We start from the raw sequence: 248,049 nt of genomic DNA on the forward strand, positions 1-248,049 counted from the left end.
GCCCGGAGACTATAAATAATCAAGCTGGAAGACGGGCCCTAATGTATATATATTCCCTATAATTCCCTATCATCCCCTATAAGGAAGTGAAGTGGCGAGTTGGCTTGCCGGCCATACAGTGAATGGGGTAAAAACAGACTTGTGATTTCAATACTGTACCATTACAACTGCTTTACAGGTCCAAAACCGTTGTGATGGTACGGTGTTGCAATTGTCGTGAAAAAAAATGTCGTATATAATCTTGCAGAGGTAAATCCTTATAACCGAATTGGTTGTGCTCGTTTTCACCCAGTGATCAATTTCACAGAGTTTCATCTTGCACAACTTTTCCCAGTGTCGCCTGTGATGTTTGAGCAAACCGTCTCTGTCCGCAGACTCTTGTCTTATTCATTCATTCACTCTGTTTCACTCTCTGTCTCTCTCTGGATGGTACATTTGACAAGAACTCTGCCTTCTGTAATTTACAGCCCAAAGTACCTTCAGGGAGATCCACCGCATAATAAGGAGGGATGAGTTGGGCTGCAGTCTTTTCTGTGATTGCGTGCCAGAACTCTTGCTTTCTTTATCAAACACTTCCAGTGGCCGTCCCAGACATGGGAGGGGGGGGGGGGGGGGGGATTGTGGGGATTGTGCCTCTTCTGTTGGCCTCTTTGCTGTTCTTGCAACTTTTCAGAGAAGAAGCATTGACTTCACTGCACAGAATCACCTCTAACATCCTTCTGCAGTTGTCCACTGATGGAAAGATTCTTTATATGATGGAAAGATTCTTTTTTTTTATATATATACATGTCATGTTATATTTTGTATAAACAGGAGGGATATGATGGAAAGGAAAGATTTGTCTCTTCCTCTTGTTCCTCCGGAAAGTCTCAGTCTCAAGTTTCCTTTGTTTTCTGTCTTATTTCATTGTCATTATTCCGCATCTACTAATTGGCGACTGTCTTGTGACCTACAAACCAACTCTATTACCATACGAAAGCAGGTACAAAATGGAATGTGGCTGGCTGATGGTCCACAGTTTGTCCCACTGTCATATAAGCTGACCTACCAGGGGGAGGGAAGGCCCTTCTTTGCTGGACACTTCTCTTGGAGGTTGAGAGTATTTGCTCCTTCTTTCCAGAACAAATGCCTTTGATTTTGAACCAAGCCTCTTGAGTAATTTTTCAAACATCCACCATTTTTTTTTTTTTTTTCCTGCGTGTTTTCTCCGCCAACCTCATCTGTCATCAACAGAATATCATTCATTTCATTCCTGGAAGGACTTCGCCATCTGGATTTCAAGGTAAATAAACTACATTTTCACCTGTAATTTTGAAACTCTCAAGTTTGACCTCAGTTTCACTCTTGTAATATGTCAGTCATCCATCATCTGAAAGCCCTGCTTGCTCATCTGTCCTTTCTGCCACCTTTTCTGCATCTTATCCGTCCTTGTTTCGTCTTTCCGTCCCACTCTTTCCTGCTCTGTATAGGTTGTTGTCGTTAATGATATGTTGTTTTCAAATCTGTGATGAAGCTTGGTCATTGTGAGCTGAAGTGGCTGATAATTGTGCTTAATGATGCTTTTTGTATCCAGGCAACAAGCACATTGCTCAGTTCTTTTTCAAGCTAATCTACTTTAAGAGGGCAGGCCATGCAGTCCCGCCGAGTCTGAAGGGGTCAGACGTACACATGCGCACGCGAACCCGCCTACACACAATAAATACCGCTAGTTGTTTTCCTTAGGAATATAGCTGCAAATGTAATGCAGAGACTGCCAAATGCTAATTGGGTAAATGATGCACCTTTATTCAGGAAAATTAGGTGAGTGTTCAAAGTGTCTTGGTTTTTTTTACATTTAGGTTTTATGGACGCGAGTAGTTTGTTCTCGTCTCTAAATTGTTGGCTAGATCTTGTGCATTTTGTGCTTCTAGACACTGGGGGAAAAAAAAAAAAACTTGCTCCACTCTCTAGCTCTCTTTCTCATTTGCTGCCATCTTGAAGAGTAACTCGGCGCTCAAGCCACATTTTCCTGTAAATTACATGTGCAGTCACTATTTCACTATCTGTTGATCCGAGGCCCAATGCTTCTGAGATTATTTGGACAGTTTTTTGTTCATTTTTAACTGTCCAGAGACAATTTGCGATTTTTGGCTTTTAGACCACAAAGAAATGTGATGGACCCTGGGTCTCTGTCCCTAAATCACAAGGAAGTGCCTGTTCTATCAAGTTGCTTTTTAAAGAGTAATCTTGCGTCAGGCTGAGAAGCAGTGTTTTACTGCCATCTCTGGTTAAATGTTTCAAGTTGGTTTCACCTCAGTCCACAACCAGAATTCATGATATTGGTCGAGACATTCTTTTTTCTTTTTTTTATAGCTACTGTAACTCCACCCAGCAGTGATGCCATGCTACAGACATCCTGGAGTACACAGAAGTTAAACCACTGGGTTTCAGCAAAAATTAGATTTTCAGGGAGTGTTAAGTTGCTCTTTAAATTATCATCTTATCTCTGTTTGCCTCTGATTGCAATGGATCTTCGTAATTGATGTTTTGCTGGAGTAGGTCCTCGCTCACTACTCATTCAGTTAACTGAACTGACTTTGGTCAATTCTTGTTTAGCTCAGCCCAAGCTTTCCCAAATCTCTTTTGTGAGACAAAGAGATCTGGATCTTTTTTTTTTTTTTTTGTACAATATATATCCCCCCCTCCCCCCACCCCTCCCACTGAGTTGTAATGACGTTTGTTCTTGAGTCTCTGTAACAAAAGCCTGGCGTAACTTCAGCTGTTGCTTAACCTTAATGTTCTGCTTCGTGCCTTGCAACCACAAGTCCTCTTTAACAGCTCCAAAAACATTGGCTGTGTCTCACTTTGTGTACTTACACTTGCTAGTTTGAGTGCATAAGTGTGTTGTCAGTGACAAACAACCAACAGTGTACTATATACACATTGTGGACTCATAACGGTCCACAAATTTAATAAGTAAGGAATGCTGGACACTTTTCACCTTAAGCGGCCGCCATCACGGCTCTTTAGCAGAAAGCTGAGGACCAGCATATTTTTTTTAACTGGCTGCTTCATAAATCAGCTTTAAAAACATGAATATTCTATGGGAGTCCTCTGACGGCTCTAAAGCTCTGAAATTATTGTGCTTCACCCACTAACTGTACATAAAAGTGGACGTAGCTTCCGGGTTTGAAAAATGAGGCCAATGTGGAAGTGCATTAAACTGCAATACCACAGAGGGCCACTAGGTGTTGGCTCCAAAAAGGCTATCGGTCGGTGGGACATGATGAGTCAGATCCATACAGTCACTCTGGCTCTAAACCGCTCTCAACTAGAAAGATGGGGAAGGCCAACATAGGAACTCGTGCCTTCATAACAGCAGCTCACAAACCAATGGGTGACGTCACCACAGTTTTGTTTTTTAAGTATATTTATACAGCTGCTGCCTTCTCTTGCTGTCAGTTTCCATCTCTCAGAAGTGAGAAGTCTTGCCGTGTCGGACTCACTCAGGTGTGATCTTAGCTGCTCTTACGACTCCGTCGAAGCAGATATTTCTTTTTAAAAGCAAGAATGACTTCTCAGTCGGACAGCCTGTCCAGGAGAAGAGAAGCTGCTGGTCGCTGCTCCTTTTGAGAACAAATGTGATGATTGGTCTCCAGGATTGTTCTTTCACACTGGATAGCAACAGACTTTACTTGACATCACTGGCATCTCTATCACTTTAATAACTTCACACAGAAGAAGTCTCTTCCCGTCAGTCCCCGTCGGGGTTGTATGGAGTTCAGGTATTTTGAGACTGTTTTGCTTTTCAGCCCTCTTACTCTCTCGCTTCCTCTCGAGTCTCCTAGTTTGGAACTCCTCAATGGGCTCTTGCAGAAGTGCTCTTCCTTTTCACTCTCAGATATGACTACTTTCTGATTATGTATTCCGGCTCCTTCATTGTCGGCATTGGCTTCTTGGCTGCGTCGAGAGCTTTAAACATATTCTGTATAGCCTTGGCTCTCTCCTGCTCGCTCATCCCGCCGGGCTGCCTTCAGCAAACTGCAGTCTGCCGCTTTCTTTTCTTTCTGCTCTACCTGGTTCAATCTTGACTTGAGCATATGTTCTGTCCTCCACCAGTCTGTATCTATAGACAGTGAGCCTTGACCCCCAAAGCTCCCTTTTGTCCTGATCAAACTTCTGCCCTTTGATCTGCACAATCTCTGCAAGTCACTGCTCGAGCAGTCTGCGAGCGGAGTATGTTCAGCCAAACTCCTCCTGAGACATTTTGCCGCGTAGCTTCCTCTGCTCCACTTTCTCAATCTGTTCCTCGCCCTCTTTCATTTTCTCGTCATCTCCGTATAATCTCCTTCGCTTGTCGGTGTTCTCTGTTCTCACTGTGACAGAAAATAGCCGTGGCCAGTCATGCAATCTCAACAATCAACACGCGTGCAGCATGTACAAATATTTAGTAAAAACCCAAACTTCCCAGTGAGATGTGTTCTACCGTCTGCTCAGTTCTGCTACTAGCCCCTCACTTCATGAATAATAGACCTGATCCATGTGGCCAAATGTCATGGCATTTGGGCCATATTCATCTGTGTGTTTGCGCACGTGCCTGCTTTCTCCTACTCTATTCATGCCTGTACAAACAAAGGCAAAACTCGCGTGCATGCTCATTTCTGAAAATGTCAAATCTTTTCGCACATATGCGCACACACGCGCAGACACACTCGCGCATACACAAGTTCATCTCAAGTATACAAAATTGCCAGGAGATAAAAGTAAGCTGAATTTCAAACATGCAAAATATCTCCTACTCGAAGCCAGATCGGCTGAAAACAGACCTCGGGCTCAACCACGTGAATTCCAAATCGCTTCTCCAGCCCCAAATACCACAGATAACCCACGTAGAGGTCAGAGATATGCATGAATGATGAAAGTATAACGTGATGCTTCCACGTGCCTCAGAAGCTTCGAAAAAAAAAAAAACACTTTTTTTTTTTTTCCCAGTTTCAGCAGGACAACAATCTATTTCTTTCCAGATTGTATTGTTGCTATTTACGTGATTTAAAATTCAAATTCAAAATAAATGACTAACAAGACACCAAATTTAGAAAATATAAAGGGTGGAATCGGGATGAATCTCCAAAACGATAAACTAATGTTTTTATTCATTCATTTAAATTTGAATGACAAAATGTCACAGTGCACCTGAGCGCACTCGAAGCTCCACCAGGGGTCCAGGACCGCTGTTCGACTGTTATCTGATTCTCTCAGATATTCAGGGCATGAAAGAAAAGATTTCAAAAGGCCAAATTGGAGCGAGATCTCGGTGGTCTTGCGAAAGGCTTATTATGGCTGACGGTGAGGTAACGTGAGCTGAAGCCCGGCGAACAGTCAGAAACCGTGATTATTGTGAATAGGGAGTGTTGTATGCTTTTCTTTGGTCAGTGCCCCATGTAGATAATGAGGTCTTTTGCTTTGGTGTGTGTGTGTGTGTGTGTGTGTGTTTGTGTTTGTGTGTGTGTGTGTGTGTGTGTGTGTGTGTGTGTGTACCTGTGATAAAGTGTATTTTCCACACCTCTCTCTCATATCTTGTCAATCACTCCTGATACTTCAGAACGCAATTGCCAATAAATGCAATACTGCATTAACCTTGTTTCCAGGGTGTTGCAACCCGTCTGTAGACACATCTCGCTGAACATCAGCATTTTCAGTTTGCTTTTTCCTCTTCCCTATTCTGTCTTTCCTTCTATTTCTCTCCCCACACCAGACTACAACACTGTCAGTGGTCTTTCTTCTTGGTCACTTCTCTGCAGGCAGTGATAAACCACAAAATAAAGTTACCGGCAACTAATAAAATCAAATTTTAAAGTGGAATAATGCCTCTGTATTCAGCAGGAATTCCTCCCCCCCCCCCTCCCGCCCCCATCCTCCCCCTGAGATTAACACCACCCCCCTCCCCCCCTCCCCAAAAAGAAAAAGCACTTTATAGACATTTCGTTAAAAAAAATAAAAAAAAATAAATCACCCTGAAGCATCAACAGCACGCAAAGAATTGTTGGGAAAAGCAGGAATAGTTACAGACCTTTTTTTTTTTTTTTTTTTTTCTTTTTTTTTTTAATATATGCGAGGCAGCAGCTCCTCGCTCACGTCGTGCAGAAATCCATCCCGAGTTCGGTCTTTCAGCCGAGCAAACCGGATCTGTTGCCCGTAAGATCTTCCCCGTCAGCCCGTCCGCTCTTTCTCTCGCTCCCTCTCGCCGTCATTAAAGTGTGACACGCGCACAACACGAGCACTACAGCTGGAGTAGACACAGTCTTTCCTCTATGAATGGAGCTCGCACGCAAAAGGAAACACACACGCGCGCGCATGCACGAGGCCTGTAACAGAAACTGTAACTATGGAATCATACTTGTGTGTGTGTGTGTGTGTGTGTGTGTGTGTGTGTGTGTGTGTGTGTGTGTGTGTGGTTTTTTTTCTCCTGGAGAAGTGGCGGAGAGGAGAGGAAAGGAAAGGAGAGGGGGGGTAGTGCTCATTCAAATCCCATCCCCTCTCTCTGTGACTCCCCTGTCTCTGCCCTCCCACTTTTCTCTCTGCTTGCTCATCACCTTCAATAATGATCACACCAACAGTCAAATCTATTCCTTTTTTTAATTTTAATTTTAATTTTTCCTTCACTTACTTTTGACAGAACGTACTGTTCGATAGCTGGTCGACACTTGCAGACAAATCGACAACGTAGAAAGACATGCCGTCGGATAAATGCTTGGGTAAATTGACCGGTAAATCAGTTGTCATCGTGTATACCCCGTACACGCACTGGAAAGAAAGAAAACTTTAAACACCTCTCGATTTCTAAATGCATCTCTCTTCGACTTTCTTCATCTTAAAGCTCTTATCTCGTATTTTTTTTTTTAGTCCGCTCCCCTCTCTCTTTCTCTGCCTCTGAACCGTGTCTGTTAACGGCAGCTAAGCACACCTGTTCTGTAAAAAAAAAAAAAAAAAAGTCTCTCTATGCAAACCTAAAACCAACTAAACAACAGCTCATCCATAAATCCTCCCCTCATGAGTGTTCAGGTGTTATTCAGTCTGAATGAGAGAAGTGTTGATTTATTTTAATGGTCATTTTTGGTGCCGTTGAACTGTACCGGGTTTTACAGGGAGATGTTCCCCATATTTTGTCCTTTGGATTTAAATGGGTTGACAAAATATGAAGAACATCTCTCGGTATAACGCAGTCCGGTTCAATGGCACAGAAAAAGCACAGTTTCCAAAATGACCAATGAAATACATCAAGGACTCTCTATCATGTTTGACTAACAGCTGAACATTATGATTCCAATGAAGGGCCGATTTATTACGATATAGAGCAGATATTGTGCTTCATCCGTCAGTGGTTTTAATGTTGTGCCTGATCGGTGTATGAAATGAGAGACATTTTTCAAAATGCCTTTTTTTTTTTTTTTGTCCTTAACAAAATTTCATCACTTTGAGCTGCAAACATGAGGTGTTATTGTCTCACTCTCTGCTAGTGGTGTCAAGCTATTCAATAATTTAAAAAAAATCAATATCTTTCCAGAAGTGTTTTTTTTTTTTTTTTTTTTTTTTCAATTTGAAATATTACTTTCAGTCTTTCGCAGCAGCTTTCATAATGACTAGTCTTCTTGACAGAAATTAGTTTCAGTTGAGAAAAATCTTTCGTAATTGGTTTGAGCCAACGCTTTTAAGAGCTTTTGCTTTAATGGTGCAAGAGCCGGTAACTCGGTTTGGAACGAAACACTCCGCATAAAGTTCAGTCTCATGTCTGATTTAAATAAATTTTGCGCATGACTCTGAATTTTATGAGCTTGTTAGCACCTTAATGGTATTCATGAAGGAGTTAATTGTGTGTCGGATGACACCTGGCCCTGCTCTGTGAAGGCGAAGAGGCGCCTCCTCTTCCACAGATGCCTCCGTCTTGTGCCATCTGCCTGCTGACACGGGCACCGACGAGGAGCAGCAGCAGCAGAGGAGAACAGAGAGGAGAGATGACTTTATTTCACATTCAAATCCAGCATTCACTCACATCGCACAGCTGTTGGCCGTGTTTACTTCAGACACACATTTCGCCAGCTACGTAAGGAGGTCTCCCGATTCATTGGATGAGCGCGTATCTGTTTGTGAATATTTTCTTAATCTCAGGCGACACCCCCCCCCCCCCCCCCCCCCCGCCATCCTTCTGCCCCCCTCCTCCAACATGTTAATAAATATTTTAATACGACACTGCTGGCAGTTTTACTGAATGTGTTGAGGGGAGAAACCAAGGACAGAGGAAAGGAACACTGCACATCATTTAATTATTCTAATAATTATTTCCCCTGGCCTCCACTCCGCTAATCACACACTGGAAGACTGTTTCTATCACAGGTAATCATCACACACACACACACACACACACACACACACACACACACACACACACACACACACACACAGATTTCTCATTCTCCTAAAGAGTGCATATGTTTGGCAGAGCTAATTAAGGCAGTGTGCAAACTCGTGTGTTCTTCTGTGCGTTTCCTTTGCTGCTTGTGTTGCGTATGCGTTAACACGAGAGAGGACTGAGGGATGGAGATAAGAGCTTTGGCCTCAGCCGGCTTTTGTCACTAATCCTGGATGGCGAAGAAGTGGCTGCTGATTCCATGTCATTCCCCGATATCCCAGCCTGTTCTGATTCCACGCCATCCCATCCCTGCCCTTGTGAGGACACCAGTCTCTGCACTGCATGTTAATGAGGGGGAGACATGCAGCAACAGAGGGGTGTGTGTGGGGGAGGGGGGGGACGCCACTGCGTTCAGAGGCTATTTTAGAGAGAAATGTGTGTGTGTGTGTGTGTGTGTGTGTGTGTGTTTATGTTTGGGGATTTGACGGTGCTCATTCTCCTAAACTCATGTGAACACGAGTTTAAACTCTGAGATAAAAAAAAAAAAAGGCAGGCAAGTGTCATGATATTAGTTGTGAATGGGATTCGTGAATGTTTTTGACGCTCCACCAGATATGGTTTACATCTCTCTGGTAATTTGAACCCATTTGCCAAGCATCCTGCTGAGAGACGCGCTCATTTGAAAGCAACAGTGAAGACTTTGATGAGCGGAGGAAAACCGTTTCACTTCTTCTGATTACAGAGGAATGTTTGCATCTGTCATCCTGCAGAAGCAGTTGAAATATAACCCGTCTTTGTCTGCAAGATGTGCAGAATTATTTGTCATGTTCAGTTTGAAAAGATTTTGGAGATAAGACATCCGGCAATACATATGTAGCACGCGCCAGCTTTTGGTCTCGCGGCAGCGGCATGCCAATCAAGAGTGATCTCCACAGATCTGTGGGCACGGAGCCAAGTGAACATACCGAGGCGTAACCGCGACACACCCTCTATACACACACAGGACAACAGCCTCATCGGCGACTGCTTTTCCAGAATAACAATGAGAGGAGAGCCGGCAACTTGATATTGGCCCCGACTCAAAAATCCCCCCCCCCCCCAAAAAAAAAACCCCACCCCCCCCGGAGTGGAAACCGGCAAAAACAACAGCACTTGTGTGAGCAAGAAGCCCAATAGCAGACTGAAACCTTTTGAAAACACTATCCTACTAAAACCTTTACCACTAATAGTCTGCAATTTTGCGCTCTCCCTCTGAAGGGTACACTCTAAATTCATGAAGAAGAAGAGAAGAAAGGGAAAAAAAAGAAAGAAAAGAAATGTCCTTAAAGTCAGATTCATTTGAATATATGAATAATTTAGTGCACCAAAAGATTTTGGGCCCTTAAATTGAAAATAAAATAAAAAATAAAATGAAATAAAAAAAAGCTTACCGTTTTACTCAGGCATTCATAATTCATATGTTCCATAGCTCCGACTGGGAGATATTTGATCGAAGACACAAGGACTAAATGCAGCACTTTGTCTTTCAACATTTCCGTCAGTGAAAATCAAAAGGATGACTTTACTTTCTCGCTCGCTGTCTCCCTCTCGCAGGCTTCCTTTTTGAGTCACCTCAAATAGTTAATGAATAGAAACAGACCCTAAAAAGTAAACAATTAAACTTTCATCAAAGGTTCGTGCCGTTATTGTGACGTGCTGTGATATTTCACAAAGTGTTACCCTCCGGTTACGCGTCTGTTTTTGTGTGCTACGGCGTTCTGATTTGAGTAACATAGTTATTCTGCAATTATAAAATAAACAGACAATAATACACTCTTTCTCTCTGAGCTCTTCAAATGCCCCTGGCTCGCTGCAGTACTGCAGACGATTGGCACTAAACCTCCACATTATAGTCCTCATCAAAAAGCTATTTTATCCACATTAGAATCAATAAATAAAGCATTAACTTAGCACAAAGACTGCGTGAAATATTTGACCTTCAGACAAGAGACGGAGATAAACATTTACTGATTGATAACTTGCGCATTTATTTGACCTTCACTTCACATTTGATGCATTTGGTTGGCGTTTGTTATGAGTTTTGAGACTCTTCCACTGCATATATTAAATCATTTTTGCAACTTTCTTCCTTGCGGAGTTTGGCGCCGATAATTTGGCCCCTTTGGAGTTCTGGCTTGTTTTGTTTCGAAAACTTGGATATCAAAGCCAGCCCCCCCCCCCTTTTTTTTAGAGCCAATAAATGTTGCTAATTGGGCTTCAACCAAACACGACTCTCAGTGTTTACAACTCTAACAAACAAAATATGAGAGTTAAAGACCTCTTCATGTGGTGTTTGCATTATTTTTTTATGCAGATGAACCACAGTGATATTAATGTACAATATGGGAAAAGCTGTGAGCTCTCCTCTTGTGTTTTTCTTGTGCTAACTTGGCAGCATAATCTCACCCTCTCTACTGGAAAAGTCAAGTCATGAAAATGATGAGGAATGGAGGCTTATGGGGATAAAAATCATAAACTAAAAAGATAAAGAGGTAACCAAATAAGTAGATCTGAGAATATCACTTTAACTCCCCTTGCATCTAAATGTGCTATCTCTAACCAGGTGTTCCAAAACAGTGCCACTTATGAGATTTATTCACCTGCGATTTCTGGATCACCTCAGTTAATCAGTTTCTATTCCTGTGAGAAAATGTCTTTTCAAGATGGATAAACCTCTGCAGATTAGGTTTCCTTTTCATCTCCTTATCCTTCACTTTAGTCGTCATTTCCACCTTGTCCTGCTGTTTTTGAACTAACCCTTATCTGCGCTTGAGATGAGAGTCAATCTGCCACTGTGATCCCTCCCGACACTGGTGTAACACCCGTGGATCGAGGGTCCGTCCTCAGTTCGGGTTCTTCCGGATGGCACGGTGCTTTACGGTTGATGCTCAAATGCCCAGTGCATCTGGCCCAGGCCTGTCACTGGCAATATATCACACTAATGAAATGGCAGCAGCCCAATGCTATCTGTCACGAGCAATCTGCATCTGCTTAGGGACGGAACGGAAATGAGAAAGAGGGATAAAAAAAGACAGAGGAAGACAGAGAGAGACATTGTGTCCCCTGAACAGGTGCCATGTTTATGTGTGAGAGTGTGTTTGAGCAGTCCCTCCTCTCGGCACACTGTGAACAAATATATCGATTTTATTTTGACGGCACCCAGCAAGGCCACCTTATCCCCCACCTCTACTGGACCAAGTAGGTGAGGATGTTTCATCAGGTCTACGATAGAACAAAGTTCCAATACAGCTTATCTGTCACGGAGAAAATTACTCCTGTTCCTCACTCTAACTTGCCATTTTTCATCCTTCCTTTCTTTTTGTATTTGTTCCTCTGAAAGCACTTGGAGTAACTAGATCTGATATCAGCTCCACAAATGATCATTTGGTTAATTCTGAATTTGTTGATTTGACCTGCTGTCCTGTATTTTATTATTACACTGGAGAATGTAGTTGTAGGCCGGTACTATTATCATTTATAATTTGATTAAATTCAATTATATTTTAATGTTAAAAATGACAGAGAACGTTGTTTATGTTTCAATCTGTCATGATAAGGAGGGTGACCAGATTCCCAGAAACCAAATGAGGGGCAGAGAGTATGTCTGTGTGGGACCATTTTAAATGGCTATCCAACTTTGAAAATGAACGCACTAATTATACTGTGCAGGTCACAGGTTAGGCTGTTAGCATTTGAAGGACTTAACAAATGTATTTTATTTGAATGCTACTTTCCGGACTCCCACGCTAAGTACAGTAAGCGTGAAAGTAAACTAAAGTTGTACAGTAAATGGTCTTATGTGGTGCTAGCTTACTATCACAGTCTGCTGACTTGTATGATTGGGACTGCTGCGCATTATTTCAACTACTGTTCCTTTATCTGTCTGGCAGTCATCTTTGGGCTTTAGTGGAGATGTCTTTGTTGTAGTTGCATTTCCAGATTTGCATCTGTCCTGCAGTATTGACTTTTGACACCTCAAGCCAATCAAAATGTGGGACATTGTCTCGTTACGTGGGACAGGGAACATGGGAAAATGCACCTGATCACCCTGATAATAACGGAAGAGGACAGATGACAATGCTGTTGTGACGTGAAAATACTGTTTACATGATAATCATGAATGTTAATGTTGAAGCATTAAGATTAAGAACTTGCAAATCAACGTTTTTTTTTTTCATTAACTATCCCTCCTTTACATGTAATTTATAGGTTTCTGCACAGTTGTAAGTTCTTTGAGGGAAAATTTACCTTTTAATGTCATCATCACTTCATATTTGTTCTCCAGAGATGACTGTATTGCGTTTGGATTGAAAGACTCGGTCGACATATGTGTATAAAACTAAAGTCCAACCAGATTAGTCAAAGAAAAAAGATGTTTTTAAGATGTTATTCTGGTTAAAGGGGGGGGTAAGGTAAATATGGCGAATACACAAAAAAAATAGCATAGTGCACAAAAATTGAGGGAGCCCTCCCATCGAATACAGCCCTCAGGAACGTATTAGTAGTGATGGTTGGCTGGAGGTTCAAAAAGCAGTCTTGTGACCAAAAAGGTTGTAAATTGGAATCCCTAATCCTCAACTGCTCACTGGAGCTGTTAAGCAGCAGCAGCAGCAGCCTAACAAGGCTGCAGTTAATGGTCCGCCCCGCTTCCCTTATTTGTCTCCATACCACACCTGTACTCCCTGCTGTATCCAGATAATAATGATAATACTAGTTATTACAATTTCAGGCAGGCAGCTGAACGTCCACATGGTTTACAGTCAAAGAAAGACACAAAAGTTGTCTTTGGTGTTTTAATCAGCTGAATATTTCCCCGCTTTGCATCATTTCCATCCCTGAGTGAGCAAAGGTTCAGGGCTAATTTGTCAAATTACATGTAACAGGGTCACAATGCCATTTTGTCCATTAAAAATATATTCAAATCCATTATTACTTTTTCGTATTACAAACATAGGTTGCAAATCATTATTACTGAAGAGAAAGTTTGCCATCTGATGGGCAATGTAGAGAATGCAGGCACTACGACAAAACAGGTTTCTATGGAGACTTTTTTCCTCATCATTGTACTCAAATGTCCTATCTATTTTACTCTGTTTTCTGTTTTATATATATATATATATATATATATATATATATATATATATATCTGTATTCTCTGTACTGTACATCAGTTTACAGTTTACAGTTTAAATCCCCCACTCCACAGGACAGTATGTCTGTGTGAGGATGTCGGTGTGGGTCTGATAATCATTGTCACTTCACCGATGTCGTTCGAACAGTCAAAGAAACAGCAACAACAAAGTCAACAGCAGTAGCAAGTCCAGTAAATAATGCAGTGCGCTATCCAACCCCAGCTTGGCACAAAACTGACATTTAGCAGGCATTTATCATCCTTACTTACACTCAAATTCTGTTTAAAAAAACAGGAGGAGTGGCTGCAGACAAGTGCAAGTCACCAGCTGAAGGAGAAGCATTAAAACATTCCAGTGAATAAATCCATGATAAACAAGAGCCAGCTCTGGTTTGATAAGGACAAATCTTTAATCACATCCCAGTGATGGAAACGGAGACAAACAGTGACTGTGCTCCAGATTACAGATAAGACACAAATATAAATTTATAGCAGCAGCTATTTGATCAGATTTGAAATAATGGATATCTAAGTCATAGTGTTTAAATTAACCACAGCCAAAGTTGTAAATAAATATCATGGATTTTAACATATCACACATACAAAATCCGTCTTCCACACGTCCTATTTTGATTGTTATCTATATTATTCCAATAACTGAGGTATACCGAACAGATCTCATCATTGAGACATGTCCTCACCTCCCAAAAACTATTGGCACTTTATTGTTCTGTCTCCACATGCTTTAAAGCAAGATGTTTCAGGCAGTTGACTCAGAGGAGACTACTGTCACCACTGTCATCACTGTCATCAACAATGGACCAGCCTATCACTGTGCACTCAGCCTTTCAGCTATCCATCCTCTGAACTGTCAACGCTTACTTCCAAGTGTGACACTGCAATTCATGTCCAACAATTTACAAAGACTCCAGACCTCATTCAATCACATGCTGACAAAAGCTCTCCTTAGATCAGTGTCACTAAAGCAACTCATCATTCACCACCACATGCAAATATATGCAAGTTCCTGTGCTGATTTAAATGGAGTGAATCCTTCATACTTGAGGCACTGACATTGTAAAAAAAAAAAACCTGCAAAAGACAGACAAATTATAGTTATTCAAAAAAGGAAAATTAGTCAATATATTTTAAAAATACATTGAATTAAATCAATAATGTTTAAAAGAGGTAAATTCCACAAATGAAATGTTGAAGTGGCTATCAGGAATGTCACAAAGTTAAAATACCACATTCAACCTTTTGAATTTTTCACATCCATGAGACATTAAGACATTAAGACTGTCTTTTTAATGAGGTGCTTCACCTTATCAATGAAGAATTTAACTAATAAATACTGTAAAGCGTGACAATGAATAATTGGGTATTATTCATAGAGCAGAAGAAAAAGATATCCCCAATGTGCATGCTGACAATGAGTGTTCCTGAAAAGTAGTTTTCCATATCCTTATATATATATATTTATTTATTAATAACGCTACACAAATATTGTTTGCACTATTCTCATGCTTTCGAGCAACAGTTACTGGTCAGGGTACCAATGTGAGGAGCCACTAACCATATATTCATGGCTAATTACATCATGGAGAGTTACAATAGACCACTCATGCAAAACCAGTGTCAAAAAAGCAATTAATTTGAGATTGAAGTTCAAGTAAATCCAATTAGAGATGCCTGACACGTGACGTCAAACGTGCGCGGTAGCGTTCTGGCACGTGATTGGACAGAGAACCCGGAGTAAACAGCTGATGAGTTTGATTTACGAGATAAACTTTGTCGAAGAAAAAAATAAAATACCGGGACGTCGCCTAAAGGCAGCAGGAGGTTGCTCTTTGTCCAAATTAGTTACAATTTTAGTGACCATTTTGTCCGGTTGGGTCGGTATTGGAATGAAAACTTTTCCCGTTTCCACCTTGAAACGTTAAGTTTTGACTTCGTTGATCGTTGGTAATCATGGTGAGTTTCCAATCAGATACTTTGCAAACCTACAGGTAACCATCGCGGGGTTGTGCCCTGCGTTACACTGAAGAGATGCGCTTCGTTTGCAGCCTGATTTCTTGTTTTTCTGCCCGACTGTCTTGGAGTTTGTGTCTGTGATTGATTCTCTCCGACAAAATTTTGTAACCATAGCAATGTGTTTCTGACATCTTCAGTTCACCTGCGCTCAGAAGAATGTGACTACACATTTGTGCCCCACATTTCACACGTTGTTGATTCAAGATCCCCTTCAAGCATGTTCGAAAAATACTCTGCTCAGAATAATGATTTTTAAATTTTTGTTTTTATCTGACATGCTTTTCCACCCTAAAACAGTTAACTATGTATAAATTCTTGAAATAACATCTCATCCGTCATTGGAAAACCCAGATGCAATTTTTTTTAAAATATTTTTTTTATTTCCACGCATCTTTGGTTACTAAATGCATCTTTGGCTACTAAAATAGTTGTGATGTTACAAATCTACTCACAATTATCTTGCATGTATGATTCTGTTCAGTGAAGGTCAGACATCCAACAGGGGTAACACTGACTAACACGCATTTTGTGTGGTGGCAGGTTCAAATGTTGAGTACCACACTTTATTTCTATATTTATAAATCCAGCCTATTTGGTTTTCCACACAACTAATTTTTTTGTTATTGGGAAAACAGTTTAACATTTTATTGTAATTTTAGTAAAAGTTGGCTTATCACTTTTGTTCTTTTTCATTTTTTTTTTGTAGGCTACCTTATATGTGCAGAAAAAAATGTATCAGTCAAAAATGATTTGCCAATCATTTCAGTCATTTTTTTTTAAGCAGATTTGCAAGACGGTCACAGGATCCAGCCTGTCAAGTGAAATGATGCTCTCCTTTATGTGATAGTAAACTGAATTGGGCTTTGAATGGAATACCAGCAATTTGAATAAATCATCATGGGCTCCGTGAAATGTAAAATGGGTATCTTTTTACTATTTTATCACATTTTAGAGACAAAAACAGTTGTTACTGAGCCGCAATCAATAATAAATAGTTTTTTAGTTTCAGCCTTATTTAGCTGCTGGACTATGGTCAGGGAAAGTATAATCTAACCAGTGTCATTTATACATCACATTTGCCCAGTTGCTCCGATTTCCGTTATCTTCTTGTTTGCTTGTTACAGGTTGCACATATTTAGGCGTTGCTATGAGCAATTTTTTCTTCATCAAACTGTATCATTTGAACAGTGAGGCCTGAACAGCTAAAACAATCCAGTATTGTACAATGGAAAAAAAATAACTCATTTTTGAAAGAAAAAGAATATAGAAGTGATTTCTTGTTTTCTCGCAACACGCAATATTAATCTTGGGGTACTGACCCACAGGCAATAACTGACAAAGGCAGTCGAAAATGTTTTATAATTTAGGTTCCTCAATTTGAAACTATTTTTCTTTTCACTGTGTTTCGTGTGTGTCTGTACAATGGTAACCACTTTTTGACTTTCTCTTTCCCCATATTCTTGTTTAAAGATGAACTTCAACACAAATGCCCACCGTGCTGGTCACACTAGCAAAGAAAATATTCCCCCTTCAACCAAAAGAGATGCTTTGCAAGTCCAGAGGACCAAACAGCGGTCAGTGCTCGGTGTCCTGTCGGTCAATGAGCTGGGTGATCGATCTCGCAGCCAGGTAGGTGAAAGAGAGAGGCACAGTGGAGTGTATTAAGGTTTATTGATTTTCATTCACTCCGCCCATCACATAACATTCACATTTCAGTTTAACGTGCCAATCACGTTGACTCATTCTTCTCTTCAGGGAAACCAATTTTCCAAACACAGTTCGGTCTCGGACAGCTCTCAGCTCAACTTCCTTGGTTGTGCCTCCAGTTCCAGCTATGATATGTATGTTGAAGAGGCTTGTGAAGTTGTTCTTGCCGCGTCTGGTCAAGAGGTGGTCTTGGACAGTTATTGCCAAGATGCTGAAACTGATGCCTTGCAAAACGAAGACATGAGACTCCTGCTGGAGCTGAGTTCAAGTGAGTTTGGCCTTTACAAAAATACTTGAACCATGCAAAAACTTTTTTTCCCCCCTTATGCCTTTTTGCTCTTCACCCATTTGCTGCTTACTCTTTTAGGTTCATGCCAGGATGTTTCTATACAATCCGGCCCAAACACATCCATGATGTCCCAGAGGATGCTTTGTGTGGAGCATGCAGAAACCTTTCACCAGCACTTGAGGGAGAGTGAAGTAAGATTTTTTTTTTTTCTTAACTATGAGAATATAATTATTTCAGTCGTATTAGTGTTTAATCAGCATTAGTCCATTGTAACAGGGAGGTGTTGATCCTCAGTTCGCTGCTAATTTGTCACCTCTACTGCTTTGATCTCCAATTGCAGATGAAGTTCAGGGCAAAGCCAAGCTACTTAGAGAGTCATCCGGAGATCACCAACGGCATGCGGGTCATTCTGGTGGACTGGCTGGTTGAAGTTGTCCATGAATTCAACCTTCATTCTGAAACGCTGCTCCTGGCTGTCAACTACTTGGACCGCTTTCTCTCCTCCACAGCATGTGTGAGACGGCGTGAGCTGCAGCTGGTCGGCACATCTGCATTACTGATTGCTGCGTAAGAAAACATTTATGTTTCTTAAGATTTGAGGCTGTCCAGTCAATCAGTTCTAAACATTATTTTGGTTGTGGTGAGAGTCCACCTTATGGAGGAGCAGTGACTTGTGGATTTATTGCAACTTATAAAGTGATGCCTATCTGATCTGTCCCCTTGCAGGAAGTATGAGGAGATCTCACCGCCTGAGCTGACCGAGTTTGTGTACATCACTGACAGCACCTACGCTAAGAAACAGTTGATCCAGATGGAGCATGTTCTTCTAAGGGTGCTGGACTACAAGTTGGCTGCACCCACCACACACCAGTTCCTTCACCTTTTCATGTCCGTCCACTCTGTCTGTGCCTACACAGAGAACCTTGCTCTGGTGAGTAAAATCAGTCACTCAAACAGTGAGGGCTTAGAAGGTACAGTTTTAATTTCCCTCGATCATGTTTTGACATGTTTTTCTTTTTTTCTGCTATCAGTGTATAGCAGAGTTAAGCCTGCTGGAAATCGATCCATTCCTGCGATACGCCCCTTCTATAGTGGCAGCTGCAGCCTACTGCCTAGCTACCTACACTATAAACGAATCTCTCTGGGTAAGTTTTTCCGGATCATTATTTTATGTACTAAAAGTCCCCTTTGTCTGAATTTCCCAAAGGAATTAGACCCTAATATATTTTTTTAATCTTAATCTTGTTCCATTTTAGCCTGATTCCTTAAATGCCTTTACTGGGTATACCATGGCTGATATTGCACCCTGCCTAGCTGACCTCTACAAACTGTACATCAGTGCAGAGCGACACCCACAACAAGCCATCAGGGAAAAGTACGAAAGCTCAAAGTAAGGAGTGGTGCAGAATTTTTATTTTTTGTTTTCTAATATATATACTGTGACAACTTTAAAAACAGATGAGGTAAACTAAAAGCCTTTGGGAGCTGTTGTGGTTCAGTTTTACAGTCTGAGTTAATATTGCAACCAGGACACAATTCTACATGTTTAAATTATGTCTTTTGTCTCTCCGTCTACAGGTATTGTCGCGTTTCGAGGATCGCTCCGCCTGTTGAATTGCCTCTCCTTTGAATCACTGCTCCACCCTTCTGATCCTTCTGCCGGAACACAATCATACTGAGAAGAAAACGAACACAACATTTGTTTCTACTGAAAAGTATTACTCTGAGTATTTTTCTTTTATCTTATCTAGTTAAAAAAAAAAATTATATAAAGTATAATTATAAAAAAAACGAAAAAAAAACAACTTACTTTATGATTTAAAGAGCTCCAGTAGACATGTTGAGAGTTATATAAAATACTTTGTTTTGAAAAATAAGTTGCCTGGTATGTTTTTTTCCAAAAGAGAAGGTTATGTCTTTGGATACATAATGTTTCCTATATCACCAATGTCAATTGTGATTACATGTGCAATGCAGACTTCCACACTCAGATTTTACGTGAGCACAGAGAATATTTCAACTCCCATCAAAAGCATTTCCTCTAATGTTAAGCACACACACATACACAAGGTGAAGCTAAAACATCCAAGTGAACATTGATCAAAAAACATTTTTAAGTGGGGCCTTTTGAAGAATTATGATAGTTACATTTTGATGTAAAAGGTCAAATGTGTCATTAGTTGTACTATATGCTTCAAAATGATAATGTCTTTAAATCATGAGCTACAGCATTCTTTATATTCTACTGAATGATCCTAAAACATGTTGGAGCATTTTTGTGACGATTATTTTTTACTTTTTTATTCATTAAAAAAATAATTCCAATTCCCTCCGAATACTAGCCTATATTTAAGTGTCATTATTTCTTGTAAGTCTATATATTTTATTTTGAAAGTATTGTCCGGAAGCCCTGTTTCTTGAACTGTTTGTTTATTTTGACACTGGTGTTTCGCTGCTACCGCTGGTGCTCAGGTTAAACCAGTGAGTCAGGCGAACACATTGACATGAGGAGGCGTTTTCACATCTATGAAAGAACAGAAGAACTGTTGAAAACTGAAAGAAGAACTCATTGGAACTTCTTCATTATTAGTTGTTGTTTTTTTCCCTGGAAGTTTGGCTGTCTGGGTAAGTCGGGATTAAGTTTAAACTTTCGGCCTCCCTGTAGTTAGGTAGTGACGTCTGTAGAGGTAACAGCCATGTGCTGCTTGGTACATTTGATGCTGACATAAAGGGAAAAAAAACAAAACAGTTTGCTTTGTATTTTAAATGTAAATCTACTGTCAGGTGAGGACTTTTAAAAAGCTACTACTGTAGGTTTTGTAGTTCAGGTAAAACCAGATATGTTCGCAGCCATTTAACCTTTCAAAGTAATTACATTACTGACATTTTTCACACATTAACTCATCTACCCTGCCAACAGCACGCAAGTTACTTTTCTCGTCTTTTAAGGAATGCTACCAACTACATTGCCTTTTCACACCTGGTTCGTCTTGGTGACAGGTGGTGTATGCTCTTCTCTTCCTTTATTTGTCTCATTGATTCCTACTCTACTGATTTTGCAGCGAGTTTTCTCCCATTTAAATCACTTATTTAAAACAATTATTAAACCTAAAAACTGTCGGCAGTCCACCAATAAATCAATATTTAATATGTTTGTGTTGTAAAAAAAAAAAAAAAAAGGTGACCAACCACAATAATATAGGCTAATTTATAGGCTAATCCAAAAACATGCACCTCAGGTCAGGTTACCTGGCGCCAGGCTAGTGGCAGCCTGTTGCTGCAGCTCCCCCCTGAGAGCCCCCCTGCTGTAGCGAAGAAATGTCCCCTCGGGAATTAATAAAGTGAAAAAAAATAAATAAATACAAAAATAATTTGGGGATTATTGCAAAATACTCGTGTTGCACATCAGGGTCCTCTTTGTATCCCTTCTTCTCAGTATGGCTGAACCAGCTGAATTGCTGCTCATCAAGGACCAGTATGGGCTGGCGCTTCATTCTCTGAGTCGTGGGTTGGCTGCTGAGGAGGCCGGTAACAGAGAAGAGGCCCTGGTGTATTACAGGAAGGGTCAATTGCACCTGACTCAGGGACTGGAGGTTCCCACTGGGGGGGAGAGGCATAATGGAGCGGTTTGGGACACAGCCAGGCAGCTTCAGCAAGGGATAAGGGACACTTTGAGGACTGTCAACACCCACCTTTCTGACCTGGAAGTGTCTCAGCTGACTGTAGTAGACCAGAGGGGCACATTGTTGAAGGATCTTCCTCCAAATCTTTATCCAGACTTGGAACCTAACAGTCAGCCTCTCCATAGCTCTCTCCACCATCTATACCCCAGCATACCCGCTACCACCCAGAACACAACCCCAACCCCCCATATGGCCCCTGTCAGTCCTGCGTCCCCTGCTGTTCTGCACACACACTCACTCCCTGCAGCAGCTCCAGGAACTATAGCCATGGCTAACCCAGGGGACCAGCCTCCAGCATACACACCACAGCCCACAGATGGACACCGCAGCGTGGGTTACGGTCTGGCTGGTGGCAGCTTCGGGTCAAGAAAGCAGACTGGAGCAGCAGGAGGGGAGGATGGAAATGAGCTGCTTTCCATCCCCTCTGGGGTGCAGCTGTTTTTCGTGGCACCAAACGGGCAAGTCAGCTCGCTGTCTTATCCAGGCTACCTTCGCATCATCGCATTTGACAGTCAACACAAGGATTCCACTGCTGAAAGACCCACAGCATTTCTACATGTAAGTATATTTAATATTAAGTATTTGTACACATGATAGTGTAGGCATGTTGGAAAGCATTTCCCTTGGACGTGTGTGTGTGTGTGTGTGTGTGTTAGAGGTAAGTAGGTGTAACCACCGGTGAAACGTTTGTTACAGGAGTTTCATAACTATGAGTCACTAAGTTGGTGCGTAGATTGACTACACCCTCACAAAGAAATGTTCATCTTACAAATTATAGTGTTGTCTTTGATGTATCCGCATAAATCCCTTGTCCCCTTTGAATTTGGGAACGCATGCATGTCTAAAAATCGTGCTAGAAGAGGAATTTGTCAACTGTTCAGCGAGATTCTTTTGACTAGTTGTTTATATAACTTCAGGGAAAATAATTCCAAAATACTGTCTTCAAATGTTGATTATAACATAAAAATGACACTTTACATAATATTTGTATTACTTTACATGGTTAAAAAAAATTGGAAATGCAGAAAATCTTCACGCGTGAGAGGCTGGAAATAGTCGAATCATGGCATTTCTGCTTGAAAACTCATTTAAACAATTATCAAAATATTTTCAGATTGTTTTTTACTTAACTAATAGATTAATTGTCTGAATGTTTCAGCTCCAGTTGCACAGTTTTTATTTTATTTTATTTTGTTTTTGTATTTTTTGTGTAAAACAGTAATGTATTTAAGTGTTGTTTGTGATTTAAATTCATGACAATGTGCTGTTTCATAGCATATCTCTTTTGATTTGGTTTGAGCAGTATCATTCTCCACTATGCCTATATTTAAAAAAATGATAATCAGTTGCTCCATCTTTTTTTTATGGTACAAGCTCCTGTTCAAAATTTGACTTTATCCGCTCTAACCCTGGTTTTATTCTATACATGTACATCTTTCTAACAACCTAGTAGATGTGTGTGTGATGATTTTTGTATCGAGTCAATATAACAACAATCTATTCTGACCCCTCTACAAAGTGTGTATTGTGTTTTTCTGTATTCTGCATTGTAACCCATGACTCTGTTTCCCACCAGCCTGGCCTGGTGGGCCACTCTCTTGTATTCTGGCCTGGCTTTGTTTCCCAGCAAGACAATGGTCCCATTAACAGATGACTCTGCGCTTCTGTTGTGCTGCTGGTCAGTGTCCTGCGCTCTCACAGGGGTCATCCTGTCAGGCGGCATACCACTAGCACGACGCAGCAGCGAGTCTGTATCTGCATTATGTCTGTGTGGATGACTGATATGCACGTCCTGATGGGACCAGAATCCTGTAATGTGTCTTTGAGAGAGGTCAAAAGGAACAGGGAACATTGTGCTTTCTAGGAAATGACTGGTGTTTTGTGGCGACTGTCTAAACCCTTTGGACTCACTACGAAACATCTCTTACAATGAAGTCCGTTCATATAATATTGTTGGACATAAGATGATTTTCAGCTCGCACATTATTAATTGCCCCTTTAGAAAAGCAAAAACTTCAATAAAAAGTTATTATCTGCTGCTTAATTTCAAAGAACTGAGGTTATTGCAAAGAACTGTGAATGTAAAGTTCTCTAGTTTTAATTTAAACTACAACAGGTGACCAGCAGAACTGAATACAACCTCCTCGGTGATAAATAATTATAGTACACAAAAAATGTGATCATTTCCAACCTATTTATTTTGTTTTAAAGGTGTGTGACTGGCTGTACCCGCTGACTTCAAACACTCCAGTGCTGCTGGCTAACTCTGGGATCTTCATGTTCCCCGACCCCTTGGCCGAGACACCAGGGTCCTACGCGGGCATAGTGTTGTCCTCTGAACTGCCTGCTGCTGACCGAGAGACGTTTCAAGACCTCCTATCACAGATAGCAGAACTCAGGATTCAGGTCAGTTTTTACTTTCAGGCTGAATATAAGGACGGGTATGTATGCGAGTGGAACAAATGGTTTGGTACAATATGTTTAAGGTGTTCCTGAGGACTTGCATAAAATAATTTCAATCAGAAGTGCTGCATTAAATGCACAGGTTATTGCATGTTACAGTGAAATCATTAATACATGCATCGTCCAAAAAAAAGCCTGTATATAAAATATGTTTGCTAACACAAGATATGGATGTTCCTTATTAAGACCATGCATTTTAACATCATGGTTGATATCTGTGTATGCTTTCTTTTTTATTGGATTGAGATGTTACTGTGGAAAGATATTTAGTCGATTAGAATGTTGCTTTGATTACATTCTTTAGCATATCAATTATCCCCCCTTTCGTCTTGTTCCACTAATGTTCCCATTGCATAGTTTCGCTGCAAAACTTTCAAACTTGTCAAACTGATTTCAGCACTTTCTGAATCACCAGTGATATTTAAAGCTTCGTGACATTTCAGTCAGGTGGAATTCTTGATTTGACACGAGCTCTGAATCCAGGTCTTGAAACAGTGAGATTCATAGAAGTAAAACAACCTTTGGCGCTCTAGTGTCATTCACCCTTCGCTCTTTGTAACCTCATCATGCTGTCTGAACAAAAATATCCATGGTACTGCTTTGTTGAGATTGTAAACTTTGAACTGATTTGGTGACGCTGTTGCACTGGATGCGCCGTGGCTTCTAGGTATATGATAAGTGTCACATTTCTGTCTCGACACTTGACGTGAGGAACTAAACAGTTGTCATGTTGTTGGTAAAAACAGTCCAAGCCTCTTTTGGGCGTTCAAGTATTTTAAAAAGCGTCCTACTTTCCTCTCATAATAACTATCTAGCATGCGACTTAATGGATTCCCTCACAGGGTCCAGAGGGGGCAGAGTCAGAGGTCCTCAACTTGAGTGCAAAAGTGCCCCTTGGTCCCCTGAAAGAGCAAACAGGATCGACAACGTGGGAGAAAGAAAAACGACCACTTCCTGGATGGAGTGAGAAGATGGCCCAAGGAATCTTGTCAGGTGGGTTTGTAAGCGAGAGAGTCTTATTATGGGAAAAATTTAAACAATATATCTCTATACAAGGTTGTGCACAGACTGTATGCACTACATACTGTATATCCTTCTGTTTACAAAATAGGCCACCAGAGGGTGATGTTTATCATTGCAGCAGTCTCACAGAATTCAATGCTGCAAGGAAAATGTTATTCAACCACCTGTTCATATGCCTATAATGGATATTTTGACACCACAACAATTACCAACATTGCCGGTGTTCATTCACCACCCAAAATGTATATCTCTGTAGGAGCCACACTGTTGAGTCAGTCGCTTGCAAAAGGAGCAGAGGCCACGGGTAAGGCCATTCACAAAGGAGCAGCCAAGATCCGGGACCACATCACACCCGAGGAAACTCCGTCAGAGGTCAGCCCCCAAGTCGCCAGGAGCCTGCAGGTTGCTAAAACAGCCACCAGTGGTGCTGTACGAGTCAGCCAGTTCTTGGGTAAGGACTCAGTTTTATGAGAAATCATCCAACGGAGGAAATTAAACGGCATTTTGTTTTCACTTCATATAAACCATGAAATCCTAATGATATAATCTGCTTTAGGGTGTTGGGTATAAATCTTTTTAGTCAGTCCAAAGGAATAAGACTTTTTTCATTTAAGTGCATTCTGTTGGTCTCTTGTTTTGTATATGAATGTGTCCTATTTTTTAATATTACTGTTGTATTTGTGTATTTATAGTGAATGGTGTGAGTACGGTGGCAGGACATGTGGCAGATAAGGTTGCGCCTCATGTGAAGAAACATGGTGCCAAGCTGGTCCCAGAGTCTCTGAAGAAGACCCAAGATGGCCGCCCTTCCAATTTCGATGGAGCCAAATTTGTGGCAGTCAGCAGTGTACAAGGTATGTGCAAAATTTCAGGACATAAGTGCATGGTTGTATCACAAAGATCCTTGTGCATTGATATGTTCCCATATAATCACTGGCTGTTACTGTATCTCATGTAAAATGTCAAAATACTTTTGGCATTTGAAATGTTTGATGCATGATGGATAATCCATACCTTTTTAGAGAACCTAACATTTTTTACATACATTTCCAGGTTTCTCTACTATTTGGACGAGTCTGGAGACTGGAGCAAAGCTTGTTGGCAAAAGTGTTACATCTGCGACTGTCACAACAGTGAAGTACAAGTAAGTGGAGATATTTTCTATATTTCTGCTTCTATATTTGATTGATAAATGTTTTAGGATCATGAATGGATTATTTCATATCTTGTTTCTGAATCTGTTTGGTCACTTTAAACAACTGTAGAAGGCTGGATCAGACACCGGCCTGATACTTCCTCACTTTGTTCCTCTCTTCTTGGTATGCTGGTGCACTGACCTGCTTTCACACCTATTTCTTTTCAGATTTAGGGGCTTAGAGACTCTTTTAAACATGTCCAGCAACATATGACTGCACGGGGGAGTAAAGACAAAGGCTGGTGAACTAAGATCTGACCCTGCTCAACCCTTTCATGTACACCCTTTCACTAACCCAAATTACACCCAATATGACAAACCTAACACAACGACAAACATAGAATCATCTTCATGAAACTGACTTTTATTTTTTGATTAATGTTGACACACAAAGGATGTATTTTTTTTTATTTTTTTTTATTTTTTTAACTCAGTTGTTTAAGGCCTTGTCTACACATGCTGCAGAAGAGTCTGCATTTTACCTGCACCATACACATTTTTCTGCTTTCAGTGTGCCTGGCTCTGGGTGCTTTGAAAACACAGGTGACCTACACTCAATACTGCACCTGAACGCCTCTTGTGTAGACACAAAGGTCACCGGAGCTGCTGCTGCTGTGCTTATGTGCTACTTGCTCCTTGCGCCTTGACTTCTGTGTAGACCCGATGTAAGCCTCTGGTGTTTGTCTTTCTGATTCTGTCCATGAGCTAAATGGCTGATTTTGCTGGGTGGTGATGTTCTTGCACTTCATACTTTTTAGACCTTTTTTCCTAGTTTGTTGCAAATAAAACTACAAAGTGATATAAGACTGTGTATTTCTTCAGTGTTTGGATGTGAATGAGAGCAGTACCAACTTCACATACTTGCTCTGGTATTTCAGTTCAGTTCACATCCTTATTTATTTTCTTCCATCACACCGCTCCTCCTTAACTCCACCATATTATGCGTGGTGAAGGTATGGTGACAATGCAGGCCAAGCTACAGACACTGCTCTCCGGTCGGTGACCAATGTTGGCGTGACTGCATACAACATTGACAATCTGGGCATCAAAGCCATCTTGAAGACTTTCGGTAAGAAGACGGGCAAGGCCATAATCAAAAGCCCAGAAGAATCTGACGGGAAGGAGGTGCAGAAAGGGGAACCTCAAGCAGAGATTGAGGGGAAGGAAGTGCAGGAGAAAGAGGATGAAGAGAAGAAAAAATAGATTTCCACAGGATGTTAATACTGTTCTTTGTTGTCTGACATCTTGTTCTGGGCCACCTCCTCATTCATACAATAAAATTGGCCTCTCATTTCTGAAGAGTATCAATTATGGATGTAAAATATTGGAATTATGTGCAGTTTTCAAGATTCACAAGGTATTCTGCAAGTTATTTATTGCTTTCTTGTTCAAAGTTACCCTAATATTCTATTTTGTGTTACAGCTGCATTAACTTTAACACCAAACACTTTTTTGAGGTAGTATTTTAAGCTTTTTGCTAGTCTATATTTTTAACTACTATGTGTAATAATGTTTTGTATATGAAAGAACATTCAGTTTTTATACCTGCAATCCTGTTATAACTTTAGCTGGTTCTAAATTCTGTATTGGTGTCTTAATGTACAGTGAAATACATAAACATATTTTAAAAGAACATAAATCTCACATTTTAACAATGCTTATTAGAGATGATTTTATATGGGATGTTTACAAGGACGTTCTTGGAGAGGGAAAAAGGATGTAATACGCTGCTCTTTCTTGTTTTTTTGTTTTTTTTTTGCTGTAATTTGAATCCCTGTAAGGGAAGCAATTAATTCAACTTGAATGCTGAAGAGTTTGGTACAGAGAAAGCTAATTTCGGGCGTAATTAAACATGGATTGAGCTTCATTAAATGTCTGCCTAAACACTTTTTTTGTTTGTTTTTAAAGAAGGTGTCATTACTGCGCTGTCATTTAATTCCAAGGAGGAGTTTTTCTTTTTAAACCTCCCGCTAAATCTGCGCCGTGATTTACGACACCGCCAGGACAGGCCGGAAACTGCGGTCTCCATGGTAACCTCGAGCAACAAACTTTACTGCAGTCAATTTGGTTTTTCATAAACATGACTAAAGACAGCGACTACAGTAAGTACGACTTGGCGCGGCTGCGGGCTGAATTTGAACAAGAGAAGGAGATAAAGTAAGTATGTTTCTGACAGAGTTGTCAAGAAGATTAAATGCAGTGTGCTACAAAAAAAATAGCGTCTTGGCTTTTTGGTTGTAGAGAAATGCTTGACGAGTCCGTGTCTGACCTGCGGAGTACCATGTATGAACTGCAAGAAAGACTGCAAAGTGTTGATGGGGAAGGTGGGTAAAATTTGGATATTTTTATATATTTAATATTATATATATATATGATATTTATTGATATGCTACTTTACTGTGACAAAGGTTCCTCTTGGTTACTGTCAGCTAAGTCACTCTTCAGTGTTGTCTGTCATGTGTCCTGGCCTTTTTAAAAAAAAAAAAAAAAAATTCTGTTTATCAGGAAATGAGTGGAAGACAAGGTATGAGACACAGGTGGAGCTGAATGGACAGCTGGAAAGGCAGATCTCACTCATTCATGAGAGACTGGAGGACATAAGAGGAAACCCCATGGGTAAGTTCACCGGCTTTTAATGCAATTTAGTCTGGAAGTACATGTTATTGAAGTCTGTCAGCTCATATCAAGCTTTTCATAGGAGTTGAATACCTCAGAATATTCTGTGGTTTACTTTTTCCCAGAGCTATGTCATCTACAGGACATAAAACAGCTACGGGCTGATGCTTGCTCACTTTTTGGAAAAACAGGAAACTTAAAATTGAAGCGGATGAGGCTCCTTGGACTCCTCTGAAAGGGAAAATGTGAAGATGGTTCGGAACACACCGCTGCTTTCATGAAGAACTACATTCAATGTATACGGAACCTGCAGTCTGTTCAAAAGATATAGTTTCATTTGTATTTTTATTTATTCATTCTAGTTCTGTATGTAAAAGCTGAGAAAACATCCCTTGAACGCACCGTCCCTAAAGACTCTTTAAGTCAACCCTCTTTTACAGCTTTATTAGTGTACAGAACAACTTAAGTGGATACAAATTAAGACCACAAAATGTTCACTGTGTTATATTCACCCATCTTAATCAAGTTTGTTTTTAACTCATGGACACGAAATGGTCACACGCTCTTGTTTTTTTTTTTTACAGATCGACTGGCCTCAATCCGGTCTTATGATGACATGCCAGTAGTGAGTGCAAACAAGTTAATTTTCTATTGAGTTTTTTTTTTCTTGATCTATTTGGCTGGATTGATGTTATTTGGCGAGTTCTTTCAAAGCGCAGTTTAACAAGGAGAGCTGGCAGTGTATGAACACACACCGGCAGTCAGAGCCAGAGACACACAGTGAGCAGAGACTGCAGACAGGACAGAGAGGATTGTGACGGCAGCTGCTCTCTATGCTCCCATCGATGCAGGCTGAATAAACCGGAGTTTAATCACGGCACTGTAATCACGGGATTACAGACCATGGGAGAGTAATGCACACTAATTACAGTGTTTTAACACGCATATACACACAGGATTGCCCACCACACACTGAAAGGCCACACAATACACTTTAAATATGTGTGCGTCTTCGTGCCTTCAGGCAGAACTAACAGATGCTCATTAGCGTATCCGAGGAGTGACAACAAGATTATGGGCTGAAGATCTGTAGATAAACCGTTAGTGGGACAGTAAGACAGTCGGAGTATGTGAGAAGAATATTGATTTTTACTACGCTGTTAGTGTCGTGATAAATGTTCAGACCACGAAGTTAAATCTTTTATCCCATTTCTGTGATTGATTCTTTTAACATTAGTGCACTCACAGCTCCTGACTGATGCTTTTAATGACTTTTAACACAAGAGCCAGATACAAATACGCACCGTGTTAAAGATTAATAAACAGAAAAATACACGCATCCATTCAGACATGTAAATGTAACTGCACCATGTAACCATTGTCATGGAAAATTACTTTTAACAATCCTGGATTCAAAGAAAAACACAAAACACCCGTTGTGGTTGTCCAACAATTATATTAATATTATGTTGATAAAGAATGTTTATATCCATTGGTCAGTTATACATAGTTCCATTGTCTCATCATTTTCTCACCATGTACAGAATATTGTGAAACAGAAGTCTTTCAATGAGCAGATAAACCTTGAAGAGAAGATCATTATTTGTAATATACGACCTGGGCCTCTGGCTTTTGACCTCTTCCTCACACTCACACACACACACACACACACACACACACACACACTCACACACACACACACACACACACACACACACACACACACACACACACACACACACACACTCACACACACGTTGACTAGATTGAGTTACATCCTAATGATCCCATAAATACCCTTTGACACTGACAGAAAGTCACTGAAGTTCCAAAGAGAAACTCATTATGAACATATCATTGAAAAGAAATGATTATTAATAGATTATTAGCATATTAATAATAATAATAATAATAATAATAATAATAATAATAATAAAACACAAGCTCATTGCCAAGTTTACTTTCACACCAGCCATAAAATACTTGCTGGCTTGTTATACAGTTGACTGTTCCAAAAGCATCAAACTGATTCTTAAAAACTGGTATTCATACATCTCAAATGCAAAAGTTGCTGCCTACATTGTACAGTGATAGTCATTAATGCCGACTGCAGGTGCATAATTTGGGGCACAAGACCAAGAAAGAGACGCTCCAAAACCAAGAAAAACACCAGGTCTCTTCTGTAATTGCTCTGCTCTGTGCTATAAATCTCTCGCAGCCTTACAATGTCTCTGCGCGGCTGTGTTTATATGGTTAGTGAATAATGTATGAGCCTAATCCATTTTTGTACTCATGTTTTCTGCATTAACTACTCTGTTATTGTTTGACCCTGGTAGATGTGCACAGTGTAATTCACGTGCACATTGATTTGTAATCAGACTCCAGCAGTATGACACCTTTACACTGGATTTTTGTCATTAATGGAAAGACTTTGTCACAGGAAAAACTGAGACAGCGTCTGAAGCTCCTGACTGATGAGAAGTGTGACCTCCAGAGTCAGCTGATGGACTGTCATCTTGCAATTGAACAGGAGGGAAAGGTGCGAGTCTTGGCTGGTCCTGTTGACAGGGAACAATGAGAAGGATTATACCTTGAGTGTTGTTGTGGGTCAGAATGTGTGCTGGTCTAGGTTTACAATTTCTTACACAAGCAGCTTTAGCTATTTCCTGGTCATAAATATTTCAGTCTCAAATAACCATCATTAACAATAGATCGAAACAAATTTGGCTGATGGTTTTGTTTTGCATTCTTAATTTTTTTTTTTTTTAACGACAATTCAGGCAAAAATCAGTCCCGAACCTTTGTCCTGTACTGCTTCGATCGCGCGTGTACGCCGACTAGGTTCTTTGTTCATTGTTCAGTGAGATATTGGTGGAGTAAAGGTTTTAGCTGGCAGCGTGTGCAGCATTTAATCCCTCTTGTAATCTGTTGCTCATTATTTTTAAAGACTTCTGAAATACTCACACACACAGCCAATACATACGAATTATGAGCAGGCAGATTATTTATCAGATAGAAGAAAAAAAAAAATGTAGCTCATTAATGGAAAAAAAATGTGACGGTATGACTTTCTGTTTCTTTCAAAATGTCAGGCATTTCATAAAACCAACGATGAGAGGCGGGCATACCTTTCAGAAATTGCAAAGGTAAGCATTCAGACAAGCTAAGCACTTAGCTTTAAAACAGAACCTATTAATGGAATATTTAATATATGCATTGACTAAGTGCTACAGAAAGATAATAAACACTTTTGATGACATACAGTGCGTACTGTGTGGCGACCACATTGCTGTGCTGTCTGACTCTCCTCATGCAGCACTGGATGGGATTTTTCATTCATCCTCTCATTATATAACAAGTGAGTCTCTGTTAGGTCAAAAAAAAAAAAAAAAAGTGAGTCAAGGACTTCCTGCCTTGTGTTGCAACAAAAATGGTTTCTGCAGAGGTGGAACTGAACTGCATTTCTCTGTCAGCATTTTACAAACCGATCCTTATATTGAAGTAGCACTTGAGAGAGTGTGACTGGCTCTCAACCTGCTGCAGACACAGAAGCTTGCATACATGTGCATGTAGTAAAACACAATATCGATGTGTATCGAGTGCACTAACTGTAATTACTCATCAGTTGTCTTCTCCCGTAGCGTTCATCTACCCATGAAGCCCAAAGAAGACAGTACTTTACTCACCCACAGAGGGCACCAGAGAGCAAACTGATGAGGTCGGTGAGGGGCAACAGGTGACGGACAAAAAAATATGAACAGGGCAGTGAAGTAACTGTGGCTTCAAAAGTGACAGAAGAAGAGTCAAGTAAAAAAAGACAACATCACAAGCTTCACATAAATTACACGTGTTTTCAAAGTGTTTGACTTCATTTTTATACCACTGTGTTGTTGTTTTTTTATTTTTTATTTGATTTGATTCATTCATCGAGGACTGTGAATGAAGAGGGATAAAGTTACATAACTAAGAAACAAAAATGTTTCATGTTTCATGCACAAGATGCTAAAATCGATCTTGACTAAATTACTGTGATAAACTATATGCAAGTATCATCTTTGAATTCCCATATAAATGTATATGTTTCGAGATCAGACTCAGTTTTGCGGTGGGTGTACAAGCTCTTTATTTGTAGCTATTACTACAATCATACTGGACAAAGATTTGACAAATAGATTAATTCATAGATGTATCATCTTAGACTATTCGCGTTGCAAAACAAATATTGACACTCGGTGCCGTTTTAACTCGCTTAAGCAATTTTAACAGAAATAGAATCCTGCACATTTCTCTCTTATCTTTTGGTGCACAGAGGGAAGCAGGCCGGCAGAAAGGCAGAGGCTGCTTCTAAAAAAGGAAAAGAGGGAGAAGAAGATGGAGGAGGAGGAGCGCGTGTGAAAGGAGGAGGAGGTGGTGGTGCTGGAGCAACAACAGAGAGAAGAGAAGCGAAGAAGTCCCAAAGGGAAAGCAGGTTACCCACCCTAAAACACTACCTGAAACACAGTCCTTAACCCAAACCTGGTGTTACTGCCCTGTTTAAAGAGAGGTAATGGGGCTCTCTGCTGGGTTTAAATGATTGGACTTACATTTCCTTCAGCTTCTTATCACTCGTGTTTACATGGCTGATTGCATTGTACTAGAAATAATAGAGTTTCTAGGTTTTCTACCAATTTACTGCAGTCAGTATTGTGTATATTTTACATTTATTGACAAGGATTATTACTCTGATCTCATGGTATAAAATGCTACATTCATAATGAAGTCTGGAATTACAGTTTGCTTATGTGTTTCTTTGTTTCAACAAGAAACAACAAGAAGAAGGACTGTTTCGTAGGCCTCGAGTATAGTGAGGTCATCTCATAATGTACCAGAAGCCTGCTGAGTGTCACTGCATTTTATGTTTTTTCAAAAACACCTCCTACAACTTGCATTATGTGAGCATACACCACACTCTCTGTATGTGGTTCATGCACAGTGCAAAGAGTCACCCCCGTCCCACCCACTAACCGCCTTTACACATGTGGGTGTAAGAAAAGTGCGAAGAAGTAATGAATAGGAAAACTGCCAGAAGCGCTGTTTCAATTGTTTTTGTGAAGTGTGTAGGATGGGCTAAGTGCTCGTCAGCCTCAAAACCCTGAATTGAAACAATATTTCTGCGGTGGACTCTGTCGTACCAGCAAAACCAGCATGAATCCATCATTCTGTACTGCTCCTTTAGTTTCATCTAGCCGTTTCCTTATTCACTGATTGACCTGTAAGTACATTAATGTCATTGATTAGCTCGTGGATTGTGACCTAAAATCAGATTTTGAGACAACAAGGTCAGAAGCAAGGAACAATTGAATTGAGCCGAATGAAGAGTGATGTGCACATTACCTAATCTGTGACCTTATGTCCAAGACTCGCACGGCAGAACATTATAGTGACAAGGGAACTGGCCTTTAAGAGCAAAGATCAAGACCTTTTGTCAACAAACATCAGACCTACTTAACTGAATACTGAAACACCTTGCTGTAGAGTAAACCGTTTCACGCTGGTTCACAAAAATATATTTTTAGTGATAAATCGGGTGTTAAAAGTACCTGATAGCAGTTAAAGGAAAAGTTTGCATAAGTACTATATTGAGATATTGTGCCCACTTTCGATGCAGTATCTCAATATTTTATGTTCTCAGTGTTAGCCATTCATTTATTGGTCTTTGTATTCAATAAACCAATTTTACAAGGTGTCACCTGATGACTCCATCAGTCCAATTCCAAATGCTTTAATTTCCACCTACAGCAGAAATGTGTTTATCCGCTGGTATTGACTTTCTGATGTGGCGTACAATCCTAAGTGTTCTGCAGTGACAGGCTGTTTGTTTTAGATTAATGGCTCAATTTAAAGATAGCCAGTCCATAGTGCCTTATGACAGACTGAGCACATTTACAGCGCAATACTACCCCGCTCCTTTCGCCTCTCTTTTTCTCTCTATGTCGTGTGCGAGCTCATTTTAGCACAACTCCCCGCATCTTGCCCATGAATCACACGGCCACAGAGTAACCACCTCGGTGTCGTCTGCCGACAGGTGAAACGCAATGACACATCGCTTCACTATCTGTCAGAAAGCCACGAATCACAATACTGCTGCTTTCCCATGCTAATTCAGTTAGCCCCTTTGTCTGTACTCACCATGTGTAAGCTGCAACCAAAGCAATCGCCTACAGTATGTATATGTGTACATAGAAAAACTCATTTTCAAGTGTGCATTCGCATTCATGCACGTGAACCCGGGAGATGAGTCAGAGTGACAGCCTGTTGCGACTTGTCCTGTGTTCACACATCATACTGTGTTGAGTGAAAATTGCAAAGATGTCGCAGCATAAAGATGCAGTTATCAATGACAGAGTGGAGCGAGTGTCTTTGTAACATCTGTCAACGGTCCGAGTGTGTGTGTTGTTTTTTTTTTAAGTCCTCTCCAGGTATGTGAAATGAAGACCCATTTAATTTTCTGAATTGGTCCACATGGGATTCGCTGTAATATTGAGACATCAGTCGCATCAGTCCATCTAATTGAGCACAAACTTTTCCCCTCACAAAGTAAAACAAGTGTTTGCGTCAAAAAGTAACTCAAAGAAGGTTTTGGCCTACAAAAAGCAATCTGTCCTATTTTATGAGTGGTATCATAAAACTTTCAGATCCACATTAAATGTACTGCACAGAGTTGAATAAAATAATATAAAAAGGGCCTGCAAAGAAACTTTAATAGCCTTAGTCACTTTGCCAAAATTCTCAATCTCTTTATATAAAAGTCAATTGAATATTTGGAAATTGCTTAGTCAGGCCTCCAGAGCAAAAATGGCCCCCTTTGAAGAATTGCACTTATTTCATTAGTACAGATGCAATATTTCCAAGCATGTATCTTTCCAATCTCATTCTGGTCAGTCGGTAAAGGGCAACGGTGACACGAATGTGGATGGAAATGAAATGTTGACTTTGAAACTTGAAATACTTGCTGTAAAGTGTCATACAGAACTGTATTCAAGACTTACCTCGTATAATATCTATTCTAACCCCTTAAATTGTACTAGCTTTATTGAAAGTAATGCATTTTTCATATTTATGTTTCCTTTTGTCATTTGAATGCGTGTGGAATTTGACAAACACCAGATTCCACTCATTGATTCTTTTGAGTATAAACCACAGTCCTACTTTTATGTCGATGACCATTTTCTGCCCTTGTCCTCCATCCGTCTTGCAATGATCTAAGGACACTCTCTCCCTCTACATGTGCCCTGTTTCCTCAGGATTCATTTAGACAGGAGCACCTTGTCAGCCCTCAGTTCATGACGCACACTGGGTCCCCGTGAGCCTCTCCCCAAAATAGCTAAATCTGTGTTGGGGGGGAAAAAAATGTCTGTCACTGTCACACTCTTTGATGCATTAATGTGCATATTCAAACAAGTAGGTCGGCTCAGGGAAGCAGTCTAAAGAAGTGCAATCGCATTCGGAAAATGGGCATTTTAATGAACATTAAGTTTTGGGTTAGATGAACTGGATGTGACCTTTTACATGAGTGTCAACAAACACAATCTAAAGACACACAAAGTAAAACATTTGACATGATAAAGCTCTTACAGGTTCAACCCATAACTCAGCGTCTCCCACCTGTTAAACTACTGTGAATGCAGAGATAGAATGACAGTAATTTAAAAGACTGCTGTATCACTGGCACAGATAAAGTGTTAACACACACACACACACACACACACACACACACACACACACACACACACACACACACACACACACACACACACACACACACACACACACACACACACACACACACACACACACACACACACACACAAACACAATCTAAAGACACACAAAGTAAAACATTTGACATGATAAAGCTCTTACAGGTTCAACCCATAACTCAGCGTCTCCCACCTGTTAAACTACTGTGAATGCAGAGATAGAATGACAGTAATTTAAAAGACTGCTGTATCACTGGCACAGATAAAGTGTTAACACACACACACACACACACACACACACACACACACACACACACACACACACACACACACACACACACACACACACACACACACACACACACACACACACACACGGGGTTCATCAGGGAGTGGTGATGGAGTGGAATTGGGTGGTCTCTGGTGGCCATGATGTAGGTCAGAGCTCTTTATCTCTCCCTGCTCTGAGACGATTTCCTGCCATCACGTCAACAAACTTCAGGGCTTATAGGAAGAAACATGCTTCTGGTAGCAAAACAGCAGCATCCTCTCAGCTCTCTGCCTCCATGCTGCTTCATGAATTCTATGTAATTCCACATGTTAAAATTGTTGAGACATATCATTCTAACTGAGTGTTCATATGGTAAATGAATAATAGTTAAGGTAAACATTAGACTTGTTACTCCGAATTTTGATTTGTACAGGGATGCAATGAAGGGTTACATAACTCATGCAAATATTATTGTGGGTTGATACTGCTTTGTGCTTGTTCTCTCAAGCTTTTAATCAGATGCGATTAACCCATATACACCAACATAACCTATATACAACTTCTATTTCTGGTTTTGATCAAATTGATTTACATTCACCAATGTAATGCAGTGTATGTGTGTATGTGAAATGAAAAACAATGAAGGTATGGATGGTCATTCAGGTTACTATGGCCACATCAGCTTTCAGAAATGTATCTTTTTGTTATTGAAAGGTTAAAAAAGAAAAGAAAAAAAAAATCTCTTAATTGAGCATCAAAGTGAAGTGGCTTGAAAGGAAAAGCTCCTTAAGTTGCCACAAAGAGGGTTGATCGATCGACCCCCCCCCCCACCATCCCCGTGTCCAGCAGCCACCCCAGCACGGGTGGGAAGCGTGGGTTTGCATCCAAATGAGGGGTGGGGGCGCACCGAATGAAAATCACGACACAGTGACGTGGAAGATGAGAAAGAGAGAGAGTGGGTGGGTGAAAATGAGAATTGGAGGGAAGCAGCTGCTATCTAGTCCATTTGCAGTCCAAACTCGGCTTCTTTTTCTTTACGCACACACACACACACACACACACACACACACACACACACACACACACACACTGGTGTTTTGGTGGTGGTGGAGCATATCAAACAACCGGACAACAAAGGGATGCACAGGCGGGGTGGGAGGGGGGGACTCACTGCCGCCAGGACAGGATCACAGTACCACCATCCAGTGTCAGCGACAAGCTCACTGAAGTCCTCCTTTTTCATCTGCTGGGAAATAAAACACCAGTCATACTGGAGGTGACCGTCACAGAGGCGTTAATTGCTCGCGTAGGTAAGTCTGGTTAATGTGCTCTTCATCAGCTGTTACAAAAGTGATGCACGCTTTCATTTAATAGTCACACCATAATCTTAAAACATACTTGTACATGTTTTGTTTTTAAGAGTTATGCCTTTAGATCCTAAGACTTAAGACAGAAATATGCCGCATCTTCCATTTTTGATCATAAGTCATTATTATGGGATCGCAGTTTTTCTCTTGGGCAACTCGGCGAAAGGCTGCGTTTCTTCCGGTTGAGCGCGGAGCTCCTGAATATTTATAGCGCAAAAATTAATATGTTATTATCGATTCGTGACAGTGGCGTTTTCCATCCTTCTCCATCTGCACTTCAGAAACAACTCAGGCGCACTGTTAGACAGCGCGTCGTCATGAAGCACGCTGTCCGCCGCTCGGCTTAAGAGCACTTAATCTGTCATTAGGGAGTTATTTTGAGCCAGTGCACCAGCGACGGATACCGGCTGGCTACTTTACCAGCCGTCCAAACCTTCCTCCGAGTTCGTTTCTTCCCTTTTGGCACCTCTTGTTTTTGTTTATCGGCGGCGAAAACTTTTCACCGCACCCTTGCACCCTCCCCTCCTCTCTTTTGTTTTCCAGACAGTACAGCCGTACTTGTGAGCCTAGGGAGCAAAATGGAGATGGAGCATTTCGACGACCGGGACAAAGGTCAGAGGCAGGGCCGGTCTAGTATTAAGCTGAACGGGGTGCCGAGTCCCACACACAGTGCCCACTGCAGCCTGTACCGGACCCGGACCCTGAAGACCCTGAGTGCGGAGAAGAGAGCAATGAAGGTCCGCTTCTACCGCAACGGAGACCGCTACTTCAATGGGATCGTGTACGCCATCTCCTCGGACAGGTTCCGGACCTTTGACGCCCTGCTGGCGGACTTGACCCGCTCCCTTTCCGACAACGTCAACCTGCCCCAGGGCGTCCGCACCATCTACACGCTGGATGGCTGCAAGAAGATCACCAGTATTGATCAGCTGGTGGAAGGTGATTAACCAGACTCCACACATTTGTAATGTCATCTTAAATAGTTGATCCTCTCTCAAAGAATAATCACTTCCTGACCTGTGAGCTGCCATGTTAGGTGCTCCCCTTCCTTTTGAATAGAGGTATCAAACAACATTATTGAGAAGTGAGCAGCCCCAGTTAGAAATTAGGCTGAACAAGATGTTTATATGGGTATTGCCCCATAAAAAAATATGGCTTATCCAGTTAATCAGGCAGTAGATGATTACTGGAAAGATTATGTCACTCATTTGATGGCCATATGGCATTACAGACTGTATCCTGTTTTTCGGCTCAGATTAGCTCTCTCTTGATCTGTTTTACTCTCTTAATAGCTACATGCACATATCATGACGTCATGAGAAGTGACATGGGAAGAGCTGAGTGGTTGAAATCAGTTTTGGTCGATATGGGATATAGACTATGAACAGGAGGAAGAAAAACAAGCTGCAAAATATCCCACATCTGTATATTTTTCTTATTATGACATTTATTATGTATTGTGCTGGCTTCTGATAGAATACTAGTGCTGCTACTTGTTTAAGAGATGTTCACAAATCAAAATAGGCAGTCTGTATTACCTGTCTTTTCTATGATCTTTCACATTCTTCACCATGAAGGTTTTAAATTCCTTTGTTAAATCTAAAGCTGATTTTGCTATTTTTGTAACTATAGTCTCTCTTCCCAAACCCCCAACAGGTGACAGCTACGTGTGCAGCTCCATTGAAGCTTACAAGAAGTTGGATTACACAAAGAACGTAAACCCCAACTGGTCTGTGAACGTCAAGGCCTCGGCGTCGTCTTCCCGTGGGCCTCCCTCTCTGGGCAGTTCCAAGGCCGGTGCCCCAGAGAGCCGCGAGACCAAGGACTTCATCCGTCCGAAGCTTGTGACTGTGGTGCGGAGCGGGGTGAAGCCCCGCAAAGCTGTCAGGATCCTGCTGAACAAGAAAACGGCCCATTCCTACGAACAGGTCCTGACCGACATCACCGACGCCATCAAGCTGGACTCTGGAGTGGTGAAGAAGATCTACACACTGGAGGGCAAACTGGTGAGACATCTTTGTATTGTTAAAAAAAAAGGATGACTGGATTAATCATCTTCTCAATTCATCTTCACCAATACACTGAATGTGCTGTACACTTTGAAAGTTTTTGCGTATCGACAGGCAGCTTGTTTTATAAGATGTGTTTGTGTTTACCTTTTCATGGTGTCAAAGAACGTGAGACGAGGTTTTGACTTGGTTTTATTATGGCTGCTGTTGCTGATTTGTAACCTGCATTCCGGGGTTGAGGCAAACCCCCCAAAATATAGTCAGTTTGAGCTGATGTTTTGTTGCAAGTGTCACACATTAAGAGTAGCTCAAATGAAAGAAATAGGACAGACACTGAAATAGGAGGGAGATTTTATATTTCTGTTGCGGTTCAAAATTATAGTGACTAACAATCATCATTATTTTATGAAGACGTTAGTTCTATTTTGCTTAAAGAGAGGAACGAAAGCTCAACAGGCATAAAAGGATCAAAAATGCAAAATATTGAATGAATACACTTGAATGTTTTTGTCCTGAGCTTTTGATGAATGAAGAACATGTATGTCACCGTTTGATAGCCAGAGCTGTAGAGAGAGACACAGAGACTGAAAAAGGTCAGAAGAAGGTAAAGATGAGAGAAATCTATGAATGGAGTCTGGGTTCTCGCCCACGCTGCAGGGATGTGTGCCAGAGCTTTGCCTCCGAACACGGAAATAAATCGGTCACGTCCCCCATGATAATCCGCCCACCTATCCAGCTCCCTCACTCTGCTGTGGAGGGAGACGCCATAAAAATAAAGTGATTCGTATGTAAAGATTTATTCGCAAATCCTTCACTACCGCACCAAAATGAGGTTCTCTCGTGTGTGGAAACGTCACTGAACACTCAATGAGGTCAGACCTGCTTTCTCTCGGGCCCACACTCGTGTGTGTGTGTGTGTGTGTATGTGTGTGTGTCAGTGAGGACACTTCACAGAGACAGAGACGCCGTCTCTGCCAGCATGTCAGGGTTTAAGCTTATAGTTGTGACATGCTTTAACTCTCTAGCCTCTTCCTGTTTGCCTCCATGTCACCTTTCAGTCTCTCACGCCACCACTGATCATCATTGTCTCTGTCTTGTCTGTTCGCTCCCCCCCCCCCCCCCCCCCTCCCCCTCCCGCCTCTCTCTGGGTCACGTCGAAGCTCCGAGTTATTGAATGTAGTGACACAGAGCCACTCTTCCCCCTGGCAGTAGCATCCGAATGACACAATTATTTTGAAACCGATTGTGTTGGATGTCAACGGCGTCCTGCCATTCCGTGTGGCACCGTGCAGCAGTCATCCTCTCCTAAACGGCCAATTTTGTGATATGCTCTTTGCCCTCTGGGCTTTTCATCCGTAATAGCCATTTTAGTGCTCTGTGTTCCCATTTCTCCCACTTCTATCGATTAGTCCACATGGGTTTGCACTGGCATGTCATGCCATCTCTGAAGCCACGCCGTCTATTTAATGATCCACTGTTAACTCAGCAGGAAGTGACCTGCTGTTGGATCCCAGCACCAGCCAATAAAATCCCAGGATCAGGTTTTCTTTGAGAAACCCTCCTGTTGGGGATTACACTCGCGCTTTTGCACAATGGCCGCTAACTCTGTAGTTGCCATTGGTTACGGTTATCTTGTAGATTACACAATATATGCTGCTCTTGCCACGTTCACCCCCTCTGTGATTGGAAGTAAGACTATTATGGTTGTGCTATTTTTAGACATGGTATTGATTGGGCCTGTAGGCATGGTAACACACTCACTGCCAATTTGGCACACAACTAACTGTCAAGATTTTGTATGCAGGCGTGAGTTAATGCCGATGGGAGAGTTTGAGCTTGTGATTATGCTATTAAGAGACCAGATAAAGGGAGAATATGAGATTCTAATGCAGGATGGGAATGGATGATGAAGAAATAGATTCAATTCATTTCTATTTATGTGGCGTCAAATCAAAACATAAAAATAGTTAACTGATTCAGAGAGTCTTTGGACCATCTGTGTTACACGCATTACAGAAAATCCTGCACATGACCTGAAGAACCTCCTGTTACTGAATGCATGTAAGGTCTAGTACACACCAGATAAGCCCGTAGGAAATTTAAACCTTCTATGAAATGTGGTTAATCCATGTTCACTTGACCATTACAGAGAGAAAGAATCCAGAGAATCCAGTTTACTACAACAGAAAAATAACCTCAATACCACAAGATTTGAGGTAATATGACAAAATGAAACCGGTTCTAAAATACTAATGGCGCGAGTAACAAACTGTGTATTAATGACACTTGAATATACATGGATGTCAGGAGTGTACTAAAGGTTATTCCCTGAGTGTTCATAAGGATAAAGTTACTTTTAAAGGTTGAGCAAAGCACGCGTGTCTGTGTGCATGCTGGTGCATGCATGTGTACATACATGTCTTTGTGTGTGTGTGTGTGTGTGTGTGTGTGTGTGTGTGTGTGTGTGTGTGTGTGTGTGTGTGTGTGTGTGTGTGTGTGTGTAGGTTTCTGGGCCTTGCTGCCAGTAACGTTGAGTCCCTGCAGAGCCTGGAGAGAGAGCATCTGAGAACCGTAGCTCGTCCTTCTTGCCATCATTAACCCCTGTAATGAGGCCAGAGACGGTGGGGAAGGTAGTTATGTGGTAGGTTTTCAAAAGGATTGTCAGAAGTTCAATTCAGATAAAAAAAATAAAATAAAAAAATACTGCAGATAAAGTGTGCTGAGATAAGGAATGTAGTTCCTGAAGCTTTATTTTCAGATACGGTTTACTGTCGGTCCTTTTATCATGCCTCCTCATTGATGTGTGTTTATGTATATATCTGCATTTGTACCTGACTGTTTAATTATATTGCAAATAAAATTGTTGAGTTTTGATTTTAAGAGCAAAACTATACTCTTTTCGGTACCTTGCTGTTAGAGGAGTATATTTCTTCCAAACCCCGGCAACATTATAAATTAAACGTGAGTTTTACCGGCCACTCGGTGCCACCTATTGGCCCCTGATGGTTTACCACACATGACTCGTGCATATTTTGGTCAGTAAAAATAAAGTATTGCAGTGTTTATTACATTTGATACTAGTGTATACACCTGCATGTTTACTTTAAAACTACTGCTTTGGTGTTTGCTCTGTAAAACATTACTGTAGCAGCACTATCACAGTATTTCCTATTTGGCAGTAGCTGTGAGAACTGATAATAATGACATAGTGATGGAGCGGAGACGACATATGACAGGCTGTGAACAAGTTTCTCTGAGGATCTGATACTGCATATACGCTGGCCACTGAGTGCGTACTCTACCGTGGTCGATTTGGATATCATATTTCTGTGCGTAACATGAGAATCAGGGTGAAGAAGACTAGATCAAGTTCCACCCCCCACTGCTATATTGATTCTCCCACTGTCTCTGTTCTCAATGTATCTGATGGGGGTTATTTTTAGTCCATCCCATCTCCTTCGGGGTTACCACAACCTCAAATTTCTTGTTTTTTTTTCGGGTTTTTTTTTATGATGATTTGATCTCGTTGCCTAGGAACCGGCTAGCCTGCCGTGATGTCACACAGTAGCAGGGCAGGATGGTGTAGCTGGTCTGATCAAGAAGATAGACTGACTTGTAAGTGGCTTAGGACACGGACATGGCTGGCCTATTAATACATTTAAGCTCTGTTTACACTTGCACACACGCACACACGCACACACACACACGCACACAGACGCAGACACACGTACACGTACACACTGTGTCGGACCCCAGCTGCCGGCCCTGAGCCCCGGGAGGCTCACGCACACTTAGGCACGGATAGTGACACACACTCTTTTTAATGGACTCGTGTATATTTCTGCTCATGCATCACTCGCCGTTATCTGTCGGCAATTATCAAGCAGTGCATGAAGTAACGCCACTTACTCATCTCTGGGGTCGGTTGATTTCTATTTTGTAGAGTCTGATTAATGAGACCCTTTAGTATGTGTCTCAGTGGGGTAAGGGTTCGGAATTCCATATTGATCACGCCATGCTAAAAAGAAAGGGCTCATACAAAACAATGTAAATATTTAGAAAAAAAATGTCAATTCAGGGGTCAATTCATTCCTATGCTAAAAAAAAAAATACTCCCAATTAATTCTACAGTGGTATCAATGCAGATAGTTTTTGTAGGTGATTCAGGGATTTAGTAATTATTTCCATAAAGTTAGGAGATAAGGTACAGATAAAAATGGGTCAAAATGAAGCAGCTGAGGCTGACGCACCATTTTATTTTCTCTCTAGAGTGGATACAACTCTTTTCATAATGCAACTTAAAAGTGTCTTTCAAAGTGCCCTTCTAGCATTTTAGGTTCTACGATTGGCGATATTGGTGTGGCTCATTCATCGGTTTATTATCTCGTCATGTTGGTCCAGACCGAAATATCTCCATAACTAAGCGGTGGATTGGCGTGAAAGTTTGCACGTACATTCATGGTCCCCAGGGGATGAATCTGGGTTTTCTTTGGTTTTTCCCAAATAATATTACAACTGGCAAAAGCTAGCATGATAATACATTAAACTGAGATATAGAACGTGATAAATATTATTCCTACTTAGCATTAGCATGTTAGCATTGTAATTATGAGCATTTAGCTCAGCACCACTGTGCCTAAGTTTAGTGTCACACAGCTGCTGGCATTGTTGTAGACTTTTATTCTTGTGTTTTAGTACATATGGCTGCACATGTGGAATACGTTTTTGAGACTTCTCGCAAAATAATACATATTTGCCTATTTTGTTGGACTTAATTGATATTTTGGAGTTGCTCGTTACTTGGAAAACTCGAGTTTTATATTACCTTTACATAGGCCCACCTCTATGTTGCTACATGTTGCTATTTACCTTGATATGCGCTGTCCTTGCAACAAAAGTTAAGTTCGGAGTTTATCTCTTTTCCACGACTGATTATTTGCGTTTTTATGTCCTCCTGTTTCACCTGTGGCACTCATAATACTGCGGCGTGTTTTTGGACTTAAATGGCACGGGTGAAAGAGAGGTTGTTTGTTGGAGAAAAGTGAATGCAAACCACTTGTTCATCATCTGCAGTGCAGTTCTCAATTCTCAAACCGCATTGTTGGCTTGTTCTTCTCATTGCTGGCAAGGCCGAAGAGCTTTTAATATCCTTTTATCATCCTCTTCTGTTTTACTCCGCAGCCTCCTTCTTCTCTGTCTCCCTTTTTTTCTCTCTCTCGCTCTCTCTCTCTCTCTCTCTCCACCCTTAACTCTTTGTGCATCTCTTTCTACTTGCATATTTCTTTATCCTCTTATATAACGCTTTGTTTTCTTCCCATCAACACATTTCCTCTCTCCCTGTCAGCCATCCATGCTCCCTTTGATCTCCCTCTTTCTTGTCTTCTTCTTTCACCTTCCATTAGTTCATTTTTCCCTGCCTGTGTGTGTCTTGCTGGCAGCGTTCCATTATTTTTACGGCTATTTAGTCCTCATTTAATTAGCACACTTGGCATGCACCCCAAATTCAAGAGCAGCAACATATGGCACTGCTCTCTCTCTCTCTCTCTCTCTCTCTCTCTCTCTCTCTCTCTCTCTCTCTCCACCCTCTGCATCTCCTTCTCTCCTTCCTCTTCCCCGTTCTCTTTCTATGTCTTTCCATGTGTTCTTCTGCACATCATCCCACCTTCGTTTTTTATTTTCTCAGCTCTCACTTTTTCTCATTTTGCTCCCGCCCCGTTTCCTTTCTCCTCTTTGGTCTGTATCCAGCTGTGCAGGGACTGCAGAGAAGGTGCTACATCAACATCACTTAGAAATGCAGTGTGTGATGAAGTGCAGGGATTATGTTATGCTCGAACACAAAGCATCTAAATGTTTTTAATCCCCATTGCAGGTTTTGCGTGTCGGTGATGTCACTTTTTGTGCTGCATAGGAGGATTGTGGGAAGTCCATCTGCTCCTGCTGATCTGCTGAGTCACAGCTACTCAGCACAATGTGTGTGTGTGTCTCGGGGGATAGTATATTGTGTATTTTCTACAGTACACCGTATTTGCAGTAAAAGACACTGATGATAAATGGCTTGTAGTGCGTTCCTCAGCAGAAATCCTGAGATTAAACGGCTGTTTTTGTCTGTAAACAGTTTATTTAGAACTTGGTTTTTTTTTCAGACTCTGCCTGTCTGCCTGCCATTTTTGATTCAGTTAGCATTGTTGTGTGCGTCTCCGTGAAGAGTGACTGTAGCAGATTGGAGGGCTGCTTGCAGTCAGAGGGTCTGCTGCCAAAATGGGATTGATGGCAGGCATTTCCAGCACAGCCAGACTGTCGAGAATTTAGTCACAGCACAACTTCATCACACATGCACACACTGTCTGACTCATTCACTTCCTGAATCACTCATTCGCTAATCTGTCTCGAATGAATCTGCATTTAAGAAGACTGTCCCAGCTTTTAGCTGCTGTAAAAGCCAGGCTGACATATCTCAACTGTCAGATTAGACTTTTTTTTCTCATCGGAACAAAGCTTTTTCAAAACAGCTAGAAAGCAAAAATGTTGTGCTTGGCTCATAAAAGCCTTTAAAATGTAAAGGTAACTTACACAATCCCAACAGTCTAAATTTAGGACAAAATATAAGCTCTTGGGCAGGGCATGTTTTCTCATGTTCGCATGTTACTGCAGTTAAACCGGGCCTGAACTCGCATTTTATTTACTGATATTTCTCCTCCTGTACATAATAGGGAGTTAAGATCCCACTGTGAGGCAGGCCTTGTTCAGACAGCTTTAGAGCTGAAAATACTTGTTGAATACATTAGTCAGTTGCCAAAGATCGGTATTTTGTTTTATTATTATTTTAGATCAAATGCTTTTTAAATGTAAATATTTGCTGTTTTTTTGTGTGTTTTTTTTTTTTTACTTTACTGGACAAAACAAGATATCTTAACAAATCAGAGAAATTGTAACAGTATTTACTGCTTTGTGACATTGTGCAGACCAAATGATTAACTGATTAATGGAGGAAAGAAATAGAGTATTAATCACCCGTGAAAACAAGGTTTACTTGCTGCCCTGATTCTCAATAAACAAACTACCAGACTCCCTCATTCCCTCAGGTTAGTCCCGACTGCCTCCTCACTGCCCATTTAACAGATTGTAGGCTCACCCATGGGGCTCACTTAATCATGCTCCAGAAACGTGACTGCTAACACAGTCAGCTCTTTAATTTCTCTCAGAATGCATTTGTATGTATTTGAACCTGGATTTAAGGCAACAGATTGCCGAGGGGAAGATAGATCAATAAGGCGGAAAAAGCAGTGGAAGGAATGGACAATTGGGTCGTAGCAGAGGGAGGAGGTTGAATAACAACAAGACACGGCTCAGTTTCCTTTCACACAAGAGCAAAAGGGATGAAAGCAGGGCGGAAGGTGGAGGATGATGCCGTGTTGCCTCTTAATGTCCTCTGGGAATTGGTGCTGCATAATTCCTTATTTTTTTTTATTTGTTCCACGACTGCAAAAAGTTAGCTTTTGACACGAGAAGGACAGGGAAACGCAGTCCCGTCAAGACAGAAACGCGTACAGCTTGAGAAAGTTTGCTATCCCCCTGTGGACAGCATAAGTTTCTTATATAAGCTCTTATGCAACAGAGCAGGCGGGCGGTCTGCTGCGCTGATTTGAGGTGAACGCAGTAACACCAGTGCCAACTCAGCCTGCTGCGGTTAATTGGCCTCACGTCATCGCTGCTCTCTTTTTTTTTTTCCCTCTATTTATTTTTTCAGCTTCTCCTGACTTCCCATCCCTCTCTGTCATTTCACATCTCCTGCCAGCGCTCTGATGAAATGAGGCTGTTCGCCGTGTGCTGATTGAAACAGCGGGAGGTCATGTGGTGTGTGAATTCTCCCTCAGGGTGCAGATGCTTTTATCCTCCCCTCTTTCCTCTTTCAGATCGATTTCTGTCCACCTTTCCTCTTGTCGGGCGATGTGGCTCTTTGCCTGCTTGTTTCTGTGCCTCGTTTGGGAGATTAGGAGAGTAATAAAAATTCCCGCACAAAAAAAGGAAATTCATTTTTGTCTTGTTTCATTTTGAGAGTGAGGACTTTTTAAAGCGGGGTTATAACTTGATAATACCTCCTGTGCCAGCTGAGTACGATAGTCTCATTTGTCCTTGAATCCCGGAGTGGTCATAATGCATATCAGTACTATGGAATGCCATTTTAGCAATATAGTAAACATATAGTCCATCAATACCTGGTAAATAGAGTCATAGTTTTAAAACAAACCAATCACTACTAATTTCTATATAACAACAGTAATTTAAGCACAATTATGTTCCCTACACACATAAAATCCAATGTTTTGTTTTGCCATAAATGTCTAGCTTTTCCAGATTATAGTCCCACCTCAAGGCCACGTACTGCCTGCCATCCTGAAATGCTGTTGATATCTGCTTTGACACACTGTTGTTGAAATGTGAAAGCTTTGTTAATCAGTTTTCCCTCCTTTATTCCTTGCTCTCTTTTTTCCTTTTCATAGGAGGCTCTGCATGTCTTGCAACAAATGCTTTGCCCTTTCTGTTTCTGTCTCTCTTTATTTGTATCGGCACATCCATCTGTTACACCGTCAGTCTGCCCGTCTTTCAGTATCCATCTGTCTATCTGTCCATCTTTCTGTCTGTCCCCTTCAGTCTCTCTCAGACTTGAAGTTTCAGAGCAGCAAGGCAGTCCCCGAAGGTCAGCTGCAGTCGATTCAGCACCATGGACAGCTCCACTGAGCTGAACTCCTCTGGCAGAGTACAGCGGCAGCTCATCCCTCCAAAATGTTGTCTTTCTGTGGGCTGGATTATGTTGACCTCACCATGTCCTCTGTGTAACCACTGTGAGTCTATTGTGGTGCAGAAGATTAGTGGTTGAGTCTTCCGTTTTTTTTTTTTTTGTTTTGTTTTTTTTTCTGGCTTTGTAGCCAGCTGTTTGTCTCAGAGAAAAGACTGTTTCTTATCAGAGAGAATAAATATTAAAAAATAAACTGTTGTACTAAAATTAGGGATTTAGCTACTGATGTTTTTCTTTATTGATTAATATGTCAAATTTTTTTCTATTATTTGATCGGTTGCATGATCTATAAAATGTTACAAAATCGTGAAAACCACTAACCAACCTAACAATCCAAACTTAAAGACTAACCATACAAAACAGAGAAATAAAACAGCAAATCCTCACATTTGAGAAGCTGTAACCAGGAAATATTCAGATTTTTTTTCTTGATAAATTAGTTGAAATTATGTTAAAATCATTCACAATTAATTTTCTGTTGATTGACTCATTAATTAATTGTGTCCTACTCATTATTACTTATTTATCTGGAAGTAAATACACTTTTTTCGTTTCCTTACACAGTTATGTTTCAGCTACCTTTGAGGGGCTGTCAGACACTCCCATTAAAAAATGAGGAGCAGGCAGATGAGTCCCCAAGTAAACCTGAAATCTGATAAAGAGGCAGAAGGAGTGGATCCAGGTGAGCAGAGGGAGAAGTGTTGTCGCTGATCATTTGTTCCCAGCAGCTGATTCACAAGAGCTGCTGTCGAAAACCAGACAGACAGTCTGAAAACAAAATAAAGACTTCGCACCACCAAGGTGTTCAGGATTTTCTCCGCGTGTGAGTGTGTTACTTCCTGTCATATGTGCTTGTCTTTACAACATGAGCATCAAGACTGTATATACACATAACCCCACGTGTTTTGTGTTGTCATCTTATAAAAAAAAAAGTGAGATGAGATACTGTGAGCGATCACCCAGATTTAAAATGTTTTAAACTGTCTGCTGCTGTCCTCTGCTTAGTCTGCTTATTTAAAACCCACCTAAGGGTTTATTGGACTCAGTGCTATTTGAGCTCCAAGGCTGTCATCAAATGTTTTGCCTTTTTTCATTTGACGTCAAAGTTATTCATATACCATTACATTCCTCTGTTAACTATGTACCTCTTCCTCGCTTTCTGTTTGATCCTCAACTTCCAGGTAGTTTGTGTGTCTACGTAGTTTTGAGACCATATTGACTGTTTACTTTTGACACGAGCACAGTCAAACATCAGAGAATCAGAGTAGCTTGTTTATCTCCCTGCTTCTCTGGTTGTGCTGTAGTTGGATATTCTGCTGTGTGGAATCTGTCCACATCTTGTTATTGAACAGTGCCACCATGTGGTGTCAGTTATTCTTCTGCCTCAGTTTATGGTCCACGTTTACAGCAATGTTTCTGCAGATTGTGTTAGTTGCAGGACTGTTTAAAAAAAAAAAACAGCAGAGTTCCCAAATTTGATTTGTTTTCAAGCTTGAAGGAAAAAGGAATTAAAAAAAGATCAAACACAGGAGAGATGATCAAACACCTTCCTGGATCAGACTCTGTAGTAGATATTTGGTGAATCTACACTAGGTGGCGTTGTGAGAACATAAAGAGATTCACTGAGCTACATTCATAATAAACTATCATTTGTTGTGGATGACATTCCATCAGGAAGCGATGATGATTGCATTTTTCAAAGGGTTTGCTGGTTATGAATCAATGATTTCCTGTACAAGCATCTCTATGTAGTTCTTGTTTACTGTTGTTTCATTTAGTTTAATATCAAACAAATATCCCCTTTAGTTATGTATAGCACAATGATGCACAATACACTCTCCTGTTCATCGTGGTCACAGTGGACAGTAAGGGAGGGAGATTGGGGTTTGCCAGGCATGTAAGGTCTGACACACAGTAAATAATGTAGATAAACCTGTTAACCTTCTGATTTACTGCCTGCAATCTTGATTTTAAAATAATGCATGGATAAATTGATTATGTAAATTCAAAGATCGTATTTGAAATGCTCCGATCACTGTGACCTAGTCTTAGAGCCCAATTCTCACTTTAATAAAGATGCATGAGAGTTGAAGGCATGGCTATAAAATGTCCAATCTCCACACTCCCCTGCTCCCTCCTCATCCTCTTATTACAGTCCCCCTTTTCCTCTTTTTCTCTGTTTGTTTATTCCTGTCCTTCTTTAAGTGGCGCTGGATGTTGTGTAACTGCGCTGGTTCTCTGTGAGAAGGGAGAACCAGAGACATCAAAGCAGCTTGTTTTGTCATTGGGCTCAGAGCAGCAGTCAGGAATAGATCTGCTCGTCTATGGCTCTTTTCCCTCTGCCTGTTTGCTTCCTCTCTAACTCAGGGGATTTGGTGATTTGGTGTAATCTCTGAATGTTTTTGGTTTGATGTTCTTTTGTTTCTTTCACCTTAACCAGCTCCTTCTGCTCTCATATTATTCATTGGTCCACGAGTCCAAGCATTTCAGGAACGCTCTTCTTCCTTTTCTCTACACCATCTTTTTTTAAACGGTAAATATATTTAATGGCCATGTGTCACTTGTATGACTTGTGACACATGGCACATGTGTGTGTGTGTGTGTGTGTGTGTGTGTGTGTGTGTGTGTGTGTGTGTGTGTGTGTGTGTGTGTGTGTGTGTGTGTGTGTGAGAGAGAGAGAGAGAGAGAGAGAGAGAGAGAGAGAGAGAGAGAGAGAGAGACAGTTCTGTAGAGTATCATGATCATAGTAGATAAAATATGAATGATGGAGTTCTCTTATCACAGTGTGCACATCGTGCAGTTAGTGGCACACACCAGCCACGCACCAAAACCTAGAGGGCATTGTCACCATGGCAACCATCATTTTTCACACCCTTTACCGGGTACAGTATGTGTTTGTGTGTTGCTCACCAGCTTAAAGGTGCCCCCAGAGGCTGCCCTACATGGAGACTGCCCCTGTTTCCCTTTCCTATTTTCTTTCCCTCTTTCTGTCCTCATCGGTCTGATTACATTCGTTTTTCTCCTCTTTGTTTACACAGCCTTTCTGGTGTGCCACCGTTTTTTTTTTTTTTTTTTTTTTAATCTCAGGATGAGCAGCTTCAAAGAGCCTCATTCCAATAATCAGATCTTGGTTTACTCGAGCAGCAGTCCTGGCTTTAGGATGTGGTCAGACTGACTCAGAGCAGTAAATGTACAGCCTTCTGTTGTCATCCAACAAAAGTCCTCCTTAACAAAAACAAAGCTTTCAAAAGGATGCAAACTTTAAACTGAGGAATTACATTTCCGGGCATGAAAGAAAACAATAAAAGTCCCTCCTTGAAAAATATTTGGCAACCAATTTGATAATTGGTTGATAATAACAAGTAGTTTTTCAAGGAAAATGCCAAACATTTCACAGTTGTCTTCTGTTGGTTGTTTTATATCACTGCAAATTTACTGGTAATTAATTAATAAAGTTTTAAGTTAAACGAACTGGAAAAAATTATTATTATCTTGTTTTTTTTTGACGCAATAATAAAATTGCGTCAATGCCTCATAATATTTATTACTTATTTAAACAGCTAGTCTCATTGGGATCAATATTTCTTCTTCATGAGAGACTTGTGCATAAGAATAAATGTATGAGCATGAATAAATGCACAATTCATATACACAAAACAGTGGTTTCACATTAATAACAACAATAACAAGTGCACAAATGTGATCTGTTATCTGTTAAAATAATTAGAAGAAATGAGAGCAAAATGCAAATCAGTTTTTCCGAGTTGGATGAGGGCAAAATGCAGATGAGATAAGAGAGTAGCGCTATAGATGAATAACGCTCAGCTGAAGAGAACCACTCTCACCTTTTAATCCGAGGTACTGCACTGAGTGAGGACTTTAGCACCTGTGATGAGGTGTGGTGGACTGTGACACAGTTGGTTTACATCACGAGTTGGTTTACATCACTCTTTGTTTAAAAGAGAAACACACACAGATGTCCTGTACCTCCGAGCAATTTTTAAAGTTCAGCTCACTTCACTGGGAAATATAGTGCCACAGTTTGTCATTGTCACGCTATTTCCAAGCAAGCCCTAATATCTAAACAGTTAGGACTACAACTCATCATTATTTTTCATGGTTGATTGACTAATTGTTTCGTTAATGTAAGGTCAGAAAATTGTCAAAAATGTTCTTTGCAGTGATCTGAAAGCAACTTCTTTTGTCTGACCTCTTCTAAAATGATGGTACTCTCAGTGAACTTTCATTAATGTTGTGTCGTACTTCAAGTGACTCGATACATGCTTCATTCCAAGTAAATGGTATATTATTACCATAAAAATGTGTATTTATGATCTATGGTAATGTGTGTAGTAATTATAGTGGATCATGTTATGACTGGATACATGAAGTAAAACCAGAAAACTCCAAAACCAACATCAAAATGCGAAGATATTCACTTTACTATGATGCAAGAAAAAGAAAAGCAAAAAGAAATCATCATTATTGAGAAGCTGAAATAAGAGGCTTGACATATGTTCATGAAAAGTTGCTTACACAACTGGTGTATTATTTATACAAATGGCTAATCATTTTCTGTTGATCAACTAATCAATTCATTGACCAAACATTTCAGCTCACTAGGCAGTAACACAGTAACTTTGGCTTTTTTTTTTTCCAATTGTTGATTAATATTTGGATTATCATTTTGTCTTAAAAATGTCGGAAAACAATATGAAATGTGACAGCAAGAACAGCTGACAACATTATTAATGGCAACCTGTCGGTACCGTGAGGGTCCATTTATTGTGGTCAGTGTTTAAGAGATGCTTTACAGCAAGCAGCATGCAGTTAATATAAATATAACAGCAATATGAAAATACATGAAATAAACAACAGTGCAGTTAGAGGTAGAAGTGGCCAGAGCTACAGCACTGACACTCTGGGGAAACGTTAACAACACCAGCATCGGTATCGCAGCCATCTTGTTAGGAAGTCGAGGTGCACGCTCCTGAAATAATCACCAGCACTATCAGGGGATATCAGGGAACAAAGCAATATGCACTCTGTTATGAAACTAGGATATTATCATTTCATAACACAAACACACACACACACACACACACACACACACACACACACACACACACACACACACACACACGCTATCTGAGTGTGCCGGTGCAGAAACGTGTGTCTTCATGTGATTTATGGCCGAATGTTTTCAGACACGCTCTCAGACGCCAAAGCCTTGATTTGAAAAGTTAAACGAAAGCGATCCAAACTCCACAGAGTCTGTGTCTGAGATTAAACTTGTTTTTCGGTCTCACTGTTGGCTCATTTAGAGTTTGCAGGGGGTAAAGAAGGACACACGCGCACACACACACATACACAAACACACACAAAATGGCCTGCTTATTAGTAGATAATGCTGTTATATCAGCTGTGACTTTCTTTTGGGGTGTTGTTCAGTGGCTAATAGGAATCTAAATGGATTCTTGGATGTTAATTGCCATGAAAATGCAATAACGGTAGCTTTGTGTTTATGTGTTAACTCCAGGCGGTGCTAGACATGCGTGCAGCCTAAACTATAATGGCTCTTAATAGGTTTTTGGTGGGAGATTTTTCATAGCGGATGAATGAACTATTGTATTCCTGTAAATCCCTCTCTGACTGTACCGTTTGCCTATCGTGAAATATAATTTGGAATATTGATGGCTCGAGACTGAAATGTGATGGTTGGCCTGTGGGGTGTAATTAAGGTTATTTGAGTAAATCATGCAGAGTTTAGATCAGATACGGAATTAGTTGTCGCCTAAATCAAATAGAAAATAATGAGCTTGCAGCGTGTTGGGTTTGCCTGTTTGTCATAATAAAGACGCGATTTCTGAGATGCTGAGTGAGTAAGTGAGTACATTTAGAGATTACAAACCCAAATAACTCCTGCCTTGCGGAGGGGAAAAAAAAAAAAGAACATTTGAAAGCTCGGGCTAAAGATTTGAAATGATGTCTTTATTTGGCAGCTCTTGATGAAGTAGTGTACTATATTCTAAAGACCATCTTACCGCTTTTCTTTAAAGATCCAGCGCTGGTTGTGTTGTGACCCAGGGTATTTAAATGTCTGCCTGTCAGCATGTCACTGTCAGTTCGGTATCAACTGCACAGCACGGGGTCCGTCGAAGAACGGCAGGGACTCACGAAGACTGTGTTTTTTTTTTCTTTTCTTCTGCGAGTCAGATGTAAACGTAGTCAGCTCTGCACTTATTTAACAGCAATGTAATATTTCTCTCAGCTGGAAATAGTCTCTTACCCCTTTTTTTTTTTAATCTTCATGTCGGTCATATATGCATTCTGTCTATGGTTTCTAAGTTTCTCCTCTTTGTTTTTCATTACCACTTTTAAGACCTCAAGGAACAGACCCCGCCCCCGCCCCCGCCCCACCCACCCGACCCCCCCACACTTGCTTCGGTGGATGTCTGGTGCACGTGCTGCTGCGCATCAGCAAATCAGTGAGTCAGCAAGGTCTCGTTATAGTCACTGATAGAATGATTAAGTGCAGAAACAGCAGGGGGCTGCAGCTCAGGGACGAGTCGGGCGTGCACGCGCGACAATAACGTGTTCCTCGTCAGTCTCCCGGGGCTCGGTGTATGTGGCTTTTCAAACCTGAACCCAGGAAGGGCAAGGTGGGGGGGGAGGATGTGGGTGTCTTTTAGTGTGACGGGGGACACGTGTCCATAGTATCAGTAGTGTGGAAAGAAGAACGTGTCCAGAGAGTTGTCGTGTCCAAAATCTGAAGACCCTGCTGGGAAGTTGCTGTCGTAGTTGAGCTGCCTTAAACATTCTGCTGGAAATCTTGGTCATTGCTCTTGGCAGCTTGACGTCTGCATCGGTGTAAGAAACCCGAATAATTGCTAAAAGGAAGGACTAAAATGTCGTCAAATGGCTGGGAAGGAGCAAAGTTGAACTCGTGTGCGTGTGTCTTTTATTTCCAGGTATCGTGTCTGCAAGACTTCTTTGGCGACGAGGACATTTTTGTGGCCTGTGGACCAGAGAAGTTTCGCTACCAAGATGACCTGATGCTGGATGAAAGTGGTGAGGCGGGCCCGCCGGCTCCTCTGACATTTTTCATGCTCACATTTCACATATAGCTGTGTGCCACTCTTATGGTTTTTTCTCCTTCTCTTTCTTCCTTCCTTCCTTCCTTCCTTCCTTCCTTCCTTCTTTTGTTTCCCTCCTTCCTGCCCCCTAGCGGTGTTTTCTGATTGTTTCAAGTAGATTTTTCGTGTGTTGTTATTCAGCCGTTTTATCATTTCAACTGTGTTGTGATAAAAGAGGTGATGTTGTGATACACCAGTCTGCTGTTTTAACACTTCTAAAAAATATATATGAATAATTGGTTTAAATTTTGTAGTTTTATATTGCGTGGCTGTTCAGTAAACAACAATTCAGGAAAAGTCATACAAGGGGAAAGCGCACAGAAAGGGAAATGCTATAAAAAAAAAAAAAAAAAAAAAAAAAAAAATTTAAAAAGTGTTTTGTTTTTCACTTTATTTCTTAGTTTGTCTTGTTTCTGTGCGCTGATGATAGCCGTGGCCGTAGGCATTATATTTTCTGGTTGTCTGTCACGTTTTTATTAAGGCGATGCCGCGACAACGCCTTGAGGGAACACAATTGGACTCGAGGATAAACCGGTTAGGCTTTGGCGGTCGAAGGTCACCGTGACTTCACGAAACCCAAGTTTATACACCAATCATGACCAACTTTCTCATGGGATTAAATAATGAAGTGATGACATTTATATATCTAAAAGGTCAAAAGTCAGCTTCACTGTGACATCATAATGCTCTTCAAAAACACTTCACTGACCATTATTTCACACCGTAGCTCGGAAATAAAGCAAGATATTGTGACCCTATTTCACATTGGGTTGGATATTAAATTTGGCGATTGGACCCTGAAAATCTGTGGTAGTTGTTTCGATCTTCCGTTCTGTCGGGTTGAAGACGTTGGTGAAGCGTGAATTTATTTTCTCTTCGCGGCACATCCACATTTTATACATTGTCTGCTGTCATGGTTACAATTCCTTCTTCACCAGTCAAGTCTTCACTACATGTATTATATGAGTCTATAGACCGACATGGATGTAAACAGCAGCTCGAACTGGTTATCAGAGGCGTAGCGCTAATCTGTTATTTATTTTTTTCCGTGACTTTATCCCTGTGACTTCTCTATATGCCACATCTTCCTGGTTAAGCTGGCAGAGGACTATGTAGGCTGTCCAGTTCGTGCTCTGTTGTTTCTCCCTCTCCTCTGTCCTCTGGGATGGTTCAGTGCACTTGAGCCTTCGTCTAACCTATCGCACCATTGTTCCTCTTCCTCTCCTCTGCCTGTCTCCCTGCCACAGCCCACTGTCCTCACTTCACCCATCTGTGGCTTGCTGTCCGTCCCCCCGTCCCCCCCCACCCACCCCGCCCCCCTCCCCGTAGACTGCTGCCATTTAGTGCTCATCTGTATTCTAACTCTCGTCTCTCTTTCTGTCTCCTACATGAATGAGTGTGCTCTGGCTTTTGTTCAAAGGTTTATTCAATTCATTTGTTTCCCCCGTATCCCTTCATCCATTAAATAATATCCATCCCACCTGGGTTGTCCACCTCCACCTCCTTCCCCCTTTTTGTCTCTCTGCCTCCTGTTTCCTCCCTCTCTTCCCCGCTGCTCGGCTTTCATTCGCCAAACATAATGCCCAGCTGCCTCCATTAGCCCGTCTTCCTTTCGTAACCTTCTTCCCTCTTGAGGAAGATCAAAAAACAATCTCCTACATGCAACAAGGCTAATATGAACGCGTTTCCGTCATATCTCCATCTAGGTTTTCATTCATTACCGATGATCCTCTTCACAAGCAATTTGTCTTAGTAACCACCTACAAGTCAGAAGCGCCTCTCATGTGTGTGATCAGAATTCATTATCGGCTCGCATCTGCGAGAACATGTCAATACAAACACACTGAACCGTTCAGTAAGCATGTCCACTGTTTCCTCTGCTCTTGGTGTCCATGTTTGTTTTATAGGCCATCAGAGCATTTTTCTTGCTCTGTTCAGAGTGAGTATTTCACGGCAGAATAACTTGCCAACAAGGCCCCTCCCACCTCAAAGGCTCCTCCAAATGTGCTGTTCTTTTTTTCTAAATTAGAAGAAGGAGTATTTTGTTTAGTCCCCAGTTTCCCAAAATTCATTGTAATTCATTACTGTTGAAACAACACCAATTGTCCTAGATACACTTCACTTCAAGGAACTTGGCAGCTTGGCTGCTCGGAGAACTTGCCACAGTTGTTCTGTGGATTTAGGCTCTCTCAGTTGCCTCTGTCTCCTCATGTAATCCCAGACTGACTCAGTGATGCGAAGATCAGGACACTGTTAGGGCAACACCGTCTGTTACTGCACTCCTTGTTCTTTTTGTTGCTGAAGAGGTATGTGGGGTTATTTTCATGCTACAGAATGAATTTGTGACCAATCAGAGGCCTCCCCGATGGTAACGTGTGATGGGAGAATAAAGATCTCCTAAACTGCCTAAAGGTCTCAGCGCTTTACTTTCTTTAAGTGAAATGGCTTTATTTTTGCTACATTTAGGACATTTAGGACACGCTTTCTATAACTTCCGTTTTAACCTCCATATACGGGAATGCAACCCTCACCGAAAGTTATGTCTCAATCCTAACTGCTAGACTCATACCTGACCTTGTGGCGACTGGATTTTTTTTTTTTTTTAATCCATAAAGGGGAGGTACAGTAAGTCCTGATTCTATTGCCTCACACAGAGTGATTAAAACACACACTTGTCTATATTTTCTCCGTCCCAGAAGACAGACAGTGTAATTTGACACCTCCTCTTGCCCCAGTAGGCAGAGAGGAAGAGGTAGAAACAGACAGACAGGAGCGACGAGCGATGAACCAAACAGACAGCGCGACTCCTCTTAGCATCCCTATAATTATCATCTCTGCCTCGGCTCTGGCACACTGTCATCATGTTAACACTCTGCATTGTACATTAATCACTGGGCCGCAGCGACTGCCACACAAGCAAATACACACAGAAAGACACACACCCATGCTCTAATACACACACACGCACGCACACACACACACACACACACACACACACACGCACACGCACGTGCAGCTGAAGACAGGCGCACAAGGCAGGCTGGATGATTTCCCCTTCCCGCTGGTCTAAAATGGTAATGAGCTATAATGGGGCTGGGTTAATGAACAGATGAAGAGCAAAGTTTTGGGGATGAAGGAGGCAGGGAGGGTGTGTGAGCACCAACACATGGCTCATTTATCAGGAGTCTGTTCGTGTGTGTGTGTGTGTGTGTGTGTGTGTGTGTGTGTGTGTGTGTGTGTGTGTGTGTGTGTGTGTGTGTGTGTGTGTGTGTGTGCGCGCGTGCGCGTGTGTGTGTAAAATATCAGACCTCTGTGAGTCATATAGCTGTCACTCTTGAAACACCACAATAATTGCGTTTGGAAAGCAAGCCCAGAGAAGGTCAGGAATCATTTTTGCAGGGGACCTCAAGGTAAAACCAATTACAGCTGTGTTGATACATTAGCAATTCGGTGTTTTTCTTGCATGACTAAAGGTCAATATCAATCAAAAATAACATTAAAGCAATCGTTGGCTCGAGATCCATAAAATGTGAATTTTAATCTAACAGAACTGACGCGTTTCAAAATGCTCAGCTGTTACTGTGCTAGTGCTTTTCATTCAGGTGTCGTGACATGGTGTCACACACTTAATATCCACTCCTTCAGTGAGTCATCTTAGTCTACCTTGTTTGCAATTGAATGTAAACACTACAGACTCTGTATTTGTCTTATTTGGACACTATTTGAGTGGATGAATAAATAAAAGTGAAGGAATTAGTGGTTACCAAAAGAGTCCCTGACCAGCTCTGTCTGTATTGTCTTGGTGCCTGCAGAGTGTCGTGTGATGAAGTCAGTGGCCTACGGGAAGATGTCGGGCTCTCTGACCCGAAACTCCCCCAGGACTATCATCCAATCAGGACGCAAGTCCCCTGCATCCGGTAAGACAGTAAAATAAGTGTCTTTCTTCTTCTTGTGCCCTCCTTCTCTCTTCCTCTTGTTAATGGAGTTGAGCATTGTGCATCTACGTATCCTTGCGTCTGTGTGTTTATGTATGAACAACGTGTGCAGCGTCGCAGTCCTGGTTGTCATAGTTGAGATTTTTTTTTTTTTTTTTTTTTTTTTTTTTATCCCAACACTTCCTCATCCGATTGCTCAGGGTTCTCTAGCTCATTACTTAATCAGCGTCACAGCACAGTATGAGTAAACACCACAATGAAATCCGAGTTCTGCCGAGTGTCTGGCGGCGCGTGTGTGACTGCGTGAGCTCTGTCTGGTTGTGTGCAGAATATGAATTCAAATGAGAATGATTTCATAAGGGAGAGGAGAAAAATGCAAACAGGGATGAGAAGTAAGGGAAAAAAAGCGAGAGGGAGCGAGAGTGGAGATGAGAGGGAAAGAAGAGGGGCTGGTGACTCAATCCTGCAGCTCCCCACAAGCCGTTCCTCACCTGACATACTAATGAAATGATGATAGCTTCCACTGCTACTTGCTCTGTTGTTTGTGCCTGATGATCTGCCGGAAACAAAAACATGCACAAAAAGAGTATTATTTCGAACTGAATGCAGCTTTCATTGATGCACCAGTGTGTCTGTTGTGTGTGTGCAGCAAACACTCAGTCTGGCTCAGAGCTGGCGAGCACTTTGTGATTAGTTTAGAGCTTTAACAAATAACAGGTCATTATTTTCCTGATTGTACAGCTTGAGCTGTGTAAAACACCTGGTTATGCAACAGCGCATTTGACGTTTCATCCCTGTTGTAATTATTTTGTGGTTCGAGTATACAGAGATCTATTAGGCAGGGAGATGATTCAGGATGATGAAACATACAGAAACTTCCCAGGTCCACCTGCTGTTTGAGCACAGATGCACTTTAAAAAAAAAAAAAAATTTATGTTGGGAATATATTTTTTAAGACTCAAATCAGTCGTGTAGCATTACAAAATTAAAACTGACATTTGTTGATGTGTTTTGTTTTGAGCTGTGGAAGATGAAGTGAAGAAGAGTAGGGAGATAGATAGAGCTAGGGCGAGAAGAAAAAGTTCTGGATGGTGATGGCTTGAAAACTTTGGGGAAAAGGTTATGAGTGAGTCATACGCTATCTGATCTCGCTGGCTGCAGCAAGTCTAGAATGAAGGTGTATACTAATGTGTGTGTGTGTGCGTGTGTGCGTGTGTGCGTGTGTGTGTGTGCGTGCGTGCGTGCGTGTGTGCGTGCGTGTGTGCGTGTGTGTGTGTGTGTGTGTGTGTGTCTGTCTGTGTGTGTGAGAGGGAGCGAAAACAACAGGCAGAGACGGGGAGAGAGAGAGAAAAAAAAAGGTCTGACTCGTCTTGGTTGCCATGGAAACATAGCACAGTAGGAGCATGTAGCTACAGACACAATAGGTTGCGACAGCCATATATGGCAGTGACTTCCTGTGAAATGGCCTGCAGTGGCGCTGACTGACGCTCGGCACTCGCTCGGAACCCTGAGTCAGACCGTCCTGGCTTTTTCACTTCTGAGAAATGTTCCCCCCTCTGGGGCTGCTTCCGCTGCTTAACATAATCAAATGGTGCTGGGTTGCTGTTGACCGTTTTGTATCACATGGTGTTATCTCCCTGAGACATCGTCAGACGGAGGAGCTGAAAGTGGAGCGACAGCAGAAAATGAAAAATAACTGATGGATCCGCTGTTCGACCCCGACTGACCTTGTTGTTAGGTTTTTCACCCTAATGTTTGATATTACGCATCGTTCTTCACTTAAAAGCACAACATGCCTTCTTCCCTTGAGGGACAAATTGGCAGAGATTTTATAACAGTCAACAACAGCTGATACTGTGCGTGTATCCTGATGGCTCACAGAGGTGCCAGTTCTTTTAATGATGTGTATGTTTATGCATATAAAAAAAAGCCTTAGTGGGGAGTTCATTTGCTAAGGTGGTACCATCACCATCATTTGATACAATAAGTAGTGCGTGCCTCACATTTACACTTACTTGCAATTTAATCATTTAACATTTACTATGACGTAAGATTTTGGGATTGAAGTTTAATATTTGAGAAACAATAACGAATGTGTTTTTTTGCCAGAGCTGTTAAGGCAGGTTTCTGCACAGAATCAGATAAAACTCTGACTGAAATGAAAAAATAATTTGAATAATTGATTCATAATTTATCAAACAAATATACAAATATTCTGTTGTATATCTGTTATAGGCTTTTGTGTTGTTTTACGGACAAAACAAACAATTTAAAGATGTCACCTTTGGAAATGCTGATGTGTATTTTAATATATTCTGCATGTTTATGGGCTAAACCCTGAATCAGTGAATTAAATACAAATTAACAGATGTATCATTAGTGAAAATAATTCTTCCTTTCAATTCTAAAAACGACTAAACCCTTTATAAATATAACAGAAACAAACAGGAGAGGTGTGATTCCACCTTACATCATCAGCACATTCCTCGACATGTGGACAGCTTTGATTGAACAAGTGAATCTAGGAAGGACGGTCAGCTGCTGTCACTCAGTTAGCAGCTTTATTGGAAAAACTGATGTTTAATCTTGTGTCGCCGGGTCCTCTTTGAGTTTGCAGCTTTTCTAATATCAAGGCTGAAGTTAGTGTTATGAAGTGTGATATGTCCCCCAGCTGTCTAAACAGAGCTGACAAGAACACCAAGAGTTAATATCTTGCATAACAGTGCTATTCACCTTAAGTGCTGGTGCTCATGTCCAATCTCCACCAGTGTATCCTGTTTGCTTCACTGTGGGAGTTGTATTGATGTAGAAATCGAATGTGGTTTTAAGTCCAATAACTGTGCAGAATAAGCATTTGACTGATAATTCTAAGATAATTATATTCATATTTGCATCCGCTGGTTGTTTAATTCCACCTGATGTCTAAATCAATTTGACTGTAGGTGTCGGCTATTTAGCCATTTCGAAACCAGCTCCAGTATATTCATATTATTTATTTTCCAAACTGTCAGAACACAATAATGACCTTCTACAAGTTTCAAACCTAGCTGGAGGTCTTCAGGTGTTCTGAAAGCAGCCTTGAAAATCCCATGTTAATTTTTCATTCAGCCAACACAGACATAAAATAATTCTCCATCACATTTAATAAGCTGAACCAAAGGAGCTGCACAGAGCAGATGTGAAGTGTGAATTATCTCTGAGACCGTGGAAGAGAGAGAGGGCGAGCGAGAATAGGATGTAACACAACACGCGTGCTGTCAAACACCACCTGGTGTCCTTCTGTTTGTCTGTCTCCTCATTGTGTGTGTTTGCAGCTGAGACCTTGACACCACTGAGGAGCAGAGGTGTGTGTGAGGGACAGACAGAGAGACAGCTGCACACTCGAACACAAAGAGTGCGAACGGAAGGTGTTATACTGTAAAAATCATTGAAAAGTTGAAATATTTACAGAATAAAAATGATTCACCACCCTGACACATTTTCATGTTTGACACAGGTCAACAAATAAGAAGCTTTAAATGTCAAAGTAAAAAAAAAAAAGACCTTTTCAAAGTGATCTCAATGAATTCATTAACAGATATTTAATGAAATACTTCATGCCAGTGGTTGGGAGAGGCAGTGTGTTTTCCTTTATAGTTACAGTATCTGCTTCTTAATTGATTGATAACGTTTGACAATTATAAGTTGAAAGGTACAGATCATTTAACAGCTTTTCACACATCTCGTCAAATTATGGTCATTACCCACCTACATTCTAACTAATCAAAATTTAACTAATTAATCTAAGTTAACCTAATTTTTCAAAATGTTATATGATAATTTGATAGTGTTTAACACAGAAATCTACCTTTGATATTGTTGCATAGTCTTGAAACAATCTAAAAAAGGACAATTGTTAAGGTATTGAACTTAAAACTTCAAATTTTGCAAAGCATGTAATATCTGACAGAAACAAACACGATAACAATCATTTATTGTGTTTGGTACGGTGTAGATAAAGTAAAAACATTTGTATTATAAGTTGTGGATCACACTCAAAAGTAGTCAGATGATGGAGCGAAAAGGAGAGTGAAACTTTTGAGTCTTGTGTTTTGCTTTTTATCAGACTAGGTAAACACATTGTCTTGTCAAGTCTGTTGCAAGAACACGAGCCTTCTGAGAAATATGCTGAATCAATTCAGAGATGCAATAATAACAAACAACTGCTCAGTCTGCTTCCCCTCTCATTCTGAACTCTCCTTATTTATTGTTATTGAAAAACATCAAAGCTTTAAGACATACGTATTGTATATTTGTCAGGTGAATCATACTGCAGGTCTGTCTTGCTGATGAATCATAATTAGACAAAAATCCAATAATTTGATATAATCAAGCGGCATCAAAGTGAATACAAATTTTGATAAAATACAGAGTTTTATGATTTCAGTTTTTGTTGAAAGATATTCTCTCATAATGTGGAAGGTCTGATTTGGCTGTAGTTCCTCAGTTGTGTGTGGGCAGGTTGCTGCCTGACATTGTCATCACTTGAGTTTCATTCTGAGATGATGTCACAACCCCGGCTGAGTGCCTATACACACAGACCCAAAATAATGTGAGAAAACAATTTGCACTCGTACATAGTTTCTCCCCCAATCTCGCCATCTGCCTCTCTGCTCTCCTCCGATGCCTCACATTATCTAAAATTAACAGAGGAGTGCAGATGGTGTCAGAAAGCATCACTCTGATACTTCAGGGTCTCACCTTTCTCTTTCTGTCACGAGTAACTCTGCATGATTGGAAAGACTTCATGGTGAGGGCAGCTGCCCTGCAGGCTCCAGAGGATCTTCTGCTGGCTGCGGCACTCTCTGAAGTGCGATCGCATGACTTGTGCAGCCTTTTCTTCTTCTATAAAAAAAAACCGACGCATGAAATGTACTTTCTGAAAACTGATAAGCAAAGGGAGCATAACATCGAGAGAACAAACCAAAAACACAAGAAAACAAATTCATGACTGAGGCAGTATTGATATTTGCACTAAAAGCATAATGACACATGCCGCCAGGCAGCTTTGTGTTTATGAAACAACAGTGTATTAACACTTGAAAGAAAAAGGCCCCTTTTCCACGCTTTTTGTTCAATTGTGGAGGAGAAATTGTCCCACAACTTGTCAGGAGACACAGTTCTCTGCTAAACGTACCGATTTCGCATGCTGAATTCCCCATAATACATCTGGACAACCCTCACAAAACATGCATGAACTTCATTATGTCATCTGTTTATATTAAGAACCATATGTGTTTGTTTTTATACATGCTCTATTTTGACTCTACAGTGTGTGAATGATGATGTTTGGGTCTTAGAATAAAGGTGTGATGATGGAAAAATAATTTGAAATACAAAGGATGTAAGGTTGTGACTGGTCAATAGGACTCCTTAATAAGTCTTATCCATACAGCTTGCAGCACTCCATCCATCCATCCATCCATCCATCCATCCATCCATCTATCTGCAGCTTATCCAGGGTCGGGTCACAGTGGGAGCAGGTTGAGCAAGTTAGCCCAGACTTCCCTCTCCCCAGGAATGTTTTCCAGCTCCTGCTGGGGGATCCCAAGCCCCTTCCAGGCTGGATGTATAATTCCTGCTGTGCGTTCCGGGTCTACCCCAGGTCTCCTGCCAGTTGAACGTGGCTGGAAAACCACCAATCCAGCAAGGAAGCATCCTAATCACATTCCCAAACCACCTTCACCGGCTCCTATCAATGTGAAGGCACAGTGGCTCTACTCTGAGCTCCCTCCAGATGTCAGAGCTCCTTACCCTATCTCTGAGACTGATCCCGGCCACCCTGCAGAGCAAACTCATTTCAGCTGCTTGTATCCGCTATCTAATTTTTTTTGGTCAAAGTTCATGACCATCGGTGAAAGTGACTTGTAAATTGAAAGCTTTGCTTTTCGGCTTATCTCTGTCTTTACTAAAATGGTCCAGCACAGCACCCGCTTTACTGATGATGCGGTATGGGTCTGCCTGCCAATCTTACGCTCCATCCTACTCTCGCTCATGAACACCCCCGAATTACTTAAACTCCTTCACTTGGGTCAGGAACTTCATCCCAACCTGGAGGGAGTAATCTATCATTTTCCAACAGAGAATTATGGCTTCAGACTTTGAGATGCTGATTCTGGAGACACTACAGGACTATCACCTCCAGATACGCCACCGGGCTGCTCACCTTCACACTAATGCGGATGCCCTGTCAAGACGCCCCTGCAAAGCAGAAGAGTGCTGGTACTTGCCAGCGCATTGAGGACCGTGACACAGCAGCTCCAGTGGTGGCAGCCCTGCACACCAACGGTCCCTCACGCGGTGACAATGCTTCCCCAGCAATGGCCGACGATGACAGTCTGGATGCCATTGATAGCCAACAACTACAACGAGACCATAGCCAAGACCCCATCCTCTCTCTCTCTCTCTCTCTCTCTCTCTCTCTCTCTCTCTCTCTCTCTCTCTCTCTCTCTCTCTCGTATGGAATTGGGTGAGGGCTCGCCAACGACCAACATGGCGAGCAGTATCTGCACCGGACCATGAGACCAAAGTCACCATAAAGTCACTGAGAGGTTGGATGTCAGACGGACCGCTTAGTGGGGAAAAGAACTGCAGCCACAGGACTGTCATACAGAACACTGAACACCTTCCAGCGAGTGGGCGGGAGCTTCAGATGTGGTGTAACTGCCCCAAAGTATTACCTTGTCGCACTTTTCACAGCAGCTAGCTGAAGGACTTTCGCTCAATACTGGACCAATTTCAAAACCAGTCGTACCCATTTCCAAAGTTTATTTCTAACTTAACTTTTCACAGTGCCATCAACAGCTCAGCGTTAACTAGCCCAATACTTTAGTCGATAATCAAATATCTGCAAAACTAATGCCATTTTCATCAGTTTACCAGCTTGACTTTGAGTTAGGTATGAGTGCTTGCTGGCATTGCTGTGCCTTGTACAGTCTCAGAGATCTGCCCACATGTTTGAAGACACTTGTTTTCTACTCTGGCACTGAAATTGCTTGAGTCATACCACTATTTCAACTGTATGTAAAAGGCTTCATTAAACAAAAAAATATCAGAACTGCTGTCAGGCCGCTAGTAGCCTAATTTTCGCTTCATATCTCCTCTATGTATTCCACGCTCACAGTAAAACCATGTTATGACTTTCTTTTAAATTGAATTTTCTATCACAGTATATAGCCAATGGATCAACCAGCACATCACGCAGCTGGACACAGGCACACACATGTGGTACTTTTCCATATTCATCGCGAGCACATCTTCCTTGTGAAGTTTTTGCAACCTAACACTTACTGTGCTTAACACAGTAGGTGTGAGAGAAGCTGAAACACACCATCTTTTGTGGCTGCATTGCATTCTGGCCAGATTGATATCTCTCTCTCCTTAGCGGGTCTCTTCATGGGCGAGTGTGAATGCAAGACGAGTCCAGAAGGAATCCATTATGCGTTACATACATTCGCTTGACTGACACAAAGCAATTTATGTCCTGTAGACGTCACACTGGGAGGATTCAGGATCCGGGTTCAGATTTTGCTTAGGTTTGACACATGGACAGAAGGACCCAGGTATAATCAATCTAGCAAGAGCTGCTTCACACTCCTGTTGACTGATCTTTTTTTTAAAAAAAAAAAAAAACATATACCACTGATGTTTCAGATTATTGAACATGTTTCTGCCTTAAACATTCAAGTGGGTTTTAAAAAAAATACTTCAACATGATCTCTTAGCTTGGCCAGAGAAGAGCACCCCTGAACTGCAGTGCATGCTGGCACTATAGCTGTTGCCTCGGGTAAAATTTCAGTTCAGAAATTGCAGCATTTCTTTTTCTCGAGGATGTTTGGACAACTGACAACAGAGCTCTCAGAATCCATGTAGGACAGGATGCCCCTTCACCGCTCCAGTCTCCTCGGATGACTTAATGTACTACTGTATATTCGTCATTCTTTCTATCGGCATTAATCTGTCCTCGCAGTTTCTCTTCAAATTCACATATCAACCTAATTTTGTTGGCGTAGGAGAGGCCACTGCCAAAATATCAACATTATACATGTTTCTGTATTTACCCTTCTCTCTTCTCTCTCATCTGAATTCTTTCAATTTAAATCGATTCAATTTGCTTTATTGACATGATATTTTAGATTAAACATGTTGCCAAAGCAGAAATTCTTATATAAATAATAAAATAGAAATGTTCCAATGATAAAATAAAAAAAAAAGATGGAAAACAGAAGGAGATATTTAAAATAGAATAAAATCTTACATTGAAACATTCCTTGCTTTGTGACATGCATTAATGCATTTTTTTTTTTACTGTTGTTTTATTGCTTTCCTGTACCTATAATGCTGCCGTAGCGAAAAAAGAAGTCTTCTTTAAATTGTTTTTTTTTATTTTGAGCAGAAATTAAATTTTAGTTTCGACATCTCCTGTTCACCAAAGAACTCCAATTCTCTCTCTCTTTTTTTTCTTTTTTTCTAGCAACTGTGTTTTATGGCAACCAGTTTCAATGGCAAGTTCATGATCACTAATTATTCTCACTCACTGTCTCAAATCGAATTTGCTTTATTGGCACGGATGTTAGGTTAACAATGTTGCCATGTAGAAGATGGTACAGAAGATAATACCGTTCATCATTTCTACAATAATATTTACATATATGTCATCACTATTATAATGACATATATGCCATCATCTGAAACGTGTAACCCTGTTACATCAATAACAACAAACCACACCACAAGACGGTGCTTTCATTATAACGCAGTCCAAAGAGACAGAGGATAACAAATGCGAAAAAGAGAAATTACTATCATGTAAAATAACAGATAAACAACAGATACAATCTCGCTTTATTTCTCTCTCATTCTTTCTCTCTCTCTCTCTCATTATTTCTCTCTCTCGCTCTCTCTGTCTCTCGCTCTCTCTCTCTCTTTCCCGGTGCGCGTCAGAGTTTGCGCAAGCAGCCTCTCCGCCTCTCCTTGTAGTACAGCGCTGCTCCGTCTCCCATTCACCACACTTTACTATCACACTCGGACGGAGAGCGAACAAAGGTGCTAAAGGTGCTGCTGTTTTTTTCCCTCTTCTCCTCTTCAACCCACTGAGGACTATCACTGTGTTTTTCGTCATGCTGGAAGTGGAAGGTAGGAAAGCGCCCCCCCCTCCAAAACGGCATTTTCCGCCGGCTTTTATGTTGTCGTTTTCCGCGTCAACTTTATGCTCCTGCTCGGATTATCTGCGGATATACGCGGGTTGCTTCGACTCACCGGGTCACCACGGGTGTGACTTTGAATACCTACCGACTTCGCGAAGTGTCATGTTGTGATTTTTGTAGTAAGGAGTCACTGAGGGACGTCTTTTAATGTTAATGCTTCTCGTTGCGTAACTGGGAGGAGTGCCCGTCTGTGCGCGTAACGCAGATGCTGGATTTCATCAATGGAGATGTTCAGTAATGGCTTAAACAATAGCACTTTTGTTTCATGTCATATTTCATCGGGTTTTTTTTTTTTCTATTTGGAAAATAAAAACACTTGTGTGGTGCAGCTGGAGCTATTTCAGTCTTGTGTGTGCTTTATCGCTGTTGTCTTTAATAATTCAGAGTTCTTTGATCTCAGCAGAGAATATACAGTGAGGGTTTTACTTATCTGCTTTGCCAAGAAAATAGACCGTAAGTAGCCTAGATAGAGACTATATAATAAAATATTGTTTACATGCAGCAATCCCTTAAACTGTAGGCTAATGTAAAAAAAAAAAAAAAAAAAAAAAAAGGCTCAGAGATGGCAGTATGGAAAATATTACACAAAAAGAGGGCTGGGAAGTGGCAGAAAATAACAAATCTTGTGACTTTTTAATTTTTTAAATTTTTTTAATTATACCCTTTTTGTTGTAAAAAAAAAATAAATATATATATATATATATATATAAATATGCTGAAGGTAGTCTTGACATCTACCTCCAGTTGGGCTCAATTTTGCTGAATTTCTGTTGAGGACCACTCAGTTGTTACAATTTTTGTATTCTCCTTGCAGTGTCTTGTTGCCAAGAAACAATGTTTCCAGTGAGATGAAAATCGGGGCTTATGTTTTGCTGCAGGTTAACGACGATGCCGTCACGCTTTCTTTTTTTTTTTTAACGAATCTTTTCTTTCTTTTTCCTTTTGCCTGACCACACACAGTAATCGGGTGCAACGTTGGTTAATGTAATGTTCTTGTTTAATGAGATGATGCCGCCGGGTTTTTTTTTTTGTGTGTGTGCTGTGCTGCAGCTGGGAAAGTAGACTGAGCTGCAGGTCACAAGTGCACTGACAAGGGGGATCTGGTTGAAAATGAGGACAGACTGGTGCTGTGTTGACTCCCAGCCATGCACTCAAACCTAGGAACACGCTGTAATTATTCAGTGCACATATGTTTTAAGGTTTAGGTAACTGGCTAAGGGCAGTCAGAGCAACGGGATTTGTCAGTATTTTGGCTGAAGTGAAGAGTAGTGTGGATTTCAGTGTTCTTTTTTTTCTTTTTTTCTCCCTTTCGCTCCCTCTTGTCCTCCTCCTCCTCCTCCTCTGCCTCATTCATGTGAATGGATAGATGCTGAGGGCGGAAGTGTAGGCTGCTGCAAGACACTAATATAACTGTTCTGGAATACATGCAGTCACAGTTAAAGGATCATCTATTTCAATATTTCTCTACCAGCTTCTTCCCTCTCGTCCAACCTGCTCCATTTTCGCTCGTTTTCTCCCCTCCAGTGAACGGGACGCCGGCCAGTCAGCTGTCCACTCCTCATTCGGGAAAATCTCCCAGCCCCTCCCCGACCAGCCCGGGCAGCCTCAGCCGACGCCGGGTAAGACAAGAACACACAGGCATACACAGACACACACACACACACACACACACACACACACACACACACACACACACACACACACACACACACACACAAAATCACCCCGTAGCATTTAGTGGCATTAAATCACAAAATCTAAAATATATTCCTTCTATGTTCTTAGGAAAAGGACAAAGCCCTGACTGAGAATAGACCGACTACATCTTAGAGTCGCTAGAATACGAAGAAACCACAACATCATGACATCTTTAGTGTCTCCGAAATGGGTGGGGCGTTGACCTTTGACCTCACCCAGTGCTGCTGTGGGAATCCAAGAGTGGCAGGCTAATGTTAGGATCCGTGTTAGTGGTTTTCAAAAGCAACTCCTCCTTTTAATGCTCATATTTTTTGTTGCATTTCCAGACATGCTGACCCTTAGCTCTTTGTTCCTCACGGAGAACTCTATCTGCCTTTGATAGCCCAACAATGAACGATGCTATCACTGACTCATAGAGATCACTTGATCCGTCAGTCACTAATTTGTGCAATATCTCCAGCTAAAGGTTTGACTGACTGGTTTTGTGAGCAGCCTGCTTCGATCTTCAAGTCTCTTTTTATTTTGCAAAAATTTGTTTGAATCCTCTTGTTACCCACCAAGCAGTGCGTTGTGTTGCATTTTAGCGTCTTTCAGCAGACAACAAAAAAAAAGACGCTGTCAGCTAACTTAAAATTCTTTTTTTTTTTTTTTTTTTCTTTTTTTTTATCAGGTCACTTTGTACATGTCTGCTCATGTAAATGATTTAGAAACACATTTTATACTAGCACATTTGATTATGTCAGCCATTTTGGTTTTTGTCAGGTATTCTGGGCTGGATTAAAAAAAAAAAAAAACCTGTTAAAAGAGCTAAACTAAGAATCCTGATGTGTTGTTTTTTTTGTAACTAACGGGAGAGAGAAGATCTTGGATGCAGCCGCATGACGTGCACTGCACAGCTCGTAGTTACGATTGATGAAATACTACTACGCAGAGCAGGAGCATGCAACTCTTATCTGGAAAACCTTGAATTTCACATTAGACACCCTGAGTTCATGTTCAGGGTGTGCGTGTGCGTGTGTGTGTGTGTGTGTGTGCGTGTGTGCGTGTGCGTGCGTGAGTGCTTAAAATCACAGTATTTGTTAATCCGGGCCTTGACAGTGACGATGGTGAGCTCTTAATATCAGCTTCCATCCTAATCCGACTCCGTCTTCCCTTTGATTTGCTGGAACTCCAAGCCTGCTGTTGATTTGGTTCCTTCTCCCTCGTAAACAAACGATCACACGCTCAGTTCACCTCGACTTCGCACGTTCAGACGCAGCAGCGTGTGTTTGAATCTGCCGTGTATTTGCGTGGGCCTCCGCTTGCACGTGACTTGTGGTTTTTTTTCCTCAAGCGTACTGACTGAAACTCGCCGCACTTGGGTTCCACTTTTCTGCCCGACAGCAGCGAGGCAGCTGTGATTTATTGTGTGGTTATTCAGCTATTTATTTATGCAGGCACTTGGGATTTTTTTTTTTTTTTTTTTTTTTTTTAGGGAAGAAAAGGCAAGAATGTGATTGGAGTCAATACCTTTTAATAGGACAAGGAGAATTGAATGGTTTGTGAATCATTTCTGTACATAAATATTTGTGTGTCTGTGCGAGTGAGTGACTGTAACGCTAAAATCAGCACGGCATAAAGAATTCATCTCCTGGGCTTTCTAGATTCAGTCTTGTGCTACCCCGAGGCCCTCAGGCCTCTGAATCCATCAGTGATATGGTTTTATTGATGTGATATGAAGGTCAGCCAGAGCAACAGGAGCGCATCAGATTTGGGTTGTAGCATCTGAGGACAGAACGGGGTGCAACAGAGGCTCCACATTCGTCTGTAGAATGGAACTGGGTCACCATAGATTACAGTGTTCGAAGGGAGCGGGTTGGCGTGCGCACACATATATAAACTCTCTCTTCCTTTCTGTCCTCCTCTCTCTGAATGAATACACGTGGGGCATTTAATGTAGACGATTGCAGCACTCTGCTTTTTCCTTCGAAAAGTATTTCAGACACATGCTAAAAAGACGATGTTGCAGAGGTGAACGAGGGTCAGTCCAATGTTATGAGAAATGGGAAGACAAAATTTCCTCTCCAAATTGCTTGTCTTTTTGCCTCCGTTCACTTTTCTTGTTGAGACGTTAGCCTTCGCAAATTGGCTTTGTGCAATTTGGACCTCACCGATAACGCAGTTAAATTCTAGTTTGACGTAACACAAGTTGAGTGTGTATTTCTCAAAGAGAGATTATTCCAGGTTTTGTACTTGCTGACACTCTGTACTTAGCCTACAATGGCTTGACTGGAAGGAAGGAAGGAAGGAAGGAAAGAAGGAAGGAAGGAAGCCTCCCAGCCTATTCTCTTTGTTCTCCACTCTGCAGCTTCGCACTCTTCAGCCATATTACGATGTAATTCTCCCCTCTACGTCTTACTTTTTCTATCCTTGTTCCCTGTTAGTGATTCCCTTCTTGGTCCCTTCCCTCCCTGACAGTTTCTAATTTCTCTTCTCACGCCATCTCCCAGCCATTCTCACGTACCCACACCCTTCCTCCTCTCGCTTCCTCATATGAAAGGGTGTTAACTTCACAGGGAGAAATTACATTCCATCATTTCCCTTGTAAATGAATTCTAAGCTTCTTTTAGAAGTAGGCACCGAGTCTGAGGCACATTTTCTGTCCTCCTTTGTCACCTCTGTGTAAACATGGATCAATAATCATAAATGTAGGATACACATACACACACACACACACACACACACACACACACACACACACACACACACACACACACACACATAGAGATCCCCTCTGTTGGTATGCTTGATAGGCAAGTGAATACATTCCTCACATTCTAACCGAACCGTGACTCAGAAATAATCCTTTTCCTTGAACCTGAATTTTGTCATCTTTTGAAATTCCCGCCAATAAAGCACTGAAAGTTGCTAAAAGTAGTTTAAATCAAATAAGTCCATTTCCTAAGCAGCCACAGTCTCAGTGAACCGCTATCGGTGTTGCATTTAAACAGTTCACCTCACTGAACCCTGCATTTAAACACTGAGAGGCACTCTGCTGACTGAAGTAGGTTGCTCACACAGCTGAGACCATCACAACCTATTTTCCCCGAGCAGAGCGTACCTACATAACATCCCACCGTGGCTTTTTCTTCCCCCTTTTCACACATGCAAAAATGTAAGCACACAGACGTGCACACATCTTCTGCACGCAGAATCACTTAAACGCTCCTGCGTACTTCAGAAAACACACCTTTCAACGTGAAATCTGCATTTGCGCACATTGCGGTAGGCAAAAGCTAGACGCGCACTTGCACGTGTTGTGTGTTTTATACATTTGGGGCACACTATGAACCATTTTTATGAATTACCAACAGACGCATGAAAGAGTGATCTACATTCACAAAGTCATCCATCCCCTTCCTCCTCCCCTTTGCACTTCTTCTAGTCCTTTCGGAGCCGCCCGCCTGACCAATAGCACCCCAAGATCTCCATATTCATTTTTGCTGTAATATTTTATATTAAACCCTACAGGCACATATCCCGCACAGGCACACACCTTGAACTTAGTTTTCTGTCAATATCTGCTCCGAAACGCGAACAGGTGAATTGAATGAGCTGGCGAGGTCACAGCTCTTCTCCGTCTCTTCGCTCCATTAGGTGTGAAAAAACATAAGCAGGCAAATAAATCATAAAAAAAAAAAAAAAAATCAGACAATGCATGGGCGAGACAAACAGAAGGTCCGGGCAGCAGCAGCAGCAGCAGCTGTGACACAGTCAGGTAGCTGTTTGTGTGAGTGGACGAGAGAAAGGAAAGCGCTAATTGTCATCCGTAGTATGTCACCTTCATCCTTCTCTCCCAATTTAGTCATTCACGCCCATAATCCATTGAATTGCATGCTCCATCTCTCATTCTTATCGTCCATATTTTGTGTTGGGTGATTCATTATTAAGTTATTTGTGTGTGTGTGTGTGTGTGTGTGTGTGTGTGTGTGTGTGTGTGTGTGTGTGTGTGTGTGTGAGTGAATGAGTGAGTGAGTGAGAGAGAGAGAGAGAGAGAGAGTGTGCACTGACTGAAGAAGACAGTTTGCATTATGAACCTCTAATTGTTGTCTCATTCATCCATGTAAGTGTATTGTTACTAAAGATTGTATTTGTTTTTTTGTTGGTTGTAATATATTTCCTATTTCATGTTGTGTTCATGTCATTAGATGGCTCGTCCAATTTTGTTTCTATGAATGCCAAAAAGACTGGTTGCGCCACATGAAAGAAAAAAAAAACTATGGAAGTGCTGCAATTTCAAATCTTAAAAGTGGTTTTTGGAACATTTTATTACTTTAAATGATATGAGTCCCTTTCATATTCAGATCTTTACTGCGTCTAAAAAATCTCACATTTGCACTTCCATTTACAAACATAAAAGATATTTAAACATGAACATTTTCTCGGGCAAACTATGTTGATAACTTGGTCTATCATCGACATATTGTGTTCTTGTCATGTAAGGCTGCCAGCTCTTCTTGGTTCATTTGTTTCTGTTTGTGTTTTCTTTGCTAAATGTATTAATTTCCATTTGTTGAAATCCTCATTAAATTCATTGTCATTTCATTTTCATTTTGTGTTCTTTATTGTCATGCTCCTCATTTCAATTCTGCTGATTCACTGCTGTTCCTCATCATCACTATGATAACTGTGAAGATGATGATTGTCTCCATATACAAATGCATTAGTTCTTCTTTATTAAATGTATCTCCAGTATGCAGAGCAGAACAGCTGTTACATCACAAACACAGTCCCAGAGGTGTGTTTATCTCCCATGTTGTCCCATTGCTTCTCTTCTGAAAATTATTTTCTGGGGGTGGGGAAGCCGAAGTCTCCCTCCCCCTTTTTTTTTTTTTTTTTTTTTTTTAACTTTCCCTGCAATATTTAATCACATTTCTGTATTTTTCTGGGATTGCGGTCTCTTAAGGGATTGTGATTAGAAACCCTTACTGCGTCCAACTGGCAGAGCAGAAAGACAGAATCCCCAAACACTGTTGATCCCTTCAGATGACAGTCAAGTAGATTATGTTTTCTATCTGTCTAGACACCAAAAAGGAGTCAAGAAATATCATCTCCTGATACCTTGCGTACTTATAAGAGACAGAACAGGAAGATGGGACCAAACAGAGCTCCCCATTTCCATCAAATCTTATTAGATTTTTCCACCGAAGCACGCGCTATAATAATAATAAATCGTGCTTTTTGCTGGATATGACATGACAGTGAAAGTGACAAGAAACACAGCCGGAGAGGAGTTTTGGCTCCCCCAGCTGAAGAGCACGGAGAGAAAGAGGGCTTCAGGATGTGTCGTAATCAGATTCAAACGGGCATGGAGGACAAAGCTAGCATTACACTTAAGTTGGTTATGTAAATGTGTGGTGCATTTTTAATGCTCCGTTCTACAGCTGACCGACTTCCTTTTCAACTACAGAGATGAACCATTATTTCTGCAGCTGCACGTGTACTTTTAAGATGATGCTCCACATTTAAGGTCAAAGGCGGACATCCTGTTTAAATCCTATTTATGCGCTGTCCAGTATTCAGTCGCTGAGTGTTGCCCTTCCAGGTTTGAAGAGCAGTCGCTCCAGCCATGATGTAAAAAGGTTTGTCAGTGTATTTTTTAGTGCTGTGACTCATAGCTAGAGCCAAAGTGTACAGACGTAGAGCTAGGAATAGTGTATGTCGTATTGTGCAACGGGGAGAAAGCTGGATGGTTTAACAATAACAAAAGACAGCTCCTGCCAAATCTCATGATCAATATCAACCAGACCAGACTCCATACATCTTTCTTTCTGTCTCTTCTCCCCCTACACACACACACACACACACACACACACACACACACACACACACACACACACACACACACACACACCTCTCACTGTCTGTCTTTCCCTCACTTTCTCACTCTGTCTGTCACTCCATCTGTCTCATAGTTTTTCACACAGGAAAAAAAAAAAAGACACAATCTTCATAGAAGGTTGAACCCGCCTCCCAGCCCGCAGACAGGAAATGGCCATATATAGGCTTTCTGTCTCCACACTGGAAGTCTCATAAGCTGCAGTTCTCCTGCTCTGTGAGCAGTTTCCATAGCAACAGTATTTTGTTTCCCTCTGTGGCAGGAAGAGCGAGTTCAGAATGAGCGAACGAGTAGAGGACAGGTCTGGATGCACGATAAGGGCACAGGGGAGGCAAATATATGAGTCGGGGCGAGCAAAATATAAGAGCAGAATAACAATGTTTTTTGAGATAAAGCACGGGAAGGGTCATCGGCTTTATGGGTATTAAGTGGGTTTTCTTGTTCCGGGATGAGTGCCCAAAACAAAAAAAACAACATTACATAAACCAAATTCAACCTGACTCACAGCTACATTCACCCAGGTGGTTTTTGGGGTCACAGCAGCACAGATGAGTAAAAGAGCTGACAGCTACTTGGGCAGAGATATGGGGTAGGATCAGTTCTGTAAATAGTTTTCAGATCTCAGTCATTATAATAAATAACTTTTTCCACTCTCAGTCATGACAGAAAGCTCTCCAGGATGTACAAACGTCCTGCTTTCATACTACGATAAAGCAAATGAATAAATGCTGATATGGTCTGACTGTTGTGGAAAACACTCTCGATATGTGATTTAAGTCGACACAGTTTTCAGAGCCTTTTTGTGTACTTTTAATATACCATAATAATGTACTGCTTAATACTTTGATCGGCAAATTTTGCCTCCTTTCACATATCACCACATATCATTATCACAATGATGGCCAGTATCCATTAGTTCAGCAACACATTTTAGAGCTTATCTCCTATAAAAAAAAAAAAAAGAAGGGCCAGACTGATGGATGTAAGAATTAGACTGCACATTATGAATTCATGAGAGAGCATCAAAAGTATGTCTGGCTGCACCTGCGTTGAACTGAGAGATAAAAGAAACTTGTGTCATCTGCTCACCAACGTTAATATAAAAGCAATCACTGATCGTCTCCTTGAGTTGAACGTCTCAGGACAGACGCACGTGATGATTGGCTCATCGATGACACGCATAACGCAGATCATTTTGTTAATAATTCACGTCAGCCAGGGGGCTCCACTTATATTTTAGAGGAACTGCGATGGCGTCCACTTGCATCACTGGTCAGGCTGAGTATTCCAGCTGCACCTGTGGGGGAAAAAAAAAAAAGACCTGTGAGGCCAGAGAGAAGGAGATTCAGCCAAAAGGAGAAAAAAAAGATAGATACTGAGCTTCACTTTACAAATGATGCGCAATAAAACTGTCCAAATGTAAAAGAATCTGAAGCCAGCAGCGTATTTAGGAGAAGAGGAGCGCAGAGAGATGGACAGGAGGGGAGACAAGAACCAAAATACAAGAGGGGTAGATTCTCATTTACAGTCCTGACTAGATCCTCGCTCCCCATCCCTGTTGCTTCCATGACAACCAGACAGAAGGTTACAAGGTGCAGGGCATAATGAGTTTTTGTCTTTAGATAGATGCAGACACCTCATCTCAGCCACTCTCCTTCACTTTAATGACGCTCCTCCTCACTAACCGGATGAGGGGCAGTTTTTTTTAATCTGCCCCTTATTAGACTCACCGAAACCTGTGATTTCATGTTTTATTAAAGGTAGTTATGAGGAGTGGAGGGAGGATGCAACTAGAAATGAATCGCTTCAGGTTTAGGAGTGAATGGAGAGGAGCTAATTTGGATGCTGTCGTCTGTCCAATGTGGACACACACACACACACACACACACACACACACACACACACACACACACACACACGCACACACACACACACAAGGAGGGTTTGCTAAAAAGAGGTTTATATTCAGATCAGCAGCTTAAGTAAATGTGCTCTGGCTCTTTTCATGAGCGGAGTATACACACAACACAGGGCAGCACATTACAGCAGACACACATGCAAACAAAGACAGACGTAAGGATGTTCAGAGGATGAGACGAGTTGCCCCTTTGAATATTTTTGGTCATCCTTATTAGTTTTGACAATGATGGTAGCAGAAGGGACCGTGATTGCATTTTGTTGGGTGTGAAGTGGATTACAAACTATTTTGGGTAACACTAAACTGCCTCCCTCTTTTCCTCCTGCCGTCCTGCCCTCTTTCTGTCCCGTGTTTTGTAGGGGTCCGAGGGTTCTTCCACCTCTCTGTCTTCCGCTAAAGTTTCCAGCTCTGTGGAAGATGGAGATGGACTCGTTCTTGAAGGTGAGGAAAATGTCACAAGAACTATCCCATCTGTTGGCAGGGGCCTTGTACTTGCAAATATCATGCATGTCTGAATCATGTTCATGACCTTTGATGCATCTCGGTCTCCCGTCTCCGTCTGATTTGTACATCCTGTTCTCAGCCCCCCCCCCTCCCTTTTCTCACACCCTTCCCCTCCTCCGGAGTCTTTCTCCATCACTCTCTGACGACATAAACAATGCCTTTTAAAAGGCTAGCAAATTATGAATTGGAAACATTATGATGGAAATGAGTCAATGATGTAAAGAATTAACTTGAATAATCTGTTTTAATTTGAGGCAAGTCACTCCAATATCATGTGGCATTTTCATCTTCACTTAGAGAGAGTCCAGACAACCTTTTCAAATGTTATAAATCAATTCCTGAATTAATATTTAACCGAGCATTGATTGCATATATTTGCATTTTTATTTGTCAGTTGGTTCTGCATGTACTTTTACATTTGCCAGCTTGATTAACATTTACAGAGAACTCTGCGGAGCCTCGGTGTGACGCAGTGTCGACCGTGGGATGTAAAGAGAGCCCTCAGTGGATCAGAGTCTTAGTTTGAAATGATTTATAACTGATGATTAATCTGTTTACTTTGCAAGTACTTTACAGTTTGTTTAGATGTAAATATTTGTATTAATCCCATATTCATGTTCAGCTACATACCGTATCAATTAATTAGCCATAATAGTTGCCACAGCCTACGCTTTGAGAGACTCTCTATGTCCTCCTCTGTAAATACAATGAATCCTTGTCAGCCTGGGAAAAGGTTGCAAATCACTGAACTAGTTTAGATTCTTGAGGCCCTCAAGCTGCTCTAAATCTCTCACTTTCTTCCCTGCAGCTGAGGTTCAAGTCGATGAGGTTCCAGCTGTGCCGTCCTACATATCAGACCGCTACAAGGTGGGGCGGATGTTAGGTGATGGGAACTTCGCAGTTGTCCGGGAATGTGTGGAGCACTCCACGGGACGGGAGTACGCTCTGAAGATCATCAACAAGGGCAAATGCAGAGGCAAGGTAAACAAACGTCCACGATATGCAACTCCCAGAGCAAAAGTGTACTGTGCAAGTTGGCTCCTCTCAAGTTTCTTGGTTTAAATGTAAGATTACTTGCGTTGAACACTGCTCAAGTACAAAAATGGCTATTTTCAAGACCCCTTTGAATGCCTTTCCAATATGAATAGAACTAAAAAAAAATAAAAATAAAAAATAAAAAAAAGCTCTACGCAATCATGTTTTTGGTAATTGAATTCTGTTTCATTAGCTCAAGACATTAAAGAAATATAAAAATCATAGAATTTGAAATAACATGGATCCCTTCCACTATATTTTTAGGCTGGTGTGGCTGAAAATCGGGTTTTCTCAGTGGGTTAAATTAGCACCTTGCTGCAGTGATGTAGAAGTGTACTACTGTTTGTGTCAGTACTCCATGACATCACAGTTTGAATACGATTATATAGCGCATGTCTGACATTACTTAACACGCCGACAGAGGTGTGACAAACCGGACATGTTCAACCAGAGAGGACAGTGAAGCTTTTCATCCATATGTTAACTTACTCTTTATTCCTTTAATCAACTTGTTTCACTCGGCTATGAAATAATTATTGTTATTTTTTTACCAGGAGCACATGATCCAGAACGAGGTTGCTATCCTTCGCAGGGTCAAACATCCAAATATCGTCTTACTCATCGAGGAGGTGGACACTTACAACGAGCTTTACCTGGTCATGGAGTTGGTCAAGGTGCGTGGCCGTGTTTGTATACCGCAGCTAAATATTTATTCTTAATGTGCTCGTGAGCCATCTGCTTTGGTCGGGGACAGGCTGGGGCATCTTGCCAAACTGAGATAACGATAGATACATTCATTTTTTTTTTTTTTTTATGATTGTGATGATTATTTCAAATTTGAGGCGAGCAGAGAGGCAGAAATGGTGACAGAGACAGAAGAGCAACATTCGACCAGTGAAGCAAATGATGAATTCCAACCCGTCACACAGTATGGGATCGGGAGAATCGGTCTCTGGCCCCGAGCGCTCGTGTGTCCACATTCTTCATTCTCTCTCTCGCTCCCCGAGTCGAGAAATGTTTGTGCATAATTCAGGAGCCAGGAATGTGATCCATCTGTTCGTGCCGTGGTTTGGAGTACTACAGAATATAGATGAGAGGCAATCTGTGAGCGTACGTGTGAGCATGTCCAAAGTAGGAGGATCGAGAGGAGGCTGTGGATGAATGAGGTGGAAAGGGTGCACTGCCAGAGTGACAGGGATGAGAGAGGGAGGCAGACGGATAGAGGCTTTGAAAGGGGGGAGGTGATGGATAAGAGGAGAGAGATGTAGTGTACCCATATTTTAGTGTCCTTTTGCCTGGTTCTGTTTTGGGCTCGGTCCATTAGTTTAAATTAAGGGAGAACTTAACAGACAAAAATGTCGCTACTTTCTGTCAGTTTTAGTAAGGCCAAGTGAAATATTTGATGTTGAGGAGGAACTTAACGGGCTGATTTACACCACATTTAACATCTTGTGGGATGTTAGTAAGGCTTCATAGACTGTATAAAAAAAAGTGGACGTAGCTTCCAGGTCTGAAAAACACGATGATGCGGAAGTTCCTTAAACTGCAATACCACCAAGGGCCACTAGGGGTTGGCCCCAAAAAGCCTCCGGCTCCATAGACTCTCGTTCAACTTCTCTCGTGAAATAATCAAGTCAATACATTTTTTCCACAAGTTATTATGGTGTTGTTGGGTAAAGTCTCTCCTTCTTATTAGTTTTCTGGTGGTCCATCTGAAAAGAGTCCCATCATTGATTAGAAATTAGGGGTCAAAAAGCTGTGTTTTTTTTTTTTTTTTGAGGTGGGGTGGGGGGGGGGGGGGACGTGTGTGTTTGATTGACAGGCCTGTGGTGCGGTCAGGTTTCCGCCCTCGGTGGGCAAGGGGTAGTGTCCTCAGGTTTCCCATCGGATTGAGTCGAAATCCACCGCTAGCTCCTTCTCAGCTCGACCAAATATGGTCACTCAGCGAGCAAGATATTGCCGGCCAAATACCGAACTTGAAGGGTGACTTCAGTGTCGGTTGCCGCTTGGACTGACCTCAGTAAAGCTCCCGTAACGGAGTGGGAGAAAATCCCTGCAGCCAGGTTCTGAAATTTTACGGAAAGCATCCAAATTTATGGCAGTATATTACTTATTTATATTATAGAGTTTTAATATGAGATTTTACATGTAACGTCTGAATGTCCATATACTGTCTGCAACATAGTGGAGGTAGAGAAGTGCAGAAGCATTGGTTTGAGGCTGAGCTGTGTCGTTTGACAGCGCTCATATTTAAACAAGTGTCGCTGCGCAGGTCGGACCCTGACTGTGCGTGATCCTGTGCTGGACGACACAGAGAGACATTCAGCCCTATTTTAAGCCTCTGTTCCACTTCGTCCACTCAGGGAGAGAGACACGGGTGGGGGGGGGGGGGGGGATGAGAGAGAGGTACAGCGGGAGGCAGCCGAGGTTCAGACAGAATGAAAAACGTGAGAAAGTGAGACCGAGCTGTGGAAGTATTAACAGGAAAAATTCAAATAAATGGGAAATATTAAAGATGGGCGAGGAGATGTTTCAACCAAGGTGAGGAATCGGGACACAGTTTATCCCTCCAGCTGCTGAGCGGACAAAAAAAAAAAAAAAAAGCCCTCGCTAGTAAATTTAGTTTGTAGCTGGAAATTATTCTTCACAGAAAGGATGAGCAACTGGGAAATGTCTGAACTGAATCTGTCGTGCTCTGCGTGCGAGATATCGCTCCTAATACTTGACGGCCCACCCGTCCATCATGCCTTGTCCGCAGGGAGGAGATCTGTTCGATGCCATCACCTCCGCCAACAGATACACAGAGAGAGACGCCAGCGGCATGCTCTACAATCTGATCAACGCCATTAAATACCTCCACAGCCTCAACATTGTGCACAGAGACATCAAACCAGAAAACTTGCTGGTGAGTTCACGCAGCTCATACACACAGGGTCGTATAACCTGTGGCCTTTGCGCTCATTCTTATCCTGCCGCCTTTCTGAATGAGCAGCGGAGAAATTTCACTCCCTCTGGACTCTCACAGAGGAGACAGATGACTCATCCCTGCTTGCCCTCACACCTCCAGTACTCTCCTTCTCCAGCATCCCCCATTTGTGCTGTCTCCCTTCTGTCCACCATTGTTGTGCTCTCACTCCAGCTTTCTTTACCCCTTTTGATTCCTTACAAGTGATGGTCAGAACACATTCAGACTTTAGAAATGTTCCAAAGCCAGTTGAGTAGTCTCCGCTGTAACATTCGCCCATTCTGACCATCGAGCCACGTGAAGCTTCTTTTCCTCCACTGTGCAAAGAGCTGAACGGTAGAAATGTCCAACAAAAAACAAGTTTAAAGTTTAGTCCAGTTCAGTCACCACAGGCCAAGCAAAGTAATAATGACCTCCTTGTATCGCTCCTTTAAATAGCGAGGTAGGATGAGTCTGTTGCTGAAGGTTTAGTTTGTTATGAAGGACTTTTTTTTTATATGCCCTTAATGGCTTTGTAACTGTTTTAATTACATAAATAAAAAAGCACTGAAGCTAAGTGGTTCAAGTGGTTCACAAAAGGTTTCCTTTTATTATTATTTTTGAAGGTCCTGATATGGAGACTAATCACAAAAACATGGAGCAGGTGGAAAAAAAATAACTGGAACACGTGACACCATGTATGAAAGCCTACACAAACTATTACCTACAAAAGAAAACACCATCTTTAAAATTTTCGTTGGACATCATAAAGAAATCTATTTAGTATTAAAGCTGTTTTGGCCATCTGGCAAACTTAAGTCTAACATTCACTCACATTTCAGTTGTGTAGTCTCCACCAACTCCTGGTTAAAATATCTGCTCAATGATTTGCTGGATTCACCGGCTGGTCACAACGTTTTTCTGCTGTTGGGTTATGAGCAAATAGAGTCCAGTGAGTTTAACCAAACTTTTCGGCTTTGCAGCCATTTAAGATCCTACTTTTAACATTTTGTTTACATTTTCTGTGCTAAGGTGTATGAACATGCAGATGGCAGCAAAAGCCTGAAACTGGGAGACTTCGGTTTGGCGACTGTGGTGGACGGACCCCTCTACACTGTCTGCGGCACCCCGACATATGTAGCACCTGAAATTATCGCAGAAACAGGGTAAGAGCAGCAGCTGCAGAGCTGAAGTCACGTGGACAAATCGCCACTGCAGGCACTACTCCTTTAATGTCATAATTCAGTTTCATGGCCGATATATCAGTCTGTTTCTCTCCCTTTGCCTACAACTACTTTATTTGTCTTTGTACAGGTATGGCCTTAAGGTGGACATCTGGGCAGCTGGAGTCATCACCTACATCCTACTGTGTGGCTTCCCACCCTTCCGAGGGTACGCTAATTGTCACTACTGCTACTTTTTATTGCTTTAAAGTCGTTCTTAAAGTTGAGTACGAGTCCCCCTGATGGCTGGCAGTAATATTGCACCTTGCCTCCTGTGGACTGTGTTAATCAGAGCACTGTTGTCTTTATAACACTCGTTCATGAGGAGCTGTTGTGTTTGCAGGAGCAGTGATGATCAAGAAGTGCTTTTTGATCAGATTCTTATGGGACAGCTTGAATTTCCTCTACCGTACTGGGACAACGTGTCCGAGACAGCCAAGGTGAATATTCACTGTTCAATATTCATCTGTCCATATGTATTGTGAACAGGCTGGGGGGAATTCCCTTTATATACAGAAACAGTACCAAAAAAAATAAAATAAAAAATAAAACACCACGGTTTGCTTGTTGCTGCAGGAGCTGATCCGATCCATGCTGGAGGTGGAGGTGGATCAGAGATACAACGCCCTCCAGGTGCTGGAGCACCCTTGGGTCACTGTAAGTTTCGGTGTCATTGACCATTTTGGCCCCTCACATGTATGCGGTTCTATTCCCCCCCCCAAAAAAAAACAACAACAACAAAAAAAAACACTGAATTTATTCCGTCTCCTTCCTTGCCCGACACAGGACGAGGGTCTATGCGAGAACGACCACCAGCTGTCAGTAGCAGGGAAGATAAAGAAGCACTTCAACACCAGTCCGAAGGTCAACGACACCACTGCCGGAGTGTCAGTCATTTCTGTAAGTTACTACCAAGAGAAACTACAATACCCATAAACCCAACTGCTCTTACTACTTCTTACAACAGATACAGCTCTCTGAGTGAAAGTTTGTGTCTTGTGGTGTTTCTCTTTTTCAAGTGAACTGGTGTTTAGATTGATTGTGCTGGTTTCTCTTTGTGTTCAGTTGGATGACAGCTTTTCTATGCAGAGATCTGGGTCATTGGATTTCTACCAGCACCCGGCCATGTACTGGATAAGGTACGGCAGGTTTCCACCGAGACACAACTGGGTAGACAATCGCAACCCAGCGAGAAATCAAAACGAACCAAAATAGTGTCTATGAAATTGATGTCGTCCCCCCCCTCCCCGCATGCTGCCCTGCTGCTGTGCTGCTTTGACAACTTCATGTTGTCCCTGTTCTGTGTTTTTTTAAAAAAAATATATATTTTGTGCTTGACTTTTTGGTTCTTTCCTTTAATCGTCGTAAACACAGATTTCATACCTGCATTACCCGCGTTACCTGCATCGTTTTCGTCCGTCTTTTGTGAAAGCCTTACGCCTCTGTGGTGTGTCACCGTTTATTAGTATCCCCCGGATTTCTTGGTGTGTGAATGCAAGTTATCCACAGATTTACCCCTGTGAATGAATGTCCGTTCAACAAACTATTTCCTCAATAACAAAGTAAACAAACAGGTGTTGCTGAGGTTTTCGCTAACGGTCACGGGTTGTTGTTTTTTTTTGCGCACTTTCTTTGTGAACGCTACCTTTCCAAAGAAATAATCATGTACTTGTATGTCTCATTGAATTCTTGCGATTTTTTTTATTTATTTATTTTTTTTTATTTTAAATTTAGCTTGATGTGATGCTCATGGCTGCCTCCTCTAACAACAAACCTTGCTATTCAGCTGCCCAACTCCTGTTGTGTGACTTTATCAACTGAGTTCTGGAGGACCTTGAGGTTCATGGTTATAAAGGTTATTGAAGTTAAAGGAATTTAGACACGGGAATTACGAACTTCGATGAATGAATGCAAATGAAGGCATTAATAATGCATTTTGGTATGCCAATCAGTTTTACTCTGCTTTTTTATATTTGCAGTCATTTTTGGTATGTTACTTATTGACTATAGAGAGAAAAGATATGAAAAATAGTTTAGTTACATTTTGCAGCAAATAAAAAAATATAGAAAATCCAGGAAATAAAAAATGAACAAAGACGCAACAGAGAACTTTTCTTTTCTTTTTTTTTTTTTTTTTTATTATTCCCTTTGTGGCTGTTAGATATTGATTAGTAACTTAATGAACACCTGGTCCTCCATTTTGGATAATCCACCGTGCCACCGGGAGCCTGCATCAGTGGATCTAACCATCACGTTCTTGTTCCTTCCTCTTTCAGGCCACCCCTCTTGATAAGGAGGGGCAGGTTCTCCGACGAGGACGCCACCCGGATGTGAAGCCGCTGCCTCTGCAGATGATGCGACAACAGTAACCACCACAAAAACACTGCGGGCGGAGCCTCCCAGTTGGCCTCCCCGGCCCGCCCGCGGCGCCCCTCCCTCTCTGACCCCTGACGCTTGCTCCGACCCCTCCCCAGATACCCCCCCCCCCCCCCACCTACCTGACTCTGATGATATCGCCGTGGGCTCAGCCACCACCGTCCGCTCACCCAGCTCGCCCTTCTGGAGAGGAGGAGGTGGACGGGAGGAGGGGGAGGAGGAGGATGAGGAGGTGTGCAGAGGAAGAAGCAAGGACGGGAGAAAAAAAAAATCCTCATCCGGCTCCTCCCTCTGTATGGAGGAGGAACACAAATTGGGAGAGAACTTTTTTGCTCCCCAAAATCCATCTTTCCAAGCCTGGAGGAGAGATCGATCAAGGGGTGAATGAGTAGAAAAAAGGCGATCGAGAAGTTGGGAGAGAGACTAAAGAGGCAACGAGACAGGGATCGTGGTGAAGAGGGAAAAGGTGGAGTGATGTTACAGACTTTTTTAAAAATTATTATTTCTAACGTTCTCTGATCTGAGCACGTGTTTCAGAGCTCACGGAGCGAGAAAGGGCAACAGTACTGTTGACCACTTCAGTGATGATCGGGGCTCAACATGGAAACTTCCTTATGGTGGAACAGCTCTACAAGGCAATATGAGAATATGGACCGATGTTCATGTTTTATTGAACCTTATGTATTCTTTCTTTATTCACTACATTATTTTTTGATATGCATTTCTCTTTTTCATGACAGATATGTTTTTGTTGACTTGTCCCGAAGAGCTTGGTGGAATGAAAACAATGGCGCCGTGCGTAGAAGTAGAGCTCAGAAATGTTCTGGTAGGCTGTGGTAGATTCAATGAGCAGCGTAATGTTGGAAAATGAGAGCGACGGTCAGCAGAGAGAGGAGTTTTTTTTTTTTTTTTTTTTTGCTAAATGTGTTCAAAACATTGTTCACTGAAAAAGAACAAAGACAGCACCTGTGCTATAAATCCTGTGCTCCACACAGTTTTGCCGTTGCCTTTCCGTAATGTTGGATTGCAGTATAACAGTTTACATTTTACACAGACTGCTCTTAACGCCAATAACGGTGCATTTGAGTGCTCCTCTGAATTTTGTTAACCGCTTGGTTCATGACGAATACACAAGATTCAGCAGCATCCAGGTGCTTGTGTAGCAAACTCAACATCTGAACTGTGTTTTCCTTAACGCACACGTTTTCACAAATCAACACCCCGGGTGTATTTCATCGACATGTCCCGGCTGCGTCATTGCAGCTCAAGTGTCCCACTTGTATGGATTTGGAGATGTGTTTCAGGTGGTAAACGTATACAATTAACAGTTCTTGAGGGCTGCCTACTTGCACACAAGTACTGCAGTCTAGGTGCAGTTAAACAGGACTGAGAGAGTAACAGTTTGGATGCCGGAGAACCAGCAGCACTCTTGCAAAGCAGTACAGTTAAAAAAAAAAAAAAAAAAAAAAAGATGGAGGAGGATTTATTTCAGCTCTGTACAACCTCATTCATGGCTTCATTTATTCAGATGAAAGCATGACAGACATACAGTAGCCTATTCTTATAAAAACAGTTTAGTGATGAAGTATTGTTTATATGTTCTGTAAATAACTAATTTTATTTATTTTGATAGTTCACAATACAGTATATTTCTTTACTAGTACTAAGTCTATGAGAATTGTTTAAAAAAAAAAATCTGTCATACATGTGTATCGGTCAGACAGCAAACAAAAAAAAGAATCGAGAGGAGATCATCAGGTCTAAATGAAACAATACAGTTGAGTTGAAGAGGACCATTTTGACCTGACGTCGTAGCGCCTGTCAAACCTAGAGAAGCAGACGCGACCATCATCTTCGCTTCTCATTGGACACTGGGAATGATATTACTACTTCTACAAAAGAAACCAGCAATGTGATTTCCAGTAGCTGATGTGCGATAAGAGACGAGAAGCCAGATGAGTGAGAGAAATGCAGAGCAGGTTTCAGTTGTTTTTGGAGATGATTTCCCTGCAGTCGTCACACTTGTCTAAGTTTCTGTATTTACTTGTCATTGTCGCACATACACAGTAACGTGCCGCCATATTGACCGGATCAGTATGAATCTGTTGTGCTGTTGAAATCCACTCTCTCTCCAGCACATGGGCACATGTGGTTTACCAAAGTGCTCTCGCAGCTGCGCCGCCGTTTATCAGTCTGTTGCAATACCAATACCTGTACCTCTGTTCAACAATGGTCTATCATTAACAATAGTACTAATTAAAATATGGTTCAAAAACAAATTCTCGGTGTCTTTTTTATAAAGCTTTGATATGTCTAGTCAGTGGAAGATTTCACGGTTCAGTGTGTTTTCATTATGTTGCATAACTGGATTGCTGGCCAGATATCAATTCTTGGCTACAGGAATCCCTAAATCTAAGCGTTTTCAATATATATTTATATAGTTTTTTGTTTTTGTTTTTCTCATGCAGGTGGGATGACAGAGCAGATGGATATTTATCATTCCAATATATTAATAAAATCTTATTTTCGATTTACCACAGTCGGTGGGGGGGGGGGGGGGGGGGGTCCCCCTCTGTGACTATGCTGTCATTTTTCACTCTGTGTGTGTGTGTGTGTGTGTGTGTGTGTGTGTGTGTGTGTGTGTGTGTCAGAAATTGATGGGAAAGGCGGTGTGATAAATGTAGGTATAGTATGTCGTCCTAAAAGTCCTAAAACGTCACACAATATTCACTAATCCAAACAATGATTAAAATGTCATAATATAGTATTTTCTCCAAAATGTCATAAATTAGTAATACGATAGCATGTCGTCCAAAATGTAAAAAAAAAAAAAGTCATATTATGACATTTGACATATTTCTGACGACATGCTATAGTATGACTTTTTTTTTAAATCATATTTCTGACAACATGCTATAAGTATGACTTCCGTTAAAAAAATTTCATCAGGCAACACAATAGTGCAGTTGTCAGTGTTGTCATCTCACAGTCTAAAGGTCTGTGGTTCGATCCCTGCCTGGGACTTTCTATGTGGAATTTGCATGTTCCTGCATAAGTAATCACTTAAAAGTAAAATATGTTTGGACGACTAACTTATGCATGTTATCATGCATGTAGTCCATGATGTAAAACAAACATCATGTAGTCGTAAATGTGACAAAGTCACACTCCAGGCAAGAACATGCAATCCTCCACAGAGTTCCAAGCCCCTGATCGAACCGAGTACTTCCTGATTGTGAGATGACAACGCCAGCAACTGCAAAATTGTGCTGCCTTTACTGCATGTTTGTCTGACTTACATAACTTATATGACTTTTAAATGTTTTATGGAAGAAAGCACAGTGGTGCAGTGGTTAGTGTTGTTGCTTGAATATTATGCTTTACATTATGGACTACATGCATAAGTTAGTCATCCTTATTGTGGACTATAAACTTTAGGGTACTAGTTTTGCAGGAACATGCAAATTCAACTTAGAAAGTCACAGGCAGGAATCAAACCGGGAACTTTAGACTGAGAGACGACAACGCTGACAGCTGCACCACTGTGGTAGCTTCCATAAGTTGAACGGAAGTCATACTTATAGCATGTCGTCAAAAATTACTTCTTTTTTTTTTTTAATCATATTTCGGACGACATGCTATAGTATGACTTCTGTCATAATTTGAATGACATGCTATAGTATAACTTTTATGTAATAATATGATGTTCTTTTATACTTTTGAGGACTTGCTCTATTATCATAATTTTTCAATTTTTTTTTGGACCTGACATGCATGTCCAGACGAATCCCGTCCTTAGACACCTCAAGAACCAGGAATTACAAGTAACCCAGACATTTCTGCCTGTTACAGAGCAAGTACTCAGACTGCTGTCTCTGCGTTTTCATTTTGATCTTGCCTGCCATATTCCCCGACTGACAGTTTTCTGCCTGCAAGGAACATCATACCCAGCGGAGAATGGTGCGCGTGTAGGTCTGAACACCTGCGACTGTGAAGTATCTCTCCCTAGAAAATCTTGTTCACTCTTGCTAAAGTTTTAGTTTTCTCAAATTCTACACTTCTGAAATCTTTTTTGAAAAGTCATTTAAGTGTTTAGCGCACACACTTCTATTTGGGTTATAATAGGACAGGTGTAGTAGTTACAACTGCAGCGATTAAACAACATGTAAACGTACAAGTATACCCCCCCCCCCCACCCACACACACACCTCTGTCAGTTTGTAAAATATTTTCTTGTCATTAAAAGTAAGATATTGTAAACGACATGCAGTTGTAAAGTTGGCCACCAGGGGTCACTCTCACGTGGGACTAACGCAGCGAAGAAGAAGCTTTCTGTTATTGACATGCAGCGTGAAGCAGCGGAGGGCTAAACCGCTGGAACTATCGGAGCAGTCGGCTATAAATTATGAGCTTCACAGCTAAAATCGTGGCGTACCTATGACATAGCGCCTCCGGAAAGAAACGTAACGACTAATATATATTAAAAAAATTTTTTTTTTTTTTTTTTTAAAACTCTGGGGAAAATGTCAACAAATGTTGAAAAGGCAGACTAGTTAGCAAGCCCAGCTAAGGTCCCCTGCTACTGTTCCGTTCACCGCAGTCATGAGCGAAGAAGACAACTCGGCGTCTGCACATAAAGACAAAGACTCGACTCTTCTGCTCACCAAAGACGGACAAAGGTACTATGTGAGTAAAAGCGGAGTTGTCGACAGCAGAAATGTGATCACGCCGCACGAACCGGAGAACAACGTCTCCTCCTACGACATGGACGACCCGGACGAGGAGAGCGACGTGCTGGACACCTCGGACCCCAGAGACAGCGCGGCGAGCCCGGAGGAGCTCAACGACGAGGAGACCTCGGAGGGCGACAACGCCCCGAAGCAGTGCACCTACGAGGGGTGCACGGAGACCACGACGCAGGTGGCCAAGCAGAGGAAACCGTGGATGTGCAAGAAGCACCGGAACAAGATGTACAAAGACAAGTACAAGAAGAAAAAGAGTGATCAGGCCATGTCCAGTGGGAAACTTGATGTAAGACTTTATTTTATTTTATTTTTTTAGTGGCAGATATATATTTAAATCCCAAGTGCTGATGGTACCATGATGATACGATACCACAGCTTTCAGTGCAGTTTACACAACCAGGGCTCGACTCAGTCGTTCTTTGGCACTTTAGTGATGCACAAGACAAACAAGACTTCCTCTATTAATTGCCTATTTTTTTTTTTTTTTTATTTATTTATTTTTTGCACCATAGGAGAACTCTGAGGAACGACCCGTGTCTGTGAACAAACAGCGTCTCGGTGCCATGGGGGACCGTCCAGCCAGACCTTCTCTCATAGAGCAGGTCCTCAACCAGAAAAGACTGGTAAGTCTTTGAGCTTCTCACGTTGACTGATAAGTTATAAAGGTATTTTTGTGTCTTTATTATGAAAGAAAAAGAAGAAAGAAAAAAAAAGTTTTGAGAGCAAATTAGTCTCACTGCAATCAAAAATCAGGATTGCGAGTAAAAAAAAATATATGAAATGAGAATACAATTATTTGGTTTGCAAACCAGTTCTCATTTATAGTTTTGTTGGTTTTGGTTACAGACTTCTTCTTTTTTTTGCTTGCATAGTAAATACACAAAAATAACTCGATAACAGTGTCTGATGCAAACGCAGACGTGTGACGTTCCTGACGTTTGATTTAAGTTTCTGACAAATGTTCATCCGGCGAACTTCCGGGTCTGGAAAGTTTTACTCCCGAAAGACCTGGATGTGTGACACACAAACTGAACTTTGAGATTTAAGTACTGAATTTGAATTGTGAGAACTGAATGTGGAAGTATACAGAGGGTTGAGTTTTCCCTGGGGAAATGAATGCCATTTCGTCATATTGCATTCAGTTTCAATTTGACCGAAATTGAGTTTTAAACTAATAAATTACATTTCAACTGTTTTTTACATTGACCTGCTAAAAGGAGAATTCTTTCTCCGAGTTAACCTAAAAACTAATATTAAAACCTCTCGATTTGTGACATGGAAAACATTTTTGAAGCTAAGAATTTTTAAGGTGTTGAGGGAATATTTTGTACCAACCCGTATAAAAACAACAACAACAACAACTTCTTATTCAAATCAAAATTGTTTCAAATGCCTTAATGCCGAAGTGTGGAAGTGAAGAGGTTCGACAGCTCGCGCGTCTCTCGATGTTCCTCCACCGGGAAGACGTCCCCGCTTATGACGGAGCAATTCTGTGCGCTCTTCCCCAAAAAGGCGGATAGAAGCAAGCGGGCGGATCTGCAGAAGGAGTTGTTCGATTTTGTTCTGAAATCTTGTCTCGTGTCCCTCAGTCGTTGCTCAGGAGTCCAGAGGTGATCAGCTTCCTGCAGCAGCAGCAGCAGCTCCTGGCCACACAGAACCGCAGCCAAACGCAGCAGCAGTTCCAGGGCTGCTGACGCCAGCCGGTCAGTGTTTAACGTTAGTATTTGCAATGCACTGAGAGCACTGAAGAAACACGCCGGCACCTAAACGGATAGCATCTGCACACTGTAATTGGGGAAATGTTCCAGTCAGAGAACCGGGCGGAAGATCAAATAATACGGTAATCATGTGGTGAGACTGCTGGACGAGTGAAAGTTAACTTGACAAGTCCCTCAAAAGGTGAGGACTTTTGAAGTAGCACGTATACCATGCAAACAAACCGAGTCTGGTGCTGTTTTGGAAATATATTTTTCTAAATATAAGCCAACATTTTTTTTATTTTTTTTTTCCCACTTAATGTACATTTTTGTTGCATTGTCGAGTCCTATTCTTTGTCCGTTATCTTTATTTATGTGGCAGTAATAACCCCGAGACCGTGGAATATAATTATCCCAAGTTGTGTAGAATCCAAATAAGCCCTGAGTTCAGTTTCATGTTTTTTTTTAAATTTTTTTTATTTATCATCGGCTGAAAATATAGCATCTTTTGTGATACTTTTAATTATTGTCCTTCACTGTGTTTTTAAGGTTTTCTCTTGAAGTGATGTTATGTGTGACAATCAGTTATGTAGTGCATGTCTTTCCAGGAAAGTGCCGCTTTTATGACTTGTTTTTAACACAAGATTTGTATGTCTGAACACAAAGAGTTGGGATGCCGAGGGTTTCTCCTGCTAGCTCTGTGGGCTTTGTGTAGAAAAGAAGCGGGGATGTACTGTATGTTGGTAAAGTGTGAAAAGCATAAAGAAGTTACTTCATTATCATGTCCCTGTTTTAAGCGCGTGTCCCCTGCTGTGAATACGAGATTAAAAATATGACGCTACCATTGGGAGATTTCTCAGATTGTGTGTTTGCGTTGAAAGCTTTATTCTTTAAATGTGATGGAAAAAAATTCAAATCTTAAAAAACAACAACAACACAGAATAACAATTCTTTGAGTACCTACAAATATATCCCAGTTTTTGTTGTCTTGTGCAGTTAACATGTTCCAATGGAAACGGGAGGATAAATGCTTTATCAGAGGGGTCGACCGATTATCGGCCTGACCGATTATCAGGGCAGATATTTAGGATTTTTACGATTGTTTTTTTTTTTTTTTACTAAATCGACAATTAAATGAATTCATTTTAAAATGCGCTGCTTTGGCTCTGATGCCGAGTCTCTCAGTCTGCAGTCACCAATCTGTGGTGTTGAGCAATGTCCTGCCCACAGCTTTTATCCGATTGGTTGTACCTCGTGAGAAACGGCCAATCAACGCCGAGTGCTTCTCCGCCACAGAAGGACCTCGCTGCGCTTCTGTGGCGGAGAAGATTTCAGCAGCCCAGAGAACCTTTGTTTTAAAGTTAAGACAGCAGACGCAGCGGAAGTTAAAAAAAAAAACTCGACAGTCACCTCTACACGTAAGTTGCAAAACCACTACAATCATGTCATATTTGCTCTTTTTATGAGTTTGTGAATCCAGTTTTGTGTTTGGATTTGTCATTCCAAATGTTCACACAAAGATGAACATCTTTACCGTAAATGTACGTCGGTTCCACGTGTCCGTTTATCAGCCTCCTCGATTACCAAAAATCGGCGTCGGCTCTGAAAAAGCCACATCGGTCGACCCCCCCCCCCCCCCCAGATCGCACTGAAATTAAGGAACACTTTGATAGTTTAAACTTCACGAGCTGTAAATTAAACCGGCTTGAAGTAGCGTCGTACTGTACGCGTGTTCCACCTGTGTGGCGTGATGACACGCAGATCTAACAAATACGTAGTTTTTGGACGAGATGTCAGGAAGAGGGATTTCAGGACAGGAGACTTGGATACAGCGAAACGCACAGAATCTACGACTACCTGCGTGAAGGACTCGGGGGCGCACACTCGAAAAGTGCGCGTGCGTGTTCATGTTATGACACCGAAGAAATGGGGTTGTGCGGCGAGCCCATCTGCGTCAGGACCTTGTCCAGCCACTGTAGGGGCCCGTGCAGATGCACTTCGATCCAGCAGGGGGTGCTGGTCACGTCTTGACGGTGGTATTCAGCTCCCCAGCCCTGAGGAGGGGACACAAACCCAAATCTCAGCCGGTTGTAGTGGCAGTTCAGGTAACTAGTCAAAATAAATGGCTGCTAAATTGGCAATTGTAATCCCACTTTGTATTTAGTAGGAGTTTGAGTTACACTGACAAACGTTCGAGTGGATCTGGAACTGTTCGGATTAAGCTATAGAGCAATCCCTCCAGGAATTAACGAATGCAATATTTAGGGGAGCTTGCAATTTTGCAATGTTCCCACGATTTCTCCACAACAAAGGTTTCTCAGTGGAAGCTTTTGCTGAAGACATTGTGGCACGAAGAAATTCTTTCCAAACAAAACTTACTCTTTTAACAAAAACAACTTCTTATTTACAGTCAGCAAAGTTCTCCATCAAAACGAACCACATGCTGGTACACCAAATTGACGTTCAGCGGTTTATGGCAAATGTGGTCTTATGAGAATTAGGCTACAAAAGGATGTAGAATATATATTCTGCAGCGACAGAGTGCTACTTTTATGACAAAGAATTTGTTTTTTTGTTGTTGTAACTTTAAGGCCATGGTTCTTTAAGTTCAGAAAATAGAGAAAAGACGAGAAGATTAATATTACGAGCTAATTCCGTCATGTACACTTATCATACGAAATGATTACATATTGACTTTGAAGTAGTTCCAAAACACAAAAAACAAAAAAATCAAAACCTTTTTTCCTCAACTTGTGATTTTTGCCAAATCCCACAATTTAATCACAAAAAAAACCCCCCAAAAAACAAACAAAAAAAAAAATCATTTAAAATTCTGCAAACTGCATAGCAGTTTTTTTTGACTAATACCACCACAAATACAAGTCAATTGTTGATTGCAAAAAAAAAAAAATGGCAAAAGACAACTCCTGGAGAGACTGATCTAGGTTTCGAGCCGAAACGTGACCACCGTCTGCCTTTCTGTCACCGGTCGCGTTCGGTTTGAAAAGAAAGCTCGGTACCTTCACGAAGCTCATGCGGATGGTGCACATCTTGGTGAGCTCGTAGACCACCTCGAAGCCGTGGTTCACGGACTGGGCGAGAAGCTGAGCGAACAGCTGGTTGTTGAAGATCTTGAGGCTGCAGCCGCTGGGGATCTTGCAGACGGTGGTGGCGTGGAAGCCGTGCTGGAAATTACAGTTGCGGCTCTGGACGAAGATGCTGCTGTCGCTCAGACACTCGGCGTACACCTCGCCGCCGACATAGTAAAGGTGCAAACCTGAGAACGGAGACGAGAGACGTCAAACGCTCCCTCCCCCTGCTGATGAAGCCCGCCAAGCGACCCGAACACTTAACACCGGCAAAAGGGAGGAAAAACATAGCCCCTTTTTTTTTTTTTTTTTATCCAAGAAAAGACGAATAGCGAAGATAATAGTTAACAATGAAGCCTATATAATCAATCGCTGCCCTGTAAACGGAACAGAAAAGGCTGTTTTCTCTCATTTGGCCGGTGGAAAACTACAAGGGCAGCTTGTAAGTGCTTGTAAATGAGGAATGTCTTGAGTGGTGTCGCTATTGTCTGCAAACTTGCAGACATAACTGCCCTCAAGCCTTTGTGTCACCCATATCATTCAAAACCGCACGCGTTCCTCTCAAAAGTGCACAGTTTTACTGTAACCCGAAGAGACGCTTGATGTCTGTCGGGGGGGGAAAAAAAAAAAAAAAGGGCCGGCTTCGTTTCACTCTTTCACCGCGACCACAAGAGGGGGACGAGCGCAACGCCCCGACAGGCGCGCACGCATCCATCGATTCAAACCAAGTAAAGTCGATTCCTTTTTTTTTTTTTTTTGCCAACCTCCTGTCTGCCGTTGTTTACTCTCGCCGAACGTATATAGTCCCTAAAAAAAAAAAAAAAAAAAGCGTTGTGATGTGAATTTGACCCACAAGAGCCGTCCAGCCTACCTTTGCCTATGTGCCTGCGCGTGTGTTCGATGGTGGAGTTGCGGTTGACGTTGGAAAGCAGGCCGAGGCAGAAGCGGTTCTTGTTGTTGGACGGGTCGGTGAAGCCGTCCACCAGGACGCTGCGGGCCGACGCGTGGAACGTCTCCCCCACCCGGTTGTTGAGCTCGTAGTAAGCCACGGAGCACCAGTACTCGGGTTCCTCGTAACATACGGGCCTCATGTCTAAACGGGACCGCAGGCAAAGAGTTTGACTTCGAGGTGGGCGTCGGGGGGGGGGGGGGGTCAAATAAATAAGTCTGATAATGTGTGTCGTTTCAGATCTACGGTTTGTGCTGCAGCGCACTGATGCAAATTCCTTCAAATACGACCAAATCCAACCCCGTTTCCTTTAGTGTTACGCAATCTTTCCAGTTTTTGTGTTGCCCCTTTTTTTTTTTTTTTTTTTTTTCTAATGTGTTGTTGGCATCAAATTAAAAATGAGTTTTTCGTAAAACAATAACATTTGCCCATTTTCAACATTTCATATGTTGTCTTTGTTGTATTTTTTAATTAAGTCACACAGTACACAATATATTTAGTATTTTGATACATGCCTGCAAATGTGAAGCTAAAAGGATCTTTATATCGTGGTGAAACTATGAAACAATGAGTCAATACTTCTCCTATCGTCGCGTATCCCAAATATCTCGGCGTTACGTTACCTCTGTGCGGAGCGGAAAACGTCAGTTTTGTGGTTTCCGTGGAGTTGCTGGGCTTCGCGTCCTCTTGGGGGTTCGCCTCCATCATGCTGTACGGAGGCGGCGGAGTCTCGGCTGGAAAAAACCGTGTCACAAATCCCAAAGGAGGATTAAATGGGGGAGGGCGTAAGCGACGCGCACTCGTCGGAGACCGTGGCGCAGCGCGCGGGTCAAGCTTGCGGCTTTTCATTCTCACCCGTGATGTGATATGGACTGCCGGGTTCTGCGGAGCTGTTGGGGGAGCTGGGGTAACTCTGCGAGGTGGGAGACTGGGCTAGGGATGAAGCTGGGGAGGAGGAGAAGGAGGCGCACGGCAGCGGCGGGAAGGAGTCCGGGTAGGTGGCGTTCTGGGGCATCAGAGGCTCGTTGTGCAGGGAGGCATTTCTGAACTTCGCCAGGAGACTGTGTTGAGGGTTGAACTCGCTGTGGCGTGGGACCAGAACCGGTGGCAACACTGAGGAGACGAGAGAAAGAAGAAGAAGAAAAGAAAGACAAAGTCAGAACTGGAGTAAGAGACAGATGCTGCCATAAAGAGATCATAACGCTGCAAATGCCATTGGCTTGGGAACACGAGATGCTGACGTCGTATTTACAGCAAATATACAAAAAAAAAAAAAAGTTCTCGGCTACCGCTTGTACCTGGAGTCTCCACACGTCTGTAGTGGTACGGGTTGACACAGATGTCCTTCTGCTTGGAGCCGAAGGCGAACTCGCAGCACTCGAGCGCTTTCAGCTCGTGGTGGGACTGCAGGTCGGGCCAGCGCCACACCCTGCAGTAGATGACGTGGGGCAGCCCCTTCCTGTGGGACACCTGCAGCCTCCCGTCCAGCGAGCGAGGGATCGTTACACATTTGCCTGAAAGAGTCAAATGAAACGTTGCCGCGCTCAATCCATCTTTACAAAATCAACGGTGCCGTTCCTGCTGTCTGAAGCCATAGTCACGAGTTACAACGGCACTTCGTATTACTTTTAATTCTCTTCATACTCCAGAAGAAGCAAGACAGTCACGACCTGTAGTGGTCGTTTCTTGTCCAACTGACAAACACTGTGGTGGCTGGGCAAAAAAAAAAAAAAAAAAAAAAAAATGGCTCCACATCCAAAATAATCTACACAAAGGGGGAAGCATTATTTATTCCAAATACTGAGACGTTCAAAACTTCACCAAAAATGGGGATTGCAAAGATGAAACTGAGGATTGTCCGAAACAAAGGAGGAGCAGTTTCTGGACTTTGAGGACGTGAGGTCAAAGACCGTCTTCCTGCTATAGCCACACCCTCCAGGTAGCATCACCTGCCCTTAACTCCCAATGGCCCATTAATCTCAGCCACTAGATGGGGTCATAACTCCCGCAAAAAGGAGTTATTAAAAAAAAAAAAAAAAAAAAAAAAAAAAAACTCCACCTAATCATTTTAGCTCCTGCACTTCCTCTTGTGCACCTTTAAGTGGAGGCTCCACAAATCTGCCGTACTTTTGTGTTTTCTACAATATTTCTACAATATTTCAGCTGATTAAAATGTTTATTTAATCTTAAAATACTGTTAAATGTGAATATAAACAATTAATTTTGAGAAGCAGTGTAAATCTCTTTAAATAATACATTTTTTTTATAAAAATAATTAAAAAAAATTAATCTTAAATTTAATTAATAAAAAGGTTTCTGGGACTGAGAAATGGTATCTGTTCCATCCATCATGTGACCTTATACGTATAAAGCATCTTCATTACTGACTTGATCGATAAAGATGTTCTTTATCTCTTCTCTATAAACCTTTATACCAGTAAAAGGAAGCGCTGCCTCCTTGCGACCCTTGGCCACATGTTGCATAATATATTACGAGTCCACCTAACAGTGATTTTTTTTTTTCCCACTCAAACGGTTTCCTTTGAGGCCCGGAGAGGTAAAAGCATCACATTTATTCACGAGAAACAAGCAAAACGTTAGAGGAAGGTCAACGCTGCATTGTTTTTCTGAGTGTTCTTTCAAATCCTGTTGATCAACTCATGTCAGGATTATCTTGTGACCCTTTATGGGTTCTGACCTCCACAACGGAAACCGCTATACTAAACATGCGCGTTGGACTCGGTGATACTCACTGGGCTGCCCCGGGCAGCTGAGGGCTCTCTCCAGCTCCTCCATCGCCCCCTTCTTCTTCTTCAGTTTCTTCACCAGAGAGTCCACAGCCTTCTCTGCCCACTTCTCCTCCTCATCCCCTTGTTTCCAGCCCAGCAGGCGCTTCACCGCCGGGCTGGTGAAGGAGAATAGGGAAGTAATGGAGGTAGAGGAGGTCATTGCGAGGTGGATAAACGGGTCGGCAGGACGAGCTGATGGGTGCTGTTAAAGGGATAAAAGTTCCCCTGAGGACTGGAGTGAGGAAGCAAATAATGAGTAGCCAGGGCAGAAGAAACGGAGAGGTGGGGATAAAAGAGGGAGCGTGATGAGTCTGTGTAAACAAGAGGCTGTTTTCTGTATTCCGCTGTTGCTTCCGAGCAGCTCTGGTGGAGGAGTTGGACTTCTGCCAGTGCAGCGCAAACCCTAAATCCCCTCTCTGTGTTGGCACAGAAGCGACCCGGCAGCTCTGGATTCGGAACCTCCTGCAGGGAAGGTTATTCCTCGCGCAGCCAGAAATCCAGGTCAGGTTTCAATCATCTGGCAAGAGAAGTGAAAGACTGTATTAGCTGACAACTCAGCCAAAAACAGATGCACGGATGGAGGAATGGGGAGGATAGGTAGGAAGGAGACCTTTGGTTTATTTCCCCTAACAAATAAATCCAGAGTCACTGGGGTGATTAAGCTGGTCCTGAGTGATGGAGAACGGCCAGGCAAAATCAAAAGCCGAACATCACATAACCAAAATCTGCTAGTATTTAATGAACTGGGCATTAAATCCCACGATAGGGGGTCTGTATCAGCAGGGCTCCGTTACAGAGAGCTGCTCTCCCGCATGCTGAACAGCATTATTATTCTCTGTGGAGAAAATGACACATGCAAGAAAAACAATTTCAGACAGAGCAGGCCAAGATGACCAGGCTCATTTCTAGATTCACCAACAATGAGGAATGTCCTTTCTGGCCTCTGTTTCTATGATCATGCCACTGACGCCCAGGAGCCATACTGTCTGGCCAGAACACATCACAGGACAGGAGGGGGAGAGGGAGGGAGGGAGACAGAGGGAGAGAGCTCTCCCTCTGTTTGTGTTTTTTTCTGCCCATCAAAGTGCTATTGGAAATGGCACAAATGCCAACAACAAGGTGTAAGTAGAAGTATTCCACGATATTTAGGGAGCCTAATTGAGTCCCATTAATAATCACTAATGTGCATCATCATCATCCTACATCATCTAATATTCATACATATAATACACATAAAAGTGTGTCCGAGACTGAATAGTGAGTTTATTACGATCTACTTGTTCACTTGTCTTCTGCAGCGCGCTTCAGTCTTAGGGACAACCATGTCTGACACACTTTTTGTAACCTATAAAACCCATTTAGCGTGATCTTGTAAATGATTCCGGCATGCTCGATAGATGCAGCTTTTCGTTGCTCATTCTCCAATTTTACACACATCTGTTTAAATGCATGTAATGCAGATAATACAAGACTGTGTAAAGATAACTCGGAAGCTCTTTTAACCACGTCTTTTTTCTCTTTTTGTCATATACATCCCCTCATTGTAAATAGAGGACAACCACAAGAGTTCCGTCTTTAAATTTGGGGAGTTTTATGGCTTTTCAGTCGGATTAAATCTTAACTAAACAAAACACGGGTGATAATGAAATGAGCATACCTGCGCTTACAGTACGCCCTGTGTTTTCTGGTAGAAACGTGACCAGCACTGGTTTCCCAGCAGACAGCTGGTTGTTTTTTTTTACAATGACAGCAAAAAGCGCACCAGCTCAATGCCGCATCAGTCCTCTGCTGCCGCCGCTTTATGGAGCCTGGCGTCACTCAGTCTGCAGGCTCAGATAGGCTAATTACCTAATGCATTACCACCAGGACACCCCTTCCCCAAAAAAAAAAAAAAAAAAAAATAGTAAACACGCCAGCTTCCTTTTACTACTACTACAACACAAAGTCCTTTTTTTTATTAATTTTTTTTTTGCTGCTACAAAATCCGGGATCTGCCCGCGCAACCTCTAAACACACCTTGACGGGAAATATGTGATCAGACACACGACATCCAAAATCAATCACGTCGTTGTTACCGAAGTTTCACAGCATGTCTCTACAGTCTAAAACCTCCGGTCGATCAAAGCACGTGTAGCGAAGACAACCATCGTTATTTGTTTGTCTTTTATTTTTGAACAAGTGTTCAAACCGGTCTTCTAATTTTAATATTTCTGCTCTGAAAGACTTTTACGAAACTCAAGTCATTATGATGATAATATCTGAACATTTCATCGCCCAAAAGTTGCCTCGTGAAAAAAAAAAATGTCATACAACTTATTTACAACAACCACAATCTTTGATATTCAACAGGGCCACAAATCAACAACAACAACAACAACACCACTTGGACATTGGCTACAAAATAAAAAAACAAAAAACAAATCACAATTCCTGGAAATATGCAACGGAGTGCTGGTTCATTTTCTCACCTCTGTTGTGGTATCAAGTGCACTGCAGACAGCCGCGTGAGGGTGAGCGGCTCCCCAGTCTGTAGTGCAGTAGGTCAGGCCAGCACACTGGAGCTGCGAAGGTGGGTGTGTGTGTGTGTGTGTGTGTGTGTGTGTGTGTGTGTGTGTCTGTTTGCGTGTATTGTTTCTGGGCGCGTGTGTATTTTAGCGTCAGGCGAGCTTCAATGACGAAAACTGCGTCCAGTTTGGTTATTTCAAAACAAAAGCATAACTAAAATACGAAAGTAAAAGGCGCTTATTTCAATGTCATGTCAACAAAAGGGGGAGAAAACAACAACAACAACAACTGGTGTGATACCAAATATGTAAGGCCACAGAAAAAAACAAACAAACAAACAATCGATAATACGAGTTGTGTGTCTGTAAAATTCAATTCCTTTAATGGTGAGTTCTATGGCTATACATTTAAGATACTAAATTATCTGTTGATGACCAGATTTTGCGTTGTAATTTCATTTAATTGTTAATGTTTATGATAATCAACTAATCAAATTTTTTTTTTTAAGACTGTTAAAATGATTAGGGTAGGCTATAATACAGTTTTTAGTATTTAGGTAGCCTATTTAGAATGATTTAGGTTAGTTCATAATATTTGATTTATAATTGGCCTATCAATTATGCATACAAATGATACAATATATCCTTGTAAAAAGATAAAACAATCAACAGTTCCAATATTAATTTATCAGTAGGCTTCAAGAATGAAATTACATAAGATTATTGAAAATATATTTACAATTTTAGATAAAAGATACAATTTTAGTGAACGCTGGAATTAAAAAAACAAACAAAACAAAACAAACAAATGTTGTAATTTAGCCACCGTGTTTAAATCTATTTGGTTATTGGGTTTGGCTCATTTAACGGTACACATAGCACAATGTCGGTCGAGGCTACATTAAAAGTGACTCCATTATTTTTAATTTTTTTTTTTTTAATATATATTTCAGCTGTTAATTCCTAAAGTCTACAGCAGCCTTTCTTACCAACTGCTGCGATTTTGGTGAGGCCCTTCGCTCAAAACTCACTACGAGCGACTGACTTTCGGCCTTTATTGTGAAGGTTCGGTCGGTATTTTCCGGTGGTGTCCTCTGCGGTCGCATTGACGCAGGTTTGAAGAGCTCCGAGGCTCCACTCCTTCCAGCAGCCCCAGCCGAGCGCCACACAGCCTCGGCGGCGTCAGCCTGGCTGGAACCGCAGCGCCTGTATGCGAGATCCCTCCGCCTCCCCTCCCTCCCTCCCTCCCCCCCCCTCCTGGAACTTTCCCAGGATTTCAGGGATTTCAGATTCAGCGCTCGCGGCTTGCGTGCGTGCCACCTGAGCGGTGTCCAGTCTCCCAATCATCAATCAGAGCTGGCTCTAACTAATGGAGGCCCAGGAAGAAGAAGACAAAAAACCCCCCCCAAAAAAACCAAACACACCTGTTCTCCCCTTCCAGACTTGCCCCGGTGATTTTCCTAGGGCAACTGGTGGGAGGCTCACGATGTTCTCCCCGGTTTTGTGTTACACCTCATTATCCCCTCATCCAATTAATTGCCATTATTAACTCGCACACGTTAGTAAGACACGAACAAGAGTGCATCCGTCTGCCAATTCTGCGTAGCCCAGATTATAAACGGTAAGAGACGTGTCGAAATTGATTTAGAGTCATGTAATTATTATTTATAGCCTCGTAGCCTTTTAAAAAAAATAACAGACCCGATTAAATCTGCCATTAAGTAACTATTTAGGATACTTTTATGTGGCCGCGCGCACATGCACATAAACACACTGCACCTGTAGCCTAAAGTAAAAGTAAAAGTAAAAAAAAAAATAAAAATTGTTCTCGAGGAGGACTCCTCGCAGTCATCCTCCACGAATTCACTCAGGATGTAAAAATCAAGGTTCTCCCCCTCCTCCCCCCCCTCCGTCCCCCACTCTTTGAAACCTGTATTTGTTTCATTATCTATTGTTGGGAGCCGTACAGAGGTCTCTCTCATTGCGGATGGATACGATTCTTTATTGGGAGTGCCGTGACTGGTCCAGTTAATGACGCAAGCCCGGCTGGCGACAGTGAGTCTACAAGTTTGACATTTTCACAGTTTACAGCAACTGCCTGCGGAACGTAACAATACTCCCAACACGAAGTGAAACCACTCCGGGGATCCAGTCAGAAACCATTTTGACTGCACACCCCCCCCCCCCCCCCCCCCCCAGGTGAACCGTCGCAATGATAACACCGGGATACGCCGCCGGTGAGCGACGTGAGGGTGGCGGTCTTTTAATGCCTGTGATCTCAAAGGCTGCGCCGCGGACTCGCAGGGAATCCGGGAGGAGCAGCAGCCAACTATGAAGGAAAACGAGGAGCACTTTAACAACCTGTTTACCTTTTAGAAGTGACCATAACATCCTGGAAAGTGCAGACGATCTGTCCAGGGGCCCCTTAAACCGCTCAGACTCGCATTAAAATGGTAATTTATAGTTATCTATTTTGGGCATCACATAGAAGTTTAAGTGAAACTCATTTCCTGGAAGGGATCTGTAGGAATCATACCGAGATCAATGCCATGCTTTCCTCACGTAAATCTATAATTGGTCACCTTTTTTTTTTTTTCTCTCTCTTTTTTTTTTTTTTTTTTTTACTGGAGAGCTGATTCCGGAGGCAGGAAACTAGAAATGTGCATTTTGTGACTCAGCGCCTCTGTCTTGTTTGGTTGCAGAGGCACAGACAGACAGACAGACAGACAGAGACAGACAGGCAGGGCACAAACAGGATGCGCTCCCCGGGGCTCCGAGAGGCCCCGGAGACATCCGCATCAGCGCGAACCCGAGACCTCAAGGCTTTACATAAGAAAACAAGCACCATTAAAGTTCATTTGCTGCGACCACGAAAAGGCCTGCTGGACTCTTTTCCAAGATGTGTGGACATCAAGTCTTACAGGAAGGGATGAACATTAAGATAAATAACCTAATTCAGGGTTTCCTAGTTTCTTTCATGTAGAGGTGGAGGCCAAACTCTCGATAATACAAACTCCCGTGTTCCATTTACGTTCATAGAGCCGATCCTTGATAACTTAATCAGAGGGGTTTTTAGCGGTTAAATGTAATTTAGACCAAATTAAGTAAAGTGTTAATGGAGTTAGATCCTGCAGATTACTACTATTGATATTAAACAGGTATCCCCTGACCTCACTGATCTCTGTAGGGTGCCTGATGGGTACCCTGGTCCAGAATGGGTCCGAGTGACCTAAGATCAGTCATCATCAAGTCATGCACTGTCGCACTAAACATGTTAAGACGATGCATGTGTTCAATTTTGCAGAACGATATCAAGCACTTGGCAAGATTAGATGATTGATAGAAGATCTGAATACAGTAGAACAGAGTTTTAAATATTATAAAAGGTTCAACAAAAACCCTTTAACTTGCTCTTAACCTGGCTGCAGATTTTAAGCTGGGCCTTGCTTTCAAAAATGTAACATTTCAAATAAGTGCTTTAGGTTACAGATTTAAAAAAAACAAAAAACAAAAAAACAAAAACCCTGATTAAGCTCAGAAGTCCAGAGGTCTGCAGGGAAGATTTTTTTTTTTAACAAATACAAAATGTTGAAGACCCCACAGTGCAGCAGTTTAAGCTCGTCTCTACTGACTTCCTGTGATTGATTTCAGAATGGACATGGAAGCCATTAAACGGTCATCACCTCTACAGCCGTCGTGTCCTCTGACTGCTGGCTGGAGCCGCTGGTCTTCAGTAGAGATCAAACTTTTCCCAAATGAAGGTACAAAACAAGGTGATTCTGCTTTTGTCGCTCCTTGACTCTCAAAAGTGCAGCTCATAAAATTAAAAAAAAAAAAAAAAAAAAGCCTTTTATAAGTTTTCTTTGATTTGGAAGGTTTATATTTTGTGGTTTGTGAGCCTTAACCTTGTGTATATATTTTGTCTTGTCTTATTTATTCTTTCTCTGTTCCTCTTCCATTACGCACTCTGTAACTTCTATTTTGAAAAATACTCTGTAAAATGGGTTGTTATTTTTATACGGCTAGAATAACTAACAGAATAGACTAATTTGACGACAGTGAAAAATGATTATTAAAAAAAATATATCTTACAGCTCAACCTGACATTCAAATTCCTTGTTTTGTCTGACAGTGCCCATAGAAGTTATTTTTACAGCAAGAAAAGCTGAAAATTCTAACAATTAAGACTGAAATGATTAAATGTTTGACATTTTTGAAAATTGATTGAAAGGATTAATCAATAATAATAATAATAATCAAAGTTGCCAATTACATTTCCTGACAGGTCTCGTTAGTAGGTTAATATTAAGATTAAATCATAAATCATTGACCGTTTTTTTATTTTGGTTCATGTCATCCAGCCCATCAACCCTTCGCCATGTTTCCTCCAAAATAAAATACCACCCTGTTGAAAATTTCATATAATAACATTCATTCTTTCGACACGGATCATCCGATTCTCCACATTTCACTACAGGTTTTTCTCAACTGATTGGACTCAACATAAACATGAAGTAACTTAGCACATGGATCAGTCATACAGACATTCTGTAAACTGTGGCAACAGAAGTGTGCACGTAACGACGGCTATAACGAGCCAACATCCACATTAGAAAAAGGCCGGATCCTGAGGAACCCGCAACTGTGTCATTACTTCAGACATCCAGTGATGTCTAGAAAGGAAAAGGATCAACGTGCTGTGCTTTGCTCATGAGTACAGTGAAAGACAGACACAGTTGTAATCCCACCTCATCCAAAGGCTTGATGGCCCCATCATAGGCCTTTCTCTATGACACAAGGGCTTGTCTGATTGGCTAATCAGTCTTATTTGTTGACTGCAGTTTCCAGGCTCCAGTGATGTAGCGCAGGCGAATGAAAAGCAGGTCTCGTCCCATCTGCAGCCAGCTCCAAAACGGGACCAGCTTGGACCCTGGCACAGCAAACATACAGGCACTTAAAATGTTCCAGTGATGCTTTTACAAGACAAATAATGGAAATATGCCCGTTTGCTGACGTTTACTGCTCATAGGCTGAGCAATGACAGAAAAGACTTCATCACAGCAGTGCCAGGCAGGCTTCAGTACGTGTTTTGTTTTTGTTTTTTTTATAAGCGAAGTGAAGCACTACGAGCACACAAAACGATACTTACAATTTTAAATGACTAACACAATGTTTAAATAGGAAATAACAATAAAATAAAAAACAAAAACAATCAGGCAATCACAGAGTTGAAAACACATCCGACAGAAATATTTATTGAACTACAGATAGGCTGCACAGTGGGAGCACACATGTCCACATTTTCCATGAAAAACCTACCTTCTATTTCGGTCCAGTTGACCGCCACCTCTGCTATGGGGATTTTAAAACACTGAGCAATGTACAGGAGCTCTACGTCAAAAGCCCTGCGAGAAGGAAAATAAAAGATGACAACAGATGTTCAAAAGTTAATGCTTTATTGCATCTTCATTAAACACAGTGGTTTAATCACTCCTGCTGAATATGGAGCCTCAATACGTTTTCATGATTTAGTATTTAAAAACCGTCAACTACTGAAAACTAGCAATAGAAAACATAAAACAATCAAGACAATATTTAAACCCCTGCACACTAATAGTGCACCCACACGCGTGTTCTTACTTATGTTCCCCGATTAAGGTCAATAAATGGTTTCCCTGTGCGCTGACTGATGCAGACTTCAATTGTCTTCAATTCAATTGTTGTCTTGGCTGCCCATTATTGCCTCATAATGGGCCAACGGTCGTGATGGCGGTAAATTAAGGAAAGTGGCCTCTTTCGGGAGTGTAACGCGACCTGAGTGTCCTTCTACTCTTTTAATAATGAATTATAAACGGAACGGCCAATCTCCTCGCACAGCCTCTCCTTAAAAAAACAACCCCCCTCCCCCCTCAACCCACAGGCATGTTATTGCTTTTAATGCCATACAGAAAAATGCACAATACAGCTACCTTAAGTGTCTTTGGAGTATTTAGATTCCTTACCATCTTTCTACATGGAGAGAGGAGAAGGTCTTGAGTGCAGCCTCGCGTGTGAAAAGCTTGAAGCCACACTGTGTGTCTTTGATCCCTCTGACACAAAAGAACCACACCAGGAAGTGGAAGCCAAACATTAGGAATGTGCGAAACACAGACCGCTGTGGAGACAAAACAGCGGTTATTTAATGATCAGGAGGACATGGTCCAAAATACGTTGGTGTCCAAACGGACAAAGAAAATTACCTGAGCTACAGACTCCTTCTCCATGTGAGCTCTGGATCCACATGAAATAGCCATGTTCTCCTAAATGGAAGAGAAATGTTTTTAGGATGGCCAAATATTAATCACCAATATTATTTCATGCGTGTCAGACTGAACAACAAAAACAGAACACAACTGCACCGGTTTAGGGTTGAGGGCATTAAGTCCAGCCTCCACTTTTTCAATGTCAGAAAACTTAGTGGCTCCATCAGCATCTGCCATCAGAATGACTTTCCCTCTGGAGCTCAAAGTTCCCTTCAAGAGAGACAGACAAAAAAAAAAAAAAAAAAAAAAAAAAAAAAGTCAACTCCACACAGGTGCCTTTGAGCTGCATTCAGACATACTGCATTCTCACATCCACAGACTCACCATCCTCACAGCTCCTCCTTTCCCCCTGTTCTCCACCAGCGTCAGGACCCTCAATTTATCTGCACTGTACTTTCTACTGTACCTGAAAGCAACCTGGCAGGACATCACAACATATAAGTCCCTTACAAAACAAATCTCTACTTGTATCACACACAAAAAAAAAAATAGTTTAGCCGAGCAATTTTGAATTAAACCAGAACATATTCCCCAAAAAAGGTTTAAAATTATTACCTCTGTAGTTTTGTCTTTGCTGCCATCGTCAACCACGATGACCTCATAAGTGAAAGAAGGGTTTTGTTTCTGCAGTAAGGGAATAACGTGAGGCGATTTGTTTCAAAACAGGCACTTTTTCAACTCAACACTGCCATCTACTGGTTACTTGAGAATAGCATGCAAAAATGAGAGCCGTCTTTGTTAACACCACCTCCACTTTCAGACGATTCTCTCATCTATTGAAACGGTTACTATTTGTAGCTCATAAATTAAATTAGTCTTCCGATCTTTTTAAAAATATGAAAATACAATTTGAGGTTCACTTGCCTGTCTTTTTTCTAAATATTCCATAGCTTCATCCAGCATCACAGGCACTGAAATGACACAGTAACAGACATATTGGGGCTTGCAGCCGACTGCAGGTGCAAAGAGACATGACGCCGGAAAGACTGCGATTATGGGATGTAAACTGCACCGACGTGGATGGTAAATGAAAGCTTCGCAAGTGAATTGATGGTGGACAAGTTGTCATTGTTGTTCAATTCAAAGTGGCGAATTGTAACGCAACTGAACGGATATTTCCCAGGGGAACTGGAATAAACGAGTCTGAACAGTCTGCCCTGCATTTATAGGTATGATACTGTGCAGAAGTCCCTGACAGGAAAAACTGGTGTCACTCACTTCGGAGCTCCTCGTTGTAGGCCGGGATCACCACGGAGAGCTCCCTGGAGTGGGGATCACGGAGGCTGGGGAAGAGCTCCTTCTCTCCGGTGGCGGTGAGGAAGTATTTCTCCTTCTCGTGTCGTGTCAGTTTCACCGTCCCTGCAGTTAAATGTGCAACTGCGATGAGCTGAAAAGGGAGAAATATGAGAACGGTGCTCCTGTTACAAGGTCATTTTAAAGTGTTTTTTTTTAAACATGGGTGTAAAAACCTTTTTTTTTTTCCAAGATGAGAAGAGGGCAATTGTATACATGTATTTTATATCTTATAATGTTTTTAATATCAGATCTAAAGCTACAAGACACAGAAATATTTGTTGTAATAAGGATTTGGCCAGAAATACGTCTAATCCATTTTTTTTTTTTTTGTGATTTGATCTTGTTGAGCTTAAATTTGATGCCTTTCACAATTTATTTTTGTTAGATGTCGTTTATGGTCTGCGCATGTCATATGTTGGTTTAAAACTGTATTTAGAGGAGTTTTTGGTTTTCTTACGTATCATGTAAAGGCTTTTGTAAAAAAAAAAAAAATGTTTGGTGCGTTCACGATCTCGAATAAAATAGCAGGAAGAACGGGAAGCATCACACATTTAAGGTGGAAGAGGAATACCATTTTCAAAGTTTATATCTGGACGAAGCCAAACGGACTGCTGAGGGACTGACATGTAAAAGAGAAACCCACACTGACGCTGTTTCTGTCAGTCAGTGGGTGACAAATCAGGAAATGCGTTAGCTCCCCCCACCCTTCACATTTCAGATACCACATTTGAGGTTAAGTCAATATTATAATCACTTACCACAATCAAAGCTAGAGCTGCTAACGCGACCAAAGCTTGAACTATTTCACAGAGGAAATCCATTTTCCATGAAGTTATCCTGCAGTTTTATTCTGGACCACCGGTCCAGGAGGCTACCTTCAAAGCGACCTTGCTTTCTCCTCGCTCTTGTTTCGCGTCCGGCAGCGTGCGCTCCGACTTCTTCGGTTATTACGAGGAAATAAGAGGCTGACGAGGCTGTTATTACAGTGGAGGGCACTAAATAAGACCCTTTATATCGCCATTACTTTTTGGGCAGTTCACTGAACTTCCCTTCCAATCACAAATGAACACAAAGGCGACGCGGAAGTCACTGGTCCTCCACGACCACGTCATCAGTTTGAAGCGAGAGAGCGCCGAGCAGAGCGCTCGAGCACCCAAAAACACTGCCCACTAGCGGCCAGGGGTGGAAATACGTTTCAACAACTCCGCGAGAAAACTGTCATAAAAGGGAAAAATGACCAACAATTGGTTTGAATTATTAGTAACGAATCCCATTCACATTACACAGGCTAACTATTAAATGCAGGTAACCAGATATCGTATCTTGATAGATAAAACATTTGATGGTTTTCACAGCAGATGTCAGACCCAACACTAACATACAGCTATGATACAACTTATAGAGCGTCTTATTTCGTTCAAATAGCTCAGTATGTAATGTAATTCATTTTTATTTTATTTCAAATTGTCCTAAAAGTTGGGTTTATTCTCAAATTTGATCTTTTAAAAGCCGAATTATTTATTTTGGATGATGAAAAAGAAAAATACACATTCAAATAAAATTTAAATTTTTTTTTAAATAAAAAAAAAGCAATATCTGTGGTAACTAAATAAATGAAGTAAGAGTTTATTTACAATAAAATGGCTTTTGGTCGTATACGTGAGCATTTGGATCCTGTGTGCTTTCTCCGTCCGGCTTCCGTAATGTGTTCACTAGACCCACGTGGTTTATCAAAACATCATGGCGGCTGGTTTCAAGTAAGAATTTATAAACTGTACCCATTTAACCGAAATTAGCTACTTTAAATGCATATCTATTCTACGCAATACATGTAACAGTAGCAGTCGATTAAATCCGATAATTGAGTGCTTTAAAAAAATAAAAAATGAAAGACATGATGCGTTAAGTAAACACTTCATTCAGCACCTGTGTTGCGTCTCCGGTACTGTAGCCAAGTTCATGCTTGCTTGTTCCGAGTTCACAATCATCTGAATAGTCATCTCAGAAGCAGTGACTCGTTGAGTCCTACTGTACGCTGTTGTCGTTAATCTGATCTCTACTTCCAGGACTGCAGAGCCTCTGGAGTACCACAGGAGCTTTCTGGTTTGTGATGGAAATACAAAACTCTTCATCCGCATATCACTTGTTCTGCTGAGTGGAACGATTCATACTATATTTCTGTTTACCAGTAAAGTCATTGACATGCAAACGCTTCCTCTTCAGAAAGAAAACTGCCGGCCCGATGGACGGGAGCTGTCCGAGTTCAGAACCACAACACTGAACATCGGTGAGGCTCCGCGCTGATTCTCACCCACTGCATGTTGTCTGTGTCACTGTATTTCCGAATGGGATTATTTTTTTCTTTCTCTGTGTCCCTGTTCAGGGTCCATATCCACAGCAGATGGCTCGGCGCTGGTGAAGATGGGAAACACCACGATCATCTGTGGAATCAAAGCGGCAAGTGTTCAGGCTGCAGGTAAAAATACTTATTCCACTTAACGTGGACCAAGATAACAATTTTATCCCCGATTTCTTCATCTGCAGGAGCTGTCATACCCGACAGTGGAGGCACCTGGCAAAGGATACATAGGTAAGGAAAGTACCAAGGATGACAAGTGTTTATTTCAGACAAGGTACTAATAAACAAAATACATAAATAAACAACCAACCACTGACTTCAGCACTCTCGCCACTCTTTTCAGTGCCCAACGTGGACCTCCCGCCGCTGTGTTCCTCTCGGTTTCGGCCGGGCCCGCCGGGAGAACAGGCCCAGGCTGCCAGCCAGTTCATCGCTGATGTGATCGAAAGGTATGACGACTTTAATACCGTTTTCATCGGGTGTGTTAACTGTGTTTCTACCTGCCACTGCTTTTACAATTATTTTTCTATGTGGGTGCTGCAGCTCTGAAGTGATAAAAACAGAGGACTTGTGCATCGACAGAGGAAAGGTAACCCCAGAATCGTGTGTACGCACACACACACACACACACACACAGACACACACACACACACACACACAGGTGCTGATTGTTGTTAATGTTGGCACTAACTCCGCTGCTTGTGGTTGCAGCTCTGCTGGGTGCTCTACTGCGACATGATGTGTCTCGACTACGATGGGAACATTCTTGATGCTTGTATCATCGCCCTGCTGGCTGCCCTGAAGAACAGTATGTGCTGTAAAAAAAAAAAAAATTCAATGTACATGTATTCATTTAATATAAAAAAAAAAAAAAAAAAAAAATCGAAGGGCACTCGGAGAGCGCAAACTTTTACCGAGGCCAATGATCCACTTTTCTAGAATATGAAAATCTGCAACTACAACCACTTTCTATGTCTGGATATATTTCCAAAACTAAAATAAAGTCAGTGTGCGCTTGTGTCTATCTGAAGCTGCATGAAAAAAAAAAAGATACTGTAAGCTCCTTGGCAGAGATAACAATCAGTAATGTGTGCCGGTCATGTAGTGCTGAGGTTTTTGTCTGTTGCAGTGGTCACTCACACAGCTGTCCAGCTTCCATCTTTTCGTGAACACGTTCTTTATGCCCTCAGCTACAGAGAGTGGTCTAGTGATGTAAGCGGTGTTTAATCAGTATACTAACATTTCCCTGCTCCCCACAGCACAACTCCCAGAGGTCACCATCAACAAAGAGACGTGTACACCGCAGGTGAATCTGAAAAAGAGATGTGGTCTGCATATTCACAAACATCCAGTTGGTGCTTCTTTCGGTGTCTTTGACGAGTAAGTTACCAGAATGAAAACTGTATTGTGTTGAGATGTGTGATGGGCATCGTTTGTAATCCTTGACCTGCTGTCTGTGCAGCTCCATAGTGATCGTAGACCCCACAGCTGAGGAGGAGAGTCTGTCGACGGCTCATCTCACCGTGGTGACCGACGAGGAGGAGCGACTCTGCTCTGTACACAAGCCAGGTACCCGTGTGGATGATGGCTGGTGCCAGTTTCTTATTGATTACACAAAAGTAAACTCAGTAGTAATATCAAACTGTCATAACTGTAGGGCTGGAGAAAGTGATTCAGCAAGTTTGTTTAAGAATATAAAGGTTACATTACAGTTTCAATAATTCATATTGTGAAAATATAAAATAAAAATCAACCTTCTTTTGCTATGATTTAGTGCCACCATAGTAAAATATATATTTTACTGTCATCAACAACAATTTCTTTATATATTTCATTTATAGCCATTTTGTTTAGTTACTTATGTCTTATCTACTATATGCACTTTTTGTATATTAGGCCTAAAAGGAAAACAAATGTCATTTTTACTTCTATGTTCAATGCCGATAGGCACCTCTTCTTCTTCATAAGGTGTATTATTAAACTGTGATTAGGCTTGTACTATAATAGTGGTGTAAGATGAATGCCATAAAATTTAAAACATGATTAGGATGATAATCATTAACTAAAATTGCATTACGTTGACAGTCATTGAGTATAACTGATGTTTAACTAGCTGAAACTGTAACCAGCACTGGCAAATCGGCATCATAAATTTTGCATGAACTTTCCTTTGACTTGTGCGCAATGAAAAAAATCATGAGAAGAACGAGGACTGAATCCCAGTTACAGGTGCAAAACTGTGGCGGTTTAAGAGTTTCTAAAACAAATTACATAAATGAAAGGTAATAAATAAAGAATTGCTGCTTACAGTCTTTCCTTGTGGCTCAGGCGGGACCTCGCTGTCGGCAGAGAAGCTGCAGGAGTGCATCAGCCGGGCAGCAGCACGACAGAGAGAGATCCAGAAACTCATCGACAAAGTTATACGTAGTGTGAAGACAGCGCAATGAAGAGACAAAGACAATGCCTTTTTATCTAAAAGCTGTATTTTCCACTGTCAATATATATTCTTTTTTTAATAACAATAAAACTGCTGACAAAGACTGCTTAAAAAAATTATTTCTCAGTGTCCAGAAATGTCTCACACACTCATGGCTCCTGAACTAATTAAAAGGAAATGCCTTTTTTCAAAATGTGCTGTACAAAAGCAGGTACACCGTCTTGCATGATGATCTTGAGTCCTCGTATGAGCCCTGTGCTGGGACTGCTAACAGAGGAAAGACTTCCAACAGACTTGAGAGGTAGAGAGCTGCCCCCAGGCACTACTTCAAGATCAGATTTGCATTTTCACATGTAATGGTTCGGTGGAGGATTTGGTGTCAATAAGCTCAGCTGAGATCCGTGCTTAAAGGGCAGTGTCTACCGGGGGGGGCGGGCGGGGGGGGGGGGGGGGGGTGTCAACCAAGCAGAGGCGGGAGGATCAGGCGGCCTCGTGAGGAATTCTCTGAGAATGTGCATTCATGATCCTCTCAGTCCACAGGGCCTCCGATAGAGAAACGTCTTCCTGAAGGGGCGATGTGTTATTGTGGAAGCCCACTACGTACAAGAACCATCTTCTTCCGTTTCATCTCAAAAAATATCAGTAAGGTTCTTTAGGTTTAGGGCTCCCTGTTCTAAAAACCCCATCCTCTATGGTGGACATAGTTTTGGTTCTCCAAAACCTCTGACAACCATTACATACAAATTTGTCAGCTAGAAAACGACAAACAGAAAGGACAGAAAAAGTTTTTTGTTTTTTTTTGTCAGCCGTCTCCACAGTGAGGCAGACAAAGAGCACAGTATGGATCATTCACGTCCTTGTGTAGCTGGGGGGGAAGGGTTTTAGTGTGATTTCAGTCTGTCATGATTTGGGGAGGGGCTGCGGCGTGCTCCTCTTCCTCTTACTTCTTGGTTGGCTGGCGGTATGCTGCCGCGGCGCTCCCCCCTGATGAGCTGCTGCTCCCATAGCCATTTGCTGCTGCTGCATTTGGTGCTGCAAGAATTGCAACTGTTCAGTGCAAAAAAAAGAAAAGATGGGAAAATAAAATCAGAGGAGATTTCAGTGTTTTACTACAAGCAACATAATGCAGCAAAAAGATAGTCAGTGGATCTAAAGAAAGCATCTCCAGCGTGGTTAAAAAAAACAAAACATGAACTGGCACCGGTGTTGAGCAGAATCCCTCACGGAAACTGTGTAATAGGAGGTCCATACGTGGCATGGGTTAGTGAAGCTGGTCTAAAGCCTGGTACATACAACATACAAGAGGAGTGTGCAGAGAAACACAGAAGAGTGGTTAAGGGGGAGGGAGGAAGAGATGTCGGGTTCGGGGCAGGTCAGCGTGTGAGGCGGGATACAGTCGAGCAGCACCGGAGTGGCGTCATGAGACACACATTGAAAAAAACGCTGCGAACCTGGCAAAAACACACATGCAGCTCGGCGACCGTGCTTTCCGCTCGGAGCAAGTCAGCAACTTCAACTTGGGACCAACTTTGATTCATGCTTCAGAGTGTGACAGCCTATCATCTCTGTCATGATGCAGTCAGCGACCTTTCAACAGCGTTGTACCCCATCCTGACGCTAAGCGCTGTGTAAGAACATGCCTCCCAGCTTCCACACGCTGTTAGTTGCTGCCATTGGAAGTGCCACAAGCTCAGGTGTGTGGGTTTGCTGGGAGTACTGGGACTACTGTTATCAAACAACATATTAACCAAACATACAACACAAGATGGTGTGAATGGTGTGGAGCTACAATGGGGAAAAAAAAAAAAAAAAAAAAAAAAAAAAAAGTGGTAAAAGAAGATTTTGGTGAAAATCAGACCTGAGGTGATTTAACGGAAAGTATTCATTAAAAGTAACTAAAGCATGAAGAATATGTTCTCACTTATTGATTAGGATATACATATATATATATATATATATATACACACATATATATATATATATATATATATATTTTTTTTTTTTACTGTAAAATGCTGCAAATTTTAGGACTAAGTATTTACACTACAATATGTTTACATTAGTGTCAAAGGGTTTGTTCAATTAAATGTGTCCAAATGTTCAAGGTCCTTAAATATCAGCATCTTATGGGCCATGGAATGTATTTTTATTCTGTGACAAACACAATTGTTTGGAAAGTATTTCTTAAAATCTAAATTCAAATTTTACCCAGGTCTGACAAAAATATGCATATTTCTCTGTGTAAATATAAACGTAGAAAATTGTTGCCTGCTTTAGACTTACAAACAGCCGTTTTAAGAGCATTTATCGTTTCTAATGTAGCACGACGAACACCTGCCTGCTTAATAACGGCATGGAGATTTGGCTGATGAGTGCCGTCTCAGTGTTTGGTTCCTACAAACCTCTATATGTGTATGTGGATGTTAATGTTGCTGTATTACTTGGATCTGTGGCTGGTGCTGCTGCTGAAGCCTTGGAGAAGGCAGCGGGGGCCCAGACCCGTCCAGCCCACAGCCCAACTGGGACAGCACTAAGGGGGTGGGGGGGAGGAGGGAGGAGGGAGGAGGGAGAGAGGAAGCCCCAGAGGGAAGGATGCGATGGCAAGAGGGAGAGAAGCAGAAGAAGGGATGGAGTAAGAGTATGGAGAGAGAAAACGCATATAAAAGCAAAAGGAGGAGGAGTGTGGGAGGGGAGGGGAGGGGGGAGAGGGTGAGTGATGCACAACCACACCCGGAAAAAGAAATGAAACAAACGTGAAACAAAAGAGAAGAAATAAAGATGGGAACATTGCAGGGAGGCCAGCAGCACAGGTAAATGACCATGTGCATGAATTTAGTTTTAAAAAGTAGATTATGGGCGATTAGCATGAATTGGGAGGCAGAAAGGTGAGTGAACAAGGCAGGAGGAAAAGACATAAGGGAGGGGGCACAATGAAAACAGAGGAAAAGAAAACAAAAAGAGAGAATGTAGCAGAGAAGAAGGGGAAGTTGAGTCTCTCCTGTCAGTCGTTAAATGCTCCACTGAGAGGAACAATGGCTAACTTCAGTAAAATGATCATGTTTAGTTACAGACTATGAGTCCTCATGAACAGTAAATACAATAATGAATACATTAGTAAATCTTATCTTATTAGTACTAGTTAGTGGTATGGCATAATTTTGTTTGGAAACAGGTTAAGGGACTGGATGAAGAGAAATGTTTGAGAGAAATTTGTATGATTTGAATGTATATTTCAGTGTGTTTGTGTGTGTATGTGTGGCTCATACCTGCTGCCTGTGGAGACATGAAGCCCCCGACTCCCAGGTTGATGACAGCTGTTTGCTGGTTTCCTAAACTTGGATCTGACCCCTGCTCACTCTGAAAGTTGGTGAAATGAAAATTGTGTTATAAAAAAGGTGCCATTTAAAAAAAAAAAAAAATACAAAAGATTATTTAAAATAAGCACAAAATCAGAAGTGAACGGACAAATAACACTATCAAAACTAAGTTTTAAAGATGATAGTGACTTTGTTCCAATCTGAAGGGAAGTCAAATCTGAAGTCATCAGGCGGTTGAGGAGTGTTTTGGCAGCGGTTACAGCTTTTATAGGCACGTCTTAATTCGGAGCTTTTCGTCCATTATTCATAGCACATTTGTTCAAACTTGCTTTTGTACAATGACAGGTGCCTAGACAGGTGTCAGATTTTCCATCCTTGCTCAAGTCTGGGCTTCAGCAAGGTCACCCAAGTTCTTTCAAATTTCTGTTCTAAAGCCAAACTTGTCAATACACTTGGGTCATTTGGTCTTTTTAGGAGCAACTTAATGGGCAGAAACTTGCAACGTTTCTGAGATGTATTCCTCTGGACATTTCCTTGTTAAGTTTCCTTTTTAGGAGGCTACTGTTTAGTATCCAGTTCACATATGTTCAAACATCGACACTAACAATGTTTCTAACAAACATCATTAAACTCAAACATTACAGTTGTAATCTAATGCAGTCTGCAACATCCCAATGTTGCTCTCCTGGCTACTAAATCATTAAATTAATATGGCTCTTTTGACTATTTGTCTAATATATGTGCATGCAAATGTTAACTGTGTGTCTCACCGTCTCCCCCTGCTGTTGAGGACTGGAAGTGGCTGACTGACTCTGCTGTGGGGAGAACTGGGAAAGCTGCTGCTGCTGCAGAGAGTTAAAGATGAGAGGACCAGTGGGGAGCTGGAGATGTAAAACACAAGACACACCAACAAACAAAAAGTGGGGGAGTAAAACACCGGGGGATGAGGGAAGGGTAGGACACGGGGAAGGGGAGAGGCAGAGGGAGATGGAGAGGGGGAGGAATGATGCACACGTAAGCGAAAAGGAAGGAAGGAAGGAAATGGGAGGGTTAACATAGCAATCAACACAGACCATTACCACTATCAGGAATATGAGAACTAAAAAGGAATATAAAGGGGATAGGACAAGCAATGGTCTTCAAACAAGCTGTGTCTGCATTCAGTTTTATCCTCCTTTACTTCTTCCGGCACTATTCCTCCAACAAAGGCCTTTGTTAAGAGACTCTTTGCAGTTCAAGAGGTAGAGAGTGGCAATACTGCTGTCACGATGAGTAGTTAAATTCCAGTCAGGGCATCACATACAAAAAGATGCATGCCCTCATGGCAATAGAACAGTTTCATAAGTGTTCTCTACATTGCATTTGCAATGAGGTGCAGGGCAGCTTTGACGCTGAGTCACACATCCCTAATCCAGCAGCGGTAACATAGGTGAGGATCAGGACGGAGTCGCTATGCCAAACAAATAGCCAGTGCATGCTGCAGACTAACTAGAACACAGTCCTACCTGCAGGAGGTTCAGGGGTCTCAACCCGGCACTGCTGTTCAGGCCAAAAGGACTCCCTGGAACACAAAGAGGAGTTACATTAACCCCAGAACAGTACAGACAAAGATGGAATTTCCCTTACTTCTATCTGAAAACTGGGTCTGAAATTAGACCCAAAGGACTTTTTATTAGATTGGAACTATATGATAAGAAGGTTTTTTTCATAGAGAGATTGGCCAGGGCCGTGGCAAGGCTCGTAAAGACTCAGATTAAAACATTTACTTGACTTGCAATGAACTGGCACAGTCAGGTTGTGGTCACATGGATAGACTGCCTTCATTTTAAAGTCACTTCTTTGATTTTTGGAGCAGCCAGTGTGTATTCAAACCCGACAAAATGCCCTTGCGCAATACAGTGACTCCTCATATCTTCCTGGTCAGCTACTAATTGCTGATGCTGTTTTGTAAAAGGCAGTTTTCACAGCGAGGTCAGACCTCACATCCCTGGAGCTGGAATTCACTATTTGTTTCAGAACATGTCAATAGGTTGGATGCAAGAAAACACTGGCAGTATATTTAAGGCTAGTCTCTATGGCCGTACCGAATTTCCCCACTGTGAGATTAATAAAGTCCAAATCTAATCCAGCATCATCCCACTAGGCTGTAGCATGTTTGTCTGCATGTTGTATGGATACTTAGTGCTCATAACCGATTACAGTGCTACGTAAGGGGGGCAATGAGATCTCTTACCAGCCTGGGCTGCAGACTGCATAGTCGGCATCAACCCACCAGGTGGCAGGATTCCACTCAAGTTAAGACCTGGACCCAGCATGGCGTTGGAGCCACTCATCAAAGTCTGTGGACTGTTGCAGGGACAGTAAAATATTATCATTAAAAGTTGACAGCGACTATCAAGTGAAAGTGTGGCATCGGAGACGATGTATTTTCTTACCAGACGGAGCTGACAACGTTGATGTAGTTCAGCCCTGCTGGATTGGCCATGACCTGCGACGAGGTGGTTCCTGTGGTGATGGATGTACCCACGGTGGGCAGGGGAATGGTCATGACAGGAAGGGGCTGGCTTAGAGCCAGCTGCTGCTGGGCGAACGGCGTGAGGAGGGCGGGCTGCGACTGGCTCTGGACCATGGAAGGGTCTGAAGGGGTGGGCGTCACCGAGAGAGGAGCGGAGAGGGAGTCAGCGGGATGCGGGGTCGAGCATGGTGTGTTGGTGGGTGTGGGCGTAGATGGCTTGGGGGTCCCCGATCCTTAAAGGGGGGGGGAAACAGCAAAACAATTTAAGAAGACGGAGACAATATGAAATCAGGGTACTTTTTAGAGGGTGAGGCCTTTACAGCTTTGCTGGGAAGTCAATTCAGGCCTTAATTCTTTTAGACACACATGAGGGCCTCTTGACTAGATGAAAGCCAATCTTAAATAACAGTTAAAAAGTTCAGTTAAATTATGAGGCACTACTCATATCAAAGCTTCAACCCGTCTTCTAGGAATATGTATGGCAGCTGGTATTAGTTAAAATATATAAAACTATAAATAAAATCACTTGTGGTGATATAATACCACGTGTGCTTGTCGAGTTTCCAATACGACCCTGTAGTTTTATGCTTTTTAAAATGTTTTGCCATAGATCTTAAGACCTGGACTCTTTTCATGGCAATTTATCAGAATCTGTTGAAAAATTCTAGATCTGGAAAACTTGAGAGCCTTGAGAAAAGCTGATGTAAGACATTCCACTACACTACAGCCCATTTTCACAACTGTAAATCAGGTTATTAGAAAAGCAAGAAACCCAATAGTTAAGTCAGACTCAGCTGTACTCACTCTGTGTTGAACCCATAGGGGAGAGCGAGGCCGGCGACAGCAGGCCCACCTGTCCCAGCTCCATGGAGTGCTTCCTGTTCAGAGACTGGCTTTTGGCTGGAGGGGGCGTAGGACACTTAAGTAGACCACTGGTGGTTTGTGAACTATATGGATTACCTAGAAAAAAACAGATGAGTTCAGATATTTACAGCATTCTTCTCTGTGAAACATCCTTTTAATCAGTTCAACTCAAAGTAGCTTTAATGGCATTAGATCTCAAAAACAAGATAAGGTTTGTCTCTGGGATTGATCCTTGGGTTTTACAGGGTTAATCCATCCCCTGTAATGTGACCTCGGTATCACAGAGCAGTCTAGATGCAAGTCATTAAAGGAAAAAAAAGCACCTGATACGTTTGTGCTGTAAGAGTTAATCAAACTATGATATTTGTTGTCACCCATAAGTGGGTTTTTTTGCACCCTTTTCCCACTAAAGTCACATATTAACTAAAAGATGTGAATTTATTGTTAAATAGATGCTATGGTGAAGAGTGACAAAGATAGAAACAAGCGGAGACTTTTTCACGAATGAGGTCATTCACCCCATTTTTCCTTCTTGTTATATCTGTTTTCTACCACACTTGGGAATCATGTAGGACCAACATATGACTGCATTTCTTTGTCAGAAGTAGCAGATGTACCTGAGGAGCTGCTGCCTGATCCTGAAGGCAGTTTGATGGGAGGAGGTCGATGCTTCACCCCTTTTCCCAACATAGACGCCTGGACCTGTGGCGAAATACCATCACCCTGTGGATGACATTTAAATCTGTTTGTTAGCCACAGTGCATCACAACAACAGTAACACAAAAATAACTTTCACACCAATGCCAACTGCAATTCACATGAGCATAGTCCAGATATCAGATCAGGGAAGATGAAGTCACGCCATCTGAATTACTTTTAAATTCAGTGTAATTTCCTTTAAATCACTATTCAACAGTTGAAAGTTTCTCTAAGTGACTGTAAACTTTTCCGACCTCCAAGCGAGGCAGTCCTTACCTCATCTTTGCTGGGGGAGGGAGGCCCCTGTCCCACGTTGCCTGAGTTATGGGACATCTTGACCTGACACTTCACATCTCTCTCATACACCCCTTTGTACTGAGTAAGAAACCTAGGAAACAGACAAAAAGTGTCTATGACGCTCTGCAACACTGTATGCTTAAAAGCTGTGTATTTGACAGGATTCCAGGATGTGACTCACCGTTCGGCATCTATCTTCGACCCTATGAGGAAACTGTGAATGAGATAAGAGATTAAGAGTAGTGACTTTAGAGTGCCGCCTTAAATTCAATCATGTATACCAAGTTTGTCTTGAGTGTCCTTACGGGGGATGTATGAGCTTTAGGTCTGTGCTGTCCTCCTCTGCTTTTGGTTCTTTAGCACAGTAGATCTTCCCGTACACCAGCGGGTCTCCCATCGACTGGAAGATAGACACCTTGGTCCTCTGAGCTTGGCCCCCCACCTCACACTCAAATGTGTAGTCATCTACTACTTCCTGTGAAGAGGACAAAGATCAGTGTAAGGTTGTTTAACCTTTTAGAGGCTGTCTTTTCTGTCTGCTTATATTTCAACATTATTGACAATGAAAAAAAGGAGGCTGTGCGGTCATTCTGCACAATGTAGGAGGTTCACAAAATCCAATGTTTCTTTGTTTCCTATGGAGCATTACACATTTCAAACAAACTCTCCCTGCTTATTTCTGACAGCAAACAGCCATCACTAATCTGCACCCTCGGGGAGTGTTAGTGCTGCTGCCAAACTTACTTCAGCAGGCCAGATCACAGTAGTGGGCTGAGAGTCCTCCAACTGCAAAGATTTCTCAACCACAGCGTACTTTTCCACCTGGAGCAACACACAAAATGATCCAATAAATTCTACATTATAATTGCCAGACTTTTTTTTTTTTTTTTTAATGTAATGAAGGCTTAAGTGTTTAAGTGGCAAACAGTGTTATAAAGGAACATTGAGCTACCTACATCAATTTCCTTCGGTACAGTTAGTTGGCAGTTGCTCTGCTTCCACATGTCAACACACTGCAAGGGATGACAGTTGAGAGGTCAGGATGCCAGCGGCAAAGATAAAAGAGAGATAGGCAGATTTTTCACCACAGTGATACACATAAACACAAAAAATGCCGTGTTTAAGGATCTATATTAGTCAAGTGACTCCTTTGGGGAATTAAACATACATTACATACTCCAATTGTAAAGCTGATATTTTCATTTGTGATGGAAGTTTTGGTATTTAATTCAGAACAAATGCAAAGTATCTTTAATTGCGGTCTCAGACTTTTGGAGCCCACTTTAAATTGGTTAAATTGTGTGGATGTTGCTGACTTACGTTTCCGATCTTTGAGATCTTCAGGTCTATGACAGGCGCCGGTTTCCTCTCCTTCCTCCTTTGCAGATAGTCGTAGAGTCGTAGCTGTGGAGGCATGGGCAGGTGGGACAGCTCCTGATGCCTGTTCAGTGCAGCTCGAGAGTGTCTCTTAAAACATCTACGCAGAAAACACACAAGAAATATGTGTCTTAATGTGGTCAAGGTGTTTGCTTCATTCATTGACTTTATTTTCCTTTTCACTGTCACATAGACTTCATTTACATTTATTCCATTTTCCCAAAAATAAATAAATAAATGCAATTTCTTTCTGGTGTGACTGAATTCAAACTGAGCCGACCTTGTCCCTGATGGCCGTGTGAGTGTATTCAGTACCGTTTCATGGAGCGGGTGTTCATTTTCTGTTTGTTGTAGAGCAGGCGGTTGGCTGTGCAAGTAACAGAAATGGAAGGGTCCAGGCACAGAGGTTCAGCTGTGGCCAAAATCAACTGACTCTCCAGCTGTAATTTGTCATCCTGAAGCACAGAAAGAGGAGACACTACATAAAACACTTGTGCAATGTGCCGATTCCAAACTCACAAAACGCATGGGACGATCCAAGCATACTTCACGGATACAACAAAACGTTTCAGGCCGTGTTCACTGAGAATGTAGGTGAATTAACAGGACAAAGTATTCATTATTTGGTTTCTCATTGAGATAGAAACAGCGTGAACATGGCACTTTACCTGTGTCCACTTGTGGTCACTGGTCATAGCATGGACATCACAGATCAGAGTCTGCAGAGCAAAAATACAATAACATAATGTATAAACAAGTATGTTTTTTTTGTGTGTTAAAGGTCAACTGCAGGTTAATTCTTTTCCACTCAAACCGCATCAAAGAATTATCCCTGCTCAAATAATATTTACCTGCATGGTTGGTCGCAGCAGGATGTGTCTGCTCTGATAGGTGGGCATCTTGGTATCACCAGACTGCCTGTAGTCTCTCACCTCTACTATTACACAGCCACAGTGGAAGATGTTCACCTGAAACCCAACACACAGAGATGGTAACAACTAAGTGTGACTACTAAATGAAACAAAATAAGAAACTATTTTAGGATATCAAGCATTTTCTCTCTTTACATATTATATATAGACATGAATGTGAAACCTTCAGGCATGTTTCATAAATGAATGGTTTACCTAAATCTACGACTGATATTTCAAAATCCACCGGGCACACACACCTGTGATTTTTCCAACAGATCCACCAGAATAGGAGGCAGCTCCTCAGCATCTAGGTATTCCAGCAGTTCTCTTTCTTCGTATGGCAGTCGGATGGTTTCAGAATCTAATAAGCAACACAAACATGAATGTTACAGATGAGACAGTAGTGGTACACTGATCAGAAAAAAAAAATGGATGAGAAATTGTTTAACTGACTTCGCTTACCAGATCCATTTTTGCCCCTGAGCATTAAAGAATAGCCTTCATTCCCAGGGTACAGGTTGACCACCAGACATGATACAGACTCCTGAGACACCAGCTTCTCCAGTAGATTCACATTTCTCCTCAAATTCTGCAAAAAGGCCACAAACAAATCAAAACTTCTATACTAGCGTTCCAAATCTTCTCTTAAATTATACTGATTAAGTAGTGGTTGTGTATGACAAGGAAAGAAATGTATTATTTAAGAAAATCAAATATATCACATATATGTGCTAATGTAAAAACATGATGGCCAATTTGGATATTTTTGGAACATAATTTAATAGATGTTGTCTTTTATAGACACTTTGCTTCAATGATATTTAAAGTTTATAATTTGGGCAACATCTAAGCTGATTAAACAACAAGTTTACAGATCCATCCAGTAGCACTAATGAACAAATATTAATACATCAAGACCATTTTAGTTGTGTATTCCACAAACTCATACGTTAGAAACAGATGTATCAGACTAAAATGTACTGTTGCAAAGTTGTTGCTTATATGCAAGTTCTTGCTCGTCTTGGTATAATACACTTGAAACACTGTCATGCAGCTGCTACATAAACAATGCATGAATGATTAGCAACACAGATTGTCCCAAAAACTGAATTGTTTTCCACTTATTCCATCCAGATTGGAATGAATAAGGTTTTATACATGCCCGTAATTACTTAAATAACAAGTGAGAGTCAAGTTGCACAACACAAACCTTTAACTCTGGCTCTTTCTCACATTCCTCTATGTACAGCTCATAGAGCTTCTGATACAAACTTTTCCTCCCGCCGGATGAAATTCTTCTTTTGGCTGGTCGCTGTCGAGCACTTTCAATGATGTACTGAATAACAAGATGATACCGAGTATTAATGAATGAAGGGACAGATTAAGGCTTAACGTCCAAGTAATTGATGCATGTAATTGAAGCACACACACACACACACACGTGATAACAAGTTATTCCTGTCTTATTCTACAAAACACACAAATACACAAGAGTGAAATAAGGGCTTATTTACCTCAGCTCGATCCAATGCATATTCCAAAACTTGTTGCTTCGGGGGAACATGAGTGAAATAAAACAGGTCAGTGACAAGTGGAACTGATACGAGAATAGATCAGTCTGTGCAAGTCTTTGGTGAAGGTTTCTGCTCGGGTGAATTTATGGGAGGTACAAAACACGAATGTGGAGGTCCACTGCACATGTTGAGATCAATGGAGTGATTGAGGAGATTGAATTTACCATTGTGGTCCACCGCCAGCTGCTGCAAGGCGAGTGACGGTAGACGACGCTGTCCTTTCTGCCCCACACTGTCACCTTCCTAGAGTGACCATTCACACCCTGCACGGCGACACGGCAGGCGCGTTGCCACCGGCGGGACAAAAACAAACGCACACTCGTTAAGATACACCCTGACGCCAAACAGTCTCGCCGACACTCAATCGGATGCCTCACACGAACAGCGAAGAGGAGTGACGAACTGTTTTCATCCGACTTGTTTGATCGTTTGCTCGTATTTTAAACGCTGCAGCGGAGTAAACGCACGCGTAAAAAACGCCTCGGAGTCGACACAGTAGGATGACTGAGGCTAATGAACTCTGATGACTGCGAGCAACAAGCTCGTTGATGCCTGACCGTTGAGGCTAACGTGGCTAACGTTAAGCGTGCTGGCCCGATCCGAGTGGGCAAGCTGTAAGTTACGAGCTACGCTCATGGTCTTACGTCGTCAGAGACACGACCCCACGCGGCGACGTCAGTCTTAACAAACAGGGTCGACTTGCCTTCTAGATTGCATAGCGGTCGACCGTAGCTCCGATGCAAGAAAGCGAAATGAAATTGAAATATCAGTGTCTTCATTGAAAAAAAGTCGGAGCGGCAGCCATTTTCTTCCAGTGTGACAACAACAGCTAAACTTCCGGTTTGAACAGCGCTGGGCGGAGCTAAACAAAGCGCCTATTTTACAACTTGCTGTCTGATACCTGATCAATGGAGACAACTTCTACACTGAGGACAAGTGTCGTCCTAGGGAAAGTTGCAAGCACATATCTACAGCATGTTCAAGTATTTTTGGTATGACATTTCATCTGAATAGGGGCTCCCCTTCAGTTTAAAGCAAACAAATATAAACAGATAGACAGCTCAATAGGGCTGAGCTATCAAATATTACGTTTATTTTATTATTATTATTATTATTATTTTTAAATCAAATACCTTAATATCGGTATTGCAACGATATTGTAGGGATGACAATTGGTGCTTTCACAAAATACTTTGTGACACGATTTTTGATAAATAATCATAATGTGGATGTAATGACTAAGTGGATAAAGGCAAATCATAGAACAGCAAGGACAATCTGGTAAATTCAGAAAATGACAACATAACAAATATGGGCTTCTGACCACAGGTCTGAATTACAAAGTAAGCCTCTGAAAGGTTACTTTGTGTTAACTAGTTTAGTCACCAATCAGGGGACAGATATTCCAGCAGAGAAAACTGTGGAAACTGCACAAAGAGCATTGAAGGAGGATTTAATAAGGACACAGCAACTCATATATTGCCTAAGGACATAGCAAAGTAAAATGGTCATTATATATGATAAAGGAAAATGGAATTTCTTTCCAAATAATTTCAATATTTTGACAAGTCGGCTACACTTCTACTGAATCATATAAGCCATGTGAGCATGCCTGAGGAGGAGCAATGCACATGAAAGCCTATCTATTTGAATGTCTCTTTATGATGTAATGCACACTTTGATTCAACCACTGTGATGTTGATCTTGAGCTCTGTGCTTTCAATGCTGAGAGCATGTCGGGAGCGCCTGTCTACACTTTTTACTTTTTGAAAACAAGGGGCCTCCAGTGGTCTTTATGTTGTTACCTGTCTATGTTTGGAAGATCCATCTGACATACTGCCTGGATTCACAGTTGACAACAAAAAAAAACTGCCTGAGGTAATTGACTAACAATTATCCAGGACAAGGTTCATATTCTGTATCTTAATTAGGCCCAAACTTAAATTGATAACTTTTAAAGGTTTTGATTAACCAGTAGGCTACTGTTGGCTAATCAGTAAAAGCAGGATCCTCTGTCAGATATAGTGGCACTGCTGGCTTTAGTTTTGACCAAAATTATCTGAATGAGTGCAATTAATTAAATAAAAGATGTACAAATCCGTTAACGTTTAAGGTGTCAGAAGGATGTTCGAGAAAAATTGGAGTGACTGAGGAGGAAGCTGATTGGTTTTGATACTCTTACTTTGTGTTTATTGTGTAGGTTAAACAAAATCATTTTGTCATTCAATGTGGCACATTTAATTTACAGTGTAAACAATAATTGGTTGAAATGCCATAATTGTACAGTAGGGGGAGAAGCAGGATAGCAAATTCATTAGGCTGAATGCCACAGACCAGCAGGTCAGCAGCAGCAGCATGAAGGGAATCTCAATTCAGTAGGCTTGTACGAATTTCAATAATTATCTTTATTGAGGTAAGAAGAGTTTGTGTCTGTAATGTGAGGGGCAGATATTCACAGAAACATTATTTCTAAAACTTCCCATACATGTGTGTGTGTTAAATATGCAAGAGGAAAGAGTGAAATGTATCAGTTTGGATGAAATAAGACTTGGAATACACTGTTGAGCAATTTTTTTGAATTTCACCTGTTCTACTTTTCCTTTAAACTTTCAAAAACATAAACTGTTCTCTTTGAAACATGACAGACTTTCACCTCTGATCACTTCAGCTTGGCAGCAGCAAAAATTCTTCGAGACTTGTCAATGTAATATTCTGACTTAAAAAGCTAAACGAAAAGGAATGCTCTTTAAGCATGTGGCTTTACTTAAAAGTTACATAAATGTCTTACAACCATTATTAGTTTAAGGACCAGTGAGCAGTTTTATTTCTTCTCCTGGCTGCCTGTCTTGAAAACGTCTCTTTCTCCATCCATATCTCAACAGTATGAGTAGCTCCTTTATGAGGGCAGAAAGATTCTGGGTTGGGCTCAATTAGGACTAGTCCTCACCTGCGGCACACGTGCACACACATACACCCTCACACACACATTTACATGACAGGGCTTGCTTGAGGTCAGTCACATTTCATGTCAGGATTTCATCAAGCCACAGTTAGTTTAAATGCATGTGTTGGTGGTGCCGCCAGCAGGTTTCTGGTGTATTTTTCAAATTAAAATGATTTGAATTGCCTCAATATTGTTTCTCCACTGACTCAAATCCAAGAGCACCAGCTTTATTAATGGACCAGATATGAGGCATTACAGCAACATCACATGTTGGACAGTAATTCAAAAGAACACCGTAATCAAACGAATAGTAAATATTTATGCATTTTCATTAACATATAAAGAAAAATGGTGGAGAAAAAAAACCCTGTTTCACCCAGGAAATTGCCAAAGATCCAGGCTGTGGTGTTGAACTGGCATACATCCTCACAATAATTCATTCTTTATGTCCTCACCAGTGAAGACTGAGGTTGTTTGGAATTTTGCATGAATAATCATATAATACTGAACAGCTGGAGAGTTGGACATTGAAAAACACAGTACAGACAAAAGACATTGAACGATATGAGACTTAAGTGTATGGCAGTATTCCTGAGAGAGATCTGCATCCACAAATCTAGATGAGTCTTCCTCTTTGGATTTGGACAGTGTGCAATAAACACAGTGAAGTTACTGCTGGTCTGTTTATTATGAATGCAATATTACAAGTGATACAGGGTCCATTTTGATAATGATGATGACAGTGATGATTATGACTTGCTTCACACTACGAAATTATCTGCTGTGAAGGGAAGTGATTGGCAGGCAGTTGGATGATCAACAAGCTGGCGCAATGCATCTTATTTCATATGAATGTCACCTCTTAACTGCGTTTGCATCTTCATCACATCAGTAAAGGATAATATCTGAGACTTCACGTCAAAATTGTGGTGCACTTTTGGACTTCTTTCTCTTAATGATGTCGACAGTGTCCTGGACAAATTAATAGACTGAGCAAGGCATCAGTATTAATCAAAGAGATGCTCTCAGCTTGGAGCAATGTGTATGGACCTTTTTCATACTGATGCTTCTGCCTTGACAAATTAGAAATGACAATTCAATACTTATAAGCCCTTAACTTAATTCCTGCATTGCAGCCATGTGGAGAAAGCAGCAGGATTTGATGATTTGGAGTAAGCTTGTCTCCAGAATTGGACCTGCAATCAATTATTCAGCTCACCCAAGGAAAGGTTCGGTAAGGCACAGGTGGCAAGTGGCCAGAGCTCATGACTTACTGTCTGGGACATCGACGTAAACAGCATTTTGATAGCAATGTAGACAGCACTTAGTTTTCTTAGGAGCATCCAGAGTCAAGACCACAGAGGAACCAAAATTATCTACTTTGGTTTGTATGGGCACGTGTAGATAAAGAGCACAATAAATGTGTGCATTAGTCATTGAAGCAAGTTTACTTTGTTTGTTCATAGTGTCGGTGGCCATCACTTCAAAGAAATTCTCTTGTGCTGTTGACACTTTGTGAAGGACTCTGACCTCCAAGTTGTGAGGCTGCTTGACTATAAAGACTGAATATTGTGAAGGTCCCATTAAACATTCTCTTTAAATAATCACTCTTGTGTTTTTATTAATAATACCCACAATAAAATCGATGCTCTGGATTTAGGCTTTGGCAAATGTCCAGATTGTGTTTATAAGCTGATTTTACTTCCCTTTTGCTATATATTTGTATTTGTAATGCAATTCAATTCCTTTATTCCAGTCAGGGATGATTTCCAATATTGGAATAGTCCTTAAAAAAGATTTAAAAACCAGAATACTCTATGTGACTGTCTTTTCTTATTTCTCGTTTTTACCAGCACATATAGGAATGCATTACTAGTGCCAAAAGGTGACGGTGATGCATTTAAAAGCTGTTTGTTGGCCGCTATTAATCGTCAAAAGAAGGAGAAGAACGAGTTAGGCTCCAATAAAGTGATTTGATGCGATACAAACTGCGGAAACACACAAAGACAACTACAATCGTTAAAAAGTTCTGTGTGGAATGCCTTCACAATAGTTGAAGACTCAATGAATATCAAATGGTATTTGTGCTTCAAATGTTCATCTGTACTTCCAGTAGTAACTTGGTACCCTACTTTCACTAAATGTATTTAACTGGTGCTCCAACAGCATTTTTACTGGACTGGTACAAGGGCTGAGAGATGGCCCTTTATATTTGTGTACTTATTTGCTTTTGAAATAAACTATTGTTCATTAGTAATGAGAAGAAAATCTGCAGTGAAAGAAACAACCAAATGACTCTCAGATTTCCTGATATGTGGTGGGCTTTTTAGCCGAGACTGTTTGAGCCATTCAAATCCAAAAAGTGATGAGATGTGACATATGACCCACCAAAAGCCTCTCACAATAACAGCCATGCTGTTTTGTTTACAGAGAGGACTTTTATCCAAATGCATTGTCATTGTTATTTTGCTGTGCCATGAACTCTGATCACATTTTTCCAGTCCAGGAGGAGCTCTGAATTAAATAAACCAGCACACACTATGAAGAGAGGGTGATGGGACATGACATAAATTACACATTAGGATGTGCCAGTGGATCATGGCATCTAGCCAGTTGTGAGTCTGTGTGGTGGCACAAATAACAAGCAGTTGACAAGCAGTTGGAACAATTAGATAAATATATTGCCTCACATTTACTCTTATGCTATTTCTCTTCGCTCTGTAGTTCCCCCTGCCTCACTCACCGTGATAGATGTGGGACCTGGAAACTGTAGGAGAGAAGACTTTTCCTTCCAGCCTATTGTTTTCTGTTGAGTGAAGAGAACTGCAGCTGTGTGGGGATTTGCAACATCAACCTCAGGCCAAGAGAGGGGCTTGTCATGATTTTCCAAATCTGGAAGATGTCACAGTTCAAAGTATAAATTCACACATTCCCCTGTATATGGACCATTTATAACAAAAACAAACATTTTCTTTGATCATGAGGAAATGGTATTATGGATCTGAACTAAAAATGAACAGTTTGAATGTGATTTGAAACTCAGATAGTATAAATTCAAGCTAATTGTAATGAATTTATATACACCATAGCCATATTTGAGGGCATTATGTTTTTGGGTTGTCCTTCCGTCTGTCTGTCCGTCTGTCCTTCCGTCTGTCTGTCCGTCTGTCCTTCCGTCTGTCTGTTCGTCTGTCTGTCTGTTCTTCCCGGTCTCCTGAATGCAATATCTCAAGAATGACTTGAGCAAATGTTTTTAAACGTCACACAACTTTTCGCTTGGTGTCAAGGATGAACTAATAAGAGTTTGGTGTTCAAAGGTCAAAGGTGAAGGTCACTGTGACGTCATGTCTCTTCCATTGTTGAGAAGGGAATATTTTAAAACTACCTTGAAATTGAGCTTTGATGAGAAGTGTCCAGACATAAATTTGATATAGAATAGCATTGGGACATTCATATACATCTCAGTAAACAAACATTCGTGGTGACCTGGCTGATGTAGACGATAGGATACAATTTACACACCTACCGAAACTCTTCCAACCTGTCACTCTTACAAACACACACAAACATCCCCTCTCTGTCTCTCCTGTGCACCGCGTCCGCCTCTCTTTCCTGTCAAATCGGGTTGGCTGCAGGGCAAGATTTTCCTGTCAGCACAAGCCTAATTCAGCTGCTGGTGTCACTGTAGCTATATCAGGGATTGATGTGTGGCTTGCTCACTGCTGCACTCAACTAAAAGTTTTTGTCGAAAATGCCCATCAGAACTCTGAGTAGAAGTTTAAGGTTCAGTTTTGGTTCCAGCAGAATTAATACCTCCCTTTGATTTTCTTTGTTTCTCACTCACACAGCCTTATGTGACCTTTAGGACATATTTTTGTGGCTATGAAATTGAAAATCAAAACTGTTACTCGAAGTCGAGTACAAATAACAAACCTCTTTCTTTAGCTGAGTAACGCATCGTATCATAAAGAAGGAAAATGGAGATATATAATCTGTCTATCATTTGAACCAGTCTCGACACACTCTGTGTAATTTTGTTGTGAGGGCATAAGCTGTATATCATCACTTTATGAATTTGGGAAAAGCTACAACTTTGTGGTGCTGCTGAGGGCCACCAATCACTACTTTATAGTGTTTAGTTGTGATTCTCAGGGGATTGAAGCTGGATATCTGGATCCTGCAAACTGTGAGCTTGTGACTCAGCTTTTGTTCCAAACAATGAGCTATTCGGTCGTGTTGTATAGGATTACCCTGCTGAAGAAAAATGTCATGATTTCACATGGGAGAAGACCAAAAGACCCACAGAGAGTTGGCCAGCTGCAAAAGTGAAACAAATGGCTTTCTCTTCATGTATCTGGTTGAATTGTTGCCTATATCTTTTATTTGTGGTTTGAAAAACAAAACACAAACAAAACAAGACACTATTGTTTGTCTCAATTGTCTAACATGATTTCACTTTCAGTATTTAGTTCTTCTGTGCACTTCTTACCAAGACATAAATTCAATTGTGCATTCAGGTGTTTTTGACGACTTAGACAAAGTAGTGTCTTGGTTAGCTGTAATTATTTACCGTGCGAAATAGAAGGGAGTAAGGAATAGGTTTTCTAAAGGCTGTCTTTAATTATACAACTGATCTTCAGTTCAAAGACCTCTGCTCCTGTGACATCATCTAAAGTTTTGGATGTTTTTCTTCTGCAATAGCAGCCCTTCGTTCTGTGTGGTCTGAGCTAACCTCATCCACCCCAGATCGGAAGCCAATCTGATACACAGAGAGAGAAATAACTTTTCTTTTGGTAATTTGCTCAAATTCAGGCTTGCAAAAATTCAAAAATTATCAGTGTTACACTTTTTTTTATTCTGGATAAAATCTAGAGATTTCCAGGGAGTAATGTCACGGTCACGTTTCAGTCCCACTGAGATCACAGTTGGATCAATCTTGGGACTTCATGGACTCGGTTTTCCACATTGTTGGCAACACTCACGGTAATGAAAGACCCTGGACACTTGATAAACAGTTTTCATGAAGTTGTAAGTCCCATTTTGCGACAAGAGTTAAAGTAGTATGTGTTTTAGTGCATTTAATGTTTTACTTCTGAGGATAGTCAAAACATTTTTAAAGTTTGGCCATCAGTCCAATAATGACTGAGATCTAGGAATTTTGTCATATTGCTATTGCACAAGAAGTCAGACAATCAAACAGGAGAAAAACAGCAGGTTAAGTAATTATAACTGACATTTTAGATGAGCTGACTTTGCTTGTGCCTCCATATAATTTGGCTAAATGGTGGACTTGTTTATAATTTATGTGATCATCTGGCCTCACATTTAGACACCGTTGTAGCAATGATGCTGCGTTCCGAGAGCTGAGCAATTTAAAACCAGTATGCAAAATCAATGAAAGGAACTAAGCAAACTAGCATTGTCCTTTAATACAGACATGTTGGTGTTGTGTGTTTATTTGTAACAAAAATAGATTTCCGGTGCTGGATGAAGAGTAAGAAGTGAAAGCACATGTCTGAGATATAACCATATGCAAACAACAAATAAAAATGACAAAAAAAAGAAAGAAACTTGAACTTAAGGCCTGAAGTTTGGGCAGCTGTCCCTGGTAGCAGACTACGTGTCTACATTTCAATGAGCACAAGAGCTCGGCACAAAAGCTGCTGGATGAATGAGAGTGAACGTCAATATTGGAAATCATCCCGCAACAGCAGGAGGGTCCATGCAGGGAGGGAGACAGGGGGTGTGAGGGGTCGAGGAAGGAACATAGTGAGAAATGGACAGTGTCCAAACCAACAAACACTGTTTAATTTCAGTGGATGCAATTATTAGTCTTGAGTGTATTTCCCCTGTGGAGGTCCTTTAAACAAAAGCCTTGATTGATTTACTGAGTAATGAGGTCTTCATTGGCTAAAGGAGCCAGTTTCTTCTTTTTTATTTCACTTTGTGTTTTTTATTTGCAATCAAATGAAATACACAATAGTCTCACCACACCATTTATGATGCTGATGGTTTTAATTTTGTGTGGTTTACAGTCTTCTTAAACTGTGATTACACAGAAACTTCAGTGAGTTAAAAAAATGCTTGAGCTAAAAAAACCAACTATAAACATTGGGACATATTAATCAATCAATCAATCAAAAATTATTTGTATAGCACATTTTAAAACACAACAAAGGTTGCTCAAAGTGCTGCACATCGACAAACAGTTAGACATTCTAAAAGACTGGATTAATAAAAATAAGTAACGTTAAAATCAAGACAAACTAACACAAATCACACAAAAGTGCCAAATTAAGATCAAAGCGAATAGGCCAGTGAAAATAAATAGGTTTTTAATCGGCTTTTAAACTTTGGTAAGGTGGATGACAACCTAATATGAAGGGGAAGGTTGTTCCAGAGCTTAGGGGCAGCAACAGAAAAGGCGCGGTCAGCCCGGGTTGTCATTTTTGTTCTAGGAACAACTAAAATCTGTTGTTCGAGAGACCTGAGTGAGCGTGGTGGGGTATAGGGCTGCAGCAGGTCGGACAGATAGGCAGGGGCAGATCCATTTAGACACTTAAAAATAACCATTAAAATTGTTAAATGAATTCTGTGCTGGACTGGTAGCCAATGAATGGATTTTAAGTTCGATGAAATGTGTTCACGCCTGCGTGTACCAGTTAAAAGTCTCGCTGCAGAGTTCTGCAACAACTGAAGGCGTGATAAAAGATTTTTGCTGATTCCAGCATACAAAGAATTACAATAGTCCAATCTAGAGGTGACAAAAGCATGAATAACTTTCTCCAGGTCTTTCGCGGAGAGAACAGATTTGACCTTAGCTAAAGTTCTTAGCTGAAAAAAACCCAACTTTGATAACGGCCTTAACTTGGAGATCCAGTGTAAAAGATGAGTTCAAAATCACACCCAGATTCTTGACATGGAAATTACAGTAGGTTGCCATGGGGCCAAGACACAATGAGGGACTGTCCGGTATAGCAGCTGAAAGGCGAGAGGGATTGATTAGCAGGATCTCTGTTTTACTTTCGTTGAGGCATAGAAAATTTTGCGAGAGCCAGCTTTTGACATCAGCCAGGCAGTTAATTAATGAATTTATAGAGGCAGTTCCAGATTTGAGGGGAAGGTATATTTGAATATTGTCAGCATATGGCATTTTATAAAGAAAAGAGATGAGTGTGGTGGAAATATATGGCTGAAAACTTCTAACCTGGCACCACTTACTAAACTTCTACCTACACATTCCTGTTGTATCAATTATCAAATCAACACATTGAAATTGGTCTGTGTTATGGAGGCAACTTCTCTTCATTCGACCGAAAACGAGCCCAGAAAGAAATTTGCAGGAAATGACAACCCTACTCACTGCTCCTAACTCAGAAATGAAGTGTTAATTATCTTTGTCAGGAATGGACATGTGAGCTTTCCATCACCAAAAGTTACCACTGCCAGCTCTCTTCTTTCGAGTGGCAGAGTTCAGCTTTAATGGACATGTTGTGTATACAGACACATGGATGTGTGAAAGCACAGACAGGAAAGAACAAGGCAGTTTCTTTGTAACAGACACTTTCTCTTTTTTTATGACAAAAAGAGACAGACAACACACACACACACACACACACACACACACACACACACACACACACACACACATTGCGTCCTCTCCTAGATAAGCAGCTGGATGAGTGTTTCGTTTTAATTAACTGGAAACCCACCACTGGGTCATGGTTCACATGCATGCATACACATCCAGCAATGGTGGGAATGCATGCACACAGACAAACATGAAAACAAGGATAGACATAATGTAAGCCGATGACAATAAAAATTATGGATGTTGCAACGTGACGGAAATATTACTGACGGACTACTTTGGCTGCTGACATGTTGAAAAATCTCACCCACAAAACAGACTGCATATCAAGGAAAAAGGGTGGAAGTGATTGTAGTTGAAGGTTTAGTGTATAGGATTTGGGGGGGGGGATCTATTTGCAGTAATTTATTAGAATATTTATAATTATGTTTTAATCAGTGTATAATCACTTGAAATTAAGAATCATGTTTTCATGCGCTCAGAATGAGCCCTTCATATCTATAGTACATAGGGAGCTGATCCTTTTCCATGGAGCCTGCCATTTTGCACTGCTATGTTCCTATAGCTTTCATTTTTTTCATATTTCCCTCAAGTGTTGTGGCCACTGTAGATTTTCCAACTCTCTTGGAAGGGGAAGTTACGGTGAGGGATATTCAGTTGGCTGTAATCTGCAACCTCATCACTAGATGCCACTAAATCCCACACACTGCCCCTTTTAGGATAGTGGACCAAAGCTGATATGATCTTTTCCAAACCTCATATATGACTGATGCACTGGTGTTCAATGAGACATGGTCATGTAAAACACTGAAGGGCCAACCCATACCATTGAGTTACAGTGGTGTGGGCATGGCATGATAATGAAACTCAGTTGTGATTGAGTTACATTGTAAATAAACTTTTAATAACGAGAAAATTAAATAATTGGGACCCCTCCACTCATTGCGAAGTAAACACTCACATACAAACAAAAACATCAGTGTTGCTTCCTTCTGGTGATTAGCATTATAATGCTTTAAAAAAAACTATAGTGGCCACAACACTTGAGAAAAATATGAAAGATATGAAAGATATAGGAACATGGCAGTGCAAAATGGCAGGCTCCATGGAAAAGGACTAGCTCCCTATGTACTGTAGATATGAAGGGATATGTAGAGAGAGTTGAAGTTTGCTTCTAATAACTTCCACTTACAGAACAACCTGTATTTGTTTCAGTTTCCTGGACACAAAAATAACACTTCTGCCAAGAATTTAATTTGGAATTAGTGAGTTTGCAAAAGAAGAGCAAAAACAATTGACAATCATCACTTTTTTTTGTGGAGGGTTAGAACATGTTTTTAATTTCCATAACCTGCCCATAATAATTGCCTCACTGGGAAAAATGAGTTCTTTCTAGCATCAGTCCGATGAGTCATTTACAGTATTGGCAGTGGAAGGATGACCAGAAGTAAGGAGACAGAAGTTGACGATATCAGAAGAGACAAGTGGGGAATTCTTCATAACAAATGTATTCGTTTTGTTTTAAAGGAGGAGGCGAAATGGTTTTAATTTGTTTCACTTTCATCAGGAGTCAAGAAATTACAAGAACAAAAGATGGATGTGGATTACAGCAAAAATAAATGACGAATTGGATTATTAAGCCAAAAATATAACAGGTAAACTCAAAGTAACTGTGAGCTGTTACAATCTTTAATCAATGTACCCTGAGGTGACTCATGAAACAAATGACATGGAAAAGAAAGATGCAATAAAAATCTTGTTCACCTTAGGGGAGGAAAAAAAATAATCTCCAAATTAGATCTGGCAACTGTGGTATTTCAGTGTTGGAATACTGAACCTTAAAAATCTTTAGAAGTGTTTTTAAGGGGTCTTATGGATTGTGATGAATTGCAGCTCAACAGGTGTGCATGTGTTTGTCTATGAAGGTACATCTGGAGCTCAAAAGGTTATCAGTGAATCACTCTGAAGTGTGAGCTGACTCATTTTAAAGATCTGTTCTGGAAACAACTCAGATTTGGGTCTTTGTTCATCCCCTGCTTTTGATTGTATCTTTGTGTGGGCAGACCAGTCATTGTATCAACACACTCCCAGTGATTCATGAACATTTAGATGGAAACAGAGCCAGGCCAAGCGTGTGATAGTGTGTGTGTGTGTGAGCGATAGATAGAGAGAGAGAAGAAGGAGGAGAGAAAGCCAGGAATAATTTCAGACAGGAATGGCCTGATGGGACAGCACAGCATGAGGTCTTGGCCAAGGGAAACACGCAGCGAGCCAGTGAGTGAACACATGCCCTCTGTTTCCAAAGCAGTGACAAGTTTACTCCATTACCACTCCACCCACTTTCCTTCAGGAATTGTCTGAGAGGATTAAATGGACATTCAGGGCACACGCTTGTTGAACAACTCCCTCGAATTCAACAATGGAAAGTGCTGTCATGTAACTGAAATAGCAACAACTAGCAGCCTCATAGAAGGTCTTGTAAAAAGATCCAGAAAACTACAATCTTCATCAACCTTTAAAGGTGGCTCAAAATCATCAGGTTCAGAGCTTTGGATGACATGTGTTGAGTATTGTCTTCCAAAGTGTCACAACATTATGTCCAACTATATCATGGCACAGACTGGTGAGGTGGGTTTTTCCTGAATGTCTGTCACAATTCAATCCACTGGCAAAAATGTTGCAAAGCCAGCCAAAACACATAGACTAAAAGGCTCCATAAACGGACTGGTTCAGCCTGCTGACTTCAGGTGCTTTTAAGACTTATTTTAGTTTATGTTTCAACTTTTGGCAGGAGAGAATTATTTATATTCCGTTGGTACTGCTGCCTACTCTTTGAAGAGTTCAAGAGTTTGTTGAAATGCCCATTAAATTCACAGCAGATTTAGTTGCCTGCATTTTGACATGATTCCAGCTTCTCATGGTTTTTATAATGAACATTGTTTTTGAGAAATCCCAGAACATCCAGAATAAATGATTATGTCTTTCTGGGAAAGAAAAACTTATTATATAGATGAAAATAAAATCCAAAAATTAGGTCACCCTTGGCAAATTAAACTTTTACATCTCCTCTTGTTTCATGTATCAACACGTGATCTGCTTTAATACACAAGCAAAAGTATTTTTTCAGTATGTTGTTTTTTCACTAAAAAAAAAATCAGTTTGTGCCCATTCAGGACTTCCAAAATTGTATGAACTCCTTTATGTTTGATCCTCTCTAGACTGCCTTTTAATACCATATTCTGGCTGTGCCAATTTTCATCGTATAAAAAAAGTTGACACAGTTTTACTGTAAGTGACTCACAGTAAAATCCCATTTTTTTTTAATATCTTGCTCCAGCATGTTGAACTGTAATTCACTTTGTACTTTGGTCTTTGTTATTTCTGGCACAAAAGGTTATTCTTGGTGCAAGGAAAGTATGATCAGACAGACAAACCATGTGCTGACCTCACTGTGGTGACTATGTGGTGACTCATGTCCCTACTAGTTCTACTCTTTTGTTGCATCTTTGACAACATTGAAAATAAAATAAAATGTATTGGAGTTGATATTAAAACAGAGCTTGCATCATTCTAACTATTTAGGTTAAAATTATTCAAATAGCAATGTATCAAAATCACAACGTGAAAACAATGTGAAGGAGGTCATTTGTAGTGAAGAATTATCAACGATTTAGCAGATGAATCTGCAGCCCTTTGAACTTTATGGACTGTCATTGTGAGTCGCTGCTCATTGTGTAGCAGCAAATTTACTATTTTGATTCACTTTCACAGCATTGTTTTCTCTCACAGCAGACAACTCCTTCAATAAAAAAAAAAAAGTACAGGCATAAGTGTATTTTAAACAGGGGTTCTGCAATATTGCGATAAAGAAGATCCATTATTATGACAGCTTTTTTTTTTTTTTTATCCTGAAACAACAATGCCCCCATGTGTGATCGTATTGCATGCTGGCTTTACAGGATCAGAACCATGACACGCCGGCACCTTGTCCTGTGCCATGCCTGCTCTCTCTTCTACACGGACGCTGATTCGGTTTTGTCACTGACATTGCTTAATGATGGAAAAACAATGCTGTGACCATTTTGTGTCTGTACCTTGTATACAGATTTGCGAGGTGAAATAATGGCGCAACATTTCCGCCTTGAATAGTTTGCAAGAGGTATGCTAGAAGGTATCACGCACTAAGTGCCCCAGAAGTGGGGAAAGCACAGCCAGTTGCAAAATAGTGTCAAAACCATACTCAGCCAAGTGTTAGTTTATTGTGGATAACTCTATTTCATTTCGTTTTATAGTTTGTTATTATTGTGAAATTGATGTTTCTCACATTCCCCTGATAGCCTTGGTTGCATTGTGCTCTTCCATGGCTGATGGAGTTGGGGGCCACATTGTCGTGTGGGGTATACTGTAAATATGTTTGGATTTGGTGTTAAGTTTCTGACTCCTTCCATCACAATAATGGATAGTGCCTTGGGGAAAAGTGTTAAAATGATGGAATGACACTCGTGAATGCATAACCTGTCCAAACTCGTATATTTAGTTGCATGTAAGACATACATATTACACATTAACACACTGCCAGAGTCACTGATTGTCTGCTCCCCTGTATGGAAAGAGTACTCTGTTATGTGGAAAATGAGGGATTAAACCGGAGTAAACAGTGAATTACATTTAATCGCAAGTGGGAAAGAAACACAGAAAATGAAGAATGGAAACAGCTTACAGTGAAATCTCCGAAATTACGATTAAATGTCAAGTGTAAATGGAGCGTTTATAGTTAACCTTTGACCACAGTGCAACATGCAAGGTTCACATTCAGATTGAATGATTTCAAGATGGTGTTTTTGTTAACATGCATTTGTTGATGTGATGAGATGATGAGAAAGACAATGTTGGCCTCAAAAGTATCAACTTAAAATTGGTCCTTCGGGGTAAAAATTAACTCCAGTCTGAAGCTTTCTAGCGAAACTGTAGAATAAGGATTTCTTTTCAAAATATACAGCACAATAAGCATGGGATATAATTTCAGATATTACATTGTAAGTTGAATCAGCTGTTTAGTCACTTCCCTTACAGAAGTTTTCACATGGAAATTTCCATGGGCTTACACCATGTTAATGTTTCCCATGGGCAAAATACACATTTCACATGTGCACAATCATGTGTCATTTGATCACATGTGAAATTCATGTGGTATTTCTGTGAGAGTTTTTAACCAAGTGAATAAACTGACAGTAGAAATTATGAATTTTGTGACAGACAAAGAAACTGAATTGGTCTCATCCCTGCACATACTGGCTCAAAAAGATCGATGAAGACCAGATAGTTGAGGGTATGTTAGGCTTCTCTACCCTGAACTGTAATGTATGAAATCCTCCCTTTTCTTGCATAATATAATGTGTTGGATCCATTGGGACAAGTACCACTGTAGGGAAACAGAGACAGAATGTATGCAAAAGCCCAATGCACTGAAGAGCCGCCAACTTTGTCAGTTAGTAGCATATTGAGCAATGGTTCTTTTAATTTCAATTTGGAGCAAAATTCACAAATGTGATATGAATTATTCTTGTGTGTTGCATAAATGAATGATTATTGTTTTGAACACAGACTGTAGTGTCTTTTGTGTGCAGAGGTCTGGTGTTTTCAACAGAATTGCAACTTCATGAGATCACAATAAGCTGAAATCAGGGCTTTTCAGGTCACCATACTCATCACATCACTTTGCTTCCTCCCAGTTTGACACCTAAGTGTTACTCATCTGTTTTTTGTTGGTTTACAGCTTGAAAAAATAATGTGCAGTTGTAACATCTGCAGCTAATAGCAGATAGCTCGGACCAGAGACTAGGTTCGGAGGAGTAGTTAATAACTAGGCATTTTAAAGTAAAAGACCACAGACCACAGATGATGTAAACTTGCCAGCTTATTTATGTAGAAAGATAAAAACTATATACAAAAGTTGGTACCATAATTCACATAACAAACACATGAAATCTAAATTTCTTTAAAGCAAATGAAAATAACCTTTTAACCCAGTGACAATTTCCCTTTTGTCTGGGTCACTTCAGTTTGCTTTTTTTCTATAGCTTGTTTCACCCTATTTGAGTTAAACAATTTTTTCTCAACCTAGGTTCCTTTAAAGTTTAGTTCAGTTACTCATATCTCTTAAGTTGTCTTAAGTTTAGATTGTCTCTTTTTTTAATTTTTTTTTTTTTTTATCACAGTTAGGCCTATTTAGGAGTTTAGTTCACTTTTCTCAGAGAAATAACCAGTATTTTAACCAGTGAATTAGTAATTCACAGTAATACATCAAATTGCATTACCAATTCACAGAGAAAAAAGACAATTGAATCACAGTATCAAACAAAAACCAGTTTTCACAGATTCACAAATTTTCCACCTCAGTATATAATCAGTCCTTGAGTTAGGTTGCTCAAAAGTCTAAGGGAGTTCCTCTGCGTGTTGCAGCAAACACAGGGTGAGTATGATTTTGTCCCACAGCAGCTCAGATGTGTGAATCTGTGTCCTGAATGGTGAAATGTGGGTAGATCCTGCAGAAAGTGTTCATCAAAGGTGATTTTTCCGACAGGTGGCTCGTCATCTCGACTCCAGGGTCGATGCAAACATCAAAAACTTGTAATCAAAGAAACACAGTGCAACATAAAATGTTTTTGTTTTACATTAGCTTGTACATAAATACAGGTCATTTGTAAATTAAGTTTGAGCAGCACCATGTAATTGCGGTGGCATCCAGCGGCAGCTTAACTAAGGACGCGAACGTTAGTTTTGCTAATTGTCCATGAATTTCAAGGAGTGATTGTGATACTGCTGGTGGTGCTGTTGACTGCAATTGAATGATAAGTTACAGCTTTAAATTGAAAAACACATGGCACTACCCATTGCGCACTCATACAAACACAAACTTGGATGGGAAAAGTCCCCAGTGTCACAGTAATGATAGAAAGCCTCAGGTTCCCATCACTGTGTGTCAATTCTCGCACTCATTTGTCATTTGAACTCAGTGACACCCCATTAGGTATTCCAACTCTTTCTCTCTCACTGTTGCCAAACATAAATCTTCCCAGATTTGTACTTGATCGGGGGACTGGCTCAGACATGAAATTGAACCTCTGGGTGTCTGTGCTTGCGTTTAGGCCAATGACAGCCAGCACATCCTTCTGCTTTCAAGTCACACTTCAATAACTATTTGGTCAGTGTGATGACTTCAGCTCATTTTGCCCAGGGTCATTGTGGAACTGTTACACATTAGTTTCATTACGAGTTTCATAACATTGATGGCATCTTGGTTAAGAAAGAAAGGAAACATTCATGGACACAGAAGGAGAATAGAAAAAAAAAAATTCAAGAGAGCAATAAAAGCAATAAGCATATCATTTAAGTAGAACATATTTACTGTGTTGTGTGTGTGTGTGTGTGTGTCACATGTTTACTTTGTGTGTGGTGCAGCATGCACTTCATCAAACAGTAAAAACATGCTGTAGTAATGAGAAAGCTCTGTTTGCACAGAAACTAAACATTGAGCCTCTCACGCTCCACCTCTGCTAACCTCATTAGACAAAAATGTAATATTTGTTGTACACGTGTACACATGACTACAAAACCTGTACGACATGGATGGAGTGATTTCTAGTATCTGCATGTTTCTTTGTATAGATCAGAAATGGTCTGCCACTCTCATTGCTTAGAGTTGGTATGATGTCAAGGCTCAAACAGTATTGTAGGTACTGGTTAAAAGGTTATTAGGCATTTCAAGAAATCCACTTCCTTTTGGATATGAGAGGTCTGACACCATTTTCATGCTTGTAAAGTAAATGTTAGCCGACAGCTGGTTAGTTTAGCGTTTAGCACGAATACTGGAAGCAGTGAGAGACAGCTAACTGTGTCCAACAGTCACAAAAAATATCACACCAGCCCCTTTAAGGTTAAATGATGCATTACATCCCTTCTTTAGTTCTTTTACATTTGTGCAATTAATTGGTGCAGCAGTCTTAACAGCTGTAATTGAACACTGGTAGTCACTACTTTTGCTAACTGTGTGTAGTCTGTGTTAGTATTATATTTGCAACTAAGTTTTCATTATGATATGATGGTAGTTATTACCAGATGTAATGAGTAATGGAATAAGCAATGCATACAAATTTCTTAAGTCGAATTTAAGATATATTATATTTAGAGTTTACAAACATGTCCATGGAAGCACATTTCCGCCATGTCATTGGAGGTTATATGGACACTACTTTTGGGGGGAAAAAAGACAACTGCTGGAAGCCCTTAAAATAACTGTGGGATTTATATGTGAATTTGTATGCGACACAGCTGACATACACACTTCCATTTTTTCCCCCACACACTTTGATCCAGACTGATCTGTCAGCTCTGGCTACCTGCATGCCACATTGCAGTTTGAAATGACAAGTAGTAGAAATAATATTGCTATCACAGACCACCCAAAATGATATCTACACGTAGACACAAATGGCTTGTGTGTGGCCAAAAACATCAACTGACAACACGGGTTAAATGCACAGAAACCCCCTTGAACAATTAGCTTGCAGTTTGTCTGCTGCACAAGAGCACCGTTTCTAGTTGTTATATTTGTAAAAAAAACAAAAAACATGCTCTCTCCTCGAAGTAATCAGAGACTGGATGTAGATGCAAAAATTCATAGCTGAGGCAATGTATCAGGCCTGACAAGTGTACGATTTAATCAGGATTATCAGCCACATGTAATAGTCAGCGGCCATATTTATGGGAAACGTTAGGATGATTTTGAGGGCTTGTGACGGACAAGAATCCTCAAACAAGAATCATTAGAACATGAGGTTGATTTTTTTTCAATAATAAATTAAATCAGGAGTGCCGGTGGAGCAACTTCAAGAAAAATCTGGATTCCAAAAAGACTGATCACATACCTCTGTATTCAGTTCCTATCCAGACAGAGAACATAAGCACAGAAATAGACGCGTGCCTATCATCCATTCATCAACACAACAAAGTTAAGGGGGTTGCTTAACTAGCCAGAACAGTGGCGTCTATCTGAGCTCTGAAGACCTTGTTTTTCTCTGGAAAATTCTAAGCAGAACAACGTGATACATTATCCAGCCAAAGCAATGAGACTGCTCCTCTGTCAGCTGTCACACTGAAACTTTAAACGTATGCCTGGCAAATGTTAACGATCTTAATTAGAAAGCCATGAACACACAGTAACAGTTTGAACTGTCCAATCTTAAAACTGATGTTTGTTCCTGCATTTTTTGCACAAAACCAAATACAGTCTTCATTAAAAATCCATTATGCATCACTTTAACTACTAGCCTAACTATGTAATCTCAACAATTAAGTTTGGTCTGTCTATTGTCTGGTACAAAAATTTGAAATTGTTGGTTTTGCATTTTGTTTGTTGTGTACATTAAACAAATGAGATACAACATTTTACTTGAGTTTTAAGGGAGCTGGTGGGTGAATTTTGTTACCTATGGACAGTGCCAGGCTTTCCCTTTTTCCCAGTTTTTATGCAAAACCAAGCTAAAAGACTGATGTGAGAGTGGTATACATTTTCTCCTTCAACTCTTTGCCAGAACGATAATCATCAAACTTCCCAAAAAAATGTTTTTAACATTTTTTGGGAAGTTTTGGGAACTCGGAAGCAAAATTTATTTTAACAAGCAATCAACACCCGGTACTGCCTCTACTCATTTTTAGTACCAGGTTCTTTTCTGCATTTAGTTTACTGCTGATAGTAACCCCTCAATGTGGCCGTGTTACTATAGCAATGCTGTGTGAAAACTACTCTGTCCTCATTTTCAACGTGACACACACTTATTGATCTATCAGCAACCAAACAGAGGAATGTCTGTTGATCCCTGTCTGGTTTTGCGGGTTGCCATTATTCAAGTAGTCCGCGAATAACTAAAGCTGTGGCAGCAGTGGCTCGGCAAGTATCAGGTTTGTGCAGGAAATCTGAGCACACAGTAGCACCATGATTGGGACCATTCTCTCTTACCAAGGAATGTTTTGACATCACCTTTTACTAGCAGCTCAGGTTGCTTGGAACCTTGCTTTGATACCACAAATTGCACGAGGTACTAGATACTAGTCATAACTTTTTCCAAATAGAGAACAAAACAAAACAAACAAGCATGGGTCAAGCTTAGGGGATACCAGCAGTGGAAAAGGGGTTTGAATATTCTCCAGACATCTCTGTTGACAGAGGTAGAAAGTAAATCCCATGAAAATTGTCTACAGTTAAGTTCTATCCTATTTAAAAGTAAAACAAAATAAACCACAACACCCACTGTTATTGAGTTGGCTGAAGAAGCCTTGTAACCTTATACACTGTAATTAGATGACTAGAAACCACAGGGGCACGTGAGAAAATATTGTATCCTTTTCTTCGTGATTGTTGTGAAACCACCCATCTACCATGTTGAATGAATGTTTTGTTCTCACTTATTCACCCAGAGTCTGTAAAGTTTTCATTTATGAGTCAATTAACAGTAATTTGTCGGCACAGTTAAATCAGAGCTGGTGTTTCAGTGTATATTCTCCTTCGCCCAGACTGAAGTGTTTTGAAACAATCTCTTACTAAATCACCCAAACTGTGTAAAACTCAAGATGTTAGCCATTTAAATCTGTGTTATTTTCCCCACAGAAGAACATTATTGCCACCATAAGGACCGTTAGTTTTGCATACATCTGTGCCTTTTACTGAATGAGACCAAGGTACAAGTTTTGCTTGTCCTCCAGATGTGGACTTATGGGTCCCACTTCTGCTTCATCATTCAGAGGAACTGAGTAATGATGCTAAGTGGGTCCAGAAATTCTGGTCTGGTCTGGACCAGTCTCTTCTGGCATTGAATGCTACGGCCCCCTTGCCTTTCATAATCATCCTGTATCCTATGAGAGTCAATCTTCAAACAACAGGCTGCAGACTCATTGCCACAGACAAGAACAGACAGGAAAAGGCACAAAGGAAGGTTGGAAGCAATTTCCCAACAGATTCTTGAGAACACAAGAAGAAATCCAGGAAGGTCAAATGAAATTATTCCAGGATATTAATGAGAGCAAATGTGATGCTCGGATGCCTGTCAGTTTGAAAGCTTATTCAGCAGAGGATAGTGGTCCCCCATTGAGTACAAGTGGGCCAAAAGTTTTGCAAAACCTATTTTATTTATAATGTGTTGTTACTTAATTTTCTCTGTCTTCGTTCTTCCCCAACCGCTCAAGGCAGAACTCGGAGTCTGGTTCTGTCTCAGGTTTCTTCCTGTTAAGGCGAGTTGTTCCTTGCTGCTGTCGCCAATGACTTGTTGGGTTTCTCTCTGGGGTATTGAAAGGTCTTGACCTTGCTATGTAAAATTCCCTGATATTACTTTTGTTGTAATTTGGTACAATATAAATTGAACTGAATTTGGATGTTTGATTTTCACTTGGAAAATGATGTACAGTTTGTGCAGAATTTGACACTAGAGACCTGTTTTTCACATTCATCTGCAAAGGGGAGAACATTTATCTCTTCTTATCATTAATCACTGTTTAAAAATGTGAACATTTTGTGCCTAGTTTCTCTCCACAGAACAATAAAGCCAGTGAGTGAGCTCATTCATTGTGCCAGGGTTGAGTGTGGTGCTGTACTTCCAATCAGATCAGACTCGGATTCAAGTAATGAAACAGTTAAGTTCACACTTTCCGGGTGGTAGAAAATCCCGAACAGTGGGAAAATACGAATGATTTAAAGAACAATAAAAACGTGTTCATCCGTTATGTGCTCTGTGTCTCCAACCATTGTTTTGATTCGTGCACCTGCAGCCATCCGGTTTCCACAGGAAAAATAAGCTTGGACATTCTGTCGGAGCTTTTCTAAGCACACTTATGGGAATAGGAATGTGTCTGTCATCACAGCAGCGGTGGGGTGTACAGAATATTGGCCACTGGCCAGTTGACACCTCACCAGAGTTGAATGACAGCTACAAGGTGAAGATAGAGTGTTATAGAGCAGTGGCATGCATGAAATAATGGTGGAACGACACTTAGACATGTGCTCTTGTTGCTTGATGCACCTTCAGAGAATGGTGCTGAGTGTGAGTGTAAGTTGACTCTGCTCTCCAGGTTTTGGATGTTCAGCGTGTGTCAAACATTTCAAACCAGCTTTTAGGAGCTGTCAATCTCTTGCTTTTATCGCAAACCTCAACACCAATGAGGAGGATTCATTGTGAATTCCTTACCTTAACACCACTCATCAAAACTGTCAAGTAGATGGGATGGTGGAAAAACTGAGAAAGGAATAAGTCACCAAAGACAGAAGAAGGATTGAGTTGTGCATTATTTTGTGTGTGTGTGTGTGTGTGTGTGTGTGTGTGTGTGTGTGTGTGTGTGTGTGTGTGTGTGTGTATGTATATCTGTGCTATGACATCACTGGCAATGCTTGTTTCGAATGTAGATGCCTGATTATTCTGACTGCATACAGAATAATATTCCAGCAGCAGCTGATCAGAGGGATTTCTTTCATGCTTTTTTTCAGTCAGTTGGCTGCAAGATCTGATGGATTAACCACATAAACTGCCCTTAGTAATTTGAGAAATGAGCAAAAACCTCAATAAGTTCATACACCGATGGAGGCCAGTACATTGTAGAACAAGGGTTAGGGTTAGGGTTAGGGTTTAGCTCCCACTTTTTAGACAACAGGATAATGTATTGGTTTTGTTACAGACAAATAATGACAAATGACTAGTTGGTGAAAGGAAAAATCCAAAGCTTAACACAGCAGCTGAGATACAGCAAGTGCTTTGAGAGGGAGAGGGTGCGTCTCCTTTCAGGATTAAATGATTTCCACTTGGAGACGAGTGATTTGTTTTAAATAAAAAACATTTATTGACAACATAAATAAATTAGTCCTGCAAGGATAGGGGAAAAATGGGCTCCATTAGTAATGTTGATGCATGTTTTTTCAAGTTGGGTACGTGCAGTTGGGCTTACTGACGATCAGATAACGGTGACATGTTCTCAGTCTGGTCTGTGTTCAATAAGTCAATCACCGCCCTAAGACGGCAACTCCCCTTTGAGGAGACAGACTGTGCACAATCTTTTTTCTTTTGATTGAGTTGGTAAACACTGAGCCTTAAATCTCTACATTTGAAACTCTTAATGCTATGTGACACTGCATGTGTGTTTGCATACATGTGTGTTTCAACATGTTTCAGCACAGCAGAATACAACTTTTTTCTTTTAGTTGGGGATCACTTATGTAAGCAGCTTTATCTGGTTTCCTTAACTGTGTGTTGGGTTTCTAAAAACAAACTCTGGGCCAAAAAGGAAGACAAAAAAGAAAAGAGAGCTGGCTGTATGAAACACACAATAGAGTTCACTGACTGTGAGTAGATGGTAATAGACACGCACTTGGAACATGCCTTTTTTTTTCTTCCGCTCTATGCCTCTGACTTAGAGCCAAATAATGGTCACACAATGATCAATGTTCAGTTGAAATAAACGCCAAAATGACTAAACACCAGTGGTTGTGCACGTATGCACTCAGACAGAAGTGGAAAGGTGCATTCTTATTTTTACAAGCTCTACTAGCTGTTCTTCTCTAATAGAAATAAGAACCTTATTCAAGATCACTGTAGAACCAAGACAAAGACAAGACAAAAATGACCCCCTCTTTTCACAGTGTAAAAGAAGAGGAATAAATATGAGGTGGACCAACATCAATCCCTGCCTTGACTTTACTAAAGTATGAGATGAAGAGGACATACACCGGACTGTCTTGTAATTTTGTACTTTCATGGTGAGCTACCCAAACTTGTATTTATTTATACCTAACCTCAATGTGAACAAGAAATATAGCTGGATTTTCCAATTCATTAAGAATGTGTCATGTGAGTTGTGTAACATCAGAGTTACTGAAACTGTCTGTGTACAGATAAAACCCTGGAAACAAAGATTTAAATTTTGCTGGTATCTGGTTTGTCAGTATGAGTGAAGTGTGGGAGGTTGGGTGAACTGTCTGAAAACGTATTTGAGAACAAACACATAATATCTTTTTTTTTGTGCGTCCCCTGTGACGTCTGGAATCTGTGATTAAAGTAATGTTATTCAACTCTGAGGAAGGAGTTGAAACTCCCTCTGAATGGGAGACGAGTATTTGACTCTTACTCAAGGCTGGAACGTTAAAAGATGTTTGACATGTGTCCAGGTCATGATAGTGTACAGACAACACTGGGGGTGGGAGGACACGGTCTGAATCAGGAGCCTGGGGATGTAATTACGGCTTAAAGTGATCTTGAGTGGGATTTTAAGGTAGGTGGGTAAAGTGGACAGCAATGTGCGTTTGTTTTTCTCAGACGGGCTCTGTTAAAATACTCAAGCTGTCCAGCATTTGGAGAGAGTCTCTGTATACAGTCAGGAGAAAACACTGTTGTAGATTTACAAGATGCAAATGTGCACTAAAATTTAAATATAGTAGCATCAGCACAACTTATTTAAAAGGTATTTAGACAATTTATTCTACCTTTTTTCACGTACAGTGGTTGAAGTTTAATTAAGGCAACTTAAAGTACTCAGTTAAAATCTGGGAAAGATTATGTTCATGATAAAATATAAATGTTGGTCCAACTCACCAAGATATTAGTTACAAAAACATACATTTAAATAAATCTATTTATTTAGATTTTTTTGAATACCACAACAAACAATTCACCAACTGTGGGGTAGTGGTGCTGGTTTTGTGTGTGTGTGTGTGTGTGTATGTGTGGTGGTGGCATCATGAGTTGATTTCTCCACCTCTTACATCACACTGGGGCCTTAACCTTTTCACCATTTATGGATATTTACAAAAGGTCCTCCAGTGTAAACATAAAGTTATAGAGATCTTTTAACAAAGTGTGACTGAACTGTTCTGTGTTCTGCATGAGGTCCTCGTGCCCAAACACAGACCCGGTTCCTGCTTCATGCAAAACATTTTTGACTATAATTTTACATGCAGCACAGAGACGTGAGCCTCCAGGAACTAAACACACACTCATATACAACATACATAATTTTAGCTTGTGCTCAGTTAACATGTTCAGTTAAATTTCCATGTTGTAGGACTTGCCAGGATTGTTTGGGTTGTATTCTGATAGGTTGTTTATGGAGTATCTGTCTTTAAGTATTTTATAGCAAATAAGATGTAATGAAAAAAATATTATAACAGTCTTTCTTCAGGCTATAAGTAAATGGATATCAGGTATGATAAAAGTGTGCATGACCTCTCACATACTCTGGGTTGAACTGTGAACAAGTCTCTCATGTTATTAGAAACACACTAGAGTTTATGAGACACATTTAAAGCCGGTGAACAGGATTTCAAAGCCCAGGAACACATTATTGGCATATTAAAGCAAATTCACAAGAAATCCACAAGAAATTCAAAAGAAATTCACAAGAATCATTCTCAAATGGTGGAAAAAGCAGATACTGCATAGTATAACAATCCACACAGCCTACAGTTTGATGAGGTTTGACAGCTGGAACGCTGCAGCCTTTTAAATTTGCCCCTCATTATTTTCTAAAAGGGTAAAGTAAAGTGATCATAGTGTTTCAACAACGTGAAATTTTCTCAAAGAGTGCAAAGACCAAAACAAATATTCCCATGAGGGATGATGCAACGTAGACCTGCCCTATCCTCTTCCCGTGCACGCTATTTGTTAGACAGAAAGTGTTGGCCACAAAGTTCAACATTGTCTGTGAAGATTATGCTGCATCCTTTGAATGGGCTTGTGAGGATTTTTTCCAGATCAACCTTCAGCTTTTTATTACCTTACAATTAGCTCTGTTTTTAACTGAAAATTTGCCAAGAAGATATATTATTTTAGTAATACCTTGGTTGAAAAAGGGTGGACGATATTCATTGGTCGGTCCGTCATTTTGAGATAGACTGAAATTTCTCAACAATTATTGGAAATTTCCAAGATGACAAATCATACCAGCTTTAGTATTCCCTAACTTTTTCCTTTGGTCTTTGTGTTTTTTTCAGAAAACTTTCTTGACAAGCAAATTATATGAATCATTGTGAAGTTGGTTACAGATAGTTACAAAATAAATTCAAATAACTTTAGTGATCTCCTGATTGTTAAGCATTTAGCACAATCATTAAAATTCAAAGTGCGCAATACTGTAGCTTATGATCAAAAATGTGCTGCAGCTGTAGATTAAAGCAAATGTTATCACGCTAAAAATCAATAGTAAATATACAAAAAAACTGCAAAACATCGTTTAACATGATCGTTGTGAGTGTGTTATCCTGCAGTGCTCTTTTTCGCTCATGAATGTGGAGCGAAGACACACAATTCTAAAGGTGGATCAATATGGGAAGTTATTTCTTCCGTTAGTCAGTCACTCATCTCACAGCAGATAGAACTCCATTCAATGAAAGGTAATCCACATTGACTTTAAGATACATTACATTAAAGTATTTTTACATTTCAAGTCTTAGTGACATGTAATCTCCACAAACAGCTGTTTAAGTCACACAGACGGCCCACTTTTTACATGTTGACAGCAGACTGAACAGTATCCCATATTTCGTCTCCGTAGGCCAAAATCCTGAGACATTCCCTGACCAGATGGGATATGTAATCCCTGTCATGTCTTTTGGGTCTGCCCTGCAGTTGTTGAACAGTTATTGGTCAACTGGATGTGTAAACATCTTATAGACTGTGGTAATTTACATGAACACTTTTCTTCCTATTTAAAGTAAGTACGAGATTTACAGTGCAAACTAATGATCAGAAGCTGCTAGAACTAATGTGACACTTTACTTAAACACGCTCAAATCAAAGAAGTTATTGCACTACAATTATAAGAGTCAGATATCAGACGTAGCAATGCATCAGAAATCACTCATTAACCATCCCAATGTTTATACCAACCATCAAATCAATCTGTTTTTATGTTCCGCATGTGTGCATTTGCAACCCTGTCCAGACAGCTGTCAGTGCTACAGTGACATTCTCCATATCCAGAATGGAAGAGAGACTAAGTGTTACGCATGGAAAAAAAACAACCATTGTGTTCAGACGTGTGTATGACTTAGCATTGGTGTGAACACGTGCAGGAGTCACTAAGACACTATTCTGAATCGTGTTCAGTAATGAAGATGGTAAATGTCAGATGGGATCACAAGTCATGAGAAGTCTTTGACCTTGTTCAAATGATCAAACTGAAGGTTCAGCAGAAGTTAACTAAGTTGAAGGCTGCTAAATTTTGGACTGAATGAGAATGCACTGGATGTTTTCCAGTTTAGTTAAAGCAGATTTTGCTTGTACATTTAGCTGTTTTTTTGTTGTTGTAGATATCCACAGATGAAATACATTTCAGACGCAATGATCAAATATGCTTTGCATCTGAGACAGTAAGTCTGTGAGCCAAACCAACACAGATACGTCTTCGTATCAGCAACTTCCACACTTGATAGACTGGAAAGGATGCAATATGGCTCCATAACTGTGTGGGGTCTTTATGTAAACTGTCTAAAAGGCCATACTAGCTACAGTTGTTTAAGTAAGTGCCTTCATGATGGATTGGATTGTTGCCTTTTAACTGGGTAAAAGAGGTTTGTTTTGAGAGATATGATAGGTAACAATTTGCCTTCGCTTGGGAAAATATTTTTGGGAAGTTAATCAGCTTAGTCTGTTTGTTAAATTAGCATCGAAGGAGAAAATGTCACCCTATCTTACACAATTTCCTGTGTTCTCTTTAATTGATCCATATTTTCTAATCAAGTTATGTTAATGAGATAATAAATAAAAGAAATAATGCAAAAAAATAAAATATAAGAGAGAAAGATGATTGTTAAAGTTTTAAAGGTTTGTTTGTTTTTTATGAAAAATTTCCCAATATTAAGGAGTCATTTCTTTGGCATTGGCAGGTTTTTGGCATTCTTTTGAATACTACAAATCACATAGACTTAAGTTAACTGCCAACCATTTCACAAATCGTGCTGCTGGCTTTTAGATTTCTGTTCTGGTCACGTCTATCATTTGCAGGGACACAAAAATCTTTTGGGTATAGATTGCAACTGCATTACGCTGCTACCATGAGTATAAATTAAACTGAATTGGAAAAAAGGTACCATTCTGCTTATTTTCCAACTATTCCAACATAAAATTAAAGACATTATTAGCATTTAGAAAAAGATTGGCATCTGTTCACCTTGAAGTGAATACAATGGTCTTTTAATACAGACTACATTTGGGAAAGATACCTGACTTCATCAGGCTGCAACAGTTTGAGCTGTGCATCTCATTGTATAAAAACTTTTACACTTGTGGTGAGGTGGGATGATCATGTTATTCCACAATAAAACTCTCTTTTACTCTCTTCTCTTTTGAACTCTCTTCAGCTGTGTCTAACTGAAGTTACTTTCAAGGTGTAATTAAAATGGGCACCTAAAAGATAACAGACAAATCAAAAGCAGTCGGCCAGGATGCAGCCTGTAATCAGTTTTATATCAAATTGTCTTTGAGATCTCATCTGTTCTTCAATTTAGATTGTGTTTAGGAAGTTAGAAAAATTAAAGGTTAGTATGCTTTTGTGTATTTATGGGCGGGCTTAAATAACAAATTGAGGCTTATTGTGTGAGTAAGTCCACCGAGGTCAGTCTCTACTTCTGAAGAGAGATTTTGTTCTCAAAGTATAAAGACTTTGACATTTTCCCCCAAAAGCTATCCATCACTAAAACACCGAGATTGCTTGTACAGTGAGTTTCTTGCTCGAGCAGGTTGCCACATGAAAGAGAAACTTCATCAGGGTGTAGCTTGCAGTCATGTTTGTTTTTAAGGTCTTTGTCTGTCAGTTGTAGGATCCTTCTGTAACGCACTGAGATCATCATCATCGCCACCCCAAGGAATCATGAACAGCCCTATTTCCAACACACACACACGCACACGCACACACACACACACACACACACACACACACAGTGTTACCATAACAGGGGAGTCATTTGGCAAGTGTATACCTGCACTGTTTCTGTCTGAAAATGGAAAAAAGAAATCAGGAATGTGTTCTTTTTGACAGTGACTGAGGCACGTCTGACCTGATTGATGCATTTCTATTGGGCACTTTAAAGGTCCTTTGAGTCCAGGTTTTTCCTCATCCATTAAAACAACTGACTAGCCATCCAGTGCTGGTTAATTCAAATTGTCATTTGGTCTTTCAGTCCAAACATTCAACATCACCAGCTATTAACTTTCATAAAACCTTGTAGAAGATTCTTTTTATCGTTTATTCTCCATTTAAAATGTTTTTTCTTTACAGCACCTACAAAACCATATTGTTTAAGTAATAGTTGTAATAAATTGACTTGACATTTTCGGAGAGTCTTCAATACTCCATGTGTTGTATTAGTTTTTGCCTTAAGCAATGGGCTTTGACAAATGTGCAGAGTTAATTGTTCAGTAAAAATCTGGGCTTAACATGGGTTGAAGATGTGTATATTTTCCAATTGTTGTTGTCAATATGTTTCCTTCTTAAGGAAGCTTCTGCTCAACTCAGATGGGGATACTGGCCACTAATATGTTTTGTCACATCATGTGACCTTTCAGCGCTAAAATTTTATCAGGTCATTCTTGAGTACTAGTGAATGTTTATGTCCAATTTAAAGACATTCAGTGATACCCTATCACCGTCGCAGAGGTATAACAAAAAACATACATTGAAACTCTGATACTGAGTGAATAAATGAAGATGATTGAACAACTGAACAAAAAAAAATTCAGGTGAGAAGCTTCTTATTCATTTGTCCATCTGCTCTTAAAAATCTAAATGCGCTTTGGTTTCGAGCATTTCACATTCATCACGTACGCGGCTGCAGAGACCCCTCAGCGGCCATGAGTCACACATCCCGGGGTTTCCACATGGTCATTATCCTGTCCAAAGCCATATTGAAAAATGAAAATGGCTTGTGCAGACTGTAACTAAAATAACCCTTCTGATACTGTAATGGCAACTTTTATTTATTCAGATTTAAGCTGTTATATAAGATATACGACATGGCATACTTCTGTGAGCAGGCAGGAAGGTTTGTGCTTATGTTTACATTTTGATGTTAAATTATTTTGAATGGATTATTTCACGTGAATTATTTGACAGCTGAAGTCAGTCAAACCGATTAATAGATTATGGTGTGTGCCTTCCTTTATATAACTGAGGGAATCAAGCAAACACCTGGAAAAATTATGAGCACAAATTATAAAAGCCAATGGGGAGCAGTTTCCTGTAACATCTGCACATTGCCCTGGCGGGTAGGTTAAACACAAGAGTACACAAAGGGCCTGATTTAATAAGATCTCAAATAAAGGATACTAAATTGCGTATTTTTTCCTGAACATTTGCACATTTATTTTGCACCTGTACAAAGAGTATTTGCGTCACTGATATCAGGTGCAAATCGTTGTATTCAAATGAGGGGTTTACGTGTGTTTAAGTGATTCCAGCAATGGAAAGCAGAGCAACCGCAAAAGGAAAAGGAAATCTGATCCCATTGAAATGAAGAAATATAAATATAACGAGAACAAAACGCGATATAGGAGATTATCAGCAAGAAAGTCAATACTGTGGGAAAAGCAAAAAGGCGAAAAAAAAAAAATGCTTAGTAACAAAACATCGGCAAATAAAAAAGGATTGACGGTGGATGAGATCCTCTAACAAACACCGATCAGCAGGTCCAGCTCTCTCTGTGATGAGCAGGTGACTTTTCATTCTGTGCCTCAATTTTTCTATTTGCATTTCCTCTCCCTGTATTTTGCACCTTCAAGTACAAACGGCCAATATTACATACGCATGCAGGCAAACACGCAAAATGGACATCGTGTGTTAAATTGCACATTTGAAAGATGCAATCCTCACTGCACATCGTTAGTAAATCTGCTTGGACATTTTTTTGCGGGTGGTCTGGAGTTTGCACGTGATTTTACACACGCAAACATTTAGTGAATCAGGCCCAAAGTGTTTCGGAGCTATCATTTTATTTTCACAATTTTATTTTAAACATCCTGTGCACAAGTGTCTCTGAACACAATGATGTGTCATTCTACCACCTCATAAAAAAGTAATACATGTTATCCTGAGAGGTGCTAATTAAAGTTATTCCTTCTGCCAACGTAATGAAATTATCTTTACCCATTTTGAGTCTTGCTGTAATGGAAATCTTGGAACACTGCCTGAGACAGTTACCTCCAGCTACAAGGAAGGAATTTGTCATGGAAGGAACTTTTACAGGGTTTCATCCTCCTCCAGCTGGTACCTTGTATAGGGGAAAAAACTTTAGTTTTAGTCAGCTGTGGTGAGATTGATTTGTAATGCTTATGGAGCAATACGCTCTCTTCTGGAAATTTGCATACTACAAGGATGACAAGTTTTTGGCCTAGTCTTTGGGTTTGTTTGTGTTAATATCCGTAGTGCTTGACATCATGGGAATGGCCTCCCATTTGCCTCCCGTCCAGTGGAAGAAATCCACTTGCCAAACTACCATTTGCTCAGTAGTGAACTGCTACTTTAATTGTTCCAACAATTAAGCTTTAAATCACTGAATGTTCCCTCCTTGAAACTTCCTTTCTATTAAAATACCTTTGTAGCTTTGTGTTGGGGTCACTGTGTGGTGGCTATTAAACAACTTTTCCCGCTATCTCTATATGGATCCTGTGTGAAATCGATAAGACACCTGAATTTCGCGGGCATTAGGACCCAGCAGAAGTAATAGAGTGTATTGTACTTTTTTGTTTTTTCTAGTGAAGGGCTGTTTGCTCTTTTCCTGTGGTGTTTGGGGAAACCAGTAGAATCCAAAAGGCCAGAGTAAACTGAAGAAAAGAAAGAAACGGCATTATGAAAACAGATTCAAGTTTTACAGGTTATCTTTAAATATCTGCTCAGAATAGGGACACCCATGATTACAGTCGCATAATTTGTGCAACTAGTAATGAACATGTGGTTTAAAAATGCTTCCGTGTTTTCCCTTGTTATCGAGAAAATATATACATGAAATGCTAAAAACACGTTATCCCGGATACCTGTTTGTACTTTCTTGAGGTGTTTAGTTGCACTTAAAAACCAACAACTTATGTAATGACATTACATAACCCTCACATAACTCATTTACCCGTGAGAGGACAGATGAACTCTGAGACTGGAGTTTGAACTCTAATGTGTAAGGAATCCTATTGATGGACCATCAGTCTGCGGGCAAGTAGGATTACTGTTGCCTCTCTCAACCATGGGTACGTTTTTTTTTTGTACATATTTGGTTAAACAGCAGAAACAGGAAGTAAACTTGTAAAGCATGTGTCTTTCTAGATGATATGTTGAGGTCACCGAGGTCATTATTTTTCTCTCTGTCATTTTAGGAACCATGTTGCATCCCGTGTGTGGAATGTTTGTAATCCTCAGTTTATGTCTGATCTCCCTCACACCACGTTGCGACGGAGGAAATATTCTGGTGTTCCCTACAGACGGCAGTCACTGGGTCAACATGAAAATCCTGCTCGAGGAACTTCATGCCAGGGGCCACAGCCTCACTGTGATCAGGGCCTCCACCAGCTGGTACATTGCAGAAAAGTCTCCTCTCTACACATCCATTACACTTAGAATAGATGAAGGATTGGAGGACTTTTTTGATGTGTACCTAGAGGAGCATATGAGGGTATGCAATTTCGGATATATGTGATGGGCCCAATGTAGGTTATTTACTATTTTATTGATAAAGACCTTTTCACCACTTTTTCTAACCCTTTTTTTTTAGGTGCAGAGAGAAGGCGCTTCAGCACTGACTTTCTTCAAACTCACCAGCAATTTCTTTTCAATGATTTCTAAGGCCCATTTAATGTTGTGTAATGCTTCCGCTCAAATCTTTGATAATGTAAATATGGTCAAAAGATTAAGAGATTCCCAATATGATTTGGTTCTCACTGATCCAGCCATAGCAACAGGGCTTGTGCTTGCCAAATATCTCAAACTTCCCATAGTGCTTAACGCACGTTGGATCACCAGTGGTGAAGGACACTTTGCTTTAGCCCCCTCACCACTTTCTTATATCCCGGTGCCAGGATCAGGCTTAACTGACAAAATGAATTTCATCCAGAGGGTCAAGAACATGCTTTTCCATGGCATTGTATTGTTCCAGCAGAAAATCATGGTGGGGCCAATCTACGATGCCTTCTGTGATAAATATATTGATGGTGGATGTGACATCATCTCGCTTCTTCAGGAAGCAGACATCTGGCTTTTCAGATCAGATTTTGTGTTTGAATTCCCTCGGCCCACAATACCAAACATTGTCTACATTGGAGGATTCCAGTGCAAACCAGCCCAACCTCTGCCAGCAGACCTGGAGGAGTTTGTTCAGAGTGCTGGGGAGCATGGGGTGATCATTATGACACTGGGAACTTTGGTGAACGCTTTGCCCAACGACGTAGCCGATGATATTGCCAGTGTCTTTGCCAAAATGCCTCAGAAGGTAACAGATGCTTTGTGATTCACTTTTGTCATCACAGTGTTTTGGATTGTTTCATATTTACTGTAATGTTTATGTCTTGGCTCATAGACTATGTATGTAAATATAATTTGTCATCTGAGAGAAGTAGGTAAATATCCCTATTCACCATGGAAGGAAATATATAACTTTAGCAGATAAATTTAACATTGTAATGAAATGTTCAAATGTGCAATTCATGTGCAAAATTGTCTTTTTGTTTAAATTAGAGGTAGTTATGCAGCAGTTTATACATCACTAAATACATCAAACTAAAACTTTGAAGTAGATAGGAAAATTAAAAATTAAAAAACAAAATATATAGAAGTGGACAAATCCGTCTTCGGGAATACAACAAATTACAAAATTAATATACAGGATAGATTTGTGACAGACTGGCAGTCTTCCCTGGGCATTCCCTGAGTCATAATAACTGGGTGGAGAAAATAAGAGGATTTGTTTATAAAAAGGAAAAATATATTTATTTTATGTAATTACGCCCTGTGTAAATGACCACTTACATCTGTGGAACTTATTACACTGCACCACACCATTTTCAAGAAATTACTCAAAACCTTTATAAAAGCTTTTAATGTCACATTTTATGCCACCATAAGTTTATGATCTAACTTACCAGATTCTTCTGTTATGTCTTCCATGCAAAACATCTGAGAGAATGTTAAAAAAGTGGTTTATAAAAACGAATTATTACATAATTGACGGAAACGTCATTATATTGTGTGTCTGCTAAGTAAAAGTAAATTGAGATTTCTTGTTTTCTGATCAGGTGATTTGGAGGCACAAAGGAGAGCGCCCCTCAACATTGGGCAACAACACTCTAATTGTGGACTGGATGCCACAGAAGGACCTCCTGGGCCACCCACAGATCAAAGTCTTTGTAGCTCATGGAGGAACCAACGGAGTCCAGGAGGCCATTTACTATGGCGTCCCTGTACTCGGCATACCCTTGTTCTTCGACCAGTACGACAACCTTTTACGTCTGCAGGAAAGAGGAGCTGGAAAGATCATTCAGCTAGCTGACGTTAACAGCCACAGTTTTGAGCAAGGTGTTAAGGAAGTGCTCCAGCAAGACAGCTACAGGCACAACATACAAAGACTGTCCCGTTTGTACAGGGATCAGCCAATAGCACCCATGGATCATGCAGTCTTCTGGGTAGAGTATGTGATGCGGCACAAAGGGGCTCCTCACCTGCACACAGAGGCTTATAAAATTCCCTGGTACTCATACTACAGTTTAGATGTGCTGCTCCTATTGCTGACTGCAGTAACTGTGCTGCTCCTCTCTACTCTGGCTACTTTTAGGTTTCTATGTTGCAGAGGAAGAAGAAACACAAAAATCAAACAAAACTGACTTGAGTCAAAATTGTTTAGAAATATATAATGATTTTTCTAAAGCCTTGTATTTAGACAAAAGCATATATATAACTTATCTTATTTGTATCTCTATTATCTGATGCAAAATAACAAACTGTCAATTGCCTTAAATAAAATATAGGTTAAGTGTTATATGGACCTTTTTTCTATTTCAAAACCCATTATCCAATCCTGACAGAGAAAGATTTAGAATACGCTCAAATTATTGGTGATAGTGAAATCTAGTTGACATGATTTTGGGATTTTATGTGAATTGCGGGAAGTCAAAGTACCAATGACCACTCACTGCCCGGCACTGAACAATATCTGTTGAAGCCATTTATTTTCAATGCAACAATCCATTGGACTTTATATGATGGGAATATTTTGGCTGAGACCATTTCAGATGAGACAAAACTAAGTCCAGACAATCAAAATATGTAATATGTTCATTGTCCCACTGTGTTGTTGATTAAAGCACAGTTCAAAAGGAACTTTTTTTGTTGTCACTCCTGCAATTATATTTTATATTTTTACTGCTATTTTACTGCTATTTTATTGCTTTTTTATTGTTCTATTGTTATCTTATTGCTTCTGTATGCTGCTGTAGCGAAAAAAAAATGTCCCCTCGTGGATTAATAAAGTAACTACCTAACCTAACCTAACCTAACCTAACCTAACCAATACTGAATATTCTGCATGAAAAGTCTCTCAAGGAGAACAACACTGTAGAAACGTTACTGTCTGTGGTCTGGATCGTATGTTCGCAGACACCTGAGCCCCACATGGCCACATTCCTGCAGAATCCCTCATCCAAATTCAAATTTTGTAAAACAAATGATTACTCTTGATTTAAAAAAAGGACAATCACCGCTGACGTTTTCTGGCAATGTGGGCAGATTTCCACTGAACCAGAGGGCAAAACATAGTTATAAGACATGATCTTTTCAGGGAGATTTAATAATGTTTAGAAACATTTTTGGTTGTTGAAGTGATTGAAAAACTTCAGTGTAACAGCTGTGATACATACAACAATCTGTTATGTGTTACAAAAGACAATGCAATCCCAAATCATGAACATATGTATGCATCGCTACCAGGATGCCACAGGCAGTTTTTATGGAAAACTTGGAGATCTGTTATGTCCTGCTTTTTATTTTATTTATTTATCTCTAAAAATTCCATCATCTTCTCAATGTAAATCAATGCCAGTGAGAAGAGAAACCACAGAAATGACCATGGAAAAACACAATTTCAGAAAATAGACTGTCTTAAAACAATTTTCCTTTTCCAAAAAGTCAAAGAAACAGATGCCTTGAAACAATCAGAAGCTGCAAAGAAAGCTCTCTTTGACAAAGCAAAAGCTCATATGGGTTTGATTTGAAGATGAGGGTTAGTAAATCCAACTACAAGCTAAATTACATTTTACTTAGCATTCAGTTATAATCTGCTTTAGACTTTGGAGCTCACTGATGAGGAAAGCAAATCTGAAAATGTTTCAAGGTACGAGTTCAGTAAGATGATTTTGTGGCATGGAACCACCTCACCATTACAACATTCAAATGAAATACAAACAAAAAGTAAGAACTGTCTGTGTGTATAATGTGTGGCAAGTGTTTATAGTCACTTGTAATTTTTCTTTTTTCTATATCGTAAAAATGAACACTTGTGGATCAAAGAAACAAACATTTTACTGTTGTATTGTCATCAGTAAAAAAAATAATACCCTGGATGATATTTATAGCACTTGATGTGGAGAGGTGAGTTTTTGTCAGCCTGAAATTACCAGACCAAAATTATCTTGTTAATTAATAGGGTGAGCTGAGTATGTGAGAAGTAGGAACACTACATTGAAGATTGTTTGAGTCGTTGCATCCTTATGGGAGTAAACTTCAGATTCATTTTCAAACTATTGGAGAAGCCTTAAACCAAGTTGTAAACGACGAAGGTAACTTTCCCAATGTGAGAAGAGTGCAATGCCATGTTGGTAAATGACCATTGCAGACTCTGGCTTTAATATACCAATATTTGATAAAGACTGTTCATATGCTTTACCTCAACGTCTTCGTATTTAACCGTCTTCACTGGTCGCTAATCTGTTCTCCCTTCAGAGTGTCTGAGCAAACCTTCATTTGAATAGGGTTTCCAGACCATTATCACAGTGAAGACTAAAACTGTGAGTTTATAGATAGATTCGATTTTTGATCATCTCGACTGTAAAATATCAACCTTATAATATATGGTAACCAACATAAATTCAATCTGGCCACAGCTGCTCCTCTCTGCCATTAAAGGAAATTCAAAACGTTTACCAGCCAGCTTTCAATCAAAAAACGGGGGTGACTGACTCTGGGCTACAATTTTGTCATAAAACACATCAACACAAAATGACATTTATTTACTGACATGCTGACATGACTGCTTCACTCTGCCAGTGAGGAAATCACAATGTTCAAACAGGCACCTTTTGCAATCCTAAAGGGGGTGACTGTTTGATGATCAATGATATCATATTGGTGGTAAATTATGTAATTGTATTGCAATGAATCTGAAGAGCCCAGAGACTTTAAACAGTACTTTGAAAAAAGGGTGAACGAGTAACAAGAAAAAGTGAACCGGAGAAATGAAGTGGAAGACATGATGCAATCGTTTCTGGAGTATAAATCACATTTTAATGACATGGTGAAACAGGCTGAACTGTTAAATGTAAATAATTCTCTTATGTAAACGAATATAAATCTCTTGTGAAATTGGTCCAGCAGCATGTAGACATTAACAGTCTGGATTTTTCTTTGTCAAAACACAATTGCTGAGTTCCTACTGTTAAAACATTCCAGTATTTTCTTTTCAAGTCAGATACAACATTTCCAAACTTGAACTCGTATACCTCAATAGTGTTGTAAATATGTGTCTTGGCAGATGAACTGCATTCTCTCTGGCTTCTCATAATGAATGCACTCCCAAGGTTAAATCAACTTTCAGTACTGCTCAGTCCATGTAAGTCCGAGTTACACGTTACAGTGTGGCTGTCCACATTATTTTTTCACAAGGGATGCTTCAACTGGTCCAGACACAAGGTCAGACACCTTAACATCTGCCGCAGGAACAGCCCACATGCATACATAAAACAGGTGCTGTGCATATCTCTGCATGGTCACTGGTATCAGCAGCTGTGACAGACATCACACAAACCTCCCCCCCCTGTTCGTTCCCTCATATCCCTCCCTCAATCTGTTTTCAACTCTGGACTCTTTTCCTTTCCCTGCAACCCCACGTTTGATTCCTTAGAAAATCCTCCCTCTGATCATGACGGGCACTGGATGATCTCACTGTGCATGTTCCGTGTTGTGAGACAGAGTCAAGGCTGAGCTGTGAGTAGAAAGAAAGCAGCTGTATTTAAATACAACACTTTCACTATAGTGTACCTCTATCAATTACCAGATTCTACACAATAAAGGCAAAATGAAATGCCAAAGTTGCCATATTATAAAGGATTATGAAAAACAAAACATTGAAAGAGTTAAAAAAAAAAAAATAAAGGAAAAAAAGTCAGATGTTCTGAAACTGGAAAGAAAGTACTACACAACCCATATTTGATGCAGGGCCATTTGCATTCTGGGCTGCATTAAATCTCAAGATTTTTTCCTTATAAAAAACACATTTCATTTTAAACTAACTGTTGACCTCATGGTATGAGCTGCTCTAAAAATTATTTTGACAAAGACGTTAAGAAACATTATTTTACTTTGGAGTCTGTGTCACTAATGATACGAAAAAAAAGAAAAAAAAAAAGAAAAAAATTTCATAAAATAGCTGATGCTAAACAAACTCTGGGTTTTAGTACTAAAATATGGCAAAATTGGCTTGTGTGTTTGTGTATGTTTGCCTCTGCAATAGAAAAAAACAAACTTGAATTGTACAAATCCATATATTGCTTCATACCTCGTTTACTCAAGCAACATGCATGTATGTGCAAGTTTCATGTATCCCTTTCTCGTCAGTCAACACACTCAAAACACATTCAGCCTTGTCTCGTTGGCTTGTGCTCCCAAAGGGCATCTGCAAGGCGTGACATCATTCTCTCCACAGACACACAGATCATATTTTCACTTTCTGTGTATGAACTACTGGCCAGAAGCTTAAATAGATCCAAAGATATGCACAGCAAATTCTGCTCTGCTCTGGTTGGGTGTTTGCAGGTGTTGCGGTCTGTGGAGGCTTGGAAATCATAGTCATACTTCAGCAATGTGAAATTCTCCCAGACAGCCAACAGCTTTCGATCCAAAATCTGTTGGATCATACGGCTGAAAACAGAGGGGCTCCTTCAGTGTTTGTGACAGTTTATTGACTCTAAATGCTCCTCTTATCATAGTTTTTTTTCTTTGAAGGATTATGGCTGTAAATAGTTTTTCACCAGCTTTTTCTTTTCTGGAAAACTAATATTAAAACAATGGAAGTAGAAGATAGGCCGTGTTTTCTGACAATCTTCAGCAGCTGAATGTTGTCTACTCAGGCACGCGTGTTTGTGTGGAGTCTGAGAATGCTACCACTTAAAAAGGGTCATTAGTAATCAGGTAGCACTTGTGCCAATTAGACTCTGCTTTCCTGGCTCACTCTGCTTTCCTGGCTCTCTCTCCTTCTGTCAGCTGTGCTAAAATCAAGCCCCTCAGTCACATTCAGCTTTCCCCGTAATCAAGTCCAAGAAGAAAAAAGTTTATATCAATGAATTTGTTCAGTCTTATTATCACGCTTTGTCTTAGCTTTGTTGGAGTTTGGAGTACAATCAAGCTCTGTCAGTTTAAGTTAGAGTTAGTTTGTTTTTCTAAAAGGGGGATTCTGAAAGACGTTTTCTTTCTTCTCCAAGTTCCTGTTTAACTTTGGCTCCCTGTTTGTCGAGAAAAATACCATCGTTTATTTTTTCATGTCTATTTTTTTAAACCAAAGCCACCAAAAAATAAAAAGGCTGAAGGGTGAACTAATTAGCAACCAATGGGCGTGTGTGGTAATGTTGAAGCCAAGCGTTTGTTTCAAAATCTATTTAGAACAACGGCAGTGGTAGTAGAGCATGATTATGGACAGAATGACATCATAATGATGATGGGAACATTTTTTATTGACTTTGACTTTTGAATTTTGAGTCTTTTGGCATTTGTTTTTAGGATTGCACTTCAAAGCACTTTGTTATTGATTTACTTTTTAGATGTCCATTTTTAAATGCATTACGTGCATAACATGCATCATATGGTAGTCAATGCCAGTTGGTGAAAGGGCCAGAGCCTTATCTATTCATGAAATGAATTTGGGTCTGCTAATATCAAGCTATCCAATTTTTGCTCTTGTCTCCCGCAGAAACTACTAACAGTCTCTGTAAATTGTAAATTCATTGCCACGGTCAGCTGTTTTTCATTTAGAGTTGGACGACCAACAACAGAGCTGTCTGGCACAGAGCTCAGAGAGGAAGAGTTTGCTAAGCCTTTGGGTCAAACCCTGGGAGTGGATGTAGTTCAGTTTCAGTATGGAAAATTTGTCCAAAATGTGTGTTCATGGGGAAGGTAGTAGAAGTGCAGGTACTACTTTTCCCAAAATACATATTTCACAAGGTCACTAAGAACAATGATGATATTTTGTATATTTATCAAGCACTGTTCAAAAACTACATTTTTATATGTATTTATTAGTATGATCAATAAACTGAAGACAGACACAAGAGAACAGAAACATTATTTGTACCTTTGATTCATGCTGAAAAGGTATTATTTAATTACAAGATAAGGGACGCTGATCACTCATATGACACGAAGAGTCATGGCAACAGAGCCATGTGACATACTACCCAAAGCCAATGAGTAAAAATTAGCTTGACATACCCTCATGTAAATGGTAATATTCTTGAAGATGTGTATGTTTATTAGAGATGAATAGTTTCAACCAGGTAATTTGTGAAATATACAGTTTTTTTTAACCATCATGTTTTCTATTAAGTGACTCTGTTTAGTTCCACTTTTCAGAGAATGTTTTTTTCAAATATTATTAATATTTTATATAATAGTAAATGTGATCAATTTCAATATTATTGAGGCAGGTCGTAATATTGCAACTATTATTCATCTAATGAAAATTAGCAACATTAGAACATGGATACACAAATGAAAGTCAGTATTCTTAATATGTTCATTGTATTTACACACTTTATTAGTTATTTATTTTTGAGGTAAAAACATGATTGTGAAGCCAGTTTGTAAATAGACGTTTACAAATCAAGCTCACACTCAAAAGAATGAAACGTTTTGGTATTATTGAGTAAAAGCAGTCATGAAAACTGGAAAGAAGTTATTGTAGTTTTGAATTATCTTGTGATAATTTACAGATGTACAGTATAACATGTAATGGTAGCAAAACACTATTTGTTGTATTAATTAAAATGCATGTGTTGCACAGAATGCGAGCACCATAAAAAGCATACAAAAGTCTTCCCACAAAATCTGTTTACAAAGTAAAACGATAAAAAAAAGGAGCAAACTTTAAAAAAAAAATCTCAGTGGTAGAATATATCTCACCTTTAGCCCCGTTTACCCCATGGCAAAGATTCATATTTCATTTGTACCCTTACATTACTTACATGAAGGGTATCCAAATGTCATTGCATAACTATTACACACCATGCCTATCACATACAGTATGGTCCAGATGGAATAGTAAACAATAATTCTTAATGGTAGTTTCGACAAAGAAATCGCCAGATTGATTTGATTTCTCTCCATTGGTCCACGGTTTTCCAATCAACCATCACTCGACCAGCAGCGCTGGAGATGCATTCAGTGTCTGCGGTGAGCCCTAAGGTAGTTTTGTCTCAGTTGGATTTACTCTCTTGTCTTGTGGTGACGCCTCACCAGCCTTGCTCTCCTCCTCATTCCAACTGTAAGAGACGAGGCAGATGGGGCACAGTAAAATAAGGGAATTCAATAAATATAAAGACAAAAGCGAAAATGTCAAGGAGGAAAGAAATCAAATCTGAAGATGAGGTGGAATGACTCAAAGACAAATAATTAGAAAAAAGAAAATTGTGAAAATAAAATCTAACAATGACTGTCTGTGGTTAGATAGTTCACTTTTGCTCTGCATATTTTCCAGTTGTGATTATGTGTTTTTTGGCAAACTCTCTTTAGTCTGTTCCAACATTGGGGTTGATAATGCGGCATCAACGAATCATGCTTTTACCTGGAGCTTTCCTGGCAGCAGCGACTCGACCTCCCTCTGTGAAATGAAGAGTCAGTCAGTGCGTTTGGATACATAGACATGCAAGTACTTCACAAAATCCATGCCAATCAGCAGTTATGAGTGTTCACCTTTGATGATTTTGGTAATTCTCTCTGACTCCTCATCAATCAGAGTTGGGTTTCCATGGATGGTTGTGATCTTTGAGAAGTCTGGTCCTGGACGTTCAAAACAAAACCATTACATTAACAATTCAAAGCAATTTTTGCCTCATACAGAATCATGTAAGGAGCAGCATCAGTGTTAAAAATTCATCATATTCTCTTTCCCACAAAGAAGTAATCACTGGTTTTTCATTTGAATGAATACTTATATATGAACATGATTATTTCAAGGACAAAAGGAAAACATTTAAAAGAATCTTGTTTGGTATAAAGTGTTCATGTAAGGACACCCTACCCTCAATGATCTGAGGCTCGTTCACCATGATGTATCTGGCTCCACCTTCAGACCGGCAGCGGAGAAGGGTGTTGAAAGTCATTTAACGACTTAGCAACTGTACTGACTGACAGACAGACAGACTGACAGGTACATACACCCCATAAAACACCTCCTCCGCCACCGCCAACATATAGTTAAGCACAAAAGGGCACTATTTATGAACACACACATATACACGCTTGCTCACAATGCACAGGGTGCGAAGTACAGGTGTGCCGGGGGAGCTCAGGTCAAGAAAACAGAGACAATTCTTTGTCTTAGCTCACAAGATAAGCTGCAAGACACCAGAGAAGAAGTTGTAGGGGCAAACAGTTGACAGCGCGCCTGCACCTGCACTCACAAAAGCCAATCGCCCAATGGTCTGAGTTGGCCTCCCCAACATGGCACATTATAATTTGCACTCTATACACACATACATGTTTACATCTAAGTAAGACATAGTATGAGTAATGAAGCCATTCTTGCCTGAGAGACAAAAATGAGGACAATGGGATGAAATCAGATGGATAAGCAATGAGATGAAAAGACATCCAAATCATGGTGCACCACAGGCAGTCAAAGATCATGTACAAACTCTTGCATTTATCTTGTAGTTATGTGTGCTGGATCAGAAGACAGACTGTAAAAATCAACAATCAATCCATGAGTCTATGCAAACACCAAAACCAGAATGAGCTTTCAATCATGTGGATTGTGGCAGGCCAAAGCTTGTCATAGTAGACTGTACAATCCAAAGGAACAATCTGAGTGTTTTCACTGGCGTATTTGATAAAATGGATTGAGTCACAATACTAATGCTAACGAAGTTGTGTTTGGGTAAATCTGACTTTGCTTACCCTCATAATCTGCATAATTCTTTTTTTCATCACAAATATGCACATCCCAGTGGTCACAGGACCGCCTCTAACTCAGGTGCTGATGCTGATCATACGACATAACTTGGAAAACGTACTCGCGACGAAACACGTCAGGGTGCCATGCTGCGTTCAAGTACAACGGGAGCAGTATTGGAACTTTTTGATCCATCCTTGTAGATAAGTATTTTGTGTCCCAAAATGTCACCGACAGATGAATGTGAAAAGTTCTCCCTGCCTTGATGAGTCCTTTCTGGTGTGCTGCAAACTTGACTTCAGAAATGTTGAACCAGTGTGTTGTTTCAGTCAAGTTAGGAATACTGTGGACGTTTTCAAGAAGTTGAGAAACTGAGAAGACAGGCTCAGGCAGCAGCCAGACTCAGGCTGGCACTAAGCCAGCCCCAGCAGCACAGGATGTAAACCATCTGCGTTGTTGGTTTGTTTCTGACCCACCAGTGGAAAGCAAAACGTCAGATAAAGAAATAGCTGGAAGCTAACAGTTGTAGCCAACAACGACCAAATCACTGCTTGTGTTTAAACATGGCAATGCAAATTAAAATTCCTTCTGTCACTGTCTGTAGTCATTACAGGCAAGAAAGATATACAAAATAGTATGGATAGTGATTGAAGTAAGTCTGACATGAACAAAAACAAAACATTCACAAAAATGTCCCCTCAAGGCAAAAATGGTGCACACCATGAAAACAATACTGTATGTCTAATGACTCAAATTGATGACAACCAAGGAAATGTGAAACGTAATGTGACATGAAATTCGAATTACATGATGATGATGCTCAGTGGTCAACAGGACCGTGGATGCCTTTGTTAAAAGAGCTGTTAGAAAATGCATGAAAGTGCCTAGATCTAGGCTACAATGCTCTACAAGGAGGTAAGCGTGTTAAGTAAACTCACCCATAATCCTCTTTCCATTTGCATCAACCTCTGTACCTACAGGTAAAGGCACCAAGTCATCAAGCCGTTTTGAGGTCTAAATTTTAACATCTAGCTTATGTTGTGCACTCAAATTATGAAGGATTTAAGCATTTTGTAAAAATGTTGTGAACTTACCCTCAATAACTCTTGTAACTTTGGTAATGGTAGGCTGCCCTTCAATGACCTGTGTTACTTTGGTGAGAGAAGGATCACCCTCGATGACTCTGGTTACTTTGGTGAGAGAAGGATCACCCTCGATGACTCTGGTTACTTTGGTGAGAGAAGGATCACCCTCGATGACTCTGGTTACTTTGGTGAGAGAAGGGTCACCCTCGATGACTCTGGTTAATTTGGTGAGAGAAGGATCACCTTCGATGACCCTTGTTACCGTAGTGACCACAGGTTTTCCCTCGATAACCACCTTAGTAACCGTTGGTTCTGTCTCTACGACTCTTGTCACCTTCGTGATGGTTGGCTCCCCTTCAATAACCCTTGTAATCTTGGTGACAGTTGGCTCTCCTTCAATGACTTTAATCACATTTGTTGAATCAGGGACTGTAGAGAGGGAGAGGTAATATGATCAAGCCTTAGGAATGACAGGAAGGCTATCTTTAAAACATTCCTATATATTCTCTAATGAGAGTGAAGGAGGAGGCTGGAGGCCTATTATGTGCAGTAATCAAAGCAGATTAGAACAAGAAGTGGAACAAATTGAAACTGGCATTCACAAAATATTAGATTGCATCACTGAAAAAAGAGAGTCTTTAATAAGTGCTTTTGTGCTCCACGGTCCAGTAAGCTGGTCCCTACGGACGGATCTCATTTTCTCCCTTAGTTGTTCGAAGCATTACATTTAAACCATCAGTTACATATGTTAGAGTTTAAAAAAAATCTTGACAACTAGTTTAAAAATGATAGAAAATGAAATGTGAACATCCGCCAATAAATTCCCATCTGGGGATGGATGTCTCCGTAAAATCTTACAAATCACATTTTGAATCCGCTTCACTAGAAACTTCAGCCAGGAACAGTCTTCTACCTCTTTCATGGTTTCTACTGCTGATGATTTTTTGTATTTATATGAGCCAGAAAGAGATGAAAGCTAACAGATGTGTGTTTGTATCTGAGGGCTTGTAATCTTTGGCCTGAGGTCCCTTGATATGTGGCCTAGTTTGGTAATCAGAGACAGATTTATGTCTGTCTTTCAAAGAAGGTCATTAAGAGATTTTGGTAATTTATGCTTAAAACTGTGGCTGCTTTCCCTTGTGATCTGGATGATAAATTATTTCAATTAATAGCTAAATAGTAAAGATAATACCTTTTATTTATCTGTGTTTACAGTGACAGTGCATCAAAATGAGGGATGGTTAGTTTGCCTTTTTCAAGGACTAACACATCAATCAGAGCCATATGCAATGTGATATTGTGTATCAGACAATGTCACAACACTGTTTTTGTACTTTAAGAACTTCAACTGTAACACGTCAACCTCATGAAAATGTGAATGATAAATGGTGCAGTATAAATCTGCGGCTATTACCTCTCTTTACAAAAGATGTAGACAGAGTCTCTTTAGAGGTAATAAACCTAATGTCTCCTGAACTCATAAAACAAAGTGATGTCTACTTGTAAGGAATATAAAAATTGGATTAACTAAAGAATGATGATTCCTTTTACATTATTTAGTTTGATAAAAGACAGGGGAGCAAGAGAGTTAAGGCCAAAGGCCCAAACAGTAGAAAATAGAAATTGAAGCTTTGTCTTGAGTATTTCTGTTCATTTATTGTATAAAATTGCAAACACTAAAAATGAAAACCCCTGGAGTCCTTCAGCTCTGTAGTCCAAGTAATGCGCCTAATAACCTAATTACCTTTGGACTTCATTTCTCCTATGTTACCCAATATGTCAAGGCACACTTCCATTTGTATGGAAGTGCACTGGACTCAGCCCAGCTGAATGAGCAACATCCTAGAGTTCTCTATGGTCTCTAAACCTGTTCTACTTTGACAGCCTAATTACCTCATACCTAAGGAACTGATTAAATATGCCAAGAGGTCGGCATTGACTTATAAGTACTGAGAGTGGATGATTAGAGACAAGAAGTCGAGGGACCAGAGAAAAGGCCTTAAAGCAACATTATGCAACTATCATTTTGATGGTACACTGACTTAAGGACAACAGCATGTCTTTTATTCCCACTCGGCACCCCAAAAGCCTGTTGCATTATGTAACTTGGGTTGATTGTGTGTGGTCTCCTGTAAAAATTGTTTAACGCTTTACCCCACTACACCCCATACCACCAGCTATGGGCCTTCAACTGCCTATAAGAAAAAGCTACCACAGTATTGTCAGTAGAGAGGCGAAGAGTCGAAGAGGACATTAATGGAGAAAGCTAAGAAGAGAAGAGTAAATTTCCAACTGGCTTTTAGTCATTGGCGAGAGTTGCAGGTCAGATGCCAAGCTACACAGCTGGCCTTCTTGCTGTTTTACTAGTAAGTACATAAAAAGGTTGCTTGTGTTGTTGCACAATTGGTATTTGACTGTGTTAACAAAGTTGTCCACTCACTCGTTTTTTCATCATAAGCTTAGACACCTCCGTTTTGAGAGAAGTTTATCTGCTACCTAGATTCTTCGAGGTAATGTTAGCAAACAGGATGGATTTCACTTAAAGTATTGATTCTCATTGTTGAACAAAAAACATCAATTAGTTTCAAAGGCAGTCATGCTATTTATCATCTCCACTAATGTTAAAGCTATCCCATGACCAAAGTTGATTCAAATCTTTCAATCGTGTTAAGTTTTAGGTCTTACCTTTAATATAACGAGTAGTTGTAATGGTCCTCTCTGTGAAGTAACAAAATTAGTTTTAACTTGTTTCACGTGCGATAATATTTAGACATCATACAGCAATAGTAACACTAAGGAAACTTACTGATGAAGGTGAGTGGGATCTCAGCATAGGAAAATCCAGAAACAAACTAAAGAACAAAAAGAATAACGGATTGATAAGCAAAAGACAAACCAGACAGAAAAAAAAAAAAAAAATCTTTGACCAGCATACATTCATACACATCTGTTTTTCCTTTGCCTACCTTTATCTGGATGTACCTAATCAGCTTCTTCAGGAGGACAAGGAGGTCCTGACGGCCCACAGGAAGGTCTGTAAGATAATGCATCATGTACAACAGGTATCCAATGAAACAAATGCATCCTGCCACAAAGTGCACATTGCATGAACGTATGGAAATATATGCTGTCTCACCCCCAGGATAGAGCACATTTTTCACCACATGGATCACACCGTTCGTTGCCATGAGGTCACTGTTTGGCACGTCCACAGAGTTTACATGGATAGAGTTGTTCACCTGGTAAAAACAAACAAAATAACAGTGAATAGATATATATATATATATTTTTTTTTTTTTTCAAAGATATAAATAAACAACTACTTCCTTAAAAAAAACCAAAAAAAACTGTAGGCTGACCAAGACGCTTGTGTATACTTTTTAAGACGTCTGAATGTACACCTTAAAAAAAATAGTTTTTAAATGGTTTGGCGGATAACAATGCTGGGCTGTGTGCTTTATACTCGTAAATGAAATCTGGGATTCCCATTTATAATTAATTTCCTGCAATTCAATCATCTCCAGGGAGGTGACTAAAAGACAAGCTAGGTAAGGGATAGGTTTTGCTTCTCTGCTTCCTGTCTCTTCCACTATATTGAGCATCATCACTATTAGCCTAAGTTCAGTTTTTTTTAAAAACAACCACACATTTCCATTAATCACTGTCCTCTCCATTGTTTAACTGATAGAGGACCGGAAAGTCCTCTCTCCTGTTAGTTTAAAAAAATCTCAAACAAGTTCTCCTGTGTCTACTAAGGAAGTTCTGTAGGCCTGATATGACACCTTGACTGATAACCCGATAGATAGCACGGTCGGAGAGAGAGCAAAGGCAGAATTGAGGTAATGGGTGAACTGATAATGAAGTCCGCATGATGACTGAGGAGCAAAGAGCAAAGCAGATGGACATCAAGAGCAGGTGGAGGGCATCTAAATGAGAGGTGGGAGTGGTGAGTGAATACCGAGAGTGGGCGTTGATAGAAGTGACAGGAAGCCAGGTTTTATTATTTCTGGCTCTCCTTCAGAGACCGAAGTAGATTCTGCAGCTTTGAAGTAGATTAAAACAGGCTCTTTGATGCTATTGTTTCGATGAGAATGTGGAGAAAGATTGGGTTTAAGTCTCACAACGGAGGCTCACCATGTATTTATATGGTCACTTAAAATTGACATAATACAAATATGCTCAATAAGGATATGGTCAATTTCACAATATCTTTCTTGATAACTTTTGTTTATATTTTAAAGTGGGCAGCAATTGAAATATAGCTGTAAGCCAACTAGTGTGTTGACTTTCATGTGCCGATACATCTGTTGGTGCAGCGATTGGTATTTTCTGTTATCAATGGGTTATCCCTGTTTGATTGCTAAATGAATGTGCAAAATGTAGACAGATTCAGAAAATCACTGCTGCCTCTTTGACTCTAAGGACACAAATATATACACTCAAATGATGACGTACAGATTTAACTTGCAGGTTGTTGCCCTGGAGGGTTTTAAGGAGATTGGTAACTCCTCCTTCTAGTCCACCATTGATGAAGACACCATTGCTGAGGTGGTACAGAAGAATGGTTCTCAAAACATTTAGATCACCTGTCAATGACAACAGAGGGAACGTCATTCCATACAGTAGAGATACCATTCTTGTTATTTTCTCTCCTTATTCAACAGCACATAACTGCATATCTTCATCTCAGCAGAGTACTCACTTTTTAGCAGAGCAAGGTCCTCTTTACTGAGGCCATCAAAGGCATCGTCTGTTGGTGCAAAGATGGTGTAGGAGCCTTCCTGCTTTAGCAGATCATACAGACCTGCTGTTTCCATCAGTGACAGGAAAATTCTATGGTAATTCACAAAAACAGAAAAGATGAATCATCAATTCACTCAGTCAATGTATTGGACTGCTGGAGTGAAATGAGGCCTGAACTGAAGTCTGAAGGCTGAATTTTTACACTTTTGGTTTCATGGAAATGATAAGGTGGAATATGTTTTATGATTTACAAAGGTGGAACCAAACAACAATGAAAAATTAATCGATAAAAGGTAAGCTGTTTGAGCCACATGTGGTCACTGACATCACTTGAACACTGCTACAACACACTCCAAAGTAAAAGGCTTTTTTTTTCTTCCTATATTTACGAGCTCTGTTGACATTTTATTTTTTATTCTTGGTCAGCATTTGTGTTTATGACTGCATAAACTCAAGCCAGACAGGACATGAAGTCTATTTTTTTCTACGAGGAAAACAGCTGTAACTATAATGACAAATTTACTTTTGTTAAGGAGATCACATTATGTTGCGTTTGGACGAGAACAAATGCTCAGGTGTTGCTTGTTTTAATCAGGAGGATTATAGCTCTAGCAGTCTTGTGCAGTTGTGTGGTGTCACTGAGCCACACATCTGTTTCCTCTATTATTCATCATCAGCTTCTACTGGTACCCATAAGGTCCCATAGAGGCTTAAAATGTGAAAGGTGTAGGGTAAAGCATTGACACTAACAAAGGGAAAACCAAAGTATGGCAAAAAAATATAGATGTGTTCTCACTTGAAACGTCCGTCAGCAATCAGGAGCTCGTAGATTGTTTTCTCAGACGGTTTGATCAGGGTCCTCATAAGATGAAGTGCCCCGTTGCTTCCCTCCTTACTGCCACGCACCAAACATGCATTTTCTATGCACACAGCCTACCAAGAGAGAAACATTCAGAGAGTGCAGTTACAGGTCTAAAATACATTTTTCAGATCTGGTAACTATTTATTCTAGGGGAAGAGGGTTGTCACACTGTCCTCTTTGATCACAATCAATCAAACAGAATAGCAAATTACACCAAGGTGATTGTCATATCTGAAACACATCTCATCTGCAAAGAGCTGGACTAATTTCCTGTTTATTTACACATTTGAAAAACAGAAAAATCATGTTAACACTTGGTAAGAGGCCTGATAATGAACTTCAGATTTCCAGTATGGATGCTGCTGTTCTCCATCATCTTCACCTCTAATTTATCATTGTCTTTCTATTTTGGTTTTTCACTCTGTTTGACTCTATGATGCAACAATAGCTGCGCGCACGCATGCACACACACACACACACACACACACACACACACACACACACACACACACACACACACACACACACACACACACAAACATAGTTCTCACAGTGCGGTAAATGAAGACTCTGAGCAGTTTGCCAGTGAGTGTTTCCAGCAGCTGTCCATTGTAGAGCTCGCTCAGGGTAACTTTGAACTTCAAAATGTGGTTTCCCAATATGGCTCTCAGCAGGCTCTGGTCTGTTGACATCACCTCATCTGACAAATATACAGAAAAGTTAGAGGTTTAAAACGATAAAATTATTGTGCTGAGTTGTACGAAACAGATATTTAACTTACTAGTGAAGGCAGCGTTCAAAGGAGCGAGCAGTGTGTACTGTGTCTTCGGACCTATGGCGGCAGCTAAGCCCAGTTCAGACACCATGTCATTGAAGGTGCTCTGGGAGTCTCCTATCAGCTCCATCACGTCCTTGGCTGATATGAATCATCAAAGTTGTGATCAAAGAAAACATTGTACAGCCAAATAATTTAACCAAATTCAAGCTATGTTTTACCTGAGTCAGGGATGAGCACCTGGTCTATGAGGTGGATGACACCATTGGAGGTTACAATGTCCTTCTTCAGCACCATCTTGATGCCATTGACGGTCAGACTGTCACCATCACAGCCGATCTCTATGGTGCTGCCCTCTGCTGTCTCATACACTGATCCTGCCATGATGGCTTCTGCACACTGGACACTGTTCAACAGGTGGTAGTTCACCAAGGCTGAAAGGGTTGATCAAAGTGTGAGAGAGATAGATGGAGAAAAGTAGAAAAATATGCTGATCAGATTCCACTCTTTTAAATTCTTCTGGTGGCCTGTAGCTTGCGGCTATCCAAGATTTATGCTTGCAATCATCACTCACATTGTCTGCTCTTTCAGAAATAATTAGGCACTTCTGTCAATATTCAGATATGGGATTACACCTTCCAAACCCCGCAAAATTAAAATGCAATCAGCACTGTACTGTGGGCCAAATTACTCTGCTTTTGGAAGGAGTTTTAACATAGATGGTCAGCAAAGCCTGGCTTCCAAGTGTCTGAGAATTTATCTGCAGATATATTGTTTTTGCCAGAGGAAGTCGCTTACTGAGGAAGACTGGCTTCATGCTCATTCTCATGATTCAGCAAGTAGGCAGATAAGCTGTTCCCTGCTTTCATTGTGTTGTGTGTGGACACAGATGGTTTCAGTTGTATTTTGACAATACGCTATCAACATAATTTAAGTTCACTTCATCACAAATTAATATTAAATGCATAATATGTAACAGTTCTGAACTAAAATTTCTAAAAACTACAAAAAAAGTTACACACTTTATTGAGTTGTTCCATATGTTTTTGAGTTTTCTGCACTTATATCAAAATATCAACAAGACTTTCAAAGTGCACAGTCAAGCACGCAGCTGTGCGAGGCTCCTTTGGCACAGTGATCTTTTGAGCAAAATTCTAACATTAACATTATAACATACTCACAACAATCGCGTCAATGTGTGTTTAACACATACACCATACACCATAATACACCATATTTATACAAATTCATATATTTTTACATCATCAATAGTGTATCTTACGCACAAAGTACCTGCAATAACGGCTTTGTCTCCCATGATACGCTCCAGATAGCCTGGGCTCAATTCCTCAAAGGCGTCATTAGTTGGAGCGAACAAAGTGTATTGGCCTGGCTGGTCCAGCTTGTCCATCATACCAGATGCCAACGCTGCAGCCTGGGAATAAAGACAGGACAGTGTGTCTTCCATGCAACATTTTGTCATATTGGAAGATTTTGATTGAACAAATGAGTTTTAATCTTTTCTCTATGGAAAGTGGGGTGAATTTAACATACACTGAAAGAGGAGAGCTCATTGTTGACTTCCAGGACATCCTTGATGGTGTTCCCCACAGCGCTGATAACCCGGTCAACGACATGCACCACACCGTTTCTGGCCACCTGGTTACCATGGATGATCCTGGCACAGTTCACTGTCACAATCTTCACAGAAAGAAAATGTTTTATTAAGTTTAGACCACCTGTGTCTTGATGTACCATCAAAGTCCGTTACAGACATAATTCAAGTATTAATGCAATCTTGTGCTTAACTACACAGTGCTTAAACTGACCCCATTTGAGTAGTGGTTGATGTGGAGCCCCAGGTCATTATACATGGAAGTGACAGTCTGGCCGTTCTTCATGTCTTTGGTAAGAAGACGGGTGTTCACCATGTGGAAGTGAAGAGCGTTGTACAGCTCGATGTTCACGTTGCTCACCAGTGCAGACCGTATAGTCTTTGGAAATCCCAACATTAGTTACAGGGCAGTAAGGATGTCAAATGTTATTATTGCATGTGTTCTTTGAGAATGGTTAAAACCTCCAGTTTACTCACAGGGTCCAGCTGATCCCAGGCCTCATTGCTGGGTGCAAACATGGTGAAAGAGCCTTTGCCCTCAATTTCCTCTCTCAGCTTGGATATGTCAGAGTATTGTTGCGTGGCCGTCGCTTTTACAAGCCCCAGCGTACCATAAACATGGTCAATGGGAGCCACTGGTGGGGTGGGGGGGGCAAAGGAAATAGCATAACAAAGGATTGACATTTTTAATTACTACAGTACAGTAGTTACTACAGAAAATTGACCAGACTGTTGCTGTGGTGTCAGCCACCTACCTGCAGGGCATCCTCTCATGCCCTCCATCTTCATGTACCCAGGACAGCATTCATATAAAACCAGACTGATAAAATGAACAACAACACAAAAATGTTAAAACTCATTCAGTCTTTCAGTGGATTAGTGAAATTAAAGACATAAATTAACTTTATCAAGGTGCACAATGTAAAAAAAAGAAGGATTTCTTTGTTGCTGGAGTACTTACAGTCAGAGAGCCGTACATTATAATGTTTCATTGTTTTTGCAACAGCATACACAAAACTGAATTAGAGCACCATGCAATGTGAATGCAATGCAAGTTGAGAAAACATAAGACATTTGCCAGATCAATTAAGCGGAACTGACAGCTGAGAGTAAAATAAACAATTTCTGGATATTTGAGAGAATGATGAGTCCTTGGATTTTGGGTGGTGGAAACATATGACAGGACACAAAGGCTGCACAGAGGTAGTCTTACTCACCAAATAACAAATCCGTAATCAAGCAAAGCACATAAAAGTGAGGAAAAACAAGAACACATCCAAAAAAGGAAGCAGGTCAAGCAGAATTTAAAAAAAGATAAGAGAAAAACACAATTTATATTAAAGTGGTTCATTAAAAAATGCTTCCACAGGCAAACTGGTAGAGAGCGCACCATTCCCAGCATGTCAGTCACAGAAAAAAAGCTGAAAACTTGCAACAGAGTCAGCCAATATAATTTCCAATATATCATGCAACAGCAGTAAACCCAGCAAATGAAAAAGCCTGAGACAAGAATTTTAAAAAGTTACAGCAACAGTCGTGTGTTAGCAACATGATCAAAACAGAGCCTGAGAAAAATATTAATGACATTGAAAAGCTGTGCTTTAGTAGAGAACCAAAAGATCAGTATGGTGTATAAAATATTCAGGATCACTTCTGTGGGCTGTCACATTCGTCAAATCCAACACCATGGTCTAAGAAACATTATGGAAACTCCCAGTTACTACATTCCTCAGGAAATCAAAGCTTTACACTATTTAACTTGATGTTGACATACTGTTAACATGAAAACCAGACCAGTATGCCACACTTTCCCTTTCTCTTGGCCATTAATCAAAAAAGTCTCCAAAGAAAACAAAATCTTCACGCACAGTCAACTTCTTGTGTTCATATAATAGCTTACATTTTTGGGTGGAAGGAACAGCTTATGAAAATTTGTGAAAACAGAACTGAAAGAAGTAGAAACATCCTGTCAGGAAGCTGAGAGGTCCTGTTAACACTACACACTCCAAACGAGCTGTGCAGCTGAACTATGCTCCTCACTCAGCCGTTCACAGGAACTCAGGTTGCACTTTATTACAGGATTATGACTGATAGAATGAGTTGTGAGGAGGCTGATACTGTGAGCCAGTAATGCAGGTTTAATGGAGGAATAAACTATGTTTTTCACATAGAGTTGTACTGATACTGAACTATAGCTGGTCATCATAGCTGGCATTTGCCAGCTCCTCCCAAGTTGACACATGTCTTCCAAGAGGCAAACAAATTAGGATGGGAGTCAACATTGGATGCTCAACAACAACCCACCAGAGAAATATACACGGAGCTCTTGAATAAGTTTCATTGGGATTTAACTTGATTCACATCCAAAACACATAACTGTTTGCTTTCCTTTCAGAGATGAACAGCAGTGATATATTGTGCAAAAATAAAACACTCCCTTCCAACACACACACACACACACACACACACACACACACACACACACACACACGCACACACACACACACACACACACGCACACGCACCCCCCACCCCACACACACACACACACACACACACACGCACACACACCAAAGCAACATCAGTCACTTTCTCCCTTCAGCTTCCTAAAATGACTCATGTTTTGGCAAACTATCTAATCCCCTTGAATTCAAGTGTTTATGGAAATGTGTGTGTGATGACACTGAAGCTGTGAATAGGCTAATTTTGTGCAAATATAACCAGCGAAAGAATTTCCCCTTGTGGGATTAATAAAGTATCTATCTATCTATCTATCTATCTATCTATCTATCTATCTATCTATCTATCTATCTATCTATCTATCTATCTATCTATCTATCTATCTATCTATCTATCTATCTATCTATTATTTCTTACAGAGCAATCAGTCTGTGCTCTGACACTAATTTCTACTATATAAAATACAGAAATATCCCTGAAGGACTGGCTGTCCGGAAGGTATGAAATCACCGCTCAGCGGCTGAGGTCTGACAGGATAATAGATAATGTGGGCACCAGAGACAGAACAAGCCAGTGCACTGCAACCAGGCCTTTAACAGTGTCACTGCATGAAGCAGCTCAATGTGGCTTCCAGATGAGCACATGTACAAACATGGGTCATGAGTGTGCACACAAAGACACACACACACACACACACACACACACACACACACACACACACACACACACACACACACCGCACTCACACACAAATATTAGGTGGGGTTGTTTGGCATCAGATCAAAACATTACAGTTTTGTGCCAATGTTTTTTTTTTTTATATATACACATGTGAATTGAGTTGGTGTAAATTAAGGTTACATGTAACATACAACTTCTCTGACATTATTATGGTTTAACTACGAATGAACTTCCCTTTAAACCCTCGTTCCCTGCTCCCTGCATGTTTTGTCGTTAATTTAAAACACATTTCTTTGAAGAAAATTGCTTCCACCTGAACCTCCAGCAGCTGAATGTGAGAGCTCTTTGTGGAACTACTGGTATCATTACATCAAGAGTAGATCCTGAGAAGAACACAGCACAGGTTTAATTCACATCAGTGTAATTTGTTCTTTGTAGCAGTGGTTTCCATAAGCTTCACTCCAAGTATGACCTCAGCTGTTGCACCTTCAGAGCTTGTTTTGACACCAACTTCTTCAGGCACCAACCCCCACTGAGCACGACTACATCCAAAATGCCTCACTGTAAACACCCTTCCCTAATCTCTCATCAACACCAAATCCAACTCAGCCATAACCACAGCTGGGTGGATTTCCTCCACTGCAGCTGAATAATGCCCTCACTGTGACCACAGAGGCAGAGAAGGGAGACTTTTATGGCTTTATTGGGTCTCTATTTGTTATGTTTTCTCAAAATTGATATTCAACAATTTCTTTGGTATTTTTCCAGTCATAAATTTTTTGCTTTACAGATAGACATACAGTCGGGCAGTCTATTTCAGGAATTCATGTTCAGTTTATGGTTAATAAATTACATAAATTTGTGCTCTTTCACTCTTGGAAGTCAAAACACAGACATGTAGAGGAAAGAATGTTTCTGATGTCTTTACAGTCTTTTATTTGTTAGTACTAAATATAGATATTTTATTTTTAACATTTATTTTGTTCAGGAATTATGTCAACCACATCTTTCAGCAAACTAAAATCTTTTTATATCTGACTTTAGGAAAAATGACAGAAAAATATTTTACCAAATAAACTGTTTGATGGCATTTGTAAAAGGAGATGTGTCTTTATCACACTTCAGTAGTCCGGGAGACAAAAACAAGTAAATGTGTGTGGTTCATTTACCCTCATCATCTTCCTGCTATTTAATGTTGTCTTGTTTTTAGATATTGCTTGGTGGTTCCAGGTAATACAATCTCAGAACAGTCTATCACTTTACAGTGTTGGGCGAAAATGGCTCATCCCTGCACTCAATCACTCTTTGATCCGTTCTCTCTTTCATCTTCTTATTTTCAGGCTCATCCTCACAATAACAGGTGTTCCGGTTGACTGCATGACTGAGAGAAGGTGTGTATATCTGATATCTGCATATGTGTTAATGACAGAGAATAAGTGAGATTGAGTGTGCCGTTCTCAGTTTTTTTTTCGCTCTCCCGCTAAACTTGAGTCACCAACAAAGCGGAGCAGCTCCAGCCGAACCCTACACTCCATCAGCATGACATATTTTTTACTCTAATGATCAACTCATTCTGCACATTATGTCACATGAAAATATTACTCTGATTTAAATCCATTAACTACATGCCCCCGAAATTTTGGCTCGTTAATATGTTCAAACTGGGCTTTTTTTTTTTTTTTAAACATTCAGTTCTGAAACAGGCTGTGGGACTCAAAACGTTCCACTTAATCCAGCACTATTAAGCACAAAACTAAAGCTCAGTCAAAATGCATTAAAATAAAGAAAAGTAAACACACACAGCACAAATTAAGTTTCCATTACTATATGCCAAGAACCTGAATCTGGTGACACAAGACATGTAATATCTCCTTCGTTTCAGCTCACGGCATAAAGACACTAAAAGCATGTAAAGTAAATTTTTCCTGTGCACCTGAAACATGTTGGAGAGGAAGTCAAGCATCAATCAGCAGAGTTTACAGCATCAAGAGGCCTACCATAGTGAACCCCCAACAGGCTACAGAGCATGCCCAGACATGAGAGGAAGGGAGGGGTGATTGAGGACAAAGACAGACAAAGTCAAACAGTAAAGACAGTGTGGAGATTCCATATGTAGGAAAGTGAGAGTGTGAAGTTGCAAAGAGAAAACTAACGTTTGTATGTTGGAAATGTAATGAGATGAATACATATGAACCCTGCATCTTTTTTTGAGTGAAGGTTCAGTGAAGCAAGTGAGAGAAACCGCAAACAGAGATGACCTCTGCTAATTGAGCCATAATAAGAGGTGAGGAGTTAGTGCAGGGGTGAAATCAATCTACAGAAACAGGAGCTTCGAGTACTTATTTTTATCTGACTTATTTGAAAATTCTGCTGTGTATGCGCAGGATGTGTGCGCTTGAAATGGTTTGCACTGCACTATAAATAATAATAACATTATGTAGTAATTCCAGTCAGTGTGTTGGTGAAGACTTACGCCTTCTTGCCACATATGGAGCCTTTGTACCAGTTCCTACACGTGCTGAAGTACTTCTTCTTGGTCCCCACGACCTGCTGCAGAGCGCACACATTGGGTCTGTGAGAGGAGAGAGGAGGGTGAGGAGGGTGAGGAGGAAGGCCAGGTTGAGGGAGTGTATGAGGGTGGGAGAGAGGAGGGGAGGAGGATGGGAGGATGGGTGAGTTTAAGAAGAAAGGACAATAAGATGAGAAGATGTGGAAGTTGTTGAGTGAATGTAAGAAATAGAAAGGTGCTTTTTTTCTTTCCATGCCAATGTTTATGTTTCTAAGGAATGCATTGTGCGGTGAAACTAATAATTTGATGCATATAATTTAACTAGTTTTTAATTTAATTAGTATTTTATTAGAAAGCAATGGCAGTCCATTTACTTTTAATTAAAAGCAAATATTCAATCAATTCAACATGAAATTTAAGCACCAAATTGGGCACACTATTTTCAGCAGAGGAACTGAATGAATGTGAGAGACATTGTTGAATTTTCCAATGAGGCTTTAAGCAATATTTTCATCAATGTGATTGACGTGCTTGTCACATTCTAATCAAGTGCTCTATATGATTTAAAAACCCCATAAAACCTAGAACAAATACAATTTAACATACTTAATACTTCACGTAAGCACATATCTGTCAGCTTGTTACTAATCATATAATTTCTGTTCTTACATCTGTTCAGAAGATAATCAGGACTGTCAACATCCTCAGTTAATTTTTTACAACATTCTTTAAATGGAACTCTCATTTCCACATCCCGTCTCCTTACCCTTCATTCCTGGCCCGTATGCGGCTGTGGGTGACTATCTTGTCATAGGCTGAAGAATCCACGCTCCCTAAAGAGCAGAGTGCCACCAGCACTGAGGTCACTGCTAGCAGCTGATGCATCCTGGGGAGTTATCGGTCCTCTGTACTGCAAGGGCACAAACACACGCACACCTCCTGTCTTTTAAACACACACACACAGATGCACACACACACAAACACTAGCATGCACCCCCCCTAAAAAAAATACACAGGAGATATGGGAACACACGTGAGAGAAGGAGCTTTTATACCAACAAGCCTCTCCCTCTAACACACCCACTCCCGTTTTACTCCCTCACTGTCTTTTTCATACCGTTACGTGCTGCTCTCACCCACACACACCCTTCTCTTCTGTCAAAATCCTTCCTCCAGCTCTAACTCCAGCCTATTGTCTCCTCCTTCCTCGTGTTGTTTCACATGAATTTTGCATGAATTTCTTGACCACCATCACATCCCAGACCACCAAGGACACCCTGCGATGCAAGCTTTACATTGCTTTACACTCCAATGCATTGTTTCAACTCAGACTCCTATATAATACATACGTTTTGGAGAGGGTAACACACTTGGAAATAAAATAAGACGTATAAAAAGAAACAAATAAATACACATAAAGGAATTAAGATATTCAAGTCGTCAAAGTTATTATATTTCATATTCACACCTACAGTAAACACACATGGAAGCACTAAGCACATCCCTAAGACCTGACATTGAGACATTTAGTAACACCTAATGAGCATTAAATTGACTATAACGTTTTAAATAGGCTAGAAAATAAAGCCGTAAACCAAAGTCAAAGACCCATAAATCTGTCTACATCAGAGTTTTAACCTTGACGCCATGCTTGACAGAAACCTGACAGGATTATTAATTATAAACCCCCGGGGATATCACTCTCCACCCCTTTACTTTTATGGTGTGGATTCATCAATTCCAGCAGCCTTTTCCTCACCTGAACTCCCGTTTGTTCTCCTCTTCTCCCATCATCCTACCTGCTGTCATGTTTATCAGTTCAACGCTCACCCGTACCCAGCTTTTCAGCCTACAGCGGTCTCCATCTCCCACGTAGAAGCCAGATCTGGTACAGCTTCAAAGAGAAAATCCACAGTGAAACAGGCTCTCCGGATCTCATCATGTGCAGTCTTGACTTCTGAACATGATCAGGTATGCTACAAACTGAAGACATGCAGGTCAAAACTCTCCAAAAAATATATTTACTTATCAAAAGATGAGCCAATTTTTTCCATTACTGCTTTACTGCGTTTTTTTTTTTTTTTTAAATTTACATTAAAGTAGGGTTCAGTGAGATATCTTACTAGTTATAGAGAGTCTATGATCATAATAATAAATTAAGATTTATTTTTTTTTGGAATCAAACGGTTATTAAGCTATTGTACATCTCAATTTTACTCACTCATTGTGAACTGTCCTGACCACTGCGATCCCACAGATGACAGGAGCATGCAGGAGGCTGAGCTGTCTCGGAGAAGGCCACATTCTCCCTTTGGACACAACTTCTTGTCTTGATGCGAGCTTAAATTTAATTACAAAAAAACAAAAACAAAAACAACTTTACAAACTGAGGACACACCAGTGATTGATACATTCTCCATACTCCTCTGATACCACCACAAACACACACACAGACACACAAACACTTACACTACTTGATGGATTTTCACTTTAAATTACAGTGTCTCTCTACCATTTCTATCTGTTCTCTTAGCGTTCTACGATCAGGGTAAACCTCGAAGAGGGAATGTGTGTCAACTCGTTGCAGCACCACAGTCCTCTACAGGTTGCAGGTGGTTGGGGAACAGATCCTGCAGACCTGTTGGCAGAGGAAGCAGAGCAGAGAGCGGGAACTCCATCCCATATAAGATATCTCCCCCTAGTGGAAAGGACTTGTCAGTGCAGTCACGTTAAAGCCTCAAATGGCAGTTTTCACAATGGCATAAACATACAGAATGTGAAATGTGGAAACTGGGAAGTTTTGTCAAGGACTAGTGAATATTTTCTGGTCAATGTTTTAATAACAGGTCACAAAAAAACTCAAGTTTGCTTTGGGGACAAAAAGGAAGAAAGATTCACCTCATAAGAAAATAATTTCTCATGTTATGCAATAACATTTTAAGGCACATTAGATAGATGTTAATGGGCATATATGTGCCAGTTCATTTTTGAATAGTGTCTTTGCAGCACGTCTGCATTTTATTCACTTTAATCTTTGACACTATATATTTTCTTTTTTAATATTATATTCTTTTCGGAAAGCTCAGTATAACTTTTTTCAATATTTCTTAAAGAAATTATTTTGTTCTATCCCTCTAAATGAACATATTTTAAGTATTTTTGAGACATAATACAATTCCCTTGGGAAATTTGAGGTCAATCACATTCATATCTAAATGTTAAAGAAAAGTCTGGTGGTTCAAAACTGAGCAGCTCAGACAGTCATATTTAATAGTCACATCAATGCTCTGAAGAAATATGTAGGGTTACATAATACTAATAGTACTGAATAAGATTTAAGCATTTGAAATGTGTGTGAGCATATATATATTCAAGTCTGAGAGCTTTTTATTCATGTGTTTCTGCATCTGTGACATCCTGGTTCAGTACAGTTGAAAGATCTATCCCAAACCCAGGAGCATTTGACCACAGCCTTTTGATCACACGTGGAGTGCAGTTTCATCATCTGTTGAATATTTCATCTCTTTTTCACTTGATTGGTTGCTTGTTCAACAATAGAAATTTTCTGAAAGAAAAGTGACAAAAATCAGGCAAAAGAAACCCAACCAAACAATTAAGGGAAAACAAAACTGTCCAGTCTGTGGGGAACAAACAGGGCAGTTGATGCAATTTTGCTTTCATACATTTTTGAACAGCGTAATTGCTTCTGTTTGAGACAGTGGGACAGTCTTGTGAAGTTGTTGGAAACTGAGATTTCTGCTGGGCTTTACTTCTTGTTTTTAGCTCTGTTATGTATTTTTAATGTGGAGCCTCAGGCATGAAGTGAACCTCATGGACATCAGTCTTTTAAATAAGTAGTTATTAAGCATAGTTTTTTTTTTCAGGGTGTTTCATGGTTAAGTCAAACAAATATAAACATCTACATTACAATTTTTAACCATTAATAAACATTATATGCATGTATTATTGTCACTGGCAGAAACTCTTGTTTTAAGAAAACATAAACACATTTTCATCAACGGATTAAATCCATGAAATAAAAGAGAAAAAAAGAAAATAGACCTGTGAGTTTTTGACCCAAGTATATTTGTATTTAATTTGAATACTTCTCATGTTTTTTTTTTTTAATCAGTTTTTGAGTGAAAGACTGACTACAAAAAACTTCACAAACATTCAGAGTTAAACAAACTATTAACTGCAAAACTTCCAGCAGCTATCTAACAGAATACTGACAGCAAATGGTGAAAACTTTAAAAGTGACATACTTCAAAACATATCTGTGTTCTTCAGTGTTCATGTCTACAATCTGCATTGCCAAAGAAAAAAAAGCCACATAATAAGAGTATTTTGAGGTTTATTATTGATCTATGTTTTACTCTCTAAAACATCATTCAGTCAAACTAACATGACATCTAAAAGTAGCAGTTAAAAACAGTAAATCTGTTCAAAAATAATACGTATATTATCACGTATGAGTGATAAACATGAATAATACGCTGCTTTAAATGGTTGATAGACTGTGTTCATGTTGTGTATCTCCCATAGTCCTGCCACGCTCTACTTTACATAAGAGAATACTCATGAACTGTCAGCGTTAGATGTACAGTTGGCCTTGTCACAATGATGAAAATCAACAATCCAAGCTTGTTTTTTTGTTTTTTTTTGCATAGAAAAGCATTGACAAAAGTGTTGTTGCATGATCAGAGCTTGACACATCTTTGAGAAACTTCATAAAGTGTGCAAAGTGCAGAAAACAGACAGAGTAAGGCAGAAAGTCGGGGCTAAAACAGAACACATCTATTGCTCTAGAGAGACAAGAATGTGGAGAGTTAAAGTGAAGTTGAGATCAACAGGAAAGGAAAAGAGGTAGAGAGATTGATCAAAGAGAGAGTAAACAATAGGACAATTTGAAAAGAACACACATGTCAGATAAGGATAAGGGAGAGAAGAAACGTTAAAACAGGAGTTTTAGGAAATCATTATTTTCCAATTATCTTAAGGGCAGAGATAAGATGAAATGACCTTATCCTAAAAAATGACCTTACCTTAAAATCTAAATCCTTGCAATGTTCCCACAGATCTCTATTTACCTTTGCTGCATTTCGAATGCTAATATAACGGCATTTAATACACTACAAACCAAAAGCCTCCCTGAGTCTCCAAAAATCATAGCCGATCATTAGTTTAGTCATAACTGGAAAAGTTCAGACTCATTTCCTACTTGAAGCTCATGTTGATTGTCAGTCTTTCTGTCTTTAGTCCAGCATTACTTGGCCTGTAGTTCTGTTCATGTAGCGTCACATCTTATGCATCTTTTTTTGATGACCCTGACAAATATCCATCAGCTACAGAGTCAAACGAGGGTAAATCTATGTCCTTTCCCTCGGTTTCTTTTTCCCCGCCTTCCTCCAAGCTGTTGTCGGGGTTTGACTTCTCTGTACCTCCTGCAACTTTTTCCTTATTTTTAACCTCCAGGAATTCATTCTGACTCTTACCTCTAGCCATATCATCTTTGTCCTGCTCCTCTGCGTCTGAGCCCCCAGACTCCCCTGCTTCTTCTGACAGATAGTACATCTGTCTGGAACTCTCTCCTGCGTCTGATGCGGCTTCTTTGGTGCCCCAGTGGCGTTTCTGGAACAAGCCAAAGTCAGAGATATCTTTGGGGTAGTTTCTCCTCTGGCTTGACTTTTCACTGGAGCTCTCATCAGGCAGGGACAGCAGTCCATTTGGTAGACCGTTGGAGGCTTCAGGGGGCCTGGGTGAAGCTGTAGAAGTGCCCTGCTTGAGGATGGATGCGGTGATCTTGAAGAGGTTGAGTTTGCTTTTTGCCTGGCTGCTCGGAGGGCAGGGAGAAACCTTGAGTGAGGAATTAGGGTAAGCAAAACTAGAATCCACTGAGCTGCCACTGGCCTTTGCCACTTGTAGAGCGGGCTTTCCTGTCTTCATCATGCCCATCACCTCATAACGAAAACTGGAGATATCTTGTTTCAGCTCCTGAGAGAACAAAGCAAAAGTCAGCTCCACTGGTAATTTAATTAATGCTTTTTATTCATTCCAGTTGGTATCTGCAGAACACGCTGCAGAGTATTGATTCAATTCCAGCTTAATCAATACTGAGAGGATACATGGTAATTTCCAAATAATGATGGTGAAGAATATTTCAATATGGGACATGATTATCAGGCAATTACATCTTAGAAGAAGAATAACATAACAGCTGCCAAACAATAAACAATAGGGCTTAATAAGCCAAAAGTCTAGACTGGTAAATGAAGGATGACACATGGTTGAATTTCGGAAACAATCGATAACAATTTTCACATGTACAAAAAGGCGTTAAACTTCTTTTTAATGTTATCGACTATCAACAGTCACAATACCAGAATTTTTACACCTGAAATTGCTGTTTCTTTTAGCTGGAAACACAATACTGAAATATTATCATAGGCAAACTAATATAGCAAAAAGTTACCTATTCACACAGTATTCTGAATTAATTATGTTTACCGGATGAATGTTAGTCCAGTGTTAGAATGTTAGTATCTTTTCTTTTGCTCTGTTTTTGGTCTCCGCCAACTCCTTATGGAAATATGTGGCTCTTTACTTGCGTTCTACTATGTCCACCTGCTAGTTGCTAACTCTCTGTTTGTCATTTGGTGTTGAGCAGATCATGCACGGTCAACTTCCAGAGCTTTTTCAATAAAAGCAGCTAATGCAATGGACACACGTGGGAACGATGAGCAAGAAACAAAACAGCAAAGCTCTGGGTCAGAAAATCAAAACAATGAGTTGAAAGATGCTGTAAATCTCCCGTTAGATCGTTGCTCAGTATGACCTGAGCTTACTTTGAAGTTCTCTTCAGTCAGACCTTCCTCTGTCTTGGCATCTCTGATCATGGCAGCCACATAACGTTTCACCAGATTCCTCAATACCTCCTACATCAGTGGAAAAAAAACAACTTTGAACTCACTGTGAAACTCACCAAAAATCTTGTTTCAGTACAAATCTCACAGCCACATAGCAATTAAGCCAGGAAAAAGATGACAAATATATTCACACAAAAGAAAACATATTTTAAAGCTACATCTTATAAAATGAATCCTGGCAGATGTGGACAAATAAGAAATCCTCTGCAGAGAATAATGATGATGAACATCCCACTGAGTGTAATTGTTCAGCCTATTTCACGAGTCATTATAAAAGCTTTCTACAGACAGAGTGAAATTGGAACTGCAGACAGACAGCTGAAGAGTGAAATATGGGTTTCAGAAACACACACACACACACATACACGCACACGCACACACGCACACACACACAAGCAGAGGACTGTAATAATTTCCAGCTTGCCTCAAAAGAGACCACATTTACCTGATACTGATGATTTATCCTCAGGTTCTCTGCTGCCCGCCTCTGCACAGACATCAGATGGTAGAGGTCGAGTCAGAGAAAGAGTGCGAAAACCAAATATTTTCAGGGTTTTTTTCAGTTTCACATGTTTGTACAAACTACGCTGTCTGTGAGTCTCGCTATATGGTTCTCCTGAGTGTTGTATTAGAAAACAGTTAAAACTATTGCTCAAAAATTAAATCATATTAAAAAAAAAAAAAGTATACTCTTAAGGGCTGCAACTAACCATTATTTTCATTATAATCAAAGAAGAGATATTTGATAAGTGTATTGAACATTTTGGATTTACTCTTTAACAAAGACTACAATTATTAATCAATTATCATAATGGTTAAAAAAAAAATTGCCAATCAAATTATCAATTAACCTATTTATCTAACTGTTTCTGCTGTACTACTTAACTGACTACATCAACAACAGCAAATAATGTTGGACATTAAACAACGAAAGTCATTTATATCTGGATGACAAAAGAGTAGCACAAACATCTTCCTAACCCATGACTGTATTTCCCAGGTTCAGTTTCAAACAAACCAGACCCTCTTCTTTTTTAATCTTTGTCAAAATCATATGAACATGTTGAAGTGTTTGACGACCCCGACTTACTCCAAGAGTTCCAAAGCTTTCGGGGCGCTTGGAGTTTGTCCTCTTGCACACTTGCCTCTTGATCCAACACATGAGGTACCAGAATGATTTGGGGCTGGGGATGATGTTGAAAGGAGCTGGCAGTGTGGCCCCTTCTTCAAAGTAACTCATCCACAGCTTAGTCCTGGCAAACTTCCACTCAATGTCTGCATGGTCCTGGAATCAGATTAGATTTAGATTTAGACTTTATTAATCCCACAGAGGGAACATTTAGTCATCACATGTCCTGGAATATTTATCTCATATGTATGGCTTTTTATTAACAGTGTTTTTTCTGTACTCACAGCAATGTGCTGGTAGGAGTTGTTCATCATGGCTATGAGCATGTTGAGGAGCACTACCAGTGAGATGATGTTGTAGGTGCCGAACATGGTGGCACCGACAAATTCAGTGAACTGGTGGTCTGCATCCACGTTGGTCACATAAAGGCTGATCAGACCAAAGATGGACCAGAAGAGTGACTGTAGGGTCTCAAACAACCTGCAAAGGAAAGTTACATGTTATAAAAGAAGCCAATGATTTAAACAGTACATAAATAAACATATAATATAGCGTCTCTTTTAGGGGAACATTTTATCAATTGAGGGATTTCTTCTTTTGAAGCTGAAGTAAATATGTCCCCTAATGTTTGTGTGATCCTTCTAAAACATCAGTTTCTTTTAGCAACATAAATCTTTTTGAGAGTTTTTACACATTTTGCAATCAGTAACAGGAACAGAGCCAGGCACACAACTCTCTGTCTTTGACACTCAGTTTCACAGGATCACACAGTTACACTACACACAAGATCAGATTCATGTAAACTCACGTGGAGAAAGCGTTATTCTGCTCCACACACCGGATGCCCTTGCATTTTCCTTTCTCTTCTGAAGCTTTGGTGTCATAGTAAAAGTACAGCTGGTTCAGCCCATTAGCAAAAGCCAGTAAAACCTGGAGAAAGACAGTGTGTGCAAAGTGATTGCAATTACTTCAACCATATTTACTGCCCCACTTCTGTGTGTCTGTGTTGCAGCCTGTGAGCAAACGTTTGTGCATTTACCAGACAATAGATGAAGAGGAACTTCAGGATGTCCAGCAGCATTCTCCCCAGAGAAATCTGCAGTGGCCCCAGATGAGAGTTGGCTGTGAACAGTGAGATGAGGCGCAGGGAACTGAAAATGTTTGCGATGGCAAACACGGCCTCGGCTACTAGAGTAGGATGCCACATTTCCCACTGGTTCCTGGGTTTGCTGCCACTGTACTGAATGGGAAAAAGAATGGAGGACAGACAAAGTGAATACACAGGAAGGTCACAGTATATCTATTCTATTGCTATTCAAAGACAAATGGTTACCTTTGTGTAGGCTACAATCTTGAGGGAGATAGTGGCAAGGTAAAGAGAGTTCATGACAAAGTCCATGAGGTTCCACCAGTCGTGGACGTAGTCTTGGAAACCACCATCCCACATTTGTTTGATCTCCGCCCAGATGAATCCTAGAGATACACAAATTGTCTGATAATTTATCCAATTTGGAAAATACTCACCTGTGATTGTTTACCAGGTGTGTTAAATGGGGTTGCATAGTGGAAGAAGATTGTTTTCTGCATGGACGATACGAGTGACAGAGATTGAGCACTTGCTTTGTCAATCATTAGTAAAAATAAAGACCATAATCTGCATTTGAAAATAACTGATTTTTTTTAAAAAAAATTTATTATAAAATTAAGCCGTATGTCAGTTGATATACTCGTTGCTGAGACATTTCAGTTTGGACCAAAGTGATGCCACGACTGAGAAACTGCCAGACTAAGAAATCCATCTTATCCATCAGCCCCATCCAACCATCCTCAACCACAAACGCCCTCATGTGTCACTCATTTTACTCACCCAGCACCCAGGGTAGGATCATCCACTCCACAGTAGTTGGTGCTGGACCCTGCCTGTCCTGTCTGTCCTGTTCTGTGGTGACAATGTGCTGGGAGGCGAGGAGCAGCAGGAACAGAAAGGTCAGGTAGGACGCTGTGTGGCAGATGAACTTGATGAAAGGCTTTCGGATGAAGAGGCCGTAGCGACTCTTCGGAGCGATGAGGTAGCAGAGCGCAAACACAGGGTAGAGGAGGCCGATGAAGACACAGGTGAAGAACTTTCCTGCCCAGTGGCGCCGCCTCCAGCCGGGAAACTCATCGTACCACCGGGACGCCAAAAGCTGCTGACAGTTTGGCTGAGCTACAAACTTAAAGAAAAATGAGAAGGGAGGGGAGAGTTAATACTTTCCATCTGTTTGATCTACAGAGATCAAAAGAATTTTTCATACCCTAATCCAAGGTATGGCTGAAGCATGTAAGCCTTTTGGGAGACACTGTTGCTACCCTAAGGCAGTTTAGTGGTTTTACATGGACCATAATGCCTGAGTGACAACGTGCCAGAACTAGCACCTGCAGCAAGCTGTTAAGAGCATACACAGACACAGACAGGGAGGTCAGCGCAAAGAATTGTACATGTTAACGAGAAACTACAAAATCATGTTTTGGGGTGACTGTATTGAATTTCTTGTTGATTTTCTTGAGATAATAAGACAGCGCTCCTTCCGTAGATGCCTGAATATGCTCACGTGAAGTTCATCTGGAGCAGAAAACATTTTGTTCTTCTTACCCAAGACAGGATTGATCGAAAAAGTTTAGAACATAAATCCACATGGCAACATTTTATCTCCTTTTCTATTGTTTGGCTTGTTTGATGTTTTAGTTGCGGTTGGATAATTATCACATGTGACTGTAAAAGTGGAACAATCAAGGAGAATCTTGCCACCTGGTAATTAAGTATAGGTAAATGATTAAAACTGCAGCATTACCTCCACCAAATTAAAAGCTATATCGGGTGATAATCTAAGGGTATATTCCTGTTAAAAGAAATACTCTTGCATGATTGAGTGTTACATCAGATGCATGCTTGCACATGCAAACACACTCATGCAGGCACACACAGTGTTGTGAAATATCATGTTGCGCCTCAATATCAGAGTCAAAGTGTTGACCAGAACCAGTGGGTGCCAATTCACCAACTCGGCAGCCTCGTTTCCATGGGAACCACAGATCCCTATCTGTGTCTGGGTGTGAAGTACAATGGCTCATATTTCCATACTACAGTTTTGCCACAAAACTTGAGAAGAAATGCAGAGTGGGAATACCGGAGAGGGTGAATTTCATGGCTGAGGCAAGGAAGAGTAACACTCTCTTTTTCCAAATGAGAGCAAGAGAGTTCAGATAATAAGGATCTTCAATGACATCATATTTGAGGAATAAAGAGAAAAGAAAAGGGGGGGAAAGCCCCTGCTGAGTTTTCCTTTTTCATATGACTCCTTTGAGCATGAACCTTTGGCAAAATCACTGACCTCATTAAGTTGCACCCACTGTCTGAAGCACACCCATGGGTGCAGGCCAAGTCTTGTAATGAAGTACAATAGCCCAGAAAATAATCAAATAAAACATGAGCCACTGTTTTAAATCAACATCAACTATAAATAGATTTGTTCCGTCTATTTAGAGAAAGCTTTGATCATTTTTTAAAATTGTTATTCTTTTTATTTGTTATTTTTGGGGGATTGAGTGAGTGGCTCATTTATGAATAAAAGTTTATGAATCTTAGTTAAGTGTCATATTTTCCTTAGGTGGCTTCTTCACACAAGTCAAACAGAATCCCTCCTGGTCTCAATTCCAGCCGGGAAAGTGTCTCTCCACAAACTGCCTCTCTCCACTGTCAGTGGTCCAAAAGTGCCAGGAATGTGCTAATCAATGTGTGCTGAAGATGCTTTCTAGCTCAGTGAGGACATGTTGTCCTGCAGCATTACCAACATAAAAGGTGTGCTGAAATTTTTCTCCTTCACTTTCACAGACACATGATGACAAGCACCCAAATTTCAGATGGATATGCTGCGTGTAGTGTTTGCTTTGCTAAGAGTTGAAATAGAGGTGTATGTGAAGTCTATATGGTTTTCTTTCCTCGTACTGCTGTCTTAGAGATTTTAAAGTGTACTTTTTTTTTTTTTTTTTTTTAAATCTGTCGCGTTATACTTGCATGTAAGTAGAAAAATGTTAGTTTGTAGAAAGTTTTCCAGTTCAGTATTAACATCATCTGTTCACCCATCACATGTTGCAAGTTAATCAGAATCTGCCAACAAACTCTTCAAGCATGAAAGGAAGTGATGATCACATTGTCTGTCACCTTTAATGCAACCAAACTGATTTCACACTTATATAAACAGGGTGTTGATAGACTTTACATGAAAGAAACAAGAAAGCTGGTGCAGAGAATGTCTCTTTAAAAACATGTTCTTCAATATGTGTATAATTACAACGCAAATGGAGTACAACAATCTCATTATATGAAGCCCAACCACTACAGCAGGGTTATTCAAACTGAATATTATATGAACACCATTAATTAACAAACTATTTTTCTATATTGAGTTTAAAATATCCATGTTAATTGAAATGTAAGTTCAAAATCCAGAAATGTTTGGGTGCAGTGATGATGACAAAATGTTATAGGTTTAACATCTATAAGTTGACTACCTACTAACTACTTGTTAGTAAAGCTTGGAAAAAAACATCAGGTAGGTATATTTGTTTGGAATCCCTTGAAATTTTTGTTGTTACTAGTTCTTTTTTGTTGTTATTGGTTCTTTTCTGTTGTTATTGGTTCTTTTCTGTTAATAATGGTGTCTTGTAAATCTTTATGGGCTGGGCATATTGTTTATACATGACACAATAATAAAATGAATAAAATCAAATCATATTCTGTCCAGCCCTCGAGCCCTCAGTAATTTCCTGTTCGGACCTGTTGCAATTGATTTTGAACAGCCCAGATCTACAGTAACCCATCATTTAGTTTACAAGACAGAAGAGATTATTTCGCCTTATTATGGAGTATTTTTCAAACAGCATTTGGAACAAGAGGAGTTTTTGCTTCTTTTTTTAAGAACTGTAGTTTGAACATTGGAGACTGACTTGTGAAGATATTGGCTGCTGTAAATTGCTGCTAACAGCTCCTTGCTACATGACACTCACTCCTGTTATTGCAATTTCATATCATTGAAAGGAGTCATTAAAACATCTTGAAATACTGAACTGTAGTTTTTATGAGATATCACAAGGGGGCAACATCAAACTACAGCATCTCAAATTTCTAGGTTTCCCTTGGCGCCTCTGACAATTTAAAATAAACAGAGTCTGTTTTCACACTCTGTGATTCTTCAATGGCTCACCCACATTTTTGCAAGTGTATGAGTAAAAATGAGAGTGATCTTTATTTGAAAACCCTCAGGGAGATGTAAATGATCATTGACACTTTAATGCTTATGTGTTACTGATCATATTGATCTGATTTGGCCTCCTGCTGCACCAAAGTGCAGACTGCTCAGTGACCTCAGCTCTTTAGGCAGAAAGCCTGCGGAGATTTCTCTTCAGGCCATTATAAATTGCTTTTCTAAACCCTGGGAACACAGCAGCAGCAAAGCCGGGAAACACACACAGATGCAGGGATGAATACAAAAACATAAACAGGCGTGTACATACACACATAAGAGGGTTAAGAGGAGAACTGTCCTTTATTTTGTTCAGTTGAGGGTCAAAAACTGGCTTCTCATAACTCACTGCAACACTCACAAGCAGTATGCACCACAAAAGAATATCACACATCCAGGCTGAGTGTCATGCCAATTATAAGATCTTGAGTGTTTGAAAAATTGCTGAAAGAGATGAGTACGGATCACACAACAGACAAAATGCATTGAACATAATAACCGTGCTCTGCAAAAACAAATGAGGCTTTCCAATCCAAGTAAGTGTCCACTTAAAACCTCTATGCCTCACAAGGGGCAAAACCCTGTCTGGCTTAAATATCTTCTGTCATAAACACAAAGCAATCCCTATAAATACCTCTGTAAATATGTTTGTATTTTTTTCTTCTCAGGAGACAGCTGCAGAAAATTTAGATTTAGAGCCAATTCTACATTGATCTGCAATTTGTCTTTTGAGCAGCCATTTAATGGTCAAAATCTTTAATACTGGATACTTTACACAATTCATGTTTCCTTTATCCAAATGAATGAGAGGTCTATTTGAGAAGAATGCCCCAAAATGCCACCGGCACAATAATTATTGATAATTGGAATATTTTCTCGTTTGGTTGAATGCTTATAAAATCCTGTTGCACACAGCTGCTTTTGAGAGGCTACTGGAACTCCCCACAGGCTACAAAGCTAAAACCACTATACATAATGACTATTGCTATATACTCAAGCGGCAACAAACATGACACCACCCATTGGTCTGTGAACTATGAGGCCCGGAGTTCAGATTTTGGCCAGCGCTATCTTGCTAGTTAAGGGCGATTTGGAGCCAGAAGTGACCATATTTGGACATGCCAGGTAGGAGCGAACGTCTATTTAAAGCTCCGTAAATAAACAATAAATCAAGTCTGAATGAGTACAAATAAGTGAAACAAAAACTGTAGCAAGATTATTTATCCTGTTTCTAAGAGGTATTGACTACTTTCAAGAGATCAGGGTTTGAGAGACTAAGTCCATTTGCTTCATGTAACGTATCTTTGCTTTTAAAAAAATACTCTCTCTTGAAAATGATTTTAATATCAGGTAGAAATAGGTTCAAATCTGTTTACTACAACGGCAAAATATTCACTTGTTTAAGGAAAATGAGACTGAGCGAAATAAGAGCAAAGGTTTTAATTGAACTACAGCATGCTGCAATCATTTCTGAAAAATATGCAGTCATAGAATGAGTACTTTCAGCAAAATGACTTTATCGTGAAATTACTTTTAACAAGTTTAGATAGCTTGGATATTCATCATTTGAGAAGGGCAGCTGCGTGGATCGCTACCCACATCATGACACACTATTTTCCATTAAAGTCCTGGTGTCATCGAAGGGCAATACAGAAAAGCATATTGGGACACCTCCTGGATAATCATAACACTGCCGAGGCGAGGAGATGCTATGAGGCACGGTTGTAGCAGAAGCAGCAGTTTACAGTTTGTGCCATAAAAGATTTCCTGTCAACAGAGAGGTGGTCTAAGATGACAGGGGACTGTCCATCATCATGTCCACCTGGGCACCTGCACTATCCCCAGTTGTCCTTATGTGACTCAACATGCTCATCTGCCAACCTGTGTGTTAATGCGCAACAACAGCAGTGTCATAAAGTCAGACTCCTCCAAAAGTACATCTGCTCTGACAGCCAGGCACACTCCCGGCAAAAGGCAGCTGAATGAATTCTAAGTGGGTCCTGGCAGAAATGGGTCCGCTTCTTCATCATTTTTGCTTCACCTTTATAGTCAGTGGAAAAATTACGCACTATTATTGTGTATCTATTTAACCCCTTTCACTTGCTTTTAGCAATCCCATAACTCAGCAAGTCCATTAAAAATGAGCTTCCAAAATCCTCCATTAGACCTAGAAAAAACAACTCATGCATTAGTGGTAGGATTTGATGGTAACATTTTTCTATTCATACACTGCTCTAAACATCCCCCGTTTGCTATGTAGGTCAAATAACAAACCTATAAAGAACTGGAAACGGCTTTACCAAGAGAAAATGCGACATAATTTAGAGATACCTCTCCCCAGTATTTACTGTACTGACGGTTTACATATTCAGCAACACAAATGCAGTGATCTGCCTGACAGGAATTAAATGAACTTATTTGCATATTAGTTGTTCATGGGTTAACCCACCGGCACAGCAATTATCTCACAGAGGGAAAAAAGGCATGAAATTAGTGGACTGTAAAAGTGAATATTGTTGTGGAATTGTCATGTCTGGACTGTTTCCTGTTGAATTATTTACATGTATTTGAAATTCAACTCAGGTCCGACAAAGTTGTTTAATAATACAGTTTGTTTACTCACTAGAAATCTCGAAAATGTACTGTGAAAGTAATCAGTGCTTAATTACCTTATGTTTTCCCAAAGCATTAAAGGAAGATGTGCTGCTCTTGTCCTGGATTTAACATTGCAGACCATTATAGTGTGTTTAACTGGATGCACTGCATGTACAAATTCCAGCAACCGGTCATTGCCTTTTAGGAGACATCAGGATGAACCAAAACAATGAATGTGAATGTGGAGCCACTATACATGGTAAGTCTACAGCTGCAATCTTAACAAAGAATCAAGTATTTATCTTGCAGCTGTAATACTTTGGTAATTGAATTCAAGATTCTTCATGCCTATCTGTCATCTGTGTGAGCTGCCAAAGCGGAATCATATAAAATCCCTCCGAACCCAGCATCTGTTATCATTAAACCTGATGCTAATCTAACATCATTACACCACGTCACATTGGCTGGCAGAGGCACCTGTGAGAGGACGCTGGCTTGGTGCAGCGAAAACTTCAGGCTTAGCAGCCTTCCTGGGGCAACATAGTGTGAATGGTGCATGGGGCTGCAGCGCTGAAATCTAACAACAAGCTGTACAGTAGATCACGTAGCAGATAATACTGAACAGACAGTAAAAAGTAGAGCAGTGGACAACCAGGAACAATAAATAAAAACAGGATATGATTTCATTATATTTCACAATTTAAAAGGTTTTAATTGAGATATTGCAACCATATCTCACTCTCACAGCTCTTTGGGTACAAGAGGGGGCAAATGCACTTGACTGAGATATAGTGTGTGTGTGTGTGTGTGTGTGTGTGTGTGTGTGTGTGTGTGTGTGTAACAGAGAGGGTAATATTTTGTTAATAACAAACAGAAGGACATTTCCTGCTTCCTTCACAATGAAGAAAAAACAAGCAACCATTTCTGTGTCCCTCTTGGATTATCTTTCAAACGCTACTGCATGCATGTGTTTTAATGCTTTTGTAATGCTATTAGATTAGCTACATAAATATATACTAGTATTAAATTAACTACATATTTCAAACCACAGCACTCGTAAACACTCCCTTTCTGATCTGGATCCTCTCAGAAAGCTGGATAACCTGAGTACTTTCTATTTAGAGTAAATATGTGTCTAATTGATCAGTTATTGACTAATATTATACATTACAATTACCTCTTTTTGGTGGTACTTGATAGCTAGTTTGAGTCTTGCCAGGTCACTGTTGCCCTCCTCCTCCAGTAAGTTGATATCGTCTCTGTAGTTAAGGATCATCTCCAGCTCTCTGGAGCTCCTCGTTTGGTCCAGGAGGTTCTTAGCAAACTGCTTACACTGCTGCGACAGCTCTTCATATTCGGATTTGAACTCGTTCTCCACCTGAAAGAAACAAGTGGAGTGCATAGACCACAGATATTGTATCTCTTAAAAAAAAAAAGAGTATACGGCAGCTGAAATTTGAGGAAATATATTAAGAAAAATCTCAGAGTACAACCATGTGGAGAATGTTGTGTTTCTAAACTAAAACTTGCCTCTGGGTATTCTGTATAATGAAGCAATTTCAATCTTGTTTATGGGCATTTAATGCACCACTTTAATTAGTCATATTCATCTTTTATATTCTGTGGGAGAAGAGATGTCTTATCGAACTAAAATTGGATCAGTGTACACAAAATTGTGTAAAATATATGTACTATGTTTAATCAGTGTCATGTTACATTTTTAGACCTATTCTGAAAGCATTTTACATCTTATGATTACAATGTATTTAGCCTTCTAAATATATAAAGGAAGGAATGTTAAGTTTTATAATATTTTATCTGCAACTATCCTTAACTACAACAGGCAAGGATTCCATTTTTATAACCATTTCTCTATTATTGAAATGATTTATTTTCATAGCTGTCCCTGTTTTTTTTTTTTTTTCTCTTTATCAAGTGACAGTTATCAAGAGCAATCTATTTAATTCTTAACAAATAAATTCACAGACCATTGTCTGTCACATAATAGTACTATGAAAGGGCACATGGTTGATTAATATACATAGTGTTAATATTTCAGTTTTTTCAAATTAAATCTTCCAGCTCCACTACTCGCTGGCTGTCTTGTCCTCACCTTGCTGAGCTCCTGCAGCTCCCAGCTGAGCCGGAACGCAGTGAGGAACGGGTCTTCGCTGGAGAGCGCAATTAGTGAGGGACTCGACAGTGCTTTGTAGATATTGAGGCGAGAGCGGGAGTGCCGCAGGCTGTCCACGTCTGAACTGGACACACACTCCACACAGTTGCAGCGCACCTGCAACATCAAACAACGCCATGGACACATAAAGAGGCTTCCCCGTGTTTAGTAACAGACCACGTTCCAGTCTACCAAGGCAAACACTGTATCTGTTAAATCAGCTAAGTACTGTCATGCTTGGGAATGATATTTAGACATTAAAGACCGAATCTGTGACTTATTGACCTTATAATTCATGTTCATATAAACGTTATAAAATAGAATAAATAATGTAAATCATTTGGACATACAGGATGTATCTAATTTAAGATGCAAATATAATTTACACAAATTTGAGATGTTTGGTTTACCCACCTCATGTGGCTGCGGCATAGACACGCCCTTCTGCACCAGAAGCTTGATAATTTCATAGCTGTTGGTGTGTGCGGCGAGGATGATGGGGGTGATATCAGGGGTGAAGTCAGAGAACTGCTTGTCCAATAAAATAGGAGGAACCTTTGAAGGCAGAGGCAAGAGTAAAAGCTTTAATCCCACACATATATTGAATGAAGCTTTAGAAGCTTTCGAAGCAACTCGTTTGGCCTTGACCTGCAAGCTATTGACAATGTACTGTGTACAGCTCTTTTTTTCTTCAGGCCTTCTGTCAGGTTGCTCAATGTATCGTAGTAGTAAACACAGAGCTTGAAAGATTTTCTTTCCACGTTAGGGTGCAAACAAGAAAACATTGGTTGGGGTTTTTGGTAGCTGCAGGAGGAACTGTTCAAATACCAGCAACAAAGTAAACCCTTGGTCAAAGATGCAGAAGATATGTCATCCATATCAGGACTGTTTTAAAGGGTACTGGCCACAGTGCAGAAAAAAAACCCTCAATATTTCAGACATGTCGGAGGACATCATTATGCTGCGAAAGAAACTCATTCTACCTATCCCTCTTATCGTCCTCTCCAGCTGAATCCTCTTGCTATTCCCAGGTCATTTATTGGGAATAAATGGCCGTGGGCAGCAGAGGAGTCAGCTGGCCCTTTCCACTTCTTTTAATTGAAGGCCTATTATCTGATTCCGTGGTGGGGGACAAAGGGAGAAGAGAGATGACAGTCAGAGAATGGTTGGGGGAGAAATCTGCAAAAGGACCTACTTAGCAACTCGATGCAAGCTGATGACAAATGGGAATAAGAGGTTGTAGTCGGTGAGAGAACTTCACTGACATAAAAGTTAAAGACAAGCGAGACGACTGTAACAACGCAGCCAGGGAAGCTGAGAAAATAGCAAGTGATATGTGAATGTTGCTGTGTACCAGGTGTTTTACACCTGTAGTGTCTACAAACAAAGTGTGTACGTTTAGCTGCCAGGGCCATTCAATCAATGAACTATTATAATAAATCCATCTATAGATTTATATAAGTGATTTAAATGTAGTTTATTCATACCAAATCACTTATCATCCATGTCAGACAAACATACAAAACTCGTTGTCCGTGTATGGCAATTATTTACGCTAAAGTTTGAGGGTCATGCAAACACAAACAACAAAACAAGAGGGCGCCAGAAAACCGTCTTGAAATACAGGTGAAATGGGAGTGTTGGCAGCTATGGTTACACTGCTGGCTACGACTGAATTTATCACAACTCATTTATCTTGCGATTTTTTTTTTTCTTTTTTTGCTCCCACTACTAGATGTTGTAATTTCCTATTTCGGTGGTATATTCATCTCAATAACCAAGATGGTGAAACATTAATTTAGATTTTTCAAACAAGAAAAATAGCTTAAGCTAGGATAGGTGTGGCTATCTCAACTGCTACCTTTAGCAAGTAGAGTCACTGTAGAAAAACTGGGCATTTCTATAATTATTTTATATCGTAAGTGACAAATATTCAGATTGAGTTTTTAATTTACTGTCCACCAACAGTTACTTTGTTTTGGCTTTGTAGAGCAGTCATAATTATCTAACTCACATAAATATTAAAAGTGTTGTAAGCCCTAATTAAGACATTACTCTTGATTTGTGATGACTCAACCTTTATAGCAAAATCGGCTGCAAAACTGACTGCTTTTAAGCAATCCCAACAACTAGATTTACATATATTACTTTAAAAAACATAAAATCTAGTTCTTTACTGGAAAAATAAATGTCATGACAAACACGACATAAAAATAATGTTTGGCTGCCTCGTTAGTATCTGGTGTGGTTTGGAAATGTTTTTATCTTTGCAAAGCTCAATGTGTTGATTTCATTTGATCTCAAAAAGATCCTAAAAGATAAAGAGTAGCTGTGACTGCTCAAATCAGAGTTAATACAAGATCTGAGACATAATGTACTGTGTGTTTTATAATGTTTCCCTTTAATAGTCTGAGTAGCAGCAGAAATAGTATCAGTGAAACTCTGTCACTGGTGCTCGCGGACAAACACAATTTGCAGAATTGTTGCCTGGGGGATTGGTTAATTTTCTCAAACATGTTTCATCATCTACATTCCACTCAAAATTCATGATATAATGTGGACAGTAATTACTTGTGTAGTTTACTCTTAGAGCAGCCACCGTGCAGCAGCAACTACAAAGATTGGCACAGAGCCAAGTCTGAGTGTTGTCATATTTCGCAGAGAAGGGTGAGCTAAGAAACTACAGCATATACTCTGTTCTCCACGTGGGAGGAGGAGGGACATCGAATAGTCTACATCAAACTGCCTTGGCCTGCGCCCAAGCACGGACCAGGAGGAGGGAAAAGTGGTAGATGTGAAGATAGGATAATAGTGGAGAAAAGAAACAAAATTGCAGCCCACTTCTCGGCGTGATGAGTATTTGTTACTCATTCTAGAACCATCAGCATATTGACTAAAGATGCAACATTAGCATCTGCAAAAGCAACGCGTGCCTATTTTTTGTTTTGTTTTCCTCGTGCTCCATTTTGAGCCCGCTGGTTTCCACCCGTCATGCTACAAGACATCACAAATGTTTAGATAAAGCTGGTATAAAAATTGGATGCTGAGCGGTTATGTTTTTTAATTACACTGTGGAAAATAAGCTGCAGACTTAGATTCAAGCAAACATGATTATGATTTCTTCACATCATGCTCTGTATTGTGTGGGAAGAAGGATTTCCTTACATTTAAATATGTTTCCATGAAAAGACAGACAGAAAAAAATTAAAAGGTCCTTTTAACTGAAAAACACTGGGAGCTCCAGTGTTTTTCATTCTGACAGTCTGCAAAATGGAAAGAGAAACACAATTCCAGCAAAGCATAAAATGAATCTCCTTATCAATAAATCTCAGGGAAGAGACTCGCAACACCTTTTCCCAGACAGCCGTTTAATATAATCAATGAGCTTCTCTTGAGGTGATTTGGTAGCGTGATCTTTTTTCCACAGCCTATTCAAGTGAGGAGGAGATGCTCTATCTTAAACGTGTCAGCTGATTGATGTCACAGCTGACATGTTCAGACTGGAAATGTTCGGGCTGTGTGTTTCAGTCCCCCAGCATTCACTTAACGAACAAGCCTGAGCGATCTCTTTTTACTTGTGCTCCCCTTTCTTCCCTAATATATTCCTCATTTTCCACCCTCTTTTCCCAATTTTACTTCATTTTATGAAAGCCAAACGTGCGGCTTCTGACAGGAGCAGCAGTCGCATCTCCCCATCAGTTGACTGATGAAGCCAAAAAACATTTGTTCCTCTGTGGTTTATGGTGCATCACTGCTGATGGGGAGCAGAGAGGAAGAACCGATGTGAAGCATGTGTCTCTGTATGTGTACAGTACATGTGGCAGGAACAAGTAAAAGGAATAGAAGTTAATTCGACTGTATGTGTCTGATTACGGTCATTAAAGCTCTAAGCAGGCAGCTCTCATCTACTACAGGAAGGGGTTTACTTTTTAACAGCAGCATTCTCAAACTATTTTTACAATAATAAAAGAGAACAATGAATACACTCTAACGTTGCACTAACTACACATTGTATTGTACACATTGTACATTGACAACTACACATTGTCCCATTGAAACCAGTGATTAAATCTCTGTAAGACTTTTTTTTTTTTTTTTTTTTTTTTTTTTCAAAAGACAGAAAAAGGCTTGTGAAGGCAGCTTTTTGATGTGTCAGCTTTTGTTATCGCCAACAGTACTGGGTCAATTATTTTGGATGGTATAAAAAGCTCCATGCAGCTTATAAGCTATACAACGAGAACCAGTCTTTTAGTGGCACTGACAATGCACTCTATTATTCAGTTAGATCCAAAATTCCTCCTGTGATTTGGCATGTGAGCCCATGTGTCAATGGCTGCTCTGCATGTTTAAATTTAAAGGCAGGAAAACTTTTGCCTCATTCATCCCATTTCTAGGTTTTGAAACATAAAGGTAATAGTTTTTTATATATATATATATATATATATTATTCATGCAGTTATATACATTTTATGATAAACACTGTTGTGAGTTAAGCAGATGCACAATTTCATGAAGTGTTGGATGAAAGAGTGATATTAAACGTATTACAAACAAAACCGGCATAGGTCCCAGCACAGGCACAGAAATAAAATTTTAAAAAAACCTGTATTTTATAAAAATGAATTAATGCTAAACAAAACTTAAACCAATTTGGTGGGAAACTGAGGAAATGAATTTGCAGAGAAAGTAAATGTCAACATTCGTAGTTTCTCTTCTAGTGTCATCCCAACCTTGACAGCATCGCAAGGTCTTCGCATGACACACTTCTACCTTAATTTGAAACTCCTTCCATTCCTCTCAGTCCCCTCCTCACCTGCATGCCGCCACTTGACTTCTTGTGGATTAGCAGCAGCTCCACGGCCCCCACCACTTCCTTGCGGATTGCATGCAGTAGGGCATCGCCGACGTACACATTGAAGCTCAGCAAGAGCTCAATGATTTCCAGGTTCTCGTTCTCAATGGCAATCAGCAGAGCTGTGCGTCCGAGAGGGTCGATGCAGTTGATGTTAATCTTGAAGTAGATCTCTGCCTCCTGACAAAATAAGGTTGTGATTGATAGTCAGGGTTTGTTTCAGGACCTACAGGGTTTTAAAAGAACATCATTGATTCGTGGGAGGTGGGGAAAACACACATTGCCACAGAACACACATTTCTGAAGGGAACCTTTGGATCTGATTTTTTTCTTTTCTCTGAATCTGGTTTAGTGGGGTCAGAAATAAATGAGTTTACCAAATTCCCATAGCCCATTCCTCATCTCCATTGGGGGTCATCAGCTCAAGACTAAGATAGCCACAACTGGCATAAACAACATATCTTGAACTGAACTGTTAGCAGTCAAGCTGAATTGTGGGGAGTATAGGAACCAGACAAGGACGTAGAATATTTTGAATAAATCAGATAATCTCTATTTTTGGTGCACTAACTGCAATCCCTTATTGTCTTAAACTTGTTATGCTAAAACCAGTGCAGTAGTCTTTTTGTAAGTAGTTTTGGTAGTCATTTCCAGCATTTGCTGGCTATACGATATTTTAGGCCTAAAAAGGCAGCCGCGAAAAGGGTTAGGTTTTCAGCATTTTAACAGAATTTTTAGATTGAGATTTGTTTTCTCAAAAAATAACAAATGTTTTAATGCATTGTTTTAAGTTTGCTGAGTCCAGCATGTCAAATCAATATCTTCAATACAATGAGGAAGGGACAAGTGTTTGCAGCATGGTCAATTTGTCCTCCATCTCTAAATTGAAAAGCTTATGGGCTTTTAAATGGAAATTACAAAGAGCAATCTGCCATTTTTAAAGGCTACTTCAATGCAGCTCAAGTTTGACTATTTTTCTTCTTGCTGCCCTGTATTGCTATGTTAACTGTATTGCTTTATGACAAATCATCTGCTTTTCCAGGTCGTGTGAGAAAATAAACCAGCTGGTCTCTAGCAACATTTTGTGTCCACAACAGATCTGACACCTTGAAAGACAAATAAAGATCCTACATGGAATTGTAAATGAGTAGCGATTATCATGGCTCCACATGGCACCCATAAATCTCCCAATCTTTTCTAAATTAATCAACTGAGATTAATATTCTATTATAATCTCATCCTTTCATTTTAGAGTTTTATGTGGCAGCATTCATTCGTCCATTTATCAATAAACTTATCCATTCCTCCATTCACACGTACCTCCAGAGCTTGTTTGACACTCGCGAAGTCCCCCTTCTCCACAGCTCCGAGGTAGGCTTTCTCCAAAGGTGACAGCTCCGACTCGGCCCGCACGATTCTCAGCGGGATGCGGTCCCGGTATGAGGAGCCGCCAGTCCGTCGGTAATACAGCTGTGACATCTCCCCGGGCTTCAGCTTACCGGCACCCTGCTAACACTGCTGCAGCTGCTGGCAGGTTGGGGGAGTTCACACTACAAAGGGCAGGAACAAACGTGTTAAAAGAAGAATAAATGCCCTCAAAAGTAAGAATGGTAGAGAAAGAGAGGGAGATGAGATGAGGACAGATGAGAAAGGGTTATACAGAGAAACAGATGAAGCAGGTAGTAAATCCCTGGCCAATCATCACATGACCATCCTACCGAAGCATCACCTACGGGCCGGAGGTGAACTGTGAGTGTAAAGACCTCTGGAGTATGAAAGGATTTCACCAAGTTTCAAACAAAAATTGAATATAAATCAACTAAAACTGTAGATAAGTCAACCAATCTGTACAGTAATTGACACAGCATTACATAACTCTTATGTAAATGTTTCTGCAGAGGACGGTATCTTTTAGAGATCCTTGCATTTCTTTATATCTCCAACAGCTGAGAATTGCATGTCCTCCAATTTTTGCAAAGCATGCAATTAAACTGTGAGCAAAGAAAAATTGAACTATGAGCAGAGAAACTCATCACAATACTGCATTATTTTCTCAGACAGAACCATTGGTAATGCTGACAGTGGCTGCTTCTGCTCAACATGTTCCATCATGATACACAGCATCAGTTTTTTGCACTCTGACAGGGTAAAATATTTCCAAGTGATCCCCAAACACAGATGAAGATAGAGAATCAGGAAGTACTGTTTACATTACATAAATTATATCATTATTAAAATGCCTGTGCGACGAGCTCATCCTAAAAATGAGGTAATCCTTTATTTTGGTCTGGATCTCCTCGAATAGGCAGCCATAATAATGACTTCTTACTAACACCACCATCAGTGTGCCTGTTACCAATGAGCACGTGCAAAACAAATCAACCTTTTCCACATGTTCTTGGGGAATTTAAAACCACAAGGGACTGAGAGGAAAAGAAAACAGCAAATACAGGAATAAAAAAACAGGTGAGTAAACAACAACATGAAGTGGAAAGTGGAAACAGAGACACGTTACTAAAAATAAAAAAGAAAGGAGTTCAAATAGCTCAGGTTTAATGCTCCCTTCTCTCTTTAGCCACTCTCTCAGGACAGCTCATTACTGCCTCTATAGCTAAGAAATAATGAGCGGACTCACAGCAGCCCAATTACTTTACAAGCCAAGAAAAAAAAAATCAAACAAGAAGGAAAAACAGCAATTTCTTGAATAAATGCGTAGAAAAAATATGCATGCTGTGCCTAAATCCTAAAATAGCACACTTAAAGGAGCAGTTCACAACTTTGGGAAATACACTTGTTGTCTCTCTTGATAGATAAGATCAATGCAGCTGTTTAGCTCTGCTCAGCTAAGCTAATCGGCTGCCACTGGTAGCTCCATAATTACTGATAGAGTGAAGTATCAAAATTCTCATTCAACTCTCAGCAAGAAGGCAAATGAACAAATGTCCCAAAATCGTAAAATATCACTGATTAAATTATCATGTGGAGTTTATTGTTTATTATTTCAGTGTCAACACTACTCCTGTGATTCAGGTTTTGACTAGCAATCCTAATATTCCCACAGCCAGCAGAAAGTCTTAAGTGCAAGCTAATAATAACAAGAGTGGAAGACTTTAAAGGAAAAACAATGCACTAAATAACTGGTGTTCCAAAGTAACATTCTTTCCCACGAATTATGACACCTGTCATCTTCTCTTATAATCAAGGTGCCACTTTACTGCAGTAGAAAGGCTCCCATTGTCCTCTAATTTCTCTCCATAAAAGGACTTTAAAAATCACTGCAAAAAGAAAGATTTGCTGCAATGAGCAATTTTCTCACCACAGGAGAGTCATTTGTGAAGCAGGTTTTCTCATTTAGGATCCTGGGCATTACTTTGATATTGCTGCTGCGCTTTTTGGAACAATTTCACTTGAAATCAAAAATATCTCTCGCCAACCTGTTGTTTAATAAAAGGTAGATAACAAAATCCTACTTAAACACGTCTTTAACAATGGCTATAAACCTATATGAATCTGTCTTTGACATTTTCTAGAAGAAAACATATATGTGCGTGCAAATATTGAAACACACACATGGACGCACCCTCACTCACGCACACAATCGTCACTGCTTTCTTCTACTAACCACAGTTGCCTAAAATCAATACATAATTTAGACATAGAAATGGTTGTTTTATTACACAAGGAGTAGCACCGCACAAGTGCAGTAGCAAGGGAATGTGTTGAGCAAAATATATTTTATCTTGAAAGTTGTAGTGCTCAGACAGCATCCGCTGAATAGACGAGCTTCCCTGCAGCCCATGCAGCACATCTGGAGAAGCCCGTCCTGTTCTTACAATATGAGTAAAACAATCATAAAATTGTCAGCTTTCACTGATTAACGACAAGATCTGTGTAAATTGGCAGGCAGTGCAGGCACAAGCCTACACACAGGTGTCATTTTTATTTCTGCGTTTGTGTGCGAAAAAGGTTCCGGGGGAAGCATGGATAAAAGAAAAATGGTTGTAAATAAGAGGACACTTACTTGCTGGGGTGCTAATTCGTCAATTATGAGCTGAAGGGCAAAAATGCGCAGAGTTTACTCCTGTTTGGCGTGAGATCATATTTAATATTTACCGTCTACTCCTGTTGAAAAGCCTTTACAGGCGCGTAAAAATAGATCTTTAAAGTAAAATGGAACAAATAACTAACCTTTGGGATGTTGGGCATTGGAACTTCGCTCAGGGAGATCAGTGTTCTTCCTTTGGAAAATAGCATAAAAATCATCAACTTCTGGAATTTTGCATCCCCCCAAAAATGTGAAAACAGCAGTGTAGATCTGCATGAAGACCCTGCTTGTTAATGTGTTGGTGCCTTGTCATGCAAGTCCGTCTTTTTCTTGTTATTTTAGTCTAGTTTGCATTCTCCCTTTCGTTATTTGGAGACTTGAAAGGACTCCTAATGTACATCCACATTCGGTCCGTTTTGATCACGATTTCCATTCAGTCTTCTGCGAAGACAAAAAAAAAAAAAAAAGCGCAGACCGGCGTACACCGCATTCAGCTCACCGCACAACAAATCCTGGAGACGAAAATAATCACCAACCAAGTTTCCACGGTTGATCAGGCTATACCTGGCTCCGAAACGCCTCCAGTTTTCCCCAGGGTGTGTTTTCACTGATATTCTTGCCCACTCGACTTTCCACCTGTTGGGGGTGATTGAGCGAAAAGCAGCGCCTCCCGGAATCAACGCAGAGCAGCCAGATGCCTGGCATGCGGTCTGCGGAGCGCTGCTGCAGACGGGTCGTGCGCACTTGGAGACGCATTGAACACTGTGGCACTGCAAGAGGGGCGGGGGGCATCTAAACAAGCAACTCAGCCAGACAGTCAGTCTCGCTTCAAACAAACCACACTTAACATAAGTTATTCCAATTTCCCATTCAACTGCTTGTCATAGGAAGGACATGAATTGAATTTGCATAGATAACAGGTGAAGTTATTTTCAAATTAACATCGATGATAGTTATTTTTAATTACAGACCTTTAAAACAGATGGTGAGAGAACTTTTCATAATATTATATTTTATTTCTAGTGAAAAAGAACATGAGAAGGAAGAAAGGAAAAACAAACTTGCCTATTTTAATATAACATTATGATAACTTACAACCACATAAAGCACTGGGTGAGATATTGTCATACGATTTCTGTTGAACAAATACAACTGTATGTAGGCATTTGCATTATCATTCAATCAGCTTTAAATCAAGTCCACACATGTTATGGTTGACAGCATACAGTATGTCAGGCATTCTGAAAATGCCCAAAGGAAGAGAACTGACATCCCCTCTGATTTATTTAACAGACAGCTGGACACACTGCACATTTGGAGTCAAGTTGTAGATCATGGGTTGTCCACTAATTTCTTCAAACATCCTATCAGCTCAGCAATCATACTTCAAACATACGTGCAAACATAACTCTCCCTCTCTGTCTTTCTGTTTAGCTTAAAGGCCTTGATGTTGTAAATTCTTCCTAATCGTGTGTAACACTGTTGAACCTCATCTGACATGTTTATAGTCTCCAGGCCAGACTCGTTCCTTGTGCCTGTCTCTATGTGTGGATGTTTGTGTGTGACTTGAGGTTGGCATAGCTTGAATTTAAACTGCAGGTCCAGTCACAATGAAATGTCACCGGAGACACATTTTTAGATACACAGAGCCTTTGATTATTCAGTGCTTGCTTGTCAGGATGGAGATACTGGTGTATTTGTTTGTGTGGATTGGACATATGGATATATTTATAGGTTTGTGCTGCTTATCTAAAATTGTTCTTGTTCTGCGCTTCCTCATTTGCACATAATCGAGATAATTATTCCAAACTATATTCCCTTTAACATTCCTGAGTGTGGCTGTGTTGCTATCTGATGTACAGTAATAAATGTATATAATCAATGTTCAGTGTGATGCATGCTGATAAATATTGTCGGACACTCCAAACACAACTTACTCATCAAAGAAAAAAAAATGAAAGAACATCTCCTTTTGCACTTTTGGCAGCCTCTGGAGGAATTTCGTAATGAAAAATAATTCAAGGCGTCATGTTCATGGTGCTGCTAATTTCTTTGATGTACTTTATGGCGTCAAGTTAAATGGCTCTACCTGTGGGATAACAGGGTTCGCTGAAACTCGACCTGAATCCCCTGTGTAGACTTCTTTACAGCTACTCTGTCTCTCTGCTTTATCTGGTTCATTCAGAATTATTACTATATATTAGTATAGCAAAGAACACTTTCATCTGCAGTTTCACAGGTCAATTACTTTATCAGTTAATCTAATCAAACACAACATGCAAAGCAACAGGGAATTGACCATGGCAGGGAAGGTAGGGAATTTAATTAATGAAATAAATGGGGCATATTAGTAATCTCTCTAAGTATTCTGTAAGAATGAATCAAAGTCATGACATTCAATAGTCCATTAAGGTAAACTATATCAATATGACTTTGCTAGACATATTCTCTGTGTATTCTTGCAAGTAAGTACATACAGTAAATTTGGCTGTACTGTAGAGCACATTGTAATAAACGCCCTTTAACTGCAGAACATTTATGTGGCTGACAGGTCAGAAAACAGAAAATATTATTGATTCTAAAAATAGTCCGGGAGCTAATTCTTCTCCCATAAAAGGGCATTTAAAGACGATTGATTGGAACAGACATTTAAACAACGTCTACTGCAATGTGGAGGGGGACTGCAAAGGATTCTGCTTCCCTCACTTACACTGATTTATTCGTTTTTTCAAATCTCCCTCATGACAGCCAAGACATCTCGTTGTAAAAAGGTAACTTTTCTTGCACTGGTTGATTAAATTTGAGCTCCAGGGGAAACGCAGTGTGATTTCCGCAGCAGAAGGATTTAGACGCAGGGGGCTACTTTTTTTATTCAACAGTTGCCTGCTGATGGTGAATTCCCCTTATCAGAAATGCAGTGTTGTGTCACTTTTTAATACAAATATTACAGCATATTGCAGATTGGGAAAAAAATAGTGTTATTGCTGTGGTTGTTGGTAAACTTTTACCTCACACACTTTTTTGAGAGTTGCGTGAGTTTTAACAGATGGTGCCGTTCTCATCATTGTAAGGAGCGACTCGAGAGATTGTGCAGCAGGCTCTGTCTGCATCTACAAAGCAAACAGGCACCCTCTGTGAAGTGTAACATGCCCAATTCCAGCGCAAGCATCCAGTTGACATTGACATCTTCTTTTGCAGCATCCCCTTTGTCCGTTTGTCCCCCCCACCCCCTTTTTTTTTTTTTTTTCTTTTTTTTTTTTCTCTTTCCTATCTCCCCCTCACACTCTCACACAGCCGCAGGTTAAACCCACTTTTGTCGAAAAACTTGGACTGATCTCTAAGTGAGGTATGTGTGTACATCCGTTCCTTGAAATTTAAACTTGCGTTTTAACACACAGTTTATTTTTAATCTCCATGGAAACACAGTGTCGTCCTCCTCCTATCCCAAGCTTCTGAGAATAATTGGTCTCCCTTTCATGAAGTTAGACTATGCTATGTGTAGAACCAGTATTTGTCAACATCACGATTATATAACTTACAGGTTTTCATAACCCCTCTTTTCTTCTGGGTGCGTCTGTGGGGGTTGGGCAGTATTTTGTAATAGTAGTTCTGGGAAGGTCCCTGAGGTTAGTATAGCTATCTTAGCTGCTTAAATCCCCAATATTCCCATGCTCTCTGAGAGGCTACTGGGTAATTAAAATTGATCTGTGTCTGTCCGGGTGGCAGTTTCAGCCTCACTGCATCTCAAGTCCTTTGAGATGCAGTGAGGCTTCACCTGCCACCCGGACTAAGACCAATACCAAGAGTTTATACTTGTCACAGTCAGAAAAAATTGGTGAAAAAAGAAAGAGCATAACCCCAGCAATTTCTTCATATCGGTCAGGCACCCTGTAATTTTTGGACACCTGCACTATATTTCATTTCCTTCCCTTTTTGCAAAAAAAAAAATATTTAAGAAACCCATGTCACCAAAAAAATAACAACAATCCAACACAATGGATTTGCCATTTGGATTGTGTTTTTATTCTAATCACAAAATGTATAATATTAAACAGAAACTTCTGTATTTTTCAACCGGGACCCTTTTTTCCCATTATTTTGGGTCAAAGTGACAAATGGGTACAATTGTTTTAGAAGTCAGTCCAATACTGAGCGAAAACACTTCAGCCAGCAACCAGAAAACGGGCTGCAAAATAATCCTTTTGTGCCATTGTGCCTCTGCCAATGTACATCCAACAAAGTGTTTGTTTTTGCTACTGACTGGTAAGATTCTCAAAATCATTGTCTGACAGCAAAATCAAAAGGATCCCTTACCAGAAATTAAAATCTTACGCAACAAGAAATCTCACTCAAGTCTCTCTAAACAGAATAACTTTAGCTAATAACAACACCCCCACTGTGTCTGCAGGGGGTCTCTACACTTGTGGAACAGCATTTTTCTTTTGGGAAAGTGCGTTGGTATAGGACAGGGGTCATGGTCAACATAGTAACTGTAGACCCTATGGTCTGTAAAGTGAAGTGTTAGGACAGGAGTCCATTTGTAGCACAACTATAACCACAGAGTGACAGACAGAGTTTAGCTGTAAAAAATTACAGCGAAAAAATTTCCCCTCGGGGATAAATAAAGTAACGACCTAACCTAACCTAACCTAAAATTCCTTCAGTAATTCTCAGATGTTTTCGATACATTTTAGAGACGTTTCAGAGAGTTTTTTCATGTTCAAATTAAATTAAAATATTTTAGAGCTGGTTCCTGAGTAATATTTGAAACACTGTCGTCATTTCACAGGAGTTCTACAATATGAGCGATGGCAAGGATAAGTAAACAGCTCTTCCTTAGAAACCAGCGCCAGCAGCAACAGAAATGGCTCACCCTGTTGAGCTATCACTTTCCAGACTCCAGAGAGAATAAACAGATTGTCTCCGCGTACACACATGTCCTCTGTAAGTACATCCTGCACTACTGTGCAGGATGTTCACCAACCCTGAGCCCCACAAAAGAGCAGCACTGACTCCGCTGCAGTGATATGTCAAAGACATGGCAGTTATCTTCAGCTATCTTTGGCTTATGTAACACTAAATGCAACGCAACATATTTCCCCTTACTTGGAAGCACAAAATGTTACCAGAAGGCACTATGTTTTCTTTTTAATCTGTTTTATAATAGTGTTTTTCAGAGTAACCACTGAACAGTTTTATTTGGCTGATTAAACTATGACCGTCGAGGGACATTGAGACAGTCTGATCGTCAATGTCACTCATTCAAAGAAAGGCTTTATGTCTGAATCTTTTAAGAGCCTCTCACTCAGCTGCTCTTTTGGTTTTGCATTGACCATGCCATTATATTCCGGACTCAAATGAAAGTGGTTGCCCTGGAAATCTCAATAGTTTTTCAAACAACAGAATACATTTACACTGTATGACCACTTTCCTTCTTATCTGTCACCCTCAGCTGTACTTTTGAGTGGAGTGGCCTGCTGCTAAATTGAATGTGCACAGTGTGCTTTTAAAGCTACTTTGCAAAAGAAAGGGGGTGTTATTTTAACATTTCTTAAACTAGAATTTGCAAATGTTGTACACTTGGACACACAAAGGGCACTTCCAGGTGTGCAACAGTTTTGAACATTCCTTTACTGGAAATACAGAAAAACACAAAGCACATCAGCTAAACGTCGCTTCATACCACGGGCTGTCAGAATGTGAGTTGCTATTGCAAGTGAACATACATCAGGGTGTGACTAAACAAAATAATAATCCAACACAATAAAAATAGAACAAAAATAATACATGAAAAAAATAAAGGGGGGGGGGGGGAGGAGGGTATCCAGTGTCCATTATGACAAACATTACTGTGGCTCCCACACAAAAGTTAATCCGTTTTCAAGCCTTTACTTGACAGTAAAGTAACTTAATGATGATGAATAATAAAAGAGCAGCCTCTACTCTGAAGAAATGTTTCCGCATAATTTCACACACTTGAAGTGCAACAGAGTGCACAAACAGGATGAATGGATAAGAGTTCGGTGGTCGAAGGTCAAATGTGCTAACCAATGCAATATCTCAGGAACGCCTTGAGGGAATTTCTTTAAATGTGTTGGTGGAGACATACAACCGTGAGGCGGTAATTCTCGTTCAACTAAAATTTATATTTTATCAGTTATTTTTGGATTAGTAAGGATGCTGACCAAACAAGGCCCAGCCTTGTGAAAATCCCTTGGGAAATATAACCCTATTTGATTGTATCAATGAAAAAGATTCAATAAACCTCACAATTCCAGCTTTTACATTTTGTATAATATTGTTTGTATTTGGTTTGATTTGTAGTTGGTATTTTGTTAGTTAGTAATAGTTATAGGTTTGGGTCGTGGTTTTCATTAATATTGTCACTTGTCTTAGAAAGCCACTTCTATGCACTTCAGTCCAAATTTTCAGATAAACACACACACTTCTAATGATATTGATAGAAAATGTAGCTTTACACACAAAGAAAATTACAGAATCAGTTCTACAAGCAAGTATCTCAAAACGACATATGTTATGTTTAAGGTCAAGGGACAAAGACAGTGAACAAGAATAGCAGCTTTTATATAAGAAACTGACGTTATTATATTGTGAGAACATCCACAAAGGGAGGAGGTCATGGACACACAATAAATCTTTTTCATTTAATTTGGATGACTTGTGTTACTGAACAAATCAGTGATTGGGTGTGCCAACATTTCCTCCAGTTACACAAAGATCAAACTGAAAAAATTGTTCATGGACTTAAAGAAGAACAATTGAAAGCCTGTACTCAGCTTCAGCCCCAAATTGTAAAGAACTAAGTCAGAATAGTATAGTCAGGTATAGTCAAGACTCAGACATACTGTACATTTTAACATCCACATCAAAACAATTACAAAATTAGCATTTCATCACCTTGAAAATACATCTAGAAATAAAGAACTTCCGCCTCAGCAGACTTCGAATAACTTGCCTTCATGTATTTATCTTCAGTAGGCTTGACTAATGCTTTCTTTATGGGTCTCACTAAAAAGCTGTTCAGGCAGAAGCTGATTCAAAATGCTAGAGTCCTCACTAAGACCAGGAAAGTGTGTCTCATCAGTCCAGTTCTCAGGTTTTTACACTTGCTTCATGTTTGTCAAAAAATTACTTTAAAATCCTAATATTGGTTTATGAAGAAGTACATTTCTGAACTGCTGCTGCATCATGAACTGTGCTGACTTCTCAGATCGTGTGGGGCAGGTCTGCCTGTGTCTTTAGAGTATAAACTCTTTTTATTCACCACATTTGTGGAACAAACTCTCAAGCTTGATTATCTATATGTTATACTGCTCTATAGCTGCAGTGTATTTTTATTTTGTCTTTTATTTGATTTGTTTTATTCTATTAAAGCTCAGTTTTTTTGGCTTACAGTCTCATATTTTACTCTTTCTAAGTCCAATTTATGTCTTTTTATATGTCACCTTGTGTTTCTTTTATACTGTACCTTGTCTTAATTACCTTAAGGTCTTAAATAAAGGTTTAGTAATTTCATGTTGCAATCTGCTAATGTTGAGGGATTTAGAAGTTTAAAAGATTTTTAAAATTTTTAAAATAGGTCTAACATGATGCAGTAGAGGTGAGCACACCCTGACTTTTAATACCTGAGATGGGTCAGAATCCAAGTGTTTTAAAAGTTCCTCATAGAATGTGATAGTGTCTTCAAGTAAAAAGTCCTTGCTACCAGTTTTTAAGAGCCTTTTTGTTTAAATTTTAAAGTTAAAATCACTAAGATCAGTTTATGAGACTCTCTCCAGAATGCTCATACAACAGTTTTCACAGGGTGAGTACTCCTCATGACAAATTCCCTTTTTTCCAACTTCAAAAACTGTTACAGTTAATGTCATGTACACCATGTATTTTCTTTTTGAAGTTGTCAGCGTTTATGTGGCACAATGCAAAGCTGGAAATGCTTTCAGACTGTGCCAATCTTCTGGTTGTTGAAAAAAAAACAACCAGGATTTGACACCAAATGTATTTCTCTGGTGGCACAAATCTCTGCTTATGTCCAAAGCTTTTTGTATGGGTTGCTTTCGTATCAGTGCTGCTGCGTCAGCATTCAACCAAGTCAGCATGGCAAGCTGTGTGACCACAAGGGCAAAGTAATAATCCCGACTATGTGAGGCGCATCAGTCAAATCATCCCCACAAAACAATTTCCCCTTGTGGGATTAAGAAAGAAAGAAAGAAAGAAAGAAAGAAAGAAAGAAAGAAAGAAAGAAAGAAAGAAAGAAGGAAAGAAACCTCTTTTTCTGATTTCTTATGTTTTAAGCTTTTATAGTGACATTTCAAGCAAACACTAAGCAGTTTCCAGTCATTAAAGCAATATCAACGAGTCATTTGCCAGTATTTATTTTTTATAATCCCCAAAAGATCCTTTTTTTTTTTTTTTTTTTTTTGCTTGATGAGACTTCTCTGACTCTGTGTAACCAAGCAAACAGTCTGTGCAAACTTCTGCACAAGTATACTTTGACGAGCTTCCTTCCTTTCGCCTTTTCTGTCATCAATTTCTAGTGGTGGGTCTGTCATGTGTTGCCCACACAAGATAACAACTACTTCACCACTACACACAAATAAACTACTGAAGGGTGGTTAATTGAGCTACATGCATCAGGAATAGACATCAAACACACTTGAGTTAAGTCTGTTCAATGTACTGTTAGTAGTAGTGCTAGACACATGAAATTGCTTTAAAATCTATTGCCATGCTGTAATCGAAGTCCAAATAAATTAGCTGATTTGATTTCCCTACTTATGTCTATTTTATCATTACCTCATTGTTGGTTTACATCTGAAAAATGGCCAAACAAAACAGAAGCAATACATACAAAATACCTGCACCAGAGTTATACATGTGTGGCTTCTCTTTCATGCCGAGTTTCTGATGTAATTTTGGTTAAATCGCACCACCAGTACAGGTGTGCTTTGTATTTTTTTCCTTCTGTTGATATCCTCCCTCATCTCAAACACATGCAAATTAGTGAGGCTGCATGGAGGCTTGAAAAGCCCCAGTCTGTAAAATATTTGTCTCTATCGTCCCTTTAAATGACAGACAAACCAGTCTTGAGTGCTTTTCTTTCTACTGTAACAAAGATTCAAGGACAAAATGAATAAAAGGGCTTTCTCTTTTTACAGCAGGGCACCACTTTAAAATCTAAATGGTACACTTAAAGAGTGTAAAAGTGAACCATGTCAGAATTTGTACATACATAAGATATACAGTATATTCAGTTAAAACTCCCTTGTAACTCTTGACTGTTTTGAGATTTGTGACTATGAGTTCATAAGCAAGAGAAAGAGGGAGAGAAAGAGATAACTGGCAAAACTCCGGTTGCTAAGGCTACTGTTGTCCCTTGAGATTCAGCTTTGTGTGTCTGCTTGTGACAGTGTGTGCATCTGTGAGGTTGTGCCCATATGTATGCCTTAAGCATCAGTCTGTGTTTATTTAATTTGATGACAGACACTCTACCTCCAGAGAATTAACGTGTGAGCTGGTGGGGAGTCAGGTGTTTCCCTGTGTCTCCCCTCCTCTATCTCCCTCTGTCTCTTGCTTATGAACTCATAGTCACAAATCTCAACAGATTAGAAGTCTAAAGGCCTTGTTTTGGAGCAAGCGCTACAGAATGATGTCTTGGAGCTACAAAGACACCCTGACAGAGATGACAAAGAGCGAGGGTGTTGACACTGAAATACATGTAAAAGTAAAACAGACAGAGTCAAGTAAAACGCTCTGTTTAGGCTGTCTTGCTCTCTCTTTACTTATATATAATGTACACCAGCTTTTTATGAGCAGTACAATAAGGAGATTTGGGCTTTTTTGTTGTGTCTGACAGAAACGCTTTTTGCAACTTGTCACCTCCCTCCAACGAATACTACAACTATGGATTTCTGTGACTGGACTCTTTGCACCTTTCAGTCTGTCGACTCAAATAGCAGCCAATTTTTTAACACCCTTCATTTTCCAGGCACTGAACACGGATTTACTCCATACCCCCAAAAAAATCCAACTGAGCTTCAATTTATGCAATAAGCACGTGATTTTATTGAAATGTGTTACACTGGGGTCACTAGTCAATACTGGAGGGCAGAAACTAGGCTCGAAGAAAAGGGGGATCGGTTTGTTTAAATGAAGTTTTTAAGCTGCTCATTATCACAACTTTAAAAATGTGATTAATTGTGTTGAAACAAAATGTAGCAGATCTACTCTTACGCTGTCTGACTGGCTTACAAGACAAACATCCATTCAGGGTTTAGTTTGCTGTTGAGACATTCTTGGCTGTATCAACAAAGGATTTCAACTATCCCTTGTTTGTGCGTGTATGTGTTTGTGTGTGTGCGTGCGGGGGTTTAAGAATAGGCTGACAAACTAACAAATCCTAGCTTACAGTGACTTTTTATTTTTTGAGATGCAGTTTCTTTTGTTTTTGTAACCCGTGTTTGTGTAGTTTCTGGCAAAAGGTCCCAATAATTTATGTTATAGAGAGCTGCAGCTGCACATTAAGAAGGGGTTTACAACAGCTCTGTTCAAGAAGAAAAACAGTGCCCTAATTGCAGGCACTGAATGCTAAGTGCATTGATTTCTGGTCCTTCTGATATTAGGTTCTCAACTTTTCCAAAGCTTTCAGGCAGAGACGTAATTGGACAAAAGTGAAATATTCATGTCAGATGTGATCAAAGCTAAAAGATAACTTGGTTACTTTCTTTCAATAAGTTCATTTTCATGAGTGGAAAATTATTTTCGAATAATTTTCATAGAGGGCTCAAAACATCTACCGCACACACACTTTGAACTGATTTTACAAAACAGCACAAGATTCATCAATGTGAATAAATTTCACAAAAAAATTATCTCAAATGGCATCACGATCATGGTGGATTCAACTTCCATGAATTGAAATGGTTATATATATAATGGAAATATATATTTCAACAAGTTTGAATTATTTTTACGTCCGCCTTGCATAAAGTACGTTTTCCTTTTTTCACTGTTAACTTAACACAGTTTAAAGCACAAACATGTGTTTGTCTGCTCATGTGTGCGATTAATTTAAGATATGACTCAACACTCTGCTTCCTTGATATCACAGTGTTCCCCAAAATGTTGCATTGAGTAAAAATATTTCAGGAAACCTACAGTATAAGAAAAATACTGAGCAGAATTGGCATACCAATTGGTGACAGAGAAGCGCATTATGCTGGAGAGGCAGTTGGCCCTTTTTCCCATCATCTAAAATTATCACCACTGAAATTCTGTCCTTTATCATTGTTTATTATCATAACAAATGTCATTTTCCATTTCAATGATATGTTAAATACAGAACATGATATGTGCGACGATATGGAGTTAATTTAAAAACCTTTAAAGTTGAAAAATGAAAGTAATTAGCAGCGTAACCACTTACTTTGGTAGTTGACTGATTAGTAAAGTAATATAATGAATGTTTCAATAAGTAATTTATAATGTTATGTATATATATATATATATATATATGTGATCATTGAATCAATATATTTATATTGATTCAATGATATATATATATATATATCACATTTTTCATGCAATTTGTGCAACACTGGCTAGCACAGGCTGCAGCTGTACTATGGTGTTGTAACCAAAATCTATTACAAATATTAAGCCCCTACGCTGGAGTTCTGTAATAGTTTAATGGCTGAAGTGATTGTGATCTGTCAATCACACACGCACACACGCACACACACCTTCCCCAGTCATGTTTGTACTAATGCTTAGATGGCTCATAGTAATTACCCTTATCAACCTCCCAAGAGGTACCTAAGTCATGGGTTATCAGACAAAGAATCCAATCACAATGTAAATAAATGTAAGTTGAGTAGGCAGATGGAAGTCATGTTTTATTCCTTCCCCCTCTTGCCTTAGGTGGAAAAAAAAAAAAAAAAAATCCAATTATCAGCTCAAACTGCATTGATTGTCTCCTTCTCTCATAGCCAGAGGGAAAAGGAAGTCAGTGTCAACCTCAAAAATAATAGCCAGTTCTAAGGTTGCAGTACGTAAGACTTGTCTTTTATCGAATCAAATAGGCATTTTACTCAATATATTCTCCAATGCTTCACTGATTCTGCATCTTTGATTATTATTCAACAAGGTGCACATGAGACAAATCGCATGCACCATGTATGCACGGTAAAAATTGTAAACCAAGGCAGAGAACTCGATAGGTGGGGAATTCAGCAGTCCTGAAAAGGCTCAAATATGAGCAGATAAACAATTTAACATCTTGGGTCGACTCCTTACACCAGAACTGACAATATCGACACTGAAGTGTGGGTGCGCTGCACAGTATAGAGAAAATGTTAAATAGGATGTGCATCATTGCAAGATTGCCATGGTTCACTTATCAGTGTAAAGACTTCCAGAGTCAAGGTTAAGCAGTGGCTGAGAATATTACTCCTTTACTAGTCCTTTCCCAAACACCTCTTCAATAACAACTACGTGTTTCTCTGACGATTTTGTGAGAGTTCAAGAGCCACAAAATAACCACAAGACTAGATTTCTTACATTTCATCTTGCCTGATTGGTAGTCGGTGTTGCTGTGTAATTACTGCGGAATGAGTACAATACGACAGCAACATTTTCAAAATGTGTGAACTAGCATCCTGGGAGGAGAGAGCTTTCTAAAGCCTCTCAAAGAACACCATCACCATGGAAATGACTAGTGTCTGAAAATAACATAAAATATCAGTGCGCTGTAATTATAGGTGTAGATAAATGCAGTGCACTACAATCAGAATAATAAATGCTCACCGCATGTATGAGCAACAATTCAAAGAAAAAACATGAATATGAGTTGTGGATCTACATGCTTAAAGGACAAATTACAAAGTACTTTACAAGAATAAATACAATGTGAAGACAAAACAACCTACTGATTATATGTTAATTGTATGCTTCTCTCCTTATTATTCTCAAAGCATCGTAAACTTCTAGTTCAAGTAATTTCTGTGGCAATTAAGGATTCTCCATTCTTCTTCAGTTGCTGAGGAAAATAGCAACACTATATTCACAAGTGCTTACTCTAAATGCATGGAACTTGACCTTGAGAATCACACCATAAAAAAACCATCTGGACCTGAGCTGACTTTGGTTTGTAAGTTGATGCTGCAAAATTGGACGAGCAAGTTTTTGGAGCTTAATTCTTGTGAACTACAAGCAGCATTCTGAGTCAGATGCCATTTGACTTTGATATCAGTTTTGGCCCTTTTTATATCCAGAAAATTACTCATCCTGTGAAAGATATACGTGATGACACTTGTGGAGGAATCAACAGGTGAAAAATGATCTGGTTTAATGGACATATAATGTCGTCTGTAAAAAATAATTGCAGAAGGTGGTATCATTGAAAAACTTTACATGATTTCAAGGGCAGACGAAAAAGAAAATGTGGCCTGAGTATGTCATGCCTCTTTAAGGATGATTGCTTTGACTACTGAATGAAATTAAGTCAGATATTACGGTGACCCTGCTCTTTCCGCTAAGCTAAATACTGACGTTGATTTGAGGACTTTGGACACAGTTTCATCATATCCGTTTTTGTGGTTTCCTGAAAGCACAACGAGTGTCTCAACATGCCGGCATACCTTGAGACTTCAGGTGAAAATGCTTCTGACACTGTGGTGTTGTTTTTAAAAGTAAAATGTCTCATCATGACACATTATTTAAGAGTTAAGAGCGCAGGTGTTTACATTATTTCTGTAGATACTGCAGTTTGTTCAGCCTCAGTTTGCTTATATTCTATTTCTCCTTCTGCATATTTCAGAAGTAAAACATATTTTTTTGTGCGGCGATGGATTTTCCCTGCAGAGGTAAGTGTTCGTAAATATGGATTTGGCTATTGTTGTAAGGCATTGAAAAAAGTAAAATAGACATTTAGTCCTTAAATTTTTTTCACAAAACTAAGGGGGTTGCGTGTCTTCACAATGTGTGTGTATGTCTTTAAAACCAAACTGAACAAAGGGGGCATTAACGTTTATTACCAACCAAATGGATCCTCTGCACCTCAGGCAACGAGAAAAGGTCAGTCTACTGATTAGGCTTTTATAAATGCAGATGCAAACTGACTAAATGTAATTCCAGGGACAAACCCTGTTTTGATTATTAGCCAGTTCAAATGGAAAATACAAATTATAATTCAGATTGATTATCAGGAAGTCGAAAATTCTATATTGTTTTGTTGATTATTCACTTATCCTGAAATCAGAAGTTTATCATAATGACCGCCACTCTGATAAAATAATGTTGATGGAAAAACGGGCAATCAAGATTTGACAGTGATCCGATTATTGCTCTCAGAAGCTGAACTGGAACTTTCAGCAGTGTCGCTCTGAAACTGCTGTTTGCTTTGGGTTAATGGACATGACTGCAGGAAATGAGGGGAATGGCTGGAGAGAGGACAAACGAAAATGACTGTGATAAGACCGCAGCTGAGTGAGATCAGACTAAAAGGCTGCAAGGCTCTTATTTCTTCAGCTTCAACAGGCAGAGAAAACTCTTAAGCCTCTGGAGGTTTAGCCAGTGAATATCACAGCATTTAGCTACACATACATACACATAATGTTCAATGCACATTCATTGTGTTTTTATACACAGTCTATAAACAGTTTGGTCTCTAAAGGGCAAAAGTGCAAATTTCACTCAAAAACAGCAAAGAGAGAGTAAAGGGAGCATGAGTGTGCTCATTATAATGCTATTTATAGTCACATCAGCTACACATTGTCCATTCTAAACACATTTCTATTTCCATTTTCCATTATACGCCTTCTTTCACTTCATCTGTCACATTAGCATGTGGTGCTGTTCTTTCTACCTCAGGGGACTTGAAGGTGTTAGTGTGCTTGATGTCTTCACTGAACCATGGGACCTGGTCAAGTTAAATTGAATGCAACAGATTAAGGAAATAACATACCGGTAATGGATTTTTAGCAGATATAATAATGTTTACGAATATCAGGGCAACAGGCCTGTGTTCACAAGAAGTTAAAATCATCCCTGAATATATGTTTAAATTGCACTCAGAGAAGGAATTTTGATACTGGAGTCAGCTGTAATATGGAGATATGGGGAGATGCAATAAACTGAGAATGAGAGAGATTAAGTTGTTTGTTATCTTATCTTCTAGTTTAATTAGAATACTCCTCATGAAGGAAAAAGATTGCTACGTAAAACAGAATATGTCATCACAGACAAACTCAATTTAGTGAGATGCATGTGCATTGATGCCAGGTTAATTTCATTAAAAAAAAAGTTAGATACAGAGATCTCACAGTTTTGTTACATCCGCTAAGTCTGAAAGCATTTCAGTCTCGACAATAAACACCACAAGGAATCTGTACCAAAGACAACAAACAACCAAGACAGAGGCCACAGAAAATCAACATTTGGCCACTTTAAATATATGAAAAACAGAAACATAGTTTACTTTTCCACGAGTTATATAGACCAATATAAAAATGAATAGGGCATGGCTGTTTGACTAACTTCCTGATCAAAAGAGATCTTAAATGCCCCTATTCTTAGGTTCCCTGGATTCAGAATTGCCTGTTTATGCTTCTGGTCACTAAGCAGCAGAATCATTTCTAAACTTGATGATTATTTATATAGTTGTTGATGAATGTGGCACAACAAGAAGTAGTCAAAAATATTTTAAAAAATACTCAAATGTGTGGAAAATAAATTCCATATTCTTTCGGAGGAGCTGTTTTGGAGCATACTGTATGTGGTCTAAAGTAAATATTGTAAAATTATATATGCTGGACAATCGAGTGGCACTTTGTTATAACTTGAAGCCTTTATCTTCGGCTTGCTTGACTTGGCATATTAAAACACTTTCGGAATGGGCAAGCTGTATTACCATAACTCTGCATTAACTCTGTGACTGTAAGACTTGTAAGAAATTGTTTACAATTCAGACTGGCACCATAAAGGTGAAGTTTTTCCAGAATTTTAAATGTTTCAAAAGAGAATTACTCCAGAGTAAAATGTTTTGCATTTGTTTTACAAGCTCTGAAAAAATATCACCTTAAAGGCTCCCTGTTGGTTCATATTTTCCACTACACTATTTTACATATCGTTTTTCTTTGTGAAATGCGTTACTCTTTTTTAGGCACTTGTGTCTGTGAGTCTTGAGTAAGCTAATGGTGCAGCATCATTAGCTCACTCTTGAAATGCACTTCCACGTAATTGTGGAGGCCATGCTTCAAACTGCCTTGAAATTCAGTTTGTGTGTGTCAGCACAGACACACTGTGACTCTGTGGCGCCGCAATCAGCTGCATCATACTGACAGTGAATCATTGTCGAGCAACATAACACACTTTGGGTTTTTCTCAGCGTTAAATCTTGAGAGAACTACATGAGTGAGACCATCCATATATGTGTATCATGTCAAAATGTAATCAAAATTTTACTCGGTGGAATGCTAATGTTTTTCTCAATTATAGTTACAGCAGCATGTATGTACATACCTCTCAGAGATTAGATAAACAATAGTTCAGCCGATGGACAATATGGTGGAAGCTTCGAGAGAGGATCAAGTGGCACCACAGGATTGTTAATCTCTTTAGGGTCCACAGCTTCTGATTGGTGATTTATAAGGTTGGCCTTGCTGTTTGTCTGATCTCGCTCCTCTTAAACAGAACAAACTGGTATCAATCCATACAGTCATTTATCTAGACACCCTGACCCTACTGTCAGCCATCCTATTATCTGCATTTTTTTTCTGATAACATTTGATCAATACTGAAACCTTCTTATTTACAGTATCATCCTCAGGCACTTATGCGACAAGAGGCTTTTGATAAAGCCATCACAGTTTCCTTCCAGTAGCTTAAGATGTTTTCTGTCATATTGCGAGATGCTCAAATGAAGCAAAAAAAGATCAGCAAAGCAAATGAACATTTACTTTGAAGCTTTTTGTTGGCTTCTATCCAATCATTACACACTAAACAGATGTGTGATGCCAGTTTTCCTTTTCAGTTTAAGAGGAGCTAAGTGGAAAATATGGGGATAGACATGTATCTCAAAGGTTGCATAAGCAATATTGGATGAGTCAATACAAATTTGCGTAGGTGTGTTACTCTGCATTAAAATCTCCTTGACTTGACACATTCTAGGTCAGCCACATTGGTTTGCTTGTCAGTAATAATACTAGTCACTTTCTTCTTCATGGGCAGTTACAATTTGCCATGTATTTTGTTATAGCCACTTATTATAATTTAATTTGTTATGTCAAGTATTGAAAAAAGTTCAAATGAGGCATTGTAGGGAAAAAATATCAGCTGTAATATAAAAATATTGCATCAATATCAAACCAAAATTTGAATAACTGGCAGTGAGATTTCTTGTCTTTATATGTAGCTATACATGTTGGGGTTTTATTTGGTCTGTATGATTGATAGTAACTACAGCAGCTTTATGTGACGTGGGATATAATGGCAGAGATACTGCAGTGCAGTTGTCTCTATAGGTGACATGGTGGCAACAGGATTCACTGGGTCTTTGCAGATACGTGGGAACAAAGTGATTGTGCAGTCAAAGACATACATCTGTGAGGTAAAGTGAGTCCTTTTCTTTAACTCAAAGTAAAGGGTTGTCTTTCATGCACCAAAAAACCAGCTGGTGTTATAGTAGTCTACAGAGGTTAATTCTAAAAGAGGAGACTCAGGGAATATAGCTTAGAAGGAGATGAAGAGATATAACTGCAGCGTAGGAAGATTTGAAAGTGTGTTCTGAATCTGGTTTTTGAAATTGCTAAATGAGGGTCTAAGCTACTTATCTCCCCTCCTGTGTTTTCTGACATCATTATGGTATTACAGATGACTGGCTGTGTGTAACTTGAGCCCAACCATTTGGAAAGCATCCCCTCTTGGTCTGAAGAATAAAAACCTCCTCAGGAAGTAATGCTTCAAATTAGATTTGCTCTCCATCCGGCATCTTTTAACTCAACACCACCAAGGCCTATTGTTCAAAGCAGCAGGAAAGCAATGTCACTATTAAATTTCACAGGAGATCATTAACTTTTTGTGTGTCTTTGGGTATTTGTGTTTTTCTAAGATGTCCATGATAAAATCTCTCCACTTGCACTAACTTTGCTGCTGTGTTGTCATTCCTCATGAACAGATAGAGCACTGGAGAAACCTTTGATACTCAATGAACTCTAATCAGAAGATGAGTTATATATCCAATTATAACATTTATTTGAACAACAACACCTTAACGTCATCCAGTGTGGCTGAAATTGCTTTAGAAAACACCAATAATTTTAGGCATACCCTTCAAGAGAAAATACTCCCAATTTGATAGTCCATGTAGTAAGATGTCAAGTGTCAAGAAGCTGTTGAATATAATTGTTTACTCCCTGTCAAGATGAAAATGGATCTTTGCTTTCTGTAAGGATAGACTTACTCTGGGATAATAGTTTAGGGATAATCTACACTTTCTTCACCTTTCAGTGATAAAAGATTATGTTTCATTCACAACTGAGTGATAAGCAGCTCAAAAAAATAAAAGTAAAGTGAAAAGACAGTAAAGGGCCTTACTAGACACTTTGACAGATGAGAAACCTTCTTCATAATCCAAGATATTTGAAAAAAGAAAAGAAAAGAAAAAAAAAAGCACTCTTGTGGTAGTATGGAGCCCATGAAAGGTCATGGCAACTTTTTTTGTTGTTGAAGAGTACTTCTGAGTTACCTTCAATAACGTTTTAATTTCCTCTGACACATGGAGAAAGGCTGAGGTCCATACAGAACCTGGTATGGTGTATCACCATACACCTCAGTATGGTGATACAGTATCCTGTATTGAAGTAGACGTAGTAGTGGTTGTGACTAAAGTGAGAGTCAGTGCACACTCAGCAGTGACTGCCGCCTAATCCATTACATGAATCATTACATTTAGACAAAAAACTAGAGAAGGTGGTTTCTCCAGCTCTCTTACTAACCTCTGCCGAGACTGACTGTAGCTGTAATTAGGATTTAAGATTTGGGATGACACAGTGGCTATAGTCATGACAGTGCTTGGTTGTTACGATTTCAAACTATGACACATTGAATTTCAATGCTTGTAACATTAACTACATGCAGTGGTTTTGTATTAGCAGTGAAGGTTGGGCTGGTTGAGCGTTGCATTGAAGCCAGGCTATTGTATTCTGAACTCCTGTGGTTTGTAAGTACCATAGATTGAACCACAGCAGAAGCCAAAGTCTGAACAATGATCATATATCCACAGCTTCATCAGATACAGGCAGGCAGAACAGTGTAGCTGTGTTCACAACCAGCAGCTAGATGGTCCTGGCCATCAGCTTTTTAAAATTGATTATGAACAATAAATGCATCATTTGAAGCAGGGCTATGCAAGCCAGACACAGCCCATTTTAAATGTTTTTATATGGCTCACATGATGATTTCTGGTGACTGTTTCAATGTTTTCACCTGTTTGTTGTTACTGCTACAAACACCTTATGTCTATTTTGAATTGTTTTGATTGTATCATATAAAGGCATATACTGTTTTACTGTGTTCATCTTGTATTTTGCTGTCTAAAATTACCTTAATTACCTGTAATACCCTAAAAACAGATGCACATTTTTGTTTAGTCCATATTATATCTATTAACATTAGGAGTTACTTGTAGCCATTAATTGATTAAATATTCTGTGGAGCCCTTGAGCCGCCAATGATCTTCGTGTCTGGCCCTCTTGTTAGTGAGTTTTAAGCAAAGGGTCACATCATCTCTTCTTTCTGTAGAGTCTGCAGTGTTTCCCTTAACTGGCACTGTTATAACTGAACTGGACCAACACGCCAACTGTTCAAATGGATCAGAAGGAATGTAATGCATATTGCTAGGAAATGCAAACGTATTGCGAAACTATTGTAAAGTGAGCCCAAAAGAAAATTCTCGCTGTGACCTTTCAGAGGCTCCATACACATCACAACATTGCAAGTCCAAGTACTTGAATGATATTTCCAACAGCAACCATAAATGTGTTAGGTCATGTCAATATTTGACTAGAACTGATGATGGTAAATGCAAAAAATATTTTTGAATGACTATAGCTTGAGATGGCATTTGCTTCCACTGAGGCATCACATACGCAAGGTGACATTTAATAAGGTTTTTATGAAACATCAACTGCGCAGGGAGACTGATGTTATTTGGTGTTTTACTCGAGAGGGGATAGAGTTTCAGAAATGGCCTGTGCTAATAAATATTCAGCCAGTGACATTTCAGAGCTGATTCCAGGCAGCCAAAAATCCATCATATTATGGGCCTGGCTCCAAAACATATGGCCAAGCAAATTATTGCTCAGGCTAAAGGTGATTTAATGTAGATGACCCGGTATATAGAGCTCTGAGAACAACAACATCACCAGACGTACATTTTAAAAGATGAAATAACAATCAGTCTTAGAGATAGAAAGGTTGTGATTTGCTTTTCAAACAGTTTTTGTCATCACTTTCTTTCTTGTGAATAGAGGTGGAGGAGTATTATTTTAAAGGAGCCAAGTGAGCTACTATGAGCTATATAAATCAAGTTTATCTGTGAGCTCCCTGAGGTGACAAGAGGAACTAAGCACTCTATAATGTTCCCTTGAGCTGTGTGTGACCAGATCATTAACTTAGTTCACTGAAAGGTAATGCTTGTATCTTTATGCAACTTTTATTCTGCCTACATTTCACACTGCTTTACTGTCTGCTCATGGCAGAAAGGTACTGATGTCCTTATTATCACAACTGATGCACAATATTCTGCAACCTGCACACATGCTCCAAATCTGCACACATGCTCCAAATCTGCACACATGCTCCAAATCTCACCTCTCATAGGTAGAATCAGTGTGAAGAAAATAAAAGAAAGGAGACATTCAAATATACCCATCAAATGAACAATTTTAACAAAAGTAAATGTCCGTGTCATCCAGCCCTGCAATCTTTTCAGTTAAGACATCTGGTACCAGCATGAAGACAGGTAATGAAGTAGAGTGGAACAGACCATGAACCTCACTGCAGCAATAAGTTGGTCTAGCTTTTTTTGCACCGACTTTGATCTGTCAGACGTCAAGGTGAAAGAAGGCACAAAAAGTGAATTTCATGAATTTTGTTGAGAGTGAGGAAGGGGAAATGGGCTGGTTATGTGTGTGCATGTCAATTTGATGTTTTATTTTTAATGCCGGTTTTATAGCTTTCAAGATACAGAGCAAAACAGGTGGGAGTGCTTTACTCGTGTTGGTTCCATGTGCTTCACTGCAATATGTTGTGTCCTACTTTTTTCAGAAGAGGGGACGAGAAAGGGAACCCTGGAGCTCTACAAAGTGCCCAGTGTATGTATCATCAACACCTTTAGATAGTTAAAACACATTACTTAATCACCCTGACAAAGTACTGACTCACTGAACATGTAGCCAGTTCCAGCGGGTGAGCAAATGTGATATGGTTTTATAGCACAGAATCTCTGTACTGCCTTCAACCTACACACTCAGCAACTTCAGAACATGACTCTACAACAATAGTTGTCAAGAAGATGAAAACCATTAACATGACTGTACGTTACCAAAGCAAGTTGGTTAGGGACTGCTATGAAACAAGCAGTGGCTTCAAACTCTATGTAACAGATTCATGATCAACAAGTAGACAGACAGTTTGACAGACAGGTAAGTCCGATGCCAGATTCTGTGGAGACATGTTTTTGTTTTTACTTTTACACATTCGATATCACGATCATCACAGAAAATCTTTAAATGAGGTCAATCTCAACTCGCATTGCAGAAACATCACACATATTTCACGTTTTGTTCCATCTGCCGCCACGTACTTTTTTTTGTTTTTAAATTTTACATATGTATATAACCCAATATCACCCACAACAAGTGGGCTTTGTTCCTTAACCCAGTCAGGGGCGCTAATTTAGGAAACACTTCTGTGGGTCGTGGTTGAGGGGAACAAACCTATATGGTTGTGGGGATCTTCTCAGGACTGTCGTCTCATTATCTACAGAGCAATTCCTCCTGAACATCAGTAAATCACATCCACACAACCCAAAATTACCCAAACTTAGCATCCACGGCCTGCCCATTTCCAGCGTGCATACTGATTGAGTTTTGATGCGTGCACCATTAAGTTCGCTGAGTCGCTGAAGTGTAAATGTTTACCAAGGTCAGCACAGTTTGATTCCCATCCCATCTACCCTCCTTATAGGCAAGCACACAGCACAATAACAGTATCCCATTTCCCTCACAGCAGCTTGCATCAGAATCTCAGACATCTGAGGAAATAAAAATAATTTGCCACAACAAACAAAAGAGGCAATTTAGCTTACAAATGACCTTTCATTTATGGAGCAGAAGAGACATTGTACATTTTCGGTTTATTTTCTGAATAAAAACATAATTCGTCAGTGCTGTTCCTGTATTATCAGCCACTTAACATTCATATTCTGAGTATATATACTGCCTTTCAGATGGGATTTTTAAATGGAACAAATACATTATCCTTTCATATCCCTATAGGAGTTTAAAATGTCAATACATGCAGCTGTACAATGATGACAATGTGCTGAATAGAAACAGACCTTTTTACATAATTCATGAAGGGAATTATATTTTCCAGAGATTTCTCTCAGTTGACCTTGAAATAAAGTTCCAGAATAAAAACTTCTGAGTCTCCAATAATAACTGATGTTTCTTTGGTTATATGACTGGAGTGAAAATATATAAAGCAAAGGGATTTGTGACATGACACTTATTAACATTTGGCTATTTGATGTTCCCCACTTTTCAAAATATTAAATTAGTATGTACTTCCATTCAACAGAGGTTGATGATAGTGAGAGTTTGCTCCAGTATAAGGTGCATCTGCTTTTTTTTGGTAAAACTCTTTCATGGTTCATGTTCTTAAAATAAACTCATCCTGCCCAAGTTCTTGCCATGAGTTTGCAAAACTAGCTTTCAGTTCTCTCACTTCTTATCCTATTATCTTTTATCTCCTGAGTGGCCACTGCACATAAGGAAACATTATAACGATAATGCCAATAGCTGGCTGGTGTCTCATATCTAAGCTGTCTTAATTGTGTGATCACTCCCTTGCTGCGTATCTGACTTTTTCTGCATTCAACGGTAGATGATGGCTAACATTTTGGTATCGATCAGACCTGAACACTAAGTTTAGCCATGAATATCGGTTGTATGATGACCGATTACTTTATGGAAACAGAGTCTCATGAATGGAGTCTGTCCATTGAAAGGATTACGGATTATCTTTGTTCACAATCTATACTGCCCCTTGCTTCTCTATAACTACTGCAATATACATTAACCTCCACTCTAACCTTTATGCACGCACACACAAATACACACATTTCCTGAGCTCTGGTTTCTCTCAGGTGAATATAAGTCTTCACAGAGCACGCATGTCATATAGAAGCACATTATATCAGAGTGCTCATTATGTTTGCACCATCAGAGCTTTTCGGGTATTGAAAAAATGACAGACACTGGACTCAGTCACTGTGAGGATGCGAACAAGAACATGGTTAACAAAAGCAAAGAAGCCTTAGGGAACAGGGGACATCTTAAGCTGTTGTGAGCTGTTGCAGAAACTGCATGTGGCTCTAAATCAAAACATGTTTGGACAGAAATATGTTAAACAAGCAGGAGGAGAGTCATTGCACAAGCGTGAAGAATAATGGATTAGAATGAACATTTAATAGCCATAAAAAAACAATGGACTGAAACAAAGACAAAGATAATAGTTGTCAAGAAGATGAAAACCATTAGCATGACTGTACGTTACCAAAGCAAGTTGGTTAATGACTGCTATGAAACAAGCAGTGGCTTCAAACTCTATGTAACAGATTCATGATCAACAAGTAGACAGACAGTTAAGTCAGATGCCAGCCACTTAGCCTAATAATCGGAAACTTGCAGATAATGTGACTGAGCAGATGTTACAGGGGCTCACGGATGGCTCTTTTATCTCTGCAAGCAGAATGTTGTGACTCATTGTTCTAGACCTGACAGCTAAAATTAGATCACCACAGTTTCCCATTGAGAATAAAACAACTTTTGTCTCTACAGCTTGATAAAGTTAATAACCTAATCAAATATTAATTTAACAAGTTTGGCATAGCCTGCCTGCATGTCAGTAATGCAAAACATGAATAATTTTTCATCATTAAGGCCACATCATTGCAATAATTTACTGCAGTTTCAGTAACTGAGTTAGTTAAGAAAGCTGGGTGGACAAGAGGGCGAAGGTTTGGAGAATCGGGTAAAATTAAAAACCACAGTTGCTGTGTAAATTTAAGAAGAAAATGGTTTTGTTTCAGAGTCAAGCGACTTGACCTAATTGAAGTGTTGTAGCTGGCATTTAAATTTACGTAGCTTCTGGCAAATAACTCACACACAAATGGCTCAAAATGTCATTCCATTGATTTTATGGGCTCTTTTGTGGAAATGGAGAGAAATAATGCTTTGTGTTTGGTACTTCTACGGCAGAGGTGGGATTAAAAGGTATGTATTTTCAGGTGTGTCGGTGGTGTGCATCATGACCAGCAAATTGTCTAATTTTTTTTTCCACTAGGGCGCATTTAAAATGGAAGATCCTGTCACCAAAGCTTATCTCAGGAGGTGACTGATATCTTTTTGTGCTGGATGAGCACCACATGCTGACATACGGCATCTAAAATTAAATTAGTTCAGGGGGAGATAGGCTAACACATTTGTTTACTGAATTACTCTGCTCCTTGGAGAACAGTTGCCCAGAATAAGAAATGGTTCATTTATATAACAGCCACACAGATGCAGTGGTGGACTGCACTGACAGCTTTGCTACAGGAATAGCACCTCAACAACTACAGTACAGGGTGCTGGCACTCTCCACTATTGTCACTTTATGCAATGTATGCAACATGGTGCATAATATTTGCTCTACAGTTGACATGAATTCATACTGATACTTCTAATCTGAATGAAAAAATAAAATTTCTGGCTTGAAGCTATGTTCACATCCAATTTAAATTGGCAAACAAACACTATCATCAACAACAAGCACTGGTAAGCTCTTGAACAGAATCTGGTAAGACATGTTTACATGCTAAAGCCATGAAAATGGCACAGACTTTGGCTGCTGTGTGTGAGTTTTGATTAACAGGTGGGTGTTGCAAGCACACTCATAGATTACTGGACTGGCAACACAATCTGTGCATCCAACCAACATACCACTTTGTCAGTGCAAAATGCTGCCACGCACCCTGTGCTGTCCAAAACGTGCGCCCAATTGTCTCTGAAAGATCACATTTTCCTCCAAGGGCCAAAGCTGTTGGCAATCCTGCTACTCCTCAGGAGTGTCTGTCTGCATAAGTGCGTGCATGTGTGTGTAAAGCACATCCTGAGTCAGTTCTCCATCACTTCAGTGTCGCGCCTGCAGTTTCTCAGGCCAGTCATCCATTAAGACTGTGATTGGTGAAGGAGGCCCAGGGTACACTCTGTACTTAAACTCTGGTGCTAAAAACAGCAGCCACTTAACCACTCTACCAGCTTCACGGCTTTAAAAGGAAAATTCACCGCTTTTTTTTGTGGTTGTCCGATCAGTGCTGATGGTCAATGAAGAGATTGAAAAATTAACATCCCAATTAATTCTCTGTCTCTCTGGAAAGCAGCTGCAAAACCTTTTGTTCTTCTGGCACCAGTGCCGTCATTAACTTGTACAGTGATGTAGTTGGTGATGAGAAGAACTCCAGGCAAACGGAGCTGTCTGCGCAGCCAGGGGACACTCTATATGCCCCTCAAAAACATAACAATACCTTGTACTTGTAATACTTGTACTACAACTAGCTATGTTCCCAAAATATGAGTGCAGAGGATACATTTTACAGTTTTGTGGCAGACCCAGATATTTAACTGTATTTATTAAAGCCAGAGTATATGGCCAAAGAAATGCATCAGGTAGAGGCTGACACTGGAACTGGACCACCCGCAGCATGCTGTCATGCACACCCTGAATGACAGGCACACAGGGAGGACTGGGGGAAAAAAAGTTAGGGATTTTTTGACAGTCTGCCCACGTACCAGGATTTGTCCCAGTATGCCCAATAATTCACAACACCAATAGCGACCGGTGGTGCCTTTGTTCAAATTGCCCTGTGATGACACCATAAACTGAATCACTCTGTTGCAGTGAATTTCAGTGTGGCCAGTCTTTGTTGGATGCTGTCGCCAACACCAACCCCAAGAGAGCCTGAAGTGGGTTAATATGCATGCGGTGTGCTGGAGACCTTCTTCAGGAGACTGACAATAACCTGGAAAAGACAACTAAAACCAGCAAGGCAGAGAAGGCAGATGTCCATGGAGAGAGTATTTGTGTCTCCTATTGTAACGCTATGTTTTGGTTAATAAAGTAATAGCTATAGGCTAGGATGGTGATACACAACAACACTGGCCGAGATATCACATTGTGTTGCTTGTCTTCACGACAGCAGCTGACAATACATTTTGGTGCCACATGAGAAAAGGCAGAGGGAACTGAAGGATTCGGTGGTTAGATATCAGAGGCTCGCATGCAATGTATCCTGGTACATGTAGGCACTGCTGGTATGGGTAGCAGGAAAGTTCAGAAAACTAAGCTGTTTCAGTCAATATAGCACACTGAGGGCATTTATGACTTCAGTTGACAACATCAACAACAACACTGAGAGAACATCCAAATAAAAAGTGGTACATTTTCCCTTTAACTTATTTTCATTCTCTCGCCATCTCTTTCTCTTATTCATATGGTTTCAGCATAAGTATCATTCTTTTCCTGCATTAGATAATTTCTTGGTATCCAACCAGGAGACACACAAAAAAGTGCAAAGAATGAAAACTGATTTATTTATCACTGAGCTATTTATCACTAATACTACTTCACAATTACACAGATTACATGGAACTATACTGGAATAATTAAAGCAGAGATCGACTATATTATGTAGTAGCCAATTGCTAATTTAACAGTAATGCTTCACAGGGCTACAAGGCCGCTGAAAGGTAAACATGCTATCAATAAGTTCAGTGCTTTGCTCCTGATATCCCAGTATACCGCTGTCAGGACAGTTTGGCTATCAGTGGTCTTCTGTAATACACAGAAAACTCATCTCTATGCAACATCCTCCTCCTCTAATGAAGCATATCTACAGTCTCCAAATTATTCAGCTCCACTCTTTGCAAGTTAAATCCTGAATTACACTTTACAACAAGGGACCTTATATTCTGTTTCCACATAACAGGTAAGAAGAAATCAGGAACTAAGCTGATTGCTAATGAAGGAGTTTCAGATTTGTTCCTAATTTGCTCTTTTTTCCTTCATAACTTATTCGGAAGTGTTACCTGGTCCTGTTCTACTTTAAAGTGCATCTTAATTTTTTTCTGTGTCTTTTTAAACTTTCTCTAGCCAATCAAAGCATGTCAGGCTGTCTTTGTGAGTGTGGCACAGGCAAGGTATAGTTTGTGATTTGACGCACTTTATGTGCTTTGGGTAATTTTAGTAGCAGTTTTCACCACAGTGTTTTGATGTGCACTTTGTAGTACTGTGCTACATGCTCAAACCTGCCTTTCATCTGCGTTTCATCCTTACTGTTGGCGGGAACAGAGGGCCTTTGCTTTCATATGTTTCTAATTTTGTCTGTTTAATTTAAATTCATTGTTACAACACTTCAAATATCATCCACAATGCCACGTTTATAAAAGAGCAAATAAGCTGCTGGAAGACAAAGCATAAAAGACCACAACTATCGACAGCCTCGCACAATCTCTGACAGGGCTTCAATTTAAGCTTTCCACAATTGAATATCTGTAGCTCTGACAGATGTTAAGCACTGTCAAGCATTATGTGTGATGACGGGCTCTGACAAGTCTCTTCCTACCATCTATCAATTTTGATGTATAGGATCCTACAAGAACCATATTAACTTGAAATGTCAAATACAATAAATATACTTCAAATTGTCGTTGGTGCATAGATAGTATACCTCACATATTACATTTAAATTCTGTATTCAACATGTATTAAAGCACCATGGCCGCGTAATAAGGCTGCAGCGGTTCTACAGCCGAGTGTAACAAGCAATCAGCTGAACAGAGACATCCATGAAATTCATTCTGAGCATGACACAAACGTGGAAATAATTCGTCAAGCTAATGAGTGGGAGAAAAGCATGTGCCTATACGATTGTGTGTGTGAAATATTTGGAGTGCGAGACAGGACACTGGCCATCTGCAATGACTGGCTAGTGTTTACATGGCAGGAGATGCAGAGACATTAGCGCCAAACAGATTAGAGCTAAACACAGCTACTTAGCTGATCAAATGGAGTCACCAGTCCATCACCACCAAACTGGACTGAGATCCATCAGACAGTGAGCATTTGTGCAGAATTTCTCTGCAGGTCTATAGCAGTGGAGCATTACAGGATTTAAGACCCATTTATCAAAATAATTACACATTTCAGTTTTATACACAATAGTTCTAAATCGTGCAGTGTTACAGTTAATCCACATTTACTTGTCTGTCTGCTCTCCTAGCCCTTATAGAAAATATACAAGTTCCCCATGTTTTTCACATGGGACACGTGATCACATGTTTGACACATGTTTACATATGTTTGCAACTTATGATAACATGGGGGAAATATGTGGAAAGGTTTTCACGTGGGAATGTACGTGGGCTTCACACTTTACACCATGAGAATGCTCCAAAACCACATGTTCCCCATGCTTTACATCTGCACAATAATGTTTCATGTGGTCACATGTGATCACATGAGTTTTTGCACATGTGAAAATCATGTGATTTTTCTGGAAGGGACTTGAGACTAAACAGTTAAAGAGGGACGAAGTTAATAACTAGATCAATTCTTAGATCAATTCTTGTTTGGCTGTGATAGGAATGCACTGTAATGCACATACGCACATCCTGCCACACATGTTCTCTGAATTTGTTGCAGATATGTGTTGTCAAAGAACTTTGATTAGTACTTCCATAATAAATGACGCGACACTTGTGTTTTCTTCTTTTATCATTATCAGCGGTGTTGTATTTCCATCCTAATTTTTGCTTCTACAGCAAACCTACATAATTACCAATAAAGACCATTTCATACAATCTGAATTCATCTATGAGTTCTTAGCAGTGCATGCTGACTGAGCTTATAAAAGTATCCAAGGTTGATGTGCACAGGCTGCAAATGCTTCAAAGCAAACCAAATGCAGAAGAGTTTGAATGACCACAATATTTTAGACTTGTAAATCCTATTCTATTCTTGTCTGGGCAGAATAATCCACACCAATAATTATGGTATCATTAAAAATGGTGGGGTATTTTCTTCTCCTTTTTGTTGGTGCTCAGCTCAGTGTTCAGTAATATTCTATTCATCAGGTAAATGCTTCAGTTTGTACATTGTGCAAAAAACTGAAATGTCCCAGTAAATTTAATGAGAGATGAATTAAAGGTCATCTGTTAATCTATTTCCCTTTTTAAATGCCACTGACGTCCTGCAGAGGGAGACTGTCCTTTTCTTTTACTTCTGAAGTTTCTTGTGTAATTAAAAATAAATTTGCCAAGCATATTTGGTAAGTTTGGTTATATTGATGAGTGTGGCTGGCAAACCAGAAATTAGTGTTCAGTCATTAGACAGAGCTGTCTTTACTCCAAAACCTAAAAATAAGTTTTGGGGTTAAGACAGCTGCAGTAAAACAAAGGATACCCACTAATCTAGTTTGTATTGATTTCACAAAAGGTTATCCACTCACAGATAAATCTGATCCAATGAGTCAGGTAAGGACAAAAACTTTGGGAGGGAAAACTTTGCAATCCCCTGATCAAAGGCGTCTGTGTAGGCAGCTGTGGGGGCTCTCCAAATGCAGCGCACAGTATTAAACAGTTTACAGCTTTGGCTTCAAAATACATACAAACCTCGTTAGCGATGGCACTCGTGTACATGCCAGACTAATTGTGGTACTGTGATTTCTGGCAGAAGCACTAATTTTCCACCTCCAAATATAGAGACTAGGGCTATGTGTGGAAATGTGTGTAATGCCAGCAGAAGGGGATTGAGTTGTAATCATGGACACTCAAATTAGCGCTTCAGGCCTCATCTTCTGGAGGCACAAAGAGATGCAATGCTCATGCCCACACACGACACAAACACAAACACAAATACACAAAATATCCTTGGGGAATAACCATGAGGGGTCAGTAGGTCCATAAAAGTATACTATACAAGTTTAAAATGTTGGCTATGGTAACGATCAATATGTGAGTTGCCACTGCTTCTCAAAAGAACTATCTGCCACATATAGTGGTCTTACTTGTATTGATTACGGCTGACCTTTGGAGAGTGTGAGGGGGGGGGGAGCCACCCGTAAAGCCATCTTATTGCTATTATGCCTCACTGTGATGAGGGGCTGCTTTAACTGTCAGCAGCACACTCAATTCCCATCTTTTAGGAAGGACAAGGGTTGAGAGAAAGACAGTAAATGACAAATTGGATGCAGAATTGTGAAGATGAACAGAGAAAGGGGAGGAGAGTCCTGCTACATCTTGAAAGCCGTCACGAGGAAATTCTTAAAGCGAGAGAGAAGGAGGAGCGGAGCCGAAAGGGGAAGATCGTGTGAGATAAAACAAGTGGGTATAAAGAAAAAAACATATTGTATTATGTACATTCATATGGTTTAACTTTGTATATAAACACACAGTTTGTGTAATAATTGAGGAAGTTTCTGCACAATTTCCATACAACATAATTTTGTTTCTATTAGGAAATGCCAAAGTAAAGAATGCTATATGCTACAATGCTACAATTAGAATATCATAGACAGAAAAAAAAGATAATTAATAATGAAAACTTTTCATAATTTAGTTATATCATCAAGAATATCATTACTGTAGGAATATCCTGTAATTTCATGATATTGTTTTAGGACCTTATCTCCCACTTCTAGTGTCTATCTTGAAACTGTGCTGATTGCAAAGATCTCCTTTGCGTCAGGTTGAAGATGTGTGTGAAACACCAACGATATGAACTTCTTGGCAACAACATCCATATTTGTAGCATCATCTGCTGTCCTGGCTGCAACTTTGTGTTCTATTAGAAACTGATTTATTGGCCAAATTCTTTCGAAGTCTTCGCTACATATATTATATGAATCTGGACAGACACGGATGTAAACTACAACCTGACTGGTTGGTGGAGGCGTACAACAGTGAGGTGTATTTCTAGTTAAACTATGAAGTGTCCAAACTTGTTCATAAACATTCACTGTTTAAACACATTCCACGATGATGCCGAAATAGAACCTGCTGCTAATTACCTGTCTGATGTGTTGATTTGGCATCAGGACCACACCCCCACACATCACACAACTTCTCAACATTTTCACCACCCTTTTCACATCTGATTGCTTCAGCTTTTTCCTTTCCTGTACTTCATCCTAACACCTATCTTCAGTTTATGCTGCTTACATTTCACAATCTTCTCCACTAATCTTTTCCTTACTTTTTAGGTATTCATGCATCCTTTTCATACCTGAGCTCCTCTGCAATATATAATCAATTCTGAATGAAGCGTGTAATTAAAATGGATGCTTGCCCTTTTAATGTGCTTCTATCTTGACATCAGTTTGGAATCCCTTTTACTCGGCTGCTACCTGAGCACCGGTCTGTCAGTGGGAATGATATGCTGTTGACTGCAGATTATAAATATGCGCTGGGTGTGAGAAGTAGGGGGCCACCCTGAAAAATTAAAATTTTTGTCAACCATCAAGGGAAATATGGTACATTACTGATTAAAAATGATGTTTGAACTAAAATAATAAATCAATAATTTTTTTTTTTTTTTTTTTTTCCTGGTTGCTTTCCACTTCCTAAACTGACAGAGCATGCACCTAAATTAATTATTCTGCCATGCATCATTAGATTTTGGTAATTGTGTGTGTTTGTGTGTGTGAGAGTGAGAGAGAGAGATAGTATATTTTAACGGTACATACATTTGGCTACTCACTTGCATCGGTGATTCATTTTGTCATGTCTTGTCTCCTGAACAGCATCTGGGGAATGCATTTACAACAGGAAGGTTAAATGGATCCATCAATAACATTAATAGCGGTTGGAGTCTGGCGCAGTGTGGTAAATCTGAGTTATTCAGTCAATAGAAACAACATGTCATGTAACTATGTCATTGCACAAAGGTCCCTTGAGGCACAACTGTACATATTTTGGGAAAGCTGCTTTGCTACTTTGCTTATCATGCCCTCTCAGTGTTAACACAGCTCAGGCAATTTATTCCCAGCTCAAATTTAATTACATCTCACTATGCAGGGGATTATGCAAAGTAAGTAAACATTAGAAGAGTGACGTGGGGGGTGGGGTTGTCTCCTGAGGTGTATTTGTATAGTTGTCACATATTATTAATCTTTACTTCATGTAGTGAGTAAAGGAAACTCTTACCAAACACGATTACGTGTTTAGTGTGGATGATCTGTTCTATATTAGAATATTCTTGCAGCAGCATCAAAATCACGGCAACAGAATAACGTACAGATCCGTAATTATGTCTAAAAATATCCAATAAAATAATAAATTCACAACGAAAAAAAAAGGAGAAAACATTCCTTCCAATTTTCATTAAAAACAGTTTGAAATTCTCATTGTAATGAGGTGTTGGTTAGGATAGGTGTGGTGCAACAACACGGCTCATTGTAAGAAAATGAGATTATTTATAGTGTATAGTCAACCAGCTAATACAAATGCAACGTGTATGTGGATTAAAAAAAGATGATCACTGGCATTGTGACAACTGGGAGAGGATGATCTGTTTTAGATATGATTATGTAATCCTTTCAGACAACAGAATAACAAAATGTGCGAAAATCTTTGAGCTGGCATCTGAGGACATTTTTTAAATCTTTTTATTCATTGAAAAATAATGTGGAAATATTTTATTGTTGCTGTCACTTCAGGTCTGAGGATGTTGTTCTGCAAGTGTAATATCTATTGTACTGTTCAGTAACAGTAACCTTTTGTTAGCTTTCCTTAAAGGTTAATAAACCATACTCTTATTGTGGTTACATTATATATACATAGCAATTGAAAAATATGTTGCGGCTTCATTTAAAACAACTAAGAGAATAGTTCTGTCGACCTGTAGTATGCGTGCGCACACACACAGAGACCTAATAATAAAGCCAAGAAATAATGAGCAATGCAAGAGTTCTCTATATTTTGGAGTGATTGTACTTTTGTAACTCAATAACAGAATGGGTTTCATATGCCACGGGGAATTGAGCAAGCCGTGGAAATGAAACAATGATGGAGACACATAGATTTATAAGGTTTCACTAATTTGTAAAACGTTTTTTTCATCCAAGGCACAGTGCTATGCAGGTCCAGCTGCCTTTCAATTACAATTAGATGGTGCTATTTCTACATATGTGTTAGGGAACCGTGATCTCACTTTCAACAAACTAGGCCTATCTGTGATATGAGTTACCCTCCACTACTTAACTGATGACCCTTTGTTCCAGTTTTACAGGTACTGTTAGATAAGCTAAGCCTGGGCTCTAAATCCAGTCTTAACTCTGGTACCGTATTAAAAATAGCAAAGTCCTAAGATGTTCGGGGCTCGTTATTAAGGCATTAATTATGAACTACTTCTCTGTCTGGAGCAGAAGTCTTTGCTGAGTCTATATTTCAACTGTGAAGGAAAACCAAGGACCCAAATATGTATACTAAACTGATCAAAGCACAAAATATGCAGCTTATCAACCGGGCCATCTCCTGGGTTTCTGACAATATTAGCAGCGAGTGTGGTGGGAGAAATGAGGTCGGGAAATGAATGAAAGGAAAGTTTAGGGTTTTCAGATAAGATCTGAATTATTTCTTGAGTACTGATATAACACTGATACAGTTTATCTCTCCGGTCAACTGCACAAGTTGTGTAGTTATCCACAGTAGGCTACATGTTGGCTATTACGTGGCGAGTAGAAATACAAAACAGGAATATAAAACCCTTCAACACCTGTACACATCAAATTTAATTTAAACACTGTGCATTGCTTACCACTGATGCTCATGTTGCTGTGTTTTTTCACACTGTATCACCATGACGTCTGTGCCCTTTTCCCTGAGGGTGACAGTATGAAATGATGTCAATATTTCTGTTGATCCAATGAAAATTGATACATATGGTTCAGCAGTAACCTTTTGGATAAAAGGTGGCTGTTAGCATGCACACAGGCACGTGTGTTCTGCATTTATGTACCCCCATGTGTGCGGGTCTTGTTTGTTTGTGCGAGTGTGCATATGCTCGCATGCATAAGCAGCAGTATTAGCATTGATTACTGCTCTATTTCTGCAGGTAATTGGCATTTTCTCTTTCTCTCAATGGGACTTGTTTTTGGTATGTTAATACGCTCTTTCAGTGGAGGCTGCACAATGCATTATGTTGCCGTATTTTGCATTTTGTAAGCACCCTCAGACTTTCTCCATGAGGATGATGGACAACTGTCATATTCTTCAAAGCAAATATATCCTCTTTACCACAGTGATGGAATCAGATGGTCTGTGAAAAATCCGTTTCCGTATGGGCTGCTTTCTGGTTATGCAATTTTCTTTATGATCAAGGAGAATAAGATCAGGCAAGAAACTTCAGTCTGACAAGTTCATTAAAACCGTGTCCTAAATATGTCCAATTCAGTCGCTGTTTTCATGTCGGTTGTAAAATATAAATCAAAAATATGTTCAAGGAATTTTGTCTGCCTTTGATATTTTCAGTGTGTATATATGATAAAATACTTTATCTATATCTCACTTGGAAAAAAAGATTTTTCTACATATAATTTCTCATTTGCTTACATTCCACAGCCATCTATTCCCTCATATGTTACCGTAAGGGATCCTCCTCTTCATTTAAAAAAAATTCTGACAATGTCTGTCTGCTGAAACCCCAGGAGGTCTGTGCCTGAGTGTCTGCACTGTAACTCTGAGTCATCATAATAAGTCTGCTCCCATTGTCTCTGCCAATTAACATTGCTGCACTGTATCACCCTCTTTTTTTTTTTCATTCTACAACACCAAAAGTCAGACTCACATAGGCAGACTCTCTAAAACATGGGATTTAATAACATAGGTTTGATTAAAAAAATTTTTTTAAAAAAAAATAAAAAATCATGCACATGATGATATAATATAAACTAAAAGGCCAACTTACTTGTTTTCAGAGGTTTCAAGAGCATCTTACAGCCCTCTTCACGAAATGGAGCTCGGTTCGTTTTCATCACATGGGCTATGAGTGTCTGTTCATTCACACACTCCTGTTTTGATGATCTCTCCCAGTGGATCTCACTAAATGTTTCTACAGTCCACAGCCACATAAGGGAGTCCAATGGGATGTTGTCTGTGGTCGCTCTTGAATTTCATTTGTCCAGCCTGGTTGTAACCATCCCTTCTTTAAAACAAATAGTTCACCAATAAACAAATAAAACATATTATATCTGTAATGTTTAAAATGCTCATTCCTTCAAAATCTGGCTGATATCAAATCTATCTATCTATCTATCTATCTATCTATCTATCTATCTATCTATCTATCTATCTATCTATCTATCTATCTAACACAGAACTACACAAACTTTGCAGCCTGGTTCATGCTTTCTGTCTGGATTGATGAGAATAGTGAACAGCTTGATGTCGCTGACCTTGATATTCAACATTTTCACACATCAAAATGGTGCTTCTCAGAAATACTTTATTTATGGTAATGCTGAAATGCTGCCACTGTGGACAAACAATTCAGCCACATAATTTGACACACGCACTGCTTTTAGCTGAGAATTAAGGTCAAATACTTTGTTCACAGGATTCCTGTGTGCTTTGTTACACGCAATT

At 40.1% G+C, this 248,049-nt stretch overlaps 13 protein-coding genes across 22 annotated transcripts in view; 7 read left to right on the forward strand and 6 right to left on the reverse strand.

The window, feature by feature from the left end:
- The window catches only part of LOC138196332 (serine-rich and transmembrane domain-containing protein 1), a 13,617-nt gene extending 3,670 nt beyond the window's left edge, over nucleotides 1-9,947 (reverse strand). The window contains exon 1 of the mRNA XM_069146274.1: nucleotides 9,817-9,947. The gene's annotated coding sequence lies outside the window, so the exon portion shown is untranslated. The remainder of the gene's footprint in view (nucleotides 1-9,816) is intronic.
- Nucleotides 9,948-15,486: 5,539 nt separating this feature from the next.
- Nucleotides 15,487-19,260, forward strand: ccna1 (cyclin A1). Its single transcript, XM_069145573.1, has 9 exons — nucleotides 15,487-15,530; nucleotides 17,061-17,219; nucleotides 17,346-17,565; nucleotides 17,665-17,777; nucleotides 17,927-18,153; nucleotides 18,313-18,517; nucleotides 18,618-18,731; nucleotides 18,843-18,976; nucleotides 19,165-19,260. The coding sequence occupies exons 1-9, from the start codon at nucleotides 15,528-15,530 to the stop codon at nucleotides 19,214-19,216; spliced, it is 1,227 nt and encodes a 408-aa protein (XP_069001674.1). The 5' UTR covers nucleotides 15,487-15,527; the 3' UTR covers nucleotides 19,217-19,260.
- Nucleotides 19,261-21,023: 1,763 nt separating this feature from the next.
- Nucleotides 21,024-27,824, forward strand: sparta (spartin a). 2 transcript variants are annotated; one of them, XM_069145576.1, is made up of 7 exons: nucleotides 21,024-21,827; nucleotides 23,481-23,675; nucleotides 24,575-24,725; nucleotides 25,012-25,206; nucleotides 25,448-25,609; nucleotides 25,809-25,899; nucleotides 26,904-27,824. In XM_069145576.1, exons 1-7 carry the CDS (start codon nucleotides 21,024-21,026, stop codon nucleotides 27,151-27,153), a joined length of 1,848 nt encoding a protein of 615 aa, XP_069001677.1. In that variant the 3' UTR covers nucleotides 27,154-27,824. The 2 variants fall into 2 exon arrangements, with proteins under 2 accessions (XP_069001677.1, XP_069001675.1); XM_069145574.1 differs by having other exon boundaries at nucleotides 26,119-26,988.
- Nucleotides 27,825-28,003: 179 nt separating this feature from the next.
- On the forward strand, nucleotides 28,004-37,634 carry ccdc169 (coiled-coil domain containing 169). Of its 2 annotated transcripts, none has more exons than XM_069146279.1 (8): nucleotides 28,004-28,107; nucleotides 28,192-28,274; nucleotides 28,456-28,566; nucleotides 29,151-29,191; nucleotides 31,007-31,105; nucleotides 31,659-31,712; nucleotides 32,208-32,302; nucleotides 32,876-37,634. In XM_069146279.1, the coding sequence occupies exons 1-8, from the start codon at nucleotides 28,031-28,033 to the stop codon at nucleotides 33,072-33,074; spliced, it is 759 nt and encodes a 252-aa protein (XP_069002380.1). In that variant the 5' UTR covers nucleotides 28,004-28,030; the 3' UTR covers nucleotides 33,075-37,634. The 2 variants fall into 2 exon arrangements, with proteins under 2 accessions (XP_069002380.1, XP_069002381.1); XM_069146280.1 differs by having other exon boundaries at nucleotides 32,208-32,284.
- A 167-nt stretch (nucleotides 37,635-37,801) lies between these two features.
- dclk1a (doublecortin-like kinase 1a) lies at nucleotides 37,802-86,681 on the forward strand. 4 transcript variants are annotated; one of them, XM_069146275.1, is made up of 17 exons: nucleotides 37,802-37,886; nucleotides 38,487-38,882; nucleotides 39,600-39,949; nucleotides 55,721-55,820; nucleotides 59,698-59,802; nucleotides 70,590-70,684; nucleotides 78,919-79,000; nucleotides 79,872-80,044; nucleotides 80,653-80,772; nucleotides 82,857-83,003; nucleotides 84,075-84,208; nucleotides 84,357-84,434; nucleotides 84,609-84,705; nucleotides 84,842-84,922; nucleotides 85,052-85,165; nucleotides 85,331-85,404; nucleotides 86,542-86,681. In XM_069146275.1, exons 2-17 carry the CDS (start codon nucleotides 38,522-38,524, stop codon nucleotides 86,597-86,599), a joined length of 2,169 nt encoding a protein of 722 aa, XP_069002376.1. In that variant the 5' UTR covers nucleotides 37,802-37,886; nucleotides 38,487-38,521; the 3' UTR covers nucleotides 86,600-86,681. The 4 variants fall into 4 exon arrangements, with proteins under 4 accessions (XP_069002376.1, XP_069002379.1, XP_069002377.1 ...); XM_069146276.1 differs by having other exon boundaries at nucleotides 37,830-37,882; XM_069146277.1 differs by lacking the exons at nucleotides 37,802-37,886; nucleotides 38,487-38,882; nucleotides 39,600-39,949; nucleotides 55,721-55,820; nucleotides 59,698-59,802 and adding an exon at nucleotides 68,830-68,994.
- A 4,306-nt stretch (nucleotides 86,682-90,987) lies between these two features.
- Nucleotides 90,988-93,924, forward strand: rfxap (regulatory factor X-associated protein). Its single transcript, XM_069146284.1, has 3 exons — nucleotides 90,988-91,672; nucleotides 91,899-92,009; nucleotides 92,976-93,924. The coding sequence occupies exons 1-3, from the start codon at nucleotides 91,244-91,246 to the stop codon at nucleotides 93,078-93,080; spliced, it is 645 nt and encodes a 214-aa protein (XP_069002385.1). The 5' UTR covers nucleotides 90,988-91,243; the 3' UTR covers nucleotides 93,081-93,924.
- Nucleotides 93,925-93,932: 8 nt separating this feature from the next.
- smad9 (SMAD family member 9) lies at nucleotides 93,933-103,633 on the reverse strand. The gene is made up of 8 exons (XM_069146281.1): nucleotides 102,379-103,633; nucleotides 99,875-100,427; nucleotides 98,420-98,635; nucleotides 97,977-98,234; nucleotides 97,745-97,855; nucleotides 97,044-97,265; nucleotides 96,104-96,360; nucleotides 93,933-95,137 (listed from the first exon to the last, which is right to left on the reverse strand). Exons 2-8 carry the CDS (start codon nucleotides 100,068-100,070, stop codon nucleotides 94,994-94,996), a joined length of 1,404 nt encoding a protein of 467 aa, XP_069002382.1. The 5' UTR covers nucleotides 100,071-100,427; nucleotides 102,379-103,633; the 3' UTR covers nucleotides 93,933-94,993.
- Nucleotides 103,634-106,737: 3,104 nt separating this feature from the next.
- alg5 (ALG5 dolichyl-phosphate beta-glucosyltransferase) lies at nucleotides 106,738-111,076 on the reverse strand. The gene is made up of 10 exons (XM_069146282.1): nucleotides 110,771-111,076; nucleotides 109,935-110,103; nucleotides 109,581-109,627; nucleotides 109,272-109,340; nucleotides 109,041-109,133; nucleotides 108,813-108,926; nucleotides 108,654-108,713; nucleotides 108,417-108,568; nucleotides 107,734-107,819; nucleotides 106,738-107,344 (listed from the first exon to the last, which is right to left on the reverse strand). The coding sequence occupies exons 1-10, from the start codon at nucleotides 110,831-110,833 to the stop codon at nucleotides 107,229-107,231; spliced, it is 969 nt and encodes a 322-aa protein (XP_069002383.1). The 5' UTR covers nucleotides 110,834-111,076; the 3' UTR covers nucleotides 106,738-107,228.
- Nucleotides 111,077-111,739: 663 nt separating this feature from the next.
- On the forward strand, nucleotides 111,740-114,924 carry exosc8 (exosome component 8). The gene is made up of 11 exons (XM_069146287.1): nucleotides 111,740-111,769; nucleotides 112,079-112,115; nucleotides 112,236-112,299; nucleotides 112,396-112,469; nucleotides 112,557-112,602; nucleotides 112,715-112,820; nucleotides 112,915-112,960; nucleotides 113,083-113,179; nucleotides 113,631-113,751; nucleotides 113,834-113,940; nucleotides 114,700-114,924. The coding sequence occupies exons 1-11, from the start codon at nucleotides 111,753-111,755 to the stop codon at nucleotides 114,816-114,818; spliced, it is 834 nt and encodes a 277-aa protein (XP_069002388.1). The 5' UTR covers nucleotides 111,740-111,752; the 3' UTR covers nucleotides 114,819-114,924.
- On the reverse strand, nucleotides 114,837-127,171 carry supt20 (SPT20 homolog, SAGA complex component). 2 transcript variants are annotated; one of them, XM_069146285.1, is made up of 24 exons: nucleotides 127,069-127,171; nucleotides 126,530-126,628; nucleotides 126,306-126,341; nucleotides 126,002-126,127; nucleotides 125,254-125,380; nucleotides 125,049-125,152; nucleotides 124,729-124,845; nucleotides 124,546-124,596; nucleotides 124,193-124,332; nucleotides 123,821-123,977; nucleotides 123,457-123,513; nucleotides 123,245-123,322; nucleotides 122,806-122,975; nucleotides 122,682-122,714; nucleotides 122,480-122,591; nucleotides 122,122-122,227; nucleotides 121,445-121,600; nucleotides 120,561-120,873; nucleotides 120,359-120,471; nucleotides 119,631-119,686; nucleotides 118,896-119,006; nucleotides 118,075-118,165; nucleotides 117,250-117,338; nucleotides 114,837-115,855 (listed from the first exon to the last, which is right to left on the reverse strand). In XM_069146285.1, exons 2-24 carry the CDS (start codon nucleotides 126,530-126,532, stop codon nucleotides 115,709-115,711), a joined length of 2,493 nt encoding a protein of 830 aa, XP_069002386.1. In that variant the 5' UTR covers nucleotides 126,533-126,628; nucleotides 127,069-127,171; the 3' UTR covers nucleotides 114,837-115,708. The 2 variants fall into 2 exon arrangements, with proteins under 2 accessions (XP_069002386.1, XP_069002387.1); XM_069146286.1 differs by lacking the exon at nucleotides 117,250-117,338.
- Nucleotides 127,172-159,108: 31,937 nt separating this feature from the next.
- Nucleotides 159,109-162,445, forward strand: ugt5d1 (UDP glucuronosyltransferase 5 family, polypeptide D1). 2 transcript variants are annotated; one of them, XM_069146288.1, is made up of 4 exons: nucleotides 159,109-159,165; nucleotides 159,292-159,587; nucleotides 159,687-160,400; nucleotides 161,203-162,445. In XM_069146288.1, exons 1-4 carry the CDS (start codon nucleotides 159,162-159,164, stop codon nucleotides 161,785-161,787), a joined length of 1,599 nt encoding a protein of 532 aa, XP_069002389.1. In that variant the 5' UTR covers nucleotides 159,109-159,161; the 3' UTR covers nucleotides 161,788-162,445. The 2 variants fall into 2 exon arrangements, with proteins under 2 accessions (XP_069002389.1, XP_069002390.1); XM_069146289.1 differs by having other exon boundaries at nucleotides 159,135-159,165; nucleotides 159,397-159,587.
- Nucleotides 162,446-167,507: 5,062 nt separating this feature from the next.
- Nucleotides 167,508-186,186, reverse strand: LOC138196342 (periostin-like). Of its 2 annotated transcripts, XM_069146290.1 has the most exons (23): nucleotides 185,833-186,186; nucleotides 185,031-185,129; nucleotides 180,172-180,236; nucleotides 179,894-180,051; nucleotides 179,631-179,795; nucleotides 179,356-179,502; nucleotides 179,095-179,236; nucleotides 178,023-178,235; nucleotides 177,808-177,942; nucleotides 177,578-177,726; nucleotides 176,961-177,097; nucleotides 176,124-176,254; nucleotides 175,877-176,007; nucleotides 174,558-174,660; nucleotides 174,388-174,455; nucleotides 174,228-174,273; nucleotides 174,107-174,139; nucleotides 171,431-171,850; nucleotides 171,275-171,310; nucleotides 169,464-169,508; nucleotides 169,136-169,222; nucleotides 169,008-169,043; nucleotides 167,508-168,705 (listed from the first exon to the last, which is right to left on the reverse strand). In XM_069146290.1, the coding sequence occupies exons 1-23, from the start codon at nucleotides 185,949-185,951 to the stop codon at nucleotides 168,650-168,652; spliced, it is 2,721 nt and encodes a 906-aa protein (XP_069002391.1). In that variant the 5' UTR covers nucleotides 185,952-186,186; the 3' UTR covers nucleotides 167,508-168,649. The 2 variants fall into 2 exon arrangements, with proteins under 2 accessions (XP_069002391.1, XP_069002392.1); XM_069146291.1 differs by lacking the exon at nucleotides 169,464-169,508 and having other exon boundaries at nucleotides 185,833-186,184.
- Nucleotides 186,187-189,141: 2,955 nt separating this feature from the next.
- LOC138196344 (short transient receptor potential channel 4-like) lies at nucleotides 189,142-212,781 on the reverse strand. Of its 2 annotated transcripts, none has more exons than XM_069146293.1 (15): nucleotides 212,633-212,781; nucleotides 209,344-209,573; nucleotides 207,985-208,203; nucleotides 203,586-203,726; nucleotides 203,112-203,288; nucleotides 202,176-202,376; nucleotides 194,989-195,334; nucleotides 194,455-194,594; nucleotides 194,161-194,361; nucleotides 193,930-194,051; nucleotides 193,406-193,601; nucleotides 193,083-193,277; nucleotides 192,438-192,479; nucleotides 191,912-192,001; nucleotides 189,142-191,060 (listed from the first exon to the last, which is right to left on the reverse strand). In XM_069146293.1, exons 2-15 carry the CDS (start codon nucleotides 209,500-209,502, stop codon nucleotides 190,371-190,373), a joined length of 2,919 nt encoding a protein of 972 aa, XP_069002394.1. In that variant the 5' UTR covers nucleotides 209,503-209,573; nucleotides 212,633-212,781; the 3' UTR covers nucleotides 189,142-190,370. The 2 variants fall into 2 exon arrangements, with proteins under 2 accessions (XP_069002394.1, XP_069002393.1); XM_069146292.1 differs by having other exon boundaries at nucleotides 212,212-212,781.
- Between the last annotated feature and the right edge of the window lie 35,268 nt (nucleotides 212,782-248,049).

This window comes from Embiotoca jacksoni, unplaced genomic scaffold (assembly GCF_022577435.1).
Source record: "Embiotoca jacksoni isolate LCO1_2020_lvr unplaced genomic scaffold, fEmbJac1.0.p SCAF_13, whole genome shotgun sequence".
Lineage (NCBI taxonomy): Eukaryota > Metazoa > Chordata > Actinopteri > Embiotocidae > Embiotoca > Embiotoca jacksoni.

Bases quoted from the DNA above. Each gene is read 5' to 3' on its own strand.
- ccna1 (XM_069145573.1), top strand. The intron at 17,220-17,345 runs GTAGGTGAAAGA...TCTTCTCTTCAG, and splicing joins GTGATCGATCTCGCAGCCAG to GGAAACCAATTTTCCAAACA. The intron at 18,154-18,312 runs GTAAGAAAACAT...GTCCCCTTGCAG, and splicing joins TCTGCATTACTGATTGCTGC to GAAGTATGAGGAGATCTCAC.
- sparta (XM_069145576.1), top strand. From the start codon at position 21,024: ATGGCTGAACCAGCTGAATTGCTGCTCATCAAGGACCAGTATGGGCTG. The intron at 23,676-24,574 runs GTCAGTTTTTAC...ATTCCCTCACAG, and splicing joins TAGCAGAACTCAGGATTCAG to GGTCCAGAGGGGGCAGAGTC. The intron at 25,610-25,808 runs GTATGTGCAAAA...ATACATTTCCAG, and splicing joins GGCAGTCAGCAGTGTACAAG to GTTTCTCTACTATTTGGACG.
- ccdc169 (XM_069146279.1), top strand. From the start codon at position 28,031: ATGACTAAAGACAGCGACTACAGTAAGTACGACTTGGCGCGGCTGCGG. The intron at 28,275-28,455 runs GTGGGTAAAATT...TCTGTTTATCAG, and splicing joins GCAAAGTGTTGATGGGGAAG to GAAATGAGTGGAAGACAAGG. The intron at 28,567-29,150 runs GTAAGTTCACCG...TTTTTTTTACAG, and splicing joins CATAAGAGGAAACCCCATGG to ATCGACTGGCCTCAATCCGG.
- dclk1a (XM_069146275.1), top strand. From the start codon at position 38,522: ATGGAGATGGAGCATTTCGACGACCGGGACAAAGGTCAGAGGCAGGGC. The intron at 59,803-70,589 runs GTAAGACAGTAA...TCTCCCCTCCAG, and splicing joins ACGCAAGTCCCCTGCATCCG to TGAACGGGACGCCGGCCAGT. The intron at 84,435-84,608 runs GTACGCTAATTG...TTGTGTTTGCAG, and splicing joins GGCTTCCCACCCTTCCGAGG to GAGCAGTGATGATCAAGAAG.
- rfxap (XM_069146284.1), top strand. From the start codon at position 91,244: ATGAGCGAAGAAGACAACTCGGCGTCTGCACATAAAGACAAAGACTCG. The intron at 91,673-91,898 runs GTAAGACTTTAT...TTTGCACCATAG, and splicing joins TGTCCAGTGGGAAACTTGAT to GAGAACTCTGAGGAACGACC. The intron at 92,010-92,975 runs GTAAGTCTTTGA...CGTGTCCCTCAG, and splicing joins TCCTCAACCAGAAAAGACTG to TCGTTGCTCAGGAGTCCAGA.
- smad9 (XM_069146281.1), bottom strand. From the start codon at position 100,070: ATGACCTCCTCTACCTCCATTACTTCCCTATTCTCCTTCACCAGCCCG. The intron at 97,856-97,976 runs GTGAGAATGAAA...GGTTTTTTCCAG, and splicing joins CAGTCCATATCACATCACGG to CCGAGACTCCGCCGCCTCCG. The intron at 95,138-96,103 runs GTACCGAGCTTT...TCCCCTCCTCAG, and splicing joins TCCGCATGAGCTTCGTGAAG to GGCTGGGGAGCTGAATACCA.
- alg5 (XM_069146282.1), bottom strand. From the start codon at position 110,833: ATGGATTTCCTCTGTGAAATAGTTCAAGCTTTGGTCGCGTTAGCAGCT. The intron at 109,134-109,271 runs GTAATAATTTTA...ATGTCCTGCCAG, and splicing joins GCAAAGACAAAACTACAGAG to GTTGCTTTCAGGTACAGTAG. The intron at 107,345-107,733 runs GTAGGTTTTTCA...TTGCTGTGCCAG, and splicing joins CAACTGGACCGAAATAGAAG to GGTCCAAGCTGGTCCCGTTT.
- exosc8 (XM_069146287.1), top strand. The intron at 112,470-112,556 runs GCAAGTGTTCAG...CTTCATCTGCAG, and splicing joins TCATCTGTGGAATCAAAGCG to GAGCTGTCATACCCGACAGT. The intron at 113,180-113,630 runs GTATGTGCTGTA...TGCTCCCCACAG, and splicing joins GCTGGCTGCCCTGAAGAACA to CACAACTCCCAGAGGTCACC.
- supt20 (XM_069146285.1), bottom strand. The intron at 124,846-125,048 runs GTGTGTGTGCCC...GTTGGGTTTCAG, and splicing joins ATCTGTTGGAAAAATCACAG to GTGAACATCTTCCACTGTGG. The intron at 123,323-123,456 runs GTAGGTAGCTCA...GTGTTGCTCCAG, and splicing joins CTGTACCGAAGGAAATTGAT to GTGGAAAAGTACGCTGTGGT.
- ugt5d1 (XM_069146288.1), top strand. The intron at 159,588-159,686 runs GTATGCAATTTC...CTTTTTTTTTAG, and splicing joins ACCTAGAGGAGCATATGAGG to GTGCAGAGAGAAGGCGCTTC. The intron at 160,401-161,202 runs GTAACAGATGCT...TTTTCTGATCAG, and splicing joins TTGCCAAAATGCCTCAGAAG to GTGATTTGGAGGCACAAAGG.
- LOC138196342 (XM_069146290.1), bottom strand. From the start codon at position 185,951: ATGCATCAGCTGCTAGCAGTGACCTCAGTGCTGGTGGCACTCTGCTCT. The intron at 174,456-174,557 runs GTGAGACAGCAT...ATTATCTTACAG, and splicing joins AAATGTGCTCTATCCTGGGG to ACCTTCCTGTGGGCCGTCAG. The intron at 174,274-174,387 runs GTAGGCAAAGGA...TTTGTTCTTTAG, and splicing joins TTAGGTACATCCAGATAAAG to TTTGTTTCTGGATTTTCCTA.
- LOC138196344 (XM_069146293.1), bottom strand. From the start codon at position 209,502: ATGTCACAGCTGTATTACCGACGGACTGGCGGCTCCTCATACCGGGAC. The intron at 194,595-194,988 runs GTGAGTAAAATG...GTGTATCTCTAG, and splicing joins GATCCTACCCTGGGTGCTGG to GATTCATCTGGGCGGAGATC. The intron at 191,061-191,911 runs GTAAGCTCAGGT...TTGTTCTCTCAG, and splicing joins TGACTGAAGAGAACTTCAAA to GAGCTGAAACAAGATATCTC.